We start from the raw sequence: 288,358 nt of genomic DNA on the forward strand, positions 1-288,358 counted from the left end.
GATAAGAACTCCGGGGGTGTTTTTTCAAAAATGGGTCATAGGTCACTGAGTCACTATCATCGGGGACTTTTTTATGTTGCCTCAAATGCACAGCACTCTCTCTCCACCTGAGCGGGTGCGCATTTGAGGCAACAGGTTAGGGACGGCCACACACATCACATTCCCAGAATGATGATTCGGAGCATAGGGTTTGGGGCGGGCATATTTATTTTTTTTTTAGTTTTGGCTATACTCTGGGTCATCATTCTGGGAATATATCCTTTTTTATTATAATTTTCTGGCCCACTGTACCCCATATTACGGGCCTCTGTACCCCTCCTGTATACCCCAGTTACGGCCCATTGTCCCGCATAGTGTTCCCCTATTTTAGGGCTCAGTGCTCCCCCATTAACTCTCCTTGAGAGGGGGTCCCACATCCTGGCTCCATATGAAGCTCAAGGCCCCTGACTGCCCTCCCACTCCAGCAAGACCTTCTGTGCATCCGCCGAGCCATTATCATCAAAAAATAAGGTATGTCCTTACTCCAAAGAAATGTATTTTTCAAATTGTGGGGGGTCTTTTCTGCTATTAACCCTTGTAAAAATGTAAAATTTTGGGGAAAACTCACATTTTAGTGAAAAAAATACATATTTTTTTTTTTTACATATGCAAAAGTCGTGAAACCCCTGTGGGGTATTAAGGCTTACTTTACCTCTTGTCACATTCCTCAAAGGGTCTAGTTTCCAAAATGATATGCCATGTGTTTTTTTTTTTGCTGTCCTAGCACCATAGGGGCTTCCTAAATGCGACATCTCCCCCCCCCCCCCCCCATTTCAGCAAAGTTTGCAAATGTGACTCCTTCTCTTCTGAGCATTGTAGCGCCCCTGCAGTACACTTCAGGTCCACTTATGGGGTACTTCCATACTTAGAAGAGATGGGGTTACAAATTTTGGGGAGTCTTTTCTGCTATTAACCCTTGCAGAAATGTGAAATTTGGGGGGAAACCCACATTTTAGTGAAACATTTTTTTTTTACATATGCAAAAGTCGTGAAACCCCTGTGGGGTATTTAGGCTCACTTTATTCCTTGTTACGTTCCTCAAGGGGTCTAGTTTCCAAAATGGTATGCCATGTGTTTTTTTTTTTTGCTGTCCTGGCACCATAGGGGCTTCCTAAATGCGACATGCCCCCCGAGCAAAATTTGCTCTCCAAAAGCCTAATATGACTCCTCTTCTGAGCATTGTAGTTCACCCGTAGTGCACTTCAGGTCAACTTATGGGGTACCTCCATACTCAGAAGAGATGGGGTTACAAATTTTGGGGGGTATTTTCTGCTCTTAACCCTTGCAAAAATGTGAAATTTGGGGGGAAACACATTTTAGTGAAAAAAAATATTTTTTTTTTACATATGCAAAAGTCATGAAACACCTGTGGGGTTTTAAGGCTCACTTAATTCCTTGTTACGTTCCTCAAGGGGTCTAGTTTCCAAAATGATATGCCATGTGGGGGAGGGGGTTGCTGTTCTGGCACCATAGGGGCTTCCTAAATGCCACATGCCCCCCAAAAACCATTTCAGAAAAACGTACTCTCCAAAATCCCCTTGTCGCTCCTTCGCTTCTGGGCTCTCTTCTGCGCCCGTCGAACAATTTACATAGACATATGAGGTATGTCCTTACTCGAGAGAAATTGGGCTGCAAATATAAATAAACATTTTCTCCTTTTACCCCTTGTAAAAATAAAAAAATTGGGTTTACAAGAACATGCGAGTGTAAAAAATGAGGATTGTGAATTTTCTCCTTCACTTTGCTGATATTCCTGTAAAACACCTAAAGGGTTAAAATGCAGTTTTTAAAATGGGGTAATTTGTGGGGTATTTCTAATATGAAGACCCTTCAAATCGACTTCAAACCTGAACTGGTTCCTGAAAAATAGTGAGTTTGAAAATTTTGTGAAAAATTGGAAAATGGCTGCTGAACTTTGAAGCCCTCTGGTGTCTTTCAAAAGTAAAAACACGTCAATTTTATGATTCAAACATAAAGTAGACATATTGGAAATGTGAATAAATTTTTTTTTAAATATTTTTATTTTTTGGAATATCCATTTTCCTTACAAGCAGAGAGCTTCAAAGTAAAAAAAAATGCAAAATATTCAAATTTTTCATAAAATTTTGGGATTTTTCACTAAGAAAGGATGCTAGTTACCACAAAATTTTACCACAATGCTAAAGTTGAATATTATACGGAAAAAAAATTTCGGAATCAGAATAACTAAAAGCATCCCAGAGTTATTAATGTTTAAAGTGACAGTGGTCAGATGTTCAAAAAATGGCCGAGTCCTAAGGTGTGAAATGGCTGGGTCCTTAAGGGGTTAACATATGTTCCCTCACTGTGGGGTCTGAGACAATTCGTTGCACCACCTCTCTTTGTGCCCCATGGATAGACTTCTTACCTCACACATAGGATGGGATCTAGTGTAATGCAACAAACTGTTGGGGTCTGTTTCTTTTTAGAACAGGTCTGTTTTTAGACTCCCAATGCCATCTTTCTGCACCATTGTGTCCTGAAAGCTGACCTGGACTACGAATGTGAATTTTAACTCAGTTCTTACATTGTTCAGGTACTCCATGAATTCTAAAAGGAGAGAATGTGGCCCCTCCCATACGCAAAAGATATCGTCAATGAAACTTTTCCAGGTTCTGACACACTGTTGAAAAAGATTATGAGGATATACATGTTTCTCCTCAAAATAAGCCATATAGGCATTAGTGTATGGGGGGGGGGGGGGGGTTACATTTGCACCCATAGCCGATCCTTGTCTCTGTAAGTAGAAGGTGTCCTCGTGTAAAAAATTATTCTCTTTTAGCACAATATGCGATAGACCCAATAATTTTTTTTTTGTATTTCAGTAACCAACTTGTTGACTCAACGCCTCTCTCATGTACTATTGTCGTGTATAAACTCGACACGTCAATAGAAATGAGCCACGTGTCATCTGTAATCCCATTACCTCTAAAAAATCTAAGGTATCCAAGAGAAATGCTCTTGTGGTTTTTGTTAAAGGGGTCAAAACTTTTCTAGCAAAATTGATAGAGGGGACAGAATAGAATCCACTGAAGCCACAAGGGGGCCTCCCTGGAGGGTTGGATGAATCCTTGTGGATTTTTTGTATCGTATAGAAAACCGGGGTGATTGGCGACTCTTTAGACAAATAGCTGTACATCTTCTTATCAATAATCTCATTACTGTGTGATTGTGTAAGGAAGTCGCCAATCCTCCTCTAGATCCTAGGCAATGGATCACCATTCAACCGTTCATAGGTGACACAATCTGACAGTTGGCCCGATACCTCATTCTTATATATGGTGGTGTCCATTACCACTAGCAAGCCCCCTTTATCGGCGGGTTTCACAGTAATTATTTTATCCTGCATAAGATTTTGCAATGTTTTCTTCTCACTGGTGGTTAGGTTATGGAAAACATCACGCCTACCTGTCTCCCTCAAAATCATGTCTCCCTCAAAATCTGCTCCACATCCTGTCTAACCAATTGCACATAAGTTTCAATTGGGTGTTGAGTCTTAGGAGGATTAAAATGACTCAGACACATGGACACCTTGAATTTGGAACATTTTAACTTGAAGACTATCGGGAGTGTCTCCCAATGCTCCCTGGGGTGCCTTGTCAGCAAAGAACGTTTTTAAACGGAGGCTGCGAAAAAACCTCTCAAAGTCCATTTTGACATCAAACGTGTTAAAAGTTCCCACAGGGCTAAATGACAGTCTCTTTTCTAATAGTCCAATTTCTGTTGCTGACAGACATTTAGATGAAATGTTGATAACTAACGATGATCCCTTACCTGGGAGCGTGTCATCACATTCCGGTCGGGATCTCCTATAATGGTGACCCGATCTTCTTGTCTTCCTCAGCGTCCTCTCCTTTGTTGCTGGAAAGGAAGACGCTGTTCCCTCCTGTAGCCACCTTACCGATCGCTTCCGGAACTTAATGGTGAGTAACCTCTTCCCGTGTTGTGCCCTCCACCACGTTGTGAGAAGGAAATGACGTCCCGCCATCGGTAAACCCGATTGCTCAGGTAATCCTCCAGATCCCAGAGGATTTTCTTCCTCTTTTTAGCCTCAATGGTTCGCTGGTAGGTGGAGAGTTGATCTTCAAGATTTTGTTTCAGAGTGGCAAAATCTTACGATTTCAGTGAGTCATGGAGCTGCTGTTCAATGCTTAGGATCTCACTTTTCATAGATTGCACTTTTCATAGATTGCACTATTCCACCTTATGTAGTTCATCAACCGTTAGGAGGATAATGTCTTTTCAACATTTTCTATTGTTTTTTAGATATCCAATTGAAGGGAGGAGATTCTACAGAAACATGAAAGATTTATAAGATCAGTATATCTAGTCCAATTTCCATTTACAGTCATGGCCGTAAATGTTGGCACCCCTGACATTTTTCAAGAAAATAAAGTATTTCTCACAGAAAAGGATTGCAGTAACACATGTTTTGCTATACATCTCTTTGTGTACATTGGAACTAAACCAAAAAAGGGTGAAAAAAAGCTAATTGGACATAATTATTTGCACCCTTTTAAAATTGTGGAAAAATAAGATGATTTCAAGCATGTGATGCTCATTTAAACTCACCTGGGGCAAGTAACAAGTGTGGGCAATATAAACATCACACCTGAATGCAGATAAAAAGGAGATACGTTCACTTAGTATTTGTATTGTGTGTCTGTGTTTTCAAAACTAAGCATGGGCAACAGAAAGAGGAGAAGAGAACTGTCTGAGGACTTGAGAACCAAAATTGTGGAAAAATATCAACAATCTCAAGGTTACAAGTCTAGATCTAGATTTGCTTTTGCCCACCGTGTGCAACATTATCAAGAAGTTTGCAACCCATGGCACTGTAGCTAATCTCCCTGGGTGGTGACGGAAGAGACAAATTGATGAAAAGTGTCAATGCAGGATATTACGGATGGTGGATAAGCAGCCCCAAACAAGTTCCAAAGATATTCAAGCTGTCCTGCAGGCTCAGGGAGCATCAGTGTCAGCGCAAACTATCCGTCAACATTTAAATGAAATGAAATGCTATGGCAGGAGACCCAGGAGGACCCCACTGCAGACACAGAGACATAACAAAGCAAGAATACATTTTGCCAAAATGAACTTGAGTAAGCCAAAATCCTTCTGGGAAAATTTTGCTTACATAAAACAAAAAGAAAAGAACACAGTGCCTACAGTGAAATATGGGGAAAGTTAAATTATGTTATGGGGCTGTTTTGCTGCCTCTGGCACTGGGTGCCTTGAATGTGTGCAAGGCATCATGGAATCTAAAGGATTACCAATGGATTTTGGGTCGTTCGCACTGTACAGCCCAGTGTCAGAAAGCTGAGTTTGCGTCCGAGATCTTGGGTCTTCCAGCAGGACAATGACCCCAAACATATGTCAAAAAGCACACAGAAATGGATGGCAACAAAGCACTGGAGAGTTCTGAAGTGGCCAGCAATGAGTCCAGATCTAAATCCCATTGAATACCTGTGGAGAGATCTTAAAATTTCTGTTTGGAAAAGGTGCCCTTCCAATAAGAGAGACCTGGAGCAGTTTGCAAAGGAAGAGTGGTCCAACATTCCGGCTGAGAGGTGTAAGGAGCTTATTGATGGTTATATGAAGCGATTGATTTCAGTTATTTTTTCCAAAGGGTGTGCAACCAAATATTAAGTTAAGGGTGCCAATAATTTTGTCCAGCCCATTTTTGGAGTTTGGTGTGACATTATGTCCAGTTTGCTTTTTTTTCCACCCTTTTTTGGTTTATTTCCAATACACAGAAAGGGAATAAACATGTGTATAGCAATACATGTTACTGCAATCCTTTTCTGTGAGAAATACTTCATTTTCTTAAAAAATTTCAGGGGTGCCAACATTTACGGCCATGACTGTAAAAATGTAGTTACTATCAGAACACAATGCTGAGGCAATGCCTGATGAGTTTGTATGTATTCATTGTTTTTGTAAACAATTTGGTATCCATGACCACTATTGAGATCATACCGGAAGTAGGATGGGTTTCTGTATACAGTATATATTGAAGGCATGTATCATGTGAAACAGCTGGTGGTGTGGATCCGCTGTACCTGAGTGGTCGATAGCGTGAGCCACACCAGGGAGCGGAGTCTAAGGAGCTGCTGGTTTTCACCAGAGCCGGCCGCAAAGCGGGATGGACTTGTTGCAGCAAGCGGCTCCCAGGTCGCCACCCCAGGCATGGCTCGTCCAAAAAGGCAGCCGAGGTGATGCGTGGTACAGAAGGATGAGACATACTCAGAATCAGGGACAGGCAGGTAGGTAAAGGCAGGCAGCAAGAAACAGTGGTCAGGAAATGTAGCACGAGAACTGGTACACAGAATAGCTGACACAACAGGGAATTCAAAGATCCAGCAGGGAACAGGAGGAAGTACAGGGTTAAATAGGGTCAGTTCCTGACCAGCACCAATCATTGGGGAACTGGTCCTTTAAATCTCTGAGAACCGGAATGCACGCACCCAAGGAGGCGGGTTTGCATGCGCCGGCTAGCAGGGAGAACGGAGAAAGCAGGAAGACGGCGGGGCAGGTGAGAAGCAGCAGACTGCGTGCTTTCGCATCGCATCATGCGAAGCGCAGTACAGACCGTGCAGGGAGTCGGGCAGGGAGACCGCCCACGGCCAGCGGCGCTACTCGTAACATCATGATTTGTATGTCAGTCTGAGTAAGGCTTTGGCCGAAAGGCGTCTATTACTACTTGTTACAAGCACTGTGTAAATAAACACTTAGCTCTTTGGCAGCAGATTTGAGTGAATGCCGGGATTTTTTCTTTACTTGCATATTATTCTCTGTGTGCACCACTACAAGACACTAGTGTCATCCCTTCCATTGGATTGTTAGGAACTGAAGCCACTGCTCTGCCCATATGTACATAGCACCATTTACTATTTGGATTATGCATTTTGTGTAAATTATGTGTAATGTAACAAATTTGAAAAGTGAACAAAAAAGTAGGCATGGTCTTTAAGTAAACATTGCGCAAATCTTTGGGGCAAATCTATTTCTATCTGTGATTAAAATGCACTAAATTTATGTTTTCACCTTTTACACATAGCATTAGTCACTCCAATGTCCTTCTTGACTTTGATTGGGTAATCTATGCCAGTGTCAGTAAATGTTGGCAAATGTGCTATTGGTATTGCATACATTCGCAGCTTTAGTTATTGCCGCCCCCTTTTGCATTTTATTAGACTGCATCTTGTTGATACACAGACTTGTTTTGCACATCTGATTGTTGCAGCTGAAATACCATGATAAATTGTGCAATTTTGCAATAGAAAAAATGTAAGCAAAAAGGGAAAATACGGGAAAATGTAACATTGTAAAGCCAACTATTATCACTTTTTACAAAACCTTTACAGCCAGTGAGAGGGAACACGTTTAGGCATTTTTTTTCTATTTTCAGTACTATAGGAAATGCTACAGATGGGCAAATTAGGTAATATTTGGACTAGTCAAAGGTCTGGAATCACATAATAAATTGCATATACATTGAGGTGTTGCCACAGTAGGTAGTCAGAGAAACCGGAGGAAAAAATGACTAATATTATCAGGGAAAAACTTAAAAACAACCTTTAATACTTTATCGCATCCAAAACATTCATCTATTACCAGTAACAACCTGGGCCATAGTTCATCTGGGAAGTAAACAACACTATAGTAGAGCAATTTTAAATAGAGCAAATTGTTAAAAAAAAATGGAATCCAATAATGGTAAACTACCACAATATACCAGTTAGATAAGGCAAACAGAGTAGTATGGGTCAGATGACCATAATGTGCATGATGTGTTGTAGCCACATACTGTGAAACAGATAATAGATGATGCCAGGATATTAGCAGGTACTGTCAACAGATGGCAAAAAAAAAAAAATGATCGCAAGAATCCCAGTACGAGATATACTGATATGACATCTTTTAGTCTGTTAAGAGGCCTTTTCACAATAGAGAGACAACTTTTATTATTAAAAGGACAAATTCTTATCACAGACTTTGCAGTGACGTCGTGGCCACTTTAGGTCCATGAGCGGTGGCTGCCAGTACTTGTGATGAGTGATGCTCCTGACGTGGCACCCTGAGAAGTGGAGCAAGAGGACGTCAAGAGAGTTCGATTCTGGTCCCTAGAGTGGACACCAGGATGGTAACAGCTTCAGTGCTCCACTGTTCCTCCAGTCCAGTAACCTACTGCTAGGGCCCAGCCATAACAGTAGATCCTGACCCCAGATGGGAGGAGCAGTGGAGCACTAAACCAGTGGGGCAGTTTGTCTGTGGTGACCACGTACCAAAAATTATATATGGAGGCATAGAGAAGAGGGGACCTACACAAAGATATGTAACAGGGTTGATGTTCCTGGAGGGATACGCCAAATGGAAAAGGATTTAGGCAAACTAAAAGAATGGTCAGAACTCTGGCAACTGAAATTGAATGCACCTGGGGCGTAAAAACCCTTGGGCAGAATATAGAATATTTGACACAGTCCTGACCTCAGTATCTGAGGAAAGGGATTTAGAAGTAATTATTTCAGAAGACTTAAAGGTAGGAAGACAATGTAATAGAGCAGCAGGAAATGCTAGCAGAATGCTTGGATGTATAGGGAGAGGGGGGCTGAGCAAGGAGCCCATAGGTCAAGTTGCAGGTCACCTGGTTAGCTGGTGCTCTCATGGTAACAAACATGTGAATTCAACATGTGACCACATTACCATGTGACTAACTCAAAGGTCCTCAAAGGTCCTTTATCCATAATACGTACAACACTATGGCGTAGACGCTGCAGGAGAGCCCCAGGACACAGAGGGACTCAGCCTGAAAGGGCCTAAATGCTGTACGCGACTATATCCCGTACTGGGACATCACACATGTATAGAAGAAAGAAGAGACAAAGGGGATATGATAGAAACTATTAAATACATAAAGGGAATCAACACGGTAAAAGAAAAACTACCACAAGAGGACATCGTTTTATATTAGAAGGGAAAGGTTTCTGCAGTAATATGAGGAAGTATTACTTTACTTAGAGGGTAGAGGATGCATGCAATAGCCTTCCTGCAGAAGTGGCAGCTGCAAATACAGGGAAGGAGTTTAAGCATGCATGGGATAAGTATAAGGCTATCCTTCATATAAGATAGGGCCAGGGACTATTGATAGGATTCAGATTATTGGGCAGACTAGATGGGCCAAATGGTTCTTATCTGCTGACAGATTCTATGTTTCTTACTATATGGGGGCACAGTGGGGGACCTATATATGGGGGCAGCATGACTTTTTGTAATCATATGCTTTTTTGGGTATGGATCATGGGTTGTCCCATGACTGAGATAGCTAATAATAGACATGAGAGAAAAATGTATCAAAGCCTATGAACACTGTTCCAGTTGTAGTCTAGAACTATCATGAATTCCAGATCAAACTCTTAATTGGCTGTGCAGGTAAATCAAGGACTGAATAACATGTATTTAGACATTGGCCCTGATTTATCAAAAATGTAGGGTTGGGTTTGTTTTTTTGGTTTCAACCCAACCATCTTTTTCCCTATCAATTTATTATTGTGTCGCAACATTTTGTCGCAATCAGGTTTTTTTTTTTTGTCGCAGGCAGGTTTTTTTTGTCTCGGCTTTCTAATTCTCGCGTTATTAGCAAATTTTCTGTCAGAAGAAATAACTAATATTTCTTTTTAGTTTAGAAAACAATGTATAATGACTATTGACATAAGAGCATGTATCGGAGAGTTTAGAAGCCTAAAAAGGGGCATTTCCCTAACAAAACCAAGGTTTCCAACTGATTTATTAAGAAACCGACCAGACTTTTACGGTTTCAGTGTACTTTTTTCCCCACTGTTTGAAGCAGTGGGAAAAAAGGACACTGAAACCCTAAAAGTCGGGTCGGATTTCTTAATAAATCAGTTGGAAACCTTGGTTTTGATCAGGAAACGCCCCTTTTTCGGCTTGAAAAATCCCCGAGTCGGGTTCATAGGAAAGGCTTGTCACAGTTTGTCGCACGATGTCTGCGCCTTGTCGCAGACATCTTGCGCCAAAAAAACAAAACTACAAAAACTGTCGAGTTTCCAATGACAAATGAGGGCCATTGTGTCTTAGAGCGGGTTAATGTGCATTTCATTCAGATGCCTTTATCTCACTAATGACATAATTTTATGCTAATTTTGCACTGTGTATTTTCAGGCATACCACCCCGCCATCCTGGTAGGAACACACTGAAACAATCTGACAGAAGAGTCTAAAGAGCAACTACACGTCACAGATACAATCACATGTGTCTACAATCTAAAGTTTAACACATGATTCAAATGAAAAAACAAACATTACACTTATATCGGCCAATACTTCAGCAAACTGAAAACAAAGCATAAGCCAGGAAACTGGGGGGGGGGGGGGGGGCTGTGTGACCAAGCCATGAATAGGCTTAATCTACAGAAGTGCTAAATTCTCAGTTTATGTAATTGATTTATTTAGCAGAGCTAGTAAACATCAGTGCAATATAAGCAGAAACATCAGCAAGCAATTTATGTACCAACAAATGTAAAACATAAAATTAGCATACTTAAGAGACTTATTGCTTTAACATGTGTAATAATAGACAAGTCTAATGTACACAAGGGCTAAGATGAAATGCAGCTGCAGGAAGATGTGTGCCAACACATACACAGAGTGTATAAATGATAAAGAAAAGGGAAAAGTAATCTATAGAAAAGAAAACAGGGTAACACTGAGAAATTATGCTTCACAACTAGGAGTTTTCCATTGTGCTGTGCCCACTAGGAGGATAGGTTCAGGGCAACTGGGGGTAGTAGTCCCTCTAGCAAAGTCTCTTGTAGGGCTATGGTGGTTTTGTGGACCTGTACAACTTTGGTAAATGGGGGTCTGCACAATTGTAAAAAGTCCTTGCCCTTTGGGCACACTACCTAGTGGTGTTTTGCTAGTATGTGCAATAGACTCAGCCCAGACATGTGGAGTTAAGTTTACTGAAAATCTACTATGAACAACCATACGACACAAGTTAGTGTAGTGCAAGTGTTTGAGATGGATGCTTGAGACTTGGTTGCTTGCTTTAAAGGGAACCCAAAAAATCAAAATATGCAAATGAAGTGCTTTCGTGCACTGGCGGCATTCCCAGCCCCATTTGTGCACTTTTATGCCTGATTGACTCAACCCTGTAACACCTCCTTAATAAATTTTAATAGACCTGAGCTCCATTCTGAGTGTTGATATTCACAGTCCAATGGAATCCTTTCTACTGAGGAACTCCTTCACAGCTTGGCTCACTGTGGTTAATACACTTGAAAACACTTTATGGTTATTGGTATCACAATTTCCTATCACAAGGAGTAAGACAAAGATGGTTGTGACATGGTTTCTGTCATGCAGCACTCTGGTGAGAAGCCCACAAAGAGTTTTGTGTTGGCAGAACAGTCCTTGTATAGTTATTTCTCATATTCCTCTCAGAGCAGGAACAGGATTGTAGAGATGGGAGATGGAAGCCTAGACAATGTGGACTGGGAACAGTTCTTAGGCAAAACCTCCTGAAATGCCACATGGTGCTGTAATCACCGCGACCGACCCAGAGCTGACTTTAGCAACTTGGATCTAGATTTAGATATTCTCTGGCAAAGCTGCCCTGAGAATGCCCCTGTGATCAGCCCCGACCCCGAATACAAGCTTTGTGCATGCTTTGAAATATAAGAATAAAGAAGTCTCCAAAATCCCATGCATCCCTTACATGTGATCCACCAGTTGTGGCAGTTCAGCAAAAGTATTAACCTTTGCATATACTAGTACCTCAGTGTTTATAGGTGTAGCAGTGTGACAAACAATATGCCAGATTATACAGGGTAACAAGAGGAGAGCATAACAATAACCTGGCACAGCCCTCACTAACAAGCAGGTATTATTCCTCAGGCTCGAATCATTACTAAAGCAACTCTATAGTTGTAGGTGATGCTATATGTAAAAGGAGTACAATGTGTCAAATACAAGAAGAGGATGAAATGGAGCTCTCACCATAAGGAACTTTTGCTAGTTGTTTAGTAGTAAATTCCAATAAGAATTTCATAAGACTAACATCCTAGTGCAAGACAAACGGTGCAGGGGTGTTAAAGCGGACGACGGCAGCCGTTTTGAAGCCTATAGTCTATTTTTTTTAAGCCCATAGGGACGGAGGTAAGTGTGCTAAAATACAATTAGTGCAAAGTGTTACAATAGTGGAATGTATACAAAACTCATTCCAGAAACATGTCAAACAATACATACACATACTTAAAAACATTATATAACATGCAATGTATTGGAGGAACACATTTAATTTATTCAGCTTGTTCCATCTGAGAGACCCTATAGTTTTTAGTCAATTAATTCATCAGAGCAGCTGGAGATGCCGATGAGATATATCGGAAAACCTTATTTACTCCTTAGTGGCAGTCATTGATACCGATAATGAAGCAGGTCACTCCTACTTTCGTTCTAAGTGGTCTAATATGCTCTCTAAGTGTAGGTTCACACGTACAGGATCCTGCGCAGATTTGATGCGCAGGATTTGTAAAAGCAGATAAGAAGCTGTGTTCAGTCATTTAGTTTACATGGAAATCTGCAGCAGAAAATCCTGCGCATCAAATCTGCGTACGTGTGAACGCACCCTAATAAGAACAAATAATCTTCACATGTGATACTCGATCTTACCTGCATTTCTCTTGATAAAACTCCTTACTGTGCCATGTCCTCTATAAGTAATAACTGGTTTATTAATTGCTACCTCCTTAAGATCATGGTCTTGTTCTACCACATACCAGTTCTAATTACTTTATTAATACCCTTTTTCAGGGGCGTAATGTAGAATGAGAATAAAAAAATATATATTTTCTGTTAGTTAACACATTTTTCGTTTTTTTTTCTTCCCTTTTTTTTCTGAAGGCAGTGATACTTTCTCTTCATCTGACATTTTTTGAGCTCCTCAGACTGTTGTAAATAAGTGAAATTATTATTAATTCTTGGCAATTAATAACTATTCAATACTTAGGAATCCTAAAAACATAACCTTTTGGGGGAGATTTGAAGACCAGAGCTGAGAAACACTAGATTAAGGAATTACTGTAAATGAACTTGCTATAAGATCACCAAAGTCTTAAATTTAAAGGGGTACTCCACTAGAATTTTTACTTTATTTAAATCAACTGGTGCCAGAAAGTTAAACAGATTTGTAAATGACTTCTATTAAAAAAATCTTAATCCTTCCAGTACTTATCAGATGCTGTATGCTCCACAGGAAGTTATTTTCTTTTTGAATTTCCTTTCTGTCTGACCACAGTGCTCTCTGCGGACACCTCTGTCCATTTTTGGAACCTGTCCAGAGCAGGATAGGTTTGCTATGGGGATTTGCTCTTTCTCTGGACAGTTCTTAAAATGGATAGAGGTATCAGCAGAGAGCACTGTGGTCAGACAGAAAGGATATTTAAAAATGAAATAACTTCTGTGGAAAGTATAGCAGCTGATAAGTACTGGAAGGATTGAGATTTTTAAATAGAAGTAATTTACAAATCTGTTACATTTTTTGGCACTAGTTGATTTAAACAAAAAAAAAATGCCAGCGGAGTACCCCTTTAACCCTTGTATTTTTCTTTTCTCACAAACTATCCACCCCGTGTAGTGGTGATGCAGTGAGTAAGTGACAAATGCAGTTATTCTAATCTTTTTTCCATCCTATCTCTCCCACAGTTCACCAGTCTAAGCATAAAAAAGGAAAAAACTATTATAGAACTAAACAAAACATAAGGTAAGTAACCCCTGGTGTAATGCTATCCACTCACAAACCCAAAAATGTATTCTTACACAAAAAAAACTGTAGTCATTAAAAATATGTATTTATTGAAAATACATTAAAATTAAGAACACGATTAAAAGACATGATCCATGAGTGTGGCAACAATGTATACCAATGACAAGATCAAATGTGAGATGGTCCACTCCCTTGGATAAAGCAGTCAGTAAAACACGTGTCAGGGGTCTGTGAAGTGGTTAGTATGGTGTGCTCTTATGTCTGCTGTCTATGTTACATGGGTCTTGCATGCTCTTTTGCTATTGCTATAACTATTTATTCTCCTGGGGTTACATTGGGGCTAGTATATACGTCTTCTTGCCTCTTTTTTACTTGCCTGACCCTATTTATGAGTCTGTTTTACCCACAGTTCACTACTATCTATTTTTAGCACGCTCCATACTGACCATCTCACATTAGATTTTGTCATTTGTGTACATTGTTGCCACACTCATGTATCATGTCTTTTAATCATATTCTGAATTTTTATGTATTTTCAATAAGTTTATATTTTTAATGACTACAGTTTTGGCGTAAGAATTCATGTTTAGGTTTACATTCAAGCACAGTAAACATTTTTTGATAGGGCATGCTGTTGGGGGCTCGGCCACGTCATAGCCATTATTTTTTTTTAATGTAAACACTTGAAAAGTACTTTAAAGGGTCAGTTTTATTGGACTGGTACAGAACCCTATTTCTATTTAGAATTCAGTACAGAAATGAAGTTTCATCCAATAAATGACCTTGTGGAAAAAAATGTTTTAATAACGCAACAGTCAAGATCATGATTCATGATCTCAAGCAGTGGTCTCAAACTGTGGCCCTCCGGATGTAGCAAAACTTCAACTCCCAGCATGCCCGGTCAGCTCGGAAGTTGAAGTTTTGCCACATCTGGAGGGCCACAGTTTGAGACCACTGATCTAAATTCAACAGATTGGGAGAAATTCATCAAGAGGTAGTTTTGATGGGACTTTTTGATTGTCTTTTATACATTTTTTTTTAAGGTTTACAAAGTGACCAAAAATACGCAATTTTGGACCTTGGAAATTTTTCATGTCATTAACCGTTGTATGTCATTAACCATTCGGTTTAATTAACATTATATTTTCATAGTTCGGACATTTACACACGTGGCGATACCACATATTTGTTTTTTTTAAATGGGAAAGGGGGGGTTTGATTCAAACTTTTATTAGGGAAGGGGTTAAATCACATTTATTAACTATTTTTTTACACTTTTTTTTTGCAATGTTATAGCCCTCATAGGGGACTATAACATGCAATACCTTGATTGCAGACATTGATCAATGCAAAGCCATATCATTGTATTGATCAGTGTTATCGGTGCTCTGCTGCTCCAGCCTGGATCTTATAGGCACAGAGCAGCAGAGTGACGATCGGACGGCGGGAGACAAGGTAAGAAGCCTTCTGCTGTCCTCTCAGCTGTTCAGGATGCCGCAAATTAACTGTGGTGGTACCGAACAGCCCACTGAGATAACTGGCAACGATTTTCTCCCGTGTTAGATGCCGCGGACAACTTTCATTGCGGCGTTGATACCGTACATTTGCGGCGTAGATACCGTACATTTGCGGGGTTGATACCGTACATCTGCCCGATCGGCGATGTCCGGTATTAGCCGCGGGTCCTGGCTGCTGATAGCAACCGGGACCTGCCAGGTATGAAGCGTGCTCAGCTCCTGAGCGTGCTTCACATAACGGGAGCCGGCCACGAGCGTAAGTTTACGCTCGTGGTCGTTAAGAGGTTAAATATCACTTAATGAAAAAAGAAAAAACTAAACTAAAAAAACTACAACCATTTCTGTGTGATTTCTGCACTAGCAAAGAGCTGGTGTGAAATTTTAAATTTAAATTTTGATGCAAAGAGTTTTGAATATGATCCCTTGCCCGCTCTAATAATTGTCATCAGTGATCAGAGTCATCAATGTGGCATTAAGGTTGTCTGACAGGTGATTGGCACCCCACAATGTAATCACAGGGTTTCAGTTGATCAGCATGGTAGGCTTTGGTAGGCTGTACTAATAGATCACCGATTTAACAGATTAATGCACAATATATCCCCCCCCCCCATTTTCAATTCTTAAATAAAGGATTTTAATTGGTTATATTTTGAAAAATGTTTAAAGAAACAGGTACACTTTAAAGTTTTACAATTTTAAAAAAAAATTATAATTTTGACATGTCACACAGACATGGTCTATATAATGTTTATGGGAATTTACTACTAAAAAATGTGCCATTGTGTCATTGCTCAAAAAAATTGCCTCTTTTTGTTTCCTTCCAGATCCCAACGAATGCTGAACTGAGTGTGCCACATGTAAGTATTCTTTAGGCGGAAAGAATAATTTTCTTTAGTTTTTTTTTGTGCAATGTGACTTTAAATTGGAGCACACTTACAGTCAACAGAGAAATTTCAGCTCTTTTTGCTCTGAGAGGCACTGAAAGCTTAGTAAAGCATATACTCAAAGTTTTGATTCGTCAGGGTCTCAATGTGAAGACCATTGATCATTAGATATACTATAGACAGTACTCAGAAAGTACTCAGTCAATCTGATTGCAGAAGACAATAGATAAATGTATGACATTTAGACTGCTGGTTACATAAAATAACCTATATCTACTGGGTAACACATAACAAAGAACTGGATGTTCTACATTGAGTTAAATCTGATCTGTTGTAATTGAAGCCAAGTCATGAATTCACGTAGGTCTATATTTTTACAAGATGATATCATCCCCATCATTAATTCATCAATTGTCCATCATTCCAAATAACGATGTGTGAAAGTAGTCCATTAAACCATAAAAAGTATATATCTAAATTTTTTTCCCAATTTAGGTATTTTACTAGCGACCATGTACTATTTTTGACTAAACAAATAGATGACACTTTGGCAAAGACTTTCCTTAGTCAGATGAATTTTATACTCTCTTAGTTAAAACACTGGGTGATTTCTTTGTTTAACACAAAATTTATTAGCAATTATGCAATTTAATTCTGTTCAAAAGAAACATACTAAAAATACTTATCCTGCTGTATCTGATGAGTGGACATGAAGAACTCTGTTTCCTGCCTTAAATTAGACTTTAGATCAGATGAAAGACAGAAATATGACCACCTTTTATTCAAATTCCAGGAAGATAAGAGTTAGACTGGCCCGCCAGAGTACCAGAGGATCCTCAACTGGCTCCAGGCTCTAATGCAATAATGGCCCCATAGGTCCAGCAGAGTACACCCCCTTTAACCCCATACAACCCCATATCAGTTGTTAGACTCACCGCAGACGACAGGCACCCAGGAGATAGTAGAACTGTAATACCACGGTGGTCTGGAGAAGGAGATGTAGTAGATCCGCTGGTCCTGTGAGGCAGATGACACAGGCTGTGCCAGGGAGCGGAGTCTATGGTGCTGCTGGTTTGTACCAGAGCCCGCCGCAAAGCGGGTTGGACTTTCTGCGGCAGGAGGCACCCAGGTCGCTACCCCTGGCACAACTCGACCACACAGGCGGCTGAGGTGAAGCGTGGAACAGAAGTAATAGGCAGGATGTAGTCAGGCTGGCAAGAGGTCAGGGCAGGCGGCACAGGAGCGTAGTCAGTAGGGAAGCAGAAGGTCAATGGGCAGGCGGCTAGGAACACGGTCAGGTCACTGAATGCAAAAGGTCTGGTACACATCAAGGAACACTAAAGACTGCTTTGCCTAAAGTGCAAGGCAAACTAAGATCCGGCAAGGGTAATAGGGAGGAGCTAGAACTTATAACAGTGGTGCAGGTGTGTAACTAATTACGGGCGCACTGGCACGCGCACCGGAGCTGAGGAACAGAGACAGGGGACAGAGGATAGTGACGGACTGGGACTTGCATGCAGGCGCGTCCCGTGATGCAAATCCCAGCCCCGCCGGCGGCAGACATGCACGGAGAGGTGCACTCACGACCGATATGTCTGGCTGGAGCGTCATTTTTAACTTCAGTCAAATGGATCCCATATTAGTGAATGGTTGTCGGATGCCACTGTTACTCTAGGTTTACATCGGCGTCGGATCACAGTTGCAGATTGTGTTCAGGAGAAGTAAACAGAGCCAGATGGTCCACTGCATGACTGACACCAGGAAATCTGGAGAGAACCTACTTACTGACCATAATATTGGGCCTCATTTACTAAGCTGAAACCGACCAGTTTTTGTCTGGTTATTTTGGCGCAGAGTGTCTGAGACATATCAGCGCCAGTCTGCGACAGTGTGCTCCTGGAAAATCCGACAAACCCGACATTACACTGTGAAAAGCCCAAAAGGGGCGTGGTCTATCGCAAAGGGGCGTGACTGGTCCAAAAAGGTGCGTGGTTTCACAACCCAACCGACTTTACTATTGAATTCACAGAAAATACTGTGGGTAAATGGCTGGAAGTATCCACCTAGAAAAAGCTGGTCAGAAAATGTTCCCGACTTTTCCCAATAGTAAATAGAGAGACTGCTACAGATAATTGGTATCGCGGTGTGCGTAAATGTCCGAACTATCAAAATATAATGTTAATGATCCCGTACGGGGAACGGCGTAAACGTAAAAAAACAAAAAAAAGTCCAAAAATGCAGTTTTTTTTGTCACATTTTATTCCCAAATTTTTTTAATAAAAAATGATATAAAAGTTTTATATATGCAAATGTGGTATTGATAAAAAGTATAGATGACGGCGCAAAAAATTAGTCCTCATACCGCCCTATATACAGAAAAATAAATAATTTTTATTACTGATTTTGAACAAAAAGTTTTAGATTTTTTTTTAAGCAGTACAAAAATATAAAAGCATCTAGCCATGGGTATAATTTTAATTGTATTGACCCACAGAATAAAGAACACATGTAATTATTACCGTAAATTGTACAGTGTGAAAAATAAACCCTCCAAAATGTGCAAAATTGTGGTTTTCATTAAAATTTCCTCCCTAAAAAAATATTTTTTGGGGTTCGCCGTACATTTTATGGTAAAATGAGAGGTTTCATTACAAAGTACAATTGGTCATGAAAAAAACAAGCCTTATATGGGTCTGTAGATGGAAATACAAAATAGTTATGGATTTTAGAAGGTGAGGAGGAAAAAACGAAAACGCAAAAATAAAATTGGCCTGGTCCTTAAAGGGGTACTCTGATGGAGAACTTTAGTGTTTTTTTTTTTAAATCAACTGGTGCCAGAAAGTTAAACAGATTTGTAACTGACTTCTATTATAAAATCTTAATCCTTCCAGTACTTATTAGCTGGTGAATACTACAGAGGAAATTCTTTTCTTTTTGGAACACAGAGCTCTCTGCTGACATCTCTGTCCATTTTAAGAACTGTCCAGAGTAGGAGAAAATCCCCATAGCAAACATATGCTGCTCTGGACAGTTCCTAAAATGGACAGAGAAGTCAGCAGAGAGCACTGTGCTTGTGGTGTCAGCAGAGAGCACTGTATTCCAAAAAGAAAATAATTTCCTCTGTAGTACTCAGCAGCTAATAAGTACTTGAAGGATTAAGATTTTTTAATAGAAGTAATTTACAAATCTGTTTAACTTTCTGGCACCAGTTGATTTAAAGAAAAAAAAGTTTTCCACTGGAGTACCCCTTTAACCCGTACAGGACCTAGGGCGTATGGATACGACTTCTGTACCTGGGTCTTAAGGACCCAGGGCGTACCGGGCCGGGGTGACTTCTGATATCGATCAGCAGGCACCCCGTGCAAATGCCCAGGGGGGTCATCAGACCCCCCATGTCGGCGATCGGCGCAAATCGCAAGTGAATTCACACTTACGATTTGCGCCGATTCCGGGTCCATGGTGACCCGGTGACCCGGAATATAAGGGGGATCGCGGTTGTCTAAGACACCCCCGATCCCCCTGTAGCGATAGGAGTGAGGTGGCAGGGGTGCCACCCCTCCTATCTCTGCTATTGGTGGTCTAGACGTGACCACCAATAGCAGATCTGGGGCGGGGGGGTTTACTTTCGTTTTCCCCGTTCTGCCCACACACAATAGGCGGGGCAGGACGGGGAAACGACGGGGACCGAACGCCGAAGATTCACTTACCCGTCGGTGAAAGCTGCGGGACGGGATCGGCGGCGGTGATCGGCGCGGGCGGCGATGTCGTGCAGCAGAAAAGGACGGCTCCCTTGATCCCACGGAAGCCGGTAAGTTGCCTAGCAACATCTAGAGGGCTACAGTCTGAGACTGTAGCCCTCCAGATGTTGCAAAACTACAACTCCCAGCATGCCCAGACAGCTGCTGGGCATGGTGGGAGATACAGTTTTGCAACAGCTGGAGGTGTACAGTTTAGAGACCACTGCACAGTGATCTCTATACTGTAGCACTCTAGATCTTGCAAAACTACAACTACCAGCATGCCCACATAGCTGTTTGCTGTCTGGGCATGCTGGAATTTGTAGTTTTGCAACATCTGGAGGTCCACAGTTTGGAGATCACAGTGCAGTGGTCTCTATCTGTAGCCCTCCAGATGTTGCAAAACTGCAAATCCCAGCATGCCGAAACAGCTGTCTCGGCATGCTGGGAGTTGTAGTTGCGATCCCTCCAGCTGTTGCATAACTGGATCTCCCAGCATGCCCTTCGGCGATCAGTACATGCTGAGAGTTGTAGTTTTGCAACAGCTATAGGCACACTGGTTAGAAAATACTGAGTTAGGTAACAGAACCTAACTGAAGGTTTTCCAACCAGTGTGCCTCCAGCTGTTGCAAAACTACAACTCCCAGCATGCACGGTCTGTCAGTACATGCTGGGAGTTGTAGTTTTGAAACAGCTGGAGGTTTGCCCCCCCCATGTGAACGTATAGGGTACATTCACACGGTCGGGTTTACAGTAAGTTCCCTGCTTCAAGTATGAGCTGCAGCAAATTTTTCGCTGCAGCGCAAATTTCTAGCGGGAAGCTCACTGTAAACCTGCGCCCGTGTGAATGTACTCTAAAAACACTACACTACACTAACACATAATAAAGGGTAAAACACTACATAAACACCCCCTTACACTGTCCCCCCAATAAAAATGAAAAATGTATTGTATGGCAGTGTTTCCAAAGCAGAGCCTCCAGCTGTTGCAAAACAACAACTCCCAGCATTTCCGGACAGCCACTGACTGTCCAGGCATGCTGAGAGTTTAGCAACAGCTGGAGACACCCTGTTAGGGGTATTCTACGCCAGTGATTCCCAATGTCCACCCCTATGCAATCCCTAATTTAGTCCTCAAATGCATATGGCGCTCTCTCACTTCAGAGCCATGTCGTATTTCAAGGAAACAGTTTAGGGCCACATATGGGGTATCTCCGTAATCGGGAGAAATTGCATTACAAATTTTGGGGGGCTTTTTCTCCTCTTACCCATTATGAAAAGGAAAAGTTGGGGTCTTCACCAGCCTGTTTTACACTAACATGCTGGTATTGTCCTTTACTTTTTATTTTCACAAGTGTTAAAAGGAAAAAAAGCCCCCCAAAATTTGTAACGCAATTTCTCCTGAGTACGGAAATACCCCATATGTAGGCGTAAAATGCTCTGCGGGCGCATAACAAGGCTCAAGAGTGAGAGCGCACTATGTACATTTGAGGCCTACATTGGTGATTTGCACAGGGGTGGCTGGTTTTACAGCGGTTCTGACATAAACGCAAAAAAATTAATACCCACATGTGACCCCATTTTGGAAACTACACTCCTCACGGAAAGTAACAAGGGGTATAGTGAGCCTTAACACCCCACAGGTGTTTGACGAATTTTCATTAAAGTTGGATGGAAAAATGAAAAAAAAAAATTCACAAAAATGCTGGTGTTACCCAAAATTTTTCATTTTCACAAGGAAACATAGGAAAAAAGCCCCCCAAAATTTGTAACCCCATTTTTTTCTGAGTAAGAACATACCCCATATGTGGATGTAAAGTGCTCGGCGGGCGAACTACAATGCTCAGAAGAGAAGGAGCACCATTGGGATTTTGAAGATAAAATTTGTCCGGAATTGAAGGCTACGTGTGTTTACAAAGCCCCCATAGAGCCAGAACAATGGACCCCCCCACATATGACCCAATTTTGGAAACTACACCCCTCACGTAATGTAATAAGGGGTACAGTGAGCATTTACGCCCCACAGGTGTCTGACAGATTTTTGCGTGTAAACGCACATGGCCCCCGACTTCTATTCCAACCAAATTCTGTCTTCAAAAGCTCAATGGTGCTCCTTCTCTTCTGAGCATTGTAGTGCGCAAGCAGATCACTTGATGTCCACACATTGGGTATTTCCATACACAGAAGAAATGGGGTTACACATTTTGGGGGTCATTTTCTCCTATTACCCCTTGTAAAAATATAAAATGTGGGGGAAAACCAGCAATTTAGTGAAATTTTTTTTTTTTCATTTACACATCCGATTTTAGCAAAAAGTCGTCAAACACCTGTGAGGTTTTAAGGCTCACTGTACCCCTTAATGTGTTCCTTGAGGGGTGTAGCTTCTAAAATAGTATGCCATGTGTTTTTTTTTGCTGTTCTGGCACCATAGGGGCTTCCTAAATGCAACATGCCCCACAAAAACCATTTCAGAAAAATTCACTCTCCAAAATCCCATTGTCGCTCCTTCCCTTCTGAGCCCTCTACTGCGCCCGCCGTACACTTGACATACACATATGAGGTATTTCCTTACTCGAGAGAAATTGGGCTACAAGTTTTAGGAAGCTTTCTCTCCTTTTACCCCTTGTAAAAATTCAAAAACTGGGTCTACAAGAACATGCCAGTGTCAAATAATGAAGATTTTGAATGTTCTCCTTCAATTTGCTGCTATTCCTGTGAAACACCTAAAGGGTTAACAAACCTTTTGAATGTCATTTTGAATACTTTGGGGGGGGGTGCAGTTTTTATGATGGGGTCATTTGTTGGTCATTTCTAATATGAAAGCCCTTCAAATCCACTTCAAAACAGAACTGGTCCCTGAAAAATTTTGATTTTGAAAATTTTGTGAAAAATTGGAAAATTGCTGCTGAACTTTGAAGCCCTCTGATGTCTTCCAAAAGTAAAAACATGTCAACGTTATGATGCAATCATAAAGTAGACATGTTGTATATGTGAATCAATATATAATTTATTTGGAATATTAATTTTCCTTATAAGCAGAGAGCTTCAAAGTTAAAAAAAATGCTACATTTTCAATTTTGTCATCAAATTTTGGAATTTTTCACCAAGAAACGATGCAAGTATCATAAAAATTTTACCACTAACGTAAAGTAGAATATGTCACGAAAAAACTATCTCGGAATCAGAATGAAAGGTAAAAGCATCCCAGAGTTATTAATGCTTAAAGTGACAGTGGTCAGATGTGCAAAAAATGGCCGGGTCCTACAGTGAAAATTGGCTGGGTCCTTAAAGGGTTAACCCCTTAAGGACCCAGCCATTTTACACCTTAGGACCCGGCCATTTTTTGCACATCTGACCACTGTCATTTTAAACATTAATAACTCTGGAATGCTTTTAGTTATCATTCTGATTCAGAGATTTCTTTTTCGTGACATATTCTACTTTAACATAGTGGTAATTTTTTTTTGGTAACTTGCATCCTTTCTTGGTGAAAAATCCCAAAATTTGATGAAAAATTTTAAGATTTTGTATTTTTCTAACTTTGAAGCTCTCTGCTTGTAAGGAAAATGGATTTTCCAAATATTTTTTTTTATTCACATATACAATATGTCCACTTTATGTTTGCATCATAAAATTGACGTGTTTTTACTTTCGGAAGACACCAGAGGGCTTCAAAGTTCAGCAGCAATTTTCCAATTTTTCACAAAATTTCCAAAATCACAATTTTTCAGGGACCAGTTCAGGTTTGAAGTGGATTTGAAGGGTCTTCATCTTAGAAATACCCCACAAATGACCCCATTATAAAAACTGAACCCCCCAAAGTATTCAAAATGACATTCAGTCAGCGTTTTAACCCTTCAGGTGTTTCACAGGAATAGCAGCAAAGTGAAGGAGAAAATTCACAATCTTCATTTTTTACACTCGCATGTTCTTACAAGGGGTAAAAGGAGAAAGTGTATACTTATATTTGTAGCCCAATTTCTCTCGATTAAGCACATACCTCATATGTCTATGTAAATTGTTCGGCGGGCGCAGTAGAGGGCTCAGAAGGGAAGGAGCGACAAGGGGATTTTGGAGAGTACGTTTTTCTGAAATGGTTTTTGGGGGGCATGTTGCATTTAGGAAGCCCCTATGATGCCAGAATAGCAAAAAAAAAAACACATGGCATACCATTTTGGAAACTAGACCCCTTGAGGAACGTAACAAGGAATAAAGTGAGCCTTAATAACCCACAGGGGTTTCACGACTTTTGCATACTTAAAAAAAAAAAAAAAATTCACTAAAATGTGTATTTCCCCCCCCCCTCAAATTTCACATTTTTGCAAGGTTTAATAGCAGAAAATACCCCCCAAAATTTGAAACCCAATCTCTTCTGAGTATGGAGGTACCCCATAAGTTGACCTGAAGTGCACTGCTGGCGAACTACAATGCTCAGAAGAGAAGGAGTCATACTTGGCTTTTTAAGAGCAAATTTTGCTCTGGGGGCATGTCGCATTTAGGAAGCCCCTATGGTGCCAGGACAGCAAAATAACCCCCACATGGCATACCATTTTGGAAACTAGACCCCTTGAGGAACGTAACAAGGGGTACAGTGAGCATTTACCCCCCATTGGTGTCTGTCAGATCTTTGGAACAGTGGGCTGTACAACATTTTTAATTTGAACAGCCCACTGTTCCAAAGATCCGTCAGACACCTGTGGGGTGTAAATTCTCACTGCACCCCTCATTACATTCCGTGAGGGGTGTAGTTTCCGAAATGGGGTCACATCTGGGGTTTTGTTTTTTTTGCGTTTGTCAAAACCGCTGTAACAATCAGGCACCCCTGTGCAAATCACCTCAAATGTACATGGTGCCCTCTCCCTTCTGGGCCTTGTTGTGCGCCCCCAGAGCACTTTGCGCCCACATATGGGGTATCTCCGTAGTCGGGAGAAATTGCATTACAAATTTTGTGGGGCTTTTTTCCCTTTTACCTCTTGTCAAAATGAAAAGTATAGGGCAACTCCAGCATGTTAGTGTAAAAAATGTATACGTCCTGCGTCGTCAAGGGGTTAAAGGGGTACTCCTCTGGAAAACATTTTTTTTTATCAACCTGTGCCAGAAAGTTAAACAGATTTGTAAATTACTTCTACTTAAAAATCTTAATCATTCCAGTGCTTATCAGCTGCTTTTTGCTCCACAGGAAGTTCTCTTCCTTATGGATTTCCTTTCTGTTTGACCACAGTGCTCTCTGCTGACACCTCTGTCCATTTTAAGAACTGTCCAGAGTAGGATAGGTTTGCAGTGGGGATTTGCTCCTTAATGGACAGAGGTGTCAGCAGAGAGCACTGTGGTCAGAAAGAAAGGAAATCCAAAAAGAAAAGAACTTTCTGGCACCAGTTGATTTAAAGAGAAATGTTTTCCAGTGGAGTACCCCTTTAAGTCAAATCACCCCCCTTTTCCCATTTTTAAAATAAAAAAATAAACAAAAAATTTAAAAACAAAAACAAAAAAAAACATTGCTGCTCGCAGAATTGTCCCATCTACTAATATATTGGCCCTGATTTACTAAGAGTGGAGTGTAGTTTTCTTTTGTGGGTTTTAACCCCTTAAGGAATCATGACGTACCGCTACGTCATGAGTCCGCTCCCGATCTATAACGCGGGGCCACGGCGTGGCCCCGCGTCATATCGGGTCGGGCCTGGCCTCTAACAACAGCCGGGACCCGTGGCTAATAGCTATTAACCCTTCAGACGTGGCGATCAAAGTTGATTGCCGCGTCTTAAAACGAAAGTAAACCGTTCCCGGCAGTTCAGTCGGGCTGATCGGGACATTGCGATAAAATCACGATGTTCCGATCAGCTGGGACGCAGGCGGAGGTCTCCTTACCTCTCTCCACGGCGTCCGATTGTCAATTGATTGCTCCAAGCCTGAGCTACAGGCTTGAGCAATCGACCGCCTATCTGACTCATCCCTGCAAAGCTATGGCTTTGCAGGGATCAGCATAGGAGATCATTGTGTGCAGTGTTATAGGTCCCTATGGGAGAAAAAAAGTAAAAAAAAAAAAAAGTTAACACCCCCCTTTTCCCATAAAAAAAACCCAGTGTAAATAAAAATAAACACATGTGGTATCGCCGCGTGCGAAAATGTCCAAACTATAAAAATATATCATTAATTAAATTGCACGGTCAATGGCGTGTGAACAAAAAAATTCCAAAGTCCAAAATAGTGTATTTTTGGTCACTTTTTATTTCATGAAATACTGAATAAAAAGCGATCAAAAAGTCCGATCAATACAAAAATGGTACCGATAAAAACTTCAGATCATGGTGCAAAAAATGAGTCCTCATACCGGCCCATACGCGGAAAAAAAAAAGTTATAGGGGTTAGAAGATGAGAATTTTTAACATATAAATTTTCCTGCATGTAGTTATGATTTTTTTCCGAAGTACGACAATATCCAACCCATATAAGTAGGGTATCATTTCAACCATATGGACCTACAGAACAAAGATAAGGTGTTATTTTTACCGAAAAATGCACTGCTTCGAAACGGAAGTCCCCAAAAATTACAAAATGAAATTTTGTCGCACAATAGTTTTTTTTTCCGTTTCCGTGGATTTTTTTGTAAAATGACTAATGTCACTGCAAAGTAGAATTGGTGGCGCAAAAAATAAGCCATAATGGATTTTTAGGTGCAAAATTGAAAGCGTTATGATTTTTGGAAGGTGATGAGGAAAAAATGAAAATGCAAAAACTGAGAAACACTGAGTCCTTAAGGGGTTAATTCCCTACAATTTATTTCCACGTTATTTACTAAGGTTTCCCTACATTTTCAACTTTCCCCACATTTTGCTTTCTTTACACATGCTCTGATCTGTAGGGTTTTCCTCAGCTCAAATCCACCACATTTTCTGTGGAAACCTTAGTAAATATGTTGAGTTTTTGTGAAAATGTTGGGGACATGCCCCTTTTCTGTGGTAACGCCCCCTTTTTCAGATGCCATGCTCCTTTTTTAGGTTTTCTCAGTAAAATGGAGAGTTGGTTGGGTTTTCCTTATTTCTGGTGCAATGAGACAGAATCTGGCGCACAACCTGACAAAACATGTCGGATTTACAATAATAAATTAGAGCCATAATGTTAATAAAATTACATGGTGAATGGCATACAAGTAAAAAAAAAAACTGAATGATCAAAAAGTCCAATCTTAATAAAAATGGTACTGATAAAACTGCAGATCTTGACACAAACAATTAGATGAGAATTTAATCAAACAGAATATAATAAAACAAAATCTATATAAATTGGGTATTGTCATCACACTGACCTACACAATGAAGATAATGGCCCTCATTTACTATTGCAAACCCGACATGTTTTGTCAGGTTGTGCGCCAGACACTGTCAAAAATGCGAAATTAAAATTGGTCCGGTCATTAAGGGATTAAAGGGGTATTCCAGGAATTTTTTATTTGAATATGCTACAGGGGCTGTAAAGTCAGTGTAGTTCATTATATAGTGTCTGTACCTGTGTGTGTGACGGTTTTCTCACAATTCTTCTTGAGTTTCACCCCAATATTTATTTTTACCAGCATACAAAATTACTTTTGTCTCAGATTTTTCCCAGCTTGCAATGCGGCCAAGACATGACTCACTAGTCAGCTGATGACAGGGAGCCTATCTGCTTCAATGGGTGGAGTGATCACTTGGTGGGAGAGAGATCAATCTGCAACAGCTGTGGGCACCCTTATTGAAAACCACACTGATTTGAATGGATGCAGCTCATTTATGTTTTAATGGGTGGGCTGGCTGATGTGTGGGAGGGAGGAACATGGAATTGTGGGATTTGTGGTCAAAAAAAGAAAAGTCAAACAGGAAATACCAGTTCACAAAAAGCTAGCCACAGTGTTATGGCAATCTCACAACATAGCCATTTAGCCCCAAGACAAGCGCTGATCCTTCCTAAGCATGTCCATTACTGCCTGCCAGGTACGTACTAAAATCACCTTATGGTGGATACCCCCTTTAATATTGATGACATGAGCTGGGGCCCCATAGTGGAGATCACAGGGGGTCCCAGAGGTCGGACCCCCTTTGATCAGACATTTTTCCCTTATACTGCGGATAGGGGATATGTTTTTTCGGCTGCATATCTCCTTTAATGGATTGAGTATGTGAAACATATCTAACCAATTTTACAATGCGTCAAATGACTACTTGTAAATTTGACTGATGCCGACCATCTCTACAACTTCCAGAACTTAAATGCAGACACATTTTGCTTGTATTTCCGGTAAAGCTTTTGACATTTTACACAGCTGTTGAATAGTACAATCTGTTTACTTGTACTCGGCGAATTTTAACCCTCTTTACGTTACACAACCTAATGACTCATAGTGAGTCCACAATTATAGGCACTGAAGTGAAATGTTTAATGGGATTTATACAATCACTTAAATTGTTATTATCTTTCCCTCACTAAATAATAACACCCACTGTGGAGTAATAGCCAGGACTCCGATAAGAAGGAAATGAAGGTAACGGATGCAGAAGGCAGTAGGAGTTTTAGTTTATACTGGGGTTAAGATGATGTCACATAGACAAAGTCTAGGAAGCTACAGGCATGAATCATAGCATAATGATCATAAAATAGTACACTCAGAAAGCAACATTCTCTCTGTCCTAATAGAGTTCAAAGTAGTTTTGTTTTGGAATTTGGACTTGTTGGAGAAGTTTATACACAAGAAAAAAATGCATGCCCCCACTCCAAACCACACTGGGTCAACAAATTATGTCCACATGGGCTGGCATTGGTGTGAGTGGCAGAAAAAGACCCGGAGTGTGTTCAATTGGGAAATAAACTCCACAAGGAGCTGTGCAACTTTTGTACTGTAGTAGTGTTATACAACTGAAATATATACAACCGTGGACTTCAAAACTTTATTTTTCTTTTAAACTGAAAAATCTTTAAAGGGGTACTCCGCCCCTAGACATCTTATCCCCTATCCAAAGGAAAAGGGATAAGATGTCTGATCACGGAGGTCCTGCCACTGGGGACCCCTGCGATCTCGGCTGCGACACCCCAGACATCCGGTGCATGGAGAAAACTCCTCTCTGTGCCGGATAACTGGCAATGCGGGGAGGAAGCTCGTGACATCACGGTCACGCCCCGCGCGTGTCATCGCGGCCATGCCCCCGCAATGCAAGTCTATGGGAGGGGGCGTGATTGTGACGTCACAAGCCTCTTCCCCGCATCACCAATCATCCGGCACAGAGTGGAGTACTCCTTTAATGGCAAAGCAGCATATGAATTTCCCTGCAGATTGTTTGTGTATTTGCTGCAGCTACCGGACCCATTTACACTGAATGCATTTCTGTTCTGAAATCTAAATCAATTTGATGGCTAGCCTCATCCCACACACGTGTGTGAGATTTCTACTGACCTGTTTTCCAGCAATGGACATTTATTTTAGGATTTTGTCTGCACCCCGAAAAAAGATTTGTCATACAAAAAAGTGCCATGTCACTTATTTTAGTCTGAAATGCCAAAGATTAGTACCATTGAATGTGAACTGAAATAAAAGCAAAGAGTTTATGGCTCGCCTCTCTGGATGTCCAGTGTCTTCTTCCTGGCCGATGCTCCGCTCCTGTGTCTCACTGCTCTAGCTGTGGGTCACAGGTTTCCAGTCCTTATAAAGGTTAAGTAACAGTGAGCACTAAACCCCTTGGCTCCAGCCATGCCTGAAAAGTCTCAGGGTTGTGAAGGACTCTTTATCATCCTGTTTCATTTCTGGTCCATTTCTGGTCAATCCCGCTTTGTGTTGTCGACTTGTCTTCTTGCTTCTGGAAAACAGAATGTTAGGAATATGTGTTAATTTGTTGAAAAGGAAAAAATAATAATATTGTATTGACATAAGTATTCAGACACTTTACTTAGTCTTTAATTGAAGAGTTTTTGAAAGTGTTCCTGTGTTGTCTTGGCTGTGTGCCTAGGGTCATTGTCTTGTTAGTAGGTGAGGTCTAGGGCAATCTGGATAAGGTTTTCATTAAGAATATCTCAGTACTTTGCACCATTTTTCTTTCCCTTAAACGGGTACTTATCCCCTAGACATCTTAACCCCCATCCAAATGATAGGGGATAAGATGTCTGATTGCAGGGGTCCCGCACTGGGACCCCCTGCGATCTCTGCTATGGCACCCCAGTCAACCGGTGCATGAAGAAAACTTTGCTCTGTGCCAGATGACTAGCAATGCAGCGCTGGAGGCTCATGATGTCACTACCACACCCCCTTGTGACATCACACCCTCTCCCATAGACTTGCATTGAGGGGGCTTGGCGTGACACCATGAGGGGGCATGGCCGTGATGTCATGTGCCTCCGGTGCCGCAACCGGCATTCTAATAGAGCGCCGGGTGCTGCAGGGAGATCGCGGGGGTCCCTCCTCTATCCTTGGATAGAGTATAAGATGTCAAGGGGCAGAGTACCCCTTTAGCCCTGTCCCAACCACTGAAAAACACTCCCACAGCATGTTGCTGCCACCACCATGCATTACTGAAGGGATTGTATTGGGCAGGTGTTGGGCAGTGCCTGGTTTCCTCTAGGCATGATGTTCAGGAAAGAGGCCAAAAAATTCAATGTTGGTTTGATCAAACCAGAGAATCTTGTTTCTCGCAGTCTGAGAGTCCTTTACTCACAAAAACTTAGAGCAAACAATGACATATGGCTCCTAATTAGGAAATGAATCCGCTGAAGAAATAAATTTTTACTCATTTATATATCACTAGAATTCGATCTACATGCCATTCTTTCACAATTGTTCATTTTTATCTTTTTGGTACAGGTTTCCATTGAGAACATAGTCTGCTATTACTATTGATTACTACAGTAAGCTCTAATTAATTGATCAACTTCAGCTTTAATAAACAGACACTTTATGAATCATTTGTATCCCCCACCTGTTGTCATATTACACTGTATTTATGTGGAAAACCATGTGTATACAACTACAGAACAGGAAACACACGTTGTACACCACAAGCCATTACACAAGCTCCAGGTTGAGCTGTGATTACATCAAAAGTTGAAGACATATACAAAGATAAACCTTTTTTTGCTTACACTAAGAATCGGCCAGGCTTCTAAGGATTGTCACAGATGATGTTAGGAGTTTACAAATAAAAACAGTGGAGAATAAGGAAATGAGAATTAAATCAGATCAATAGGAAGTGCAGATGTTGTACGACTGAATTTGTCATTTAAAGAGGGTGTCTTGTTTAGGAAAACTATTTTAATGACCTTACAGGAAATTATGATATAAAGAGGTTGCCTTAGATCAAAATTAAAACAAAAATAGAGAAACAGAAACATAGCCGCACATCCATCATTTGTATTTTGATCTACTTGCTTCTCAGCATAATTTCAAAAGCTAACAGGTTGGTAGTACCCATTTTGATCAAAAAGTACAAGCCCACTCTCCGCATCAAAGCCACCTAGTCAGAGTGGGTTCCTAACCTACACTGGTGTAGCACCGGGCTGCGACCACTGCTCCCGCAACACCAAGCACACAAGGGTAATGACCCAGTGACCAGACAGCCCCACTAAAGTTTCTATTTAAAAATCTTACATTTCAGTTGTCTACTCATGCTGCTGCAAACTCCAGGCTGTGCCATTCAGACGCTATATGGTCTCCTGATGATTCAGCCAACTCCAGGCTGTGTCATTCAGACAATATATGGTTTACTGATGCTGCTGGGCCTGGGTCTGGGCCTAAACATTTTTTATGGTAGCACTAGCTACCCTAAATCTTCAATTTAAATTTCAAAATTTGTCTTTTAATCTTAGGTATTGTGAAGCCCTAGTGTCTCCTCATGCGGCTGCCAACTCCAGGTTGAACCATTAAGACACTATATGGTCTCCTCATGCTTCAGCCAAATCCAAGCTGTGTCATTCAGCCACTATATGGTCTCCTCATGCTGCCAAAACCTCCACGCTGTGTCATTCAACCACTATATAGTCTCAGTCAAAATAAACAAATAGGGAAGGGACACGAGTCACTGGGTGATCTAGTGTGGTGTCTGGGTGCTCTAATCCCAGTAAATTCACAGTAGATAAAAGGCTTACACACACTATAGTACTGCAATAATTCTTCATTCTTTATAAAAGTATTCTTCAAAGATACAATAAAAAGCAGAAAATAATCACCCAGTGTGGAACATATAAAGTCCGCAGATAGTTATTTGGAGAATTCATGAGCGGTGACTCTAAAATCGATGCCTGTAATCTGCATGTTATTCTGAATAACAATATTATATGACTACCCCAGCACACTCCATATGCGTGCTAGAACAAAGCAAAGTGTTCTACACCCCTATTGAGGCTCTCTGGTGTCCAGAAATAGACATTTTTAATATGGACTTGCTGCGAGTAAATTCCGATCGAATCAAATTTTTCAAAAGTTTGCTCATCTCTAACTGTATCATCACATCAAAGACTTTTTTAGTTCAAAAGATTCTTCAGATAAAGGAAAGAGTGAAACAGAGGACTCTCTTAATATATAGAACCTATTGTCAAAGACCTGCATAAGATTGAACAAGATGTCCACCACATTGGCTCACATGTAGAGGCCTTGACAGATGCACCATTGTTGTTACCGCGCACATTTTTGCTAATGCTCAATATTTTCAACTTTTGGAAAAAAATACTTCACCCTAAATTTGAGCACTTAAATCATAATAGAAATGGCTCAAAGTTTTTGGGGCCAGACCGTATTATAAATTTAAAGAGGTTATTGTCTTCAGCTCCAGAGGACAGGGCACCTGCACATTTGAGGGGGAACCATCTCTGTCAGATCTGGCACCAATACAAAACCACTCACCAACTCTTATAGAGGGATTATTTCCTTCCATCTTTCAACCACACAAGATGGCAAAAGATACACAATAGAGGCCCATTAAGATTTAGAGATCAATTACATGTTTGATGCACAGTACCAACATAGCAGTTGCATCCAGGCCTCTCTGCCAGCCACTCGTTACATTAGACTAACAGTACTAATTTTTTAAAGGGAATGTATCATCAATTTATGACCATACCCTTGTGCACGGTTTGTGTGGCACAGTGTACTTTTTTATATATCTGGGTTATTGAGGGCACATTTTAGGGCTTTGAAAAAAAAGGGGGATGTTAAGGCTACATACTGTTTTTCAATGTCAGGGCTTTTAAAGGAGATTTCTCCTACTTTAAATTACAGAAAAACTCAGCGCCCAAGCAGGAGCTGCCATGCCCCCTCCATATATCTCTATGGGAGAGTCGTTTGGCTATCTTCGGACTCTCCCATAGAGATATATGGAGGGGGCAGGGGTCGTGACGCGATGCTCCCAGGGAGAGCCAGGGCTCCATACAGGAAATCATGGGGGGGCCCCAGCGGTCAGACTCCGCACAATCTAAAACTTATCCCCTATCCTGAGGATAGGGGATACGTTTTTCTATAATTTTAAATGTGAAACATCTCCTTTAACATTCTACATAAACATAGTCAAATTTTTTCCTCATTAAACTAAACAAAACTTGTAAACACAGTAACCGTGTCCTGTTTACATTGCTGGCAAATTCAAAAGTCCAAGTGGACAATACATTTTCATCAAAGGTTCATTATTCTACATATCAAACTCATACTTTCCTTATACAAAACCCTGAATAAATTTTATTTGTTTGCCGAAGATACATTGTTTGTTTGAGGTGATCTGAGTTTACCTCTCCATACCTGTGATCCTGGCACACTATAAATTACTCTAAGATGGGGCTGGGACCTTGGAAACTAGTCTAAATACTCAATGTGAACATACCCTTAATGTCCCCACACACTTTAGTCAAAAGTCAATCAAAACTGCCAAAACTGGGACCGGTTGGCTGTCTAAAGTGTATAGTGGCCTTCCAACTCCCCCAGGTGTGTCAACCAATGCTGGGGACTACTGGGGATGCCATGCAGGAGATTGTGGGGGTCCCAGTGGTCATACCTCCCATAAGTGTTTCTGCACTGGAGTACTCCTTTAATGAGTTAAAGGGGTACACCGCTGCCCCAGGGTTCGGAACATTTTGTTCCGAACGCTTGAAGCAGGCGGCGGGGGTCATGGCATCATGGTCACACCCCTTGAGACATCACACCACGCCCCCTCAATGCAAGTCTATGGGAGGGGTGTGACCGTGACGTCACAAGGGGCGTGGCGGTGACGTCAATACCCCTGCCACCCGCACCCAGTGTTCTAAACGAACACTGGGTGCTGTACAGAGATCGTGGGGGTCCTTTGCATATGGGATAAGATTTCTAGGGGTGGAGTATCCCTTAAATATTGCAGCCCATTCTATGAGAGGCCCATGAACCTTTAATAAGGGAAACTGCAAAAACTAGGTAGTGCTCTGCTTAATTCCCTGATTTCACAAATCTCAGTGTTGGGAAAACCTCTAGAAACTAGACTAGCTACAAAACAAGATCTTCAAGAGGATCGGTCACCACTTTGGAAATGTCTGTTTAAGTCAAAACTTGTATTCCTCATAACAGAATAACACTTCTATGACATGTTTTCCTAGAATTCTGCATTGTGCCATTCCTTTGTTATTTCATGAATATTTATGAATAAAGTGACAACCCAATTATCAATTTGTTTAGAAATTCATAGGAGGAACAGAGCAATGCAGAGTTCTAGGAAAGGGTGCTCCAGATGTGTTATTTTGAGGAATGCAAGGATTTACAAAAACACTGTCAGAATCACTGGTATCTCAATCTAGATATAGGATAAAGTATTCCACAGCATGATAAGATGGAAGAGTCTTCATATTGTTCTTCAGAACTCTACTCTCTGCTCCCTCACACAGACGTCTTGACAAATGTCCCTACTGGACCGAAATGTTGGAATAGAATCATTCAGTCTCGGTTAATCACATGAATAAAATTGAGGTGAAGCAGCAGCATAAAGAATCTGTGCAAGGGCAGATACAGAGAGTGCAACACTAACTTATCTCTATATCCTACATATTACAGCAGCTAAACTGCTGTGCATTTCTACATTTAAATACATTCATATCACAGAAAAAAATAATGCTTATATAGGTTACTCCCTGGGTCATTCAGATTATTTACATTTTTTTAAATGGTTTTTATATGTCTAGCTTCTATGTTTGGCTCACAAAAACAGTGAGGCAAAAAAGTATTTAGTCAGCCACCAATTGTGCAAGTTCTCCCACTTAAAAAGTTGAGAGAGGCCTGTAATTATTATCATAGGTATACCTCAACTATGAGAGACATAGACCCGGATTTATGAAAGAATGTCAATGGTAGAGTTATTTTCCCATGTTTATTTGGGTGGTGGTTTTGACTAGCGTGCATCTTATTTATCAAGAAGGTGCAGAAGGATGATGAATTTTGAGCAGCTCTGCTGTGGTGGGAAAAGCTCTACCACATCCACTTTTTCTAGACAATTGTGAGGGAGGGAAGTAGACACTTTCCCGGGTCCTGAATTTGGCAGATTAGGTTTTTACTTACTTTCACAGAGCTGCCGGGACATTTTTATTTGCATTTTAGACGCTGCAATCAAAATTTGATTGCGGTGTCTAAGCGGTGAAAGCCGTGATCGGTGATGTCTGGCATTAGAGATGGGTCCTGGTGGCCAGGGCTGCCTTCAGAACTTTTAGGGCCCCTTCACAGCTTCTAGTCTGCCCCCCTCTCCTCCTCCTCACTGTGGCACACACTGGATTTTATCTTAGTATCGGGCTTAGAAACTAATACCACCATACTGTAAGGAAATAAAAGCCACTATATGCAGACCAGTATCATTAATAACACCACAATACAAGGGACATATAATTCTGCCACACCATGACCACTGACTAACACTGCTATATTGTTATTGAATAAAAACCACTATACAAATCAATCAATGCCTCAGTGTAATGTGTGCTGGACCCCCCTTGCACCCCCTTGCAACAGCGCACCTCTTCGGAGCTACAGCTCTGATTACAGAATATGCAAATACAAAAAATACAAACTTCAAAAAACACTAAAATCTGTGATAAAAGTTCTATGAAAAAAGAGGTAGTATTATATGTGACAAAGTAATCAAGGGTAGATTTAAAAGGGGGGCAGTTTAAGTAGTAAAAATGTCTGCAACAGTCCATTCCATAAACCTGAGTGAGGGGAACTCTGAGATTAATGTTTTGCCACCAGTTGGTTGAAAACAATTTTATCCAGATTTGTAATTTTCTTCTACTTAAAAATCTTAACATTTCTACTACTTGGAGCTGGAATAACCGCAGCTGCTGGCACCAGACTTGCCCTCCAATGGGTCCTCAAAAAAGGATTAAAAAAATTGTAAATAAATTAAAATTAAATTAAATAAAAATGTAATTAAAAAAACTCTTTAATCTCTTCAATTGTGACATCATTTCCTGACCCTGCTGCCACATCCAAACACTCTGCGGCAGTGATTTTAATAGTGACACCCGTAATCTGCATGGGACTTGTAAATTTATAAATAATATTTAATATAATTGAAACAAATTATTGCTATATAACCCATTGGCTGTTGACGGGGGTGTCAGATGTCACTTGGGATGAAGTGGATGACCGAGTTAACCAATTAATGACGGCAGATGGGTTGCTGGTGGAGACACGACCGCTAGCTGATACTGGGAGCTCAGGCCTCTCACTGCGACCCCTGCTGCCACTCAGCCCTAGTCTGCTGCAACCTCTGCCTGATGAATTTAGGCCTCTGCCACTCCTCTGTGCACATCCTGGCACTTCTCTGCCTGACATACTTTGTGCGAATATGAGGGGAGTACAATACGCTTCACTACGCTTAAAACAGTATTTGTCTACAACACCAGCAGGTGTGTACTTTTGTCTGGCCTTTCACAGTATCTGTCAGATTCGATTCACTCATCCCTAAACATATGTACTGGACGCCATACGCACCTAGCGCATGCTATAACCGTATGCCCAGACTAAAATGCTATAACTGAATACACAGAATGAATGCTATAACCATGGGTACAGAATAAATGCTATACACCGCATAAAACTATGACATATACACCTAACCAACATTATAACATAAATCCAGAAAACATGCTATAAACATAATCATCAAATAATGCCATAACACATTCCCAGGACAAATGTTACAGCATGTCCACAAAATAACTGCTATAACTGTATGCCCAGAACGCTTTTGAACCATAAGCCCATAACAACGCTATGACCGTATGCGCAACACAAAGGCTAAAATCATAAGCACTAACAAAGGCTATAAACATATTCACCCATAAGCACAGAACAAACACTATGAACGTATGCCCGTTATGAATGCATGTACGACATGAATGCTAGGCACGTATAAATTATATAAATGCTATGAACATATGATATGAATGCTATGAACGCAAGTATGATATGAATGCTATGAATTTATGTACAAAATATTTTATGAACGTATGCCTGATAAAGCTAATAGCTTTGTCTGATCTAAAACTTATGAGCGCCACATGAAGTTGAATGCAATATATAAATGCTATGAACACACATGACATCGTTGCTAGGCATGTATGAAGAATGCTAACCATATGTATGACATAGATGCTATGAACGTATGCACAAATAAAGCCATTACATATGTCCAGAATAACTACTATAACAGTATGCACAAAATTAATGCTATCCAACCTATGCATGGAATGAAGCCTGACACATTGGCACAGCATAAATACTATACCACATACACACAACAAAGGCTTATAACAAATGCACCTAACAAATACTATATCAACCAACCAATCACTGAAATCATGGACCAACAAATCCAATTTAGCTAATTTGTATCCAAACCAACCAAGAATAGCTAAAATTTTACAACTTTTATTAACCCCTTAAGGACCAAGCATTTTTCTGTTTTTACACTTTCGTTTTTTCCTCCTCACCTTTTAAAAATCATAACCCTTTCAATTTTGCACCTAAAAATCCATATGATCCTTATTTTTTGCGCCACCAATTCTACTTTGGAATGACATGAGTCATTTTACACAAACATTTATGGCGAAACGGAAAAAAAAAAAATCATTGTGCGACAAAATTGAAGAAAAAACACCATTTTGTAAATTTTGGGGGCTTCTGTTTCTAGGCAGTACATTTTTCGGTAAAAATTACACTTTATCTTTATTCTGTAGGTCCATACGGTTAAAATGATACCCTACTTATATAGGTTTGATTTTGTCGCACTTCTGGAAAAAATCATAACTACATGCAGGAAAATTTATACATTTAAAATTGTCCTTTTCTGACCCCTATAACTTTTTTATTTTTCCACGTACAGGGCGGTTTGAGGGCTCATTTTTTGCGCCGTGATCTGAAGTTTTAATCGGTACCATTTTTATTTCCATTGGACTTCTTGATCACTTTTTATTCCTTTTTTTATGGTATGAAAAGTGACCCAAAATATGCTATTTTGGACTTTGGAATTTTTTTGCGTGTACGCCATTGACCGTGCGGTTTAATTAATGATATATTTTTATAGTTCAGACATTTACGCACGCGACAATACTACATATGTTTATTTTTATTATGGTTACATATTTTTAATATGGAATTTGGGAAAAGGGGGTGATTTAAACTTTTAATAAAGAAGGGGTTAATGTGTGTTTTTAAACTTTTTTTTAAACTTTTTTTTTTTACACTTTTAGTCCCCTTAGGGGACTTTTAGGAGGAATCATTTGATTCCTCATACAGATGAATGGGATTGCATACAATCCCATTCATCTGTGTGCTCTGCGCTCGATTGATAAAGCCTGGTCCTGCCAGGCTGTATCATTCAGAGAGCCGGAGCCGACACAGGAGGAGAGGTAAGCCCTCAGGCTACCTCAGTAGTGGATCGCTCCCCCGCGATTGCGCTGCGGGGGAGCGATCCACCCCACTGGACCACCAGGGACTGTATACAGGCACCTTTAGACGCCGCTGTCAACTTTGACAGCGGCGATCTAAAGGGTTAATAGCCGGCCGCGGCGATCGCCACATGTCGGCTATTAACGCCGGCCCCCAGCTACAGGAATCAGCTGGGGGCCGGCCGGTATGACGCGGGCTCGAGTCGGGAGCCCGCGTCATACCCCGGTAACGGCCATTGGACGAGTATAGACGTCCATGGTCGTTATCGGGTTAAAGACAATTTAAAACCTATAACAAAATGACTATAAAATGAATACAGAGTCAAGGGTCTCGATATAAGGAGACTCTACTCAGGGTCAATACCCTATTTTTCACCCATTTTCACCCCTCGGTATGTGCGGTAATAAATGCAATGAAGGTATGGGCGGAAATAAATACTATGAAAGGTATTTGCGGAAATAAATGCTATGAAGCTATGTGTGAAATAAAAGCTATACTATGATGTGTGGAATACATGCTATGAAGGTATGTGCTGAATACATGCTATGAAGGTATGTGTGGAATAAAAGCTATAATAATATGTGCGGAATACATGCTATGAAGGTATGTGCTGAATACATGCTATGAAGGTATGTGTGGAATAAAAGCTATAATAATATGTGCGGAATACATGCTATGAAGGTATGTGCAAAAATAAAAGCTATGAAGGTGTGTATGGACTATGCACCTAATCACCCTGTAGATGTTAGCTAAGAAGGAAACTATAAACGTCTGTACAGAACTTTGTGCTAGATCTATGCACGGAATGTATCCTAGACACACTGTAGAACGTGATTGAGAGTCTTAAAATTTCTCTTGCTTCTTCCCATCCAACCCCCCCCCCCCCCCCCAACTGATTCTGCCCAAACCTAAAGGAAACCTAAGAAAAACAGCCACAGCTGAGCTGCTGGCCCAGAGGAAACAGTGCCCGAGCACAAGCGCCACCATGCTGATGGCACCCATGGGCTGAAACAAGCCCAGCTCCCTCACTGCGAGCCAGCATACTAACTGGCCCATGGAATTATACCTCCTCCCTCCTGGCAGCTGCGCCACCTCTGCTCCACCAGACTTACCACCACAGCCCCCTAAGCTCCTCCACTGCCCCCTGGACACAGCCAAACTATCACTTGCGCCGTGCCACCAGGGGTGATGTGCAGCCCAGCATCTGAGGCAGCTGACGGGCTGCGCCAGAAGCCAGGACTGCGACACCAGTAGTAGGCACAGCAACAGCTGTCACGAAAGGGACCAAGCGGCCACCGGAGTGCCGAAAATTGGCAGGAGATTCAAACACCCACCGCAGAACACAGGCACCGAAGGAAAATCTGTGCGTACGCAGGCAACGGTGTTCCTGCCCGTAACACTGCAGCACCTGGCTGCACACCTAAATGCCAGAGACCAGCTCTTACCTTCTGGATGTCTCTATCCACCCAAAAAGCATAATCTGCCAATGCCTGCCCATACTGTCAAGAGTAAAGTAGAGTAGAGTCCGGCCGAGCATAGCAGCGCTGGCACTGACACTTACCCCAGGCCTCGACGGCAGGTCAACCAGTCAGGACACACTGCCGGCACGCAATTCCCGCCTCCGATATATAGCCCTGCCAAAACACCCCCACACCTCTGAAAATGCTTGGCACTGGCTGCGACCTCAGTACCAGTGGCAGGGATGACTAACTCTGTGTGTGATGGACGGCCAGCACTGAGGCAGCTGGCGGTGCTGCGAGGGAAGCGGAGGCCACAGTCATCCAAGGCCATGAGTTTACTTACCCACTTGCTGCTGCTTCCAGATCCCCATACCGCTATGGGCAGAGTCAGTCTGCCGCAGATACATGCCCCCTATACATTACCCTGGAGGTAGGGGGTAAGAAAGTATCCCACCATGAGGCAGCCAGCAAGCTACCAGTGATGCTGCGCCTGCACCACCTGACAGGCTCCTGACCAGCGAGAGTGTGTAGCTGCCGGAGCACTGAGGGATTTGGAGGGAGATTCGAAAAGCAGGATGCTCTTTCACAAAAACATCCCGAACGCCACACCTTGAGGTGCAGGGGCGTTATATACTCACGCCCCCTGAACTCATTTCCTATAAACCCTGCCTAGAGGTGGAGGAGCGAATATACACATGCTCTTTGCACAAATATAGCCTTAACAGGCTTAATACTTGTTTTAAAGGGGTTATCCCTACGTACGTGCTAGACAATAATGGACATGCTTAGGAATGATCCAGGCTTGTCTTGGGGCTAAATCTTGTAAGATTACCTCACAACTATCTTTTTGTGAATTGCCTATTTCTTGTTGGGGTTTGTTCTCTTAACCCCTTAAGGACCCAGCCAATTTTCACTGTAGGACCCGGCCATTTTTTGCACATTTGACCACTGTCACTTTAAGCATTAATAACTCTGGGATGCTTTTACCTTTCATTCTAATTCTGAGAGAGTTTTTTTCGTGACATATTCTACTTTATGTTAGTGGTAAAATGTTGTCGATACTTGCATCATTTCTTGGTGAAAAATTCCAAAATTGTATGGAAATATTGAAAATTGAGCATTTTTTAAACTTTGAAGCTCTCTGCTAAGAAGGAAAATGAATATTCCAAATAAATTATATATTGATTCACAAATACAATATGTCTACTTTATGTTTGCATCATAAAGTTGACATGTTTTTACTTTTGGAAGACATCAGAGGGCTTCAAAGTATAGCAGCAATTTTCCAATTTTTCACAAAATTTTCAAAATCGAAATTTTTCAGGGACCAGTTCAGTTTTGAAGTGGATTTGAAGGGCTTTCATATCAGACATACCCCATAAATGACCCCATTATTAAAACTGCAACCCTCAAAGTATTCAAAATGACAATTAAAAGGTTTGTTAACCCTTTAGGTGTTTCATAGGAATAGCAGCAAATTGAAGGAGAAAATTCAAATTCTTCATTTATCACACTGGTATGTTCTTGTAGACCTAGTTATTGAATTTTTACAAGGGGTAAAAGGAGAGAAATCTTCCTAAAATGTGTAACCCAATTTCTCCCGAGTAAGAAAATGCCTCATGTGTATGTCAAATGTTCGGCGGGCGCAGTAGAGGGCTCAGAAGGGAAGGAGCGACAGTGGGATTTTGGAGAGTGAGTTTTTCTGAAATGGTTTTTGGGGGGCATGTCACATTTAGGAAGCCCATATGGTGCCAGGACAGCAAAAAACCCCACATGGCATACTATTTTGGAAACTACACCCCTCAAGGCACGTAACAAGGGGTCCAGTGAGCCTTAACACCCCACAGGTGTTTGATGACTTTTCGTTAAAGTTAGATGTGTAAATGATTTTTTTTTCACTAAAATGCTAGTTTTCCCTCAAATTAATTTTTTTTACAAGGGAGAATAGGACAAAATGCCCCCCAAAATTTTCAACCCCATCTCTTCTGAGTATGGAAATACCCCATGTTAGGACGTAAAATGCTCTGCGGACGAACTACAATGCTCAGAAGAGAAGGAGTCGCATTTGGCTTCTGAAAAGCTAATTTTGCTGAAATGGTTTTTGGGGGCATGTCCCATTTAGGAAGCCCCTATGGTGCCAGGACAGCAAAAAAAAAAACACATGGCATACTATTTTGGAAATGACACCCCTCAAGGAACGTAACAAGGGGTACAGTGAGGCTTAACACCCCACAGGTGTTTGATAAATGTTCATTAAGTGGTATGTAAAAGGAAAATTTTTAATTTTTTTACACTAAAATGCTGGGGTTACCCCAAATTTTTCATTTTCAAAAGTGGTAACAGGAGAAAATGTTACTGTAAATTTGTAAATACATTTCTTTGGAGTAAGGACATACCTCATGTCTTGGCATAAACAGTGTGCACACCGGTCTCAGAGGTGCAGGAGATCAGTCAGGGTACTTGAGCTTTTCCATTTCTCCTATGGAGCCAGAACAGTGGGACCCCCCCTCAAGGGACATTACATGGGGTAAATAACTGGGGTACACTAAGTACCTAAAGTGGGGTACAGTGGGACATAAAATTATAAATGATGTTCCCAGAATGATGACCCAGAGGATAGCCAAAACTAAAAAATATGCCCACCCCAAACCCTATGCTCTGAATCATCATTCTGAGAATGTGATGTGTGTGGCCGTCCCTAACCTGTTGCGAGGCAACATAAAAAGTCCCCGATGATAGTGACTCAGTGACCCATGACACATTTTTGGAAAAAATACCCCCAGAGGTCTTATCAGTTTGTTTGTTTTTTATAAAAGATTTTTGGGGCAATTTAGTGGTTTTATGGGTTGAAATATGCAATGTACTCTGGACTTGGTACATTGGGGTCAAATTATGGAAAATTAAAATGAAGAGGGAAATGCTGTGTGTGTGGGGGAGTATGAAGTGTTATGTGCTTGGTGTGACCATTATATAACGGTGTGTGATTAAAAATCACACACCGTTATATGGGGGGGAAAAAGCTGCGGCCCCCCAAAAATGGGGAGGGTGGTAAATGCAGCGCCCTGAACCCCTAATAGGGCCTGGGTCACACTGAAAGAACTGCAGAGGACCCTTGAGGACCTATTAGGGGGTCGGGGGGGGGGGGGTAATTTTCTTCTTCTTTTTACTTTTTTTTTTTTTTTACTTTTATTGATTTTTAACAACAACCTGTCCCTGGGGTTAATCTGTCCCTGCTCTAAGGTGGATCTTCAGGCTCCGATCGTGCAGAGTGGGTCCCTGGCTTCCTCCAGCAGCTCTGACTGCTGACTGAACCCAGCCAGCTGCGGGAGCTGCGGGAGGATGCAGTTAACCCCTCCCCTGCCGGCTTCTATTGTCCGGCCAATAGCAGAGATCCTGGGGGGGGGGGGGGTGACGAAATCGCCAGCTCCCCATAGATACAGTGGGTGATAGGGGGTGCATCCACCCCCGATCACCATGTATCTCCGGTTCAGCGGGTCACCTGTGACCCGCATCATCAGAATAGATGCAAAGCGCAAGTGTGATTTGTACCGATCGCCGACAAGGGGGGGGATTCTGAGGACCCCCCTGAGCATTTGCATGGGGTGCCTGCTGATCGATATAAGAGGTCACCACAGTCCGGTCCCCGCCTGGCACGCGGCGGGGACCGAAATTCCCAAGGACGTACATGTACGTCCTGGGTCCTTAAGACCCAGGGTGTCAGGACATACCTGTACGCCCAAGGTCCTAAACAGGTTAAACTACAAGTTCCATGATCCTTGTTTGTAAGTGTTAGGTCACTCTTCTCCCTCCCACACATCAGCCACCCCACCCATTGAAACACACCTGTGCTCCCTTCAATGCAATTATAGACAAAAGAAGAAAAAAACACAACAGGGTGCGGCCCTAGTGAGGACCGTTATGATTTGCTGAAAGATGTAAAATACTTGGGGTCCTTACCCTTAGGTGTTGCGCTGAGGGAACAACATCTACAGTACATCTGGAAGGAAAGGTGCAGGTTAGCTGCAAAGGGGAGCACCTGGGAGTGACATCAGCCAGGTCGGTCGAGGCATGATACAGTATAATGAAAAATAATTCCCCAGAATGAAGGCGCTTGTCCCGATGGATAGGTGAAGATATTTTATTGCAACGCGTTTCGATCCCGAACTAGGATCTTCATCAGGCATGAAGGAATTATTTTTAATTATACTGTATCGCCCTTCAATACAATAGACCAGGGTTGTCTAACCAGAGTGCTTCCAGCTGTTGCAAAACTAGATTGATCTTCCTCCCATTCAGCGGCCGCTCCACTGATTGAAGCAGACAGTCACTCTTTCATCACCTGAATAGTGATGTAATGTCTAGGGCCAAACTGTAACCTGGGAAAACCAGAGACAACACTCATTTTATATGCTGTTAAAAATAAAAGAATTGCGAGACCACCATGAATCACAGGTACAGACAATATATTATGAACTACACTAACTTTACAGCCCCTGTAGCACAGTCAAATAAAAAAAATCCTTGAATACCCCTTTAACTTAATTTTACCAATAAAAAGTGCTCGAAAACAAGATAAATACAAGCAAATATAAATAAGAAGAGGTTGCCCTGGACCCTGCCCATGAGGGTTTATGATCAAAATGTTTCTACAGTGTAAAAATACACATATAACCTTCTGAGACGTAATGGTGAGGAGAACTAAATAACATGATAAAACTATCATAACAGCAGAACTGGTATTAGATAGATCATTGGGCTCACACTAGCTGATGACTGTATGTGGCTGAATATGGAGCCTAGTGGTATTCTACATAATGCTTGACATCAATCTTCTTACCATTGTTAAATACGTTTACTGGTTAAATAAGAAATCTGGCTTCTTCTGGTTTCTCTAAGGTCAACCATTTGTATCTTCTCTATCCTCTGAATTGGTATCTATTCATCTTTTGTCTGCATTTCTGAAGAATACCATTCATGATTGTGGACCTTTTCTCCCACTCTTTGTGTAACATCTTTTACATAGTTGTCTGGCTATTTGAGACATATCAAAGACCTAAAGTAGATAATTGGTGGATTCTTGTCAAACCAACTCTTTCTGCCCTGACCATATAATAAATGAACTTTATCAGAGTTATGGGTCACCGCCCTTCAATTAAGATTTCAAGGCCAAATTTTATTGGTTTGTATTTTGCTTATGTAGCGAGGACGTAGACAATACAAAAGTCATCATATATCAGGAAATATCACCATGTGATCTGTTTTGGCAGGGCCGCAGAAAAGGTGCAGCCTGGAAGATTCTGTAATCCAGATTAAGACTGAAATACTAATAGACATGATACAGGGAAAAATAAAATTTCACCCAAATTTCAAAGATTACATCTATTATATCATGAGATGACACTTAATTCTTCTTATATTGTGTAGATTAGCAGAGTTCCACATTTGTCACCAGATTTCTTTTTTCTGGGAAACTAAGCCAAAAGTCAAAAGTAATAAATGCCTATGGGCCAGATACTTTAGAAGCATGTAAAATGACTGCATTAGACTCTGTTCACAGCTGAGTTAGAAGATTCAGCATTTTTTCCATGTCAATGGATCCTGACAGACCAGATTACAAGTCATTGGGGTCTGTTGTTCACCTCGGTCTCAGTTGAGTGACAGACCAATCACAGCTTGAGTCCCAACAGAAAAACAGAATTCACATCACTTAACCCCTTAGAAACCCAGCAAACTTTCTTTTTTGTGCTCTTGTTTTTCCTTCTCGCCTTTAAAGGAGCATTATTTTTCCATCCAGAAAGCCATGTGAGCCAGGTTTGTTTTTTGAGCAAGCAATTGTATTTCATTATGACACCTTGCATTTTACCGTAAAATGTACAGCACAATGATAATTTTTTTTTATTTGTAGAGGGATGCTAAAAAGAAAACACAATTTTGCAACTTTTTTTTTTGGGGGGGGGGGGGGGAGGGGGGTGTCGGTTGGGGGCATTTTAACACAGTACAGTAGGAGTGAAATGTTCTCTTTATTCTATGGGTTACTATGATTAAAATGATACCCATGTTTACATGTTTGTCTGTTACTTTACTTTTTGTGAGAAAAGTAGTATGTCTAAAATTGTCCTATTCTGACCCTTTTTATCTTGTTATTTTTCCATGTTTGCTGCTTTATGGGCCTCATTTTTTGTGGTGTGATCTGTAGTTTTTATTGGTACCACTTTTGTATATACAGTATGTGAATTTTTGATCTTTTTCTTATTTGGACATTTCTGCATGCAGCAATACCAAATATGTTTCTTTTTTTAAATTTTTTTTTTTTATAGTTGGTCTTTTTGCTCATTGATGTGGGTCTCAGCACTGAAACTGAAAATGTCTAAAAAATTACAATTAAATGACAGGGTATCCATAATAGGAATGTAAATAACTTTCTTAAGGTTAGGGCTAATGTACGTAGTCATTTTATAATTTTTTACACAATCCAAACCATAATACAACATTCATAGTAGTCTTAGGCCCATACTGTGCCTCTAATTTCATCCACTGACATATGTAAAGCTTCTTTCACTCTGCCGGTAGGACACGGCAGTGTGACACCCGTCGGGGGAGCTAGGGAAAATAGAAGTTGAAAAAAGTAATGCTTGTGCCATCTTTTTCTCCCACTACTCCGGCTACAAAACAACGGCCACCCGATGAACCCCATTGACTATAATGGGATCCATCAGAACCCGTTGTTGCCCGTTGTGCGCTGGCCATTAAAGGAAAAAATAAAAAAGGGCTTAATGGCCGTTCTGGACAGGGCGCAATGGCAGCGTGAAAGTAGCCTTAGTTTTTTTTTTGTATTCAATATTACAGATACTATTGAAAAGCATTGTTTCTAGGGAAGAATACTTAGTAAAATGGTGCCATATTGAGACATTAAATGGTGGCACATGGAGTGCCTATGGTCCTGTAGTAAGAAGCCAAATGTCTCAGTATGCCCCCAGTGGCACATGAGGTTCTATGCACACAGGCTCTTAGTCTTACTAAATGTCCCTTAGAACCTGGGTTATATTCAATGCAAAAATTGCAAGAGCAGAAGGATAAAAAATTAAAATTTTAGGAGGAGACAGAAACCACAGAAGGTTGAAGAATGCATTCCAGGTTTTGTTGAACATCAAGAATTGTTAACATCAGAGCAAATGTTTTTTTCTATTCTTGTCAACCTAGGATTGACATGTGCAGAGGACCTTCAAGTCACCCAGGGATTCTTACAAGAAATTATGCAATAAACAGAGAATTCCCAGGCTTACACTGTAAAGGCAAGACTATTTAGTATTATAACCCTCTCCCTTCTCATGATCCTATAACACTCATAATTAAAACCACTCAAAGTTCTTGTTCCACGCCCATAACATACCATTACAATGGGAATTTGTTTTCAACCTCTTCTGTTTTACTAGGTGTAGGAGACTCATCCAAAATGTCTCTAAAAATTCTAAGATGATGTATTTGTTTGTGAAAGTTAGACTCATGCATGTGTAGAATTTGTCTTTTTGGGTGAAAAGTCAAGTTGCACTCTGTGCACAGTTATAAGGGGCTGAACATATTTCTTTTGGGGATTGTGTAGTTAAGAGAACTGTTTTAAAAAAAATACTATACCTTGTTTGGGCATTCTTAGTGTTATCCCATTAATACATTTAGATTATGTCAGAACATGCTAATATGTGCATTTTGTAATTTTACACATGTACAGGACCTGCTGCATATGTTTACTGCATCTTTTGTGCAGCTGATTTTGCTGCGAATTGAAGTTAATGGGTAGCAAAATCAGCTGCACAAAATATGCAGCAAAAATATGCAGCAGATCCTATAAGTGTGAAAGTACCATCTAAAAATATTTCAGTGTTAAGAATTACCCATGAATGTATTTCTATAGTGCCATCTACTATTGAGTCTCCCCACACTTCAGTGCATTCTCCTTCTGTACTTTGTATTGGTGGACACACGTATGTAGTCTCTTCCACTCTTCACTGCATACTTGACAGTTGCAGAGGAATCCCTGTAGGTGAGCAGGCAATGATCATTGGCTTCTCTGCTTGTCAGAGAACAAAAGCAGCAGGCACAGCCCTATCCTCAGCTTTTCTAACAAGCAGAGAATAAGCGGCACCTATGCATTGTCTGTAAGGCTGAAAAAAGGCATCCATCCATCCAATTCAACCTATGACCCTATAGTATTTAACCTAGTACCCTAGGTACTTTTGATCCAGAGGAAGTAAAAAAAAAAAACATGAGGCAGAAGACAAATTTTCCTTTTAGGGGTAAAAATTCCTTCATGACTGTAAAGCTGGCAATCAGAATAAATTCAGCGATCAATGTCTCACCTCCAGGATCAAGTGACTCTGATTGGAGGAGATTCATCAAAACCTGTGCTGAGAAAAAGTTGACCAGTTACGCATAGCAACCAATCAGATTGCTTCTTTTATTTTTTAGAGGCCTTTTCAAAAGCAATCTAATTGGTTGCTATGGGCAACTTGTCAACCTTTCCTCTGCACAGGTCTTGATGAATTTCCTCCAATATCCTGTAATATTATGGCTCTCTAGTAATGCATCCAGGCCTGTTCTGAACTCTATTATTGAGTTCACCATGATCACTTTGTCAGTCTGACGAAGCCCGCTCATGCGGGTGAAACAGTGTTTCTAACGTTTTAAGCGTCTTGTGCACCCATCTTTGTTTTATGCGAGCTGCATATGTTTCCTGCACTTCACTAAAGAATAAAGATGAAGTTTGTCATATCTGAAAGAATCTGATAGAAGTGCCTTCTAAGTTCTCTAATGCAGTGACAAATTACATCATTGTCTCTTGAGGGCTGTTACGCCGAGCGCTCCGGGTCCCTGCTCCTCCCCGGAGCGCTCGCGGCGTCTCTCTCTCTGCAGCGCCCCGGTCAGACCCGCTGACCGGGAGCGCTGCACTGAAACTGCCGGCGGGGATGCGCCCGCTCGCGAATCGCATCCCAAGTCACTTACCCGTCCCGGTCCTCGGCTGTCATGTTCTGGCGCGCGCTGCTCCGCCCTCTAGGGCGCGCGCGCCAGCTCTCTGAGATTTAAAGGGCCAGTGCACCAGTGATTGGTGCCTGGCCCAATCAGTCTAATTAGCTTCCACCTGCTCCCTGTCCATATTACCTCACTTCCCCTGCACTTCCTTGCCGGATCTTGTTGCCATTGTGCCAGTGAAAGCGTTCCTTGTGTGTTCCTAGCCTGTGTTCCAGACCTCTTGCCGTTGCCCCTGACTACGATCCTTGCTGCCTGCCCTGACCTTCTGCTACGTCCGACCCTGCTCTTGTCTAATCCCTTGTACCGCGCCTATCTCAGCAGTCAGAGAGGTTGAGCCGTTGCCGGTGGATACGACCTGGTTGCTACCGCCGCTGCAAGTCCATCCCGCTTTGCGGCGGGCTCTGGTGAAAACCAGTAGCAACTTAGAACCGCTCCACCGACACGGTCCACGCCAATCCCTCTCTGACACAGAGGATCCACCTCCAGCCAGCCGAATCCTGACAAGGGCCCATCATGCCTTTGCATTTTGCAAACATTTCATTGATTTCAATGGGCACTTTATGATGTTTAATTTTCTACACTAAAGGCACTATAGGAAAATTGCTGCTATGTTCCTTTAAATGGCACTGTCAATTGAAAAACTTTTAATATATTGTAGATAATAGCATTATATGTATATTTGTAGTATACATTGGTTAAATGTGTATATTTTGGGGTGGAAAAATTCTCCATACTTCTTACCACTAGGGGTCCCTCCACTATCCAAAACACTGTCTTGTCCCTGCAGCTATTCCCCATGCTGAGACAATATATAGGATGAGTGGACAGGACATGCAGGGCTCTGTGCAGGCTGACCCATCAATAATCCTGCTGTGCTGTGTGAGCAGGGGGGTGTCATAGAGCCTCATTGCACAAAACCCTGCTTGTCCTCAGTGTACAGAACCCTGCTTGTCCTTAGTGTACAGAGCCCTGCTTGTCCTCATTGTACAGAGCCCTGCTTGTCCTCAGTGTACAGAGCCCTGCTTGTCCTCATTGTACAGAGCTCTGCTTGTCCTCAGTGTACAGAGCCCTGCTTGTCCTCAGTGTAAAGAGCCCTGCTTGTCCTCAGTGTACAGAGCCCTGCTTGTCCTCATTGTACAGAGCCCTACTTGTCCTCAGTGTACAGAGCCCTGCTTGTCCTCCTCCTTGTCACTGCACCTGTGTACCTGTGATTAGTGTTGAGAGGCATAGGCCATATTCGAATTCGCGAATATTCGCGAATATACGGACGAATAGTCGTCATATATTCGCGAATATTCGCATATCCGTAATATTCTCAATTTATTTTCGCATATGCGAAAATTCACGTATGCGAAAATTAACATATGCGAAAATAAGTATAAACAAAATTAGCATGTGCGAAAATTTGCATATGCGAAAATTTGCATATGCTAATTTTCGCATATGCGAATTTTCGCACGCCAGTCTCACACAGTAGTATTAGAGCCTTCTTTACACCACACAAGCTGGAAGCAGAGAGGGGTGATCACTGTGATGTGTACTGTGAAAAAAAAAAAAAAAAAAAAAGAATATTCGTAATTACGAATATAAAGCGCTATATTCGCGAAATTCGCGAATATGCGATATTCGCGAATAATATTCGAATTGCGAATATTCGCGAGCAACACTACCTGTGATGGCATCCCGCTGATGTTGCTTTGCTTCAGTTTGCACCGAAAATAAAGAAACCTGTTGCATCTGAAAACCGTAAGTGCCTCCTCACCTTTCTTTTTGAACTATGGACTGAGGTGGCAAAGGTATTCTGGGATTTGAAGTTTTGCAACAGCAGGCAATCTACAATTAAGAGACCACTGTGCTAGATCTTTCCTAGCAAGACACCCATATGCATGAAAAGAACTAATAGACACATAAAAAGAAAAAAACTGATCTGTCACCAACATCCTGTCATAGTAAACGATATTTAGTAAAAACATCAAAACTCTAATAAAAATAAGTAACAATCTAGAATCTAGATTTTACATATGCTGATTGTTATGACAATTTTAACTAGTTGTTAAGATTTATGTTCATGCTGTTAGCATTTGTGCCAAATAAAATATAACTTTAAAGCGGACCAAGAACATAGATCATAGTAACATAGTTCATAAGGTTTAAAAAAGACCAGAGTCCATAAAGTTCAACCTATAACCCTACTGAGTTGATCCAGAGAAAGGCAAAAAAAACCTCACACTCGAGTAAAAAATTCCTTCCCGACTCTAAATATGATGAAAATAGATCCCTGGATCAACCTTCTGTCCCTATAGATCTAGAATCCATAACCTGCAATGTTATTATTCTCCAAAAATGCATCCAGACCCCTTTTAAATTATTTTACAGAGTTAACCATGACCACCTCCTCAGGCAGAGAATTCCACAGTCTCACTGCTCTTACAGTAAAGAACAGGGGCGTAGCTAGAAATCACAGGGCCCTGATGCGAAAAATTGTCCTGGGCCCCCCTACCCCTCGACGACCCGCTTCCGCAATCCCTGACGAACTCCTTACCCAACCTAGACCACACAAATATAATAATGAATGACAGGCAGGGCCATACTGGGGCCAAAAATAAGCCCAGGCATTTTAAAATAAGCAGCCCATTTTTATGGTGGGGGTCCGACTGCTTAGACCCCCACCAATCACCTTGGTTCAAGTGGCTCTCCAGCTGTAATAAAGCTACAATTCCCATTGTGTCTGGAGATCCTCAGGAATTATGGAAGTTGTTGTTTTGCAACAGCTGGAGAGTCACAGATTGGGTCAGACAGAACACACAGTGATATCGGTAACCTGAGTGACATCTTCTCAGTTCTCTTCTCTTTCTCATCTTGTCCGGGCACCAGGTCTTCATCATTGATTCCTCAGCTTGTAAGCAGATCCTCATTCTTTATATAAAGACATTAATCCTTATAACCCTGCCAAATACTGGGTCCCCTGAATATAATACTGCCAACCACTGTACCCCCTGAATATAATACTGCCACCCACTGTACCCTCTAAATATATTATTGCTACACACTGTACCCCCTGAATATAATACTGCCAACCACTGTACCCCCTGAATATAATACTGCCACCCACTGTACCCTCTAAATATATTATTGCTACACACTGTACCCCCTGAATATAATACTGCCACCACTGTACCCTCTAAATATATTATTGCTATACACTGTACCCCCTGAATATAATATTGACACCCACTGTACCCTCTAAATGTATTATTACTACACACTGTACCACCTGAATATAATATTGGCACCCACTTTACCCTCTAAATATATTATTGCTACACACTGTACCCCCTGAATATAATATTGACACCCACTGTACCCTCTAAATATATTATTGCTACACACTGTACCCCCTGAATATAATACTGCCACCCACTGTTCCCATAATAATACTGTCACACAGTGTTTCTTCTTAGTCCGGCTGAATCCCACCCCTGCACTGTCCTCCTCCAGGCTTCTCAGCCCCCTAAGTCTTTACCTAAGTCATTACCGCATACACTGCCACCCACGACCCCCCCCCCCGTACACCATCCTCAGATTCCTTCTCATCACCTCATACACCACCACCCAGCCCCCCCCGTTCCCCATCCTCAGTCTCCTCATCACCACCACCCAGCCCCCCGTTCCCCATCCTCAGTCTCCTCATCAACTCACACACCACCACCCAGCCCACCCCATAGCCCATCCTCAGTCTCCTCATCACCTCATACCCCACCACCCAGCCCCCCCATCCTCAGTCTCCTCATCACCTCATACACCACCACCCAGCCCCCCCAGTACCCCATCCTCAGTCTCCTCCTCACCTCATACACTGCCACCCAGTCCAACCCCCCCCAGCACCCCATCCTCAGTCAATCCCCCAGCACCCCATCCTCAGTCTCCTCATTGTTAGGTACCCCCACCATCCATGGTCTCCTCATCAACCCCCCCCCAACATCATCAATGAATAACCCCCACACCCTCAGTCTTCTCATCAGTCAGTCAGTCAGGCCCCCCCCACCCTCCGTCTCCTCATCAATCACCCCATCCTCAGACTCCTCATCAATGAATAAAACACACACACAATGTCCTCATGAATTTATCACCCCCCTCCGGCAGCCCGTCCCCTGTCTCCTCACCTTCTCACTGCAGCGATGTGGGGCGGGCGGCTGCACCTGCCTCTGCCTGGTATCGATAACACAGGGTCAGAGGCAGGGATGCGTCAGGGGCTTTGAGCTGACAAGCTGACGAACTGATGACAAGCTGACGAGCTGACGTACGTGCGTGCGTGCCTGCGCAGAGCACTTCTTCTCCCATCAGCCCCTGTCCTCCCATCATGCCCCTGACCCTGCGCTGAGTTTTAAAGGGCCGGCACTCAGGTAATTGAAAAAAAAATAAAAACAATAAATATTACTGGCAGCGACGGGCCCGGGCGACAGTGTAGTGGCATGGGGGGCCCTGCGAGCTCTATAGCTACGCCACTGGTAAAGAACCCCCCTCTGTGCTGGTGTAGAAACCTTCTTTTCTGTAGACATAGAGGATGCCCCCTTGTTATAGATACAGTCCTTGGTATAAATAGATCATGGGAGAGATCTCTGTACTGTCCCCTGATATATTTATACATAGTTATTAGGTCTCCCCTAAGCCTTCTTTTTTTCTAAACTAGATAACCCTAATTTTATTACAAGACAAAGGTATCCCTTTATGCTATTCTTTCTTTACTTAAAGGGGTATTCCTGGAATTTTTCTTTATTTGACTATGCTACAGGTGGTGTAAAGTTAGTGTAGTTCATAATATAGTGTCTTTACCTGTGTGTGACGGTTTTCTCACAATTCTTCTGTGATTTTCATCCCAATATTTATTTTTAACAGCATACAAAATGACTGCTGTCTCGGATTTTTCCCAGCTTGCAATGCGGTCGAGACCTGACTCACTAGTCAGCTGATGACAGGGAGTCTGTCTGCTTCAATGGGTGGAGGGATCAATCTGCAACTAATGTAACAGCTGATTGAAGACCACAGGTCTGCAGCTCATTTATGTTTCAATGGGTGGGGTGACTGATGTGTGGGAAGGAGGAAAATGGTATCATGGGATTTGTAGGCAAACAAGAAAACTGAAAACAGCAAATACAAGTTCACAGAAAGCTAGCCACAGTGTTCTGGTAATCTCACAACATAGCCATTTAGCCTAAGACAAGCGCAGTTCCTTCCTAAGCATGTCCATTACTGTCTGCCAGGTACGTACTAAAATCACCTTATGCTGGATAACCCCTTTAAATTTATAGCAGTAAACAAAGAGTTCATATATGGTTAATCAGAAAAAAAGTTTAACAAACAGTAGGAACTCTATATTCATAATGGCACAGTCCAATTAGATATAACAGACTCCCGGTCAAAACCATTCCTCTTTCTTTACTGCTTGCATAAAGATAAGTAATATATTAATTTCTCATATATATATCTGACGTTATTGGTATTTAAATTAATAGATATTCATTTTCCATTGTCACACTTCACCACATGTATTTGCTTCCAGGTTATCATTCTATAGCCAGGCTTTTTCCTTCATTTTCCATATATATATATATATATATATATATATATATATATATATATATATATTATTTCCTCATAAATATAAATTTTTCTCACTTATCCGTTTTATACTAAGTTAATATTCACATCCCCGGCAATAGCATATATCCGCTCCGGCGTTCGGGACTGCATCTACTGCATTCAGTACTAACTTTGGTCCCCCTTGACTGTCTCTCTTCAGTTTTCCTCAACTGTATATACAATATCCTTTACATCAGTGTGTTCATCCCATTATAAACATATTGGGACCTCTCCATTATTTCATTAATTCAGGTTTATTATTTGTATGGCTTGCTTCTTAGTAATTGCTCTATCTATAATTAATTATTAATTGTTTACCTATAATTCATTATTCATATATATACACATTTATGAAATTTTTGTTGAATAATAATATATTTGATTATTAAATAAATAAATTAGTTAAAAATATATTATTTTTTAATTAATATTATACACATATTTTATATTAATATATATACTTTATTAAAATTTTTTCCCATACTTATGCATATATATATATATATATATATATATATATATATATATATATATATATATTCTAAAATGTCTACTGAAGACTCCAGCAAGAGGAAATCTTGTCATATGACATATGAAATTGTAGAGGAAAATCTCCTGCAATCCATGGTGGTTCAATCTGTCAACAAATCGTTCCAAACAGCGGTCCGCTCTGCCATGTTCACCATTCAGGACACCATATCCAAATCTATAGCTTTAGCTATGTCATGTCCTAACCCTAATGTTTCTCCTTCAAAAGGTCCATCCACACCTTCTGACCTATTTTGGTGACCAAAAGATTCAACCTCATAAATGGCGGAAGGAATGAAGCAGGGAAAATCATCCCATAAGAGATAGCAAAAGTAGAAAGTAGGGACGTCACTCACTAGAGTACTGTGCCAATAATTCTTTATTCACAAGGTGCAGTAACAGACATGGTGCACGGACGATGTTCTAAGGACTCAGCTAGTTAGTGTAAAACTGGGTAACAGCTGTTGCGCGTGCGTCCTCACGCTTCATCAGACCCTACCTGTTCCATGCTGCATCACCAATTGGAGCCCTCCTTCTGGTGACGTGCAAGGAACAGGTGCGTGCTAATTAATAACAACAAAATCACTTTAAAAACATGTAACAAGAAAACACTCTGCAAGTACAATAAGAAAATATGAATCATAAAAATACACTTTAATCGACTCTTTCATTAAGACTCAGGTTGTCAGCAGCATTCAATTTAATTAACCATTTGGCTTCCGTTTGAAGCAGTATTTTCCTTTTTGTCTGCATTCTCTTTGCTGCGGATCACCTCAAGGCCTTGAAAAAGTAAATCGTTACAGTTCCCTCCATGAATGGAATTCATATGTTCAATAAAATGACGGGCACCTTTTTTCGATCTGACTGAATAGACATGCTCTCTGCACGTGTCTTCAGAGTACGTTTTGTGCTGCCTATATAGAATCGGCCACACGGGCATATCATAGCGTATACATCCCATAAGAGACACTTCACATCTACCGGTAGCTCTATTTCAAAACATAATAAAAAAAAATTAAACATATCAGATTTCACATAAAGCTTTTTCGAAAAGCAATATTCACAGTGTCATGTCTGACATACAACATATACCCTCTGCCCCTGAGGAGAAACCAAAAAAAGCGTGCATTTAAGGCTTTTAAAATGGGAAAACCTATTCCAAGCTATACCTCCGCACATCAATCTTCCTCGGAAGAGTCTGATTGTTCTTATTCTGATAATGATTAGTGTTGAGCGGCATAGGCCATATTCGAATTTGCGAATATTCGTGAATATATGGACGAATATTCGTCATATATTCGCGAATATTCGCATATTCGTTATATTCTCATTTTATTTTTGCATATGCGAACATTAACATATGTGAAAATTAGCATATACAAAATTAGCATACACGAAAATTCGCATATGCGAAAAGTAGCATATGCTAATTTTCGCATATGCAAATTTTCACACACCAGTCTCACACAGTAGTATTAGAGCCTTCTTTACACCACACAAGCTGGAAACAGAGAGGGGTGATCACTGTGATGTGTACTGTGAAGAAAAAAAAAAACAAAAAACGAATATTCGTAATTACGAATATATAGCGCTATATTCGCGAAATTCGCGAATTCGCGAATATGCGATATTCGCGAATAATATTCGAATTGCGAATATTCGCGAGCAACACTAATAATGATTCCTTATATGAGGATATACAGTATCTGATGAAGAAGTTGAACTTCTTTTGAGGAATCTGCAGATTCTATCATATTGGACAGCGCAGGAACCCCTTCTTTTGATCCGGGTAGCATCAAACAGCCAAGATCAGGCAAGTGAGCCTTTGGGTTAAGAAACCCCTTGATTAGACGGCTAGGAGCAAATTAAAAGCTGAATGTCCTAGACCTACACTCCCAGAAATTATGGCTATCACCCCTGATCTACTGTAGATCCTACACTGGTTAAATTCCTAGCTACATCGGGAAAAAATCCCAAAAAGGGAGTTGATAGATCATTCAAGACTTTACAAGATAGTTTCCGTGACTTATTGGGACCTTTAACAAAAATACTTGATTTAACATAAGATGCCACAAATTTTGGAGAGCCAGTAGATCTTAGACACGTGCAATTCGTTTCGGCACGAATATCTAATTTACTGAATTTTAAACGTTTTCGGGCATTCGGACCGATCCAAATGCACGAAAACATATTTTGAACATTCCCGAATAGCCACGATAATACGAATAGCAAAATAACGAATGCATTCGTTATCAGTAAACAAACGTTAAGAATGAATTCTAATAAAAAAAAATAATAATAAAAAAGATACAGTAGTGATGGAAAAAATTATATCTAACGAAATGTATCTTTTTTATTATGAAATGTTTATTAATTTTTAAACAGGGATCAATTTATGTGAGCGGATAAAGAACTAAAAATGTAGCCGACAATAATAAAAATGTAGTGTGTGCGTGTTTTTCACTTTTTAAAATTTTTTTTAGGTAGTACTACTACTCTTAGCATGGAACACACTGTTCCATGATGGGAGTAGTAGTTACCTGTACTAATTGACAGATCGCCGGGGTCCCTTGCGATCCTCTTGTATAATGTATAGATGCGGCGGCCGCTCTTCTATGGTGCCCTGCACTGACGTATATATACATATATTCATATTTCCCGCAGAGCTGTGATTGGCCAGATGGTTCCAGCCAATCACAGCTCTCTGGGAGAAATAGGAATATGTGTATATATACAGCCGTGCAGGGGACCATAGGAGAGCGGCCGCCACATCCATACATTATACAGGAGCATCACCGCGGGTGCAAGGAGTGATACCAGCAGTGATCTTTCCTTAACTACAAGTACTACTACTCCCAACATGGAGTACACTCTGCTCCATGCTGGGAGCTGTAATACCTGCATTAATAGACAGATCGCAGCGGGTGTCAGAAGTTACACTCGCTGCGATATGTCTGTTGATGCAGGTAATACAGCTCCCAGCATGGAGCAGAGTGTGCTCCATGTTGGGAGTAGTAGTACCTGCAGTAAGGGACAGATCACAGCAGATGTCACTCATCCTGACACCCGCTGTGATCCTCCTGATGTGAATGTCGGGATCAGCTGTTCTCAAGGCTACAGAGTCGGGAGAACAGCTGACGCTTAGCTGTAGGTATACATCGTATATCTACTGCCCATCAAGAACTAACAGTGAGCCTGCAATGTGTATACAGTATACACATTGCTGGCTCACTTAACCCCTTGCTGAGCTGTGCGCTATGCGCAAGCCCAGAAAGGAAAGAGTTAACTTACACTGCTGGACAGTGTAGGTTAACCCTTTGGGCGGTATACACTATATACAGCTATCTATAGATAGCTGTATATAGTGTATACAGAAGACGAAGTCCGCATACTTCCCTCGAGTCCCGGGCAGGTCCGTGTAGCTCCGCCCCTAGTGGTGACTTCATTAGGGGCGGAGCTACAGAAGGGATTCAGGCTAGTCTGAAGCTCTGTTCACATTGTCTGTTTTGGATTATGGGAACAGACCCTTCTGCCACTGTCTACCCAGACAGGGAGACTCCAGCTGTTGCTAAACTACAACTCCCAGCATGAGGTTGTCTGGGCATGCTGGGAGTTGTCGTTTTGCACCAATTGGTGGCTCCCTGTTTGGGTAGACATTGCATCATGGGTGCTCTCCCTAGCGGCCCCGCCTGGGCCTAGGCGGTAACAGGCTGTCGTTATTTAGGCTGGGGAGGGCCAGTAACAATGATCCTCGCCTACCCTGGTAACGTCAGGCTGTTCCTGTTTGGTTGGTATTGTGCTGAGAATGAAAATACGGGGAACCCTATGCGTTTTTTTTATTTATTATGGGTTCCCCATATTTTCATTCTCAGCACAATACCAACCAAACAGCAACAGCCTGATGTTACCAGGGTGGGCGAGGACCATTGTTACTGGCCCTCCCCAGCCTAAATAACGCCAGCCTGTTACCGCCTAGGCCCAGGAGCGCCATTTTTGATGCTCTTGGCCCGTTGGTACCGGCTCTTCCCGGCACCCCTGTGGCGGTGGGTACCGGGGCAATAATTGGGGCATAGCGCTAGCTGTTTTTGGGGCTAGCGCTAAGCCCTGGCTTAGTAATGGATTTCGTCAATAAGACCGCCTTCCACTACTAAGCCTGAAAATTCAATAAAAAAAAAACACAACACATTGGAAAAATTATATTATTTTAAAAAAAGACTCCCCCACAGCCCTCGTTAACCATTTTATTAAAAGGGAAAAAAAAATAATCCGCCGTAATCCATCGAATCTGCCGTAATCCTCTGCATAAACGGGTCTGAAACAAGAAGAAAAAAACCACAAAAAATTGGTTATGACATTTTTGGCGCTGGCCACTTGGGAGAGCACCCAAGATGCAATGTCTACCCGAACAGGGAGCCAACAATTGGTGCAAAACTACAACTCCCAGCATGCCCAGAAAGCCTTTGGCTGTCTGGAAATGCTGGGAGTTATAGTTTAGCAACAGCTGGAGTCTCCCTGTCTGGGTAGACACTGGCAGAAGGGTTTGTTCCCATTATCCAAAACGGACAATGTGAACAGAGCTTCAGACTAGCCTGAATCCCGTCTGTAGCTCCGCCCCTAATGACGTCATCACTAGGGGGCTGAGCTACACGGACCTGCCCAGGACTCGAGGGAAGTAAGCGGACTTCATCTTCTGTATACACTATATACAGCTATCTATAGATAGCTGTATATAGTGTATCCCGCCCAAAGGGTTAACCTACACTGTCCAGCAGTGTAAGTTAACTCTTTCCTTGCTGGGCTTGCGCATAGAGCTCAGCAAGGGGTTAAGTGAGCCAGCAATGTGTATACTGTATACACATTGCAGGCTCACTGTATGTTCTTGCTGGGCAGTAGATATACGATGTATACCTATGGCTCAGAATCAGCTGTTCTCCCGACTCTGTAGCCTTGAGAACAGCTGACCCGACATTCATATCAGGAGGATCGCAGCAGGTGTCAGGAGGAGTGACATCCGCTGTGATCTGTCCCTTACTGCAGGTACTACTACTCCCAACATGGAGTACACTCTGATCCATGCTGGGAGTTGTAGTACCTGCATCAATAGACATATCGCAGGGAGTGTAACTTCTGACATCCGCTGCGATCTGTCTATTAATGCAGGTACTACAGCTCCCAGCATGGAGCAGAGTGTACTCCATGTTGGGAGTAGTAGTACTTGTAGTTAAGGAAAGATCACTGTGGGTATCACTCCTGACACCCACTGTGATGCTCCTGTATAATGCATGGATGCGGCGGCCGCTCTCCTATGGTCCCCTGCACGGCCGTATATATACACATATTCCTATTTCTCACAGAGAGCTGTCATTGGCTGGAACCATCTGGCCAATCACAGCTCTGCGAGAAATATGAATATGTGTATATATACGTCAGTGCAGGGGACCATGGAAGAGCGGCCGCCGCATCTATACATTATACAAGAGGATCGCAAGGGACCCCGGCGATCTGTCAATTAGTACAGGTACTACTACTCCCATCATGGAACAGTGTGTTCCATGCTGGGAGTAGTAGTACTACCTAAAAAGAAAAAAAAAAAAAGTTAAAAACACGCACACACTACCTTTTTATTATTGTCGGCTACATTTTTAGTGCTTTACCCGCTCACATAAATTGATCCCTGGTTAAAAATTAATAAACATTTCATAATAAAAAAACATTTCGTTAGATACAATTTTTTCCATCACTACTGTATCATTTTTATTATTCTTTTTTATGGTACCCTATGAAATTTTAGTAAAAAAAGGCATCTCCATAATTTTTTAGGATCGCTAAAGTCCAAAAAAGAATAAAAAGATTTACCCGAATGTACCCGAATACCAAATATATCCGAAAGAAAATAAAAACCCGAATACCGAATGTATCCGAAAAATCAAACCGAACACCTGAATACCGAATGTATCTGAAAAATCAAAACCGAAAATTTTATCCAAAACGAAATGTCTAGTAGATCTCTCAGTTCTTAGAGGATGCACGCAAAGGGCTTAATGCCCGTTTGGCAATGCCAACGCCTCATTGTATGAGGAACGCCTCATGTGTGTATGGAACGCAAAAGATCGATCCTAATGAAGTTAGACCCTGAGCTGGTCCATTTAGCCTCAACTGATTCCCCTCATTCATCTGATGTTTATTTGGTGATTCCTTTATCAAGGAAATAAATAAATATGTGGGACTTTTTTTTAACACAAAATAAAGCCCAATCATAGTTAAAAAAGGTTTTCAGCAACCGTGTTTTTTCCAGGGCTGGGAAACATAGGTGCAGGTTCCCCAGCTGCCAAATGCACGACTCTCAGTTGAACAGAGCCCCTCCCACTTCAAGATTGAATAGGTTTTCATTACCATCAACCTCTTTCCAAACAACCCAATTTTTTCCCACAAGAGGTCACTCGTGGAGGGCTAGAGGTCACAGGGGATACCCACATTCCAGACCCTCTGCAGGTAAGCGATATAATAGCATTTTCTTCCCAAATTCCATTAGGAGGAAAGATAGCACATTTTATCCATTTCTGGTCTATGATAACCTCAGACTCATGGGTCCTAAGAGAGATGGGCTATTAAATAGAATTTGTTTGCCCTCCTGTTCAAACTTGAGATCCTCATCCTATAAGTTTTTCTCAAACAGATTGAGGTCTTATTACGTCTTAAGGAACTATGTTCCAAAGGTGCAATAGTTCAAGTCCCGTTATACTCTCCGGGCTTTCTAAGCAACCTCTTCTTGGTAAAGAAGAAGGATGGCGGTCACAGACCAGTGATAAATCTAAGAAATCTCAACAATTTTGTACTTTACCACCATTTCATGATGGAAGGTATTCATGTATTGAGAGATCTGTTATTACAGAACGACTGGTTAGCCAAAATGTACCACAAAGATGCCTATCTCACTGTGCCCATGCATCCCACATCTCAACCTTTCCTCCAATTTCTGTGGGAAGAACAAAAGTGGCAATTTACCAGCCTACCATTCATCCTATCAACGGCCCCATGGTGTTTTACAAAACTGCTAAAACCAGTCATAGCTGCATATCCTTATGGCACAATCTTACCATTTAATTCAACTCCATGTCCAATGGACCCTAACTTTACTTTCCAATCTAGGTTTTCTGATCAATTCAGAGAAATCAATACTAAATCCTAAAAAATAATTGGAATTCTTAGGTTTCTTGATCAACACTGAGTCAGCCATGTTGAATTTACCACCCAAAAAACTGAAATTAATTCGGAAGGAGATCAGATTTGGCCTAAACAAACAAGTAGTATCTCTATGGAACATTGCCCACATCGTGGGATTACTCTCAGCTTTTATCCAAGCGATTTTCCCAGCTCCTCTCCACTATAGAGCTCTTCAACTTCTCAAGATTCAACATCTCAGAGACGGGTTAACATATTCAGACGAAGTACATCTCACTCCGGATACCAGAGAGAACTCTTATGGTGGCTCCATCACATCCAATCTTGGAATGGGAAAGCCATATTTCATACCATCCCAGATCTCATAATAGAATTGGACACAAGCCCTCTCGGTTGGGGTGCTCATTGTGGTCCACTTTCCACAGGCGGGAAATGGTCCGCTCAAGAAACACTTCCCCATATCAACTGCCTAGAACTCTTAGCGGGATCTTTTGCCCTGAAGAGTTTTACAAAAGACAAATCTCACTGTTGTGTTCCTCTTTGCATGGACAATATATCCACAGTGCAATATGTAAATCGTTTTGGTGGAACCAGATCAAAGATCTTAGCCAACATTGACAAGGATTTTTGGCATTTCTGTCAGGACAAGAACATTTCCCGAAGGCAGAATATCTTCCGGGTCTTTCCAACTCAGTAGCAGCTCAGTAGCAAATTCCCGCTTTCTAACAGATTCCATTGATTGGAAACTAGACCCCATGATATTTTAGAAAATAAATCATCAGTGAGGTCCACTCCATTTAGATCTATTTGCTTCATGCCTCAATAGACAACTACCTCTGTTCTTCAGCTGGTGTCCTGATCCGGAATCTCAGGGAGTAGATGCTCTTCTTCAGTTTTCGACTCAGGGAAAACTCTATGCGTTTCCTCAATTTGCTTTGATCCCAAGGGTTCTCCTCCTCACCAAATTACAGAACATGGTTCCCTCAAATTATGGAAATGATCATAGACTTCCCACATATTCTACCAATTCACCAATCCATCCTTCTAGACCCTTTGGGTTATCCTCATCCCCTTATCACCTAGGGTCTTCTTTCTCTAATAGCCTGGCACATATCGGGCCAACGGACAATGGTATCGAAATTTCTCAATCAGCTAGAGACATTTTATTAAACGCATTGGACCCTAGGTACCAGATCTGCTTACAGATCAGCCTGGAAATTATGGTCGGATTGGTGCAGACAACGGGATTTGGATCCCATACAAGCATCTTTAATTCAAATAATCCATTTCCTTTCAGATTCCTTTGATAAGGGTAAGGCTTATCGTACAATTAATGTGTACCGCTCAGCCATTTCCTTTTATCACACACCTATTTAATCCTTACCTATAGACAAACATCCTATGGTATGTAAATTAATGAAAGCTATTAAATATAAAAGGCCTCCACTACCTAAATATCATTCTACTTGGAATGTAAATCTGGTTTTAGATTTAATCAATTCCTCGGGAGATAATGATCTCCTTTCCTTAAACTTACCTTGTTATTGTGTCTCATATCCTTCAAAAGAGTTTTTTCCTCAAGGAGTGATATTTCACATACATAGACATAAAAAAAACTTATATTCACTTTGTATCTTATCCATCCTATCCTCATCAACAAAATCTATGTGTGGTTCGTTGTTTAAAATCTTAGGAACGCAAGACAGAATCTGTTAGAAATAATTCTTCTTCCCAACTAATTATTTCCTTCTGTAAGCCTCATCTTCCAATATCTTCTCCCACTCTAGCAAGATGGATTAGACAAACCATGTCCTAAGCAGGTATAGATACTTCTATATTTGGTGCCCACTCTACTAGAAGTGCCATGTCCACCAAAGTTAGTCAATCAGGAGGATCTTTGGCGGAGATTCGTAGGGCCGCTCTTACACTCGCTACACTCTCGCTATTGCAGCGCTCCGGTCAGATCCACTGACCCGGTGCACTGCGATCCTGCCTCCAGCCGGGATGCGATTCGCGATGCGGGTGGCGCCCGCTCGCGATGCGCACCCCGGCTCCCGTACCTGACTCGCTCTCCGTCGGTCCTGTCCCGGCGCGCGCGGCCCCGCTCCCTAGGGCGCGCGCGCGCCGGGTCTCTGCGATTTAAAGGGCCACTGCGCCGCTGATTGGCGCAGTGGTTCTAATTAGTGTGTTCACCTGTGCACTCCCTATGTATACCTCACTTCCCCTGCACTCCCTCGCCGGATCTTGTTGCCATTGTGCCAGTGAAAGCGTTTCCTTGTGTGTTCCTAGCCTGTGTTCCAGACCTCCTGCCATTGCCCCTGACTACGATCCTTGCTGCCTGCCCCGACCTTCTGCTACGTCCGACCTTGCTTCTGTCTACTCCCTTGTACCGCGCCTATCTTCAGCAGTCAGAGAGGTTGAGCCGTTGCTAGTGGATACGACCTGGTCACTACCGCCGCAGCAAGACCATCCCGCTTTGCGGCGGGCTCTGGTGAACACCAGTAGTGACTGAGAATCGGTCCACTAGCACGGTCCACGCCAATCCCTCTCTGGCACAGAGGATCCACCTTCTGCCAGCCGGCATCGTGACAGTAGATCCGGCCATGGATCCCGCTGAAGTTCCTCTGCCAGTTGTCGCCGACCTCACCACGGTGGTCGCCCAGCAGTCACAACAGATTGCGCAACAAGGCCACCAGCTGTCTCAACTGACCGTGATGCTACAGCAGCTACTACCTCAGCTTCAGCAATCATCTCCTCTGCCAGCTCCTGCACCTCCTCCGCAGCGAGTGGCCGCTTCAAGCCTACGACTATCCTTGCCGGATAAATTTGATGGGGACTCTAAATTTTGCCGTGGCTTTCTTTCTCAATGTTCCCTGCACTTGGAGATGATGTCGGACCAGTTTCCTACTGAAAGGTCTAAGGTGGCTTTCGTAGTCAGCCTTCTGTCTGGAAAAGCTCTGTCATGGGCCACACCGCTCTGGGACCGCAATGACCCCGTCACTGCCTCCGTACACTCCTTCTTCTCGGAAATTCGAAGTGTCTTTGAGGAACCTGCCCGAGCCTCTTCTGCTGAGACTGCCCTGTTGAACCTGGTCCAGGGTAATTCTTCCGTTGGCGAGTACGCCGTACAATTCCGTACTCTTGCTTCAGAACTATCCTGGAATAATGAGGCCCTCTGCGCGACCTTTAAAAAAGGCCTATCCAGCAACATTAAAGATGTTCTGGCCGCACGAGAAATCCCTGCTAACCTACATGAACTCATTCATCTAGCCACTCGCATTGACATGCGTTTTTCCGAAAGGCGTCAGGAGCTCCGCCAGGATATGGACTTTGTTCGCACGAGGCGTTTTTTCTCCCCGGCTCCTCTCTCCTCTGGTCCTCTGCAATCCGTTCCTGTGCCTCCCGCCGTGGAGGCTATGCAAGTTGACCGGTCTCGCCTGACACCTCAAGAGAGGACACGACGCTGCATGGAGAATCTCTGCCTGTACTGTGTCGATACCGAACACTTCCTGAAGGATTGTCCTATCCGTCCTCCCCGCCTGGAAAGACGTACGCTGACTCCGCACAAAGGTGAGACAGTCCTTGATGTCAACTCTGCTTCTCCACGTCTTACTGTGCCTGTGCGGATATCTGCCTCTACCTTCTCCTTCTCTACCATGGCCTTCTTGGATTCCGGATCTGCAGGAAATTTTATCTTGGCCTCTCTCATCAACAGGTTCAACATCCCGGTGACCAGTCTCGCCAGACCCCTCTACATCAATTGTGTTAACAATGAAAGATTGGACTGTACCATACGTTTTCGCACGGAGCCCCTCCTAATGTGCATCGGACCTCATCACGAAAAAATTGAGTTTTTGGTCCTCCCCAATTGCACTTCTGAAATTCTCCTTGGACTACCCTGGCTTCAACACCATTCCCCAACCCTGGATTGGTCCACAGGGGAGATCAAGAGTTGGGGTACCTCTTGTTTCAAGGACTGCCTTAAACCGGTTCCCAGTACTCCCTGCCGTGACCCTGTGGTTCCCCCTGTAACCGGTCTCCCCAAGGCCTATATGGACTTTGCTGATGTATTTTGCAAAAAACAAGCTGAGACTCTACCTCCTCACAGGCCTTTTGACTGTCCTATTGACCTCCTCCCGGGCACTACTCCACCCCGGGGCAGAATTTATCCTCTGTCCGCCCCAGAGACTCTTGCTATGTCTGAGTACATCCAGGAAAATTTAAAAAAGGGCTTTATCCGCAAATCCTCCTCTCCTGCCGGAGCTGGATTTTTCTTTGTGTCCAAAAAAGATGGCTCCCTACGTCCTTGCATTGACTACCGCGGTCTTAATAAAATCACGGTAAAGAACCGCTATCCTCTACCTCTTATCTCTGAACTCTTTGATCGCCTCCAAGGTGCCCACATCTTTACCAAACTGGACTTAAGAGGTGCTTATAATCTCATCCGCATCAGGGAGGGGGATGAATGGAAAACGGCATTTAACACTAGAGATGGACACTTTGAGTATCTGGTCATGCCCTTTGGCCTGTGCAACGCCCCTGCCGTCTTCCAAGACTTTGTTAATGAAATTTTTCGTGATCTCTTATATTCCTGTGTTGTTGTGTATCTGGACGATATTTTGATTTTTTCTGCCAACCTAGAAGAACACCGCCAACATGTCCGCATGGTTCTTCAGAGACTTCGTGACAATCAACTTTATGCCAAAATGGAGAAATGTCTGTTTGAATGTCAATCTCTTCCTTTCCTAGGATACTTGGTCTCTGGCCGGGGACTACAAATGGATCCAGACAAACTCTCTGCCGTCTTAGATTGGCCACGCCCCTCCGGAATCCGTGCTATCCAACGTTTTTTGGGGTTCGCCAATTATTACAGACAATTTATTCCTCATTTTTCCACCATTGTGGCCCCTATCGTGGCCTTAACCAAAAAGAATGCCAATCCTAAGTCATGGCCTCCTCAAGCGGAAGACGCCTTTAAACGGCTCAAGGCTGCCTTTTCTTCTGCTCCCGTGCTCTCCAGACCCGACCCATCTAAACCCTTCCTATTGGAGGTTGATGCCTCCTCAGTAGGAGCTGGAGCGGCTCTTCTACAAAAAAATTCTTCCGGGCATGCTGTTACTTGTGGTTTTTTTTCTAGGACCTTTTCTCCGGCGGAGAGGAACTACTCCATTGGGGATCGAGAGCTACTGGCCATTAAATTAGCACTTGAGGAATGGAGGCATCTGCTGGAGGGATCAAAATTTCCAGTTATTATTTACACCGATCACAAGAATCTCTCCTATCTCCAGTCTGCCCAACGGCTGAATCCTCGCCAGGCCAGGTGGTCTCTGTTCTTTGCCCGGTTTAATTTTGAAATTCACTTTCGCCCTGCCGATAAGAACATTAGGGCCGATGCTCTCGCTCGTTCCTCGGACGCCTCGGAAGTAGAGCTCTCTCCGCAACACATCATTCCTCCTGACTGCCTGATCTCCACTTCTCCAGCCTCCATCAGGCAAAATCCTCCAGGGAAGACCTTCGTCTCTCCACGTCAACGCCTCGGAATCCTCAAATGGGGTCACTCCTCCCATCTCGCAGGCCATGCGGGCATCAAGAAATCCGTGCAACTCATCTCTCGTTTCTATTGGTGGCCGACTCTGGAGACGGATGTTGTTGATTTTGTCTGTGCCCGGGATAAGACTCCTCGCCAGAAGCCCGCTGGTCTTCTTCATCCTCTGCCTGTCCCCGAACAGCCTTGGTCTCTGATTGGTATGGACTTTATTACAGACTTACCCCCATCCCGTGGCAACACTGTTGTTTGGGTGGTCGTTGATCGATTTTCCAAGATGGCACATTTTATTCCTCTTCCTGGTCTTCCTTCAGCGCCTCAGTTGGCAAAACAATTTTTTGTACACATTTTTCGTCTTCATGGGTTGCCCACGCAGATCGTCTCGGATAGAGGCGTCCAATTCGTGTCAAAATTCTGGAGGGCTCTCTGTAAACAACTCAAGATTAAATTAAACTTTTCTTCTGCTTATCATCCTCAGTCCAATGGGCAAGTAGAAAGAGTTAACCAGGTCCTGGGTGATTATTTACGGCATTTTGTTTCCTCCCGCCAGGATGACTGGGCAGATCTTCTACCATGGGCCGAATTCTCGTATAACTTCAGAGTCTCTGAGTCTTCTTCCAAATCCCCATTTTTCGTGGTGTACGGCCGTCACCCTCTTCCCCCCCTCCCTACTCCCTTGCCCTCTGGTTTGCCCGCTGTGGATGAAATAACTCGTGATCTTTCCACCATATGGAAAGAGACCCAAAATTCTCTCTTACAGGCTTCATCACGCATGAAGAAGTTTGCTGATAAGAAAAGAAGAGCTCCCCCCATTTTTTCTCCCGGAGACAAGGTATGGCTCTCCGCTAAATATGTCCGCTTCCGTGTTCCCAGCTACAAATTGGGACCACGCTATCTTGGTCCTTTCAAAATTTTGTGCCAGATTAATCCTGTCTCTTACAAACTTCTTCTTCCTCCTTCTCTTCGTATTCCTAATGCCTTTCACGTTTCTCTTCTTAAACCACTCATCATCAACCGTTTCTCTCCCAAACTTGTTTCTCCCACTCCTGTTTCCGGCTCCTCGGACATCTTCTCCGTGAAGGAGATACTGGCCTCCAAGAGGGTCAGAGGGAAAACCTTTTTTTTGGTCGATTGGGAGGGCTGTGGTCCTGAAGAGAGATCCTGGGAACCTGAGGACAATATCCTAGACAAAAGTCTGGTCCTCAGGTTCTCAGGCTCTAAGAAGAGGGGGAGACCCAAGGGGGGGGTACTGTTACGCCGAGCGCTCCAGGTCCCTGCTCCTCCCCGGAGCGCTCGCTACACTCTCGCTATTGCAGCGCTCCGGTCAGATCCACTGACCCGGTGCGCTGCGATCCTGCCTCCAGCCGGGATGCGATTCGCGATGCGGGTGGCGCCCGCTCGCGATGCGCACCCCGGCTCCCGTACCTGACTCGCTCTCCGTCGGTCCTGTCCCGGCGCGCGCGGCCCCGCTCCCTAGGACGCGCGCGCGCCGGGTCTCTGCGATTTAAAGGGCCACTGCGCCGCTGATTGGCGCAGTGGTTCTAATTAGTGTGTTCACCTGTGCACTCCCTATGTATACCTCACTTCCCCTGTACTCCCTCGCCGGATCTTGTTGCCATTGTGCCAGTGAAAGCGTTTCCTTGTGTGTTCCTAGCCTGTGTTCCAGACCTCCTGCCGTTGCCCCTGACTACGATCCTTGCTGCCTGCCCCGACCTTCTGCTACGTCCGACCTTGCTTCTGTCTACTCCCTTGTACCGCGCCTATCTTCAGCAGTCAGAGAGGTTGAGCCGTTGCTAGTGGATACGACCTGGTCACTACCGCCGCAGCAAGACCATCCCGCTTTGCGGCGGGCTCTGGTGAACACCAGTAGTGACTTAGAACCGGTCCACTAGCACGGTCCACGCCAATCCCTCTCTGGCACAGAGGATCCACCTTCTGCCAGCCGGCATCGTGACAGCCGCTAACTGGTCTTCTGAATCTGCTTTTAAGACCTATTATTTTAGACCTGATTCTCATGTATCTATGAGTTTAATTTAATATACTTGTTTATTGTACTATTAGATATATATATTTATTGTTAGCTTTATACATGTATAATGTTAAACCCCTGTCTTGAAATTAAATTGGGGATTTTACTAGCTTTAATGACGGAAAATTATTAAAGACAGGTGTGAACATTATCCGCTCCCCTAATAATCACATCCCTATCACTTTATTCTCTGTTTATCCGCAGTGCAATCAAAATATTCATTGGCATTACCTGACAATCTTAATTTATCTGGGATGAGGTCTCCTATATACAATCGAACTTCAAGCCTGAATTCATACTTCTACTCCTATGTTTTCATAATAAACAGTTCTTCTTCATTGATCTTCAATCAATACTTTGGTTTATCCAGTTATTCCTTTATCCTATCCATGACAACTTCAATGTTGTCTCTAAATTATTATACTCCAGCAAAGAAAGTGGAATGGTTTTGACCGGGAGCCTGTTATATTGGATTGGACTGTACCATTATCCATATAGTGTTCCTACTGTTTGTTAAACTTTTTTCTGATTAACCTTATATTAACTCTTTGTTTACTGCTATAAATTTAAGTAAAGAGAGAATAGCATAATGTTTGCCTCCTGTTTTCAATAAAATCTATATTTTCTGTCATTAAAGGTAAGAAAATCCCCAATTCTGATGATCTTTCTGGGTACTGAAGTCCTCCCATTTCCCATAGTTCCCTGGTTGCCCATCTTTGAACCCTCTCCAGCTCTGCTATATCTTTCTTGTACACTGGTGCCAAGTAGTGATTTTTACAGGGGTAGAATTATTTCCTTGTCGTGGGCATCTATGCCCCTATTGATGCACCCAATGATTTTATTTGCCTTGGCAGCAGCTGCCCGACACTGGTCACTACAGCTAAATTTACTGTTAACTAAGACTCCGAAGTCCTTTTCCACATCAGTCATCCCAAGTGTGTTCCCATTTAATACATAATCCCAGCCCGGATTTTTCTTCCCCATGTGAATAACCTTACATTTATCAGTGTTGAACCTCATTTGCCACTTCTCAGCCCAAACCTCCAACCTATCCAGATCCATTTGTAACAGTGCACTGTCCTCTATAGTGTTCACCGCTTTAGAGTTTAGTATCATCTGCAAAGATTGCTACTTTACTATTCAACCCCTCTACAAAGGTCATTAATAAATATATTAAATAGGACAGGTATATGCCAATTAAAATACCAAATAAGTCAATTAAAATCCTTCAGCAAATAATATTAAACTATATTTGGAAAAACAAGAAACCAAGAACCTCTGCTCAAATACTATATCGTCCAATTAAAGAAGGGGGACTAGGCTGCCCAAACCTTTTAAAATATTATTACGCTTCCCTCTTAACCCAGGTTCAGAGATTATGGCATAATGAAGTGGGGATGCACTGGGTAGGCTTGGAAACTGAGCTGTTGGGGGGAGTGCCCCCTGGGTTAGTATTGTGGATATCAGCTTTATTAAATAAGAAAATGGGAAGGGATGTTGCGACGGTTGTCGCGGGTTTGGAAGCATGGCGGTACGCGTTGCAACATCAAATCCTAAACCCATGCGTATTGGAGAATGTTCCACTGGCGGTAGTCCAGTTCCTTATACCAACAACAGATTTTGCTGCCTGGATGAAAAAGGGTATTTTAACACTAGGAGACATTGTAGGGGATACAGGACTGCTGCCATTTGAACATATCACTAAAAAATTTGAAATCCCTCCAAAAGACTTTTTTAAGTATTTGCAGCTGCGACATTGTGTCTCCTCTTTTGATTGGAGAATTGAAGTAAAGTCAAGATACAACGAGTATTTCTTTAATAATAAGGGGGGTAGAGGTGGGATATCTAGATCATATAAAGCTTTACAACAAACAGAGCCCAAAATAATGAATTTTCAGGTCAAATGGGAAATTGACCTAGGGTTTTCTATCTCTGAAGAAACATGGTCGGGTATCTTTACTATCCCAGTCAAGTTTTCACATTGTCTCTCCCACTTGGAGTCATCACGCAAGTTACTATATAGGTGGTACCAGACCCCGGTTAAAATGGCTAAATTCAATATAAAGAACTCTTCGGTTTGTTGGCGGTGTAAGCTAGGGGTGGGTACATTAAAACATATTTGGTGGGATTGCCCACATATAAAAAGGTTTTGGGACGAGATATATGGTTTACTGAAGCTATTGTGGGGTGAAACTATGGATATTACCTGGGGGCCAGGAATGGCGTTATTATCATTGGGTTTGAATCACCTTCAACCGAAATATTCAGTGATAGCCTTCCATGTACTGGTCACAACAAGGGAGGCAATAGCCAGTTGTTGGAATAGCCAAACTCTTCCAAATATAATTTCCATTGTTAGAACATTGAAACAAATATGTATTATGGAGAAATTAAGATTAAATAGGATTATAAAGGTTAAGTCAAAAGACAAATGGCAGGAGATCTGGGAAATTTTTGAAACCCAATTAAATAAGTTGATGTGAACCTCCCTAAATATTAGGGGTGAACTCTGGGTGTGAGTGGATAAGGGAGGCGGAAGGATGGTTAGGTGAGAGGGGTGAGAGAAAGGGAGAGATTGTAGGATGTTGTTAAGTAGAGGTTTGGTTGTTTTGAGTTTTATTTATGTATATGTGCGATAATTGTATCTTGAAAATAACAATAATAAAATATAACAAAAAAAAAAAAAAAAAAAAAAAAAATAGGACAGGACCCTGGTTCAGTCTGGAGCTCGCCTCCTCATAAAAGCTGATCAGGTTATTTTGACACCACCGATCCCTCATAAAGCCATGCTGATATGAAGTCATACATAAATTTTTATCAAGATACTCCAAAATAGCATCCCTCAGAAGACCAACAAACAATTTACATACAACGGAGGTTAAACTAACAGGCCTATAATTCCCGGGGTCACCTTCTGACACCTTTTTAAATATTGGCACCACATTTGCGCCAGTCCTGGGGAACAGTCCGGTTACTATAGAGTCCCTGAATATTAAAAATAGGGGTCTGTTTATTACATTACTTAATTCCTTTAGAACACGGGGGTCAATGTCATCTGGACTTGGCAATTTGTCTATTTAGATTTTTTGTAGGTGGCACTGTACTTCTTCCTGATCTTCCTGTAGGTGATCTGTACTGGGAAGTTTACCTTATCTCGCTGTATTTCACCTGGCATTTCATTTTCCTCAGTGAATACAGTGGAGAAGAATTTGTTTAATATTAGATTTTTCCTGTTCCCCGTTTATAATTTCTTTCTCCTCATTTTTCAAAGGGCCTACACTTTCATTTTTAACTCTTTTGCTATTTATGTAGTTAAAAAACATTTTGGGGTTAGTTTTACTCTCTTTGGCAATGAGTCTTTCTGTCTCTATTTTTTCAGCTTTTATCTGTTTTTTACATATTTTACATTTTTCTCTATAGCTTTTAAATGCTTCTTCACTGCTGTCCTGTTTTAGTAGTTTAAATGCTTTATTTTTTGCCATTTATTGCCCCCTTAAAGGGATACTTCGCCCCTAGACATCTTATCCCCTATCCAAAGGATAGGGGATAAGATGTCAGATCTCCGGGGTCCCGCTGCTGGGGACCCCGGGGATTGCTGCTGCAGCACCCCGCTATCATTACTGCGCAGAGCGAGATCGCTCTGCACGTAATGACAGGCAATACAGGGGCCGGAGCATCGTTACGTCATGGCTCCGCCCCTCATGACGTCACGACCCGCCCCCGTCAATACAAGTCTATGGGAGGGGGCGTGGCGGTTGTCACGCCCCCTGCCATAGACTTGCATTAAGGGGATGGGCCGTGATGTCATGAGGGGCGGAGCCATGACGTCACGCTGCTCCGGCCCCAGTATTGCCCGTCATTAAGCACAGAGCGAACTCGCTCTGTGCAGTAATGATGGCAGGGTGCCGCAGCGGCGATCACCAGGGGGTCCCCAGCAGCGGGACCGCGGCGATCTAACATCTTATCCCCTATCCTTTAACATTTTTATTCATCCATATTGGTTTTCTTTTATTTCTGACCCTTTTATTCCCATAAGGTATATACATTTTATAGTGAGAATTTAAAATATTTTTAAAAGTCTCCCATTTAGTGTCAGTATTCTTGTTTTTGAGGACATTATCCCAATTTATATTGTTAAGGGCTTCTCTGAGCTCGTTGTTTTTGTGGCCCCTCAAGAGATTCCCTTATTGAAGAACAAGTTGTAATGTATTATATTATGATCACTATTCCCTAGGTGTGCTTCTACTTCCACATTAGTTACTCTGTCAGGTCTGTTGGTTAAAGGAGTACTTCAGTGTAAAACATTATTTTTTTTTTTTTATTAACTTGTGCCAGAAAGTTAAACAGATTTGTAAATTACTTCTATTACTTCTAAAAAATATGTAACCTTCCAGTACTTTTTAGCAGCTGTATGCTTCAGAGGAAATTCTTTTCTTTTTGAATTTCTTTTTTGTCTTGTCCACAGTGCTCTCTGCTGACACCTAATGCCCGTATCAGGAACTGTCCAGAGCAGGAGAAAATCCTCATAGCAAACCTATGCTGCTCTGGACAGTTCCTGACACGGACAGATGTGTCAGCAGAGAGCACTGTGGACAAGACAAAAAAGAAATTCAAATAGCAAAGAATTTCCTCTGTAACATACAGCTGCTAATAAGTACTGGAATGATAAAGATTTTTTCAATAGAAGTAATTTACAAATCTGGTTAACGTTCTGGCACCAGTTCATTTAAAAAAAAAAAAGTTTGCCACCAGAGTACCCCTTTAATATTAAGTCCAGCAGGGCGCCCCCTCTGGTCGGTCCCTGCACCATTTGGGAAAGATAATTTTCCTTAGCTATAGTCAGAAACCTGTTTCCTTTATTAGATTCCCAGGTTTCAGTCTCCCAGTTTATATCAGGATAGTTAACCCCTTAATGATGGCAGGCATATGCATATGCCCCCGTTTTAAAGTGTTTAAGGACTGAGGGCGCATGGATACGCCCGTGGGAATTCCGATCCTTACCGCTCGCCGGGCGGGGACCGGACCGGGGTGACTGCTGATATCTATCAGCAGGCACCCCGTGCAAACCCCTGGGGGGTCCCGAGACCCCCCCCCCCCCATGTCGGCGATCGCCACAAATCGTCAGTCAATTCAGACAAACGATTTGCGGCTTTTCCGGGTCAATCGGGTCTCTGGTGACTCGGAAAAAAAGGGTGAATGGGGCTGTCCGAGACAGCCCCATTCACCCTTTCCCAGCAGGAGGGAGGTGGCACTGGTACCACCTCACGATCACATGATTGATTGGTCAGAACTGGGGGTTGTAGTTTTGCAACAGCTGGAGGCACTTTTTTTCTAAGAAAAAGAGTGCAGCCAGCTGTTGCAAAACTACAACTCCCAGCATGCCCTTCGGCTTTCAATGCATGCTGATTGTTGCAGTTTTGCAACAGCTGGACACACATTGGTTGTGAAACTGGGTTTGTTAGCTAACTCAGTGTTTTGCAACCAGTGTGCCTCCAGCTGTTGCAAAAATACAACTTCAATCATGCACTGAGAGACTGTACATGCTGGGAGTTCTAGTTTTGCAACAGCTGGAGGCACACTGGTTGCGAAACACTGAGTTAAGTAATAAACTCTGTGTTTTGCAACCAATGTGCCTCCATCTGTTGCATAACTACAACTCCCAGCATGTATGGTCTGTCAATGCATGCTGGGAGTTGTAGGTTTGCAACAGCTGGTGGTTTGCCCCACCCCCATGTGAATGTACAGGTGTTGCCCCATACTTTTAATTTTCACAAGCGTTAAAATGAAAAAAAGACCCCCAAAATTTGTAACACAATTTCTCCTGAGTACAGAACTACCCCATATGTGGGCGTTAAGTGCTCTGCGAGCGCACAACATGGCTCAGAAGTGAGAGCATGCCATGTACATTTGAGGCCTAAATTGGTGATTTGCACAGAGGTGGCTGATTTTACAGCGGTTCTGACATAAACGCAAAACAATAAATACCCAGCTGTGACCCCATTTTGGTAACTACACCCCTCACGGATTGTAACAAGGGGTATGGTGAGCCCTAACACCCCACAGGTGTTTGACAAATTTCCGTTAACAAATTTCACTAAAATGCTGGTGTTACCCTACATTTTTCATTTTCACAAGGGAGAATAGGAAAAAAGCCCACCAAAATGTGTAGCCCCATTTCTTCTGAGTAAGAACATACCCCATATGTGGATGTAAAGTGCTCTGCTGGCGCACTACAATGCTCGTTAGAGAAGGAGCGCCATTGGGCTTCTGGAGAGAGAATGTGTCCGAAATTAAAGGCCATGTGTGTTTACAAAGCCCCCATATTGCCAGAACAGTGGACCCCCCCACATGTGACCCCATTTTGGAAACTACACCCCTCACGTAATGTAATAAGGGGAATAGTGAGCATTTACACTTCACAGGTGTCTGACAGATTTTTGGAACAGTGGTCTGTGAAAATGAAAAATGTAATTTTTCATTTGCACAGCCCACTGTTCCAAAGATCTGTCAAACACCAGTGGGGTGTAAATGCTCACTGCACCCCTTATTAAATTCTGTGAGGGGTGTAGTTTCCAAAATAGGGTCACATGTGGGGGGGGTCCACTGTTCTGACACCACAGGGGGCTTTGTAAACGCACATGGCCCCTGACTTCCATTCCAAACAAATTCTCTCGCCATAAGCTCAATGGTGCTCCTTCTCTTCTGAGCATTGTAGTTCGCCCGCAGAACACTTCACATCCATATATGGGGTATTTCCATACTCAGAAGAAATGGGGTTACAAATTTTGGGAGTCTTTTTCTCCAATTACACCTTGTGAAAATGAAAAATTTGGGGTAAAACCAGCATTTTAGTGAAAACTATTTAAATTTTCATTTTAATGTCCAAATTTAGCGGAAATTTGTCAAGCACCTGTGGGGTGTTAAGGCTCGCTGTACCCCTTGTTACGTTCCTTGAGGGGTGTAGTTTCCAAAATATATGCCATGTGTGTTTTTTTGCTGTTCTGGCACCATAGGGGCTTCCTAAATGTGACATACCCCCAAAAAACCATTTCAGCAAAATTCACTCTCCAAAATCCCATTGTTGCTCCTTCCCTTCTGAGCCCTCTACGGCGCCCGCCGAACACTTGACATACACATATGAGGTATTTCCTTACTCGAGAGAAATTGGGTTACAAATTTTGGGGGGCTTTTTCTCCTATAACCCCTTGTAAAAATGTAAAAGTTGGGGGGAAACCAGCATTTTAGTGAAAAAAAATTAAAATTAATTACACATCCAACTTTAACAAAAAGTCGTCAAACGCCTGTGGGGTGTAAATGCTCACTGGACCCCTTGTTATGTGCCTTGAGGGGTGTAGTTTCCAAAATGGTATGCCATGTGGGGTTTTCTGCTGTTCTGGCACCATAGGGGCTTCCTAAATGTGACATGCCCCCCAAAAACCATTTCAGCAAAATTCACTCTTCAAAATCCCATTGTTGCTCCTTCCCTTCTGAGCCGTCTACTGCGCTCGCCGAACACTTGACATACACATATGAGGTATTTCCTTACTCGAGAGAAATTGGGTTACAAATTTTGGGGGGCTTTTTCTCCTTTTACCTCTTGTAAAATTAGAAAAACTGGGTCTACAAGAACATGCGAGTGTAAAAAATGAAGATTTTGAATTTTCTCCTTTATCTTGCTGCTATTCCTGTGAAACACCTAAAGGATTAACACACTTTCTGAATGTCATTTTGAATACTTGGAGGGGTGCAGTTTTTTATAATGGGATCATTTGTGGGGTATTTCTAATATGAAGACCCCTCAAATCCACCTCGAAACTGAACTGTTCCCTGAAAAATTCCGATTTTGAACATTTTGTGAAAAATTGGAGAATTGCTGCTGAACTTTGAAGCCCTCTGATGTCTTCCAAAAGTAAAAAAATGTCAACTTTATAATGAAAATATAACGTAGGCATATTGTATTTGTGATTCAATATATAATTTATTTGGAATATTCATTTTCTTTACAAGCAGAGAGTTTCAAATTTAGAAAAATGCTAAATTTTCTAAATTTTCATGAAATTTGGGGATTTTTCACTAAGAAAGGATGCAAGTAACAACAAAAATTTGCCACAGTGATAAAGTAGAACATGTCAAGAAAAAACTATCTCAGAATCAAAGCAATCGGTAAAAGCATCACAGAGTTATTAATGCTTAAAGTAACAGTGTTCAGAATTGCAAAAAAGGGCTCAGTCCTTAAGGTGAAAAAGGGCTCAGTCCTTAAGGGGTTAAAGTCCCCCCTTATTATCACATCATTCTGATTTGCTGCCTTGTTTATTTGCCTCAGTAATTGATCTTCTGCCTCTTCCATTATGTTTGGTGGCTTATAGCAAACCCCTATCAGAATTTTTAAAATTTTTATCTCCATATATTTCTACCCATAATGACTCCACATTATCGTTTCCCTCCCATATCTCCTCCTGCAGTGCGGCCTTCAGACTTTACATAAAGACAATCTCCTACCCCTTTCCGTTTTGTCCGATCCTTCCTGAATAGACTATGACCCTGTATATTGACCGCCCAGTCACAGCTATCGTCCAACCAAGTCTCTTTTATACCCACTATGTCATAATTCTCCTCAGACATAAACCACTCCAGTTCCTCTGTTTTATTGGTCAGACTTCTGGTATTAGTCAATATGCAATTCAAAGGTCTATGTTTTTTCTTCCTATGAAGCCTATCCCTATTAACTATTCTAACCCCTCTTTCCGCTCCACCCCCACATACATTAATAAGTCCCCCCTCACTATCTACACTATCTTTCCCCTCTATGTAGTAGGTTCCCTCCCCCCCCAGTCCCTAGTTTAAACACTCCTCCACCCTTCTAGCCATCTTCTCCCAAAGCACAGCTGCCCCCTCCCCATTGAGGTGCAGCCTGTCCCTACTGTAGAGCCGGTATCCGACAGTGAAGTTGGCCCAGTTCTCCATGAACCCAAAGCCCTCTTTCCTACACCAGCTTCTCACTAAACCACTTGTTTACCTCCCTAATCTCCCGCTGCCTCTCTGGTGTAGCTCATGGTACAGGTAATATTTCAGAAAATACTACCTTGGAGGTCCTTGCCTTAAGCTTGCGGCCTAAGTCCCTGAAATCATTTTTAAAGACACTCCACCTACCTCTTACTTTTTCATTGGTGCCAATATGTACCATGTCCGATGAGTCCTCTCCAGCCCCACCCAGCAACCTGTCAACCCGATCTGCGATGTGCCGAACACGAGCGCCAGGAAGACAACACACTGTTCGGCAATCCCAGTCTTTGTGACAGATCGCCCTGTCTGTCCCTAATAGTTGAGTCCCCCACTACCAGTACCTATCTGGTCTGCACTCCTCCCTCCCTCCTTACTGGAGTAGATGCCCCCTGGCGGTCAGAGGCAGAGTCCTGCTGCAGTACTTCTAGCTCTGAAATGGCATCCCCCTCATCTACCAGATCAGGACTAGCCTCCCTGACACTTTTCCTTCTACCCCGTTTTCTAACTGTAACCCAGCTAGCTGCCTGACTGTCCTGCACCTTCGTCCCACTATCCTCCCCCACCTCTACCCCAGAGAGTACTTGCTCAGTGAGCAGGAGACTCCTCTTTAAGTTGTCAATGTGTCTCAGTGTTGCCAGTTGCTCCTCTAGATCCAGGATCAGGGCTTCTAAATGAACAACTTGCACACATCCCGCACAACAATATGCCCCCTCAAACTGCTGTTGAAGGATTGCATACATTGTGCAAGATGCACACTGGACTGCCTTTCCCAACATGGAGGCCATACTAGATTTGTGGATTGTAAAAATTCACAGTAAAAAAAATTATCAACTATTTCAATTAAACTCTCCAAATTTAAATTCTTTAAATTTTAAGTTTCTCTCACTTTTATAATTACACTTGTATACTTCACACTCTTGTATACAGACACACAATCACTAGCTCAGACAATAGTCGCTTAGTATACTTTCTTTTATAGTTACCAGGCACCACCTCTCTCTTCCACTGCCCTGGAAGTGAATGCTAAAAAAAAAAAAAAAGAAGCCTTTTTGTGTTAATATGGAAATAAGGCTCAATAGCACAGGCGGTTGTCTGTCATCAGTATGGCAAGAGCACAAGTGCTACGTTCACTGGTGAAAAAGAGTGGATATGCTGCCTAACCATGGGTTCTTGCTGTGGCAACTTTCCCTGGGCACTTGAGCTTCAGACATTCATATTAACAAACAGGCTGCTGACAGGGTGCTTTAAAGTGTACCTGTCTTATCACAGATAAAAAATGAATGCTGATATGTTACTCATTAGGTCATGGAGATGCTTTTCATGTCTTTTTTTAATGAGTTTAGCTTCTGTATTTGCCTCACAAATCCCTCTGTTCTGCTGCTATTCTGACATCCACTGCTCAGGAAAGGGCGGGCCTGAGGCAAGCACTGAACCCTCACTTACCATTCATGCTGAGTCTCTTCATCCAATCACTGCAGGATTCTCTGTACCCCCTTCCTCTCTGTTTTCATGCTGCATTATGATAGAACAGGAGTGAGCACAGAAAAGTACTAGTCCCATCCTCACGTACTGGCCTTTGTCCTAGCCTGTGCTTCATCTAGGACAAATATGATGCTGCACATGGACAGGATTATGTTCTGGATGGTAAGAGGACCCCTAGTGGTCCTTTTTTATTAGCCATGATTTCTATAAAAAGGAGATAACCTTACCTTTTTTATGAAGTGTATTAAAAAGGTTAATGTTTTGCCAAAATGTACAACATATAAAATGATTTTGAATCTTACACTGCCCATTTAAGGTTGGGGTGACATTTAATATTTGGTCGGTATTTTGTTGTTATTTTTAGCCAAAATAAGGAGTCTAAAAAACTGAATAATGTTCATATCTTTTTGTTAAAGTTTCTCTCTGTGTCTATTTCACTTTTGTTTTTGGCTAAAATGCTGACCAAAATAGTTCTTGTGAACCTACAGCCTAATACTAAAATACTGGAATATTCTTTTCTCCCATATTACATACTGAGAATGCATTTTGTAGAGCCATATACAGAATAGTAATAACTCGCACATGTGTAGAGCCTGAAAAAAAGCTGATAAATTCATGAATATCTAGAACGTCAAAGCAAATTAGAAGACAAATAGATATTCCAATGAATTACAACCAGAACTCTAAAAATTCTGTGGCCCACAGACAGTTTGTTTTTCCAATGACCCATTTTATGATAGAAAGAAATCCCCAGTGAACATCAAAATATACCCCAGCATAATGCAAAACATTTATTTAATACTGAGTGAGTTGACCTCCTCTTTGGGCCCTGTAGTATCCTGTTCACTTATTCTATAACATTCTTTGCTGAGACAGTAAAAAACACAGCTTGTGCAGACTATTCATTCTTATTTCGATCTAAAGCATTATATGTTGACTTAAGTTTTGATTGGTTCCGTATGAACAATATCAAATTAGAAAGTCACTTATTTATATTAATTGACAAAAAAACTCACCACCTCTCACCCCTGGATTTCTGCATAATTCAGCATGTAGTTAAAGTATGTCTTAAGCAGATATGTAAATTATTTCAGGAGTGGTCTTATTAGACATTGGGTCTTGCCATGTAAAAGTGCTTACCCTGCTGCCTGACAAAAAAGACTCTCAGAGAATGCTTTTGGGTAGTGTACATCTTAAAAAGAGACTGCTGACTGCTAGACATAAATTTTATCCCATTGACAGACTTTGAGAGGGGACATTATTGGACCAAGAGAAAAAGGATGATTGTTTCAAAAAATTGCCTGCCATCTAGGCCATTCTAAACAAGATGTTAGGACGTATTGGAAGCAGTGGGTACATAGGGGCATGCTCACATTTCCAACTGGCCACTGGCCAGTACGGTCCAGGCAGACCACCTTCGGTGGCCCAGTACAGGATGGTGTTGCCCCGTACCTTTCAGGGCCCCCTATAGTTGTTTCCCCTTTTGTATACATGGTGCATATTAAAAGATGTGTTATGCCTTTAATAAAATGTACCACGTGATTGTTACCCAGGAGGTACCAGTGACCACCTGACCCCAAAGGTGATCTATGGGCTCCCTGCTAGTCTACCCTATATAAGCCCTGGGTGGGGCTAGCTTCCCTCTCTTGCTTACTGCAGTCACAAGTCATGTGCAAGTAAGATAAATTCAACGTCCTGTCAGTCACAAGTCAGTCAATCAAGTCATCTGTCTACCCAGCGCGGCCTGCACTAAATTCTCCAGTCAAACTACAAGTCCCAGCAAACCTGCGAGGTCTCTGTGTCACTGGTCCCCTCCTTTGGGACCTGGCTGTACTGCATAGACTGTTTCAAATGTCTACCCTCAGTAAAGCTACCGTTGAACGTAACTTGGCGTTGATGTCTTTATTGACCCCATGCCTAGCCCAGGATCCAGCATTATACCTTCGGGTGGTTAAGGATAAACCATGCCCTGGCATGGGGTTAATGCAATCTGCCCCCAGGGTAATTACATCTGCCCTGCACCCCACACCCCACTTCCTCCACATACCATTAGCAGAGAGGATTGTCCTGTTTGGGATCTGATGAAGTCAAACTCAAGCATAGAGGCCTGATGTTGAGTGCTTATATCTTCCTACCACCGGCCTTGCTTTAACTAACATACAGGGCTCCTCGTATTGCTGGGGGTGAGAGGGAGGAGGCCCTGCCTCTGTTTAGCTGCAGAAGAAAACTTCAATTTTTTAAGTGTGTAAGAGCCCATCAGCGGCACTATAATAACTTGTGACTGCTCTCCATACTTGGTACAGAGCCAAACGATTCTTGTTAAAATCTATAGCATGCTTATTAGCTGATCTGTAAGTGGACCCATTGACTAAATCCATAGCGGAAATCCAAGCTATAACTGTGAAAAAATAAATAAAAATACACCACAAATTTGATAATGGAAAATCCGTGGTATGTGTACATGTCCTAATGTTTAATTTATATAGTTGCAGTGTCCCACATGCATCCTGCACAATATGTGAATTTGCTGTCAGACACATGTCCTTTATTTCAATGTATATTTATGAAATCTCATTGAATTCCAAAAGAATTTCTGAGCTGAATCCGACAGAAAAATTCTGCCGTGTGAACATGGTCATATAGGCAGCGAAGATATGTAGGGCAGTAAGGTCCCCATACTAGTAAAAGAGATTTATTTTGACTGATGATAATGTTAAAGATTATAGTTTACTAATTAGAGCCAGATACTGAAATATGTTGATTTATGGGGACAGCCATCTAGTCTGAGCTTTTTCTAATAGCATTTAGAGATGATTTATGGCAAACCACATGGGCATAGGATCAATGATCTGGAGCAGACTTTTGAATGGGAGAGTCTTCTAGGCATGGTTTGGTCACTGTACTTGTAATGACTCCTACGTGTTTGACCCGAAGGGTTAAACTTCCCTTTGTTCGGGCATGGTTAGGTTGCTGTGGCCCTAGCCAATCTGGAGCTGTTGACAGCTAACCAATGCTGTTTTCTACCTGATTCCACACCTGTGTAGTTGGCTTTTTAAATCTACTATATGCCTCCAGAGTTTGCCAGTGAAAGAGGTTTGCTTCTGATCTAGCCTTCTGTTTATGATTCAGCTTTCTGGATTTTGACTTTGGCTCTGTATCTCTGGACTTCCCCCTTGCTTTCTTATTCGGTTTACTCCTCTCAGTTTAGACTTTGGCTAGTGGATTGTGATTTATCTGTTTATTTGTGTGTCTTCCCTTCTACTGTTAAAGTTAGTCTTTCCTCAGGGACGTGCACAGACATTTTGAAGGGCAGGGGCTAAAGTAAACAAAAAAAAGGCACTTTTCATTATAATAAAAAGTTAGTAAAAACCTTACATATGTTAACACAACACAATTCCTGAGGTAGGGGCCCCATGTGGTCATTTCAGCTGAATAGGACCCTGCATCACCCCACAGAGGTACCAATCACCCCCCAGAACCCATTGGCACCAGTAATTTGTACTTTTAGATGCCACAAACAACTTTAATCACAGCATTTAAAGTATTAAAGCTGGATATTAGCGTGATTGCCATGGTCTGGCATTAGCTGTGAGTCCTGGCTGATAGCAGCCATTACACACAGGCTTTGAAGAGAGCTCAGCTCCTGAGCTTGCTTCAAAGTCTTGCATCACCCTCTAGGTGTTCCAAAAAAGATATGCATGTGATAATAAAAATGAACTATACAGTAAAATCTCCCTTAGCGGACACCTCCCAATAGTGGACACCTCTCAATAAGGGACACCACCCAATAGCGGACAGTTTTAAAGCCCCGGCAGAGTCCCATAAGATAATGTATTTGCATCCTCAGAATAGAGGACACTCCGAATAGCAGTTGTGGACACACCCGAAAGGGGACAAAACACTCCCATTAGGGAACACCACACTCCCATTAGGGGACAGTAGGGGACAGAACACTCCAAATAGGGGACAAAACACTCCCAATAGGGGACAAACAGGCTTATGTGCTGGCCCTACCTTGTACAAAGGGCTGTCGTCAGGGGGTACAGACAATACCCCAGTAAGGGGCCCAGGCACCTGCTGAACCCCCTGCAGAGGCCCCGGCACAGAAGCAGAAGACCGATGTTTAAACAGTAGTCTCCTGCTTCTGTTCGTCTGCTGGTCACATAATTCACCTCCTCCTTTCCTGATCCCCCATGTCACTTTATACCTCTTGTGCCAACCCTCCCCCTTTTTTTTTTTTTACCCCTGTGCCACATGATTTCCTCTTGATCCCCCCCAGTGCTATTTTATTCCCCCTTTATTACCCTCTGTGCAAATTAATCACCCCCTCTTTATCACCCCATGTGCCATTTCTTCCCCCCTGTGCCATTTCATTCTCCCTTTGTTCCCCTCTGCCACATTATAAAGAAGGGAGTGATGGATTTACACAGAGGGTAATAAAGGGGGAATTATATGGCACAGGGGGATCAAGGGTAAATGAAGTGGCACAGGGGGTAATTGGGGGATAATTTGGCACAAGGCACAGGGGAATAAGGTGGCACAGGTTATAAAGGGGGATGAAATTATACAGAGGAGGGAAAAGGTGTGATTAAATGGTACTGGGAGATTCTACTGTTATATTGTTTTTTATATGTTTCATATGTAATTACACTCTGCAGTGAGAACAGGACAGTATTTGGTCATTTAGGATGATTTTTTTTAGTCTTTTTTCATAATAGGGGACATCTCTCAATAGTGGACACTATGGGAGATTCTACTGTATAAAGTGCATTACAAATACAGACTCAAAACTGTAGAACTATCACTTTACCTTAGACAGGTTAAACTGTCATGAATGATACCTCCAAATGTCTGCTGCGGCTTTGCTCTCTTCCTACAGGCAGTTGTGAAAGGTGGCAGAGTAGCGAAGCTGTGTAGAGAACAAATCCCATCAGAGATAATAGTATATGATATCCTCCATACAGGCTCTGCTGCTCCTTACCCGGGTCTATTATTAATAAGTGAGGAGCAGCAGAGCTGTATAGAGAACATCCAGAGCTGTTCCACACATCATGTTGTACGGTAACATGGTCATTCACTCAGAACAGATGGCATCATGATGACAAAACTAAAAATAAATGAGGTGCAAGTCATTTAAGACAGATTTTTATTTTTACACAAATTGAATCAGAAATTGGTTTCCTTTAGTATAAAAGATTATAACCTACAAAAGATGGGACTAGCGCCTCAAACAATAACGCACATACAAATAATTATAGGTCTATTTTTGCTTCATGATACGGAAGTGAGGTATTGAGCCCCGGCACCATGACAGATCCTGGGACTTGAAAAAAAAAAACTGCACCCACACTAAACCCAATACACTGGGTAATAGTGTGGATGAACAGGAGACCGATGCAGGGTCTCTGACTAACATATGTGCCTGTAGCCCGGAGCGCTGTCCCTCTGCGGGTCCGCTTCTTTCTTCAGTGAACTGCACGCTGGAGGCAAGGCCGGCGGGGAATTTGAATATTTATGGGCGCTGGTTACGTGAGCACATGTGCCTACTGAGCGCTCACGTGGCGAGCTCCCATGAATATTCAAATTCACCTGCCGGGCCTGCCTCCAGCGTGCAGTTCACTGAAGAAAGAAGTGGACCTTCAGAGGGACACCGCTCCGGGCTGCAGGTATGTTTATTAGTCAGAGACCCTGCATCGGTCTACTGTTCACCTGTGTATTGGGTTTAATGTGGGTGAACGGGATGACATTTTTCCTTAAATATGTCACACTGACTGCAGCCAATGATTAGCTGAGATGCAGTCTGATGCGTTGACCTAGGCAGGATTTTGAAAAAAAGCGTACCCTTTAATAGCCAGAAGTCTGTAAATTTTCCACCTGCAGACCCATATGGGGCCTGTTTGTTTAGCCACCAATTTTACTTTGTAATGACATCAATCATTTTACCACAGAAGCAAAATGAATAAATAATTGAGGGGGTGAAATAAAAAGAATATCACAATTTTGCTACTTTTGTGTGTGTGTGTGTGTGTGGGGGGGTCCTTTTTTGTGCAGTGCACTTTACAGTTAAAAGAACACATTAGGCCTCATTTACTAAGGCTTTTCCAAGTAGATTTTGCAAGGTTTTTTGTGTCGCATGTGTCGAGCGACAGAATTTCCAACAAAAGATCTAAAAAACCCTACTAACTCTCTCTATTTTACTCAGAAAACCCTACAAAGGGGCGTGGTTATCTGGAAAAAGGGACATGTCTCCAAAAAACTCTACAAATTTACTAATGTTTCCACATAATATGTGGTGGATTTGAGTTCTGGAAAACCTGACAGCTCAGAGCATGTGTAAAAAGAAGAAAATCCCCAAATACAAGATACAATAGTAAATACCGAGGAAAAATACCTGTCGGAGACAAAATCCCACAAAGAAAACTACACTCCACTCCTAGTAAATGAGGGCCATTGTCTTTATTCTGTAGGTCCATACCATACCCAATTTATTCAGTTCTATTTTATTCTACTATTATTGAAACAATATGAGGGACATTTATCATTGTGTGTCTTTAGAATGTCTTGAGGTAATTTAATTTTGCTTACGTGCAACATATTTGTCATACTATCACAGGGTGGATTGATAAATTTGGCGCACAAAATGAAAAAGCAATAAATTATTTAATGAATGCACTCTTATAGTGTATCTTGTTGTTAGTGCATTGATGATTGTTATTACCTTTATTGACGTAATATTGTACTATTTCCCTGCAATTGGTTTCTCCTTATATCGGTGACTTCCTACTCATGTTTGCAGCTCTGCATTGCAGTGCAGTCTTATTTTGCTTTGTTAATTTACTGAAACCTTAATAAAAACATTATATATATATATATATATATATATATATATATATATGTATATATATCAAAATACATTGCCAGGGCAGACAGGCATTAAAGGAAGGAAGAGGGAGTCAGACAGGCTGGCGCCTGCTCCTCTGCAATTATCCCGTTATGGGGGGGGGGTCATGTGATGTAGAAGACTTGTAGCATGCATGTCTGCTACCCAGGCAGCCCCTGCGCTAGCCTTAAAGGACCCTGTCATCCTGCACATTTGAGTGAGTGGACTCCGGAAGACTTGCCTGTCCATCAATAAAACAGTGAGCTGTCTCACAGGTTCATTGGATGAGAGGAAGGGTGGCTGTGTTAGAGCAGCCAGGGGCAGTGCCGAGAGTGGACTTGATGGGGGGGGGGGGCATTGTAATGGTTGGGCTGCCGGGACAACATCTTTGAAAAAACAAAAAAGGGCATGAAAAGGTCAGGGGCTGAAAGGGGCAGGGGCTCAAGCCCTGTTTGAGCCCTATGTGTGGCCGTCCCTGTCATTCTGGTATTGTTAGAATAAGTCTCTACTTGTATTCCTTACCATTTCCCTGACATGATACCGTATACCTCTGTAGATTATTGTTTTGACTCTAAAACCTGTAGACAGGCAGGGGCCGCCTTCATGGTTGTGGATTCTTGGTTGTGGTTGTATGTGAGTTCAGGGCTTCACCTTCTCCCTGCCCGACGTGACAGTACTCCTGGCTGTGATGATAAGGAGGACACTGCTGAAAAGTGATCTCCACAGAACAGGAAGTCACAGCTTATTTTTAGGCATAGTGACATGACTGAAAACTGCAAGATTTCTGGATTCTTTTTTTTTTATAATAAAAAATATTATGATGGAAAAAACCTTTATTTTAGCAATAGGTAATTTTGTAAGGCTGGGATAACATATGTCCGGCATATGTAAACCCAGACTGAATCTCGACGCAACTGATGACAACATGCATTAATTGTCATCAGTTATATAGCATCGGGCATCCTTTTTTGCTGAGCGCCGGACGGATGAGTGCAAAATGAGTTCGCCGGTCCGGTGAGTCCAACCATTCAGCGGTTAAACTGAGGTGCTGGATAAATGTGAACAGTCCCATTGAAATGAATGGATCAGTTCTAGCATCAGTTTCCCTCCGGCCCGTTTTCTACAGTGGTGGAGGGAAAAAATGCTGAACGCCGGACATATGTAATCCTAGCCTAACAGTGCATTCTCTCTAAATCCCCTGTAGACCAGTGATACATGACTTGATTTATCAGCACACAGCACTCTTTCGGAATTGTTGCTCCTCATCAGTTTTTATTCAGGTGGGGAAATGTGGAACTATATTTCACCCCTGCATTTCCCCAAGCTTCTGATGGCACAGTTGCTTTTTTAGATGAAATGAAATCCAGATGGATAATGTTTTATTGAGCAATATCAGAGTACATGTTGCTCACTGTGTGTGGTGGGGTTAGTACTTTCTTTCACATTTTGTATTTATTGGCAGAGATGACTGAAACACAACACATATTTAGCATTTCATCTTGTAGTCTATCTCAGTCTTCTATCATCTCCGCAACTAGACCCTGTAAAAATAGGATGCCACACAAATGGTAGCTTTGTGCTTTAGGGTGCGTTCCCACAGGGCGTATACGCAGCGTATTTGACGCTGCGCAAATTTTACGGAAGCAGCGGGAAATACGCTGCGTATCCCTTGCTCACTATACACACAGGGCTTTCCGGCGGCAGCCCAATGTGTGTAGTGAGTTTTGGAGGCGGAGCCGCGCGTCACAGTCACGCCGGCATATGGCCCCGCCTCCATAACTCACTACACACATAGGGCTGCCGCCAGAAAGCCCTGTGTGTATAGTGAGCAAGGGATACGCAGCGTATTTCCCGCTGCTTCCGTAAAATTTGCGCAGCGTCAAATACGTTGCGTTTACGCCCTGTGGGAACGCACCCTAAAGTGGGTCCAAAGTGATGCATAGTAAATAGTAAAAGCATGTAGCATTGCTTGTCTGCCCCATTTCTAAACCAACCCAAAATCTATTAATTTTGTGTCTGTGGGTCTGTTCCTATGTCAGATAATCACTGCGCTTCCTGGTTGAGAAGTTGCTCAGTACAACGATTTTCCAAATACAATGGTTTCCCTCAGTTCATCATCACAGCCATCCCACAGCATCCCCTGCCGGTTCCTCACTGAGAGCTGCTGAAGAACATTGCTCTACACAACAGACTGTCTCTCCACACAGAAAGTCTGCAGCAGCTGCTGTATTCAGTCCCTGTCTGCTCCTCTAACTGTGGCATTGCTCAGCATAAAGCAGCATGCTGTTAACACACCTTATTCCTCCCCAAATGTCCCAATTAAGATATATGACAGGGAGATGGTGATGTAGGTAGTAGTGGCTTGTCAGAGGTGGTGATGTAGGCTGTATAGGCTTGTCAAAGGTGATGACATCACACAGGGGGTGGGGCTTGATGTCAAAAACAAGATCCAGCTATGCCTCCTGAGACAGTAGAGGATTAATGCATTGTTTTGGGAGCGAAGGAGTAGACAGGGAGCTGCTGAGACAACACAACACTGAAAATAAAAAAATAAACAAAAAAATGAACACACTGTTAAAGGGGTATTCTGCGTTGGAACACTTTTTTCCTATTCACAGGAGGGTAAAGTGTCACACTGCGGGGGGTTGGCGTTGTGGGTTTCTCCTGCAATATCGAGATGGCACCCCCAATTATTGTTTTTCATGAAGCAGCAATATACACATGTGTATATAAGGGTTTCAAATATAATACCCCTTTACCTCTATAAGACCTATTCCCCCCCCCCCCTTTGCTTAGTGTTTTGCCTAAAAATGTTGTCAAATACTTCATGCTATACAAATAGGGGGGGTATTTATCAATTTTGCCTGTTGACAGTTTCTTTTTACCATTTGGTGCAAGTTGTTAGTCATTTTGGCGCAAATGTTGAAATCAGCCGTTCACAGCGCCTTTTACACAAAACTTACCACCACAGAGGATGGCGTATTTTACCCTGTAGAGCAGCCATTTCGGAGTCCCTCCTGCAGTATATCCGCAAGCGGCATGAGTTATTTTCTTTTGTGGGGGTTTATAGCCACCATGTGAAATGGATTTTATTTTCAACTTGGTTAGTTTTTTTTTTTTTGTTACTTTTAGTGCAGTGGTCTTCAACATGCGGACCTCCAGATGTTGCAAAACCACAATTTCCAGCATGCCCGGAGTTGTAGTTTTGCAACATCTGGAGGTCCGCAGGTTGGAGACCACTGCTTTAGTGCTTACCTTTCCTTAACCTGTGTGGCCATGTCCAATGCTGGCTCAACGGAGGGTGAAGGTTCCTCAGGATAGTATTGAGCAGCCCTTTTTAATGTATTTTTAACCTTTACATTTTCTTACATTGCTAAGTGTGTTTTCCAAGTGCAAAATTTCTTGGCGGTGATTTGCACCAAAAAAACTGGATTTGCGCCAAAATTGCGCCAAAGATCGATTGGCGCAAATGATGAATTACTGACTAAAGTTGAAATCACACACAGGATCGTGTGATTTTGAGTAAGTTGTAAAAATGACAGTGAAGAAGATGCGCCAAACTTTGGCGCAAAAAGACACTGCGCCAAAGTATTGCGCCAAAGTTACATTAAAAAAGACACATAAATCCTTTGATAAATACCCCTCTAATCTATAAATCTCAAGGCGTCTATTACTTATCTCCAATAAGTCTACAGGTTGAGAATGGAAAAATGTTGTCATCTTTTTTTTTTTTTTTGCTGAATATCTCTTTTTTTTTTTTTTTTAACAGAGAGGTCCCTCACCCTTCATTTGACGCAGCAAGTTTATTTTGCCATATAAACAACATATTTTATATCAGTTAAATCCTATAATCAAGTTTAGTTATTCTCACATTGAAAATAAACATCAAAATAAGCAGCAATGTTAATGAGGCGTCACAAGTTCACTATTTCTTCACTATGACTTCTAAGAGCGTCAAAGATGCACTCCAGGTCAATGGAAATAAATGTTGTGAAATGTTTGTGACAGATCTCCTGGAAAGTCTCTGCAGGAGGCACAGTTTAATATCACAATGAGAGTATTTCCCCTCCTTGTCTCTTTCCTTATCTCAGATACTGAAAAGATAAAAAAAAAGAGAAATGTGAGGGATGACACTAGGCCATAGCTTCTCTTATATTCGGAGACTTCTCATCTGACCACAAAATGCTCAGTCAGTACATGCTTTTAAAGGGGTACTCCACTGCCCGAGCCTTCGGAATATATAATTCCAAATGCTGGGTGTGGGTTTAGGGGTCACCACGCCCCCACGTGACATCACACCACGCCCCCTCAATGCAAGTCTATGGGAGGGGGCGTCACGTCACAATTACTGAATTGACTCCCGGATGTAGCGGGTTACTTCTTTTAATGTTGCTTCCCAGAGTGTTACTTCATGAAGGGTACGGTATCTAGGAAGGAGCGTGGATTGCAGTGGGAGTGCGCCACGGCCGGTGGCGCCTCTACCAACTTGCACGCACGCTACGATCAGGTTAAGGTGTTGTGAGTGATGTCACTATGGCATCCTCAGCAGTCCACAAGGCATCGACGTACGTTTCGGAAGTCTCGGCTTCCTTCGCCTGCATTGCCTTAATGGACCATTAGTTCTCTCTTATAGCTGTATGCTCCTGGTGTTAACTCCTCCTTCCTCATCAATGAACCTGATGTTAACTCCTTCCTCGTCAATGAACCTGATCTTAACTCCTTCCTTGCCAGTTTTTTTCCCCCCCACACATAGTTCAGATAGTTATATTCCTATAGGAATGCAAATAGTTCTAGTTCGGCATTCAACCCGTGGGGAGTAAGGGAATTTAAATTAAAAATCCACTTAGTTTCGCAGCGGGATAGTAATCAAATGTAGTTGCCTCCCCTCCAATGGGGGGGGCCACCATTTCTAATCCACAGAATGTCAAGGTCTTCACAGATTGATGGTGCATTGTTTTATAATGTAAGGATAGAGGATGACCATCATATCCTCTCTGAATATTATATATATATATATGTTCTTTAATGCGAGTACCTATTTGCCTTTTGGTGCACCCCACATAGAAAAAATTATTAGCACTGTTTCCTTTATTTTTATGCATGTCTGTTTTATTCTTTATGGTGGGTGCTATAAAGTTCCCTATGTTTTGGGCCTTTTTGTACACAAAAGATGGTGCTCTCGGAATAATTTCTCCCAAAATTTTGTCCTGTAATAAGATATCCCAGTGTTTTTTTTTTTTACAATTTTCTGGAATTTGAAGCTGTGTTTGTTATATTGGGTTATTATAGGAATTTTTATATATCCATCTGAATCTGTCCCTTCTTTTTCCTTAATTTTTTTGTCTTTGGTGGTTATAAATTTTTCTCTCAGTGTGTAATATTTGTTGTTTGATAATGCTCAGATTTTCTTCGTTATATCCTTAACTAGTAAATTTATTCTTTAGTTCCTCCGACTCCTGGTTATATTTGGATTCATCCGTGCAGTTCCTGCGGAGCCTTAGGAACTGGCTCCTGGGGATGTTCCTCAACCGGATGGGTAAGTGACAACTATGAATGAGTTGCTGTGAGTAGGTTTCGAATATGTATGGGTAGTTATTTGATTATCTACAATATTTATGGTGAGATCTAAAAAATGGACTGTAGTCTGACTACAAGACGCTGTAAAGGTTAAAAAGAATTGATTTTTATTAAGATCCGCTAACAACGTAGACAGACTATCGGGTCCTCCTTTCCATATAAATAAAATATCGTCAATGAACCTATGCCAGAGGACGAGATTTGCGCTCAAGCTACCCCCTGGGAAAATGGCCTCCTCCTCCCATAATCCCACATATAGATTTGAATAGCTTGGCGCAAATGTCGTCCCCATAGCGGTCCCCCATTTCTGGTTAAAAAATGTGTTTTCATACTTAAAATAATTATGGTTTAATATAAAATTGATACATTCACCAATATAATTAATTTGACTTGGTGGCATGTTTTTTGTTTGTTTAAAAAATGTTCTGCTGCCTTCCTGCCTTGTTCGTGTTCTATCACTGTGTACAGCGATGTAATGTCCAAGATCCCTATGATGTAACCTTCCTCCCATTCAATATCTTTAAAAAGTTGAAGTACATGGGCCGTGTCTTTAACCTCTTAAGGACTCAGGGTTTTTCAGTTTTTGCACTTTCGTTTTTTCCTCCTTACCTTTTAAAAATCATAACCCTTTAAATTTTCCACCTAAAAATCCATATTATGGCTTATTTTTTGCGTCACCAATTCTACTTTGCAGTGACATTAGTCATTTTACCCAAAAATTCACAGCGAAACAGAAAAAAAAATAATTGTGCGACAAAATCGAAGAAAAAACGCCATTTTGTAACTTTTGGGGGCTTCCGTTTCTGCGCAGTGCATATTCCGGTAAAAATGACACCTTATTAAATGATACCCTACTTATATAGGTTTGATTTTGTAGTACTTCTGGAAAAAAATCATAACTACATGCAGGAAAATTTATACGTTTAAAAATGTCATTTTCTGACCCCTATAACTTTTTTATTTTTCTACGTACAGGGCGGTATGAGGACTCATTTTTTGCACCATCATCTGAAGTTTTTATCGGTATGATTTTTGTTTTGATCAGACTTTTTGATCACTTTTTATTCATCTTTTAATGGTATAAAAAGTGACCAAAAATACGCTTTTTTTGACTTTGGAATTTTTTTGCGCGTACGCCATTGACCGTGCGGTTTAATTAATTATATATTTTTATAGTTTGGACATTTACGCATGCGGCGATACCACATATGTTTTTGTTTTTTTTACACTGTTTTATTTTTTTATGGGAAAAGGGGGGTGATTCAAGCTTTTATTAGGAAAGGGGTTAAATGACTTTTATTAACACTATTTTTTATCGCGGGAGGTGGCACAGGACGTAAATATACGTCCTGCGTCGTTAAGGGGTTAAGGTAGGCAGGAAATTCGCAAACACATGGCTAAAGGTGTGTATCAATGTATTTTGACAAATTGGCCGTAAGACAATCGATCCCTGAGATGATTGGTCTCCCCGGGAGGTTCTCTAATTGCTTGTGGACCTTCGGTATTTGGAAAAATATGGGGATTCTGTGTGGACTTTAAAAAATCCCTTTCTTGTTTGGTTAAAATCCCCATAGTTGTTCCCCCCTCTATTAGTTCAATCAATTCCTTTTGGTATTTGCTGGTCGGGTCACTTTTTAGTTGTTGATAGGTTTTCTCATCTCCCAATAGTCGGGTACATTCTTGGGGGTACATGTCCATAGTTGAGTATCACTATACTTCCCCCTTTGTCCGCTGGGCGGATCACTATATTGTTGTTGGTTTGTAGCGCTTTCAATGCCTGTTGTTCTTTAAGGGTTATATAATTTTTTTGATATTTATGATTTATTTAGATTTTTCTGAGGTCTCTAGTGACCAGACTTTCAAATGTTTGCATAGATTCTGAATATTCATGTTGTGGAAAGAATACTGATTTTTTCTTTAATGATGTATGGATATATGGGGTAGTGTTCGGGTTGGTGGATGTTGTTTCTGACATTTTTGGATTTTTTATAAAATACTTTTTAAGGGTTAGGTTTCTCATAAATTTCTTAATACCTATATATTTTAGGCCTTTTTGAATTAGCACCTGTTTTCCAGGGGTGAGGTTATGGTCAATTAAATTGAAAACCTTCTGTTGTTGGTCTTGATCCTTGTTCTTTAATATCTTTTTTTGGGAGCGTTTCCCGCCCCTTTTACCTCTTGTTCTGTGGTGAGCCCCCTTCTTTGAAAAAAATCCTGTTTAATAATTCTTTGCTTTGGTGGAACATGGATTTTCTGTTTCAGTCTTGTGTTTCCTGTTTTGTCTTTATATTGTGTCATGTTCGTGCTTGTATTGATGTCTTCTTGGTGAAGTGGGGAATACCTATTTTCAGTATGCACATTATAGTGTGTTGGTTTTTGAGCGGTATTGCTAACACTTGAAAATTCTGCTGATTATTCTATTTCTCTTGTAGTTTCTATACTCTGAGAAGTGGGATTTTGACTCGCTATAGGGTCATGGATGGTAAGGATGGACAGATTCAGATCATCAGACTGTTCCTGTTCATACAGACATGCATAAAAATAATGGAAACAGTGCTAATAATTTTTTACATTTAAAAAATGGCTTCTATCCGTGCAAAAGGTGTAAAGCTTGCAATGCTATGGACAATAAACAACCAAAATTGAGCATAATGGACAGTAAAAAACAAACGGAATATAAAATGAAATGCCACATACACTGTAAGTCACAAGGGGTAATTTATGTCGTAATATGCCCCTGTGAGAAGATCTATGTGGGGCGCACCAAAAGGCAAATAGGTACTTGCATTAAAGAACATATATATAATATTCAGAGAGGATATGATGGTCATCCTCTATCCTTACATTATAAAACAATGCACCATCAATCTCTGAAGTCCTCGACATTCTGTGGATTAGAAATGGTGGCCCCCCATTGGAGGGGAGGCAACTACATTTGATTACTATCCCGCTGCGAAACTAAGTGGATTTTTAATTTAAATTCCCTTACTCCCCACGGCTTGAATGCCGAACTAGAACTATTTGCATTCCTATAGGAATATAACTATCTGAACTATGTGTGGGGGGAAAAAACTGGCAAGGAAGGAGTTAACATCAGGTTCATTGACGAGGAAGGAGTTAACATCAGTTTCATTGATGAGGAAGGAGGAGTTAACACCAGGAGTGTACAGCTATAAGAGAGAACTAATGGTCCATTAAGGCAATCCAGACGAAGGAAGCCGAGACTTCCGAAACGTACGTCGATAGGCTTGTGGACTGCTGAGGATACCATAGTGACATCACTCACAACACACTCAGTCGGAACCTTAACCTGATCGTAGCGTGCGTGCAAGTTGGTAGAGGCGCCACCGGCCGGGGCGCGCTCCCACTGCAATCCACGCACCTTCCTAGAGACCGGACCCTTCATGAAGTAACACTATGGGAAACAACATTAAAAGAAGTAACCCGCTACATCCGGGAGTCAATTCAGTAAGAAACACTTGCAACCTCAGGAATACTACTTCAGGGAGCCCACGTATCTGCAGAGCGGTACCTCCTTCACTGCTATACACAGCGATCGCGCTGTAACAGCATTGCTGTGGGATCATTACACTTACACCGCAACCACCGATTTTTATCAGCAACCGTACTATCTACAGGTCAGTTTGTAACTTGTGTGTATAATACAGCGCTTACTATTCAATTATTTTTCAGATTTGTAAATTACTTCTATTTAAAAATATGAATCCTTCCAGTACTTATCAGCTGTTGTATGCTACAGCAGCTGATAAGTAAAGATAACTATTTTAGAATTTCTTTTCTGTCTGACTACAGTGCTCTCTGCTGACACCTTTGTCCATGTCCGGAACTGTCCAGAGCAGGAGAGGTTTGCTATGGGGATTTTCTCCTACTCTGGACAGTTTCTGACATGGACAGATGTGTCAGCAGAGAGCGCTATGGTAAGACTGAGAAGAAATTCAAAAAGAAAAGAACTTCCTGTGGAGCATACAGCAGCTACAAGAACTGGAAGTATCACAAAAGTAATTTACAAATCTGTTCAATTTTCTGGCACCAGTTGATTTAAAAAAAAATGTTTTCTAATGGAGAACCCCTTTAAGGAGTAGTCCAGAACTACAAAAACATAGCAAATTTTTTCCAAAAACTTTACCACACCTGTCCATGGGTTGTGTATGGTATTGCAGCTGAATCCTATTTCTTTTAATGGAGTTGAAATACAATACAAGCCTGTGGACAGCTGTTAAGCAGCCCAGTTTAAAACTTTTAAGGTTAACATTAATTTCAATGAAGGCGGCTGTATAAAATGGATATAAAAATAAGATAGGGCTGTGCTCACATTGTCATTAGTGTCAAATCAATTACATTTCTGTTGCTTATTGATTCTGAAAATAGCTGCTACAATGGTAAACTGACTAAAATCTGGAGATCCTATTAAAAGTCAATAGGACCTGTCTAAATCCATAGCAAAACAGATCAAATTGGATCCATCGCAGATCGTGACATGGGACCCATGACGCCAGTTTGAACAGACATAGAATTGTAATAGTTAGGTCATACTTAGATAGATAAAATATATACATTGGGGATATTTATCATGCCTGCGCCTGATGGAAAAGGCAAACATTTGCATAATCTTTGTGCAAACTCCAGCTGTACGCAAAAATTTGGCTTCTTTTTGGGAGTTTGCATCACACTCTCTGAAAGGGTGGGGCTTGTGGTGGATGGGGTGTGGCTTTGAGTAAAGGGGGCATGGTCACCCTCATGCACCAAATTTACCACAACTTTCAGCTGATAGCAGGTGACAATTTATTACACTGACTCCCATGCACCTGGAGGCATGGAACTCCTGAACTGGCGGTGGTGGATTTAGACCGGTGTGTGAGGCGCCCATCTTTTGCAGGTATAGTAACAAAATCAACTGGGGTAATTTTGGACCACTCATCCAACTGGCTTTCTGTCACGATTCGGCTTACATGTTGTGGATCCACTGTGTCAGCGAGGGATTGGCGTGGACCGTGCTGGTGGACCGGTTCTAAGAGGCTACTGGTGTTCACCAGAGCCCGCCGCAAAGCGGGATGGTCTTGCTGCAGCAGTAGCAACCAGGTCGTATCCACTGGCAATGGCTCAATCTCGCTGACTGCTGAGAAGGCGTGGGACAGAAGGACTAGGCAGAGGCAAGGTCAGACGTAGCAGAAGGTCGGGGCAGGCGGCAAGGTTCGTAGTCAAGATGGATAGCAGGAGTTCAGGTAACACAGGCTTTGGACAACACTAAACGCTTTCACTGGCACAAGGCAACAAGATCCGGCGAGGGAGTGCAGGGGAAGTGATGTGATAAAGCCAGGGAGCAGGTGGAAGCCAATTAAGCTAATTGGGCCAGGCACCAATCAGTGGTGCACTGTCCCTTTAAGTCTCAGAGAGCTGGCGCGCGCGCGCCCTAGAGAGCGGAGCCGCGCGCGCCAGCACATGACAGCAGGGGACCGGGACGGGTAAGTGACTTGGGATGCGATTCGCGAGCGGGCGCGTCCCGCTGTGCAAATCGCATCCCCGACGGCCATGTCAGTGCAGCGCTCCCGGTCAGCGGGACTGACCGGGGCGCTGCAGGGAGAGAGACGCCGTGAGCGCTCCGGGGAGGAGCGAGGACCCGGAGCGCTCGGCGTAACAGTACCCCCCCCACTTAGGTCTCCCCCTTTCTTTGTCCGGTAACTGCTTCCCATGGGATGAGGACACCGGGAGTGATTGAAGGGTTTCCTCAAAGGCAGGCCGTACAGCAGGAGTGGGAATGGGGAGGGAGGGCAGAGGGTGAAGCTTGGCACGGGGCAGGGTGACACCAGGACGGGGGCCATGAGGAGACACTGAGGCTTGCCTGACGGGACTGGGAGGGGAGGAGAGGCATTTCTTGTGGCAAGCAGAGTCCCAGTTCTTGATCTCCCCGGTGGTCCAGTCAAGGGTGGGAGAATGAAGCTGGAGCCATGGCAGACCGAGGAGGACCTCAGAGGTGCAGTTGGGAAGGACGAAAAATTCAATCCTTTCGTGGTGGGGTCCAATGCACATTAAGAGGGGTTTTGTGCGGTAACGCACGGTGCAATCCAATCTAACTCCGTTGACCGCGGAAATGTAGAGCGGCTTGACGAGACGGATCACCGGGATGCAGAATTTATTCACCAAAGAATCCAAAATGAAATTCCCAGAGGCACCAGAGTCCAAGCAGGCCACGGCTGAGAGGGAGGAGTTGGCTGAAGGAGAAATCCGCACGGGCACCGTGAGACGTGGAGAAGCAGACTTTGAACCAAGAGACGCCACACCCACGTGAGCTGGGTGCGTGCGTGCGTTTCCCAGACGTGGAGGACGAATAGGGCAATCCACCAAGAAGTGCTCGGTACTGGCCCAGTACAGACAAAGATTTTCTTCCCTACGGCGATTCCTCTCTTCCTGGGTCAGGCGAGACCGATCCACTTGCATAGCCTCCTCGGCGGGAGGCCCAGGCGTAGATTGCAAAGGATACTGTGGGTGAGGTGCCCAGAGATCTAAGTCTTTTTCCTGGCGGAGCTCCTGATGTCTCTCAGAAAAACGCATGTCAATGCGGGTGGCCAAATGGATAAGTTCTTGCAGGTTGGCAGGAATCTCTCGTGCGGCCAGCACATCCTTGATGCTACTGGATAGGCCTTTTTTAAAGGTCGCGCAGAGAGCCTCGTTATTCCATGATAATTCGGAAGCAAGAGTACGAAATTGGATGGCGTACTCGCCCACTGAAGAATTACCCTGGACCAGGTTCAGCAGGGCAGTCTCGGCAGAAGAAGCTCGGGCTGGTTCCTCGAAGACACTACGGACTTCAGCGAAGAAGGACTGGACTGTGGCTGTGGCAGGATCATTGCGGTCCCAGAGCGGTGTGGCCCAAGACAAGGCCTTTCCTGAAAGAAGGCTCACTACGAACGCCACCTTAGACCGTTCTGTAGGAAACAAGTCCGACAACATCTCCATATGCAGGGAACATTGAGACAGAAATCCACGGCAGAGTCTAGAGTCCCCATCAAATTTGTCCGGCAGGGACAAGCGGAGGCTAGGAGCGGCCACTCGCTGCGGAGGAGGTGCAGGAGCTGGCGGAGGAGATGGTTGCTGCTGTAGCAGAGGCAGAAGTTGCTGTAACGTGGCGGTCAACTGCGACAGCTGCTGTCCTTGTTGGGCAATCTGCTGCGATTGCTGAGCGACCACCGTGGTAAGGTCAGCGAGACTTGGCAGCGGCACCTCAGCGGGATCCATGGCCGGATCTACTGTCACGATTCGGCTTACAGGTTGTGGATCCACTGTGTCAGCGAGGGATTGGCGTGGACCGTGCTGGTGGACCGGTTCTAAGAGGCTACTGGTGTTCACCAGAGCCCGCCGCAAAGCGGGATGGTCTTGCTGCGACAGTAGCAACCAGGTCGTATCCACTGGCAACGGCTCAACCTCGCTGACTGCTGAGAAGGCGTGGGACAGAAGGACTAGGCAGAGGCAGGGTCAGACGTAGCAGAAGGTCGGGGCAGGCGGCAAGGTTCGTAGTCAAGATGGATAGCAGGAGTTCAGGTAACACAGGCTTTGGACAACACTAAACGCTTTCACTGGCACAAGGCAACAAGATCCGGCGAGGGAGTGCAGGGGAAGTGATGTGATAAAGCCAGGGAGCAGGTGGAAGCCAATTAAGCTAATTGGGCCAGGCACCAATCATTGGTGCACTGGCCCTTTAAGTCTCATAGAGCTGGCGCGCGCGCCCTAGAGAGCGGAGCCGCGCGCGCCAGCACATGACAGCAGGGGACCGGGACGCTGCAGGGAGAGAGACGCCGTGAGCGCTCCGGGGAGGAGCGGGGACCCGGAGCGCTCGGCGTAACACTTTCTCAGTTCAACCAACTTGAGAAGTAAGTCAGTGACTGAAAGAAAAATTGTACTAGTGCCTATAAGCATTTTCCTGGTGTAATATATATTCTAGAGGGTAGTTCTGTGACATGGATTAGCCATTGAACAGAATTTGGAAAAAAAAATTTGGGGCCACATTATTGGTGCTCAGTAATAACTACCACTAACAGCATTTAGTGTAAGACTGTGAATCCTTGGACATATTACAGCAAATAATTTTGTGGGCTTACCTCCCATCTACATGGTTATGTTTACTTTAATTGGAAAGTTTGTTGTTATCATTGCGGACACATAATATATGGTCAATTATTTCCTGATTGCTCCAATAAAAAAGAAACCTAAGTATTAAATGACTGGTTTCAAAGTAAGCTCTCAATTTCTTTATCTTTGGGGCTTATTATGGTAACCTCTAGTACTCTGGAGGGCCAATCTAATCATGCCAAGCTAATCCCACAAACAACTCGAATTAAAGGGGCACTCCAGTGGAAAACAAATGTTTTCAAATCAACTTGTGCCAGAAAGTTATACAGATTTTCAAATTACTTCTTATTAAAAATCTTAACCATTCCAGTACTTATCAGCTGCTGTATACTTCAGAGGAAGTTGTGTAGCTTTTTCCAGTCTGACCACTGTGCTCTCTGCTGACACTTCTGTCCATGTCAGGGACATCCAAAACAGTCCTCTGGGAGTACTCTTACAATTTGTGTGGTTATGCACATAAGTTGTATAATGAAATGAACTGTTTCTTTAATAGCTGTTACCATGTGATTGTTACCCAGGAGGCACTAGTGACCAGGTGACCTCCCAAGTGACCTATGGGTTCCTTGCAAAGCTAGGGGAGGGGCTGCAATCTCTCTCTTGGAGCTCTTAGCTCATTGCTATTCCTGCTGAGGTCCAGTGCAGTCATCTCAGTGTGTCTATTTAGTCACCGTGGCCTGCACTAAAGTGTCTCTACATACTGCAAGTCCCAGTAAGTCTGCGAGGTCCCCATGTCACTGGTCACCTCCTTGGGATATTGGCTGTACTGCATAGACTGTGTCATCTGTCTACCCTCAGTAAAGCTACCGTCGTCCGTAACTTGGCATTGGTGTCTTCATTGCCCCGTGCCTAGCCCAGGACCAGCGGTGTTACCTTCGGGTGGTTAAGGCTAAACCACAACCTGGCGTCTCCACAAGAAGGGGTTCATAAGATCTGCCCCTTGGGTTATAACATCTACCCTGCACCCCACACCCCGACGCCACAACTTTTTGGCATCACGAACAGGATACAGGTGTGCGCCATATGCCACAAGTCCTCCCCCCTAATCTAACTCTGTCTCTCGGGGCCGAGGAAGCCTGCCACCTAGTCCCACTGCCGGAGGATGACAGGGACTGGCCAGCAACCCCAGGGGAGGACGCATCAAAGTCATCAAGCGCATCATCGCCAGTGAGGTTGTCCCCTCACCACCGGACCTGGGGGTCCTGGGCCGAAATCCTGATGGAAGAATTGGAAGTGAGTACCCCGGCTGAGGCCACGTTTTCTACCCCTCCTTCCACCCCTAGCCCTGAGGAAAAAAAACAGGCCCGAAGTCTGTTGTCTGTCCACCGTCACCCCTTTGCATAAGTGGTTATTCCGCGATGAGCCCAGTTTGATCCAGTACATGAGGGAGCACCTTCTTCCCCTGCCAGGGAAGTCTCATCCCCCAGTTCCTTCGGCCCAGTCCAAAAGGGCCAAAAGAGATGCTAAAGTGGCTGAAATTGTGGAGGGACTGAGGGCTCAGAGAATGGAGCAGTATGGGCCAAAGCTGCTGCCATTTGAGGTGCGACAGGCGCAGCAACACCCTGGAGGCCCTGTACATAAGAAAATTGAAGCATCCACGAGAGGGTGAGCCACCCCTTGAACGCCGCCGCACGAGGGTGGTGAAGTTTGACAAGGTACGAGAGTTTGGCCCCCTTATGGACTGCCGTCATGGAGGAACCATCCTAGTCAATTGACAGGCAGTACAGAGGGACTATTTTCCCCAGCAATGCATTCTCTTGAGAGCAGGGAGTTGTGGAGTACACGTCTATGCAGAGCATGAGAGGAGAGTGGGCAGCTGCAGTGACCCGTCCGAAGAATCCAACTCAGATTCCATTTGCTTATTTCCCTTCAGACGACTGGGATGCAGATCCCTTTGGGTTGCTGCCACCGAAAGTCAAAGGTACCACCTGAGAGGTGATCTTCATATACGAGGCGCCTGCTATGGCTCATATACCTGGCAGAGTCATCTGAGGATGTGCACAGGCCTACTCCTGTGGTCGAGGAGGTTTGGCCTAATCAGCGGGCAGCAACCAAAGTGCCTCGGCCTACTCCAGCTGTTGCAGAGCTTTGGCCGGTCCAACAGGCACAACCTGTTCATCCCCCAGTGGCACAAGCTGCTGCGGTACAAGTGGTGGTCACTGTGAGTCCAACCATGACTGAGTCCCATTTGTCCCACGTCTTGTGGAACACACACGTCAACCCCATGGAGGGGGCCCAGTCTCGTGGCCCTAGATTCATGTCACAACCTAGGAAGTGAACCGACCGGCGAGGCTGGGATGAAAAGATGCCATAATAAGGAGCATCTTGTCAGTCAAGTAACTTACCATTGTGGTCGAAAAAACTGTGTACTGTGTGGGAATACTTTTTTGTTGTTCCAGGTTTCTACATCAACATTCAAGTACAGCGCCTGACGGACTTGTCAAGAGGTTTTGTTGCAACCAATTTCGTAAGTGTGTGCCCAGCTCTAAGCCGAGATTCTTTACCAAGAACTCTATAATGTACCTGGACTGTAGAGTGGTACAATGGACACTGGTGTACATATTGTTATAGTAATATATTTTTGCTCACTCATTTGCATGAGTAAATAACTGCGTTCATGTACTATAATTGTTATAGTATAATGTTATAAAGTGTATATGACCTGTTTGTACAGTAAAGTCAAAGTGTACAGTGTCTTTTGCATCTGGCAATTTTTAAAGGAGGTATCCTGACCCAGTCAGGAGGGACGTCACTACTACCTCACTGCTAGGACAACAGTATAGGGATTAGTTTCCCACATAAAAGTTATGTACCACACATAGGTAACTAACCCCATATTAAATAGTATACATATGTCTATATCTACATTATGGCTGTAGCCTTTACTATAGTAACAGTCCACAATTATATATTATGAGAGTGTCTAACATTTTCTTGTGTCCACGTGCCCGGGATACTTTACTGGCCAGAAGGTATTCCTGATAACTAACCGCACATGTACAGTAATAAGGTAACACTAATGTCTAATGTTGTCTAGTAATGTATGTAGAGTTCTGGGGGGAAGTGTGTCCAACCGAGGAACTCCAGAAGCCAAGGCATTGGGTAAAAAACCCAATCCGAAAAAGTAATGTATATTGTTATGTATATTGTCCTATAGTTGTATTCCTAAAGCAGTTACATAGTTTAATAAGCCTCACATGTTTGGAGCGTGTAAGGACATTTTATGCTACATGGACTCTTGTGTTCCTCTGTTCATCTACATCAGACCTGCAGAAATGCTCCAGGAACTGTCTGTGGCCCCTGTGGTCATTCCGGTCCTCCACCCTCCAGGACTGGGCGTCGAGGATGACTCCATTAAAGAGGGGGAGTTTGAGGTGGCCCAGTATGGGATGGTGTGTCCCTGCACTTCTCCTGCCCTGTCAGGCATAGTCTCTCCATGTCCCCAGGACCCCCTTTATGTGTTATCTCCTAAGTACAAAAGTTGTATAATAAAATAGACTGTTTCTTTAACCCCTTAAGGACCAGGCCATTTTACACCTTAGGACCGGAGCGTTTTTTGAACATCTGACCACTGTCACTTTAAACATTAATAACTCTGGAATGCTTTTAGTTATCATTCTGATTCCGAGATTGTTTTTTCGTGACATATTCTACTTTATGTTATTGGTAAAATTTTGTCGATACTTGCATCGTTTCTTAGTGAAAAATGTGAAAATTTGCTGAAAAAATTGAAAATTTTGCATTTTTCTAACTTTGAAGCTCTCTGCTTGTAAGGAAAATGGATATTCCAAATAAAAAAAAAAATTTATTCACAAATACAATATGTCTACTTTATGATTGCATCATAAAATTGACGTGATTTTACTTTTGGAAGACACCAGAGGGCTTCAAAGTTCAGCAGCAATTTTCCAATTTTTCACAAAATTTTCAAACTCACTATTTTTCAGGGACCAGTTCAGGTTTGAAGTGGATTTGAAGGGTCTTCATATTAGAAATACCCCACAAATGACCCCATTATAAAAACTGCACCCCCCAAAGTATTCAAAATGACATTCAGTCAGCGTTTTAACCCTTTAGGTGTTTCACAGGAATAGCAGCAAAGTGAAGGAGAAAATTCACCATCTTCATTTTTTAAACTCGCATGTTCTTGTAGACCCAATTTTTCAATTTTTACAAGGGGTAAAAGGAGAAAATTTATGCTTGTATTTGTAGCCCAATTTCTCTCGAGTAAGCACATACCTCATATGTCTATGTAAAGTGTTCGGCGGGCGCAGTAGATGGCTCAGAAGCGAAGGAGCGACAAGGGAATTTTGGAGAGTACGTTTTTCTGAAATGGTTTTTGGGGGGCATGTTGCATTTAGGAAGCCCCTATGGTACCAGAACAGCAAAAAATCCCCACATGGCATACCATTTTGGAAACTAGACCCCTTGGGGAACGTAACAAGGGGTAAAGTGAACCTTAATACCCCACAGGTGTTTCACGACTTTTGCATATGTAAAAAAAAAAAAATCTTTTTTCACTAAAATGTGTGTTTCCCCCCAAATTTCACATTTTTGCAAGGGTTAATAGCAGAAAATACCCCCCAAAATTTGTAACCCCATCTCTTCTGAGTATGGAGGTACCCCATAAGTGGACCTGAAGTGCACTACGGGCGAACTACAATGCTCAGAAGAGAAGGAGTCATATTTGGCTTTTGGAGAGCAAATTTTGGTCGGGGGGCATATCACATTTAGGAAGCCCCTATGGTGCCACAACAGCAAAAAACCCTCACATGGCATACCATTTTGGAATCTAGACCCCTTGAGGAACGTAACAAGGAATAAAGTGAGCCTTAATACCCCACAGGGGTTTCACGACTTTTGCATATGTAAAAAAATATATATATTTTTTCACTAAAATGTGTGTTTCCCCCCAAATTTCACATTTTTGCAATGGTTAATAGCAGAAAATACTCCCCAAAATTTGTAATCCCATCTCTTCTGAGTATGAAGGTACCCCATAAGTGGACCTGAAGTGCACTACGGGCGAACTACAATGCTCAGAAGAGAAGGAGTCATATTTGGCTTTTGGAGAGCAAATTTTGGTCGGGGGGCATGTCGCATTTAGGAAGCCCCTATGGTGCCAGGACAGCAAAATAACCCCCACATGGCATGCCATTTTGGAAACTAGACCCCTTGAGGAACGTAACAAGGTGTACAGTGAGCATTTGCCCCCCACTGGTGTCTGTCAGAACTTTGGAACAGTGGGCTGTACAAAATTTTTAATTTGCACAGCCCACTCTTCCAAAGATCTGTCAGACACCTGTGGGGTGTAAATTCTCACTTCACCCCTCATTACATTCCGTGAGGGGTGTAGTTTCCGAAATGGGGTCACATGTGTTTTTTTTTTTTTTTTGCGTTTGTCAAAACCGCTGTAACAATCAGCAACCCCTGTGCAAATCACCTCAAATGTACATGGTGCACTCTCCCTTCTGGGCCTTGTTGTGCGCCCCCAGAGAACTTTACGCCCACTTATGGGGTATCTCCGTACTCGGGAGAAATTGCATTACAAATTTTGGGGGGCTTTTTTCCCTTTTACCTCTTGTCAAAATGAACAGTATAGGGCAACACCAGCGTTTTAGTGTAAAAAATTTATTTTTTTACACTAACACACTGTTGTAGACCCCAACTTCACCTTTTCATAAGGGGTTAAAGGAGAAAAATCCCCCCAAAATTTGTAACACAATTTCTCCCGAGTACGGTGATACCCCATATGTGACCCTATTATGTTGCCTTGAAATACGACAGGGCTCCAAAGTGAGAGCGCCATGCGCATTTGAGGCCTGAATTAGGGATTTGCATAGGGGTGAACATAGGGGTATTCTACGATAGTGATTCCCAAACAGGGTGCCTCCAGCTGTTGCAAAACTCCCAGCATGCTTGGACAGTCAACGGCTGTCCAGCAATACTGGGAGTTGTTGTTTTGCAACAGCTGGAGGCTCCATTTTGGAAACAGTGGCGTACCGGACGTTTTTCATTTTTATTGGGAGGGGAGGGGGCTGTGTAGGGGTATGTGTATATGTAGTGTTTTTTACTTTTTATTTTATTTTGTGTTAGTGTAGTGTAGTGAAGTGTTTTTAGGGTACAGTCACACAGGCGGGGGATTACAGCGAGTTCCCGCTGCGAGTTTGAGCTGCCGCGCAAAATTTGCTGCATCGCAAACTTGCAGCCTGATACTCACTGTAAGCCCCCTGCCCATGTGAATGTACCCTGTACATTCACAGGGGGGGGGGACCTCCAGCTTTTACAAAACTACAACTCCCAGCATGCACAGTTTATCAGTGCATGCTGGTAGTTATAGTTTTGCAACAGCTGGAGGCACACGGGTTGGGAAACACTGAGTTAGGAAACAGACAATGTTTCCCAACCAGTGTGCCTCCAGTTGTTGCAAAACCACAACTCCCAGCATTCTCAGGCATGCTGGAAGTAGTAGTTCGGCAACATCTTTAGAGCCAGATGTTGCCGAACTACAACTCCCAGCATGCTGGGAGTTGTAGTTTTGCAACATCTGGAGGACTGCAGTTTGCAGACCACTAATACAGTGGTTCCCAATCTGTGCCCTTCCAGATGTTGCAAAACTACAACTCCCAGTATGCCAAAACTGTCCAGGCATGCTGGGAGTTGTAGTTCTGCAACATCTGAAGGGCCAGATGTTACAGAACTACAACTCCCAGCATGCCTGGACAGTAAGGGCATGCTGAGAATGTGTAGTTTTGCAACATCTGGAAGGGCACAGTGGTCTCCAAACTGTGGACCTCCAGATGTTGCAAAACTGCAACTCCCAGCATGCCCAGACGCCAAGGGCTGTCTGGGCATGCTGGGAGTTGTAGTTTACAGGGTCCTATTACAGCAATGCATGTCGCTTTACGGCGACGTGCATTGCTGTAAAGGGCCCGACCGCTGCTGAAGATCTACTCACCTGTCGCCGCCGCCGCCATCTTCCTCGCCGGGATCCGGGTCTTCAGGGACGAGGTAAGTACCAGGGCTGGTCCCCAGCACTCCCCCGTCCCCCGCTGCGTCCTCCGGTCTTCCTCCCGTCCTCTCCGGACTTCAAGGGGCCGGGCAGGACGGGAGGAAGTAACCGCCCCCCCCTCCTGCGATTGGTCGGTTAACTAACCGACGGATCGCAGGGGATCGGAGGAGGTGGCAGGCTTGCCACCTCGCTCCTAGGCTCCAGCATGGTCCTGGCTGTCTGTGACAGCCGGGATCATGCGAAATTACCGGGCGGTGGGGTCCCAGAGACCCGATCAGCCCGGTATCGCCGCAGATCGCAAGGGCAATTTCCCTTGCGATTTGCGGCGATCGCCGACATGGGGGGCCTACATGGCCCCCTTCGGCGTTTGCCCTGGATGCCTGCTGAAGGATTTCAGCAGGCATCCAGTTCCGATCTCTGCCCGGCGAGCGGCAGAGATCGGAAATACAACAGGACGTTCTCTAACGTCCTTGGGCATTAAAGCCCAGGTAGTGGGGACGTTAGAGAACGTCCTATGTCCTTAAGAGGTTAATAGCTGTTACCATGTGATGGTTACCCAGGAGACACTAGTGACCAGGTGACCTCCCAAGTGACCTATGGGCTCCTTGCACAGCCCCCTATAAAACCAGGGGAGGGGCTGCAATCTCTATCTTAGCTCATTGCTATTCCTGCTGAGGTGCAGTGCAGTCATCTCAGTGTGTGTGTGTGTGTGTGTGTGTGTGTTCAGAGCATTGGAGGCCTCAAGCATAAAGTCTGCAGCCACAAGGCAGCTTAAGTAAGCTCAAAGTCATCTTCATGTCAATTGTCAAGTCAGTCAAATCAAGTCTTCTATATAGTCACCGTGGTCTACACTAAAGTGTCTCTACATACTGCAAGTCCCATCAAGTCTGCGAGGTACCCCTGTGTCACTGGTCACCTTTTTGGGGTATTGGCTCTACTGCATAGACTGTATCACCTGTCTACCCTCAGTAAAGCTACCGTTGTCCGTAACTTGGCGGTGGTGTCTTCATTGCCCCGTTCCATGCCCAGGACCAGCGGTACTACCTTCGGGTGGTTAAGGCTAAACCACGACCTGGCGTCACAACAAGAAGGGGTTAATAACATCTGCCCCTTGGGTTATAACATCTACCCTGCACCTCACACCCGACGCCACATAAGAATGAGAATAAAACAAAAAGATAGGAGCCTGTAATGTTACTGATGTTAGTGAAAATTTTATGAAAACCAGGTGCGACTGACAGGGAATAAAGTTATTCAAATTAAAATGTCACCCTGTTATTTAAACAATCTTGGGTAAAATTCTGGATCGGAGATCAAATTTCAGTATATGACTGGTATAAGACTACACCTGTAGCCTTTTGAACATTACAGCCTGAACTTAAAGAACTTACTCAAGAGAGCAAATTATCTTAAAGGAATCTGTCCAAACATTTTCTCACTAAATCTATTCCTTGCAATAACATTACTGGCCCCAGATCCAACAATTTCGACATGAAATACATACATTGGCAAATGCCACAGATCGCACTGGAGGAGAAGCGGTTCTCCTGAGTAGCATTAGTGTGGAATGTCGAGTCCATGCTATATCACTGCTACATAGTTATTATTCAAATACATTCAGGTCATTTTATTTTGTTTCTCAATTTTGCTGAACTTTTTTGGAAGTTGACCTTAAAAGCTGGCCGGCTTCCCATCTGAGTCATTTTGAATCAGCAACAATAACCATCTGTCTGACATTCTGAGACTTCCAATGTGAAATTTAAATTTCAATTGCTCACCAATTTCCCTTGTTCCAAGCCTTAAGCACAGAACATATGTAATATTTTGGAAGTAACGAGCCCTGCTAGTATAAAACACACAGTAGTCCTTTGCTTCTGACATCACTGCCCACAGCTGGACTGCATTATAAGTCAGACTGATGTGACTTTATCTGACTGCCCTATTTAGGTAGTTGCACTAATCAAACTATATTGTAACAAGGTTATGTTACATATTGTCTAATTAATTCTGTTATAGAAATATTATTCATTGGATGTCTCCTAATATAACCAGACGGCTCTTCCTTTGCTATTGCTTTTAACTCAATTGTTCCCCATGTGATCATCATTTTAAAATAATACACTTTCTACAGTCATCATAGTTTCAGTTCAAAAAAGTAAGTTAATACGTATTTGTTCGATGGACTAGTTGCAATCAGTCTCTGAAAGATCATTAGATCAGGGCTTAACAAATTTGTTAGGAATATAGGAGTCATCAAGAAAACGTTAGGAGCCATAACATAACATGTAATATGATGTCATATGATCAGTCATTAGTGTCCCCTCAGCAATCCACACATAGTGCACAAAGCGGGGATGGGGGAAAGAAAGTTACCAGAGCTCTACATTGCTCATGGGTCCGATGGTCCCGTTTCACAGCTAATCCGCTTGGTCATGCCCACAACTGATGGGCATGACTCCAGTTAAATAACCTATGACGTTGTGGCACTGGTCAGCTCATTAGTTTCCCTCTTATCTCCCCTCATGTGTCACGATCATTAATGTTCTCTTATCTGCCATCGTGTATTATGATCATTAGTGTCCCCCCTCATCTGCCCTCATGTGTCATAATCATTAGTGTCCCCTTCATCTCCCTTTATGTGTCACAACGATTAACAATGTCCCGTCACTAAAAAACAAACAGTTTTACTTACCTCCACCTCTATTTCCATGTTGATCTCCCGTTCTGCCTATGGTTAGTGCTCTAGTGTTATATTAACAGAGAATGTCAGAGCAGAGCGTTGTCAGCTGAGGCCGCTGATTGGCTGTGGCGCTCTCCTGACATTGTGTGCTCCACTTTCTTTTTTCTACACAGGTTTTGATAAATACCCCCCATAGTGTTTACAACGACCCTGTAAACACTATGGGGAGAATTTATCATTGTTTTTTGTCTTAATTTTAGTAGGTTTAATAGTTACTGTAGGTATGGCACTAAAGGTACTTATAGGTATAATACAAAAGAATCTATATGAATGCTGTGTGCTCCCCCTAGTGGTGGCTACAGGCAGCCAGAACTGTACCAGCCAATACTGGACATAAAAGATGTTAATGTAATGTCCTTTTAAGTGTTTTTTGTATTTTTCTGTTTTGCGGTCTATTCAGACTCTAGGTTTGTGATGTACTGTTTTCTGTGTTATTCTTCCATGGGTTAGGAAGAGTTAACCCTCCAGTCCTGGGAGGTACAAAAGGCCTCTTCAGGTGTTACTGGGTGCTGGTGATCAGTGCTATTCATCTTGCACCTTGTACTTATCTTGTTATATATCTGTGTTTTGGCTATGGTTAATATGCATGTTTTATAATAGATTTTAGTCTAAAGTACATCTGTCTGTTTTTAGGATTATGTATGTCCGTTCTGCTTTAACCTTGTGATCTTTGTCTGTGTTCACACTGTGAGTCTCGCTTGTGTCTGTTCTCTCTGGTGTCCTGATCTCTATTCCTCCATGATAGGAGTTTGGTTTTGTATTATTCATGTTTGGTATCCTGATCTGTATTCCTCCATGTTTAGGAGTTTGGCTTTTGTGGAGTCTGTTCAGACTCATCCTGTTCTCAGTCTAGTGTTCTGAGTAACATATTTCTGTTTCCTTCTAGGCCAGTATCTTTATCACACGGTGGAATGTGCCCGCTGGATAGAAGCCTATTTGGAGTTAGCATTGATTTCCTTCCATGTTTGGAGTGGGGATTTGAGTTAAGGGTTTAGTGTCCAGACACCAGAACAGTGTTCTATGTTCCTTACCTGTTTAGTGTTTTACATTCAGTTCATCTGTTTATTCCTTGTTCTGGTTTCTGCTCATTTCATATCTAGTCTTTAGTCTTATTTATTCATATCTGCCATTTATCTTGATTCCGGTTTCTGAACTGTATGTTAGGACACTATATCCTGCTTTGTTTGTATATTTATATCTTGTCTGGTTTATCTGGTTGTTTTACCATTATGTTTCTGACCTGTGACTGTCTATGTACAGTATTATTTGTTTTTACGCCCATTGCACTTTAGCGCAGGAAGGGACCAGCACTGAGGTTGTCAATTCGCTGTTTAGGGTGAATTGGCAAGTAGGCAGGGAGAGTGTTATTAGGGACAGCTTAGAGTTCACTCTCCCTGTCCACCCCCGGTCATGACAGTTAAAAGGGTTTTTCTAGCACAGGAGAGAGCACAGAGGAGTACTATCAGACAGGAGAGACCACAGAGGAGTACTATCAGACAGGAGAGAGCACAGAGGATTCCTATCAGACAGGAGAGAGCAGAGAGGGGTGCTATCAGACAGGAGAGAACACAGAGGAGTGCTATCAGACAGGAGAGAGCACAGAAGAGTGCTATCAGACAGGAGAGAGAGCACAGAGGAGTGCTAGCCCACCCTCATTTACTGGACTTTGTCCATGCGAGTGCTTCAGCTTGGACAAAGCCATGATTTCATAAGCCATGATTTCTATAAAAAAGAAATACAATTTTCTTATGAAGAAATTAGAAAGGTTAATGTTTTGCCAAGATGTACAACATATAAACAGTTTTTTTTTATCTGACAGTGCCCATATAATTTACATATTCATTGTCTGTGACTCGCTACTAATGTGAGTGCTCTGCTCTTTGCAGCGCTCACACGACCAGTGACTCCATGTCACTGGGACGTGGGGTCTCAGACAATGGATATGTAAATTAAGCCCGTGGGGCCCTGCTTCCCTTGCGCAAATCCCTACGTATTTTAGTCAATGATCACTAATTGGACTCCTGTTCACCCACACTATAACCCAGTGTATTGGGTTTAGTGTGGGTGAACAGACTGTATGTTTTCATTTAAAGTGCACCTGTCATTTTCAAAAACTTTTTATACAATGTACATAATAACATTATATGTATATTTGTAATATATCTTGGTAAAAAATGTGTATATTTTTGGGGTGAAAAAAATAATCCTGGCTTGTCCCTTTAGCTATTGCCTGTGTCTGGAGACACAATACAAGCAGGGCTCTGTGCAGTGAGGACAAGCAGGGCTCTGTGCAGTGATGACAAGCAGGGCTCTGTGCAGGGAGAACAAGCAGGGCTCTGTGCAGGGAGAACAAGCAGGGCTCTGTGCAGTGAGGACAAGCAGGGCTCTGTACACTGAGGACAAGCATGGCTCTGTATACTGAGATCAAGCATGGCTCTGTACACTGAGGAGAAGTAGGGCTCTGTACACTGAGGACAAGCAGGGCTCTGTGCAGTGAGAACACGCAGGGCACTGTACACTGAGGACAAGCTGGGCTCTGTACACTGAGGACAAGCAAGGCTCTGTACACTGAGGACAAGCAAGGCTCTGTGTAGTGAGGACAAGCAGGGCTCTGTACACTGAGGACAAGCAGGGCTCTGTACACTGAGGACAAGCAAAGCTCTGTACACTGAGGACAAGCAGGTCTCTGTGCAGTGAGGACAAGCAGGGCTCTGTACACTGAGGAAAAGCAGGGCCCTGTACACTGAGGATAAGCAGGGCTCTGTACAGTGAGGATAAGCAGGGCTCTGTACACTGAGGACAAGCAAGGCTCTGTACACTGAGGACAAGCAAAGCTCTGTACACTGAGGACAAGCAGGGCTCTGTGCAGTGAGGACAAGCAGGGCTCTGTACACTGAGGAAAAGCAGGGCCCTGTACACTGAGGATAAGCAGGGCTCTGTACAGTGAGGATAAGCAGGGCTCTGTACACTGAGGACAAGCAAGGCTCTGTACACTGAGGACAAACAAGGCTCTGTGCACTAAGGACAAGCAGGGCTCTGTGCACTGAGGACAATAAGGGCTCTGTACACTGAGGACAAGCAGGGCTCTGTGCACTGAGGACAAACAGGGCTTTGTACACTGAAGCTCTATGACACCCTCCCAGCTCACACAGCAGGCTGATTGACAATAGAGGAGCCTGCACAGAGCCCTGCTTGTCCTGCCCTCACTTCCTGTATTTTGTCTCCACACATAGACACACAGGCAATAGCTGCAGGGCCAGCATTTTTTTTCATTCAAAGATATGCAATTTTTTTTACCAATATATATTACAAATGTACATATAATAGTGTTATCTACATTACATAAACATTTTTTTGCTAATGACAGGTACATTTTAATTCCAGATTCCTGCATCACCTTTCGCATTGCAACCCATTGTCTTGAGATCCTGCTAAGACAGATGAACATTATATTTATTGCATTAGCTCTCGGAACATCCTGCACCAGAGGTTCTGTTTGGTGCATCAAGCCCATTGCTGGTCCTCACATTGTTCTTTCCCAACATCTGTTGTCGGTGAGCGGTGAGGTTTTTTTCTCTAATTATAACCAGATTAAAATATAAATAGGAACGAGTCACTAAGCTGATTCCCCCTAAACGGAGAACAATATTGAAGTTGTAGATGTTTCTGCATTTAATATACTCGGTGGCCCCTCTCCATCGATGACATCACAGTGTATTGAATAGAGTCAATGTTTAAACACTGTTCCACCCTGCGCTCCACCAGGATAAACATATTCTTAGATACAATTACACTAAACTGTCAAAGAAAATCAGTCTAAATGCTGAGAGTATACTGCCTGTTCACAGTACATTAAGTGTATTATTATTATTATTACATGTAAACTGACTTTTCTTAAAGTGAACCTATCATTAGTTTCTAGGCCACTATACCGCCACCTTGCCATTATACGGGATGGCAATGTTACCTCTAAGGGTAAGGTCACACGTAGCGCATCCGCAGCGTATTTGACGTTGAGGATGCGCTACTGACCGCCCCTAGAGTCATCCTCCTTCTTAGCCCGTGTGTCCTGGTTTACACACAGACTGAGCTGAAAGTTGCACATGCACAGTGTACTCAGACATAGTAGTCGCTCCCTCTGCTAGGCCAAGCGGCCACAATGTCTGTGAGTACGCTTTGCATATGTGCGCAACATGCAGCTCTGCCTGGGTCTGCTCGCAGCGGCGTATTGCTGCGTAAAGCAGACAAAACAGGACGCAGGGGCAAAGTAGGAGGCTGACTCTAGGGGTGGTCAGTAGGGCATCCGCAGCGTCAAATACGCTACCGTAAGATGCTTCTTTATCATTGTTTCCCAAACAGAAAGTCATCAGCTGTTTCATAACTACAACTCCCAGCATGCCCAGACAGCCAAAGGCTGTCCGGGCACGCTGGGAGTTGTAGTTTTGCATGCTGTTTGGAAAACACTGTTCTATATATTGTGCCCGATGCTATTTAATACTCCAAAAAGCACAGAACCATGCATAGTATAGCTATGTCACATTTGGATAAATATTTATCTCCCAAAATACACCATAGCAACTCACCATACAAAATTCAGAACATCCTGCACCAGAGTGAGACAAAAGAGTCAAAATGCTATTATTAATATGTAATGACTCTGTTTATGATTCTATGTACTTTTATTTTCTTATTATCTTATCTACAGGATAGGCCATTAAAAGGAATCTGTCATCACCAGCATCACCCACACTAACCTGTTGATATAGGCTTGTATTGCAGGTGACACTGGTGACAATGACGAGCTTTACTGTATTGTGATCCATGGCTTCATTCCTCAGTTATGGCTGTTTTTCTGCATATATACCAATGAGCTGGCTTGATGCACCCAAGTGTACCCTCGCTTCCTCATAACATACGCCCTCCTTATGAATATGGTTGTTCCTTCCTCTGTGAAATAAAAAAATATATATAATAATAATAAAAATATATATAAAAATTATTATTATTAATATTATTATTAATAATAATAATAAAAAGTATACACAAATTCTCTGGTTCATAAGAATTATACAGTAGAAATATAGAAACAAGGAACCATTCATTCCATCTAGTCTGCCCAATAATGGAAATACTATCAAAAGTCCCTGGCCCTATCATATATATAAAGGATAGTCTTATGCCTATTCCACGTATGCTTAAAAAGGCACTGTCGTTTGAACAAAATTTGAATAGATCAATAGTACAATCCGATTTAAAAAACTTTGTAACATATCTTTTATCAAGTTTTTTACATCTCCCCCATCCCATCCTCCTGCTGCTCTAATCTTCCCAGCTCAGCTGTGTCCTGTGTCTGCAAGACAAACAATAGAAGTCTATGGAGGGGGAAGAAGGGAGCTCCACCCACCAGCTCTGGGAAAACAGAAAATTAGAGGTGAAGCCTGCAAAGCAGAAATCTGCTGAAAAATACCATATTCAAGTTATATACAGGCAAGAAATAGTGCTGCTCCTATACACAGTACAGCTTATCCTGCAAAATCACCTGACATGACAGATAGGCTTCAATTCACTAGTTGTCCTCATTGACAGTGATTTCATACGTACTAGTCTCTCATATTTCTGGGAAAAATTACAACTTATATGGCCCACATTACAGCTGTGTAATAAAGTGCCTCTGAATGAAAGTATGATCAGGCCTACATAGGTGTTCGGCTTCTTAACAAACAGTAATGGATTGCTTTATTGCCAGACTGTCGCCCTACTGACAAAAAGAATGGTAACAAACAGTTGACAGTTTGTTTATACATTTCCGAGAGGAGTTACAGAGGAGCAGCACAATGAAGAGTTCTAAGAAATGGCCCTCCAGCATTGTTATTTTATAGAAGACACATTTAGAAAATCATACATTTTAGGAAACCTGCCAGGTCCTCTTAGTTTTCTTCGAATCTGCCATTTCTTCTTTGCGCAGAACTATTTCCTTTATAAAGAAACACAATCATTTCTTCTCTGCCCGGCACAAATACAGAATAATGTTAACATTTAGAGAAGCTGAGTATGTGATGAATTAGATTTTCATTTCAAACTAAACATACATTAAGCCATCTTCCTACAGTAAATGAGGCATGTCTCGTACTTGAGGCCTTACAAGTAGTAGGCGGGGTTAGCAAGCCCAGAACACATTTCTGTTGACACTACATCTTGGACGCGCTTAGAATATCAGCTTTTCTTTTTCACAAATTCTTAAAAAAAAAAAAAAAATTCAATCAGACGGGGAAATATGGATGATGACATAACTGTGTAAATAAACACTTAATCACGCTGACTCTCCTTCCTGCGCTCGCTGTGATTAGTCGTCAGACTCCTCAGATTTGGCTTTATGCGAATATCTCTGCTCCGAGATTTCGACCAAGGCAGAACGCACTGTGGAGCATTAGTAATTCTTTAGTACATAGGGATGCTTGTTATTTGAGGAAACTATCTCATCTTCTAATTTTGTAACACATTACCTAACACCAACTTCTCCTTTTGGCTTCCATAAGACTTTCCATTGGATTATCCAAAGAGAAGACAGGGGAAATCACATATCTCCTCCAGGTCTACCTGCAAACTGCATTTTGGAAAGCAAGCCAAAAATTGACTGGAGATAAGCCAGTGACTTTATCACATGGAGCACCATCATTTAACTGTACACTGAAAGCGATGAATGTGAAACGCATGATTCTTATATACAGAGAAAAGCATGCACTGACCTTAGGATGTGTATGTTATACAGAGGAAAATTAAACACCTGTTGTAGCCTGTAGCAACTATTGTAGGTCATTACAGATGTATTCAAGAGGGATTTTCGACCTAAAGGAGCAGTAGAAATAGAATCAGGATATAAGTATATTTTATATGCCCTTAATTCCTACATATTGATGTAAATGCTACCCATGGTTTGCAAAACTGGAGATATAAGACATATCAGCATGTTACGGAGCTGGATGTGGATCCTCTAACCTGTGTGGCTGATGACTCGGACCGTATTGGGGAGCGGAGTCTAAGGTGCCGCTGGTCTTCAACAGAGCCCGCCGCAAGGCAGGATGGGCTTGCTGTGGCAGGCGACACCCAGATCGCTACCCCCCAACATGGCTTGACCACACAGGTAGCTGGATAAGGCAGTAGCATAGTCAGACGTAGCAGAAGGTCAAGGCAGGCGGCAAAGGTGCAAAGGCAAATAACGTAGCGGGAAAGTCTGGATACACGGATAAGGCAAGCCGGCAATATGGAACGCTTAATCACAGGCTAGGGGCACTGAAGATCTGGCAGGAAAGTGGGGGAGGTGCAGGAACTTTATAATGTAGTGACAGGTGTGAAAGTAATTATGGGCGTACTGGCTCTTAAAATTTTAGAGCTCCGGCACGTACGTCCCCAGAGGAGGAGGCGGCAGCGGAGCATGGTGAGTGACGGGCTGGGATTGGCATGTGGGCGTGTCCCGCGATGCGAATCCCGGCCCCGATGGCAGACGGGGACAGGCCGGAGTGCAGAGTGTAACACAGCAAATGTATTTATAACTGGAAATCATATCATGATAGAGGTTCCATGATTAAAACAACACCTTAAATAAACTGAAATATTATAAATCATATCATAAGTACAGCAGTAATATTTCTTGTAAGCCACTGTATATAGGAAGTGGGCCATTTAACCCCTTAAGGACCAGGGTGTTTTCCATTTTTGCACTTTAGTTTTTTCCTCCTTACCTTTAAAAAATCATAACCCTTTCAATTTTGCACCTAAAAATCCATATTATGGCTTATTTTTTGTGCCACCAATTCTACTTTGCAGTGACATCAGTCATTTTACCCAAAAATCTATGGCGAAACGGAAAAAAAATCATTGTGAGACAAAATTGAAAAAAAAAACGCCATTTTGTAACTTTTGGGGGCTTCTGTTTCTACGCAGTACATTTTTCTGTAAAAATGACACATTCTCTTTATTCTGTATGTTTATTTTTATTTACACAGTTTTTTTTTTAAATGGGAAAAGGGGAGTGATTCAAACTTTTATTAGGAGAGGGGTTAAATGATCTTTATTCACTTTTATTTTCACTATTTTTTTTGCAGTGTTATAGCTCCCATAGGGGGCTATAGCACTGCACACACTGATCTTTTACATTGATCCCTGTTTTCTCATAAGAAACCAGTGATCAATGATTCTGGATCTCAGGCACTGAGCAGTCATTCGAGGATCGGACACCAGGAGGCAAGGTAGGAGACCCTCCTCATGTCCCAGAGCTGTTCGGGATGCCGTGATTTTGCGACGGACATTCCGAACAGCCCCCTGAGCTGTTTGAACTTTGAACGCCGCGTCTAAAGGGTTAATAGTGCGTGGCACCGCGATCAGCGGTTCCGGCCGTTGTTATAGAAAGGGAAAGGACTCAGGAAGTACCGATACGTCCTTGGTCCTTAAGAGGTTAATGTTTAAACCTTGGCAACAAAAGTGAGTACACCCCTAAGTGAAAATGTCCACATTGGACCCAAAGTGTCAATATTTTGTGTGGCTACCATTATTTTCCAGTACTACCTTAAGACTCTTGGGCATGAAGTTCACCAGAGCTTCACAGGTTGTCACTGGAGTCCTCCCCCCCACTTTACCATGATGACATGGCCATGGTGTATGTTATAGACCTTGTGCTCCCCAACCTTCCGTTTGTGAATGCCCCACAGATGTTCAATATGGTTTAGGTCTGGAGACATGCTTGGCCCGTCCATCACCTTTACCCACAGCTTCTTTAGCAGAGCAGTGGTCATCTTGAATGTGTGTTTGAGGTCTTTTGATGTAATATTGCCCTGCGGCCCAATCTCTGACGGAAGGGGATCATGCTTTGCTTTAGTATGTAGCAGTACATGTTGGTATTCATGGTACTGTAGCTCCCCAGTGCCAGCAGCAATAATGCAGGCCCAGACCATGACACTTCCACTACTTTCAAGCAATTTATGTGAGTAAGATGATAGTTGGCTTAGGAACATTCACAAGATACACTGGTTTTGATTAGTGAAGGGGTTAATGCTCAATCAGGATAACCAGGTGCATAAATGAGATTATCTTAAATGGGTTTGTGCATGTGTGTGTGTGTGTGTGTGGGAGGGGGGGGGGGGGGTTGTTAAAACATAGTACCCATAGTATCCACACTACCCATACCTATAAGGCTTCATGGTTTTAACCACCCCTTCATGCCCTTTTAACTGTATGGATTGTGACAGTGTGGCAAGGAAAGGGTGTATTTCCCCAATTAACCCTGGTGAAACCTCCACCTGTGGCCTAAATAATCAGGTGGCCGAAAGGGGAAGTGTTTTTAAAAGGAAGTCAGGCAGAATAGTTGGGGCTCTCCTCAGAAGACAGCAAGGTGGCTGTGGGGGAGGCAGGGATCAGAGTGAGGAACACACAGCCCGAGCTGTGAGTGGCTCCAACAGTGAAACGTTGTGTGAACAGTGAGTAGAAGGTTGCAGGAGGCATAAGTTTAACTGGCCGGGAAAAGCTCACCAGTTTATAGTCAGGGCACGCTGGATTGTTTAGTTAGTGACTACATGGCCTAGGGTTTTGTTTGTTCCTGTGTTATGTTTTTTATTTATCCAGCAACCTATCTAATAAAGCTGGCAAAGGGCCAGACTTGCATAAAGTACTGTTGTTTGCCTGCTGATTGAAGTGGAAACATGTCCTGTGGCGGTGTCAAGGACGATCCCAGATCTATCCCCAGGGAGAAATCCTTACAGGATACAAAAAATGTGCTTTGTGTCAACATATTTTATGACCTGTAACTTTTTAATTTTCCTGTCAATAGATCTATAAGGGCTTGTCTTCTTGCATGGACTGAGCTGTAATGTTCATTTTTACTTTATATAGGTGAAACTCAAAACATGATTTGTCATAAATGTGATGATTATGGTTACAGCTCATAAAAACCCAAAGGCCCCCCCCCCCCCCCCATTACCATGATTTGGGGAGCCATGTCATCTGCTGGTGTTGGTTGACTGTGCTCCATTAATTCCAGGGTCAACAAATCCGTCTACCAGTAGATTTTGGAGCACTTCATGCTTCCTTTCCTTTTAAGTTGCATAAATGAAATACAATGGACTTTTGCATGACATTCACATTTTTCGAGTTTCCCCTGTAGTTCTAAAATAAATTCTGCTGTTATGCAATTTTTTGGCTTTCACCAAATAGGATAGATAACACAATCTTTTATTAATGTAAACATTCACAAATGTATTAACCCCTTAAGGACCTTTTTCACCTTAAGGATTGAGCCCCTTTTCGCAATTCTGACCACCGTCGCCTTACGAATTAATAACTCGAAAATGCTTTTACAGAATATTCTGATTCTGAGATAGTTTTTTTGCGACATGTTCTACTTTATTTTGGTGGTAAATTTTCGGCATTACTTGCATCCTTTTTTTGGTGAAAAATCCCCAAATTTCATGAAAATTTTTTAAAAAATTAGCATTTTTCTAACTTTGAAGCCCTCTACTTGTAAGGAAAATGGATATTGGCAGGCATCCCGGTCCGGTCCCCAACCGGCTAGCGGCGGGGACAGGAATTCCCACGGCGTATGCATACGCCCCACGTCCTTAAGGACTCCGGAAGCAGGGCGTATGCATACGCCCGGCGTCCTGAAGAGGTTAATGTCAATTATGTTGACTTTTAATATGATAAATGGGAAAATGTTTTATTTTCCGCTTTTATTGGTTTAGAACTTTAAAAAAAATAATGTTTTTATTTAGTCCCCTCGAAGAATTGAACATGCAATTACTTGTAAAATATAGTGCAATATTTCTGTATTGCAGTGTATTGTGTTGTTATGGTGATCATGTTACATGTTGTCTCCTGAAAAGCCTGGAGGCATTTACTAGGCCCCTGGCTACCATGACTGCTACTCGGCACAATTGTATCTTAAGAGACTGATCAGGTGACAGGGCTGCATACCATTTACCAGCTTAGATGCTGCAGTTACTGTAGACTCTGGCACCTAAGCAATAAAACTGCTGGAATCAGAGTTCTTGGCCCTTGCAGGACATTGCCAGCTGTGTATACAGTAATATAGCTGACACCCATGCTATATGAAGAGAACTCAGCTCCTGAATCTGCTTCATACACCATTGTGCCATTATTCATTTGTTACGAATTTAAGGAAACATTTTGCTTTGCAACGAATCCGAATAGCACAGCGATTCGAAGAAAGAAATCGCTTCATTAAACTCCATTTAGTGCGGTCCAGGCTCCAGGGCATCTAAAATGGTGGTTCCACATGTGAGGACATGGGGCAAAGAACTCTGGGATGGCGGGTAGGCGTGATGACCCTGAATCATATGCAGCATGCAGCCTATCAGCAGCCAGCCACCCCTGTGATGTCACAGCCCTATAAAATCGGCAGCCATCTTGCAGCCAGCCATTCCAGCATTGTATTTCAGAGAGAGCGTTTTATTGCAGACAGAGAGAGAGCAGTTTTATACAGTTTTAAGCGGAGCGTATTGTCCACCTCTCATAAGTGTAAACTGTACGTACACCTACGTGGTGTATGTTTTTTTCCCCTGTTAAACTAATTTGGGCCTATTTACTGTGAAAGGTCAGCCAAAGCTACACACTTGTTTTTGTAGCCTTATACAGTTTGTAGCGGAGCGTATAGTCCTCCTGTCATAAGTGTAAACTGTACATACACCTACGTGGTGTCCATTATATTTTTCATGTTAAAATAATTAGGGTCTAGTTATTGTGAAAAGCCAGCCAAAGCTACACACTTGTTTCTGTAGTCTAAAACAGTTTTAAGCATAGTGAAGCACATAGTCCTCCTCTCATAAGTGTATACAAGTATACGAAGTGTATACGTGGTGTACGATTTTGTTCCTGCTAGTTATAAGGGAATAGTTACTCTGAAAGGCCAGCCAAAACTACATCCCTGCTCTTGTAGCCAAATACAGTTCTATGCGTTGTGGAGCATATTGTCCTACTCTCAGGCGCAGGCAGAGGTCGCAGGAGAGTATAGGCATGTGGCAGCAGGAGTCGCAGTGAGAGGTCTGAGCTCTGAGCTCCCGGTGTCAGCTAGCAGTCGTGTCTCGACCAGCAACCCAGCAGCTGTGATTGATTGGTTCACTCGGTCATCCACTTCATCCCGAGTGACATCCGACACCCCCAGTCAATAGTCAGTGGGTTACTCAGACTTAACCCTCAGTTGGCATGGCCCTTATGCTGCTGCTGCCACCTCCAGGCTCTGTCATTGTGCCGCCATATGGTCTCCTCATACTGATGCTGCCACCTCCAGCCTCTCTCATTGTGTCACCATATGGTCTCCTCATGCTGATGCTGCCACCTCCAGGCTCTCTCATTGTGCCGCCATATGGTCTCATGCTGATATCTCCAGGCTCTGTCATTGTGCCGCCATATGGTCTACTCATGCTGCCACCTCCAGGCTCTGTCATTGTGCCGCCATATGGTCTCCTCATGCTGATGCTGCCACCTCCAGGCTCTGTCATTGTGCCGCCATATGGTCTCCTCATGCTGATGCTGCCACCTCCAGGCTCTGTCATTGAGCCACCATATGGTCTCCTCATGCTGATGCTGCCACCTCCAGGCTCTCTCATTGTGCTACCATGGATACTGCCAAACATAATTAAGGTGCTGCTCCCCAGTTACAGAACACAAGTAAGTATTGAGTCTATGCATTAGCTAAAACATAACTTTTCTTAGGATAAAATATATGGACCCGCAATTTTTTTTAAATCTAACAAAAGTAAAGGTGTGTAAAAAAACACCATATGCCACCTAAACCACCAAGTATTGATGTGATGGAAAGATTTCTAAAAGGTGGAAGGGAACAATGTATGGTCCATTGTAACAGGTGGGGGTAAAAAACTTCCTGTGTAAGGCCCTACTCTCGCACTATTAATTCCCTTCTTTGTAAGAGTTACTCACCCTAAAAAGGGCGGCCCCACACAAGAACCTCTCCCTATTTCCACCTAACAACACTGCCATTTCCCAGGGTTTTTAGTTGGAAATAGGGAGAGGTTCCTGTGTGGGGCCACCCTTTTTAGGGTGAGTAACACTTGCCAAGAAGGGAATTAATAGTGCAAGAGTAGGGCCTTACAGGGGAAGTTTTTCTGAGACCTGTTACAATGGACCCTACGTTGTTCCTTTCCACCTTTTGAGAGGTCTTTGCATCGTATCAATACTTGGTGGAGTAGGTGGCACATGGTGTTTTTTTGCACACCTTTCCTTTTGTTAGAAAAAAAAAAATGGGGTCCATATATTTATCCTAAGAATAATATTGAAAGTTAAATTTTACATAATGGATATCCTCCTCAATACTTACTTGCGCACACCAACACTTTGACAAGAGAGACCGTTTTCTTCTGCCTACCTACCTCACCTACTATTCTGATCCTGCCACCTGCCTGATGCCACACATCAGATGCCAAGTTCTCCTTCTTTCACCCCCCACCCCACTCTGTCAGCGGGTCACTTTCAGGACTCCTGATGCTGCTGAAGCTACCTCCAGGCTGTGTCATTGTCCCGCCATATGGTCTCCTCATACTGCTGCCACATTCAGGCTCTATCATAGTGCCACCCTATGGTCTCGTCATGCTGCTGCCACCTCTAGGCTCTGTCATTGTGCCACCATGTGATATCCTTGTTATATTGATCTGGTAGTTTGACAGTAAATGCTTCGGGCACCCGGGACACTCAGTCATAATGGGGGTTTTAAAGGCAGGGGTTGGGACATGGGGTACCTGGCCTTGCGGCAGACCACTAGCTCGATTTTGGCACATCGCAGATCGGGTTGACATGTTGCTCGGTGGGGCTGGAGAGGACCCAGCAGTCATGGTACATATTGGCACCAATGACAAAGTAAGAGGTAGGTGGAGTGTCCTTAAAAATGATTTCAGGGACTTAGGCCGCAAGCTTAAGGCAAAGACCTCCAAGGTAATATTTTCTGAAATATTACCTGTACCACGAGCCACACCAGAGAGGCAGCGGGAGATTAGGGAGGTAAACAAGTGGCTCAGAAGCTGGTGTAGAAAGGAGGGGTTTGGGTTCATGGAGAACTGGTCCAACTTCGCTGTCGGTTACCGGCTCTACCATAGGGACGGGCTGCACCTCAATGGGAAGGGTGCAGCTGTGCATGGGGAGAAGATAGCTAGAAGGGTGGAGGAGTGTTTAAACTAGGGACTGGGGGGGAGGGAACCTAAAACATGGAGGGAAAAGATAGTGTAGATAGAGAGGGGGGACTTATTAATGTACCTGGGGGTGGAGCGGAGGGAGGGGTTAGAATAGTTATTAGGGATAGGCATCATAGGAAAAAACAAACACCATTGAATTGTATGTTGACTAATGCCAGAAGTCTGTCCAATAAAACTGGTGAACTGGAGTTAATAATGTCTCAGGAGGATTATGACATAGTGGGTATAACAGAGACTTGGTTGGACGATAGCTGTGACTAGGTGTCTTGCTAACTAGTTTAAAACTCCTCAAAACGCTCACTGTTATACAAAACAGGCACACTTCTGTAAGGATCCGGACTGGTAGCCGGAAGCGGTACTGGTAGGGGATCCCCTGTGTCAGTGAGGAAATGGCGTGGACTGAACCTGAGGATCGGTTCTAAGTAGTTACTGGTTTTCACCAGAGCCCACCGCAAAGCGGGATGGTCTTCCTGCGGCGTAACTACCAGGTCGTGTCCTCCGGTAGCGGCTCAACCTCACTAACTGCTGAGACAGGCGTAGTACAGAAGGGACAGGCAGGCAGCACAGATTCACAGAGGCGTAGTCAGACGTAGCAAAAGGTCAGGGCAGGCAGCACAGATTCAGAGGCGGTAGTTGTTAGCAACGGGTTTGGCAACAGGCAAGGAATACACAGTAAACGCTTTCTCTTGGGCACTGAGGCAACAAAGATCCGGCAAGGGCCAGAAGGGGCAGGATACATTTATAGGGACAGCTTTATATTGGATTGGGCCAGGCACCAATCAATGGTGCACTGGCCCTTTAAACTTTACACAGCCGGCGCGCGCGCGCCCTATAGTGCAGGGACACGCACACCGGGAAGTCGGAGCGTGTGCGGGTAAGTGAGGATGGGCCGCGGGCCGCGCGCGGTGACAGAAACGGAGTGTCCCCAGTCAGTGAGTCTGACTGGGGCACTCAGCGGGGACAAACGCAGTGAGCGCTCCGATCCAGGAGCTGGGGCCGGAGCGCTCAGCGTTACAACTTCTAAGCATAAGACATTTTATTTACCTATTTGCTAAAATCTAAACATAATGAAATATAAACAATAAATCATGGAAGTAAGAATCAATACATTTACCGGATATTGTATCATCACTCCATGATCGGGGGACACACAACATGTTATATAAGTGTGACATATCACACATGCCCAGTAGTTGTTCACCAGAAGGGGTGGCGTGGGATCAGTACTGTTAAACCAATCATCATCCATCCTCCTCATGTGCAGATAAGTCACAGAACTTGTTGCTCTGAACTTAAGTAACCCTTATATTTATACAGTTTCATAGAGAACAAGAGCCATTACTATTCTTTATACAATTCATCATGATTCTAGCTATGCTAAATCAGACACTCACACAGACTTGTCAGAATCGTATCACACTGGACGGTCAACATACAGGGTTATAGTCTATTCAGGAAGGATTGGACAAAATGGAAAGGGGGAGGAGTTTGTCTTTATGTAAAGTCCAGTCTGAAGGCCGCACTGCGGGAGGATACACGGGAGGGAAACAATAATGTGGAGTCATTATGGGTAGAAATATATGGAGATAAAAAAAAATTCTGATAGGAGTTTGCTATAAGCCACCAAACATAATGGAAGAGGCAGAAGATCGATTACTGAGGCAAATAAACAAGGCAGCAAATCAGAATGAGGTGATAATAATGGGAGACTTTAACTATCCTGATATAAACTGGGAGATTTAAACCTGGGAATCTCATAAAGGAAAAAGGTTTCTGACTATAGCCAAAGATAATTACCTCTCCCAAATGGTACAGGGCCCGACCAGACCTGACAGAGTAACTAATGTGCAAGTAGAAGGACACCTAGGAATTAGTGATCATAATATAATACATTATAACTTGTTCTTCAATAGGGAAATCTTGCGAGGGGCCACAAAAACAATGAAGGCAAAGTTTTACCAACTCAGAGAAGCCTTTAACAATATAAAATGGTATAATGTCCTCAAAAACAAAAAGGCTGACACTAAATGGGAGACTTTTAAAAATATCTTAAACTCCCACTGTCAGATATATACACCTTATGGGAATAAAAGGGTCAGAAATAAAAGAAAACCAATATGGATCACAGACCTCCTCTCGGGTAGAGGGTTGATGATGTAACATAGGGACAGCTGAATAGTGGCTGCGAGAGGTATGTGTCATAAGGTTCCGGACCCATTTCTCTAATATTAGATTTTTTGATTTTGAGAGAAATAAGGTCGTCATCATTTGTATGCCTCTTTTTGCATAGACTCTCTTTATGGGAAATAGTTTGGGCTAAGGCCATAGAGAAAGATTTTGTCATAGAATCGTGCATGGAAGCCATAGCATTATGGTCTGACTGGTCAACCAGTTCTTGTATTTGTTCATCTAAAACATAGACAGATTAATCTGATTTAGATTTTTCAGAAGACATGTTATAGTCTGATATGTATATAAGAATATATATAAGTACCGTATTTATCGGCGTATAACACGCACTTTTTAGGCAAAAATTTTTAGCCTAAAGTCTATGTGCGTGTTATACGCCGATACACCCCCAGGAAAGGCAGGGGGAGAGAGGCCGTCGCTGCCCGCTTCTCTCTCCCTGCCTTTCCTGGGGTCTAGAGTGCTGCTGCCGGCCCTTCTCTCCCCCTGGCTATCGGCGCCGCTGCCCGTTCTGTCCCCCTGACTATCGGTGCCGGCGCCCCATTGCCGGCGCTGACAGCCAGGGGGAGAGAAAGGGCAGCGGCACCCATTGCCGGTGCCGCTGCCCCGTTGCCTCCCCCCATCCCCGGTGGCATAATTACCTGGGTCGGGTCCGCGCTGCTGCAGGCCTCCGGCGTGCGTCCCCGGCGTCGTTGCTATGCGCTGCACGGCGCGGCGCATGACGTCAGTGCGCCGCGCCGTGCATAGCAACTACGCAGGGGACGCGCGCCTTCTCTCCCCCTGGCTGTCGGCGCCGCTTCTCTCCCCCTGGCTATCGGCGCCGGCAATGGGGCACGGGCAACGATAGTCAGGGGGACAGAACGGGCAGCGGCGCCGATAACCAGGGGGAGAGAAGGGCCGGCAGCAGGGCTCTAGACCCCCAGGAAAGGCAGGGGGAGAGAAGCGGGCAGCGACGGCCTCTCTACCCCTGCCTTTCCTGGGGGTGTATCGGGGTATACACGCGCACACACGCACCCTCATTTTACCATGGATATTTGGGTAAAAAACTTTTTTTACCCAAATATCCTTGGTAAAATGAGGGTGCGTGTTATAGGTCGGTGCGTGGTGTACCCCGATAAATACGGTAGTTATAAATATGAGTAATGGATAAGATAATTATTTATGTATAAATAAAGATTATAGATATGCATGGTAATGCAATATTAATATAATTTGTTAGGCAGAGGTATTAACTTTGGTGATATTCAGTATTAATTCTGTCAAGTAATGTTAATATGTCCTCAAAAGGACACTAAGTAACAAATGAGGATAATTATTAACAGTAAGGGATGGGAATATTAGTTTATAATAGCAAATATTACATTCGTTGGGTAAAATTAATATGTCCTGAAAAGGACATAAAAAAACTATTGAGGTAAACTGGAACGAATGTCTCAGCAGCACTGCTCTGTCAGGGTGGTATCTGCAACTGACAGAGAGGGCAGGAAGAACAAATAGCTAGTTAATGACCAACTGCCGAGATCTCGAGAGAGTGAGATTTTTAGCTGCGTCACCGCAATGGAGCAGCGGGACGAGCTGAGAACGCTGTGGCAGAAGAAAAAGAGTGACCGGAGCCTCTGAAGACTGTGAAGGAGTTATATAACGATATAGAGAATGAAGGTGATATTAGAAAAGGGAATATGAATATGTTTATGAGAAAAGGAGGAGAAATATCAGAATTGTAGAGAATGGAAATTAATTTGGTGTTTATTGGGGGGAGGGACAATGGTAGGACGTACAATATGGGGTTAAATTCACACTAGAAAACAATTTGACTATTAAATATACTACATAGGTACTTATCTGTAACACCAGTAGTAAAGAAAGAGGAAGTTACCTCAATCACAGAGACATTCTTATTGGTTACTATCAGTACATAGCATGTTTGATTGCACTCTGTATCTGTTTTTTCTTCTTATCATGGTAAAAAAACACTTTAAATGCTAACTGCTAATTTGTTGCAGTAAAGAAAGCTCTGCATAATGCAAGATCTCCTGTCTTGTTATAAAATAAAAAAAAATATCTTTAATCTTTTCAATTGTGAGGCCCTATGGTCTGGTCAGGCTGTTGCCACCTCCTGGCTGGGTCATTCTGCCACTATATGGTCTCCTCTTGCTGCTGCCAATTCCAAGCTGTGTCATTCTGCCACATTATGGTCTCCTCGTGCTGCTGCCTCCTCCAGGCTGTGTCATTGTGCCACTATATGGTCTCCTTATGCTGTTGACACATTAAATTAAACTTTTAAAATTTTAATTTATTTAAAATCTTCAATTTAAATTTAAAAAAATATCTTTAATCTTTTCAACTGTGAGGCCGTATGGTCTTGTCGGGCTGCTGCCACCTCTAGGCTCTGTGTTTGTGCAGCCATGTGACTCCTTGTTATATTGGGTTTTGTGGTCGTACAATATTAGTTCAAAGTAAATGCTTTGAACACCCGAAGCTAATCAAAATCTTCAATTTAAATAAAAAAAAAATCTCTTCAATCTTTTCAATTGTGAGGCCCTATGGTCGTCGTCATATATTACCTGTGGAATTACCACACAAATCCAATGAAACAGGTAAAATAAATGAAACATTCACAGTTCCACTGTCGGGGGAGGGGGGGAGGCAGGGGCTGGAACAGGTAGTAGCTCGTGGAGGACCGCCAGCTCGATTTTAACATACAAGTACGAGCTTTTTCACTGCAGAAACTTCTAACAGTATGCGCCCACTTATCCAACGGAGCAGAAGCTGAATGTGCTCCTGTCCAAGTCGCTGGAAATGCAGTCCCTCCCTTTTCAAGTGGACACTTAGAACATGGGGGTGGGCTGAGAGGCAGCTCGATGCTCACCAGAATGGGTCCTCAAAACCGGATTTAAAAAAAATGTAAATAATTTTAAATGAAATCAAACTAATAATATTAAGGAGGTTCACCGATTTAAATACTATAAATTGTACCATGCTTATAAATTAACACTAGATAAAACACTGTTTAAGATTGATTCACATTGTTTCATTGATTTTCTTGAAAATTGAATATATCGGGAAAAAGATATGATTCAACTGTATAAAATGTTGTTTGATGAATATAATAAGAGAAATCTACATTGGGTAGAAAAAAATTAGATTATAGAATGGTTCTGAATTGATTTTGAAGCTACTATTTTATGGTAGACTTCTGATATTGAGAGTTTGGCTAGCTAGGGAGATTCCAGTGGTTGAACACTGGGTGAGTCTAGTAAATAAATCTAAAAATTATGAACTTCCAGCAGCAAGAGCCAGGGGAAGAAAGGAAAGAAGGCAGAAATATTATGGTCCAAATGGAAGTCTTAATCTCCTGTTCTATAATGGGTCAATTTAAATATTTTTTTTCTTTTTAATGTTGTTTTTTTTTCTTTCCTCAATCACCTGGTTTGGGATGAGTGGGTATAGGGAAAGGGGAAGTACATTTTTTATATTGTTATATTTACTGCTAAAAGCAAAGATGTTGTTAACTTGCTAAAATAAAAATAATTAAATTAAATAAAAAAAATTTCTTTAATCTTTTCAATTTTGACACCATATGGTCTCCCGACCCTACTGCCACATCCAGAAGCTCTGCAGCAATGATTCTAATAGCAATGCCTGTAATCTGCATGTCATACTGAATAACAGTATTATTTCACTAACACAACACACTTCCTATGCGTGTTACGACAAGGCATAGTGTTCTACCCCCCTATTGAGGCTCTCTGTAGCCCAGAAATAGCTGTTTTTAATTGCATTTTCCAAAAATTCGCTAATCGTTAGTATTAACTTGTCTGGTTGGTGTATAATAAAATATTCTTATTAAACCTTCTTTTAATTGCTGAAAAAAAATATCCTTCCATCATCTTTTACAGATAACCAGCTAGAAAACTATAATTATCCAGAGAGACACTAACTTAAACCATCCAATAACTTAATATTGAAATATTATCTTTTTATGTAGATTATACTTCAAAACTATCTATAAAAAAAATGCATAAAAGATAGAAAATCTAGGATCCTTTGAACTTCAGCAATATGTAAGTTATTATAATCAACGTGCGGTATATAGAAATAACCCCAAATCCTGATCATGATTAATCATTTTTATGTCTATGGTCCTTATTTTACCTCACATTGTGTAGACTGAGAAAATGAAACTAAATATCTGATTACAGTAGCATACATTATAGCATATAGTGTCACCTAATAAGTCACACAAAGTGAAAACGCTGCAAATTCATTGAATTATACTAACTCCAAAGTGGGACACCCCTGACGAAGCGCCATAAGCGAAACATACCTTGGGGTAAGTGCTGGTAGGTGGTGATTCCGCATTGGCTGCTCATGGTATCCTTTTGATATGGTACTGTTTATCTTTTGGGTATTTATTATTGGCATCTTGGCTCCACATTTATGATATCCCATGTATGTATTGAACCTTGTCATATTAATTGATTAAGCTTGTGATACCAATGTTAGCGTCCCTTCTCCTGCACATCATCCAGCGATGTACATTGTGCCTTTATCTTTTAAGATATGTTTTTATAATATGTATGTTTGATAAAGATTTATATATTTTTGTACTTTTGCTGTTAATGCGTCCCTCTTTGGAGTTGTTATAGCATATATCACAAAGGGCTCCTCCCCCATTATGGTGCCCAGGTTTGTCATCCAGCAAACAAGGTCTGATTCCTTGATTTTTTAATTGCCCACCCCTTATTTGTTTACAATACAGTTCCTCTGGGGATGGGTCAGCTGTGAGAAGCATTAGGTTTCCAGAGGAGTTTTAGACTCTAGATGTAAAGAAAGCTTTCATGCAATGACAGCAAGTCAGTTTCTTAAAAACAGAACTTAGACCAGGTTCACATTGCCGTCAGCCTCCACAAAATGATGGGAGTTTAGGGGAGAAAAAATTAGTGCATGCACTATTTTTTTCTCCGGTAAACTACCGTATCCCCAAAGGACCCCATTCAAGTTAATGGGATCCATCAGGACCTGGTAGTTACCTGGTGGAGTCAACTCATTTTTGGTCCGTTACGCACACACACACAAAAAAAAAGAGAGCTGTATAAACCCAAAACAGGACAAAGTACAACATCACTTTACATAAAAACACAAAATATTTTTAATGTTAATATATTATAGTACGATTTAGCTAAAAGGGGTTGTCCCAGGAAGACAAACCCCTCCATATGCCGTATAAGGGTATATGGACATTATAGGGAGGCGCTGCTCTATCTAAAGGAATCGTAGTGATCTTTATATTTTAGTGAGTAATATTTATGTAGAATTATTTAACAACTGCTACTATTGCATTTGGCATTGCATCTGCTGTACATCATATGGATTGGATATGAAGGAAAAGTACTCCCACTCATAAATCAGGAATGTGATAATCTCTTGCTGAATACAATGAAACAGAATGTACATATTTACAAATGTGTCCCAGATAAACATTTTTCCAGAGCACTGAGTTGGTGTCTGCCTGCAGCTGGTATATAGATAGAGATGGAACTCAATGTTTATTTCCTATAAGACAGGAAGGATTTATTTGTAGCCATGAGTTTTTGGATTGTTTGAGCACAAAGGTCACAATTTCATATTTGTTTCATTTTTAACAGTAAGTAAATGCATGCAGTTTCATCATAAGGAAAAGTTATCCATCTACATGCATGGTGCGTGAGTTCAGGCTGAATAGCTTTCGACTTCCTCTCTTGGTGGCCACCATCTTAAGACTAGTTTATACATGTAACAAAGTGGTCACAAGAAGCTATATTTATGACCTAACAGAAAATATTTCAAAATAAAGCAGGAATCTTTAAGAAAAAGAAGAATAAGGAGAAAAGGTGCAGGAAGTTCTTAAATTGGCACTGTTGGAATCACAATCTTGTACATCTAAGCAAAACATTAACCTTTCTAATATATTTCACAGGAAATTTTTATCTCCCTTTTAGAAAAAATCATGGCTTATAAAAAAGACCACTAGGGGTCCCCATACCATCCTGAACATAATACTGTCGGGCTGCAGCAGCATCTTTGCCCCAGCTAAAGCACAGGCAGTGACAAAGTCCAGTAAGTGAGGGTGGGACTAGCACTTCATTATGCTCACTCTTCTCCTTCTCAGATTGCAGCATGAAAACATAGAGGAGGGGGTTACAGAGCAACCTGCAGTGATTGGATGAAGAGACCCAGCACAGCACAGCAGACTAAGGGAGAAAGTTAAAGCATGGTGAGTGAGGGCAGACTCATTGCTTACCTCGGACATGCCCCTTCCTGAGCAGTGGATGTCAGAGAAATTAAGCAGCAGAACAGCGGGATTTGTGAGCCAATTACAGAAACTAGACACAAAAAGAAGACATTTAAAGGATCAGTCTCATGCTAGAAAACGTGTCCTTTATCCGAAGTATAGGGCATAAATTTTAGATCTCGGGTTGTCCGAGCCCCTGTGCTGTAGCACAGGAGCGCATCACGCCCCCTGCCCGAAGTGGAGGCCGCAATGCCCCCTCCTTATATTTCTATGGGAGAACCGTTCAGCAACCTTCGGCTCTCCCATAGAGCTTTATAGAGGTGGCAGGGGTTGTGACGCTCTCCTGTGCTAAAGAACAGGGGCTCCATACAGGAGATTGTGGGGGGCCCCAGCGCTCGGACCCTCTGTAATCTAAAACTTATCCCCTATAATTCAGAAATGGGATACGTTTTCTAGCATGAGACTTATCCTTTAAAGCAACTGCATGACCTAGTGAGTAACATATATGACAGGTATGCTTTAAATTATAAATTATAATACATGCATTATCTTTCTATAGGAGATGGTTTGACCTCTGGGATGGTCCTCTGCTAATCCTGAGAACGAAGGGGCTTCAGCACTGTGGCCCCTTCAATGTTTTTACCTGTACAGCAGCACTCCTGGTCATCCCGCTGTGTAGGCAACTTCAGCCAAGCCCATTCACATAAACTATGTTTACACTCCGAAATGTCCGCACGGAAAATCTCTGTGTGGAGATTCCGCAAACTGCGGGTGCCAGCATAAACATGCCTGTGCTAGGACCGCATAGGAATGCGCCGTCTCATAGAAAGCTATGCATTCCGTTCGGAGTCCGCAGAAAGAATAAACGTGTTCACGAACATGGAATTTCCATGCTGAAAACATCTGGCATGAAAAATTCTGCCATGTACACAGTGCAGCAGAATAGAGTAGTGCTTGGGAGCTATTTTGCAGAGGAAGACTTTAAATCGGTTGCGCTGTACAGCTTATTGTGGAGATCATTTTCTGAAATCAATCCAAACTATCAATGGCAAGGTTGGCTGTTGAGTAGACACTTCTACAAAAATTCATAAATTGAAATCAATCAATGTTTTACAAAATCTATGGAGTTAAGGCAAGTTTTGACTGTCATATACAACGGCTGCCTACAATTCGTCATAACTAGAGATAATGGCGATGCTGACTGCTATTTAGATGGTGAGGTCAATATTGACCTTGACCTATAATCCTTAGACAGAGAACCCCGGAACTTGCCTCAAATACACATTCGTTGTCCTGATGGGACCTAGTAAAGACGCCAAGCTCTGCCATCTTAATACTTCTGGTACAATATTCCAGAGAATATTAAAAGGATTGTGGCTACAGCACAATACCATGTGGAAATTCTTCTCTACCTTACCAGATACAGAAAACGTGGCACAGTGCTGTCTCTGCAAACAGAAAGTAAGATGTGGCCAGGGTCCAAGTGTAGGAAGTATAGGGACGATTTAGCAAAAGCTGTGCAGAGGAAAAGTTGACCAGTTGCCTATAGCAACCAATCAGATTGCTTCTTTCATTTTTCAGAGGTGTCGTTTAAAATGAAGAAAGGAATCTGATTGGTTGCTATGGGCAACTGGTCAACTTTTCCTCTGCACAGGTTTTCATAAATCTCCCTACTATGTCTCTATGTATGAAGAAAACCTTGTCCCTGCTGCTGCTACTCCTCCAAATTCCTCTCAACTGTCTAGCAGCCAGGCCTCGTTCACAGGCCTTATACACTGTGGTGCCCTCCTCCATTATCCCATCAGTTATATCAGTTATATATATTGGGGAATTTATATGATACAGACAACAATATTTAACAAGTCCCTCTATTGTAGTACAGCTTAAAGGGGTTATCCAACAAAATTGTCATACAGAAATGGACAAATCTACTACATCTACCACCAGTAATACATTAGAAGTACAGTGTATTGTACAAGCAATCAGGAAATTGATTAAAGGGAACCAAGCAGTAGATATTACCACATATAATGCTTGACTACATGTTATATATAGTAAAATATGTATCCTCACCATCCCCGTGGGACATTTTGCCCTCAGGGATGGTCAGGATATGAAGTTATAAAGTTCCTCCCGGCTGCCCCATAAGCAGTCCCCTGGGCGGGGAGTTATACTTACTGGGTCCCATCGCTTCAGCTGTGGTCACGCCCGACTTGATTGACGGCTTGTGTCACCGCACTGCTCCATCTGCTTAGGGAGCAGAGGGATGACACAGGCTGTCAATCAACCACAGATGGAGCAACGGGACCTGGTAAGTATAACTCCCCCCCCCCAGAGGACTACTTGCCGGGTCGGCTGGGGAGAACTTTATAATGTTATATCTCATGATGAGCAGCAGGGGCCATATTCGAATTCGCAATATTTCACGAATATATGGACAAATGTTTGTCCTATGTTCTCGAAATTCGCAAATTCGCTATGTTCTTTTTGTTTTCATGTGAAAATTTGGAATGTAATTTGCATGCGCAATTATATCTTTCACCTAAAAGAAGGGAGGGATCAGTGCCCAGTCTGGAAGTTCCCATATTCACATACATTTGCATAAAAATTTGCATAAACAAAAAAACTAATTAGGAAATATCACTATATTATAAATATTTGCAAAATCACAAAGTGCCAATATTCGCAGTAAAAATTTGCATTTCGAATATTCGCGCTCGACATTGGTCATATCCTCACCAGCCCTGGGGGCAAAAATGTCTCCTGGGGATGGTGAGAATACAGATTTTACCACATGTGACGTGCTGTCAAGCGTTATATATTTGGTAAAATCTGCTGCTTGATTCTCATTAATGAAGTAAAATGGGTTGCGTAGGGATTACAAAATAATCATTTATGGCCAGGGGTGCTATATAAAAAAAAAAAAAATCATACCCTCCTCCTCTGATCTCCTGGGAGCTCCAGGACCTTACTCGTCACGCCTTTTTCCTCCTTCATGAAATGTGTTGACCCTACATGAACTGCCCTGCTCAGCCAGTCACTGGCCACAGTGGTGTCCTGCCTTGGCCCATGATTGGTTGAGTGGGGTAGAACAACAAGTCACAGGAACAAGAAAACAGCGTTAGAAGCAGGGATCAGGAATTTCAAAATGGTAACTACAGGGGATCGGCAGAGGTAACTTTCTTTTTATTTTTAAAATGCCCTTAGCTCTACACAAAAAAGTTTTCTTTTGTATCCTCAGATAACACATTCAAAATAATAAAACAATATATCAAAAACATATATACACACTATATTACTGGACAAGCAAACTCTTTTATACACTTTTCCCTAACAACAACAGGACCAAATAAAAGGAGGATCTGATGGTAAATGTTGTAAGGATTTTCTCGGTTTTTTTACTTACTACTTTAACCCCTTAACGACGCAGGATGTAAATGTACGTCCTGGTGAGCTGTTACTTAACGCACCAGGACATACATTTACTTCCTAAGCATAACCGCGAGCGATGCCCGGATCATGCGTGGCAGGTCCCGGCTGCTGATCGAAGCCAGGGACCCGCCCGTAATGGCGGACATCCGCGATCCGCGGATGTCCGCCATTAACCCCTCAGATGCCGTGATCAATACAGATCACGGCACCTGCAGCATCGCGCTCACTAAAATGGATGATCGGATCGCCTGCAGCGCTGCCGCGGCGATCCGATCATTCAGCATGGCAGATGGAGGTCCCCTCACCTGGCTCCGCTGCCTTCCCGGCGTCTTCTGCTCTGATCTGCCTTCCCGCAGACCAGAGCAGAAGATGACCTATAATGCTGATCAGTGCTATGTCCTATACATAGCACTGAACAGTATTAGCAATCGAGTTATTGCTATAAATAGTCCCCTATGGGGACTATTAAAGTTTAAAAATAAAAGTAAAAAAGTTAAAAAAATAAAGTAAAAAAAATTTGAAAAACCCCCTCCCCCAATAAAAACGTAAATTGTCCCATTTTCCCTATTTCACCCACAAAAAGTGTTAAAAAAATATTTTATATACATATTTGGTATTGCCACGTGCATAAATATTTGAAGTATTAAAATAAAATGTTAATGATACCGTACGGTGAACGGCGAGAACGTAAAAATAAAAAAAAAGTCCAAAATGGATGCTTTTTTATAACATTTTATTCCCCAAAAAATTAATAAAAATGGATTAAAAAAGTTCTATATGAGCAAATATGGTATAAATAAAAAGTACAGATCACGGCGCAAAAAATGAGCCCTTATACCGCCGCTTATACGGAAAAATGAAAAAGTTATAGGTCTTCAAAATAGGGGGATTTTAAATGTACTAATTTGGTTAAAAAGTTTGCGATTTTTTTTAAGTGCAACAGTAATAGAAAAGTATGTTATCATGGGTATCATTTTAATCGTATTGACCCAAAGAATAAAGAACACACGTCATTTTTACTGTCAATTGTACGGCGTGAAGAAAAAACCTTCCAAAATTAGCAAAATTGTGGTTTTCTTTTTAATTTCACCACACAAATAGTATTTTCTTGGTTGCACCATACATTTTATGGTAAAGTGAGTGATGTAATTACAACTTACAACTGGTCGCGCAAAGAACAAGCTCTCATACTAGTCTGTGGATGAAAATATAAAAGAGTTATGATTTTTTGAAGGCGAGGAGGAAAAAAATGGAAACGTAAAAATGTAATCCTTAAAGTCCTTAAAGGAGTACTCCGGTGGTTAAGATTTTTGGCTATATTGCATCTTCTTTTAATGTTCATGTTTTTTTGCAATTGACATGTATTATATGTTTGTGTAGCATGTGTCTTTTTTTCTTACCTGTTTGTGGGCCAGGAAGTTCTGTAGTTCTGCGTTGGATCTCAAAACTGCATGAGAGAAATAAGCCACACCCCCTCATCTCCCCCTCCAGGTGGTCACAGTGGGCATGAGAGCAAGAAGCCAGAGCAGGGGGGGGGGGGGGAGAGAGGACATACACAGCTCCTCATCTCCCCTCCCCCTGCTCTGTCTTCTGAGGACGCAGGTCTGCACTGAAAGAAGACACAGAAGATAAGAGTGTTATCTGAAGGGGAGGATAACAAGGTGTACGGGCTGGGGATGTATAGACTGCAGGAGAATAAATCTCGGACTGAGGATGATTTCTATGTGTGAAGGGGAAGGGGGACTACTGAATGACACATTCTGGGAGTTGTAGTCCCTGTTATGTGTGTGTATGCTAGTGTTTACAAACCAGTCTGCCTCCAGTTGTATCAAAATAACAACTCCCAGCATGCCTGGACAGACTTTGGGCATGCTGGGAGTTGTAGTTTTGCAACAGCTGGAGGCACACTGGTTGGGAAACACTTGCCTAGCCTATTCAGTATATTACAAAGTGCATTGTTTCTTAACCAGGGTGTCTTCAGCTGTATCAAAACTACAACTCCCAGCATGCTCAGACAGCTTTTAGCTGTCCGGGCATGCTGGTAGTAGTAGTTTTGCAACACCTGGAGGCCCCCTGGTTGAGAAACAATCGTGCATGCCCTATAGAGGTGTGGTGAACTACAACCCCCAGGAGACTACAGAAGCAGCATGCTGGTGTTATACCACAGACTGAAGACTCCTGAATGACACATGCTGGCAGTTGTAGTCCCTTTTGTGTGTGTATGCCAGTGTATCCCAACCAGGGCTGATTTATATTAGTATGCTGTGTATAAGGGGGCTGACCCGGGAAAATAGTAGGGTGGGTAAAGGGCGGAACAAAAAAAAAAAAAAGGAGCCGCCCCAAACCAGCAAGGCATGTGGCATGCTGGGATTTGTAGTTTTCAGCACAGCAAGAAATAGGAAATGGAAGCAAAGATAGGAAAACAAAGTGGGGGATAAAAAGACAGCCAAGAATAGAAATGAAACAAAACAAATAGGGTAAGTCAAAAACGGAAAAACATGTTGACCACCGGAGTACCCCTTTAAGGCCCAAATTGGCTGCATATTTAAGGGGTTAAGAAGTAACAGCTTCATATGTATATAGATACATTACACTGTGACATCACCCCAGATTCTTAATATTCTTGGCTCTGTTATAAAAACAGTTTTAGTGCAATAAGAGCCTTAACTCCTGAGCATGAAATACTCATCCTTTGGTGTAATGGCCCTATAAAATGGACGTAGTATCTATGAAAATGCACATCTGGGAATTTAGAAATGTTTGGCATTTTTTTCTGCACAAATGTGCGCAGTTGGGTTTCCTTGCAAATAATAATGTTCTATACATTTCTTTTTCTTGCTGAAGATATCAAATAATGAGTCTTAGTGGTTATCATTATCCACCTATGTGTGTATCACATATCCATGGCCCATCAACCCTGTTCAAAATAGGACCATAGTGTGCACGTAAGATTTACAGCTCAGTCATAGATGGTATTGTGGTGTCCCAGTACAGGTACATTGTGTCAAGGTATTTTAGGCCCTGTCAGATTGAGACCTCCAGTGTCCTGGGGGCTCCCCTGCACTGTTATAACTTAGCAATCAGTTATTATGTGTCTGTAGCTTTAAGTATGTTACCTAGCAACCTCATGCTTAGTCAGGGTATGTGAGAGTGGAGGACTGAGGGCTCGACTAAACTTTTGTGTAAGGTGTTATATTATGCTATTACTTGTATGTTACTTTATTGTAAATCCTAAAGGGGATACAGACAACTCTATGATCCACAGCTGCCTGGCCAATGGGCTTTAGTTTAGCCTTCCCTTATAAGGGGTGGTATTTCCTGTGTGAAGGAGAGTAGGAGAGTAAAGGAAGAGAGGAGTTGAGAAGAGTGGTGTGGAGTTCAGAGTACAGAGTGGAGGTCCGAGCAAGTTCAGAGGAGGTGAAGCTCCGGAGTAGCAGAGAGAATCCGCAGAGCAGTGAGAGCCAAGATGAGAGAGAGATAAGAAAAGCATGAAGTAACCCCAACTAATAGCAAGCCTTTACTTCAGCCTTGATCAGAGAATTCCTAAAGGACAATTCATTATCTTCCGGCGAAAAGCCACAAATCTACCGACACTTCAGTAAGTGACTTTAATCTCAAGCCTAATATAGCGCAGACCTAAAACTCCTAGTCCGGCCGTAAGAGCCAAGCATATATGCAATATAAAGTCCAAGCACTGCAAGCTGTGTGGTGCTCTAGAGACTGTCTGTTAAACCTTTGGGAGACTTTGGTTGAGCGCTGTGGAGATTGTACCACCTATCTTCAAGTTAGTAAAGCCTCCGTTACACTGCAACCTAGTGTGGAGTCAATTCTTTCCTTGCTAGCCTGTGGGGAGACGGAGTTCCCCGGACCTGTAGTACCCCGGGAGATACCAAGACTACAGTGGCGTCACGTGACATTAAGGGTTAATACCATCCGACCCTGGGTTCATAACCCCCCCCCAAGAACCAAGTAGCTAACCCCAGCGTAGCGGTGGCTGCGGACCTCACCCATGGCCACCACAGTATCCTACAGATACAATTAATAGGGTAGTGATGCAGTATTTGACCTATTATTCTTTGTTAATGCCACAAAAAGAAATGTTAAAAGTGCTTTATAAGAAAGCATGTAACAAATTGTGGCTGCTATATGGAAAATGTTCCCATAAACTACTATGGTTTCCTCAAATCTTGTCCATGCTTCCTCTCTACTATGGAACAGCTATTAGTGTAAAAAATAAAGCCAATAAACGAAATACTGCTATTGCTATGCAGAGATGAGGATTCCTTACTTACCTTGCAGAATGTCCACGATGAAGTAAACTGTGGCAAAATATTCTGACACTAATTCTGACATAAATTCTTACACTGTGTTCAGACGGCAGAATTTCTGCAATTCTGCATAATTTCCGGTCCGCAAAGGTTGCTGAAATGAAATTGGGGAATTCCGCAGGAATTCTGCTGAAATTGCAGCTAAATTGCAATGGGATTTCATTGGAATTCCAATGCCCCATTGCCTTAAAGGGGTACTCCGCCCCTAGACATCTTATCCCCTATCTCTGCTGCACCCAGCATACGTTTAGAGCATTGGGTGCAGTGCCGGAGGCTCGTGACATCACGGCCATGCCCCTCTCATCATGTCACAGCCATGCCCCCTCAATGCAAGTCTATGGGAGGGGGAGTGGCAATGACATCACGATCCTCTGCCCTGCATCACCATTCATCCGGCATGGAGCGAAGTTCGCTCCATGCACCGGATGTCTGGAGTGCCGCAGCTGAGATTGCGGGGGTCCCCAGTGGCAGGACCCCCATGATCAGACATCTTATCCCCTATCCTTTGGATTGGGGATACTATGTCTAGTGGTACTCCACTGGAAAACATTTTTTTTTTAAATCAACTGGTACCAGAAAGTTAAACAGATTTGTAAATGACTTCAATTTAGAAATCTTAACCCTTCCAGTACTTATCAGCTGCTGTATGTTCCACAGGAAGTTCTTTTCTTTTTGAATTTCCTTTCTGTCTGTCCACAGTGCTCTCTGCTGACACCTCTGTCCATTTTAGGAACTGTCCAGAGTAGGTGCGAATCCCCATAACAAACCTATCCTGCTCCAGACAGTTCATAAAATGGACAGAGGTGTCAGCAGAGAGCACTGTGGTCAGACAGAAAGGAAATTCAAAAAGAAAATAACTTCCTGTTTAGCATATAGCGGTTGATAAGTACTGGAAGGATTAAGATTTTTAAATAGAAGTAATTTACAAATCTGTTTAACTTTCTCGCAAAAGTTGATTTAAAAAAAATGATTTTCAGGGGACTAACGCTTCAAAGGCCATCTCTCCACTGCAGGAGGCGTGCCGGCCGCAGCTTGACATTGCAGCTGACTCGCCTCCTCCATGTAGTTATATGGGAGAGGCTGGGAGGCTGCTTTCATGCCTCCCCGCCTCTCCCATAGAACTGTATGGGAAGGGGGCGGGGAAGGAGCATAACCGTCGATGCTGGGGCCCCGTTCAAGAGATCGTGGGGGTCCCGGCGGTTGGACCCCCCGCAATCAAACACTTATCCCCTATCCTATAACTGTTAAAATGCTAAAGTTGTCCTTTAAAGACTGGTCTTTAAATTTAGCAGAATGTGGAATTTCCACAGCAGAATTGCCACCACGGAAATTCTGCTGTTTGAATGCCACAGTGTAATGCCATTAAGGTCTATGGGCAGTAAATTTCCAGCAGAATTTTTTTGTGGATTTTTGCATGGAATTCCCACTGCCTGAACATGGCCATAAACTATTTACAAATTGGAAACTTTTTTTTTCTTTATTACTTTTTATATTTTACACTACCAAATCCATTTTTCCAAAATCCCATTTATATCAATATATAAAAAGAACCCCCTAAGAAAAGAACAATACATCTTCCTTTGCAAAAATACAGCAGCTGATAAGTACTGGAAGGATTAAGATTTTTAAATAGAAGTAGTTTACAAATCAGTTTAAAAATGTTATCTAATATTTATGTATATAAAAATAAATATATATATTTTTTATTGATATGTACACAAGTGAAGTAAATTTGTTATTTTTACCATAAAACCTTTACCAGAGCTTGGTTATCAATTGTGACACTCACGTTTCTGAAGACAGGAACTACGGTGTATGTGGATCTGCTGGACCTGTGTGGCAGATGACATGGACCGTACCAGGGAGCGGAGTCTAAGGTGCTGCTGGTCTTCACCAGAGCAAGCAGGATGGGCTTTCAGCTGCAGGCAACACCCAGGTCGCTACCCCTGGAACGGCTCGACCACACAGGTGGCTGAGGAGATGCGAGGCACAGGAGGGATGAGGCAACTCATAGTCTGGGTAGCAGTAGGTTTGGGCAGGTGTCACAGTAGCATAGTCTAGACATAGTAGGAGTTCAGTAGGCAGGCGGCAGAGGAGCAAGGCAAGGCAATAAAATGGAAAGCTTTCTCTAGGGCACATGGCAACAGAGATCCGGCAGAGAAATGAGGAGGGTGGAGGAATTTATAAACAAGCCACAGGTGGTTGCACTAATGAGCGTACTGGCCCCTTAAATCTTAAAGCTCCGGTACGCGCACTCCCTAAGGGACGGGGACAAGCGCGCCAGAGCAGAGAGGCTGGAGACAGAGGCAGGAGAAACACCTGGAGAGTGACGGACTGGGGCTCGCATGCGGGTGCGTCCCGCGATGCGAGTCCCAGCCCCGTCGGCAGCAGAAGGTAAGGGGACCATGCGCCCAGCGTGTGAGGTTGGAGCGCATAGTGTAACATCAATCATAGGTTTAAATTAGACTAATAACTGAGCTCCTAACATTATACATTACATGTTTGAGCAGAGTGAGGACTACTGTTCACCTAACTACCAGTTATATGTGTTTACAAATGTTGCCAGGGCCAACTTCATAGTTGGCACGCTATGTCTATTGCAAAATGCTACTAGATTTTGTCAGATGTCTGTGTAACCTTACATAATTTCTATGAATCCCTATGCTAGTGTAGGGTGTAGGGTAGGATAGTGTAGGGTGCTATGGAAAGTACAGCAAAAACAGTAGGTTAGCAATGTTTTACGCTTAGATTCCCTTGGCCAAGTACTCTGCACCTGTGTGTTGTTCAGGTTTACAGTTGTTATTGACTAACACTGTTCCTATCAGTTTTTGAAAGAAATTATATCTTTACTAGCCATAACCCATACGTGAAACACATTAAATTGATCCTCCGCTTCGGGGAAGACATATTTGTCATGTGGGAAAGGGAGGAAAAGACCTTCAATAACTTTGCAAGATACTTAAAAAAAAATAACAACATAAACATAACATTTACTACCTGTTACGGAGGAAACTCTCTAGAGTTCCTGGACACTAAAATCATGGCATGAAATGGACAGCTTGTCACTACTGGATACAGAAAAAACACCTCCCGGAATGTTCTTCTTCACTTCGATATCACGTGAAGAAGAGCATTCCATACAGCCAGTTAATACGGCTAAAAAGTATTAACAGTAATAATGATACATATCAAGTTCAAGCAGAAGAACTTTAAAGCCGTTTAGTAGAGAGGGGGTATCCCAGCTATTTAATAAATAATTCATACATAAAAGCAGAACAGAAAACCAGAAACAAACTACTGGACAGAAATAAGAACAAGAACATAGAGGAAGAGAGATCCGTATTCTCATTTGACAACACCCCGCTAAACACTACCATAAGAAAAGCTATTCATAAATATTGGTATATCATAGAGCAAGATAAACACCTTACAGAGAGTGCTAAAAATGGTCCCCTTATCACATACCGACGTAGCTGCACAATAGGAACTAATGAAAATACTAACAAAAAAAATTGGTTAGAGATTATAACCCCCAGGGAGAACTTCAAATGTAGGAACTGTACCATATGTGAACACAACATAGCATTACCAGCATTTGATATAGGAGCTAAGCACATTGTGGTAAACCAATTAATCACATGTCAAACAACCTATGTGGTATATGCCATGATATGCCCATGTGGTATGTTCTACATAGGGAAGACGCAAAGTAAATTGAATGTACGCATTGAAGAACACTTTAGATCACTTAGAACCATAGGCGTGCGCACGGGGTGTGCCGGGTGTGCCCAGGCACACCCTAATCAAGCCCAGGGAGGCATCCGAGGCCACCATGAGAAGCCCGCAGAGGACCCCCCGTCACATTCGGGACATCCCTGTGTCCCGAAAGATCTTTTCGGGACACAAGGATGTCCCGGTTACCTTTCTACAGTGGCCCCTGTGTTAACTTTCAAATCACTGGGGCCGCCGGGAAGTAGCGCACGCAGGGACGTCATTGACGTCCCGTGCGTGCGCCCATAGCAACAGAGGAGCGGAGAAGGACGGAAGGAAGGAAGGAAGAGGATGCGCGCGCCGGCCGGAATGGTAAGTGACCAACACGAGCTGGTGTGGGGGAAACTATGTGGAGGAAACTATACTGCACCTAATGTGGGGGAAAGTATACTGCACCTAATGTGGGGGAAAGTATACTGCACCTAATGTGGGGGAAAGTATACTGCACCTAATGTGGGGGAAAGTATACTGCACCTAATGTGGGGGAAAGTATACTGCACCTAATGTGGGGGAAAGTATACTGCACCTAATGTGGGGGAAAGTATACTGCACCTAATGTGGGGGAAAGTATACTGCACCTAATGTGGGGGAAAGTATACTGCACCTAATGTGGGGGAAACTATACTGCACCTAATGTGGGGGAAAGTATACTGCACCTAATGTGGGGGAAAGTATACTGCACCTAATGTGGGGGAAAGTATACTGCACCTAATGTGGGGGAAAGTATACTGCACCTAATGTGGGGGAAAGTATGCTGCACCTAATGTGGGGGAAAGTATACTGCACCTAATGTGGGGGAAAGTATACTGCACCTAATGTGGGGGAAAGTATACTGCACCTAATGTGGGGGAAAGTATACTGCACCTAATGTGGGGGAAAGTATACTGCACCTAATGTGGGGGAAAGTATGCTGCACCTAATGTGGGGGAAACTATGCTGCACCTAATGTGGGGGAAACTATGCTGCAACTAATGTGGGGGAACTATGCTGCACCTAATGTGGGGGAAACTATACTGCACCTAATGTGGGGGAAACTATACTGCACCTAATGTGGGGGAAAGTATACTGCACCTAATGTGGGGGAAAGTATACTGCACCTAATGTGGGGGAAAGTATGCTGCACCTAATGTGGGGGAAAGTATACTGCACCTAATGTGGGGGAAATAATAACTCTACTGAAATCTACCAATGAGGCCACAGAAAGACGCATTAAGCTAAAAATGTATAATTTTATTATTAAAGATAATAAGAAAAACAATGCCTCACGATACAGTGCTCAGAAAGGTATCAGATATAGCACTGCACAAAACCAAGGGAGGGGGTTTGGGGTACAGGTGAAAAACCTGACCTGACCAACCCTACCTAGTCTAACCCCTTGCCCTCACTACAATAAGTGTGGACAGGGAGTAGGGATAATATAAGTCACATAAACATTAAGAATAAACAATGCAATGACTTAATATGTGTATATTCTTACTCCTAATGACCTACGCGTTTCACCCTTACTTATAGTTAGGGGTTCATCAGGGCTCAGGGGAGCAGTCAACATATCACAACAGATAATAATCAAAAAAACACTATAAATAAAATGTGATAAATAAACAAGTGAAGCACACGTGATACAAAAGTATAATAACCGCACATTGATGCTGAGTAATGATAAATAGATGTATGAGAAGTAGATAAATCATTCCACACTGGCCACAATGGAAGAAATGTGGATCCTTAATTATACTATGAGTAGATGAAGAATACGTCCCTTGTCCAAAGCAAGTACTCCAAATGTAATAAGGTATGCATGAAATAGCCCAACGTTGTATTATAGATATAGCACCCCAGGGATCACTGTTTGCCACACCCTGTGTTAATGAATATGCTAGAACCCATGTATGATGGTAATAGGCTAAAAACTGATGACTGGTGTGACACACCAAATACAATGATACAAAATATTAGGCCAGAGATACCCCAGACCAGATAATGCAAAGCGTCAGGACGAATCAAGGTGGATTGTGAACAGATTAGAAACACTTACAACAGAGCACCTAATATAGGATGCTTAGAGCGTCAGGCAGCCCAAGATACAAGATGAATATGGTGATAAGAAAACATGGTATCACCTCCCTAATGTGGAGGCTTCAGAGGAGACGATGACTCCCAGTCCCCGATGTCCCTTGTGTGGACTCAGTGTGCGGCGTCGTAATGTGGGGGAAAGTATACTGCACCTAATGTGGGGGAAAGTATACTGCACCTAATGTGGGGGAAAGTATACTGCACCTAATGTGGGGGAAAGTATACTGCACCTAATGTGGGGGAAAGTATACTGCACCTAATGTGGGGGAAAGTATACTGCACCTAATGTGGGGGAAAGTATACTGCACCTAATGTGGGGGAAAGTATACTGCACCTAATGTGGGGGAAACTGTGCTGCAACTAATGTGGGGGAAACTATACTGCACCTAATGTGGGGGAAACTATACTGCACCTAATGTGGGGGAAAACTATACTGCACCTAATGTGGGGGAAACTATACTGCACCTAATGTGGGGGAACTATACTGCACCTAATGTGGGGGAACTATACTGCACCTAATGTGGGGAGCTATACTGCACCTAATGTGGGGGGGAACTATACTGCCAACCTAATGTGGGGGGAACTATACTGCACCTAATGTGGGGAAAACTATACTGCACCTAATGTGGGGGAAAGTATACTGCACCTAATGTGGGGGAAAGTATACTGCACCTAATGTGGGGGAAACTATACTGCACCTAATGTGGGGGAAACTATACTGCACCTAATGTGGGGGAACTATACTGCACCTAATGTGGGGAGCTATACTGCACCTAATGTGGGGGGGAACTATACTGCCAACCTAATGTGGGAGAACTATACTGCACCTAATGTGGGGGGGAACTATACTGCACCTAATGTGGGGAAAACTATACTGCACCTAATGTGGGGGAAAGTATACTGCACCTAATGTGGGGGAAAGTATACTGCACCTAATGTGGGGGAAACTATACTGCACCTAATGTGGGGGAAACTATACTGCACCTAATGTGGGGGAAACTATACTGCACCTAATGTGGGGGAACTATACTGCACCTAATGTGGGGAGCTATACTGCACCTAATGTGGGGGGGAACTATACTGCCAACCTAATGTGGGGGAACTATACTGCACCTAATGTGGGGGGAACTATACTGCACCTAATGTGGGGGAACTATACTGCACCTAATGTGGGGGAACTATACTGCACCTAATGTGGGGGAACTATACTGCACCTAATGTGGGGAACTATACTGCACCTAATGTGGGGGAACTATACTGCACCTAATGTGGGGGAACTATACTGCACCAAATGTGGGGGAACTATACTGCACCTAATGTGAGGGAACTATACTGCACCTAATGTGGGGAAACTGTACTGCACCGTATGTGGAGGAAACTATACTGCACCTAATGTGGGGGAAACTATACTGCACCTAATGTGGGGAAAACTATACTGCACCTAATGTGGAGGAAACTATACTGCACCTAATGTGGGGAAAACTATACTGCACCTAATGTGGGGGAAAGTATACTGCACCTAATGTGGGGGAAAGTATACTGCACCTAATGTGGGGGAAAGTATACTGCACCTAATGTGGGGGAAAGTATACTGCACCTAATGTGGGGGAACTATACTGCACCCAATGTGGGGAAAACTATACTGCACCTAATGTGGGGGAACTATACTGCACCTAATGTGGGGGAACTATACTGCACCAAATGTGGGGGAACTATACTGCACCTAATGTGGGGGAACTATACTGCACCAAATGTGGGGGAACTATACTGCACCTAATGTGGGGGAACTATACTGCCCCTAATGTGGGGGAACTATACTGCACCTAATGTGGGGAAACTGTACTGCACCTAATGTGGAAAGATATACTGCACCTAATGTGGGGGAACTATACTGCACCTAATGTGGGGGAACTATACTGCACCTAATGTGGGGGAACTGTACAGCACCTAATGTGGAAAGATATACTGCACCTAATGTGGGGAACTATACTGCACCTAATGTGGGGAGCTATACTGCACCTAATGTGGGGGAACTATACTGCACTTAATGTGGGGGAACTATACTGCACTTAATGTGGGGGAACTATACTGCACCTAATGTGTGGGAACTATACTGCACCTAATGTGGGGGAACTATACTGCACCTAATGTGGGGAAACTATACTGCACCTAATGTGGGGGAACTGTACTGCACCTAATGTGGGGGAACTGTACTGCACCTAATGTGGGGGAACTGTACTGCACCTAATGTGGGGGGACTGTACTGCACCTAATGTGGGGAAACTGTACTGCACCTAATGTGGGGAAACTGTACTGCACCTAATGTGGGGAAACTGTACTGCACCTAATGTGGGGAAACTGTACTGCACCTAATGTGGGGAAACTATACTGCACCTAATGTGGGGAAACTATACTGCACCTAATGTGGGGAAACTATACTGCACCTAATGTGGGGGAACTATACTGCACCTAATGTAGGGGAACTGTACTGCACATAATGTGGGGAACTGTACTACACCTAATGTGGGGGAACTGTACTGCACTTAATGTGGGGGAACTGTACTGGTGCAGTACAGTTCCCCCGCATTAGGTGCAGTACAGTTCCCCCGCATTAGGTGCAGTACAGTTCCCCCGCATTAGGTGTAGTACAGTTCCCCCACATTAGGTGCAGTACAGTTCCCCCACATTAGGTGCAGTACAGTTCCCCCACATTAGGTGGCACCTAATGTGGGGGAACTGTACTGCACCTAATGTGGGGGAACTGTACTGCCAACCTAATGTGGGGGAACTGTACTGCCAACCTAATGTGGGGGAACTGTACTGCCAACCTAATGTGGGGGAACTGTACTGCCAACCTAATGTGGGGGAACTGTACTGCCAACCTAATGTGGGGGAACTGTACTGCCAACCTAATGTGGGGGAACTGTACTGCCAACCTAATGTGGGGGAACTGTACTGCCAACCTAATGTGCGGGGACTTATACTGCCAACCTTATGTGGTGGGACTTATACTGCACCTAATGTGGGGGACCTATACTGCACCTAATGTGGCGGGACTTATACTGCACCTAATGTGGGGGGACTATACTGCACCTAATGTGGGGGAACTATACTAACTGTGTGTATGTGTGCCTATATATACATATATGCACGCGCGCGGCGTGAGTTTGTGCTTTAGGGTGCACACCCTAATGCAATAGGCTGCGCACGCCTATGGTCCATTATTAAGCAGTGGCTTAGTGTTAGCCCCTAAAACAGCTAGCACTACCTCCATTGTTACCCTGGTACCCACAGCCACCAGGGGTACTGGGAAAAGATGGGTACCATCAGGCCCTTAGTGTTACAAATGAGACTTTGGGCCTGGATAGTGGCAGGCTGGTACCCTGGTTTTTCCATTTCTCCTGGTGGTGGTCAGTGCTGGGGTAATAACCCAAATGCATTATGATAATTCTTCACTTAAATTAGGTCGACCGGGCCCTATATAATAGGACGGAGGAGGAGGTTTGTCCCTGCCACTGCACCAGGCCTGGCGCTTGCCTCAACACTATCGGGTATGAGATTTGGGGTCCGGAGGAGTGGGGGGGGGGGACATTGGAGATTTGGGGTCTGAAGGCGGCTTGTATAAGAATGATGTGTGTGTATGTACTGTATGTATGATGTATGAATGATGTGTGTGTGTATGTACTGCATGCATGATGTATGAATAATGTGTGTGTATGTACTGTATGTATGATGTATGAATGATGTGTGTATGTACTGTATGTATGATGTTTGAATGATGTGTGTATGTACTGTATGTATGATGTATTAATGATGTGTGTGTATGTACTGCATGTATGATGTATGAATAATGTGTGTGTATGTACTGTATGTATGATGTATGAATGATTTGTGTGTATGAATGATAGATGTTGTGTAAGCAAGATGTATGTATGATGTGTGGAGATGTATTATGTGGGGGGTCTGGAGGCGGTGGGTGCATGTATGATATGTTTTCATGTATAATGTATGTATGTATTATGCATGTGTGGAGGGGGCGGAGGCTAAGTGTATATGATGTGTATGTACTGTATGTATGATGTATGAATGATGTGTGTGTATGTACTATATGTATGATGTATGAATGATTTGTGTATGTACTGTATATGATGTATGAATGATGTGTGTGTATGTACTGTATGTATGATTTATGAGTGATGTGTGTGTAAGAATGATAGATGTTGTGTAAGCAAGATGTATGTATGTATGATGTGTGGAGATATATTTTGCAGGGGGGATCTGGAGGCGGCGGGTGTATGTATGATATGTGTTTATGTATAATGTGTGTGTATGTATGTATTATGCATGTGTGGGCTCGCGGAGGTGGCATGTGTATGATGTATATGTACTGTATGTATGATGTATGAATGATCTGTGTGTATTTACTGTATGTATGAATGGTGTGTGTATGAATGATAGATGTGTGTAAGATCTATGTATGTATGATGTGTGTAAGCTAGAAGGATGTAATTATGTATGATGTGTGGAGATGTATTATGTGGGGGATCTGGAGGTGGCGGGTGTTTGTATGATATGTGTTTATGTATGATGTGTATGTATGATGTGTGAATGTATGTTTTATGCATGTGGGGGGGGGGCGGAGGCGGCGTGTATATGCATGATGTGTGTGTATGTACTGTATGTATGAATGATGTGTGTGTATGAATGATAGATGTGTGTAAGCAAGATGTGTGTATGATGTGTGGAAATGTGTGTAAGCTAGAAGGATGTATGTATGATGTGTGGAGAGTATTATGCGGGGGATCTGGAGTTGCCGGGTGTATGTATGATGTGTTTCTGTATGATGTACTGTATGTGTATGTATGATGTGTGTATGTATGTATATGCATGTGTGAGAGGAGAGAAGCCAGGTGTGTTTATGTATGATGTGTGTATGTATTATAGATGTGTGTAAGCAAGATGTGTGTGTGTATTTGTGATGTGTGTATGCCAGGAGGTCATTGGGTATGGGTCCAGACTTTGGGGTCTGGAGAGTTGGGCAGGGGAGCCTGGAGTATAATTTGGGGGTATGGGGAGGGGGAGAGAAGCCTGGGAAGGACTTAGTGGTCTAGGGAGGCAGGGAAAGGAACATGTAGGAAGACCTGTGGGTCTGGGGGGGAATGGTGGGTTGGAACAGAGGAGCCAGGAGGAGGACAGAGGGGTCTGGAGGAGGACAGGTGTGAGTCAGCTAAACTGAGAAGAAACAGTGTGTAACAGTATTATTATGGAGGGATAATTATATTTGGAAGGTACAGTGTGTGACAGGGTTCTATTTAGGAGGTACAGTGGGTGGCAGTATTATATGCAGGAGGTAAAGTGAGTGGTAGTTTTATATTCAGGGGATACAGTGTGTGGCAGTATTATATTCAGGGGGTACAGTATTTAGCAGAATAATAATGATTTTTGTCTTCATACAGAGGATGAGGATCTGCTGATAAAGTGATGAATGAGCCAATGATGTCCGACTCTGCAGAGAAGATGTAGCTGGAAGAAGTCCTGATGTCTGGACCAGATGGAGAAGAAAAGAAAAGACAACAGAGGAGACGTCACTCAGGTCACTGGTGATTGGGTGATTGGTGGGGATCCCAGCAATTGGACCCTCACCCGAAAAATGGGTTGGTTATTCTTAAATGCCATTTCTCTGTTTGGCCCTGCCTGTTAGTCACTTATATCGTTGTGTATTTCCCTGACTGTGTCCCATCAGTGCTGTAGTTACTGATATATTTGTGCGGCCGAGTAAGGGGTCGTCTGTGGAAGTGGGTCATCAGGTGGTAGGGGGGCCCAGGGCAATTTTTCGCACTGGTGCCCTGTGGTTTCTAGCTATGCCCCTGATTATAATCTATATGTATGTATGTCTGAGATAAACATATATCTTTCCTATGATAAAAAAAAAAAAGGAGTAATATAGGGGAATATTAGATAGACCACATGGTATTTTTCTGTCTTTAATCTTCTATGTGTCAATGTCAGAATGCTATACACTCTGTCCCCTATATATATTAGTGCCACGCATTGCTCCCCTTAAATATAATAGTCTATACACTGTGCATTATGAAAATAATATTGTTTTACACTCCACTTCATACAAAATAACGTTGCCACATGTTCTGCATTCTTGAAATGTTCACACACTGTATCCCCTGACAATAACACAGTCTCACAAATTATGCACCCTGTAAAAACATTACTATACACTGCACCTCATAAAAAAATAACAGCGTTATACGCTGTGCTCCCTATAAATCTGTATCATATATGCAGTCCCCATAAAATTACAGTGCCAAATATAATGCTTCTAAAAAACAATGGCACATATTATGACCCAATAAAATATCAATGCTACCATAACAATATCATTATAATGGTCTCTAGATTGCAGATATGGAGTTCAAGTATAACAGTCACCTTCCCTGGGTATTACCTGTGGCTCCCCGTACTCGTATACTCTCAGGACTTACAGTAGAGCCAACTAGCATAACAAGCAGTGTAATGCCTGTTCTCCGGCCGGACACGCCGTCCGTGAGCGCTCTCTGCTTATGTCCCCGCTGCCGGCGGGGCTGGGACTCGCATCAAGGGACGCGTCTGCATGCGAATCCCATCCCGTCACTCACCTCCCTCCTCTTCCGCCTCTTCGTGTCCTCGCAGCCCTGGTGCATGTCCCCGCCTCCTAGGGTGCGCGTGTGCCAAAGCTCTTTCACTTAAAGGGCCAGTGCTCAATTAATCAAGTGTCAACACCTGTCCCCTGTCCTTAAATATAAGCTCCTCCCTTGTTTCCCTGACGGATCTTTGGTTGCCTAGTGCCATAGTGAAAGTCCTGTGTCCATGTTACCGTGTACCTGTTCCTTGCTACTTTACCATCCCTGCACCTGTGTTACCTGCCCTGACCTTCTGTCATCTTGCCACGTCCAGCCAGTCTCCTTCTGTGCCATGCCACCTCCCAGCTACCTGTGTGGACGAGTCGTGCATAGGTAGCAACCTGGGTGCTGCCTGCCGCAGCAAGACCATCCCTCTTTGCAGCGGGCTCTGGTGAAAACTAGCGGCACCTTAGACTCTCTGGCATGGCTCACGTCATCATCCACACAGGCCCAGAGGATCCACCACCTGCCGTGAGCTGTTACAAGCAGATAGTTGCAAGAAAAACATACAAGCATGTTTCAATACTAGCATGTAATACTAATACGAATAGCAACTTAACAATACATGACAGAAATAGAGGATGGTGGATAGGATGAGAGCGTAAACAAATGATGACGGTCAGGAATCAAACAGAAGATGAAGAACAGAAACAAATACAATGATTGACTTTAGGTAACTGTCCCTAATGTTATCCTAGATATTCCCTGAACTCTAACCTAACACCAGACACAGACACATTGTCCCTGTAAATATCCCTATGGAAACCCTGGACTAAGTTTCTCTAGATGAAATGGAAAGTGAACACTAGGACCCAGAGAATAAAGCAAGGAAGCAGAAATTAAATCAACTGAGAATTACAACAGCAACGTCAAAATACAGTGAGTACTTAAGGGAAAACCAAGAACCACTTTAGTAACTAGGATGAGGCTAGACTAGAAGCTCAAAGAACAAATGCATAAAGTTTACGGGCATAATCCACATAAAACTGCACCTGCAAAAAAACTTTAAAGAAGGGCTAGCCAAGTAGTAACTCCACTCTATACTATCTAGGGCTGGCAGTCAAGATTAGCTGATCCAGAGCATTAAATCAGCTACATAGAAACTGCCCCAACCAGACTAATAGACAAGAGAAGGCAGAATAGCAGCTACATATAGTGCACTCATAAATTAGTGCCACATTTAGAGACCCTAAACCCCAATCAGTGCCACAGTAGTGCCCCAAAAGCAATAGTAACATATATTTTATCCCCAAAATCACAGTGCTCACTTATCCCCGTTACCATGCTGCCATCAATACATACCTGCCAAGCATGCATGCTGCCTTCTTCAAAAAAAAAGTGCCCTTTGATGGGGCAGGGAGCTGAAGTATTCAGTTTCACTTGATTCTGCCAATCATCTGTTAGTCTTTTCGGGAAAACAGGCTAAATTTAACACATGTTGTTACAATCATTTCTCTGAACATGAAGAGTACAGTATATGCTTAGTTTTCTGGCATTACTTAAAAAAAAAAAAAAAAATTCCCTAGATATGTATAAAGAACTACAGAATTTAAAGTTTATAGGACAAGGTTATAAAATACATTAAATAATCCCTTCTTTAGATAATATCCATGCATATAGATAAGACTTATCAGAAGACATTTATGTAGCTAGCATTAAATGTAATTAAATGTGATGTGGATTGAAATATAGGAATGATGGACCGACTACAATTTCCTCCTGCTGAATTCCAATGCAAAAGTCTATGTTTGTAACCGGGAGTAACACTAATCTTGCAAGTGACCTAACATAGGCATGTTTTCTCCCTGTAATACCCATCTTCATCACTATGAGGCACTTTCTAGTGACAGACATTAACATAAATTCTGTGTGAATTGTATAGGGTTCAGACAAGCTGGGAGGGAAGACAGACAGAGGCATCAGAAGGTTAAAACCAGGGCAAGGGTTCAGGCATGATATCACGGTAACAGAACAGAAGGGGTAAGGAACGGGTCAGCTAACTGTTAACTAAGGACAAGGGAATCGAGAATCATGAGACAAAAGCAAGTTCGAGTTCAGAAAGTCAAAGGTTGGGGCAGTCAGACAAGGTCAGGAACAAAGTAAGGTCAAAGTAGAAATTCACAAAAGTAGTATGCTCTCCCATAGAAATGCCACTTCCACAAAAACACCAAGAGTGCTCGCTCTGGAAAGGAGGATGTCTTTATTCTCTTTATCTTTAATGTGTGATTTTGTTTCCTGTCTCCACATCATCGGTGATTTTTCTCAGTACTCATCAAATATATGTTTTATACCCCCCGACACATCCAATATTGGGGAAAAACACCTTTGTAATATATTTTTTACCATTTTTCTCATGGTTTTATTTTTTGTCATCTTGTATAAAGCACTGTGAAACACACTTGTTCTGTGAATAGTGGGGTAAAATAGACCTACCTAGAATAGCAAGATGTAAGCAATACATTCAAAGCGGAAAAGTACAGTGTAAAAAGTAAATATCTCAGTAGAAGAATAAAAGACAACGGAGCACTCACCAGGTATCTTCTGAAAACTTAGTTATTCCAAATGGCGCAGCAGCTTATAGGGGAGCAGACAGAACTCCCCCAACCCCCTGTACCTGTCTGCTCCCCTATAAGTTGCACTGTATGGAATAAATCTGCAGTGGCAAATTCTGCTATGAATTATGCTGCAATGTTTTTTTGTGTAGATTGTATAGAAGGAAAAAAGTTATCAATTAGAGGGTTTTATAGTGGATCTTAAATGAATGTGATGCCGGGGCACAGTGCATTACACTGCCTCTCAGCCTATCGCCAGCCGAGGAGAGACAATGATGCTGCCGGCGATAAGCTCAGCCGCAGTGTGACACGTTGACCACATGAATCGGGAAGATGGCAGCTGAGGTCTGGAGTGGTGATACCGGGACACAGAGGGAGTGGCAGTAGGTGAGTCCTATTTGTTGTTTTATGTTCTGGTAGCCCGGGAAAAATGACCAAAAATATTTCTCCATGAGACTTCTCCTTTAACCCCTTAACGACAATGGATGTAAATGTACGTCATGGTGATGTGGTACTTAATGCACCATGACATACATTTACGCGCCGCCTTGATCGTGAGCACCAGAGCGGTGCTCGCGTCATGCGCAGCAGGTCCCAGCTGCTATCAGCAGACAGGGTCCCGGACATCCGCGATCATGTGGATGTCCGCCATTAACCCCTCAGATGCCGTGATCAATACAGATCACGGCATCTGTGGCAGTGCGATACTTTAGATGGATGATCGGATCGCCCGCAGCGCTGCCGTGGGGATCCGATCAGCCAGCATGACAGCCGGAGGTCCCCTCACCTGGCTCCGGCAGTCTCCCGGGTCTTCGGCTCTGGTCTGAGATCGAGCAGACCAGAGCAGAAGATCACCGATAATACTAATCAGTGCTATGTCCTATACATAGCACTGAATAGTATTAGCAATCAAATGATTGCTATGAATAGTCCCCTATAGGGATATAAAAAATGTAAAAAAAAATATTAAAAATATAAAATAAAAAAGTAAAAAAAAATTGAAACATCCCCTCCCGCAATAAAAAAGTAAAACGTCCGTTTTTCCCATTTTACCCCCAAAAAAGCGTAAAAAAATAATACACATATTTGCTATCGCTGCGTGCATAAAAGTCTGAACTATTAAAATATATTGTTAATTATCCCGTACAGTGAACGGCGTAAACGTAAAAAAATTTACAAAAATTGCTGCTTTTTATTAAAAATAAAAATTTATTAAAAATTTATAAAAAGTAGAACCTAAGCAAAAGTGATACTTATAAAAACTACAGATCATGGGGCAAAAAATGAGCCCTCGTATCACCCCATACACGGAAAAATGAGAAAGTTATAGGTGGTCAAAATAGGGCAATTTCAAACATACAAATTTTGTTAAAATGGTTTGAGATTTTTTTAAGCGGTACAATTATAGAAAGCATATAACATGGGTATCATTTTAATCATTGGTGTCGCGGCGGTGATGGTCGCCACCCGGTGCTGTGCCATTTTATGCTAGGGACGTTAGGGACCCACTCTGGATAGGTGGCCTTGACGTGGCGAGTGGGCTTGTACTTTTTGATCAAAAATGTATACTAAAAACCTGTTAGTTTTTGATATTATGCTGAGAAGCAATCAGATCATTATACAAGATTGTAGAGGTGCACCATGTCTGTTTTTCTACCCGAATTCACACTGTGATTTCTATCCCCTCCTTTTTTTTTTTAACATGTGCTGCACTCTTCCCCACCCCCTCAGCCCAACCCTATATAAGTAGTAGTTAGCTACACATGGGCCATTTCTTTCCTAGCAGCCTCCCAGTCTGACTGGAAGAGCATGGTAAGTGAGCTATTACATCCTTGTTCACACTGGTGTGGTGCTGTGCGGTGTCCGTTGCTGCCGTGGCGCCGTGTCTGCGGGGGGGGGGGGGGGGGGTTGCGGCCCATAGACTGGTTTGAGTGGCATTGGGGCCGCTCTGCCGGTGGGTCGTTCCCCCCCCTGTGGGCATTGGTGTCGCGGCGGTGGTGGTCGCCACCCGATGCTGCGCCATTTTATGCTAGGGACGTTAGGGACCCACTCTGGATAGGTGGCCTTGACGTGGCGAGTGGGCTTGTACTTTTTGATCAAAAATGTATACTAACAACCTGTTAGTTTTTGATTTTATGCTGAGAAGCAATCAGATCATTATACAAGATTGTAGAGGTGCACCATGTCTGTTTTTCTACCCGAATTCACACTGTGATTTCTATCCCCTCCTTTTTTTTGAACATGTGCTGCACTCTTCCCCACCCCCTCAGCCCAACCCTATATAAGTAGTAGTTAGCTACACATGGGCCATTTCTTTCCTAGCAGCCTCCCAGTCTGACTGGGAGAGCATGGTAAGTGAGCTATTACATCCTTGTTCACACTGGTGTGGTGCTGTGCGGTGTCCGTTGCTGCCGTGGCGCCGTGTCTGCAGGGGGTGCGGCCCATAGACTGGTTTGAGTGGCATTGGGGCCGCTCTGTCGCTGGGTCGTTCCCCCCCTGTGGGCATTGGTGTCGCGGCAGTGGTGGTCGCCGCCCGGTGCTGTGCCATTTTATGCTAGGGACGTTAGGGACCCACTCTGGATAGGTGGCCTCTACGTGGCGAGTGGGCTTGTACTTTTTGATCAAAAATGTATACTAACAACCTGTTAGTTTTTGATATTATGCTGAGAAGCAATCAGAACATTATACAAGATTGTAGAGGTGCACCATGTCTGTTTTTCTACCCAAATTCACATCATTTTAATCATATTGACCCACAGAATATATAAAACATGTAATTTTTACATGAAAGTGTACAGCGTGAAAACAAAACCTTCCAAAATTTGCTAAATTGGGGTTTTCTTTTCAATTTTCCTACATAAATAATATTTGTTTGTTTGCGCCGTACATTTTATGGTAAAATAAGTGATGTCATTACAAAGTACAATTGGTGACGCAAAAAACAAGCCCTCATATGGGTCTGTGGATGGAAATATGGAGATGGAGATATGATTTTTATAAGGCGAGGAGGAAAAAATGAAAATGCTAAAATAAAATTGGTCTGGTCCTTAAGGCCAAAATGGGCCTGGTCCTTAAGGGGTTAAGTGTTTATGCCCTGAATAAAGAAAATGCATGACCACGAAATGTGTAAATGTCACCAAATTTTCAGAAGGCCAATAGAGGATGAATGCACGGCCCACTCTGTTCGTTCAAGGCTGCAGTTTTTCATCATGAGGATCAGCCGTGGTCCCAGTGGTCAGACCCCCACCAATCCGCAAATTATGCCATGTTCTGTATATAGGGGACAATTTGCTCAGATGGGAAAACTCCTTTAACTATCTTTTCTAAAAGAAGAAATGGACATCCAGAGGCAAATTTACTAAAGAGCCAAGAGTCTTTAGCTACACACCAGATTGTTTCCTAATCTGTGATGGAGTAATCGAATCCTAATTTATAAAGAGGTGCAAGCCTCAAAATAAAAAAGTTGCATCTGTGGCTGTCCATGTGCCACAGACTGAACTCTATAGCAACAGGGAACAAGAATAGATTTCGGCTACAATTTTTGCCAGTTCTAGGAAATGTAGTGGGCATGGGAGACATTGTTCTTTTTAAAAGGTGGCCAGGGCAGCTAAAAAGTCAGAATTTTTTGCACAAAATGAGCTTGCACAAATATTTGTGACTTTTTGATGCCAGAAGACTTGTGTACACTAATTTCTCCAATGCTGTTTGCAATATGATCTACTAAGAAGAATTTTTGGACAGACAATTTTTAGCTACAGTATCTACTCTGATGTTTATATGAAAGTTTGCAAGTTGTAACATATAAAGTCAAAAACTGAAGCTTGAGGTGAGCACTGGCTGACAGTAATGATCCGAAAAGCCTCATTAACATTCATTCGATCCGTATGTTGAGCAAACATTCTCCAAAAATCTTCCCAGGGGATTTTTTTTAAAGATGCTTAATACATCTCATCAGCCTGGAAAAAATAAATTGAATATGATGTGTTGTACACAGTTTTATTCTTAAAATAAGGCGTCAGAAAGTAAGAATGTCACTTGGAACTGGATTTGGAATGACAAAATACAACGGGGAGTCCAGCAATGGTGGTGGTGTGTTCGTAGAATAGAAATGTTTTTTTTCCAGGAATCCTTATTATTGAGGCTTGAAATCTGTATTGAAAATCGACTTACAATAAATAATCCAATGTGTATGTACTTGAAGGGGTTATTCTCACACACGAGGTTACGTAAATTGCCTATGTACATCTGGAAGCAGAGGCTTAGACCAGTTGTAAAATCACATGGTGGCTGACGAACATTGAGTATTCTGGAACGGGGGCCATGGGTTCATTCATTACCTAGAGAGTAATCTGTAATCCCTTGCGCTTATATCAATTTACTCCAGGTGCTCTTATTTCCCTTGGATCAATGGCGCAACATTGGTGAAATGACATTTGACCTTTGATATAATACTCTTAAAAGAAAACCTTTTGGGTTCCTGGGGCCTCACAAACTGGTCTCAGGATCTGACATGTCAGGAGAACTATGTTCCTTAATGTCAGGTCATTTAACTGTGATACATACTGTATAGTTTGAATTAAATTAAAAATGGCTGCTCGTGAATATTTCTTAGAGAACATGGTAGCGGACAAACCTGTTGTGTGACGTAACATTCACTTCTGTGCACAAGTCAACATAGATGTTACTGAATAGGCAAACTTTCATTAAGAGACAGTAAACACCTTTAAATTCACTCCAGGAAACTGTAAGAACGTAAAATATATGATTTATCTATAGGAAATGGTGTAGTGGTGTAGTTCCCAGTTTCAGGACTGGGTGCAAATGTTCTGGCCCACATCAGTTACTAGGTGACATGGTAATTTTGTATATTCAAGTTTAAACATAATTCACTAAAGAAATACACCATGGGTTTTTGTATAATACCACCTAGAGAGATGAAGAGCTAATACATTATCTCTCCAAGAATAGTCTCCTGAGTTCCAGAATTGTCTGTTGCACAGTTGTTGTATTGAGACATTACCCTATAAGCTGTGTTTGCACTTCTCAGAAGAGAAGATGCTATACATAAATTGTCTGTCCTTAGAAGGTTTTGTCTATACTGCTTACTCTGTTGTATTGTAAATGGAAACACATCATTGTACCATTATCCCATTGGTTGACATATTGCTGTGGACATAAATAAAAGGCATGGGCAGCAGTCAAGTGGAAGCTGGGCTAGAGCTGCTACAATGGAGTAGAAGTTGTGTGTTGTGTGTCTTTCCTTGTATGAATGTGAAGCCTACAGACTGACGCAGGGCCTGATGGGGTACATGGGGTATTACCATAACATTTTGGAGGGGGCACCCGGATCTCATTGTGTTTATGGGGGTGCTCAATAAAGAACCCCAATATAGACGACCAGGAACTGCATAAGAAATGGATAGGTAAGGCTAATGCTTGTAACAAATGGCTTCCTGCTAGTCCATGTTGGGTTCTGTATTGTCTCTATGTAACACAATGGGATTAGCATGTCTGTTCTGTGATGCTGTATATGTGTTTTTGATGTATATACATGTGTAATGTGCAGTGTGTTTGATAAACATGCTTGTGTAGTGTGCTTAGTGCCATGGTATGGGTAAGAATGATCGAATGCAGTCGAATGTACAGGAAGGATTTGGCATATATTCGGAAGAAGTCCTGATTTACAATAATTGAGAGGTGTAGCAGTTCTTTAAAAAAAAGAAATTTAAGGGGATTGCTATGGTAGGATTTTGACAAGTCCGGTGGGCAATCGGGCCTTTTTGGAAAAGTCCAGTAAATGCTGTGTGCTGTGTGGAAGACATACCAAGGTAAAACTTGACACCGGGTGAATAATTGAATATTAAAGGGGTACTCTGCTGGAAAAACATTTTTTTTTATCAACTGGTGACAGAAAGTTAAACAGATTTGTAATTTACTTCTATTTAAAAATATTAATCCTTCCAGGATTTTTCAGCTGCTTTATGTTCCACAGGAAGTTCCTTTCTTTGTTAATTTCCTTTCTGTCTGACCACAGGGCTTTCTGCTCTGACATCTGTGTCCATGTCAGGAACTGTCCAGAGCAGGATAGGTTTGCTATGGGGATTTGCTCCTTCTCTGGACAGATCCTAAAATAGAGAGCACTGTGGTCAGACAGAAAGGAAATTCAAAAATAAAAGAACTTCCTGTGGAGCATACTGCAGCTGATAAGGACTGGAAGGATTAAGATTTTTTAATAGCAGTAATTTACATATCTGTTTAACTTTCTGGCACCAGTTGATTTAAAGAAACATGTTTTCCAGACGGGTACCCCTTTAAGGTAAGACATTCTGTGTGATCTGGTGGATATTCAGTTATTAAAAGTAAGGTGCGGGAGAAGTTTGGTGGGTATATATGTCTATAATAGGCGTTTGATCAACTCCATGAGCCATGAGGGTATACATGGATCAAGGTGTCCAAGAATCGGATGGGAACCATCCAGTGAGGGGGGGGGGGGGGGGGGGTTATTCACTGACTGCTGCAGAGGTAGTGAAAAAGGGAACTGCTAAACAAAGAGTGAAACATGATATCGGTAACTGGGCCGGAGCTGCTACAATGGAGAAGAAGCTGTGTGTCTCTCCTTGTATGAATGTGAAGCTCACAGACTGACAAAGGGCCTGATGGGGTACATGGGGTATTACCATAACATAGGTAAATGTGTAGAACACTGGCAGCTAGTTATGTTAGTTATTTTCTGAATATGGGTTGCATTAATTTGGATGGACAGAATAGCAGTTGCTTAACCCCTTAAGGACCGGAGGTTTTTCCGTTTTTGCATTTTCGTTTTTTGCTCCTTGCCTTTAAAAAATCATAACTCTTTCAAATTTACACCTAAAAATCCATATGATGGCTTATTTTTTGCGCCACCAATTCTACTTTGTAATGACGTCAGTCATTTTGCCCAAAAATCTATGGTGAAGCGGGAAAAAAAATCATTGTGCGACAAAATTGAAAAAAAAAACGCTGTTTTGTAACTTTTGGGGGCTTCCGTTTCTACGTAGTACATTTTTCGGTAAAAATGACACCTGATATGTATTCTGTAGGTCCATACGATTAAAATGATACCCTACTTATATAGGTTTGATTTTGTCGGACTTCTGGAAAAAATCATAACTACATGCAGGAAAATTAATACGTTTAAAATTGTCATCTTCTGACCCCTATAACTTTTTTATTTTTCCGTGTATGGGGCGGTATGAGGGCTCATTTTTTGCGCCGTGATCTGAAGTTTTTAACGGTACCATTTTTGCATTGATAGGACTTATTGATCACTTTTTATTCATTTTTAAATGATATAAAAAGTGACCAAAAATGCACTATTTTGGACTTTGGAATTTTTTTGCGCGCACGCCATTGACCGAGCGGTTTAATTAATGATATATTTTTATAATTTGGACATTTCCGCACACGGTGATACCACATATGTTTATTTTTATTTTTATTTACACTGTGTTTTTTTTTTTATTGGAAAAGGGGGGTGATTCAAACTTTTAATAGGGGAGGAGTTAAATGATCTTTATTCACTTTTTTTTTTCACTTTTTTTTTGCAGTGTTATAGGTCCCATAGGGACCTATAACACTGCACACACTGATCTTCTATGTTGATCACTGGTTTCTCATAAGAAACCAGTGATCAACGATTCTGCCGGATGACTGCTCATGCCTGGATCTCAGGCACTGAGCAGTCATTCGGCGATCGGACAGCGAGGAGGCAGGTAGGGGCCCTCCCGCTGTCCTGTCAGCTGTTCGGGATGCCGCGATTTCACCGCGGCTATCCCGAACAGCCCACTGAGCTAGCCGGGATGCTTTCGGTTTCACTTTAGACGCGGCGTTCAACTTTGAACGCCGCGTCTAAAGGGTTAATAGCGCGCGGCACAGCGATCAATGCCGCGCGCTATTAGCCACGGGTCCCGGCCGTTGTTAGAGGCCGGGCCCGACCCGCTATGACGCGGGGCCACGCCGTGGCCCCGCGTTATAGATCGGGAGTGGACACATGACGTTCCAGTACGTCATGTGTCCTTAAGGGGTTAAAGGTACTCCAGAATTTTTTTTTCTAAATTAACTAGTAACAGAAAAATTATACAAATTACTTATATTTAAAAATCTAACCTCTGTCTGTGTCAGGGCAGTTCCTGATATGGAAAGAACTACACAACTTCCTCTGGAGCATACAGCAGTTGATAAGTACTGGAAGGGTTAAGATTTTTAAATAGAAGGAATTTTGCAGTCTATATAACTTTCTGTTAACAACTGATTTAAAAACAATTTTTTTTCTCCAGTATACCCATTGCTGTCATTTACCTAAGGGTCACAGCCAGCCTTTCTTCAAGTAGATTGCTGTTCCTGATGTAGATGTCCTTGAAAGGGTGAAACTTGAAATTTGAAGAACCCTATTTATTTTTCCTACCGCCACATCCTTTAAAAGACTTCAAAGCCAATTAACCTATAAAAAATAGAAAAGATTTAATTTAGTGACTCGGCTACTTGGTTGGATCCCAGGAAAGTTTTAAGTCATAGCACTTGATGCATGACCAGATCGTGAGTGGACATAAAACTATTTTAAAAACAAACATGTGTACAACTATGAGAATACAATGTGATCATGTTTTTAAATTAAGTGTGTTTGTTACTGCATAGAGACCCCAAGCTTTAAGCTTAGCTAATAAAATTCCAGAAAACATTTTTTTGCAATATTTTATCTCACATACACAGGTTTTTTCGTATTAAGATTCAATGAACATCTGCCAAGGGGCCATCAATAAAAATGTCCTTTGATAACGTCTGGATCTGAATGACTTGCCCTGCTCTTGGAAGGGTCCTGATGAAGAAGGTATATGCCCCTCAAAACGCGCTGTCTAACGTTTTAAACAGTACAGCCATTAACTAATTTAATGTTGATATTACTAATCAGTGCTATCCCGATGTATAGCACTGAACAAACTAAAAGCAATTAAAAGATTGCTACAAATATTTCACTGTGGAGACTTAAAAAAAGAAAAAAAAGTATATAAAAGTTTTTAAAAATATAAAAAAGTCCCTCCCCCAGTAAAAATAAAATCACCCCCTTTCCCAATTTTACAAGTAAAAAAATAAATAAACATCATTTTAATGTGCAGAATCATCCAAGCTATAATCTTAAAATAAACAGCAATGTAAAAAAAAATGCGGATATGGCCATATCCCATCCCAGAAAAAAAAGAAAAAACTACAGTTCATGGCAAAGTTTAATTAGCCTGTGTATATGGAAATATAACAATGATTTAGGGGTCCAAATAGGACAATTTTAAACATACTCATTTACTTACAAAAAGTTTAACTTTTTTAAAAAGAAGTACAGTAACAGATAAACATGTATTGACCCACAAAATAAAAATAACATGTCATTTTTACTGTAAAGAGGACTGTGTGAAAACAAAAATGAAACCCCCCAAAAAGTTGCAAAATTATGTTTACTTATCAGTTTCATTCCCAAAAAAATAATAATATATATATATATATATATATATATATATTTATTTATTTATTTAGGATAAAATAAAAGGTATCAATATGTGTAATTGGTTGTGCAAAACAAAAGCCCTCACATGGCTCTGTGAAACTTACAATAATAGTGGAAAAATGAAAATGCAAAAATTAAAGCTGGCTGTGTCCTTAAGGTCAAAATGGGCTGTGTCCTGAAGGAGTTACTCTCTAAGTATAACAAATTACAGTACATGCAAACATCAACCTAAATGAGAGAGATGCAGCCACAGCAGGGATGTCCTAGCAAAAATTTTGTCAGCTGCAGTCACCACCTTGAGGAGACTTAAACACCTAGGTCTGAAATTATCAGGGTCTTCCATTATCTACAGATCATCATCCCTCACATTACCCACCACAACTCGCATTTTGGACACCTACTATATGGGAAAGAAATGTATCTTACAATGTCCCCATTCACTGCCATTGACCACAAATCTATACCAATTGCATTCAATTGTACACCAGCCTCTATCCAAAATTTCTCTTTAACATTCTTTAAAAGATGGTGCCAAACAGCTCCTCCCCCTTCATGTTAGGGGGAGAGGGAGAAGTGAGCCCTAAGCTGTCCCTAAGACCACTCTCCTGGCCTACTTGCCCATCTGCCCTAAAAAGCAAATCGACAACTTGGAGCCGGTCCCTTCCTTGCGCTAAAGTGCATGGACGTCGAAGTTAACAAAACAAACGGAACTGTACAAAGTCGGGGAACAAGTCAGGAACATAAAGGGAATACAAAAACTAGTGATGAGCACAGGGGCCAAATTCGAATTTGTGATATTTCGCAAATATATGGCTGAATATTTGTCCTATGTTTGCGAAATTTGCATATTCGCTATGCCCGTTCTCTTTTTTTCATGCGAAAATTCATAATGAAATTTGCATAGTGCACATGCGCGATTATATCTTTCACCTAAAAGAAAGGAGGGATCAGTGTACCCTGACTGGAAGTGCCAATATTCACGAATATTTGTATATTCGCATATATTTGCAAAAAAAAAAAAACTTTGTCATTACGCGAAGTACTGATATTCGTGGTTAAAATTAGTTATTTCAAATATTCGTGCTCCACACCAACAATAACCAACAAACAGATATATATATATACAAACAAGGCACCAAACAGCATACTAACATACAGTTCAGAAACCAGAATCAAGATTAATGACAGATATGATAATATGTACAAGACTAGATATGAGGATAAATATACAGCAAACAAAACCAGGAGATGCAGGAGGTGAACTGAATGTCAGAACACTAAACTGGACAGGAAACCAAAAGCACTGTTCACACTAGCCCCAGAACAAGGAACACACTAGATACCCCATTTTAAACATGGAGGGACATCAATACCAAAGCCAAATAGGCTCCCAGCTAGTGGGACCACTCGACAGTGAAGGATACTAGCCTAGGAGGAAACAAAAATCCTAAATACAAGCAAACACGGGTACAGACACAAGACTAACTCACTCCTAGATAGACGGATAGCACAAGGCTAAGGAATGCTATCCTAGGAGATCCAGGATCAAACAAGGTCAAAACAGGACTGACAAAACGCAGTGGCCCAGATTTATCAACCTGGGTGAGAGAAAAAGTGGAGAGATTTCCCCACAGCAGCCAATCACAGCTCAGCTAACGAGATTAGGTAAAGTGAAACCTGAGCTGTGATTGGTTGCTGTGGGAAAATTTCTCCACTTTTTCTCTCACATTGTTTGATGAATCTGGGTCCATGTGAATACGGACTAAGGAAACACAAAGCTGAATGAGCAATACAAGAATATAAAAACCTGACAAAGTACTCAAACAAGGCAAGCTAAAATCCATATATCAAACAGGACAGATAACCATGGTTAAAACTCAGGATATGTGCTCAGACAGACAAAAGCTAAAGTGCATCATAAACAAGACATGGTCAGAGTACAGGTCTATAAACCAGCCAAGAATAGCACCAAAAGAGGCCTTAAATATCCTCCCAGTGCTGTCAGGAAGGTTAACTCTTTCCATGCCAGGGAGAATTAACACATAAACTGCTTAGACATAATCTACATGTCTGAACAGGTCCCAGAGCAGAAAATACAAAACACAAATATACGAACATTGCACCCCCATTTCAAAAAACAACACCAGCCACCTCTTTAATAACTTAAATGTGGGCCTTGTTAAGTTACTCCTCCGACTGAGCAAAATACCACACTTCCTAGCTACAGTATTAAATCAAACCCCATTCATAGCCAGACAAACAGTTTATAACCTTAAGTGGTCCATTTTGATGTCCCCAATCAAGTATCTATAGGTCCTAACCCCCATATAATTTCCTCTATTGTGCATTAATAAATTGAACATTAAAATTATGAACATTAACAAATGTCTTGAGTTCCTTTGTTACTTTGAGGGCAATTAAACATTTTACTCTTGGTGTGAACTTTGTTGGTCGACCACTTCTGAGGAGGATAATAATGGTTTTGAATTTCCTCTACTTGTATAAAATCCGCCTGGTTAGCCCCAATAATAATGATATACTCCCACAAGTATGTGCTATGAAGATCAGACTTAGAGAGATCCCTGTTCTTTAAATAAAAAAGGTCACCCACTAAAACCTGATTGTCATCAAATTTAAGGATGAGCAAATTTTTTTTAAATTTGATTCGGCGGATTTTCTGAAAAAATTTGGTTTGATGCACATTTATTTGCGGCAAAAAACTATTAAATACGGCTATTTCCGGAGTACAGAGAGCCTCAATAAGGGTGTTGAACACTTTGCCGTAACACGCATAGAAAGTGTGCTGAGTAAGTGAAAAAATACTGTATACAGGCGAGCTATTAGAATCACTGCTGCAGAGCATCTGGATGTGGCAGCAGGGTGAGGACACCATTTGGCATTACAGTTGAAGAAGTTAAAGAGACTTTTGAGATGTCAATTGAAGAGTTTAAAGAGAATAATGAGTTTAATGTGCCACCAGCAGCATGAGATCATATGGTGGCACAATGACACAGTCTGGAGGTGGCAGCAGCCTATGTAGGTCGCAGAGTGGCATAATGACAGAACCTGGAGGTGGCATCAGCATGAGGAGATGATATGGCGGCAGAATGACACAGCCTGGAGTTGGCGGCAGCATGAGGAGACCAAATGGTGGCAGAATGACACAGCCTAGAGGTGGTGGCAGCATGAGGAGACCAAATGGCGGCAGAAGGACACAGCCTGGAGGGTGCGGCAGCAAGAGGAGACCAAGTGGTGGCAGAATGACACAGCCTGGAGGTGGTGACATCATGAGGAGACCAAATGGTGGCACAAGGACACAGCCTGGAGGGTGCGGCAGCAAGAGGAAACCAAGTGGTGGCAGAATGACAGAGCCTGGAGGTGGCAGCAGCATGAGGAGACCAAGTGGTGGCAGAATGACACAGCCTAGAGGTGACAACAGCATGAGGAGACCAAATGGTGGCAGAATGACACAGCCTTGAGGTGGTGGCAGCATGAGGAGACCAAATGGCGGCAGAATGACACAGCCTGGAGGTGGCAACATCATGGGGAGACCAAATGGCAGCACAAGGACACAGCCTGGAGGGTGCAGCACCCTATGTAGGCCGCAGGATAGCAGAATGACACAGCCTGGAGGTGGCGGCAGCATGAGGAGACCAAGTGGAGGCAGAATGACACAGCCTGGAGGTGGCAACAGCATGAGGAGACCAAATGGCAGCAGAATGACAGAGCCTGGAGGTGGTGGCAGCATGAGGAGACCAAATGGCGGCAGAATGACACAGCCTGGAGGTGGCGACATCATGAGGAGACCAAATGGCAGCACAAAGACACAGCCTGGAGGGTGCGGCAGCCTATGTAGGCCACAGGATGGCAGAATGACAGAGCCTGGAGGTGGCATCAGCATGAGGAGACCATATGGCGGCAGAATGAAACAGTCTGGAGGTGGCAGCAGCATGAGGAGACCAAGTGGTGGTAGAATGACACAGCCTGGAGGTGGTGGCAGCATGAGGAGACCAAATGGCAGCAGAATGACAGAGCCTGGAGGTGGAGTTAAGTTTTAGCTAATGCATATCCTCAATAATTACTTTTGATGTGTTTTGATGTGGAGGAGTTTCTGTATTACTAGGGAGCAGCACCTTAAATAATTTTAGCTGTATCCATATTTGTAAAGTGTTGGTATGGCACCATGGTCAATCTACTCTGATGCATCAGGCATTGGTGGGGGGAAATCCTGGCTGATCCAAGACTGATTCATCTTGACAAAGTTCAGATTCTCCACATTTTTGGTGAACAGGTGAGTTCTCCTTGGTGTTACTATGGCCCCCGCCACACTAAACACTCGCTCTGATGGCACACTACTGGCTGGGCAGGACAGCTTTTCCAGGGCAAACTCTGCTAGTTGCGGCCACAAATCCAGTTTGTCTGCCAGGAGTCCAGCAGATCTTCAATATGTGTTGGCAGGGTCACGTCAAAATATGCCACCACCTGCTGGTTCAGGTCCTGCTCAAGGTCTACCTCCTGCTGATGAGTTGCTTCACAATGTGGGTGAAGAAAGCTACTCATCAGCAACTGTAGACTCTGGCTGCTGCTGATGGAGCTGGTACTGCTCCTTCCACCCCACCCCTCCCCAGCAGCCATGGCAAGACCTGCAAGAGGATGGACAATGGGGCAGATAGACATCGGCAAACTGAGTACGTAGGATGTCTCTGTAGTAGGTCAGTTTGTCCTCCCTCTCAGTGGGTATAAAAAAGGACCCCATTTTGTGCCAGTGGCGAGGGTCCAACAAGGTGGAGAGCCAGAAGTCATCCCGCGACCGAATGGTGACAATTTGGCGGTCACTACGCAAGCAAATGAGCATGCATCGTGCCATTTGTGCAAGTTACTTGGAGGGACTCCCTGCCTGCATCTCCACTGCATACTGCCATGATGTGTCTGGCTCCTCTGCCTCGTCTTCCTCATCACCCTGTAGCTCTTTTGGCTGCTCCTGCTCCTCCTCCCCTGTCAGATGACTATAAAAACCATCCATTTCGCATTGCCTGTGCTTCACTTTCCCCCTCCTCCTCTTCCTCCTCTTCAAGTTCAGCCCCCACAGAGCTCATGTAGCGATGAGATGTAGGTGCCACGTCTCCAGTGCCCTGTCCAGCCATCATTTCCACCATATGTTGTAGGAAATGAAGCAGTGAAATGACGTCGTTCATCCTGTAATCCTGGCAACTTACTAACAATGGGGCTTCTTCAAAGGGCCTGAGCAAACGGCAGGTGTCACGTATGAGCTGCCACTGGTTGACATTGAAGTTACACAGGGGAGTACCCCTATCTGCTTGGATCATCAAGAAAGCATTGATGGCCTTTCTCTGTTCGTTTAGTCGGTCCAACATATGGAGGGTGGAAACAGCGTAAATCAGACTATGTTGGGAGATGCTGTTCTGATGCTGCAGCTCAAGGAGGGTGTGCTTCAGCTGTTCCTCCCCTGTGTGACTCGAACACAGGCAAACCAGGTGAAGAACAACGTGACACTGCTGTGCCCTGCACACATGGTATGCTGGAGGGGCACTGAGACTTGTGCGTGCAGTGGAGCACGCTTACACCTGAATTAGGAGTTAAAAGCAGGTGTGCAGGTATTGATGGCCTAAAACAGTAACTGGCCCTTATGAATTTAATAGGAAAAAAAAAGGTACACAGTCTGAGTGTACGTATAGGTTACACCTATGTGAGGACGATACACCCTAGTATGGTAAAACCTCAATTAGGCATTAAAAGTAGGTGTGCAGGTATTGATGGCCTAAAACAGTAACTGGCCCTTATGAGTTTAACAGGAAAAAAAAAACTTACGTAGCCTGAGGTACTTATAGGTTAGACCTATGTGAGGACAATACGCCCTAGTACGGTTAACCCTTAATTAGACGTTAAAAGCAGGTATGCAGGTATTGATGGCCTAAAACAGTATCTGGCCCTTATGATTTTAATAGGAAAAAAAACATACACAGTTCTGAGTGTACGTATAGGTTACACCTATGTGAGGACAATACGCCCTAGTACGCATAAACCTCAATTAGGTGTTAAAAGCAGGTGTGCAGGTAATGCTGGCCTAAAACAGTAACTGGCCCTTATGAATTTAACAGGAAAAAAAACATACACAGCCTGTGTACGTATAGATTACACCTATGTGAGGACAATACCCCCTAGTACAGTTAAACCTCAATTAGGTGTTTAAAGCAGTTGACTAGGTCTTTTTGTGCTCACACTAACTAGCCCCTATTAACTTTAGAGTAGTACAACTCAGTACCGCAGTACAGACTGTTGTACACAATAGAAAAAAAGTGCACTTTCTCTCTCTGACTCTCTCCTGTCCCTGCCCGTCTGCTGTGATTTGGGCTTAAGGCAAATCAATTTGCTGCTGTAAAGCTTTTTTTTCTCTGAAACACACACACTGTCTGTTCTCAGAATTCCTTGCCCCATGTCCTCACATGTGCCATTTTAGATGCCCTGGACCGCACTAAATGGAGTTTAATGAAGCAATTCATTTTATCGAATTGCGGTGATATTCGGATTAGTTACAAATCGAATATTTCAGGAAATTTTTATCAAATTCGGATTTGTCAGATTCGATTTGATCATCTCTAATCACATTTATTAAAAACACCTAATGTCATCTTCAAATCATCTGCTAGTCCTAAAGGTTCACATATTTTTGCCACTCAGATATATGTTCCTGGATCATTTTCCCCAATAAATGCATAACAAATTTGCATATTTTGGACTCATTTAGTTTACTATTAGGACTTGGGTGAAAATCTGATGTAGATATAGATCAAATTTAAGGTGGCAGGTCAGAGTGTGTGGCATTATACTTCATAATTAAACACCTACAATCCTCCTAGGAATAATATCTCTTGTAATTAAACACCTGGCAACAAAAACCTCTTACAATACCGTATATGCCCCTACAATTGTCAACACAAAAAATATACCTCAATATATGATGCAAAAAATTACTTTTATTAACAGTACATATCCCAAAAAAAACCTGTGCAAATCTGGACAGACAACCCCTAACCCATAAAAAAACATATACCCCAAAAATAGCATGGGCTCCCCGGTCACATTTATCACAGTGGTGGGAATATACACAATGCCAAATAGATCCTCCATACAACAATATGGTAATGTCCGCAAAAACGATTAAAATAGAGAATGATATCCATACATATTATGCTGGTTCATTACCTGTGGTAGGCATACAACTAGTGGCCATCCAGGGACCCCGTGCACCCTCAACGGACGTTGTTTCGTGGGTTTCCCCACTTCGCCAGGAGGTGGCATTATACTTCATCTGCCAGACAAAAAAAAAATTATTTTGTTGCACAAGAGGCTTCCAGAATAGGGGCTTTCCCTTCATCAATTTTAAATCTTCAGATTTACTCACTCCTTTTTAGTTAAATATGAGTGTCAATAGAATATTAACGTAGAACGTAAGAGGATTGGACACGGTAAAACAAAGTCTTTGACTATGTTACATGCATCTATTAGCCATTTTCCGTTAACTTGAAACTCACCTGAGTGAAATGGGCATGATTAGAATTTAATTTGTGGCTTTCTAATTTTTCTTTTGGAGTTTCAGTCTTAATCCATCATAAGATTTACTTTACTCTGTATAACAAAGCTATTGGGGAGAATGGGGGAGATTTATCAAAACCTGTGCAAAGGAAAAGTTGCTGAGTTGCCCATAGCAACCAATCAGATCACTTCTTTCATTTTGCAGAGGACTTGTTAAAAATGAAAGAAGCAATCTGATTGGTTGCTATGGGCAACTGGGCAACTTTTCCTCTGGACAGGTTTTGATAAATCTCCCCCAATGTGTGTAAGTGGGTAAGTAACTGGCTCAGTGATAGGAAACAGAGGATGGTTATTTATGGTACTTATTCTGATTGGATGTTACCAGTGGGGTACCACAGGGGTCAGTCTTGAGTCCTGTACTATTTAATATATTTATTAGTGGCCTTGTAGAGTGGTTGAATCGTAAAGTAGCAATCATTGCAGATGATACTAAACTCTGTAAAGCGGTAAACACCATGGAGGACAGTGTACTGTTACAAATGGATCTGGATAGGTTGGAGATTTGAGTTGGGAAGTGGCAGATGAGGTTCAACACTGATAAATGTAAGGTAATGCACATGGGGAAGAAAAATCCGGGCTGGGATTATGTATTAAATGGGAGAACACTTGGGACGACTGACATGGAAAAGGACTTAGGAGTCTTAGTTAACAGTAAATTTAGCTGTAGTGAGCAGTGTCGGGCAGCTCCTGCCAAGGCAAATAAAATCATGGGGTGCATCAATAGGGGCATAGATGCCCACGACAAGGAAATAATTCTACCACTGTACAAATCACTAGTCAGACCACATGTGGAATACTGTGTACAGTACTTGCCACCAGTTTACAAGAACGATATAGTGGAGCTGGAGAGGGTTCAAAGACGGGCAACCAGAGTAATACGGGGAATGGGAGGACTACAGTACCCAGAAAGATTATCAGAATTGGGGTTATTTAGTTTAGAAAAAAGATGGCTTAGGGGCGACCTAATAACTATGTATAAATATATCAGGGGGCCATACAGAGATCTCTCCCGTGATCTATTTATACCCAGAACTGTATTCATAACAAGGGGACAGCCTCTACGTCTTGAGGAAAGAAGGTTACTGTCACGCCGAGCACTCCGGATCCCACTGCCCTCCCAGAGTGCTCACGGCGTCCCTCAGTATGCAGCACCCCCGGTCAGCGCCGCTGACCGCGAGCGCTGCTCTCCTGTCACCGGAGGAGACGCGATCCGCAGGACGGGACGTGCCCGCTCTCAGATCGCGTCCCATGTCTCTCACCACATCCCTGCGTCTGCCTCCTCCCGGCGCGCGCGGCCCCGCTCCCTAGGGCGCGCGCGCCGGCTTACTGAAATTTAAAGGGCCAGTGCACCACTAATTGGTACCTGGCCAAATCAATGTAAAACACTTAAATACTCACTTCCCCTTCCTGTCCTTGCCAGATCTTGTTGCCTTGTGCCCTGAGAAAGCGTTTCTGTGTATCCAGACCCTTGCCGTTGCCCCTGACTACGAACCGTTGCTGCCGGCCCAGACCTTCTGCTACGTCCGACCTTACTCTTGCCTTGTCCTTGTGTACCGCACCTGTCTCAGCTGTCAGTGAGGTTGAGTCGCTATCGGGTGGAACGAACTGGGGGTTACCTGCCGCTCCAAGTCCATCCCGCTATGCGGCGGGCTCTGGTGAAAACCAGTAACCCCTTAGATTCCGTTTCCCTGGTACGACCCACGCCATCGCCTCACTGACACAGAGAATCCACTGCCCGTGTCCTCCCCGCAAACCAGTCCGGATCCTGACAGTTACTACACCAGCACAGACGGGGGTTCTTTACTGTAAGGGCAGTGAGTCTGTGGAACTCTCTGCCAGAGGAAGTGTCCATGGTGAACTTTGTAAAAGAGTTAAAAAGGGGTCTGGATGCATTTTTGGAGAGTGATAACATTACCTGTTATGCATACTAGATTTATTGGGACAGAACGTTGATCCAGGGATTTATTCTGACTGCCATATTAGGAGTCAGGAAGGAATTTTTGCCTCTAGTATGAGGGTTTTTTGCCTTCTCCATTAGGGATATAGGTTGAACTTGGCAGACTCTGGTCTTTTTTCAACCTTATGAACTATGTTACTATTGACTTCACGAGCAGATACATTTTCTTCAGGATTACTTAAACAGTGTAAGAGTTATATTAGCATTTATTTACATCATATATCCTTTTTCTCTGAAAGTTCTTATCAATGGTATCAACTATGTGTAAATGGCAATTCAATGGCAAAACCTCATCTTTGCTGAAATTCAGCAAGGAGCTGGGCTGGCTGAATGTCTGGCCCAAACTTTTATGATCATAGAGTTTTCATCATAAAAGTCTCTGTATCAACTTGGTTTCCAGAATTGGCTTGGAGTACAGTGGATGGTGAGGTATTCCTGGCATGGAATTCCTTGTAAAGCCCAACTTTAGGCTCTGGGCACCAAGTATAGATTATGAGATGTCTTGGTAGTGGTGAAACAGTTAATGTTTTCTGAAAATATGAGTAGGGACAAAGCATTTCCAGAGGACTATTACTCTCTTTGTCAGGTCCAGTTACATATTGTTAAAAGACATACACATATATAAAGAAAGATAAACTGAGGGACCCAGATTGACCTGGGGGTCACTGGTGACATTATCTCTTGTGGGATCACCTTATTGGGTCTCATGCCTAATCCCGCTTTTATGTCTAATATTAGCACATTACTGATAGTGTCCTTTATGAACACATAACTCCCGGTTAGTGCGTGCCCACATGATAGTAATGTGATGACTGGTTCTGCCAGAACTCATGGGATTAAAGATTTCTAACCCTGTTGTTTGTTTTGGTTGCTGGGATACGCCTCTGTGCTCCTGGGTGTGGTTAAGCTTGCTGAGACAATTAGAGTCCTCCTGGTTGCAGCTCAGGCATATATAAGGAGGCCCTTTTCAGTCACTCTCTGCTTGTGATAGTTCTTAGTAACTTACCTAGCTATCTCTGTGCTCATTCTGTTTATTCTGGTTTTGTTACTTTTGGCTTGGCTTTTGACTTTCCTTTGATACTCTGTTACTGTACTTCATGCTCTCCAGGTTTAGACTCGGCCCTCTGACAATGTATTTTTGTGTGTGCGTGTTTAGGTTTGTTTTCTTTTAGTCGTGTACCTCCAGCCTTTCCCGACCTTTTGTCAGTTTTGTAGTTTATTGTTTTGACTTTTTGACTGTCCCTCACTTATTTAGGAAGGGACTATCACCGTGGTTATGGACCCGTTGTCTAGGGCAAAGACAGGGGAGTGGGCAAGAATAGTGTGCACTCCTTCCCTCCCCAGACATGACATGTAAATACCATTAGTCGACTTATCATTATGCAACTTCCTAGCCCTGAGCACTGTTAAAATTGAAACTATGAACCGAGGTCCCTTTCTGATCACTCACATATGCTTTTGAAATTATCTTAAGCTGAAATACCTAATAGATATCCCTTCTTTAAGAATAGTTCCCACTGGCTTTCACTTCTGGGGAATCTTAAGGGAGTAGAAGCAAAATTTTTACATTTTGGCAAATAAATAAAGGCTCAGTATAGTATGGGTGGCGCTGAAAGTTTTTTTTACGGGATTTCAAAGAAATCTCTCAGCTTTGTTGAAATTTCAAGCAGAAGGAAAGGGTACTGAAAATGTAGCTGGAGCATATCACTGAGGGGTCATCTCAATCCCCATCACATGATAATCTCCAGATACTGTAAGTAAAGCAAAAAATAGTAAAATCTATTTCTATTTGATAAAGCTCAGAACCAACTTTTTTTTCGGGGACAAACAAGGTTTCAGGAAGGGGGAAAATGGATTATTGTCTAGAGGGTGAAGAGCCAATAATTATATTAGAGCAGGTAAAGACCAGAATGTCAGGATATACAGTCGTATGCAAAAGTTTAGACCCCCCCCCCTGACAATTTCCATGATTTTCATTTATAAATAATTGGGTGTTTGGTTCGGCAATTTAATTTTGAGCTATCAACTATCTGAAAGATGCAGTAATATTTCAGTAGTGAAATTAGGTTTATTAGATGACTAGAAAATGTGTATGATGCATCAAAACATAAGTAGACAGGTTCATAAATTTGGGCCCTCTTGTCATTTTGTTGATGTGAATAATAGGATTATTATAAAATAGATGAGTTTGAAGAAATTACCACATTTTTCAGATAATTTCAAAATTATGTTACCTGCTGGAGGACCAATTATTTAAGGTATTTTTTCTTATGAAATTCAGGCTATTCAAAAAGAAATCAGTTCAAAAGGAATCATTTCCTGGTTCCCCATTACAAAGCTCAGACTTACATACTGTAGCTTAGAAAAATAAAAGGAGAGGATATCCTCCTCCTTATATTCAGTATAAATAGGATGAGAGATGTATTTTAGAATGAAAGGCTGAAAAAAGTGGCTTGTTTAGCCTTGAAAAGAGACCTGAGGAAACCTACACATTCAAAGGGGTACTCCGCCCCTAGACATCTTATCCCCTATACAAAGTATAGGGGATAAGATGTCAGATCGCCGGGGTCCCGCTGCTGGGGACCCCCGGGATCTCCGCTGCAGCACCCCGCTATCATTACTGCACAGAGCGAGTTTGCTCTGTGCGTAATGACGGGCAATACAGGGGCCGGAGCATCGTGATGTCGTGGCTCCGCCCCTCGTGATGTCACGCCCCGCCCCCTCAATACAAGTCTATGGGAGGAGGCGTGGCGGTTGTCATGCCCCCTGCCATATACTTGCATTAAGGGGGCGGATGGCAATGTCACGAGGGGTGGAGCCATGATGTCACGATGCTTGGCCCCTGTATCGCCCGTCATTGCGCACAGAGTGAACTTACTCTGTGCAGCAATGATAGCGCAGTGCTGCAGCTGAGATCCCGGGGATCCCCAGCAGCGGGACCCCAGCAATCTGACATCTTATCCCCTATCCTTTGGATAGGGGATAAGATGTCTAGGGGCGGAGTACTCCTTTAATGTATACATGTGTGGTCAATAGAAATAACTGCATTTCCTCACCAAGAGGATAACAGGTAAAATGCATACCTTCATAGACCTTCATAAAACTTATATTAACTCCATAATCTATCAATACTGAAATGCCTCTGCCCAGTCTGCCCCAGATTATACAGCAAAGCTGAAAAGTATAGCTTTTGCCTACGGTAACTGCTCTACTGGATATCGTAAAACACTGAAATATTACAAAATTTATTATGTGTAAGATCACAAAAAATCACAAACATTTATTCAAAAAATATGTTTGGAATACAAATCTGGCAGAAGGAGGCTGACTAAACTAGTTACTAGGATATGAAGTCTCTTATACAATAAGAGGCTAGAAAATGTTGGCTTGTTTAGCTTGAGAAAAAAGATACCTTCATTGATCTTGTTAATATTGATAACTATTTACAGTATATAATTCATACAAAAAAAGTAAGTTTAATTAATTATTCCAAGACTATAAGAAAGACCATGTATAGAAGAAGGGTGAGTGGAACATCATATAGACAAGGGTTCTTTGCAAGAAAGGTGAAAATAGGGAATAGACTATCACAATAGGTCACAATAAAAACTACAAAAGCAATTTAACCTCTTAAGGACGTAGAGCGTACCTGTACGCCCTACGCCTGGTCCAGGTGTTAATTCATAGCTGGGACCCTGGGCTAACAGCGCGCAGCACTGATCGTTGTGCCGCTCGCTATTAACCCTTCAGACACGGCAATCAAAGTTGACCGCCGCGTCTGAAAGTGAAAGTAAATGCTTCCCGGCAGCTCAGTCGGGCTGATCAGGACATCGCGATAAAATCGCGATATCCCGATCAGCTAGGACATGAGCGAAGGTCTCCTTACCTGTCTCCGCCACGTCCGATCTGGGTTTGATTGCTCCAAGCCTGAGCTACAGGCTTGAGCAATCAAGCCCCTATCTCGCTGATCTATGCAAAGCTATGGCTTTACAGGGATCAGCATAAGAGATCCCTATGGGAGCTATAGCACTGCAAAAAAAAGTGAAAAAAAAACTTTACAAAGGTCATTTAACACCTTGCCTAATAAAAGTTTGAATCACCCCCCTTTTCCCATAAAAAAAAAAAAGACTGTGTAAATAAAAATAAACATATGTGGTATCTCCGCGTGCGGAAATGTCCGAACTATAAAAATATATCGTTAATTAAATCGCACGGTCAATGGCGTTTGTGCAAAAAAATTCCAACGTCCAAAATAGCATATTTTTGGTCACTTTTTAGATCATGAAAAAATGAATAATGATCAAAAAGTCCGATCAATACAAAAATGATACCGATTCAGAACACGGCGCAAAAAATGAGTCCTCATATCGGCCCGTATGTGTAAAAATTAAAAAGTTATACGGGTTAGAAGAAGAGAATTTTTTACATATAAATTTTCCTGCATGTAGTTATGATTTTTTTCCGAAGTACGACAATATCCAACCTATATAAGTAGGGTTTCATTTTAACCGTATGGACGTACAGAATAAAGATAAGGTGTCATTTTTATCGAAAAATGCACTGCGTAGAATGAAAGCCCCCAAAATTTACAAAATTTAAATTTTTCTTCAATTTTGTTGCACAATTAATTTTTTTCCATTTCGCTGTTGATTTTTGGGTAAAATGACTAATGTCACTGCAAAGTAGAATTGGTGGCGCAAAAAATAAGCCATCATATGGAATTTTATGTGCAAAATTGAAAGCATTATGATTTTTAGAAGGTGATGAAGAAAAAATGTTAATGCAAAAACTGTAAAACCCTGCGTCCTTAAGGGGTTAAATAACAAGTCTACACTTTTAATCATGGACTAATAGCATGGACTAATAGACACATAAACAATGTCACAGGCAGGAAAATTATCCAACTATCATGTGAGGACAGGAAGGAAATATTTTTTACCTAATGAGACATGGATGAATACAGTTCCTAATATGGATAGGTTTTGTCTTTCTCTAGATCAATGACTGGGTTAAAAATGATGTAGAACCTATGTAAATGTGTAATTATTAAACTTTAATTTCTCTGAGAATTGTTACTCTCTGTTTGTATAAAATTTGTGGAATTTTTGACCCAGCAGAAGTGCTGTCAGTCAGAAAGTAGAGAAAATAGATTAACATGGGTGTATTATGTTTCTCAGTGGAGAAGGGGATACTCTAAGCCATATTCACCTTGGTGCTGGCCAAACTGGGGAGTCAAGTCAAAGGAATTTCCCTGTTTTATATCCTTTACAGAGAAGGTACAGACTTTCCTGCTCAGATCGAGGTCATAGTTTTTTAGAGTGCTGATGGAACTGCAGTGTAGTGAGGAACATAGCCAGGAGTCAGCACCAGAAAAGCAGTCAGGATGTGAAAAGTGGGAAGAGGACAGGTCTGGGTCAAAATCAGTAGTAAACTTTTTTTTTTTTCAGAAAACAAAGCCAAGATCAGGGTGAGGTATCATATCTGCATCAGGAAAATGAGCCAAGGGAAGTTACTACCTTAATACAGAGGCAAGGTGGTGAGGTCAGAATACCATTTAAATAGGCCACCGGTATGATGACACCAAGGAGTTTCCGGTTGCATTGGCATCTGTGCTTGGCCAGGAATGGAGGGCTGGAAATCAGCTAGAATCACCATTATGTAAAGCTAGGGTGGGGAAGAATGGGTCAGTTTGCTTGGCATATCTCATCCATCTGGTCGAATAATCTGTCGGGGTCTCGGTGGTTATTAGATTCTTTTGTCAAAGCAGTGTGTGAAATGTTTTGTGATCTAGGTAAGGTTTGTATGTAGAGGGTACCAACCTAAGTGGTATATGGCTAATACATAGAGCAAGATGTCATGGATTGCTTTGAGCTGATAAGGCATAAGTACAGGTAGTTAGTTCAGTGATATTTGATGAGACTGGTTTGCACCCCTTTTGGCATGAAAATAATACCTGACAAATTTCCTGGATCAAACATCACTTCACTAATTTCATTTATTTATTTATTTAGTTAGTTATGTTAAATCTTTGTATTATATGATGACAAATAATGTTGGCTAGTTGGAGTAATGATCTGTAAAATGTACCTGAATAATGCTAAGCAGCAACACCTCACATGATCAAGGATTGCCAGTCAGAAGTCTCTGATCTTTGGAAGGCTGGGAGATCTACAGCACCGAACATGTAGTAATATGCAACCCAAATGGTAAATCTTGGATTATGCAGATACATATTTGACCATAGACTTACATCTCTTACATTTTTATTTTGGTAAAGCATTTAAAATGGGTTTGTTGTCGACAGTCACAGGTTAACAGGTACACAGTTATGATATTCATTTGAAACACATGAATATAGACAACAGTTTACATGTAGATAATTTTTCTAGTGGTATATTGCTGTTCATAGTCAGTATTTCCTTGTTATGTTGTATAAGCCTTTTCTGCCTGCATTGTTATCTAATAAATATGGTGCAATATCTTAAAAAAAAAAAATTAGGATACACCTTTTTATCTATTTTAAATATGTAAGGCAGACTTGTTTATCACATAGGGTGCGATATGTATGTATATATATATATATATATATATATATATATATATACATATTTATCACCATACCTAGGCTATTTTGAATGTTCAAGATTTATTTTGGTAGAATAAACTAATTTAACCTGGAGATAGGGGAATTTATCCTTTCTTGTTGTTTGCTATTAATTAATGCATTGATGTGCACAGGAGCTGTGAGCTCAAAAGAGTAGTACATTTAAAAGTCTATTTTCACATTCATTTTTCTTTTTCAATGCATTACAGGAGTAAAAAAAAAAAAACATCTAATTAACGGAAAAAGACCATTTTGACCTTAAGGACCAGGCCAATTTTAGTTTTTGCACATTCGTTTTTTTACTCCTCCCCTTCTAAAAATCATAATGCTTTCAATTTTGCACCTACAGACCCATATAAGGGCTTGTATTTTTTGCACAACCAATTGTACTTTGTAATGACATCAATCATTTAATAACAAAATCTACTCCAAACACCCCCCCCCCCAAAAAAAAAAAAAAAAAACTTTTTGGGGCATCAATTTCTACAGTGCAATTTTCGGTAAAAATGACACCTTATCTTTATGCTGTAAGTCCATACGGTCACAAGGATAACCAATTTATGAAGGTTTTATTTATTTTGCTACCGTATATGCCGGCGTATAAGACGACTGGGCGTATAAGACGACCCACAACTTTTACAGTTAAAATATAGAGTTTGGGATATACTTGCCATATAAGACTACCCCTCCTACCGCTATGTACAGTACCTTATAGTTCCCCCACATTAGGTCGGCAGCATGTTCCCCCACATTAGGTCGGCAGCATGTTCCCCCACATTAGGTCGGCAGCATGTTCCCCCACATTAGGTCGGCAGCATGTTCCCCCACATTAGGTCGGCAGCATGTTCCCCCACATTAGGTCGGCAGCATGTTCCCCCACATTAGGTCGGCAGCATGTTCCCCCGCATTAGGTCGGCAGCATGTTCCCCCGCATTAGGTCGGCAGCATGTTCCCCCACATTAGGTCGGCAGCTCCCCCACATTAGGTCGGCAGCTCCCCCACATTAGGTAGGCAGCTCCCCCACATTAGGTCGGCAGCTCCCCCCCCCACATTAGGTCGGCAGCTCCCCCCCCCACATTAGGTCGGCAGCTCCCCCCCCACATTAGGTCGGCAGCTTCCCCCCCCACATTAGGTCGGCAGCTCTCCCCCCCCACATTAGGTCGGCAGCTCCCCCCACAGACATACAACTTCCAGCCATATAGAGTGTATGGCTGGAGGCTGTATGTCTGTGTACTGCCCCCCACAGTGTTCCGGTCACCGCTCCTCCGGCCCGGGGTCACAATCTACTGCTATGGCCTATGGACCATAGAAGCAGTCCCGGGACCAGAGGAGCGGTGATTGGAACACTGTAGATGACGCGCCGCCGGTCACTCACCAGGCCCCGGCCGCGCTTGTCCTCCTCCGGTCCTCCTGCGCCTCTATGGTTATACGCACGGGACGTCACTGACGTCCCGTGCGTACAACCATAGAGCGGTGGAGAAGCGCAGAAGGACCGGAGGAAGACCGCAGGAGGACCGGAGGAGGACGCGCGGCGGGCGGGGAATGGTAAGTGACCTGCGGACATCCTTATGTCCCGAAAAGATTTTTCGGGACACGGGGATGTCCGGCATAGGAATACTTACGATTATCGTGCCGGCTCCTGTTTGCGGCTGCAGGCGGGGGCCGGCCAGAGCATGTAAAAACTAATTCATGAATACTAAAAACCAGGGTGCCTCCAGCTGTTGTGAAACTACAACTACCAGCATGCCCGGACAGCCTTTGCCGGTCCGGGCATGCTGGGAGTTGTAGTTTCACAACAGCTGGAGGCACCCTGGTTTTTAAGTATACAGTTATTAGTTTGTACATGCTCTGGCCGGCCCCCGCCTGCAGCCGCACACAGGAGCCGGCACGATAATCGTAAGTATTCCTATGCCGGACCCCAATACCCGGCGTATAAGACGACCCCCGACTTTTCAGAAGAAAATTCGGGGTTAAAAAGTCGTCTTATACGCCGGGATATACAGTACTTTTAAAAAATTATAACTACATGCACCAAAATTTGTATGTTTAACCCCTTAAGGACGCAGGGTTTTTCCGTTTTTGCATTTTCATTTTTTCCTCATCACCTTCTAAAAATCATAACGCTTTCAATTTTGCACATAAAATTCCATATGATGGCTTATTTCTTGCGCCACCAATTCTACTTTGCAGTGACATAAGTAATTTCACCCAAAAATCCACGGCGAAACGGAAAAAAAATTCATTGTGCGACAAAATTGAAGAAAAAATTTAATTTTGTAACTTTTGGGGGCTTCCGTTTCTACGCAGTGCATTTTTCGATAAAAATGACACCTTATCTTTATTTGTTAAGTCCATACGGTAAAATGATACCCTACATAGGTTGGATATTGTCATACTTCGGAAAAAAATCATAACTACATGCAGGAAAATGTATATGTTAAAAATTCTCATCTTCTAACCCCTATAACTTTTTTATTTTTCTCCGTACGGGCCGGTATGAGGGCTCATTCTTTGCGACGTGTTTTAAAGGTTTTATAGTTTTATAGTTCTGACATTTCCGCACGTGGCGATACCACATATGTTTATTTTTATTTACACAGTTTTTTATTTTATTTTTTTATGAGAAAAGGGGGGTGATTCAAACTTTTATTAGGGAAGGGGTTAAATGACCTTTGTTAACTTTTTTTTTCCACTTTTTTTTTGCAGTGTTATAGCTTCCATAGGGAGCTATAACACTGCACACACATCTCCTATGCTGATCCCTGCAAAGCCATAGCTTTGCACAGATCAGTGAGATAGGGGCTTGATTGCTCCGCCTGCATCCCAGCTAATCGGAACATCGCGATTTTATCGCGATGTTCCGATCAGCCAGACTGAGCTGCCGGGAAGCGTTTACTTTCGCTTTCAGTCAACTTTGATCGCCGCGTCTGAAGGGTTAACAGCGCGCGCACAGCGATCGATGTCGCACGCTGTTAGCCCAGGGTCCCGGCTATGATTAGCAGCCGGGACTGACCCGGTGTGATGCACTCAGCTGATCGGGACCCGCGATGTCTCCACAGATGTCCCAATCAGCTCCACTGAGCTACCGTCACTGCTAACCCGGCATTTTAGATGCTGCGATAAACTTTGATCGCATCGTCTAAAGGGTTATTGCCGGGCATCGGCCCGATCGGCAGTGCCCAGAATTAGCTGTGGGTCCTGGCTGCCTGTAGCAACCTGAATCCACAGGGTTTAACCCATTCTCTGCTCGTGAGAATGGTTTAAACCCTATTACCGAGACCAGGGCGTACAGGTACGCCCTTGGTCCTTTAGACCCAGGATACGAGGGCGTACCTGTAGGCCCTTTGTCCTGGACGGGTTAAAGTTAAAGCATTAAATAGACACTAATCATCTTTTGAGGCTCCCAAAATTATAAATATATCATATTCAGAAAAGTCAAAGCGCAACACCAACTATGAAAACTCATGAAGGTATGTGGAAGTTAAAGTAAAAAACATTTATTAGGCAGCCCATAGTATTCTGCTCATGAAGACAGACCCAGAGAGGTTGCATTTCCTGCACCTATATGAGTTACACCCTCGGCAACTATCCTCTGTAATATCCCTATGTGTTCTGTTCCATGATAACATGAGCTAGCCAAGGACAGGGTGTGCAGAGTTCATAAATTATTATTAAGAGCTCTACTACTCATATGGATGTCTCCAATCACTTGTCATGATCCAACTAAATATTAAATTATGAATCCCTGTTTGGATTTTTTTTATAATCTCAATAATAACTTTTACGTAATATGAGATTATTTTTTTTTTTTTAAGTAACACTTTAGTTTTGTTGGCACCATTCATGTTGTAGACACATAGGTTTTTAAGTGGAACATATATATATTTGTAGGATCGCTTTGTGCATGTTATAGTTCTTTTTATAGTTTTGGTAATGTTTTTGTTATTTTTATAGCCATTTCTAATTAGGCTTGTTTTGGTCCTAGTCTCCCAAAATAGACAAGCAATGTCATATTTCACATGTGCTTTAGTTAATAAATAGTTAGTACAACATTGGAGGGTGGGTTTCAAAGTGTGCGATCTGTTTTCAATTGAGAAAACAGGTGTCTTTTCAGTTTGAGACTCTACCAAATAAAGAGAGATAAGTTGGAACAGCGTGTGCATTATATAATGTGGTAATGTGCAATATTGAATATGCCTACAGTATAAACATATGGTGTGCTGCGAATAAGGTGTGTTGTTACAGAGAGGTGGGATGGAGTGCATTGCACGAATACCATCAATCATGAAGTGCAGTTTTATCCGACCTCTTCCCTGGTAATGTTCATTTCGTCCACATTTCATCTCATTCCCAGATGTTGGTGATGTCAGAATTATGACTCATATTCTGTATATACAGGGAAAATAAGCAGCCTGTCTCTTGAAGATTAAGAACCGATTCAACAGGCGTGTTTGCCTTTGATATATAGGTACAATACTTTCAAACCATTATTGCATTTTAAGTTTTGTATTTCTTTTCCTAAGTCTTTGGCTACTGGGGGTATTTATTGTAATGAAAGCAGGCTTAAAAAGGAGCAATGTAGCTGTAGAGCTGTAGATTTATTACAGGAACTGACTTTTTGAATTGATTTTATTAGTCCAAGAAAAACTTAAAATCTAACCCCTGATATTTTCATAGCACAGTTTTATCTCCCTGTTGCACCCATATCCTAAATTCCTAAATTTCCTACTGCCTTCTTTTCTCTTCCCAGACATAAGGCAATGTTTGAGATTTTGACCAGTTTGGCCCAGATTTCCTGTTGCAAATCCAACAGTATTCGGGTGCAATTTGCACCAAAAATGCCTTACCTGACCTGAGTCACATACTTGTTAAAAGGGGTACTCCGGTGGAAACCTTTTTTTTTTTTTTTTTAAATCAACTGGTGCCAAAATGTTAAACAGATTTGTAAATTACTTCTATTAAAAATTTGTAATCCTTCCAGTACTTATTAGCTGCTTAATACTACAGAGGAAATGGTTTTCTTTTTGGAACACAGAGCTCTCTGCTGACATCATGACCACAGTGCTCTCTGCTGACATCTCTGTCCATTTTAAGAACTGTCCAGAGTAGGAGCAAAATCCCCATAGCAAACATATGCTGCTCTGGACAGTTCCTAAAATGTCAGCAGAGAGCACTGTGGTCATGATGTCAGCAGAGAGCACTGTGTTCCAAAAAGAAAAACATTTCCTCTCTAGTATACAGAACCTAAAAAGTACTGGAAAGATTAAGATTTTTTAAATAGAAGTAATTTACAAATATGTTTAACTTTTTGGCACCAGTTGATTTAAAAAAAAAAAAAAAAAAGTTTTCCATGGGAGTACCCGTTTAAGCACTTTTCCGATGCTTTCCAAAAAGGGATTTGGCCATGGTAAAAGGGGGTATATCTTTGGCAATGAGGCATGGCTTAAGACCATGTGCCAAAATTCTGGTGCCAAATTCTGGTTTCAGAAAGTCTAGGCCAATGTTTCCTTTACATTTTGACTAGAGGTAAGGACATTGATGCCTTTGTGTAATATGTAAACTGTGTTTTAGGTTCATTAGGTTTAGTGGATGGGAGCTGAAGGAAGGCAAAGACCTTGTAATGATATAACAGTGTCATGGGTTACATAATATCCTTATCAGGGGTAGGGATTTCAAGGTTCAAAGTCAGAAGTTGAACTAGAGCCTGGAGCCTTATGGGGCCCAAACACAATCTCTACCAACATCTACCACAGAAAAATACACCTGTACTGTAAATAGCACATAGTAGTTTGGGACCTGTTCCAAAATTTTAACTAAGATTCAAGAACCATGGTACACCTTTGCTCCATGTGTGGCTTAAAAATGATCCCTTATGTCTTATAATAATCTATATCCAACCTCTGGAACCCTATCTGACCCTGAGAATGAAGCAGCCACAGCATTGATTTAAAGTGCAACTTTAATGATGTTCAGGTGGAAGGAAACATTCAAAATTGCTAACAACTCAGTAGAGCGTGAGTTGCCCGCTGCTTAAGCATTTGGCCTCTGGTTTTGCAGGAAACTCCATGGCTTAGCATGAGACTTTTTCAACTGAACACAGCCAGCTGTAGCTTCCTGCACAGCTTGATGTCTGTGAGTGCTGCTATGTACCAAGATGCAGTGGTAAATCAGCACCACGGCGTCTTTATTCAGAAAGTGGTAAAGTGATGGCACAGGCTTCTTTTACACTGCTGTTAGGACAAGGCAGTGTGACGGCTATCGGGGGGGGGGGGGGGGGGGGCGGGGGGCTGTGAAGTATAGCTGCTTTTGCCATCTTTTTCTCCCCCTACAAAATAATGGCGCTCGACAGCCCCCATTATAGTAAATGGGATCCATCGGGACCCATTATTGCCTGTTGTGCCCCGTCCCGACAACGACCCACTTTACCCCATCACAGAAACTGTAAGTCTTTCACCAGCTGCGACAGTGCCATCCTGGCACAGGCCCCCTGCCCCCCCCCCATCCTATTTTTCCTTTTTCCAATATGCCCTAACAGGCTATTGTATGCAAAAATTAGTATGATAGTATATTGAATGTAAATTATGAATGTAAAAAATTTGTTGTGACAGAAAGGGTTTAAAAAAGGTTTACATATATTTTAAGAAATAAGAACAAATAAGTTTACATTTTAAGATGTTACATTTTTTATGTTTAATTTTAAATATATTTTAATCCATGGAATGTATATATATATATATATATATATATATATATATATATATACATACAGTTAAATTAAATTTTACACTTAGATACAAATTCATATAAACTAAACATTAATGAATATGTAGCCTAACATTTTACTTTTCAAATGGATAAATGGAAAATCAAAAAATGTAGTGTGTTCAAGAATGCCCAAAATTTGCTAGTCTTGAAGGGGTTAAACAGAAACACTATCTACAAAGATTAAAATCAAAAATCAAAAAAATAAAGACATTGTAGTAAGTATTTTACAATACTTTCCATAATTGTACATGGCTTTCTCTCAAGATCATACATCTTGTCTAAACAGACTTTGTGAAGTGTAACCTGGGATTAGATCCAACACAGAACGTTCTTCTCACACCTTAAGGTGATGCGTTACTCACAACCAAGAATCCTTTACAAGAGACTTTGGAAACAAAAAGTTTTATTGCCACCTTTAAATTCTCTCCAGTGACCTCTTTGACCATAGAAACCTTAGGAAGAGGAGAGATAGAGAACACTTTTCCTCGTATGTTCAAAGGCATCACAAGAAAACAGACCATGAGCCGACACGTTTCCTGGTTTATATATTTAGATCACTGATTCACATATCCCATTCTCTCAGTTTATGACACAGTATAAAGAGAATGAATGAACAGTTAAATTAAATTCACATCTTGGCTTGTTGCTCAGGTTCTGGAGAACACATTTATTATCCATTATCTAACCAAAGAGGCGAGTGGTAATGGTGTTAGTCAAAAATACAGTAGATGTTCCCGGGGTCCATGTAGGATTAGCAACAACATGACAAAGAACAGGACATCTCATTTTTAATTAAATAATAAAATTCTGGAACTAGATAATTCCCAAAATGCATTGTACAGGTTTTTCTTCTTAAGCTTCTATACCCAGGCCAGCAGCAGGAGGAGGAGGTTCTCAAATAGAGGAGGTCAGAAAATATATATTTAAGATATTTGTATTTTACATGGTTGTTAAACTCCCAAGGGCAAAGTTAAAGGAGGAACTCAATGATATCAAGCTTTCTTTGCGTTTAAGTATGTGTTTTTAAAGCTGACTTTTTACTGCCAGGTTACTATACAAGAAAGCAGGAGCCAGAAGAACTGAGAACCTGTAGAGGTCACTGGCGGGACAAGGAATGTAAAGCACATGAGTGTTTCAAAGTGTTTGTAATCTACGTTTTCTATAACCTCTTGGGCTTTTATAATCTTGACTGTGTTTCTTGAAATTCAAAAGGTTACAAGAACAATTGGCCTGAAAATGTTTGTGCCAGAAAAATAATTTAAAAACAATTTTACAGTGTTATAAGCATTCAAAGAAGGCAGACACAGAATTACTGCACTATGATGTATATTGTGAGACAAGGTACTTGCCATATGCAGATACCAGGTTTCAGGAAGTACATATCTCATCCAGAGAAAGTAGGGTGAGTTATGGGAAATCCAGAAATAGTTAAAATTCTTTGTGAGACTTAGTGTAATGCCCGTTTTTCTGGTTTTTGCATTTTTCCATTTAAGGCCCTGTTCAGACCTTGTTTTTAATGAATTTTCTGTTTCTGTGCTTTCCTTTCCAGGCATGGATGAGTTCATCCTTTTACGCAATTGCAATGCGGGTGTGTCTATTTTAAGCCAGACTTCTCCTGCATTCATGTCTGGTTATTTTTAGTAGTTTAACGCCACTATGTCTGTTTGTGCAATCTGCTATGATGTCTGTTTGTGCAATATTCTGACTATGTCTGCTTAAGCATTTACCTTGTATTTATCTTGTCATTTTATCTGGGTTTTTAGCCATGGTTACATAGCATGCTCCTTGTATTTTAGTCTGTGTTACATTAGTCGCTTTTAGGATTATGTTTGTATGTTCTGCTTTGTCTGTGTTCACACTGAGCTAGTCTTGCTAGTGTTATCCGTGCTCTGTATTTTATAATTCCTGTTCGGTGTCCTGTAGTTTATTAAGACTCATCCAGTTCTAGTCTTGTATCTTGAGAAGTATCCCGTCTAGTATCCTGACCAGTGTTCCTCTATGTTGTAGAGTTTGGTGTTCTTGTATCCATTTTTATGAAGTTCCTTGTTTTCTATTCTGTGTTTCCTACTGGTTCAGTACCCTGACCAAACTGTGGAGTGTGCCCGCTGGCCAGTAGTCTATTTGGCTTTATTATTAATGGCTACTCCTTTTGTGGAGTGGGGTGTCCAGTTTGTTTGCTCTGTGTCCCAGTGTGAACAGTGTCCGATGTTTCCTTATCAGTTTGCCTGTTTATATTCTGCCTGTTAGGAATCAGGGCAGGAGAACAGCAGGTGGTGGATCCTCTGGGCCTGTGTGGAAGGAGACTTGAGCCGTGCCAGGGAGCGGGGTCTAAGGTGCCACTAGTTTTCACCAGAGCCCGCCGCAAAGCGGGATGGTCTTGCTGCAGCAAGTTGCACCCAGGTCGCTTCCCCAGGGACGACTCGTCCACACAGGTAGCTGGGGGGTGACGTGGCACAGACAGAGACTGGCAGGACATGGCAGGCAGGAGGTGGTGGGTAGGACGTGACTGGAAAGGCAGAAGGACAAGGCAGGAACACGGGAACAGGACAGGCCGGAACTAGGAACAGGTACACAGACACTGGAACAGGACTTGACTCTGGAACAGGACTAGACTTGACTCTGGAACAGGACTAGACTCATATACAGGACTTGAAAAAACACTAAACCCCAAGGCCAAAGCCCAGGGTGAAAAACCCCTATTGCTTACCCCTAAAAAATAACTTTTATTCAATACAGATAAAAATTCCCAAAACTGAAAAATGTTAAAACTGATGCCAGGTGTACCTAGAATTTATAATGTCAGAATAAAGAGAATAGTGTCCACTATTTCTCCATAGAATTAGCCCTGCAGTGGCTAGTCATATGAGAGGTAACACACTGGTATCGCTTAAAAGACAAAACACTATTGCCGCCTCTACATGTTTCGCCGCCTCCGTGGCTTTTTCAAGAGGCAATAGTGGCAATGGCCTTTTCAAGAGGCAATGGTGGCCTTGACTCAGGACTTGACTCAGGCTAGGACAAATAAAGACTAAGACAGACAACCAAAGATCTGGGCCAGGGAACAGGGAGGAGCAGATGCTTATAGCCCAGGAACAGGTGCAGGTACTAGAACTAATTGGGTGCTGGCCCTTTAAGAAAGTGAGCTCCGGCGCGCGCATGCCCCAGAAGGCAGAGGCATGTGCACCGGAGCTGCGGGGACACATGGAACAGAGACAAAGGACCGTAAGTGACAACGGCTGAGATTCGCATGTGGGCACGTCCCGCAATGCGAATCTCAGCCCCGCTGGCAGCAGGGACAGAAAGCACTCACGGCCAGTGAGTCCAGCCAGAGCGCAACTGTAACAGTACCCCCCCCTTTGGTCTCCCCTCTTCTTTGGAACTCAAAGAGTTCCCAACTACCAGAGACCAGGGGGGCACTGGACTGGGAAAAGGCTGAAAGGAACTAGCAGACTTCTGGCAAGGATTCTTCTGTCTTCTAAGATGAGCACTTGGAGAGAAAAAATTTACAGAAGGCAACACAAGAAAAACAAGATAATGAACTTGGCAAAATACAAGATGGTCCACATCCATAGCCTCTTCGGCAAGAGGCGAAGTTGGTAGCAAGGAAGGATGTTGAGACACCAGACAAGGCAAAGGCAGACATAGCTGGGAACCAGGAGACACTGCAGGAACTGAAAGGTGCAAACAGTCCACATCTGTAACCTCTTTGGCAAGAGGCAAAGTTGGTAGCAAGGAAGGATGTTCAGAAGACACTGTAGGAGCTAGACGGGGCAAATGGTCCATATCCAAGACCTCTTTGGCAAGGGGCAAAGTTGGTAGCAAGGAAGGATGTTGGGACTCCAGACAAGGTACAGACAGGCATGACTGGGAACCAGAGGACACTGCAGGAGCCAGAAGGTGCAAACGGACCACATCCATAGCCTCTTCGGAAGAAAGCAAAGTTGGTAGCAAGGAAGGATGTTCAGAAGACAATGTAGGAGCTAGACAGGGCAAATGGTCCACATCCAAGACCTCTTCGGCAAGAGGCAAAGTTGGTAGCAAGGAATAATGTTGGGACTCCAGATGAGGTACAGACAGGCATGGCTGGGAACCAGGAGACACTGCAAGAACTGGTAGTGGGCCAGATTGTGGTACCTGCTGCTGTTGCAAGGCCAAAAGCTGTTGCATCATCGCTGAAAGTAACTTCAGTTGTTGCGCTTGACGGGATAACTGCTGCGACTGCTGAGCCACAACGGTGGGCAGATCCGAAACATCAGGCAAAGGCACACCAGCGGGATCCATGGCAGACTTGGAAAGATCCGAGAGATCAGACAAAAGCGACCCAGCAGAATCCATGGCCAGATCTTACTGTTAGGAATCACGGCAGGAAGACAGCAGGTGGTGGATCGTCTGGGCCTGTGTGATAGGAGACTTCAGCCATGCCAGGGAGCGGGGTCTTAGGTGCCACTGGTTTTCAGGGCAGGACCTGACTGGCAAGGCAGAAGGACAAGGCAGGAACACGGGAACAGGACAGGCCAGAACTAGGGACAGGTACACAGACACGGGAACAGGACTTGACTCTGAAACACGACTTGACTCTGGAACAGGACTAGATTTGACTCTGGAACAGGACTAGACTCAGAAACAGAACATGACTCAGGCTGGGACAAACAAAGACTAAGACTGACAACCAAAGATCCAGCCCAGGGAACAGGGAGGAGCAGATACTTATAGCCCAGGAACAGGTGCAGGTACTAGAACTAATTGGGTGCTGGCCCTTTAAGAAAGTGAGCTCCGGTGCACGCAGAAGGCAGAGGCACGCGCGCGGCGGAGCTGCGGGGACACATGGAACAGAGACACAGGACCGTAATTGACAACGGGTGGAGATTTGCATGTGGGCACGTCCCGCGATGCAAATCTAGGCCCGACTGCAGCAGGGACAGAAAGCACTCATGGCCAGCGAGTCCGGACGGAGCGCAACTGTAACACTGCCCTGTTAGTATTTATATCCTGTTTGGTATATCTGGTTGTCTAGTAGTTTTCCGTTTCTGTTCTGGCCTGTGACCGAGTTGAGTTGAGCTGAGTCCAAGTTGTCCAATCACTGCTTAGGGTGTCTGGGCAAGTAGGCAGGGTGAGTGTTTTTAGGGTCAGTTTAGGGCTCACTCTCCCTGTCCCCACAGTCGGTCATGACACTTGGTCGGTCATGAGATAAGTCCTATTATCAAGCCTGGATTTTTATTGGTTTTAAGGCAGGTTTGGTAGGGGGACTTTTCATCTCTTTCCTGAGCCACTCCAGGTTTTCAGACTAGCACACAGCCCAGATCAGCCCAGGTACTTAAGACAGCTCACTACAGAGCTTTAAAACTGGGTGAGAGTCAGTTTGCAATTAAGCTGTGAGGAACTTGTACCACTGAGAATAAGTAGAATCTTGAGGTTTGTAGCCTCAAAAAGGAGACTTTACAAACTGTGTGAGTACACATTTGTTGTCTAATTTGTTGGATGGATGGTAGTAACCCACGTGTATAGACAGGAAAGTCTTCTGTATAGTTAGCACTGGACAAGCAGGATTCCTTTTGTATTTTTATGCCAATGTTTCATGAAGACCTGAACATCCATCAATAGGTGAAAATTAGAGATGAGTGAATTTTTGAAAAATTCGATTCGCCGATTTGCTGAATTTTCTGAAAAAATTAGTTTTGGTCCGAATTTATTTGTGACGAATCACTGTGAGGCGCGCTACCACCTGCTTCAGCCCCTGCCTCTCAGCGCACCCCCATACTCTGAGTGTCCACTTGAAAAGGGAGAAACTGCAATACCAGCAACTTGGACAGGAGCACATTCAGCTTCTGTGCCATTGCATAAGAGGGCGCATAAAGCTAGAAGTGGCTGCAGTGAAAAAACTTGTACTTGTAATTTAAAATCGAGCTGATGGTCCTCTGCCAGGCAAGATACCACATGTTCCAGCCCCTGCATCTAAGTGCCCCCCTGACTGTGAAAGTGGAAAGGTTTAATTTAATCCGTTATGGTTCATTGTTATCGCTCCAAGCTGTTTCATTGGATTCTCGTGATAATTCCACAGGAAATATGACGGAGACAACCATAGGGCCTCAGTATTGAAAAGATTACATTGATTTTTTTTAATTTAAGATTTATATTAGATTCCCAGGTTTAATGTCCCTGTGTTTACTTTGAACTAATACTGTATGAAAACAAAACCCAAACTAACAAGAAATCACATAGAGCCACAATGACAGAGCCTAGAGGTGGCAGCAGCATGAGGAGACTATAATCTGGCAGAATGACACAGCCTGGAATTGGTGGCAGTAAGAGGAGACCAAATAATGGCTGAATGACACAGCCTTCAGCTCACAGTAGCATGAGGAGACCATGGGGCCTCACAATCCCTAAGATAAAAAGATGAATTTTAACATTTAAATTGAAGATTTATGGTAGCTAGTGCTACCATAAAAATTTGTAGGTAATGTCACAGGCCCAGCAGAATCAGTAAACCATATAGTGGCTGAATGACACAGCCTGCAGCTCGCGGCAGCATGAGGAGACCATAGGGCCTCACAAACCCTAAGATTTTAAGATGAATTTTAAAATTTTAATTGAAGATTTATGGTAGCTAGGGCTACCATAAAAAAATTTAGGTAAACCATATAGTGGCTGAATGGCACAGCCTGGAGTTGGCGGCAGCATGAGTAGAACATATAGTGGCTGAATGGCACAGCCTGGAGTTGGCGGCAGCATGAGTAGAACATATAGTTTCTGAATGGCACAGCCTGGAGTTTGCGACAGCATGAGAAGAACATATAGTGGCTGAATGGCATAGCCTGGAGTTGGCAGCAGATGAGGAGACCATATAGTTGCTGAATGGCACAGCCTGGAGTTGGCGGCAGCATGAGGAGAACATATAGTGGCTGGATGGCACAGCCTGGAGTTGGTGGGAGACGAGGAGCCTGGAGTTGGCGACAGCATGAGAAGAACATATAGTGGCTGGATGGCCCAGCCTGGAGTTGGCGGCAGATGAGGATACCATTTAGTGGCTGAATGGCACAGCCTGGAGTTGGCGACAGCATGAGAAGAATATATAGTGGCTTAATGGCACAGCCTGGAGTTGGTGGCAGATGAGGAGACCATATAGTGGTTGAATGGCACAGCCTGGAGTTGGCAGCAGCATGAGTAGAACAAATAGTGGCTGAATGGCACAGCCCGGAGTTGGCAGCAGCATGAGTAGAATATATAGTGGATATAGTGGCTGAATGGCACAGCCTAGATTTAGCGGCAGTATCAGTAGAACATATAGTGGCTGAATGGCACAGCCTGGAGATGGTTTAAGCATGTGGAGACCATATGGTGGCAGAATGAAACAGCCTGGAGGTGGCAGCAGCAGGTGATGAAGGTGGGTGACAAAAGGTCTGATGTGGAGGAATGTTTGTAACTGGGGAGCAGCGCCTTAAATCTGTTTGGCACTATACATATTTGTGAAGTGTTGGTGTGACACCATGGTCAATCTATTCTGATGCATCAGGCATTTGGGAAATCCTGGCTGATCCATGCCTGATTCATCTTCACAAAGGTCAGACTCTCCACATTTTTCGTGGACAGACGAGTTCTCTTTGGGGTGACTATGGCCCCCACTGCACTAAACCCCTGCTATGATGGCACACTACTGGCCGGGCAGGACAGCTTTTCCAGGGCAAGCTCTGCTAGTTGCAGCCATAAATCATGTTTGGCTGCCCAGAAGTCCAGCAGATTTGCAAGGTGTGTTGGCATCAGCATGTCAAGGTATGCCACCACCTGCTGGTTCAGGTCCTGCTCTAGGTCTACCTGCTGCTGATGAGTTGCTTCACTATGCGGGTGAAGAATGCTACTTGTCACGATGCCGGCTGGCAGGTAGTGGATCCTCTGTGCCAGAGAGGGATTGGCGTGGACCGTGCTAGTGGATCGGTTCTAAGTCACTACTGGTTTTCACCAGAGCCCGCCGCAAAGCGGGATGGTCTTGCTGCGGCGGTAGTGACCAGGTCGTATCCACTAGCAACGGCTCAACCTCTCTGACTGCTGAAGATAGGCGCGGTACAAGGGAGTAGACAGAAGCAAGGTCGGACGTAGCAGAAGGTCGGGGCAGGCAGCAAGGATCGTAGTCGGGGGCAACGGCAGGAGGTCTGGAACACAGGCTAGGAACACACAAGGAAACGCTTTCACTGGCACAATGGCAACAAGATCCGGCGAGGGAGTGAAGGGGAAGTGAGGTATAAATAGGGAGTGCACAGGTGAACACACTAATTGGAACCACTGCGCCAATCAGCGGCGCAGTGGCCCTTTAAATCGCAGAGACCCGGCGCGCCCTAGGGAGCGGGGCCGCGCGCGCCGGGACAGGACAGACGGAGAGCGAGTCAGGTACGGGAGCCGGGATGCGCATCGCGAGCGGGCGCTACCCGCATCGCGAATCGCATCCCGGCTGGAGACGGTATCGCAGCGCACCGGGTCAGTGGAGCTGCCCGGAGCGCTGCGGTAGCGAGAGAGAAGCGAGCGCTCCGGGGAGGAGCGGGGACCCGGAGCGCTCGGCGTAACAGTACCCCCCCCCTTGGGTCTCCCCCTCTTCTTAGAGCCTGAGAACCTGAGGAGCAGACTTTTGTCTAGGATGTTGTCCTCAGGTTCCCAGGATCTCTCTTCAGGTCCACAGCCCTCCCAATCCACCAAAAAGAACCTTTTTCCTCTGACCGTCTTGGAGGCCAGTATCTCTTTCACTGAGAAGACGTCAGAAGAACTGGAGACAGGAGTGGGAGAAACTAATTTGGGAGAGAAACGGTTGATGATGAGTGGTTTAAGAAGAGAGACATGAAAGGCATTAGGAATACGGAGAGAAGGAGGAAGAAGAAGTTTGTAAGAGACGGGATTAATTTGGCACAAGACTTTGAAAGGACCAAGATAGCGTGGACCCAGTTTGTAACTGGGGACACGAAAGCGGACATATTTAGCGGAGAGCCATACCTTGTCTCCGGGAGCAAAAATGGGGGGAGCTCTTCTTTTCTTATCGGCAAACTTTTTCATGCGAGATGAAGCCTGTAAAAGAGAATCTTGGGTCTCTTTCCATATGGTGGAAAGATCACGAGTCACTTCATCTACAGCGGGCAAACCAGAGGGCAAGGGAGTAGGGAGGGGGGGAAGAGGGTGACGGCCGTACACCACGAAAAATGGGGATTTGGAGGAAGATTCAGAGACTCTAAAGTTATACGAGAATTCGGCCCATGGTAGAAGATCTGCCCAATCATCCTGACGGGAGGAAACAAAATGTCGTAAATAATCACCCAAGACCTGGTTAATTCTTTCTACTTGTCCATTGGATTGAGGATGATATGCAGAAGAAAAGTTTAATTGAATCTTGAGTTGTTTACAGAGAGCCCTCCAGAATTTTGACACGAATTGGACGCCTCTATCCGAGACTATCTGTGTGGGCAACCCGTGAAGACGAAAAATGTGTACAAAAAATTGTTTAGCCAACTGAGGCGCTGAAGGAAGACCAGGAAGAGGGATGAAATGTGCCATCTTGGAGAATCGATCAACGACCACCCAAACAACAGTGTTGCCACGGGATGGGGGTAGGTCTGTAATAAAATCCATACCAATCAGAGACCAAGGCTGTTCAGGGACAGGCAGAGGATGAAGAAAACCAGCGGGCTTCTGGCGAGGAGTCTTATCCCGGGCACAGACAGTGCAGGCTCGCACAAAGTCCACGACATCCGTCTCCAGAGTCAGCCACCAATAGAAGCGAGAGATGAGTTGCACAGATTTCTTGATGCCTGCATGACCTGCGAGATGGGAGGAGTGACCCCATTTGAGGATTCCGAGGCGTTGGCGTGGAGAGACGAAGGTCTTTCCTGGAGGAGTTTGCCTGATGGAGGCTGGAGAAGTGGAAATCAGGCAGTCAGGAGGAATGATGTGTTGCGGAGAGAGTTCAACTTCCGAGGCATCCGAGGAACGAGAGAGAGCATCGGCCCTAATGTTCTTATCGGCAGGCCGAAAGTGAATTTCAAAATTAAATCGGGCAAAGAACAGAGACCACCTGGCCTGGCGAGGATTCAGCCGTTGGGCAGACTGGAGATAGGAGAGGTTCTTGTGATCGGTGTAAATAATAACTGGAAATCTTGATCCCTCCAGCAGATGCCTCCATTCCTCAAGTGCTAATTTAATGGCTAGAAGCTCTCGATCCCCGATGGAGTAGTTCCTCTCCGCCGGAGAGAAGGTCCTAGAAAAAAAACCACAAGTAACAGCATGCCCGGAAGAATTTTTTTGTAGAAGGACCGCTCCAGCTCCTACAGAGGAGGCATCAACCTCCAATAGGAAGGGTTTAGATGGGTCAGGTCTGGAGAGCACGGGAGCCGAAGAAAAGGCAGACTTGAGCCGTTTAAAGGCGTCTTCCGCTTGAGGAGGCCAAGACTTGGGATTGGCATTTTTTTTGGTTAAAGCCACGATAGGGGCCACAACGGTAGAAAAATGTGGAATAAATTGCCTGTAATAATTGGCGAACCCCAAAAAACGTTGGATAGCACGGAGTCCGGAGGGGCGTGGCCAATCTAAGACGGCAGAGAGTTTGTCTGGATCCATTTGTAGTCCCTGGCCAGAGACCAAGTATCCTAGGAAAGGAAGAGATTGGCATTCAAACAGACATTTCTCTATCTTGGCATAAAGTTGATTGTCACGAAGTCTCTGAAGAACCATACGGACATGCTGGCGGTGTTCTTCTAGATTGGCAGAAAAAATCAGGATATCATCCAGATATACAACAACACAGGAGTATAAGAGATCACGAAAAATTTCATTAACAAAGTCTTGGAAGACGGCAGGGGCGTTGCACAGGCCAAAGGGCATGACCAGATACTCAAAGTGTCCATCTCTAGTGTTAAATGCCGTTTTCCATTCATCCCCCTCTCTGATGCGGATGAGATTATAAGCACCTCTTAAGTCCAGTTTGGTAAAGATGTGGGCACCTTGGAGGCGATCAAAGAGTTCAGAGATGAGGGGTAGGGGGTAGCGGTTCTTTACCGTGATTTTATTAAGACCGCGGTAGTCAATGCAAGGACGTAGAGAGTCATCTTTTTTGGACACAAAGAAAAATCCGGCTCCGGCAGGAGAGGAGGATTTACGGATAAAGCCTTTTTTAAAATTTTCCTGGATGTACTCCGACATAGCAAGAGTCTCTGGGGCGGACAGAGGATAGATTCTGCCCCGGGGTGGAGTAGTGCCCGGGAGGAGGTCAATAGGACAATCATAAGGCCTGTGAGGAGGTAGAGTCTCAGCTTGTTTTTTGCAAAAAACATCCGCAAAGTCCATATAGGCCTTAGGGAGACTGGTTACAGGGGGAACCACAGAGTCACGGCAAGGGGTACTGGGAACCGGTTTTAGGCAGTCCTTGAAACAAGAGGGCCCCCAACTCTTGATCTCCCCAGTGGACCAATCCAGGGTTGGGGAATGGAGTTGAAGCCAGGGTAGTCCAAGGAGGATTTCGGAAGTGCAATTGGGGAGGACCAAAAATTCAATCTTCTCGTGATGAGGTCCGATGCACATTAGAAGGGGCTCCGTGCGGAAACGTATGGTACAGTCCAATCTTTCATTGTTTACACAATTGATGTAGAGGGGTCTGGCGAGACTGGTCACTGGGATGTTGAACCTGTTGACGAGAGAGGCCAAAATAAAATTTCCTGCAGATCCGGAATCCAAGAAGGCCATAGTAGAGAAGGAGAAGGCAGAGGCAGATATCCGCACAGGCACAGTAAGACGTGGAGAAGCAGAGTAGACATCAAGGACTGTCTCACCTTTGTGCGGAGTCAGCGTACGTCTTTCCAGGCGGGGAGGACGGATAGGACAATCCTTCAGGAAGTGTTCGGTACTGGCACAGTACAGGCAGAGATTCTCCATGCGGCGTCGTGTCCTCTCTTGAGGTGTCAGGCGAGACCGGTCGACCTGCATAGCCTCCACGGCGGGAGGCACAGGAACGGATTGCAGGGGACCAGAGGAGAGAGGAGCCGGGGAGAAAAAACGCCCTGTGCGAACAAAGTCCATATCCTGGCGGAGCTCCTGACGCCTTTCGGAAAAACGCATGTCAATGCGAGTGGCAAGATGGATGAGTTCATGTAGGTTAGCAGGGATTTCTCGTGCGGCCAGAACATCTTTAATGTTGCTGGATAGGCCTTTTTTAAAGGTCGCGCAGAGGGCCTCATTATTCCAGGATAATTCTGAAGCAAGAGTACGGAATTGTACGGCGTACTCGCCAACGGAAGAATTACCCTGGACCAGGTTCAACAGGGCAGTCTCAGCAGAAGAGGCTCGGGCAGGTTCCTCAAAGACACTTCGAATTTCCAAGAAGAAGGAGTGTATAGAGGCAGTGACGGGGTCATTGCGGTCCCAGAGCGGTGTGGCCCATGACAGAGCTTTTCCAGACAGAAGGCTGACTACGAAAGCCACCTTAGACCTTTCAGTAGGGAACTGGTCCGACATCATCTCCAAGTGCAGGGAACATTGGGAAAGAAAGCCACGGCAGAATTTAGAGTCCCCATCAAATTTATCCGGCAAGGATAGTCGTAGACCAGAAGCGGCCACTCGCTGCGGAGGAGGTGCAGGAGCTGGCGGAGGAGATGATTGCTGAAGCTGTGGTAGTAGCTGCTGTAGCATCACGGTCAGTTGAGACAGCTGTTGGCCTTGTTGCGCTATCTGTTGTGACTGCTGGGCGACCACTGTGGTGAGGTCGGCGACAACTGGCAGAGGAACTTCAGCGGGATCCATGGCCGGATCTACTGTCACGATGCCGGCTGGCAGGTAGTGGATCCTCTGTGCCAGAGTGGGATTGGCGTGGACCGTGCTAGTGGATCGGTTCTAAGTCACTACTGGTTTTCACCAGAGCCCGCCGCAAAGCGGGATGGTCTTGCTGCGGCGGTAGTGACCAGGTCGTATCCACTAGCAACGGCTCAACCTCTCTGACTGCTGAAGATAGGCGCAGTACAAGGGAGTAGACAGAAGCAAGGTCGGACGTAGCAGAAGGTCGGGGCAGGCAGCAAGGATCGTAGTCGGGGGCAACGGCAGGAGGTCTGGAACACAGGCTAGGAACACACAAGGAAACGCTTTCACTGGCACAATGGCAACAAGATCCGGCGAGGGAGTGAAGGGGAAGTGAGGTATAAATAGGGAGTGCACAGGTGAACACACTAATTGGAACCACTGCGCCAATCAGCGGCGCAGTGGCCCTTTAAATCGCAGAGACCCGGCGCGCGCGCGCCCTAGGGAGTGGGGCCGCGCGCGCCGGGACAGGACAGACGGAGAGCGAGTCAGGTACGGGAGCCGGGATGCGCATCGCGAGCGGGCGCTACCCGCATCGCGAATCGCATCCCGGCTGGAGACGGTATCGCAGCGCACCGGGTCAGTGGAGCTGCCCGGAGCGCTGCGGTAGCGAGAGAGAAGCGAGCGCTCCGGGGAGGAGCGGGGACCCGGAGCGCTCGGCGTAACACTACTCATCAGCATCTATAGACTCAGACTGCTGCTGATGGAGCTGGTATGGCTCCTGGCACCCCACCTCTTCCTAGGAGCCATGGCAGTGGAAGGTGAGTGCAGAGGGCCCCCCGATTCAGACCTGCAAGAAGATGGATGATGGGGCAGATAGGCATCGACCAACTGACTACGTGGGATGTCTCTGTAGTAGGTCAGTTTGTCCTTCTCAGTGGGTGAAAAAAAGGCCCCCATTTTGTGGCAGTAGCGGGGGTCCAATAAGGTGGAGAGCCAGAAGTCATGGCTCAGCATTTCTTGCTGCTACGCAGACAAGATGTTCTTCCTGTTGTCAGTCACCATGGTTCCCATTTCCAGTTTTCATGAAGTAAGCCATGCTCTGATTTCTTTCTGAATCATTTTTGCTGTTCCTCCCCTGTATGACTCAGTTTGCCAAGGCAAGCCATGTGAAGAAAAGCGTGATACCGCCGTGCCCTGCACACACTGTATGCTGGAGGGACACTGGGACTTGTCCCTGCAGTGGAGGCTGAAGACACGGTGGTGGATGAGGAGGTGGAGTCGCACACTGTCACAGGACTAACGGCCTGAGACTGTGGAGGAGGAAGCGGCATGACCTGTCCAAGTTGGTGTTGTGGCTGTGCAGGAACCACATTCACCCAGTGGGCTGTAAAGGACATGTATTGTCCCTGACCGTAGTTACAGCTCCACACGTCTGCGCTGCCGTGCGCTTTGGTACACACCGACAGGCTGAAGGACTGGCCCACCTACTCTTCCACAAAATTGTGCAGGGCTGATAGTGCCTTCTTCGCAAAGAAATGACGGCTTGGCACTCTCCACCTCTGCTCGGCATAAGCCATCAGTTCTCTGAAAGGTGCAGAGTCCACCACTTGAAAAGGGAGGGACTGCAGCACCAGCAACTTGGACAGGAGCACATTCAGCTTCTGCACTGTTGGATGAGGGGGCACATACTGTTGTCTCTTGCACATGGCTTTACCGATGTATTGTTGGTGGAATGACTGACTAAAAGTAGGAGGAGCAGGAGCATCTGTAGTGACAGAAGGAGGGTATAACACACAGCTCCCTTCGACTGAGGTGGTGAAGCTGGCTGAAAGAGGGAACAGCGTGCCACTGGGTGATGCAGCAGGCTGGACCACTACATCGGAGCCACGGTTCTCCCAGGCCGCTTTAGGGTGGCGCAGCATATGTTGACGCAGGGCCGTGGTGGCAACATTGGGACCCTGGCCATGCCTTACCTTCTGCAGACAAATCTTGAATGTGGCTTGGACAGGAGCACATTCAGCTTCTGCACCGTTGGATGAGGGGGCACATACTGTTGTCTCTTGCACATGGCTTCACCGATGTATTGTTGGTGGAATGACTGACTAAAAGTAGGAGGAGCAGGAGCATCTGGAGTGACAGAAGGAGGGTATGACACACAGCTCCCTTCGACTGAGGTGGTGGAGCTGGCTGAAAGAGGGAACATTGTGCCACTGGGTGATGCAGCAGGCTGGACAACTACATCGGAGCCACGGTTCTCCCAGGCCGCTTTATGGTGGCGCAGCATATGTTGACACAGGCCCGTGGTGGCAACATTGGGACCCTGGCGACGCTTCACCTTCTGCAGAAAAATCTTGCATGTGGCTATTTTAACCTCCTCCAGATGTTTGATGAAAAACTGCCACACAGCCAAGTAGCTGATTTTCCCACCAACAGTCCACACTAATTGACTGCTTCTGCCGCCGTCTCCAGGAACCCCTGTTTCACTACCTCCCGGGAAGGTAGGCTGCCGCGAAGCAGGTGGTCTCCCCGGGGCACGTTTGGCTCCAGAATTTCCAGATTACTTTTGCCTGTCCTTTCACAGTACCTAGGCCCTTGACAGATTATCAGTTACAAAAAAGTACACTACTTAGATGTAGGTATGCACTTAGGTGGGCCCAAAAAATGCGCTACAGTATGCTTAAAGAAGTAGTGGAGTAAAACACCAGGCAGTGATTACTTGTCCCTTGACAGATTAACAGGTACACAATAGTACACCACTTAGATGTAGATATGTGGTATGCACTTATGAGGGTAGAAAAATGTGCTACAGTACGCTTAAAAAAGTATTTGAGTACAACACCAGCCGGTGAGTACTTTAGCATGTCCTTTCACAGTATGTAGGCCCTTGACAGATTAACAGGTACAAAATAGTACACTGCTTAGATGTAGGCATGTGGTATGCACTTCTGTGGGCACAAAAATGCACTACCGTACACTTAAAAAACGTATTTTTCCACAACACTAGCAGTACACAACAGTGCTGCCGCACACATTTATGTATGTAGCTATGTACTAAACCCAAAATTGCACTCTCTCACAGACTATTAGAAATGGACTCCTGGGTGTGTATTATACCGTCTACAGACTAGTATAACCAGCAGAGCATTTGTTGTGGAGCAAAGAGGGCAGACCCCCGTTGAAATTAATCATACGAACAAGGAGTATCTTTGGGATGAACCCTTCCAAGATGTTACGCACTTGGCTGGGAAGCTGGAGAAACGTAAGCGTGTATTTGTGAAATATGACCGGTCCAGTGATGGAGAAATAGATTACGTTACATTACACGCTATGGCTCAGGACCTTGGCATCATCAAAACCTTGGCCGAACTGGAGAAAAGAGTGCAGGATATAACCGGCATTACTAAGAATGCAATATCCTATAAAGACTGTGCCATGGCCATTCTGGGATGTCGCTCTACTATGTGCCAGAGGACAAGGAGGTTCAGTGGACAAGATGGAGAATTTGAGAAGAGGCCCTGCTGGTTGGATCGGGTCTACCTGTCCTATGTCAGTCATTTAGAATTTACCCTATCTCTGAATCTTCCGTCTCCAATCCCTCTCTGCCACACAGCCGCAGCTGATTTCCCCACCAACAGTCCGCACTAATTGACTGCTTCTGCCGCTGTCTCAGGGAACCCCTGTTTCACTACCCCCCGGGAAGGTAGGCTGCCGCGAAGCAGGTGGTCTCCCTGGGGCACGTTTTGGCTCCAGAATTACCACTTCTGCCACCATGCTGACTGCCAACCATGCAACCACCTTGCTGGCTCAGCTGCTGCCTCACGGACAACCTGCAACCCTCTTCTCCTGATGATGATCAAGCCCATTCTGCACCTGGCTCCCAATTGCGATCGGCTTCATCATCATCAACAAGTGTCTGCACGTCACTAATGTCCTCTTCAGGTTCCTCAAAAGTGTCTGCTTCAGGACCCTGAATGCTGGCAACACCGCCTCCCACATCACTCTCCTTATCACTACTTGCCCACCTAGCAGAGGAAGCAGTGGATGTCTCCACCACTTCTTGGCTGGGCAGTTGCTGCTGACTGTCCTCTATTAGATTGTCCTCACTGAATAGTGGAGCTGAACCTATAAGATACTTCTGTAGCGGAGGGAACAGCATAGGACAGAGGCAATGGGAGGACAGGGACTGCTTCCAGGCAATGCCAACTGAGGGTTGTGTCTGAGGAACCCACCGACTGGGGGTATCAGATGTCACTTGTGATGAAGTGGATGACCGTGTTAACCAGTACCTAAGCCCTTGACAGATTATCAGGTACAAAAAAGTACACTACTTAGATGTAGGTATGCACATATGTGGGCACAAAAATGCGCTACAGTACGCTTAAAGAAGTAGTGGAGTAAAACACCAGGCAGTGATTACTTGTTCCTGGACTTTCCCAACATCTAGGCCCTTGACAGATTAACAGGTACAAAATAATACACCACTTAGATGTAGGTATGTGGTATGCACTTATGAGGGCAGAAAAATGCGCTACAGTACTCTTAAAAAAGTATTTGAGTACACCAGCCGGTGAGTACTTTTGCATGTCCTTTCACAGTATGTAGGCCCTTGACAGATTAACAGGTACAAAATAGTATACTACTTAGATGTAGGTATGTGGTATGCACTTCTGTGGGCACAAAAATTCACTACCGTACAGTTAAAAAACTTATTTTTCCACAACATCAGCAGTACACAACAGTGCTGCCGCACACAGTCGCTGTCACGATGCCGGCTGGCAGGAGGTGGATCCTCTGTGCCAGAGAGGGATAGCGAGGACCGTGCTAGTGGACCGGTTCTAAGACACTACAGGTTTTCACCAGAGCCCGCCGCAAAGCGGGATGGTCTTGCTGCGGCGGTAGTGACCAGGTCGTATCCACTAGCAACGGCTCACCTCTCTGGCTGCTGAAGATAGGCGAGGTACAAGGGAGTAGGCAGAAGCAAAGTCGGACGTAGCAGAAGGTCGGGGGCAGGCGGCAAGGTTCGTAGTCAGGGGAGATAGCAAAGTTCTGGTACACAGGGTATAACACACAAAAACGCTTTCACTAGGCTCTAGGGCAACAAGATCCGGCAAGGAAGTGCAAGGGAGGAGACTAGATATAGCCAGGAAACAGATGGGAACCAATTAAGCTAATTGGGCCAGGCACCAATCATTGGTGCACTGGCCCTTTAAGTCTCAGGGAGCTGGCGCGCGCGCGCCCTAGAGAGCGGAGCCGCGCGCGCCAGCACATGACCGCAGGAGACGGGAACGGGTAAGTGACCTGGGATGCGATTCGCGAGCGGGCGCGTCCCGCTGTGCGAATCGCATCCCCAACGGCCATGACAGGGCAGCGCTCCCGGTCAGCGCTGACCGGGGAGCTGCAGGGAGAAAGGCGCCGTGAGCGCTCCGGGGAGGAGCGGGGACCCGGAGCGCTAGGCGTAACAGTACCCCCCCCCTTAGGTCTCCCCTTCTCTTTATCGGGTAACTGCCTCCCCTGGGATGAGGACACCGGGAAAGGAAGGAGGGATTCCTCAACGGCAGGCAGAACCGCAGGAGTAGGAATGGGGAGAGAGGGCAGAGGGCGAGACCTGGCACGGGGCAGTGTGACACCAGGACGGGGGCCATGGGGTGGCACAGAGGCTTGCCTGACGGGACTGGGAGGGGGGGAGGGGCATTTCCTGTGGCAGGCAGAGTCCTTAATGACCTTAGGGGGACCGGAAACAGGAGGAACCACAGGGTCACGGCAGGGAGTACTGGGAACCGGTTTTAGACAGTTCTTGGAACAAGAGGACCCCCAACTCCTGATCTCCCCAGTGGACCAATCCAGGGTAGGGGAATGAAGTTGAAGCCAGGGAAGTCCAAGGAGAATTTCCGAGGTGCAATTGGGGAGGACCAAAAGTTCAATCCTCTCATGATGAGATCCGATGCTCATAAGAAGGGGCTCCGTGCGGAAACGTATGGTGCAATCCAACTTGGCTCCGTTGACCGCGGAAACGTGGAGTGGCTTGACAAGACGGGTCACCGGAATGCGAAATTTATTCACTAGGGACTCTCGAATAAAATTTCCAGAAGCTCCAGAGTCCAGGCAGGCCACGGCTGAGAGAGAAGAGCTGGCTGAAGCAGAAATCCGCACGGGTACCGTGAGACGTGGAGGAGCAGACTTGGAACCAAGAGACGCCACACCCACGTGAGCTGGGTGCGTGCGTGCGTTTCCCAGGCGTGGAGGACGGATAGGGCAATCCACCAAGAAATGCTCGGTACTGGCACAGTACAGACAAAGATTCTCTTCCTTACGGCGATTCCTCTCTTCCTGGGTCAGGCGAGACTTATCCACTTGCATGGCCTCCTCGGCGGGAGGCCCAGGCGTAGATTGCAACGGATACTGTGGGAGAGGTGCCCAGAGATCTAAGTCTTTTTCCTGGCGGAGCTCTTGGTGTCGCTCAGAAAAACGCATGTCAATGCGGGTAGCTAGATGGATGAGTTCTTGCAGATTGGCAGGAATCTCTCGTGCGGCCAGCACATCCTTGATGCGACTGGATAGGCCTTTTTTGAAGGTCGCGCAGAGTGCCTCATTATTCCAGGATAATTCTGAAGCAAGGGTACGGAACTGTACGGCATACTCGCCAACGGAAGAATTACCCTGGACCAGGTTCAACAGGGCAGTCTCAGCAGAAGAGGCTCGGGCAGGTTCCTCAAAGACACTTCGGATTTCCGAGAAGAAGGAGTGTACGGAGGCAGTGACGGGGTCATTGCGGTCCCAGAGCGGTGTGGCCCAAGACAGAGCTTTTCCAGACAGAAGGCTGACTACGAAAGCCACCTTAGACCTTTCAGTGGGAAACAGGTCCGACATCATCTCCAGGTGCAATGAACATTGCGAAAGAAAGCCACGGCAAAACTTAGAGTCCCCATTAAATTTGTCCGGCAAGGACAGGTGGAGGCTAGGAGTGGCCACTCGCAGCGGAGGAGGTGCAGGAGCTGGCGAAGGAGATGATTGCTGAAGAAGTTGCGAATGTTGGCGCACAATGGTGGACACTTCCGACAGCTGGTGGGTTAGATGGGCGATCTGTCGGGCGATATCAGAGACAACTGGCAGGGGAACCTCAGCGGGATCCATGGCCGGATCTACTGTCACGATGCCGGCTGGCAGGAGGTGGATCCTCTGTGCCAGAGAGGGATAGCGAGGACCGTGCTAGTGGACCGGTTCTAAGACACTACAGGTTTTCACCAGAGCCCGCCGCAAAGCGGGATGGTCTTGCTGCGGCGGTAGTGACCAGGTCGTATCCACTAGCAACGGCTCACCTCTCTGGCTGCTGAAGATAGGCGAGGTACAAGGGAGTAGGCAGAAGCAAAGTCGGACGTAGCAGAAGGTCGGGGGCAGGCGGCAAGGTTCGTAGTCAGGGGAGATAGCAAAGTTCTGGTACACAGGGTATAACACACAAAAACGCTTTCACTAGGCTCTAGGGCAACAAGATCCGGCAAGGAAGTGCAAGGGAGGAGACTAGATATAGCCAGGAAACAGATGGGAACCAATTAAGCTAATTGGGCCAGGCACCAATCATTGGTGCACTGGCCCTTTAAGTCTCAGGGAGCTGGCGCGCGCGCGCCCTAGAGAGCGGAGCCGCGCGCGCCAGCACATGACCGCAGGAGACGGGAACGGGTAAGTGACCTGGGATGCGATTCGCGAGCGGGCGCGTCCCGCTGTGCGAATCGCATCCCCAACGGCCATGACAGGGCAGCGCTCCCGGTCAGCGCTGACCGGGGAGCTGCAGGGAGAAAGGCGCCGTGAGCGCTCCGGGGAGGAGCGGGGACCCGGAGCGCTAGGCGTAACAGTCGCTATGTACTAAACAAAAAATTGCACTCTCTCACAGACTATTAGAAATGGACTGCTGGGTGTGTATTATACCGTCTACAGACTAGTATAACCAGCAGAGCATTTGCTGTGGAACAAAGAGGTCAGACCCCCGTCGAAATTAATCATACAAACAAGGAGTATCTTTGGGATGAACCCTTTCAAGATGTTACACACTTGGCTGGGAAGCTGGAGAAACTTAAGCGTGTATTTATGAAATATGACCGGTCCAGTGATGGAGAAATAGATTACGTTACATTACACGCTATGGCTCAGGACCTTGGCATCATCAAAACCTTGGCCGAACTGGAGAAAAGAGTGCAGGATATAACCGGCATTACTAAGAATGCAATATCCTATAAAGACTGTGCCATGGCCATTCTGGGATGTCGCTCTACTATGTGCCAGAGGACAAGGAGGTTCAGTGGACAAGATGGAGAATTTGAGAAGAGGCCCTGCTGGTTGGATCGGGTCTACCTGTCCTATGTCAGTCATTTAGAATTTACCCTATCTCTGAATCTTCCGTCTCCAATCCCTCTCTGCCACACAGCCGCAGCTGATTTCCCCACCAACAGTCCGCACTAATTGACTGCTTCTGCCGCTGTCTCCAGGAACCCCTGTTTCACTACCCCCCGGGAAGGTAGGCTGCCGCGAAGCAGGTGGTCTCCCTGGGGCACGTTTTGGCTCCAGAATTACCACTTCTGCCACCATGCTGACTGCCAACCATGCAACCACCTTGCTGGCTCAGCTGCTGCCTCACGGACAACCTGCAACCCTCTTCTCCTGATGATGATCAAGCCCATTCTGCACCTGGCTCCCAATTGCGATCGGCTTCATCATCATCAACAAGTGTCTGCACGTCACTAATGTCCTCTTCAGGTTCCTCAAAAGTGTCTGCTTCAGGACCCTGAATGCTGGCAACACCGCCTCCCACATCACTCTCCTTATCACTACTTGCCCACCTAGCAGAGGAAGCAGCGGATGTCTCCACCACTTCTTGGCTGGGCAGTTGCTGCTGACTGTCCTCTATTAGATTGTCCTCACTGAATAGTGGAGCTGAACCTATAAGATACTTCTGTAGCGGAGGGAACAGCATAGGACAGAGGCAATGGGAGGACAGGGACTGCTTCCAGGCAATGCCAACTGAGGGTTGTGTCTGAGGAACCCACCGACTGGGGGTATCAGATGTCACTTGTGATGAAGTGGATGACCGTGTTAACCAGTACCTAAGCCCTTGACAGATTATCAGGTACAAAAAAGTACACTACTTAGATGTAGGTATGCACATATGTGGGCACAAAAATGCGCTACAGTACGCTTAAAGAAGTAGTGGAGTAAAACACCAGGCAGTGATTACTTGTTCCTGGACTTTCCCAACATCTAGGCCCTTGACAGATTAACAGGTACAAAATAATACACCACTTAGATGTAGGTATGTGGTATGCACTTATGAGGGCAGAAAAATGCGCTACAGTACTCTTAAAAAAGTATTTGAGTACACCAGCCGGTGAGTACTTTTGCATGTCCTTTCACAGTATGTAGGCCCTTGACAGATTAACAGGTACAAAATAGTATACTACTTAGATGTAGGTATGTGGTATGCACTTCTGTGGGCACAAAAATTCACTACCGTACAGTTAAAAAACTTATTTTTCCACAACATCAGCAGTACACAACAGTGCTGCCGCACACAGTCGCTATGTACTAAACAAAAAATTGCACTCTCTCACAGACTATTAGAAATGGACTGCTGGGTGTGTATTATACCGTCTACAGACTAGTATAACCAGCAGAGCATTTGCTGTGGAACAAAGAGGTCAGACCCCCGTCGAAATTAATCATACAAACAAGGAGTATCTTTGGGATGAACCCTTTCAAGATGTTACACACTTGGCTGGGAAGCTGGAGAAACTTAAGCGTGTATTTATGAAATATGACCGGTCCAGTGATGGAGAAATAGGTTACGTTACATTACACGCTATGGCTCAGGACCTTGGCATCATCAAAACCTTGGTCGAACTGGAAAAAAGAGTGCATGGCCATTCTGGGATGCCGCTCTACTATGTGCCAGAGGACAAGGAGGTTCAGTGGACAAGATGGAGAATTTGAGAAGAGGCCCTACTGGTTGGATCGGGTCTACCTGTCCTTTGTCAGTCATTTAGAATTTAGCCTATCTCCGAATCCTCCGTCTCCGATTACTCTCCTCCCCCCTCCTCTGTCCCTGTCTCCTGCTGACTCTGGAGCCATGGAAAACAGAGAACTATCCTGCTGCATGAACATCCCATCTCCTAAGACTTTTTTGGTAAAAATGTAAATATTTTAGCAAGAAATTCTGAAATAAATGTTTCATGGAAAACTTTGAAAAAAAGGGAGAAAAGGGAAAAAAGGAAAGGAAGGAAAAAGGAAAAGAAAAAAATAGAAAAAGAAAAATGCGCTACAGTACGCTTAAAAAAGTATTGGAGTAAAACACCAGCCGGTGATTACTTTTGCCTGGCCTTTCACAGTATCTAGGCCCTTGACAGATTATGAGGTACAAAATAGTACACTACTTAGATGCACGTATGTGGTATGCACTTATGTGGGCAGAAAAATGAGCTACAGTATGCTTAAAAAGCATATTGGAGTAAAAGACCAGCCGGTGATTACTTTTGCATGGCCTTTCACAGTATCTAGGCCTTTGAAAGATTAACAGGTACAAAATAGTACACTACTTGCACAACACCAGCAGTACACAACAGTGCTCCAGCACACGTGGAGGTGTGTAAACTCCATATGTTAATGCGCCTTGAACATTTTCCAGGCAACATTAGGGTTGCACCTGTGAGGCCATGCACCTATATCAGCCAACTTGGGTGGGGCTTGTAGCCTCTCTCCCTCCTCCCATTGTATGTGTGCTCAGTCACGCTGGAGGGAACTGGGAGCAGGCTGCATGTCGGCCTAGTGCTGCTGTAATTGCCCACTGGCCCCTGGTTTTTGCTTTTCACGCACAGGTAGGTTAGCAATAGGTCCCGTGCCATCTGAGAAACCTTGGCGTTGGTGTGCGTGCTCTGGTGTGTCCTTAATATAAGGATACACTGGCGAATGTCTCAATTTTAAACATCAGTGTTGAGGGATTAGCCAATGTCATTGTATACATCTACCACAGTAGTGCACCTAAATTTCTGTATTGTATTATTCTAATTGTTACACATCCACACCGTCTATCTGGTGTAGGATTCTATTGTGGCACTTGTTGTCCACTGCAGGCATCCTCCATTGTATGCATTTTTATGCTGGGGATCGCCCCTAGCAACGGACTACAAAGGCAGGATCTGCTCCCCCAGTATAAATGCACAACCGCATTTGGGGTTGAGCACCTCCAGCCTTTTGAGACCACGGTTTTTGTTGTTGTTTGCAGCACAAATTTCACTCACTCAAAGACTATTAGGAATGAACTGCTGGGTATTATACCATCTACAGACTAGTATAACCAGCAGACCATTTGTTGTGGAACAAAGACACATAGTTGCGCTGAAAAATTATTCCTCCATCCTCTGCTGTTTCTGAAGCTGAGCCAGCTTGTTGAAATGTATGAGGCAACACACAGCTCCTTGCCCCTCTATGTAATACACTGCAGTAGAAAGTGACTGGGAGGTTAATTGCTGCAGTAAAAATTACTTTCTGTGAAAAATGCACTGCTCTCTGTGCACGAGAACACTGACGTGACTATGAGGTTAAACGTTGCTGTAAAATGCTTGTCTGTGTAACACACAGCGCTGTCCTATCTCTCTGCAGTGAAAGGATGAAGTGACGAGCCAAAATATGGCTGCCGATTATATAGGGGTGACTGGCTGCTGATTGGCTGCATCCTACATGTGATTCAGGGTCATGCTGCCTACCCTCGTTCCTGCCTTCCCAGAGTTCCTTTCCCCATGTCCTCACATGTGGATCTGCCATTTTAGATGCCCTGGGGCCGGGACCGCACTAAATGGATTCACGCGAATTTTTCATGAAATTCGTAACAAATTCGGATTTGTCAGATTTGATTTGCTCATCTCTAGTGAAAACAAATGCAGGGGTGCATGCAGGCATACGAGCCTTAGCTATATAAATAGATAAACACAGCACACTGGGATTCAAATATGCAATACGTTTTATTCCATTACACACAGGGATACAGAGGCGCTACATTTCAGTAGCCTCACACTGCCTTTCTTAAGCATGCTATAGAAAGCCATACTCAAACAGGCAGGTTCACAGTTCAATAGTTTTGGGTTTATTCTAAGAATTCTCATACAGCATGTTCCACGTTCAGCATGCAGTATAACATAAACTTAAACGTCCTTCACATCAGGGTTATTATGTAAACATAAACTTATCAGCTTCTCACCCAAAACATGGCACGTTCAGTCCCAAAGTCCATAATGTATCAGTGTCCAACATAAACCAGACAAGCTGATCCAAATTCAGAGCAACTCCTCTCTGCTAATTCTGGCTGTGCTCACACACCTGTGAGATCAGGTGAAAGGGGTACTCCGGTGGAATTTTATTATTTTTTTTAAATCAACTGGTGCCAGAAAGTTAAACACATTTGTAAATTACTTCTATTAAAAAATCTTACTCCTTCCAGTACTTATTAGCTGCTGAATACTACAGAGGAAATTCTTTTCTTTTTGGAGCACAGTGCTCTCTGCTGACATCACAAGCACAGTGTTCTCTGTTGACATCTCTGTCAATTTTAAGAACTGTCCAGAGGAGGAGAAAATCCCCATAGCAAACATTGCTAAAATGGACAGAGGTGTCAGCAGAGAGCACTGTGGTCATTATGTCAGCAGTGTGTTCCAAAAAGAAAATCATTTCCTCTGTAGTATTCAGCAGCTAATAAGTACTGGAAGGAGTAAGATTTTTTAATAGAAGTAACTTTCAAATCTGTTTAACTTTCTGGCACCAGTTGATTAAAAAAAAAAAAAAAAAAGTTTTCCACCAGAGTACCCCTTTAAGGACTGCAACAACACCAGAACTGGACTGTTAAATGTGAAAATGCTTCTTCCTTAATAAAATTTAAATGGGCACTGTCAGATACAAAAACTTTTGATATGTTGTTAAGCATGCAACACCAATCGGTTTTGCAATTGCTTTCATTACAAATTTTTCAGTATTTCATACTGAAAAAGCCAAACAACTGCCCACCCTCAGCCTGCTTGGACACATACTAGTCCTGCTGTGTCCATGCGTCATCACCTAAGTCATGGACACACTTCCTTGATTGACAGCTGTGAGCGCAGGGCTCACAGCTGGAGGAAAAATCCTCCCACTGTCAGCTTGTGTCCCGCTACTGTCAGTGAGGACAAGCTGGTAGTTGTAGTTTTGCTATGGATAGGGGAGATGTGAGCAGACAGCATACTGAGGGAGGGGGCGGAGACCTGCACAGTGAGACCACACCCTCTCCCTTTGAGAGGATTTCCGATTTGTGAGCTAAATTAAAAGTTTAATAAAAAATTAATAAAGGTGCTAGACACATAAAAATTAGATGTACATGATTAGGATTAGGTACTGAGTGCTATATATATATAAAAAAAAAATTGTTGGATCTTAGGGGTACGCTTTAAATCATCCTTCTTTTCCCATTTTTCTAATAAGATACTGTATACAAAAATGAACATAAACATGTGGTACTGCTGTGTGAGGAATTAAAATATAATGTTCATGAAACTGCACAGTAAATGGCATTATCGTAAAAAAAAAAAAAAAAAAAAAAAACACCATATACCAAAATCTATATATATAAAACTCAATGTGTGTGTGTGTGTGTATGTATGTATGTATGTATGTTCCACAAAAACTTTCAAACAGCTAAAGATATTAACATGAAAATTTGCACACGTTACTTATATGTCAACAACAAACATAGGATAGGTAATTTAACCCTTACTCACCCCTATTTGCCAGGGGCGGGGCCTATGTTTAAAGTCCCATGCAAGTCAATGGGAAATATATGTTACTGCATAACTTCCCAACGGCTGGAGATATTTCGATAATACTTGGTCACATGTTATTTATATGTCCACTTAAAATATAGGATAGTTCATTTAACCCTTAACTACCCCCATTTTTGAGGGTCAGGGTTTTTGTTTAACCCGATAACGACCAAGGACGAGTATAGACGTCCAGGTTGGCGGGCGTTCCCGCACCTGGACGTCTATACTCGTCCATTCTTCTCGTGGGTGCTGCCCAGTGCACCCACGAGATCGCGGCAGGGACTCGGCTGTATCACACAGCCGGGACCCTGCTGCACTGCCAGGACCGAAGTAAACTTCGGTCCCGGCAGTTTTAACCCTTACAGCCGCGGTCGGAAGTGACCGCGGGCTGTAAGTGTTATGACAGAGGGAGGGAGCTCCCTCTGTCACTCCTGCAGCACCCCGCATCACGATCGCGGGGTGCTGTGTGTAATACGCGGCTGGCCGGGGCCTGCCGCACTGCCGGGAGTGAAGTTCACTTCACTCCCGGCAGTTTAACCCTTACAGCCGCGGTCAGAAGTGACCGCGCGCTGTAAGGAGTTCTGACAGAGGGAGGGGGCTCCCTCTGTCTCCTCTGCAGCACCCCGCAGCGCGATCGCGGGGTGCTGCTGCATACCTGGGCAGCCGGGGGTCCTACAAAGACCCCCAGGTCTGCCCTGGGTATTGCCTGAAATATTGCCTAATATGCTGCCTGCTAGTGAAAACTGGCAGGCAGCATATAACTGCAATGCTTTGGAATACTAAGTATTCCAAAGCATTAAAAAGTGTAAAAATAAATAAATAAATAAAATAAAAGTGTAAAAATAAATAAAAATGCAATAAAAGTGTAAAAAAATAAATAAATAAAAAAATAAAAAATTATATATATATATATATATATATATATATATATATATTAAAAATACATTTATTAAATTAATCTAATTTTAAAAAATGCATAATGTGTAGGATCACATTGGTGGACATCCCCTGCATGTAATATGCTGCGGATGTCCACCATGTGATCCTACACATTATGCAGCAGTCACGGTAATGAGCTCCCTGCTGCGGCTGGGTAGCTTTGTGTGTCCACTCATAGCGGCGGATTTCCCGCCAGCAGTCATGAGCGGACACACTGAGCTACCCAGCCGCAGCAGTGATGGATATATTCGCCATGAGCGGGTGCTTATTCCCACAACATGGCGGATATATCCATCAGGAGCCTTAACTGTCACAGACAGACGCGTTATACTGCCAGCCGACCAAGGACCAATCAGAGTGGTCCCTGGTGCAGCCAATAACTTGTAGGGGTGCGGTATATAAATGGGACACTTGTGGGGGTGGGGGTACTGTTCTGCCATGAAAGCCAAATGGCGCTCCTCTCCTTCGGAGTCCTACCACGCGGCCAAGGAACCATATATGGCCAAAGCGGGGGTATTTCCGAACATGGGACAAGCAGCTAAATAAAATATAGGGTGCATATCTTTCAATATCAGAAGTGATGTACAAAAAATATGCCCCCCAAATGATGCATTTGTGAAAAATTGCAAATTTCGAATTTTTAACACTGACTTTGTAATAATTCCTGCCAAAAAACTATGGTGTTAAAATACTCACTGTACCCCCTAGCGAATACCTTGAGGGGTCTAGTTTTTAAAATGGGGTCATTTGGGGGGTGTTCCTATGTTCTACTACCTTTTAATTTCTGCAAACCCTGCATAGAACACAAAAAAAGATGTACTTTTCAAATTTTCAAAATTTCAAGTTAAATTGCTGGCTTCTAACGAATTTAAAATGTTAATTAAAAACAAAAAATGATGTCAAAATAAAGTAGACATCTGAAAGTATAAGTTTCATAAACTATTTGGTCAGTATGTATAAATATATGCAACCTATTAGTGTTAAAATAGCAAAAAATCGTAATTTTTTGTAAAAATGTCATGATTTTTTGCATTGTAAAAAAAAAACTACAAATGATATCGGCTTACTTTTACTATGTACATGAAGGACAACTTGTGACAAAAAAACAATATCAGAATTATCGTGATTGGCAAAACGTTACCAGAGTTATTCTCTAATAAAGACAGACATCCCCGATTTGAAAAAACAGGCCTGGTCTTTCAGGGGCGTACAGGTTTATTTGTATTGGTCCTTAAGGAGTTAAAGTCCCATGCAAATCAATGGGAAATGTATGTTCCCACATAACTTCCGTACGGCTGGAGATATTTCAATACCTGGTACACATATTATAAGTCGGGATGGGAGGTCGGATAGGAGGTCGAGATAGGAGGTCGGGATAGGAGGACGGGATATGAGGATGAGATATGAGGTCGGGATAGGAGGTCGGGATAGGAGGTCGAGATATGAGGACGGGAAAGGAGGTTGGGATAGGAGGTCTGGATAGGAGGTCGGGATGGGAGCTCGAGATTGGAGGACGGGATAGGAGGTCGAGATATGAGGATGGGAAAGGAGGTCGGGATAGGAGGTCGGGATAGGAGATCGGAATAGGAGTACAGGATAGGAGGATGGGATAGGAGGACGGGATAGGAGGTCGGGATAGGAGGTCAAGATTGGAGGACGGGATAGGAGGTCGAGATAGGAGGTCGGGATAGGAGCTCGAGATTGGAGGATGGGATAGGAGGTCGGGATAGGAGGACGGGATAGGAGGACAGGATAGAAGGTCCGGATAGGAGGTCGGGGCAGTAGGTCGGCATAGGAGGTCGGGATGTAGGGTTGGGATATGACAACAATATATGAAGACTGCATATAAGGTCAAAAGCTTCCTCCTTTGTTTATTTTCCTCCACAAAAAGGATTTGGAAGGAAAAACTGGGCAACGCCGGGTACTTAGCTAGTAGATAATAAAAAGCTATTAAAAAGTAGAACATTTTTACAAAAATTTAACTGATATTGGCGCAAAAATAAAAATCAGCCCTCGTATATGGAAAATTAAAAGTGTTAAAAGGGTCAGAAGAAGATGTTTTTAAGCAAATTTTGAGTTTCAATGTATTTTTAAAGCAGTAAAAAAACAAAACCTATATAAATTTGGTATCGCTGTAACCATATTGATCTGCACTTTGCACTGTGTGGAAACATAAATGGCTAAAATTGAAAACAAAATTGCCTCACAATATATATATTTTTTTATTCACTGCAGAAGTTGTGGTAAAACCAGTGATGTCATTACAAAGCACAACTGAATTGTTCACGCATAAAACAATATGGCCCTGTAGGTAAAAAATGTAAAGAAGCAAAAATGAAACAGGGAAAGGGGTGTGGTGTGGACACTTCCTTAAGACCCCCTGAAGGTTTGTGTAAGGAGATGTACATTGTGTATTTTCACACTATTGGACAGGTAGGCTGACTACTAGTTGATAGAAACTAGAGATGGGCGAAATTAAAAAAAAAAATGTGATTTGATTCGGCCCATTCGCCGAATTTTCCATAAAAAATTTTGTTCAATCTGAATATATTTGCGGCAAATCGCTATTAAAAACGTCATTACCAGGCTACAGCAAGCCTTAATAGGGGTGTAGAACACTTTGCCTTGACGTAACACGCATAGGGAGTGTGCTGGGGTACTGAAATAATACTGTTATTCAGTATGACATGCAGATTACAGGCATCGCAATTAGAAACACAATGACAGAGTCTGGAAGTGGCAGCAGGGTCAGGAGACGTATGTCCCTGTCTGCACTATGGTTGCTTGTAGGGATGAGTGAATTGAATCTGCCGAATGCAAATTCGTTACAAATTTCGCGAATATCGCCATGATTCGATTGAGTGAATAGCTTCATTAAACTCCATTTAGTGGGGTGCAGGCTCCACCGCATCCACCCCTGTGATGTCATAGCCCTATATAATCGGCAGCCATCTTGGGCCACTCACATCAGCGTTCCATTGCAGAGAGAGAGGGACAGAGAGCAGTGTGTTGCACAGAAAAGCTTTTTTACAACCTAGAAGATAGGAAAGGGAGAGAGATTGTGAAGGAAAGTGCAATTGTTGGTGTATTACAGCAGTGATTCATCTCAAGCCAAAATCCAGCCTAGAAGCATTAACAGGGAAGGGAGTGAGATTGAGAGTGAGAGTGCATTTTTGGGGGTATTATATCAGTGATTTACCTCAAGCCCAAATACAGCCTAGAAGCACTGATGGGGAAGGGAGTGTAGTACACAGTGACAGTGTGCTGCAGTACTGGTGTGTACAACAACTGAAAAGCTAATAGTAGCCAGCCAGATAGGGTGAGCAGAGCAGTAAAAGTGTATTGTCCTCTACTAAGTGTAACCTGTGCGTACATCTAAGTGGTGTACCATTTTGTTCCTGTTAAAGTCTCAAGGGCCTATTTACTGTGAAAGGCCAGCCAAAAGTACACACATGCTGGTGTTGTGGACAAATACTGTTTTAAGCGTAGTGGAGCGCATTGTACTCCCCTCATAAGTGCATACCACATGCATGCATCTAAGTGGTGTACCATTTTGTTCCTGTTAAAGTCACAAGGGCCTATTTACTGTGAAAGGGCAGCCGAAAGTACTCACCTGTTGGTGTTGAAGACAAATACTGTTTAAAGCGTAGTGGAGCGCATTGTTCTCCCCTCATAAGTGCATACCACATACATGCATCTAAGTGGTGTACCATTTTGTTCCTATTAAAGTCTCAAGTGTGTATTTACTGTGAAAGGCCATACAAAAGTACACACCTGCTGGTGTTGTAGACAAATACTGTTTTAAGTGTAGTGGAGCATATTGTACTCCGCTCATAAGTGCATACCACATACCTACATCTAAGTGGTGTTCCATTTTGTTCCTGTTAAATTCTTAAGAGCCTAGTTACAGTGAAAGGTCAGCCAAAAGTATGCACCTGCTGGTGTTGTAGACAAATACTGTTTCAAGCATAGTGGAGCGTATTGTCCTCCCTTCATATACGCACTAAGTATGTCAGGCAGGGGAGTGTCAGAGGCCCAAATTCATCAGGCAGATGTCTCAGACTAGGGGTGAGTGGCAGCAGGAGTCACAGCGAGAGGCCTGAGCTCCCAGTATCAGCTAGCAGTCGTGTCTCGAACAGCAACCCATCTGCCATCATCAGTTGGTTAACACGGTCATCCACTTCATCACAAGTGATATCTGATACCCCCCAGTCAACAGTCGGTGGGTTCCTCAGACACAACCCTCAGTTGGCATGGCCCAGGAGCAATCCCTGTCCTATGCAGTTCCCGCCCCCATAGAAGTATCTTATGCTGTGGGTTCAGCTCCACTATTTTGTGTGGACGATCTAATAGAAGACAGTCAGCAGCTACTGCCCAGCAAATAAGTGGAAGAGACATCTGCTTCCAGACACTGTTGAGGAACCTGAGGAGGACATCAGTGACGTGCAGACACAACCAGATGATGATGAAGCCGATCGCATTTGGGAGCAGGGTGCAGAAGGGGCTTCATTATCCTCAGGAGGAGAGGATTGCAGGTTGCCAGTGATGTAGGTTGCCAGGCAACAGCTAAGCCAGCAAGGTGGTAGCATGGTTGGCAGTCAGCATGGTGGCAGAAGTTGAAAGTTTGGAGCCAAACGTGCTGGGGTAGACAACCTGCTTTGCGGCAGCCTACCTTCCCAGGAGGTAGTGTAACAGGGGTTCCTGGAGTCGCAGGCAGTAGCAGTCAATCATTGCGGAGTGTGGGTGGGAAAATCAGCTACTCGGCGTTGTGGCAGTTTTTCATCAAGCATCTGGAGAAGGTTAACTTGGCCACATGCAAAATGTGTCTGCAGAAGGTGAAGCTTGGCCAGGGTCCCAATGTTGGCACCACAGTCCTGCGTCAACATATGCAGCTCTACCATTAAGTGGCCTGGGAGAACCGTGGCTCTGATGTGGTGGTCCAGCCTGCTGCATCACCCAGTGGCACACAGCTCCCTGTTTGAGCCAGCCAAGGCTCCACTACCTTAGCCGAAGGTGTCATACCCTTCTTCTGTCACACCAGATGCTCCTGCTCCTCCTACTTCGAGTCAGTCATCCGCCAGCAAACCATTGGCGAAGCCATGTCCAAGAAACAACAGTATGCGCCCACTCGGTGCAGAAGCTGAAGTTGCTAGTCCGCTTGTGCCGAGCCCAGGTGGAGGGTCCCAAGCCGTCATTTCTATGTGAAGAAACCAGCGCTGCAAAATTGAAGAGAAGGTGGGCCAGTGGGCCAGTCCTTGAGCCTGTCGGTGTGTACCAAAGTGCATGGCAGCACGGACGTGTGGAGCTGTAACTACGGTCAGGGATAATACATGTCCTTTACGGCCCACTGGGTGAATGTGGTTCCTGCATAGCCACAACAGAAACTTGGACAGGTCACGCCGCTTCCGCCTCCACACTCTCAGGCCGTTGGTCCTGTGATAGTGTGCGACTCTGCCTCCTCATCCTCCATTGCACGGACAAGTCTCAGTGCCCCTCCAGCATACTGTGTGCGCAGGGTACGGCGGTGTCAAGCTGTTCCTCACATAGTTTGTCTTGACGAACAGTCACACGGGGAGGAACTGCTAAAAGTCATTTATCAAGAAATCATATCATGGCTTAATCAATGAAATCTGGAAATGGGAACCGTGGTGACCGACAACGGGAAGAACATCTTGTCTGCGCTGCAACAAGGAAAGCTGAGCCATGCGATTCCTTAAGTGTTCACCCCATCTGCAAGACATCCTAACAATGGGAAGGAAACTTTGCATGCACAGTACATCCTCCTTGAGCTGCAGCTTAAGAATGGTATCCCCCAACATAGTCTGATTTGTGACGTTTCCACACGTTGGAATTCCACCCTCCATATGCTGGGCTGACTATACAAACAGAGAAAAGCCGATTTATTACCGATTTATTGATTAACCAAACGCATAACTTCAATGTCAACCAGAGGCAGCTCATACGTGACACCTGCCGTTTGCTCAGGCCCTTTGAGGAAGCCACCTTATTAGTCAGTCACCAGGATTACGGGATGAACGACATCATTCCACTGCTTCATCTACTACAAGTGTTGGAAATCTGGCTGATCAGGGCACTGGAGACATGGCGCCTACATCTCACAGCCACATGAGCCCTGCGGGGGATGAACTGGAGGAGGAGGAGGTGGGGCACAGTGGAGCACAGTTTAGGTTTCGCGAAATGGGCGTTTTTTCTAGTCATCTAACAGGAGCGGAGGAGCAGGAGCGGCCAGAGGAGCTAGGGTGTTATGAGGAAGGTGAGACAGAAGACCCAGACACACCTTGGCAGTATGCAGTGGAAATGGAGGCAGGGAATACCAGTCACTTTCACAAATGGCGCGATGCATGCTCACTTGCTTGCGTAGTTACCACCGAATAATCACCTTTCGGCAGCAGGATGACTTCTGGCTTTCTACCTTATTGGACTCTTGCTACCGACACAAAATGGGGGCCTTTTTTTTACACCCACTAAGAGGGAGGACAAACAGACCTACTACAGAGACATCCTACTTAGTCAGCTCCATCAGCAGCAGCTTGAGTCTACAGTTGCTGATCTTTCTTCAACCGCATAGTGAAGCATCTCATCAGCAGCAGGAAGACCTGGAGCAAGACCTGAACCAGCAGGTGGTGGCATACCTTCACATGACCATGCCAACACACCTTGAAGATCTCCTGGACTTCTGGGCAGCCAAACTGGATTTGTGGCCGCAACTAGCACAGTTTGCCCTGGAAAAGCTGTCCTTTCCGGCCAGCAGTGTGCCATCAGAGCGGGTGTTTAGTGCAGCAGGGGCCATAGTAACCTCAAGGAGAACTCTTCTGTCCAGGCATGAATCAGGCATGGATCAGCAAGGATTTCCACCCACGAATGCCTGATGCATCAGAGTAGATTGACCATGGTGCCAAACCAACACTTCACAAATATGGATAGTCCTAAACATATTTATGGTGCTGCTACCCAGTTACAGATGTTCCTCCGCATCAGACCACAAGTAAGTACTGAGGATCTGCATTAAGTAAAACTTAACTTTTAATAATATTCTTAGGATAAAATATATGTAACCACATTTTTTTTTTTAATCAAACAAAAGGAAAGGTGTGCAAAAAACACCAAGCATTGATGTGATGCAAACACCTCTAAAAGGTGGAAGGGAACAACATTTGGTCCATTTTAACAGGTGGGGTTAAAAACCTCCTCTGTAAGGCGCTACTCTTGCATTATTAATTCCCTTCTTGGCAAGAGTTACTAGCCCTAAAAAGGGCAGCCACACATAGGAGCTTCTCCCTATTTCCTCCTACAAACATTGCCATTTCCCAGGGTTTTAGGTGGAAATAGAGAGAGTTTCCTGTGTGGGGTAGAACTTTTTAGGGTGAGTAACACTTGCAAAGAAGGGAATTAATAATGCAAGTGTAGGGCATCACAGGGAAGTTTTTACCCCCACCGGTTACAATAAACCATATGTTGTTCCCTTCCACCTTTTAGAGGTCTTTGCATTACATCAATATTTGGTGGTGTAGGTGGCACATGGTGTTTTTCGCACACCTTTCCTTTTGTTTGATTTCAAAAAAATTTTGGGTACAAATATATTCTTATCCTAAGAATATAATTTTTTACGTTTTACAAAATGCATATCCTCAATACTTACTTGTACACACATACACTTTTACAAAAGAAACCGTTTTCTTTTGCCTACCTGCTTCAGCTACTGTTCTGATACTGCCACCCGCCTGATGCCACACATTTGATGCCAGGTTCTCCTTTTTTCACCCACCTTTGTCACCTGGTACTGGTATTGCCACCCACCGAACCACTCTATCACCGGGTCACTTTCAGGACTCCTGATGCTGCTGCTGCCACCTCAAGGCTGTCTCATTCTGCCACCATATGTTCTCCTTGTGCTGATGCCACCTCCATGCTGTTTCATTCAGATACTATATGTTCTCCTCATGTTGCTGCCACCTCCAGGTTGTGTCATTCAGCCACTATATGGTCTCCTCATGCTGCCGCCACCTCCATGCTGTGTAATTCAGCCACTATATGATCTCCTCATGCTGCTGCCAACTCCATGCTGTCATTCAGCCACTATATGGTCTCCTCATGCTGCCGCCACCTCCACGCTGGGTCATTCAGCCACTATATGGTTTCATTATGCTGCCGCCAACTCCAGGAAGTGTCATTCAGCCACTATATGGTCTCCTCATGCTGCCGTCAATTCCAGGCTGTGTCATTCAGCCACTATATGTTCTCTTCATGCTGCCGCCAACTCCAGGCAGTGTCCTTCAGCCACTATATGGTCTACTCATGCTGCCGCCACCTCCACGCTGTGTCATTCAGCCACTATATGGTCTCCTCATGCTGCCGGCACCTCCACGCTGGGTCATTCGGCCACTATATGTTCTCCTCATGCTTCCGCCAACTCCAGGCAGTGTCCTTCAGCCACTATATGGTCTACTCATGCTGCCGCAACCTCCACGCTGTGTCATTCAGCCACTATATGGTCTCCTCATGCTGCCACCACCTCCACGCTGTGTCATTCAGCCACTATATGGTCTCCCCATGCAGCCGCCACCTCCACGCTGGGTCATTCAAACACTATATGTTCTCCTCATGCTGCTGCCAACTCCAGGCTGTGTCATTCAGCCACTATATGGTCTCCTCATGCTGCCTCCACCTCCAGGCTGTGTCATTTAGCCACTATATGGTCTCCTCATGCTGCTGCGACATCCACGCTGGATCATTCAGCCATTATATGGTCTCCTAATGCTGCGCCACCTCCACGCTGGGTCATTCAGCCACTATATGGTCTCCTCATGCAGCCGCCACCTCCAGTCTGTGTCATTTAGCAACTATATGGTCTCCTCATGCTGCCGCCACATCCATGCTGGGTCATTAAGCCATTATATTGTCTCCTCATGCTGCCGCCAACTCCAGGCTGTGTCATTCGGCCACTATATTTTCTCCTCATGCTACCACCACCTCCACACTGTCGCATAGAATTTTTCAAAAATTTGCTCATCTCCATTTGCTTACAGTCTTTTGCCCTATCCAAAGGATAAGGGATAAGATGTCTGATCGCGCGTGTCCTGCCTCTATGGACCCCTGCGATCTCAAAACTTTGTTCCCTGCCAGATGACTGGCAATAAGGGGTGGAGGCTCGTGATGTCACGGCCACACGCCCACTCATGATATCGTGGCCACGCCCCCTCAATGCAAGTCTATGGGACTTTTTGTATTAGCTATCTTTTCATTTTTCTTTAATCTTCATTTTTTCTTATTTTGGGTTAACATTTTGGAGACTTTGCGATTATATACAGAAAGTACATTTTGGAGACTTTGGAACCAATGACAAGTTTTTGATAGAGGTATGATCTCAATATAGGCTGGTTTCAGCACAATGTTTATCCTTCTGCCCTAGTCACTATTGACTTTACTCCGCAGTGAGACGATGAGTATGCTTTGATCACCTTCTTCCTTCTGCTATTGACCTGAACAGAGAGACAGTGGCTGTCAAGCATAGCTTGATGATGCAGATCCAGTTGAAAGCCATAGAAGCTAGGGGCAATCCTGCTGTCCCCCCCAGTCTGTTGGCCAGAATAAGTGATCCAGAACTAATTCACGTAGGTATGGTACGGGAGATGGTCCCCACCCCATTGGCCTTGAGTCACATGGCTCTCCCTATACACTACTAGGAAGAGAGTGGAGCAGCTGCCTGGAACTGCACTTATGACTTCTAACCCAGGCCCCGGTGGCTTTTTAAAACAATAGTTTCTCTGAAATTCAGAGTAAATAATAGTGTCTCAGAATATCACTGCCTGTTTCGTGCTGCCTGTTGTTTCGCCTTAAGAGCCCTCACTTTTGGGCAACAAAAATTATATATATATATATATATATATATATATATATATATATATATATATATTGTGACAGTGTGGCGAAGAAAGGGTGTATTTCCCTAGCTAACCCTGGAGAAACCTCCACCTGTGACACTCTGTAACAAGCTCCCTTCTCATCTGTTTGTATTAGCCGCATTAGTTCAATTATGCAGATGATTTTCTATGTACACTCAAAAATTGGGTATCACTGTATCTCACAGACCAGGATACTGCAGGTAATTATTATTATTTTTTCTGCACAAATAATTATTTTTCACTTTACATATTAAGAGCCACCAAGCTAGTGTAGGACATTTTATAGGCCAATTTTAACACCCCAATGGATGTGCACCCTGTGCTTGACTTTGGTCCAAACTTGGGAGTGGATTCGAAGCCCTCCCCCTGAAATTCACCCTTCATCCCGTTCCAGGATGCGGAAACTGGACTTCAGCAGAACTATTTTGGTGTTTTAGCTGAGATAAGTATCTCAAAAGCAGCCTGGTGTTGTTAGCTCAGAATATTCTGCTAGCTCAGAATACAGAATCATGGTTAACAGGCCAGGTCATACAAAGGAGGACAACAAGGTATAGGAGGAACAGGGAGAGATGGAGTCAGGAAACAGGCTTAGGTCAGGAACACAGGAACAATGCAGACATGAACCTTCCCTGTAGTATACTACAATGTTGTTCAGACATCAGGGAATGGGCAGAGCCGATATGTGCATGCGCAGCTCCTACAGGAATCACCAGAAACTGTCACCATCACAGAGGAAGTCCAGAGCCTGCAGCAGGGAGGGAGGCTGCCAACCGCTGATGTTACACCAGGCAATGCTCCCTAGAAAAAGTATGCAACAATGCTCTCCTCCAGAAGGAAAAAAGCTTGCTACCCTGTACTCCGGCTTAGCAGTCTGCTCAATTTCCATCTCAGACCAACCAACCTGTAAACAGCTTTGTACTAAGCAGGTGAAAGAAATCCAAAACAGCTGTCTACAGACTCCTCTTTCTTTTAGATGAATTCCTGGCTTGACTGACAACCTCTAGTCATGTTTTAAGGCTTACTTTAGCTCAGTTTAACAGGGGTGCGCTAGGCAGCTAGTGATTTTGTCTCCTTAGGACCTCATTAGTCCTCAGCCTTAGAGTCATCTGACCACATTAGTCTTTAACTTTGAATTCTTTGGACCTCAAAGGCACCTTAAGACTAAAGGTGACCGGACCTGTTACACAAAATCCCACGATGAATCAAGAAATGAAATTTATTAGTGATAAAGTGTCATGTATCACCAACAACTTTCCTCTTGTAGCCTCATTTAACATGTTTCCAGATTGGGCAATTCTACAACTAATTTCATTCCTGTCTCTGTATTGCAAATAAAAAGGAGCAGACTGAGTACATGCATAACTGCAGGCATTCCTTATATGGGACTCCCACAGTTCTGTCCTTGGTCAGGGGTGATGTTGATTAGAATTTAATATTTATTTCATATAAGAACAATTTATTCTATGCCTATAAAACTACTTTAAGTGCCTGATTAAGTCATGCGAGCCTATTCTTGGGACCTTTAATCACCATGTTGTAAGAGAACAATGCTGAGGACCGGGACCATCTATACTCTGAAACTGAACATTTTGCAACTTGGCAATATCTAAATCAGCATGTGGGAATTTTTCCAAATCTTCAATATTACATAAAAGTAAAACATAATATAAAATCAAACTCAACACAAAGAAATCGCTGCTTCAATGAATCTCCTACATAGTCTTTTATCTGCTGCTGCCAGATAGGATTTACTTCTCGGTATTGTTTTACTGTATTTTTGTTAGTCTATAGAGATTCTGACCAAGACCACCATTACGTTTCTAGAATTTCACTATATATCAAACATTGTAAAGAATGGGAGCTGATCCAATCTATTACTTCTCATTGCTTTTTTTTTAGTACAGTTTTACCTGTTCCATATTAAAATATTCAATTCTGGGTAAAGTAAAGCAGATGGCAACTATTGTAATATTTGTGCTGAGTAAAAAAAAAAAAGCAAATGAAGAGCGAGGATATGGAATCGTTCAGTATTTTTTCTCAGGAGTTATACAGACATGTTTATAAAACATGCTGGAACAGTTAATTTGATTCTCATGGGATTTTGAGAAGCATTAAGCATAACAAATTACCTTTCATTCAATGCAATATAGTCTAATGAGATCACTGGATTAATGTAATCATTGGATGCTTCAAGCCTCTATGATTCAGGATAATGACGATCCTCTACAACATAACAATACAACCTCTGCTATAAACAATAATCACCATGTACAGCATGTTTCAGGAAGTGTAGGTACAGAGAACAACATATGACCTGTATTCTAAGAACATACAACTATTATAGGTTTAAGCAAAATAGCAAAGCCGACACATCTTTAACATTCAACATACAGTACCGATTGCTGTTCCTGCTTATTCTTATTTTCTGGTCATGGGAGGACAACTATTATTCTTTCATTAAGGAGGTCTCTATAAAGAACAGATGTGTGGATTGAAGTCTTAACCATCCATAGTGTCTTCTCTTACAACACTGAAACTCACCACTGCTGGGAGCACTGGTCTACTTGCATGGACAAGAACAATAACATTAACATGCGACCCTGCTAATGGAGGCTCCACTAATGGCCAACCACCTGAGGCTTGTGGCAACCATCAATATTAGGCTATGTTCATACAATGTAAATTGGGCCACTTTTTCACCTGTCAAAAAGCCATTTTATGGCTGAAAAAATGTCAGAAATGTCAGTTTTATTACTAATTGAGTTCTACTGCATTCAATAGTAAAATGCCAATTACTTTTTTTTATAATACATTCATTTTACAACAATAGGATTATTTTCTTTTTTGCCCATTTATAGCTATATATGTATGTCCGGTCAAATAAAAAGTCAGCTTTCCATGACAAAAATGGCTTAACATTGGCCAATTTATTTCCCCATGAAAAAATGAGAATGCTGAAAAAACAGGCATTCAAACAGACATTCAAACAGACATTCAAACAGACATTCAAACATTCATGTGTGAACATGGCCTTTTTATTATTAGTATAGATCTATTATTATAATATATAGCACTATTCTTGGAGTACCATATGCATGGGCCTGTTGGTTAGTCACTGTATGCTGATAATATTTAAAGCACAGTATTGTGGCATTTATTTATTATTTTAATGTAATTCTAATGTATGTTATACTTAAAATAAGAGATGAGAAGGCACTCCTGGAAAATCCAGTTTTATTCGATCAGGTCACAGATACAAAGTATGGTTGACGGGCCGTTTTACGCTCACATGCGCTTAATCATGACCTATGCCCGTTGAACCCACCCCCATCCTACCCACCATAGATAAAAGCTACATCTGAGACCCCGCAGGAGGAAGGTCCAACACAGACAAACAGGAACAATCACACCACACATGCACACACCCCGGTAACCTCAGCCTGCCCCCCCCCCATAAACCAGACCATATCATAGGAGACCTATGATCACACCAATTCATGAAAATGTCATGTATGATCACTATTTAACTTGCCATATGTCTCCTTGCAACCTAGCTGATGATAAGCTTCCATTAAGTACCATTACCTAATTAGTAGGACAATGTTCCCTCCCTTGTCTGCAGGTCGAATAATTAATGCCTCTTGAGATGACAACCATTGCAAAGCAAATTCTTCTCCTTCTGTAAGGGTTGACATAGATTTTGGATAAATAATTGATTTTACATCTTTTTGAACACACTCCACAAAAGTGTGTATACGAGAACCTGCAGGCAAGAGAGGGTTAAAAGTAGACGGCACACCATCCATGAATGGTACAAAATTCCCTCCAGAAACAACAGTATGACCTCTCGGGTAATCCAACAGTAGCTGTAGTACCTACACATCAGTATCAGCGTAATTGGAACTGAATCTAAATCCTATAGTTAAATGTTGTTCCCCCAACATTTTTCCTTTCTCACCCTTATTACTGTCAGTACATACTGCAAAATAACAATGTCGATTAATTTTGCGACCTGCCCTATGAAGATCTATAACAAACTGTGGATAATCAAGCTCAGCTTTTATGCAATGATTCAAGCCTTTACCCAAAACAGAAATACATTCTTCAGACAGTGTGATGGAAGTTAAATTAATAACATTAGTGGTAGCAGGAACTATAGGATTGGTAAAGTTATGTATGTTATGTATTTGTAATGGTTATAATGTAATGTTTAATGTATGACTATTATTTGGGAACTATATTGTGGGCACTGTATGATGTGTTTATTTGGACACATTTATGACAGTAGGTTGTATGCAGGGACATAGATAGATAAATTAGAGATGTATGATAGATAGATAGATAGATATGAGATATATTATAGATAGATAGATAATAGATAGATAGATAGATAATAGAGATGAGATATATTATAGATAGATATAAGATATATTATAGATAATAGATAGATAGATAATAGAGATGATATATATTATAGATAGAGATGAGATATATTATAGATAGATAGTTAATGGCTGTAGTCTCAAGTTTTGGGTTTTCTGTATCTTTTTGCTGCTTGAAAATTTTTATTTCATGTACTGGCTTAAAGGAGAACATATAAAAAGTGAAAAGGGAATATGCATTTTCACTGATAAAATATGAAACAAATATAACAGAGGTCTCTTTAATATCCCATGTCTCCTGGAGGCTCTGCCTTCCAATGACATATTGTTCTCACATGGTGACAGTGTGTGACTCTTTTAGGAGAGTTTTATAGTTAATATTATTTCATTTGAATGTCTATGACATTAATACCAGGAGTAATTTCCAAATTGATTTCTTTGTTCCAACTTGGCTGTGAATGATTCCAATATGTCATTATCTTGGCATTACTGGCATTCAGGCTTGTTAAATAAGTCATTGTAACGTGTCCTGGCACTTTTCAAATGACTGATTCACTTCACTCACATTTACTGAAGGGGAACTTGTCCTGCTCTAGTAAAGATCTGACACAATATTGTAAAAATGTATGTGGAGATGAAAATGATCCAGTTCTTTATTGTGTAGAAACTCAATGTATCATTTTAGTTCATATGTCTTGGTTTGAACCACATTACTCATTCCCACTAATGCTGAAAAAAGATCGGAGACTACATAGGCAGCATATCTAAATGGGGTGTGGTGGGAAAATGTGGGAACCCATCCTCCAACGTATGTATACAGTAAAAACTTTCATTAGAAGACAAAGGCATTCACGAGTTCCCAGCAAGCTAAAAAGCTAGCAATTCTCCCTCAAAGCCAAACAAGTAAAATCCTGCACATGTTATCAGACATGCAAATGATATGCAAATGACATGCAAATGACCATATTGTATGCCTTTTGTCTTATAGATATTGCTTGCAGACTATTGATTTGCACGTTTCTCACTTCAAGCAAATCCAACCCTATAGCCCAACTTCACAAAATGGAGCTGCATGTAAATATACCTACATAGAATTTTTTTTTGTCTGTCACCATATGGGTGGCCAAACTTTGTTATACAGACAGCACTATAGACTTCTCTGAGAACTTTTTAAAATTATACCTTAAAGATTTTTGACACCCAAAATTAAATATTGCAAAATATCTGGATTGATATTTTAGATGACATCACACACTATGACCGTGAGTCTTACCTGACCAAATTTATAAATCCAAAACTATGAAAATTACTATGTCAAAGTCGATGTGTTCATGGCATCTCAGAGTTGTCTCTTGTTTTTGGTCTGTTTTTTATCTTGTAAAAGTTCCTTTATAGTTTTCTGTCAGCATAAACCCAAACACACGGTCTTAAGTTTAAGTGCATGGGAGTTTGAACCTCTATAGCCTTCTCCCAGCGCTAAACAGATGACGCTTTCCATTAACCGAATTTAATTTAAACTGTTCTGCTCAGTGTATCCTTTCAATAAAATTGTCCCGTGTTTCGGTTCCTTCATAACTCAGTTTCCTTAATTCATTTATTAACGTAGCCACCGCAAAAATAAACAAATAAATCAAAATCTTACTTTGGTTTTACCCGTTCCGTTCATGTTCCAGATAATTTCATTGTAAATAATTTGTATACTTGTGTTTGTTGTGATGCACTATGTCTCTTGCCTGGCAATAGAAATATTATTATGTGTCTAGTCCAGTGGTGGAGACGCTGAAGTAATCATGTTTTAGGCCCATTGTAATATGTTATTTTATTCACTCATTATTGTACTAGGGGCCAAAAAGCGGTGATTTTTACATTAAGGATTATGTACACTTTTGCCTCAGTCCAACTTATAACAAAAACTTTGTAATAGTCATCATTAAAACTATTCTATAGTTCTCTGTATACAGCTCAAGGAAGTCCTGTGTGTCTCCATGGCTAGACTATAATCAAATCCTACAGTCATACCACTCTTCATATCTCCCCTTCTTGCTAACTAGGGAAATCCCTCCCTTCTTTCAGGATAATGCTTTGTTCACATCAGTGTCATCCCTTCAAGTCTTACCAGCCCAATAAAAAATAAAAAAATATTCTGGATACATGTTCAAAATACTACTGACCTGTAATAAGAAACAATCTATGACCAAGGCTCGATACTGAAACAAGTCAGTTTGTAACCTTGTGAATGTATATGTGGTTTTAATAAAAGGTGAAAATACCTGTTTTCAGGTATGGTGGGCCATTTATATGGATACACCTTAATAAAATTGGAATGGTTGGTGATATTAACTTCCTGTTTGTGGCACATTAGTATATGTGAGGGGGGAAACTTTACAAGATGGGTGGTGACCATGGCGGCCATTTTGAAGTCGGCCATTTTGAATCCAACTTTAGTTTTTTAAAATAGGAAGAGGGTCAAGTGACACATCAAACTTATTGGGAATTTCACAAGAAAAACAATGATATGCTTGGTTTTAACATAACTTTATTCTTTCATGAGTTATTTACAAGTTTCTGACCACTTATAAAATGTGTTCAATGTGCTGCCCATTGTGTTGGATTGTCAATGCAACCCTCTCCTCCCAGCCTTCACACACTGATAGCAACACCGCAGGAGAAATGCTAGCACAGGCTTCCAGTATCCGTAGTTTCAGGTGCTGCACATCTCGTATCTTCACAGCATAGACAATTGCCTTCAGATGACCCCAAAGATAAAAGTCTAAGGGGGTCAGGTTGGGAGAGCTTGGGGGCCATTCAACTGGCCCATGATGACCAATCCACTTTCCAGGAAACTGTTCATCTAGGAATGCTCGGACCTGACACTCATAATGTGGGGGTGCACCATCTTGCTGGAAAAACTCAGGGAATGTGCCTACTTCAATGCATAAAGAGGGAAACACATCATCATGTAGCAATTTTGCATATCCAGTGGCCTTGAGGTTTCCATTGATGAAGAATGGCCCCACTATCTTTGTACCCCATATACCACACCATACCATAAATTTTTGTGTTCCACCAGTCTTGGAGGGATCTATCCAATGTGGGTTAGTGTCAGACCAATAGCGGTGGTTTTGTTTGTTAACTTCACCATTTACATAAAAGTTTGCCTCATCACTGAACAAAATCTTCTGCGTAAAGCTTAATGTTGTGTACTGTTAGATGTCATCCCATATGAACCACCCGATCAGCCAATCAGTGGCTGCAAAGAAATACAACTCAGGCATTGATTGGTTGAGCAAGTAGTTTCTGCAGAAGAGATGATGTGTCACGCAAACCTAGGGATCATTGTTGGTACTTTTTAAATTTTTGATGAAGATCCATAAAACCCTTGACACACAACCTATTCTCTCCCCCCCAAGATGACCTATTGTCTCTGGGGTGGGACGTGGCCCTAACCCTTTGTCTAAATGTATAGATTGGCTATTGCATCCTTTACTTTTTGATGTTCTCTCTTTGGTAAAGGATACTATCGAGTTCCTTTTGGCCCTAGAGGATTTGACATGGCTGGAAAGTTGTTTTCTAGCCTCAGTAGATATTGATAATCTATATACTAGTATTTCAAGAAGTCCGTATTCATTGTATGCTAGCTTTACTGGAAAAAATCGGATAAAAGTGATAATTATATCAATTTCAAATGTGATGCCCTTACTTTTATTCTGACTAGTAGTGGACTTTATTTAAGTTTTACTATACTCAAAAAAGTTAAACTAGTAGATAAGTGGAGGCTAATAAGTACAAGTAGGGCACAATCTCAGTGCTGTAAAAGTACAAACTACACCAAGGACATAAAAGACAAGCACTATCAAAATGCACACTTAAATAAAAAGTATTTATTAAACATTTATTACATTTATTAAACTTCAAATGCAAGAGAACATCAATCCTCAAAAATAGGCATTGCCATGGGAACACCTTCCCATGTTCTTTTGCTAATTTGTTTGTTGGCATGTTTGGGAAGAGATTTGTGTTCCCGCAACTCAACCCTTTTCTGAAATTTGTTGATGACATGTTCATTGTATCGGCTGGTACAGAGACTGGCTTTACAGATTTTGTGCATTATCTGAATAAATGCAGTGACATGAACCTTAGGTTCACATTTAAAATTAGCGCAAAGAAGCTGAGATCCTTAGACATCCTGGTAAAAATAGAAAGTGATCAGATTGTGACTTGAGACAAGTGAACTTTCCTTATGGCCAATTCAACAAACTGGCAAAATGTTCGGTTCTCATTGAACTAGTTTGATCTAAACCCGTACTTCATGTATAGCTCAAAACAGGGGCATAGCTATAGAGGTAGTAGTTGCACCCTGGCCCTGGTGCCTAAGGGGGCCCCCAAAGCACATCTGCCCCATAAGAGACCAGTGTTATAATTGCCACATGGGGCCCTGTTGCATATTTTACATCACTACCCAGAAGCTACAAGCTACACCTATGGCTCCAAACATGTGTATAACAATTTATTAGAGCCCTAAAAGTCCTGTATAACACAGTTAGGTCACCTATCAGTCTATTTAAGTACTTTACAGATGTTTTTAAGGCACACTTAATTTTAAAGTAATGGTAAAATGTATGGCTATCAGTAAACAGATGGTGCCTGGTGGTAGATAACTTCTTGCCTTTTAAAATAAAATAAAACGTTCTACAAGTGATCCCTTTTTTGGTGGCATATGCCTGCTGTGGTTTATATGCACACTTAGGATATTTGAGGAATTTTGAAGAAAAGCAGAGCTTCTCATTGGACAGTATGTTTATGATGTTTGGTCTTTAGCATGGACAGTATAGAATTTCATTGCTCACCTTCTGCTGCTGTGTGGTAGACACAACAGCTATAAAAGCCTTTGCTGCATTGAGCGGTGCCGCCACCAGGGGATTCGACCCAGATTCCTAACCAATGGTAGATTGTTAACCGATGGTAACAATAGCTGGACAGGTATTCACATCAGTAGGGGTGAAAAATCTGGGTCAACTCGGCACAAACAGCTCCAAATGATTGGGATGTATAGTCCAAATATGATGAAAATGTAGTTTATATAAATACACACACATAGGTAAGAGGAGAAGCAATGGCAAGTGGTCAAAAAATAATACCTTTTTGGAAATGGCAATAGGGTTTGCTACTTCTGCTATCAAAAAATTATCCAATTTGCGGTGTAGCAACAGGAGTGGTTTCCTAGGAAATGCACAAAAGTGACACGAACCCTTGTATGCAGAACTTTTTCACAATTAGTGTACCACAAAAAAACTGTCCTATTCAAATTGCAATTAAAACAGATTTTGCACTGACAGAACAGATGCCAAAAAAAAAAAACATTTGGTCACATTAGAAGGTACAAGTACCTCAGAGATACCCTGATGTATAGTTTCCCCCCAAAGAAGCAAATTAAAGATTGGTTAAGTGGCTCCATTACTGAGTGTAATCATAAATGTGGGAGCTGCTATTGGTGTCCCTATCTTTTGTCAGGTAAGAGTACAGTCATAGGAAGGGTTCCGATTAACGAGTGTGACTTTATATGCTGCAGAAACAACTTTGTGGTCTATGCCATTGTTTGTTGCGGTGGGCGTTAGTACATAGAGAGTAATGCACGCTCAATGAATATCTATTTCAGAGAGCATGCATATTCCCTTAGATCTGATAGAGGCTCAGCCCACCTTACACAGCATATTAATGGTGAGCATACTGGTGTTATAAAAACGTTACGCTTTCTAGGTATTAAAAGGGTGAAAGAGAAAAGTAGAATATGGAATGAATTAAAGGGGTATTCCGGGCAAAAACATTTTATCCCCTATTCAAAGGATAGGGGATAAGATGTCTGATCACGGGGGGGCCTTTGGATAGGGGATAAAATTTTTGCCCGGGAATACCCCTTTAACCTTCTCCTAAATTATATCCCACTAGCTGAGTACCCGTCGTTGCCCGGTTTTTCCTTCCTAATCCTTTTTGGGGAGGAAAATAAACAAAGGAGGAAGCTTTTGACTTCATATCCTGTCCTCATATATTGTTGTCATATCCCGACCCCACATCCCGACCTCCTATCCCAACCTCCTTTCTCGACCTCCTGTCCCGACCTCCTATACCGTCCTCCTATCCTGTCCTCATATCTCGACCTCCTATCTTGACCTCCTATCCCATCCTCCTATCTCGACCTCCTATCCTGACCTCCTGTCCAGACCTCCTATCCTGTCCTCCTATCCCGACCTCCTTTCCCGTCCTCATATCTCGACCTCCTATCTTGACCTCCTATCCCGTCCTCCTATCTCGACCTCCTATCACAACTTCCTATCCAGACCTCCTATCTCGTCCTCATATCCCGTCCTCCTATCTTGTCCTGCTATCCCAACCTCCTATCCTGACATCCTATCCCGACCTCCTATCCCATCCTCCTATCCCGACCTCCTTTCCCGTCCTCATATCTCGACCTCCTATCTTGACCTCCTATCCCGTCCTCCTATCTCAACCTCCTATCCAGACCTCCTATCCCGTCCTCATATCTCGTCCTCATATCCCTTCCTCCTATCCCGACCTCCCATCCCGTCCTCATATCCTGACTCGTAATATGTGTACCAGGTAATGAAATAGCTCCAGCCTAACGGAAATTAGATGGGAACATACATTTCCCATTGATTTGCATGGGACTTTAAAAAAAAAAACCTGACCCTCACAAATGGGGGTAGTTAAGGGTTAAATTAACTATCCTATATTTTAAGTGGACATATAAGTAACATGTGACCAAGTATTATCGAAATATCTCCAGCCGTTTGGAAGTTATGCAGTAACATATATTTCACATTGACTTGCATTGGACTTTAAACATAAGCCCCGCCCCTGGCAAATGGGGGTGAGTAAGGGTTAAATTACCTATCCTATGTTTGTTGTTGACATATGAGTAACATACATACATATATTAACATACATACATATATACATACATATACACAGGGGTCAAGTCCTGGAAAAAAAAGTGTGGGAACTCAACCCAAGATTTCTAATACACCATGCGCCCCCCCCCCCCCCCCCCCCGTTTGTGCAAAAAAAAAAAAAGTAAATAAAAACGAAATTGTCCAAGCTAAAACTTGACTTCCTGCACAGTTCCAGGATTCTTACAGGCCACAGGGATACAGCTGCCTACGGGGTATAAGAGTGACACACTGTAACAAGCCTACTCCACATGTAATCTCCTTGCTACTGGGGTGACACACTGTAACAAACCTACTCCTCATGTAATCTCCTTACTACTGGGTGACACACTGTAACAAACCTCCTCCTCATGTAATCTCCTTACTACTGGGGTGACACACTGTAACAAACCTCCTCATGTAATCACCTTGCTACTGGGGTGACACACTGTAACAAACCTCCTCCTCATGTAATCTCCTTACTACTGGGGTGACACACTGTAACAAACCTCCTCATGTAATCACCTTACTACTGAGGTGACACACTGTAACAAACCTCCTCCTCGTGTAATCTCCTTACTACTAGGATGACACTGTAACAAACCCCCTCTTTATGTAATCTCCTTACTACTGGGGTGACACACTGTAACAAACCTCCTCCTCATGTAATCACCTTACTACTGGGGTGACACACTGTAACAAACCCCCTCCTCATGTAATCTCCTTACTACTGGGGTGACACACAGTAACAAACCTCCTCCTCATGTAATCTCCTTACTACTGGGGTGACACACTGTAACAAACCTCCTCCTCATGTAATCTCCTTACTACTGGGGTGACACACTGTAACAAACAGCCTCCTCATGTAATCTCCTTACTACTGGGGTGACACACTGTAACAAACCTCCTCCTCGTGTAATCTCCTTACTACTGGGGTGACACACTGTAACAAACCTCCTCCTCATGTAATCTTCTTACTACTGTGGTGAAACACTGTAACAAACCCCCACAATATGTAATCTCCTCACTACTGGGGTGACACACTGTAACAAATCTCCTTCCATGTAATTACTAACCTGGGGTGACATGTCTCCTCCAGCTCAGCCCCGCCTCCTCCACAGCATCACACAGGTCCTTCAACTACACGATCTTTCCTCTCCTCCACAGCTAAGCTCCGCCCCCAACATGTGATGGTGACATCATCATAGGTCCTACATCTCCAGGATCTAGCAGTCCGGGCCGGGGGAGGAGACGGAGGGAGGGTAAGAATAATTCAGAGTTAGGTCCTGTAGGACTAATGTAACAGGGACGGCGTTCCTCCTCTGGAAAAAGCAAAGGAACGCCGTTCCTGTGCGTTCCTGCAGGACTCGAGCCCTGCATACACACACATACACTTTGAGTTTTCTATATATAGATTATATACAGAAGAGGCCACAGAAGGAATATCCATGTGAAGGCCTCATTGACTGCATTGCTACTATTAAAATATTTTCTACATGATATCCACTTTGCTCACTTGAAGTTGTGTTGATCCAAGATGTCAGGATTGGGATTTTAATTAAATACTGAGTTTCTGATTGCAGCATAATATTAGGAAGATTGTGTATGGTAAGTTGCCCACTTCCTCTGTACATATCATATTCCTTTCCATATCCGTCCCACACAGACCTCTTCCCTGCATTCCATAATTACATAGAGAAATACTTTATCTTCGTGTACATTTGATCTTACAGAGCCAATAATGATGGTAATTGTGTTGTTTATGTACAGTATAATAAAGACACAAGCCTTAGAGGATAGTCCAGATCTCTATATGTTACCCCATTATCCTAAATGTCATTATCCTCATCCTACACACTTGGATACAGTTCCAGGAAAAAAAGTCATAGATATGTTTTCTCCTTCCAGAATGTTAGACAGCTAAAACAAGCTGTAACATTACAGTACAATGTTTGTCTGCGCTATTATTTTTGTATTATTATTTTTCTCTAGTTATAATTTATTTTCACATTTTCTCTGCAGTGGCATATTATACTGTATACCATTATAAATGTCCATGCTAAAAAGTAAGATACTGAATCTACAACAAAAATAACACACAGATTTCAATATAGATCTTTTAAAGGGGTACTCCTATGGAACACTTTTTTTTTTAAATCAACTGGTGCCAGAAAGTTAAACAGATTTGTAAATCCCTTCTATCAAAAAATCTTAATCCTTCCAGTACTTTTTAGGGGCTGTATACTAAAGAGAAATCCAAAAAAGAAATGCATTGCCTCTGATGTGATGACCACAGTGCTCTCTGCTGACCTCTGTTGTCCATTTTAGGAACTGTCCAGAGCAGGAGAAAATCCCCATAGCAAACATATGCTGCTCTGGACAGTTCCTAAAATGGACAGGAGAGGTCAGAAGAGAGCACTGTGGTCATGACATCAGAGGAAATGCATTTCTTTTTTGGATTTCTCTTTAGTATACAGCCCCTAAAAAGTACTGGAAGGATTAAGATTTTTAATAGAAGTGATTTAAAAATCTGTTTAACTTGATTTAAAAAAAAAAAGAATTCCACAGGAGTACCCCTTTAAGCTGCTATTTCAATTGAAAAAAAAGCCCAAAAGTGTTAAATTTTTTAGCATCTCTAAATTCCACATCACTGTTTTCAAAGCAGTGTACAGAAAAATATTGCTATCAAGCCATTTCTTTTTTTAAATCAATAGGAGGTATTTTACAGGTAGAATCGGTGTTAATTTAGACATAGAATAGGTGTGGATTCCATATCCAAATCAGTGCGGAAATAAACTGCATGAATGGGACATTACAATAGGTTCTGTTTTTGTGCTGTGGGGTCGGCCACGCCCCTTGTGACATCACGCCCACGCCCCTCAATGCAAGTCTATGTGAGGGGGCATGACAGTTTCTTAAAGGGGCACTCCACTGGGAAGCGTTCGGAAGTTAATATTCCGAACTCTGTTTTTGCTCCCCTCAATGCAAATGTATAGGAGGGGGCGTGACAGCCGTCATGCCCCCTCTTATTGACTTGCATTTAGGGGTCGTGACCATGATGTCACAAGGGGCATGGCCGACCCCCGCAGCTTGAAAACAGCGTTAGGAACATTCACTTCCGAACGCTGCCCAGTGGAGTAGCCTTTTGGGTGTATTGCATTATAGTATGTTAAAGGGGTCATCACAAGATCAAAAGTTATCAATAGGATAGGTGGTAACTAGCTAATCAGTTGGGGTCTGATCACTGGTACGCCCACCAATCGTTAGAATGGGGGTTTCTTGTCCCCTCAGTGTAGAAAGCAGCAGCACACATGCTTGACTACTGTTCTATTAGCTCATGGGATTTTTCAACAGAAATAAATACAGCGCTCAGCTATGTTCAGAAATCAGATTGCTTCATTCATTTTTGAAAAGGCCTATGAAAAATGAAAGAAGCAATCTGATTGGTTGCTATGGGCAACTCAGCAACTTTTCCCCTGGACAGGCTTTTCTATAAAAATCCCCCTATATTTTTCCAAATACCTCAGGATGCTTAAAAAACTACTATACAAACTAAAGAACAGGTCTAAGGCAAAGTTTCAACTTTTTTTTTCGTGCGGAGGGGGGGGGGGGGGGGAACACCAAGAAAAACGCCATTTCTAAAACAGTTAAACAGTAGGCTTCATGCGCTAGGAGTTTCTTCCTCCATTCTCTACCCCGTGGGGGGCGTGTTAATCTTTCTATGAGAACTAAGCAGAGTGAAATAGTGCTGCCCGCATGCGCATCTCTAAAATGTCTAGACACACCAGAAAGCGCACGAGTCTTAATGTCATCTAACCTTCATGTGAGGTTCCAGCCATTAGCACTAAGAGAAAAGTGTGATGCCTTTTTAAATGACAAACAAAAAGAAAAATGTAAAACAAAAACAAAACTAACCACTTGCATTGGTATTACGGAACAATCCAAAATTATTGTTATTTAGGCAACATAATGAACACATGTAGTGAAACCCCTTATCAATGACTTAATAAAGATATCACAAAAAAAAAAAAAAAAACAAACAAACAAAAAACTTACATATGTCTTGGCTGAGAGAACAGTTAAAAAGTTTTAGCTCTCAGAAGGAGCTGGAAAAGAAAGGAAAAAAGAAAGGCCAAAACTGACTGCAACAGGAAAAATCTTCAGCGCATGCGCTCTGCAGACAGCAACACACTCAGGGGGGAAATCAATATGCGAACAAGGAGGGTGGGCTAAGGCCCCTTCCTCCGGAACCCAAAGCAAGGCTGCCGATGGGGGACCCGCCTTCAGAGCGCAAATGAAGGCCAAAATTACAGAACTTTAGCGGTCAACAACTCGGTGGCAAGAAAACCTTAAAAGGTAAGTGACCCATGTATGGACTCCTGTTTACCATCACTATAACCCAGTGTATTGGGTTTAGTGTGGGTGAACTGGCTGACAGATCTGTCAGCTGTATTTGCTGTAAAGAGCTGCAGACACCATTGGTATGAAAGCAAACTGCATCTTGACTCGAGCTGATGGTGGTTTTAAAACTTATATAATCGCATTTTGTATTTCACAACCTAGTATCAAGGAGGCAGAACCAAGCTGCCCAAGTGCCACAGCATGGTACACCTCATCAATCGCGTCACCTACCAGACCCTCTTTGATTGATGTACAGGTCTCTGTGTGCCAGTCAAGGAGGTGAGGGTGAGTGAGAAGACACCCCAGGCTGTGACACTTAGTCATGACCTCCTTGACACTAGGCTTAGAAATGAAAAGGAGATTTTATAAGTTTGGCAACCACCATCAGCTCCAGGAAAGGTTCAGATTGCTTATATACCCTAACATCTATTCCACGATGTCTGCAGTTCCTATCAGCAAATACACTGCTCAAAAAAATAAAGGGAACACTTAAACAACACAATGTAACTCCAAGTCAATCACACTCCTCTGAAATCACACTGTTCACTCAGGAAGCAACACTGATTGACAATCAATTTCCCATGCTGTTGTGCAAATGGAACAGACAACAGGTGGAAATTATAGGCAATTAGCAAGACACCCACAATAAAGGAGTGGTTCTGCAGGTGGTGACCACAGACCACTTCTCAGTTCCAATGCTTCCTGGCTGATGTTTTGGACACTTTTGAATGCTGGTGTTGTTTTCACTATAGTGGTAGCATGAGACGGAGTCTACAACCCACACAAGTGGCTCAGGTAGTGCAGCTCATCCAGGAGGGCACATCAATGCAAGCTATGGCAAGGAGTTTTGCTGTGTCTGTCAGCATAGTGTCCAGAGCATGGAGGCGCTACCAGGAGACAGGCCAGTACATCAGGAGATGTGAAGGAGGCCGTAGGAGGGCAACAACCCAGCAGCAGGAGGACCGTTACCTCCGCCTTTATGCAAGGAGGAGCAGGAGGAGCACTTCCAGAACCCTGAAATGACCTTCAGCAGGCCACAAATGTGTATGTGTCCACTAAAATGGTCTGAAACAGACTCCATGAGGGTGGTATGAGGGCCTGACTTCCACAGGTGGGGGTTGTGCTTACAGCCCAACATCGTGCAGGACCACTGGTGCTCTTCACAAATGAAAGCAGGTGCACATTGAGCACATGTGACAGACGTGACAGGGTCTGCCTGCAACATCCTCCAGCAGGACCGGTTTGGCGGTGGATCAGTAATCATGTGGGGTGGCATTTCTTTGGGGGACGCACATCCCTCCATGAGCTTGTCAGAGGTAGCCTGACTGCCATTAGGTACCGAGATGAGATCCTCCCCTGTGAGACCATATGCTGGTGCAGTTGGCCCTGGGTTCCTCCTAATGGAAGACAATGCTAGACCTCATGTGGCTGGAGTGTGTCAGCAGTTCCTGCAAGAGGAAGGCATTGATGCTATGGACTGGCCCGCCCATTCCCCAGACCTGAATCTGATTGAGCACATCTGGGACATCATGTCTGGCTTCATCCACCAACGCCACTTTGCACCACAGACTGTCCAGGAGTTGGCGGATGTCTTAGTCCAGGTCTGGGAGGACATCCCTCAGGAGACCATCCGCCACCTCATCAAGAGCATGCCCAGGCATTGTAGGGAGGTCATATGGGCACGTGGAGGCCACACACACTACTGAGCCTCATTTTTACTTGTTTTAAGGACATTGCATCAAAGTAGCCGGTAGCTTGTTTTCCACTTTGATTTTGAGTGTAACTCCATATCCAGACCTCCATGGGTTGATAAATTTGATTTCCATTGATAATTTTTGTGTGATTTTGTTGTCAGCACATTTAACTTTGTAAAGACAAAAATACTTCATACGATTAGATCATTCATTCAGATCTAGAATGTGTTATCTTAGTGTTCCCTTTTTTTGAGCAGTGTACATCTGATAGATTTCATTTAAAGAAGTTATTCAAGTGTTAATCTAATTAAAAAAAATTTAAACAAATTCTAAAAAACAGAAATAAATGGATGACATGTTCCTTTACCAGACCTTCCTTCTTCCACGGTCTTTGCTTGACAGGTACAAAGACGTGGTGGATCAGCACATAACTCTTGTATCCAGTCCAGTGTTTATGGCATGTGAAAACTGAGGACAGTCATTTGGAAACCTCCTCTTCCTCCCTTAGGGTCTATTCAAAGGTGGAACTTCCTCTTGCGGAATTCTGCCTCAAATTAAAGCCCACAGACTTCTAAGGGATTCTGCACTCCCATTCAACCTTCTGAAATTCCGCAAGCAGAATTTCACAAGGTTGAATGGGAGTGCAGGATCTCATATAAGTCTATGGGCTTTAATTTGAGGTGGAATTCCACAAGCCGAAATTCTGCCAAGTGAATAGACCCTTACAGTACACTAAGCCATGTCACAAAATCTTATACTGAAATGTCACCTGTTTTAAATATCAGATTTTTTGTAAGCTTCTAAATTTCATAAAGATATTTATAAAGTCACATAAGTCAATTACTACTGGAAGCAACAATAAAAACGTGGCCTCAAATGGCTGGAGGTGCTAAACCCCAAATGCATTTGTACAATTGTGCATTTATACTGGAGGAGCAGATCCTGCCCTTGTGGTCCATTGCTAAGGGCAATCCCCAGCATAAAATGCATACAATGGGGGATGCCTGCAGCAGACAATAGAATCCTACACCAGATAGACCACAATAGAATCCTACACCAGATAGACGGTGTGGATGTGTAACAATTAGAATAATACAGGAATTTAGGTGCACTATGTGGTAGATGTAAATAATGACATTGGCTAACCCTCACCACTGATGTTAAAATTGAGACATTAGCCAGTATATCCTTGTATGAAAGACACACCAGAACCCGCACACCAACGCCAAGGTTTCTCAAGTGGCACGGGACCTAACACTAAACCTACCTGTGCGTGATAAGCAAAACAGGGGCCAGTGGGCAATTACGGCAGCATTAGGCCGACTCACAGCCTCCCCCCAGATACCCTTCAGTGTGGCCAGGGGTAGCGACCTGGGTGCCGCCTGCCACAGCAAGTCCATCCTGCTTTGCGGTGGGCTCTGGTGAAAACCAGCGGCACCTTAGACCCCACTCCCTGGTACGGTCCACATCATCTACCTCACAGGTCCCGCGGATCTACTTTTTCTAGAGTTCCCATCGACTGCGGTGAGTCTAACAGTAAGATCCGGCCATAGATCCCGCTGAGGTACCTCTGCCAGAGGTTTCAAATCTTCCCTCCGTTGTGGTCCATCAGTCGCAGCAGTTAGCCCGTCAGGCACAGCAACTAAGTCAACTGTCCGCCATGATGCAGCAACTACTGCAACCGCAACCTGCTTCAGCCTCTCTACCTGTTTCTACAGCTCCTTCCAGATCAAAGCTTTGTCTACCCCTTCCCACGAAGTTTGGGGAGGTTTGTAGAGTTGTGTAGAGGTTTTGTGACTCAGTGCTCCATGCACCAGTTCCCGACGGAACAAGCGAAAGTGGTGTTTGTGGTCAGCCTCATGTCCAGAAAGGCCCTGGCCTGGGCTACTCCTCTCTGGGATCACAGTGATCCGATTTGCTCTAATCTCACGGCCTTCTTAGCTGAATTCCGCAGCGTTTTTGAAGAACCCGCACGTGCCTCCTCTGCCGAGATGGCTCTTCTGAACCTGAGCCAAGGGACTTCTGTAGGAGCCCTCCACTGTAGGAGACTGTGCTGTCCAATTTCATACCCTTGCTTCGGAATTGGCGTGGAACGACGATACCTTGTGTGCTACTTTTAAAAAAGGACTGTCCAGCAGAATAAAAGATGCTCTTGCTGCACGAGATCCTCCGATTAACCTGTGTGAACTAATCCATTTAGAAACACATACTGATGTGAGTTTTGCCGAGAGGCAGGAAGAACTTTGTACTGAAAAAGAACCTGCCCTAATATCCTCGGCGTTATCCTCGCTTTGCACCCGTGTTCCAACGTCCACTCTACAGTCTTCTTTGCCTCTTGCCGAAGAGGCTATGCAAGTGGATTGTATTCGCCTAACGCAGCTGGAAAGATCCCGACGACGCAATGAGAATTTGTGCCTATACTATGCTAGTCCGGAGCACTTTCTCAAAGACTGTTCTACACGTCCTCAGCATACCTAGGACATGTGGGAGAGGCGTCCCTGGGTGTGAATACTACCTCTCCTCGTTTTAATATCTCTGTTCAAGTCCACGCTTCTGCTCAGACTTCATTCTTCGCTTCTGCATTCTTGGACTCTGGTTCCACTGGCAACGTCATTGATGCCTCTCTCGTGTATGTCTATTGTCTTCCTGTTAATCGGCTTGTCAAGCCTCTGTTCATCTCTTCCGTCCATGGACAAAATCTGAACTGTAAAGTGCTATTCTGTACAGAGCTCCTTGTCTTGCAAGTAGGAGTCTTGCATAAGGAAAAGATTGAGTTCTCCTTGGCTCCAACATCATTCTCTGCAACTTGACTGGAAATCTGGAGAGATCACTCGCTGGGGACAGAGCTGTCAATATCGTTGTCTTGTGCCGGTCCAACCTAAAGTAGTTTTTTCCTTTTCTCCTATGCCAGGCCTGCCCTTATCAAGATTTTACAGATGTCTTCTGTGAAAAGCAGGCCGGAACTTTACCTCCACATCGTCCTTGTGTTTGCCCCATTGATTTACAGCCTGGGACTATGCCTCCACGTGGTAGAATCTATCCTTTGTCAGTCCCTGAGACTCAAGCCATACAAAAATACTTCCAGGAGAACCTCCAGAAAAGATTTATCCAAAAGACCCCCTCACCTGCCGGAGCATGATTCTTCTTTGTGGGCAAGATGGATGGTTTTCAACAAAATCACGGTCAAAAATCATTATCCACTCCCTTTGATCTCTGAACTATTTGAACATCTCCAGTGGGCCAAGGTCTACTCTAAATTGGATTTACGGGGAGTTTATAATCTGATTCGAATCCGAGAGGGAGATGAACGGAAAACAGCCTTTAATACCCGTGATGGACATTTTGACTATTTTGTGATGCCTTTTGCCCTTTGCAATGCTCCAGCTGCTTTTCAGGAATTCGTTAATGATATCTTGTTGTCGTGTATCTTGATGACATCTTGATCTTCTCTACCAACTTAGAGGAGCATCATACTTATGTTCATCTGGTTCATCAGCACCTTCAGAGGAATCATCTCGATGCCAAACTGGAGAAATGCCTATTCGATAAATCCAGTCTCCCGTTTCTTGGTTACATTGTCTCACATCAAGGCCTGCAGATGGATCCAGAAAAACTGTCTGTGGTTTTGGATTGGCCTCACCCTACTGGCCTTCAGGCTATTCAACGTATTCAACCCTAAGTCATGGCTTCCCGAGTATGAAGAGGCTTTCTCTCGCCTAAAGTCTTAGTTTGCTTCAGCTCCCGTGCTTTCAAGACCTGATCCAGAAAGACCTTTTGCTTTGGAGGTTGACGCTTCATCCGTAGGGCCTGGTGCCATTTTTACCCAGAAAAACTCCAAGTGTAAGACTGCAACCTGTGGTTTCTTTTCATAAACCTTCTCGGCAACAAAAAGGAACTACTCCATTGGAGATCGAGAACTTCTTGCTATAAAACTCGCCTTAGAGGAGTGGCGACATTTCTTGGAAGGGTCTTCTCATCCGATCAGTATCTACTCTGACCACAAGAATCTCCTATATCTTCAGTCTGCTCAGTGTTTGAACCCTCGCCAGGCAAGGTGGTCATTGTTCTTTTCCACATTTAATTTTTTCATTCATTTCTGTCCAGCTAACAAGAATATCAGAGCTGATGCCCTTTCCAGATCCCCTGATGTTGTGGGTTTGGACTCTACACCTAGACATATTATCCCTCCAGACCATCTGATCTCTACAGCTCCTGCCGATCTTCTGCAAGTACCTCCTGATAAATCCTTTGTACCAATCAGATTAAGATGCAAAGTCCTGAAATGGGGTCATTCTTCTTTATTGGCAGGTCATCCTGGAGTATGTAAGACTTTACTGTTAATCTGCCGGCATTATTGGCGGCCGCATCTGGAACATGATGTCTCTGAGTTTGTTCGTTCATGTGTCACCTGTGCTCGTGACAAGACCCCTCGACAGAAACCTGCAGGACTCTTACAGCCATTGCCCATTCCTGAGACTCCATGGACTAACATTGCTATGGATTTTATTACCGACCTTCCACCATCTCATAATAACACGGTCATCTGAGTTGTGGTTGATCGGTTTTCCAAAATGGCTCATTTTATCCCACTCCCTGGTCTCCCATCTGCTCCACAGCTGGCAAAGCACTTTTTTACTACATATCTTCCGTCTACATGGTCTTCCAGAACATATTGTCTCGGACTGCAGAGTTGAGTTTGTGTCCAAATTCTGGTGAGCTCTCTGTTCCTGTCTTGACATCAGCTTGGACTCCTCTGCCTATCACTCCCAGTCTAATGGCAAGGTGGAGAGGGTACACCAAATCATAGAGACTTATTTATGTCATTTTGTCTCTGCTCGTCAGGACGACTGGGTTGATCTTCTTCTCTGGGCTGAATTTTCCTATAATCATAAGGATCCCACAAAGACCTCTCCGTTTTTGTTTTTTTTTGTTCATTATCTCCGGTCTCCTCTTCCTGTTCCAGTTTCTTCCGGTGTCCCAGCTGTAGATGAACTTGTCCCTGACTTCTCTTCCATTTGGCGACAGACTCAGCAGTCTTTATCTCTGGCCTCCTCCCGCATGAAAACCCAGGCTGACAAGAAAAGAAGACCTCCTCCATCCTTCTCTCCCGATGATATAGTTTGGTTGTCCTCAAAGTACATTTGTTTCAAGATCCCTAGTTACAAGTTAGGTCCTCGATTCCTAGGTCCGTTCAAGGTCTTAAAAAAATCAATCCAGTTTCATACAAACTCCATTTTTCTCCTTCTCTACGCATTCCTAACTCCTTTCATGTCTCTCTCCTCAAACCTCGGTTATCAACTGTTACTGCTCTCACACCTGTCTCCGTTTCCTCGAATGTTTTTCAGGTTAAAGAGATCCTAGCCTCTAAAACGGTATGTGGAAAACATTTTTTTTTGGTTGCTCGGAGCGGGTTTGGTCCTGAGGAGATCCTGGGAGCCCAAGGAGAACATCTTGGACCGTAATCTCCTCACAAAATTTTTGTCCCACAAGAAGAGGGGGAGATCAAAGGGGGGGGGGGGGGTACTGTAATACAGTGCGCTCCGGCCGGACACACCAGCCGTGAGCGCATCTCCCCATTCATCTCAGCAGGTGATGGGGCTGGGATTCGCATGGCAGGACGCACCCGCATGCGAGTACCAGCCCATCACTCACCTCCGTCCTCTGCCTCTGCTCTTCAGCTCTTAGGGCGCGCCGGAGCTCTGAAATTTAAAGGGCCAGTGCACCCGTAATTAGCCGCCACAGCCACACCTCTGTTATAGGTTCAAGCACCTCCCTCATACCCCTGCCGGATCTTTGTTTGCCTCAGTGCCTTAGAGAAAGCTTTATTCTGTGTTCCTTGCAGTGTTCCAGACCTTGCATTCCGTCACCTGACCGTGTTCCTAGCCGCCTGCCTATTGACCTTCTGATACCTTCCTGATTACGCTCCTGTGCCATCTGCCCTGACCTCCTGCCATTCTGACTATGTCCTGTCTCATCCTTTCTGTGCCTCGCTTCGCCTCAGCCACCTGTGTGGTCGAGTCGTGCCAGGGGTAGAGACTTTAGACCCCGCTCCCTGGTACAGCCCGTGTCATCTACCTCACAGGTCCAATGGATCTACTACGTCTCCAGCTCCAGACTACCGTGGTCCAGCAGATCTACTTCCTCTAGAGTTCCCGTGGACTGCGGTTAGTCTAACAATTGTGAATGTGCATAAAGGCTATGGATGCACTATTAAAGGAGTACTCCAGGATAAGAAAACGTATCCCCTATCCTAAGGATAGGGATACATTTCAGATTGCGAGGGGTCCGACTGCTGTGGACCACACAATCTCCTGTAGGGGGCCCCTGGCTCTTTGCTGATATAGCACGTGTTGACCGCTGTATGACACGACAACCGACACGATCCCTTAATACATCTCTATGGCAGAGGCGGGGACTGCCAAATGCAGCGCTCCAGCTTTCCAATAGAGATGTATTGAGTGGGCATGGCGATCTAAAACGTATCCCCTATCCTTAGGATAGGGGATTTGTTTTCATATCCTGGAGAACTCATTTAAAATGTTTTTATATAAACTGCAATGGACGAGCTTTACCAAATAATACATATTTACAATTTATTGTCAATTCCAACAGCCATTTACCCTGTCAGCTCAGTTTACAGCTCCCTTTTCTTTTCTCTTAAAGGAGTACTCCGGTGCACACTTTTTTCATGTTATCCCGTCCGGGCTGCAAAATAAAAGAAAGCACACTTTCTCTTACCTGCCAACGAGCCCCCGGAGCTCCGGTACAGGTGTTCGGTCCCCGGGCTGTATTCTTCTTACTTCCGGTTAGCCCGGCACGTCACACGGAGCTTCAGCCTATCACCGGCCGAGGCGGGACATCGCTGCGGCCGGTGATAGGCTGAAGCTCCGTGTGATGTGCCGGGCTAATCGGAAGTAAGAAGAATACAGACCAGGGACCGAACACCTGTACCGGAGCTCTGGGGGCTCGTTGGCAGGTAAGATAAAGTGTGTTTTCTTTTATTTTGCAGCCCGGATGGGATAACATGAAAAAAGTGTGCACCGGAGTGCTCCTTTAAAGGAGATCTGTGGTGTATAACATTTATCTCCTATCTGCAGGATAGGAGATAAGTGTCTGATCGCTGTGACCCCCTGTGATCTCCTGTACAGGGCCTCGCTCCCGTGCAGGAGGTGTGTCAGCCGCAGCATGACGCCGTGATTGCCACGCCCCTCCATGTGTCTGTATGGGAGAGACGGAGATTGGTGCATCCCTGCTTCTCCTATAGAGCTGTATGGAGGGGCCACGTTGTCTACCTCAGTGAGGTTGATGACACGTGCATTAGCCACGCAGAGCCGCGGCAATGCTGGGTCCCTGGGAGATCACTGGGGTCCCAGTGGTCGGACCCCCAGCGAACAGGCACTTATCCCCTGTCCGAAGTGTCTAACACTGCAGTATTCCTTTAAACATTCATCTAAGCTAAAATCTTATCAAATAGAATAAAATCTACTCAAATGAAATAACATTTGAGCTTAGATTAGAGTTCAGGTGAGTAGAGAGAAAGACTGCAGACTGAGGCTATGTTTACATGGCGATTTCCGCTCAAATTCCGTTCTACAAAGCTCCCAGCGGAATGTCCGCTGAAGTTCTTCTGCAGAATTCTGCCATGTGAACATAGCCTAAGGAGCTGTCTGACAGATTATGCACAGAATGGATTCAAGCAGTGTACATGCCAGCTGCTGAAGACAAACATTGCAAATATTTTTATTAACTAAGTACATACAATGCACTAATCTTTTTTTTTTTTTTTTCTCTTTGCAAAGGGTTCCATAGCCTAAATTTCCAACTTTATGGAAATAAGGCTCAAAAACTTAAAGGGGTACTCCGAAGCTAAACATCTTATCCCCTATCCCCTGCTGGGTACTCCCACAATCTCTCCTGCAGCACCCCCATTTTTCAGCTGCATGGAGCGCGTGACTGATGACGGGCGGTGTAGGAGACGGAATATCGTGCTGCAGGAGAGATTGATGGGGACCCCAGTGGCGGGGTCCCCGTGATCTAACATTTTATCCCCTATCCTTTTGATAGAGGATAAGATGTTTAGCACCGGAGTACCCCTTTAATATAGTTATACAATTTTAATGTAAAAATAACTTGAATAAAAAACTGCACCAGTGTTTTTCCAAAAACACTGTGTGTAAAAACACTGCAATGGTACATTCACATGTACATATTTTTCTGCATATTTTCTTCTACTGATTTTGCTACCCATTGACTTCACCCTGGTTGACCACGGTTTTAGGTCCGGTTGTAAAAGCGCATACGGCGCAAAAATGAGCCGACCGGACCGAACGTTTCACTCCGGTCGGCTCATTGAAATGAATGACATACGGGAGCGCATACGGTCACATACGGGAGCGCGAGCTTTTAGCTCCCCCCTGCCGTATGCGCTCCCGTATGGGACAAAACGTAGTGTGGACCCAGCCTTACACAGGCTTGTAGTGCGGGTGATCCTGATTAAAACGCTCCTTCCCTGGTTAAAAATGGTTGAGCGGTTCTTAAGATATCTTTATTTTTAGTTTTCTGTTATTCCCTGGCTTGGGACTCAGTGGGAGGTGTTATCATCTGGGACTCGGCTACACGTCACTCTAGCTGGGCAGAGCTGCCGCCCGGCTCATGAATATTCATGAACTTATCCTCGTAGTCTAACTCCTTTTTCTAGGTCTGGTGGGGAGGGCCGCGAGGATAAGTTCATGAATATTCATGAGCCGGGCTGCAGCTCCGCCCAGCTAGAGTGACGTGTAGCCGAGTCCCAGATGATAACACCTCCCACTGAGTCCCAAGCCAGGGAATAACAGAAAATTAAAAATATAGATATCTTAAGAAGCGCTCAACCATTTTTAACCAGGTAAGGAGCGTTTTAATCAGGATCACCCGCACTACAAGCCTGTGTAACAGGTTTAGTGCGGGTGATTCTGATGACAGATTTCCTTTAATATGGCATTGCTACATTCCAGGATTGCAGCACGCAGGCCCATGCCACGTCAGTTCTGCCTGAACTGGAAGTCTCTGCACTTCGGTGAAAACACCAAGACTTGTTTGTATTTTCTTTCTTTTTATTGGACTATGTCTCTGATCAATATGGGATCTGAAGAGTACTCCACCTCCTGACCCGAACTGAAGGACTTGAAGGTATTGATCGCTACTTTTTTTTTTTTTTTTTTACTGCAGAAACACTGTATATGGGATCGGAACACTTGTAACTATTGTATGCCCTGTGTGCTATATTACATGTTTTATTTTACAGTTAGGCTGGTCTCCTTAAATGTATGCTGTATCGAGTACCTCTGATGTAATCTTCTGTCACTGTAATTATTTACATATGATAATTAAGTTGACACCCAACAGGATGTGATGTCATTACTTGTACCCTTTTTAAGTTGTTCACGGAAGTGCTGTTGTGTATCCATGCACTATCTATCTATCTATCTATCTATCTATCTATCTCATATCTATCTATCTCATATCTATCTATCTATCTCATATCTACATATCTAATATCTATCTATCTCATATCTATCTCATATCTATTATCTATCTCATATCTATCTATCTATCTATCTATCTATCTATCTCATATCTATCATCTATCTATCTCCTATCCATCTATCTCCTATCTATCTCATATTTATCTATCTATCTCATATCTATCTATCTACAGCAACAGGAGAATACAGCAGCACACTGCTAGCACAAAGATATAGATAAAACATGAGTATATAGATACAACATGAGAAGCTATTCAGCTATGGTGCAGTAATGAAATAGTGAGATACTCAGCTTGCAATTTGGCGGCAAAATAGCTTGGACCGTCCCACCACGGTAAGGTGATCTCATTGGGACGGACCCTACACTATGAATATGCCTCTGTGTGAATAGATCAGCAGACATTGCAGGATCTGAAAAATCCAAACCCCCTTATATACACCTGATAGAGGTGGGTGGGGTGCAAGAACCAACATGGAGGTAGCCACTCCCCCATATGTGTAATACAAACAAAGAATAAGTTAGCCAGCACTATTGATTCCAAACTATTGTACGGACCTGGCTTACAGGTGTAGGCTGCTGGGCTATCTATCTATCTATCTATCTATCTCATATCTATCTATTTATCGATCTAAAAACTTTACAGAAAAAGCAGCACATCCGCCCAGGAATCATAGAAAAAATTAAGAAAGGTGCACACGTTCACATGGGGTCCTGGTTTGAGGCCCCAACTTGAATAGCAGCAGAAAAGACCGCAGCACACAAAAGGAGTTTTAGTGCAAAAAAAGGGTGATTTTATTACATCATGCATTTTTTGCTTGCCTATGATCTAATAAAATAACCCTTTTTTTGCACTAAAACTCTTTTGTGTGCTGCAGTCTTTTCTGCTGCTATCTATCTATCTCATATCCATCTATCTCATATCTATCTATCTCATATATATCTGTCTATCTATCTATCTATCATCTATCTATCACATATCTATCTATCTATCTATCTATCTAGAAAAGTAAAGATGATGCAGCACTCCACAATTATGCATAAGGTGGTTATTTATTCCAGCATGTGCAAAGACAACGTTTCACCAGTCTCTCACTGGCTTTCTCAAGTAACTGATAGTGACATAGGTGGGTATAAATAGACCTCCCACTTGGTCATGTGACATAATTAGCAAGACAATTTACATAGGTAAATCAGGTGCATACATAATTAAAAGTGAATAACTTGAACATTTCATAACGTATAGAACATCATAATATATATGCATGTATTACAGTGATCAGATATTAAATACTGATCATAGAAAACATACAAATGAGACAGGCGTGCACTCAGGTACATTATGGATACACAGATGGATACCAACATAGAAATAACTTCAACCCCACATTCCACAGATGTGTTTTCCTATAGCAAAGTGGACGCTGATCGTATCTTGGGGAGTTTGACAATCAACACTGCTTTTTTACATAACCCGTCTAAAATTGACTTAAAACGGTCCTATGAAAGTGAGACCAAAAAACTACTCACTGTTCAACTCCATCTTTCTACCTTAAGTGAATACTACCGCACCAGGAGAATCCCGAGAGGCATGAGAGCCCAACCCAGGACCAACGCATTTACTAATGATACAGATTTTCGTACCTGCTATGAAGCTATTTCCAATAAATACTCGCTGGATCTTATACTTCTAAACATAGAATTTTTGCAACTTGATATGGCTACACTGAAAACCAAAGTAACAGAGGTGGAAATAGCCTTAAAAGCATCCCTCTCAGAGGAGGAATGGCGTGACCTATCTGACAAACAATAAGCCTACCTGAAAAAACAACGTGTACAGATTGAGGAAACAAAAAGACATAAATGGTTCCGTGACTGCCAGGACTACACTAATGGACATGTTTATACATGGGAAAATACCGTATCTACCTACAAAAAATTTCAAAAGAGAAATGAGACAGACACAGAAGATGGAACAGTAAGACAAGGACAACAAGGACATAACCGACAAAACAAGCAGAATCCTTTTTTAGTGCACATGCCACCTGTCGGGGGCGGCCGAGAAGAGGAGGACGCAAACACCAACGATGTCGCAAGAACCAGAGCACAGAAGTCGGGCCGGACCCAACAGCACAAGCAAACTCAGCAACAGAGGAAGAAGTAACACAGAAAAAAACAGAGACTGTGGTAAATATCTCCTCTACCATACTTACTGAACAACAATTGTCTTTATTGTCTAAAGGTCTTAGTTTTTGCCCCAACATATATAATGATTGGTTTCAATTAGAATTTGATTTTGTGAACTTTATTCGTAGCTTAAAACTGAAAATATGGTTTAGCCAAAACCCATTTGAGTCCTCTGATACACAGGCACTGCTTAACCAGAATACTCATGGGTTTGAATTTAGGAACTATGATTTACCCTCTAAGAGTGAGTTTCAACCACCCATTGAATCACATGTTATTTCCACTTTTATTGATTGTGTTAAACGTAAATTCACACATATCAAGGAACAACAGACATTACTCAAACACCCCAACATGACACATGGAGAAATCATAGCCATGCAAGAACTGATCCAAAACCACAATTTAATAATTAAACCAGCAGATAAGGGCGGTGGAATTGTGGTGATGGACAGGAGTACTTATCTTAATGAGGCACATAGACAACTAGGGGATAGGGAGGTGTATGAATTACTCCAGAACGATCCAAAAAAATCTATGCAACGGAAACTTAATGAGATACTCGACAAGGTGGCCGATGATCTCATTATTGATAAAAAACTTAAAGAATTTTTGTTTATTGAACACCCGGTTACCCCATTACTTTACTTACTTCCTAAAATACATAAAAGGTTAAAAGACCCTCCTGGCAGACCAATAGTCTCGGAGAGAGGGTCACTATCTAACCAAGTTTCAATTTTTTTGGACAAAGTACTCAGACCCCTGGCCACAGGTACAAAATCTTTCTTGAGAGACACTATGCACTTTCTATCAGTGATCCAACCACTACATATACCAGATGATGCCATCATAGCCTCCTTTGACATAGTCTCACTCTACACCTCAATTCAACATGATAGGGGTTTTTGAGCAGTGAGCAATGCTCTAAGAAAACTCCCATTAACTATCATGCAAAGTGACTTCATTTTACAGTTACTATCATTTGTATTGGAGAATAATTATTTCTCCTTCAATGATGAGTTCTATATCCAAAAACGGGGGACCGCTATGGGCAGCAATGTAGCGCCTACGTACGCAAACATCGTTATGGCAGAGTTTGAAGAAGAGAGCGTCTATGTATCCCACCACTCCAGTTACTTACTGGGGTGGTGGAGGTACATAGATGATATCTTCATTATCTGGACAGGGGGACCAGAGGAACTACTAAACTTCCAGAAGTACCTTAACAGCATTGACACCAACTTACAGTTTACCTTATCCTTCTCCGACAACACAGTCAATTTCCTAGACACACAAGTGACCATTCGCAATAACAGACTATCCACAGACATCTATCACAAACCTACAGATTGTTACACCCTTCTGAAATTCGAATCTTCACACCCTAGACCCATGGTATCTTCATTACCCTACAGCCAACTTCTAAGAGCTAGCCGTATCACGGACACAAAGGACAAATTTGAGACGGCAGTAGATCGAATGGTTAAACTTTTCAGAGATAGAGGATACCCAGCGGGCATCATCTCTAAACATGTACAGAGGGTAAAAACTGAGAGGAGACTAGGCAAATCCCAATTTCACAAAAAAGACCAATTCAACCGTATACCTTTTATCTCCACATATAACAAAACATCTAATAGTATTTCTAGAGCCATAAAAAAACACTGGCACCTTGTTAAAAACTGTTTTCCACAGATAAAAGAATTCCAAATCCCCCCTTTAATGTCTTACCGTAGGTCACGTAACCTTAAGGACCACCTGATTAAAGCTGACATCGCAGGACCTAGAAAGAATCAGAAATATATGTCAATTAAATCCAAAGGATGCTTCCCATGCCTCAGATGCGTTAGTTGTAAATATATTAACAAGGGCAATACATTTATACATCCACAAACCAAGAAAGAATATCCCATCAACTTTTATCTGACATGTGAAAGTAATCATGTCATTTACATACTTTGGTGCCCCTGCAATTTGATTTATGTGGGGGAAACAAAGAATGATTTCCGAACCCGCTTAAACCAACATAGATACTCTATAAGAAAAAAGCGCATGGACTTACCGGTATCCAAACATTTCACTGAAGCCAAACATATGGAATCTGAACTTAGGGGCATGCTGGTCGATCACATCCCCCCACCAACGAGGGGCAGTGATCGCATAACCATGCTCAAAACCAGAGAACTCAGATGGATACACAACCTTGATTGTTTGAAACCAAAAGGACTTAATGTGGAGTTCACAGTCCTCCCTAAAATGCTTAAACGTTGATTGACCTAGCCCCTTGATAATCAGTCTCCCCACCAAGCTTTAGGTGATAGTGATATGTATCACAACATTTGTATATATTACAATATATTATATTATTTTTAATTATGCTACTCTCTTTTGTTTTTAGACCACTTGCACACCGGGTACTTGCCATGATGCCAACCATTACTTTGGATTTTACCCTATATCTATCATTGGATTTCATACTCGGCAATATAGCCAGTTCATTCACCTTTCCTCTTCTTATTATGCGGTAATTTTCATCCATGTGACTTTAATTCCCCTTTCTAACACTGTTCTTATATTTATTTTCTATTCTATTCTCATGGGCATCATTCCCTTCTGCACATTTGCCTCCGTACACCTGTACCATCTACTTTACTGTTTTGTGTTGTACCAACCACACTCCATATCCTCGGAGCTCCGGCATGACTGTTTTCATGAATGAGGGACCTATACACATGTCTGCAATAGTGTGTGGGAAGAGGGGTTCTAAGTCGGCTAGTGGCTACGGTTGGATTTCCCCTGACAACAGCCACTCGACCTGGTGCTGAGTATGCACATGTCCATGAGCATCTCTTAATAGGCACCCCCCGGAATTATCCCAATTACACACTAGACAGGGTTGTCTATGTCCCTGAGATATATGTGTGACCTACTTTGTATGTGGGAGCTTCTAATGTGATTCTATATAACATGGCATTCACATTCTTTCTTTTTTTCAGTTTGACCACCCAGAGTGCATCCCAGTTGGTATCGGTACACACACAGTGGTCTGGAGCATAGGATCGGTCCACACACACCGACAGCTCCACGGATTCACGATGGTTTACAGGACCTGCAGTCGGTTCAAACACACGACAGGGCAAAAATGCCTGTCCAATTTTGGATACTCACATGTGCTTATAAATAATGGATGCCCACTCTTCTTTATGCTTCTGTGTGGACACCTGTTGCTAAGGACAACGACAGACGGAACAGGTTTCCCACTCTCTTATCTTCCATTGGGGAATCTATACTATCTTCTTCACAGCAACACCCACTAGTGGTGAAGTGACTGACTTACTACTCACCTCAGATAAGCCCAACATGGATACACTCATCGCTCACTGCCACTGGAGCCGCTGACAAGTCCTGGTTACTAGGCTACTAAGGTACGGACGCATCTGTTGCCAAGGACGCGACTCACAGTACGCATGAGCAGTCTGTTCTTTACATCCTACAGGCCTATTACGCATGCGCTAGTGACGGAGAGAGGTTTCTATGGTAGCAATGATGTCATTTGGACGCCGCTACCCCCTCCCAACCCGGAAGCGATGCTAACAGCCGCGAATCTCTTTGATACCACGCTGGATCGGCGTCTCTGCAATACAGGCATCATGGCGAGGACACCGGAAGTATTTCACGACTGCACGCATTTGCATGTATATTTATCTCATTTGTATGTTTTCTATGATCAGTATTTAATATCTGATCACTGTAATACATGCATATATATTATGATGTTCTATACGTTATGAAATGTTCAAGTTATTCACTTTTAATTATGTATGCACCTGATTTACCTATGTAAATTGTCTTGCTAATTATGTCACATGACCAAGTGGGAGGTCTATTTATACCCACCTATGTCACTATCAGTTACTTGAGAAAGCCAGTGAGAGACTGGTGAAACGTTGTCTTTGCACATGCTGGAATAAATAACCACCTTATGCATAATTGTGGAGTGCTGCATCATCTTTACTTTTCTGGATTGAGGAACCAGTGGACCCAGGTTCCAGGAATGCGGGCACCCCATCTTCATTTTCATTTTCTTCTCCTACTCTGGACGACTGAGGTGCTGTCTTTATCTATTTGCTATCTATCTATCTATCTAATATCTATCTGTCTATCTATCTAATATCTATCTATCTATCATCTATCTATCTATCTCATATCTATCTGTCTATTTCATATCTATCTATCTATCTATCTCATATCTATCTATCTATCTCATATCTATCTGTCTATCTATCTATCTATCTATCTCATATCTATCTATCTATCTATCTATCTATCTATCTATCTATCTATCATCTATCTAACTCATATCTATATATCTAATTTCTATCTCATATCTATCTATCTATCTATCTCATATCTATCTATCTATCTATATATCTCATTTCTATCTCATATCTATCTATCTAATATATATATATATATATATATATATATATATCTCATATCTATCATCTATCTATCTATCTCATATCTATCTACCTCTCTATCTCATATCTATCTATCTCATATCTATCTATCTATCTCATATCTATCTACCTCTCTATCTTTCAGTACTGAACAATCATGAACATTTTTTAGCTCCTCTAACCAACCGTTGTTTGTACCAGTTCCTTATTACATAATTTGTGTTACGTACAGTAATACGTACAGTGTTTCCAGTTTCCACTGCCTTAAGCTGTATTTGCTTAAATTGTGCAATTATTATTGCAGTTCATAAATAAATCCTTATTTTAACATGGACAATTGTTTGGAATCCCCCATTTAGTTACAGCTGGCAAGAGAAATAAACTCATCCATGTATAAGTTTACTGTAAATTTATATAAAAGTGTGACATTGCCATCTAGTGGAAGAAGACTACGCTATTGAAGTGTCTGATACAGTAACTTGTCGGAGAGGCCACCTTTCAATAGATACATTTTTTTATATAATGATGTAACTGTCTTCTGGATTTTACTTGAAGAACCATAATAACAAAACGATACAGGATGAGAAATATCAAATAATTAAAAAACTGAATTATAAAATGAATCTATGTAGACATATACACTGATCAGCCACTACATTAAAACTGCTTGTCTAATATTGTGTAGATTCTCTTTTGCTGCCTAAACAGCTCTGACTGTCTAGGAATGGACTCCAGAAGACCCTGAAGACTCTGAAGAAACCCTGAGAGCACCAGTAAACTGATATAAGCGCCTGCAGAACACTATTGATATGCAGACTTATGATCAGATATAAAATAATTAACCCTTTGCCTCCCCCACATGTTTCCTAACACCAGTCACGTCACACCAAAACACTGTATTGCTCCCCTTAGGCTATCTATCACGCAAGAGATTCCGCAACAGTAAAGTCCAATTGATTTCAATAGGATTCTGTTGTGCTATGCACACAGCACAATTTCCACGGTTTAAACTTCTGGCATGTAAATTTTAATCCTGTTGACCGCAGAAAGAATAGGCATGTCCATTCTTTCTGTGGACTCTGTACAAAAATCCATTGCTGTCTATAAGACGACGCATTCCCAAGCGGTCTGACGGCATTCATCTATGTAATCTGGGCTACATTGGTAGGCTCTATCAATTGGAGATCCAGGGCAGTGACCGACCGAGAGCTGACATCAATAGTCAGCTGATGACAGGGAGCCTGTCTACTTCAATGGGTGGAGCGACCACAGGGAATTAGCAACAGCTGGAGGGACCCGGATTAGAAAGCATTTATTCAATCTAGCTTGTTTGTTGTTCAATGGGTGGGGTTGCTGATGTGTAGAAAGTGTTGGAAGTGAAATTCTGGAATTTGTAGTAAAAAAAGAAAACTTCAACAGCAAATACTGAGGTTCACAAAAAGAAAGCCACAGCTTTATGGTAATCTCACAGCATAGCCATTTAACCCAAGACAAGCGAAGATCCTTCCTAAGCATGTCCATTACTGTCTAGCAGGTAGGTGCTAAAATCACCTTACTGTGGATAACCCCTTTAAATTGTAGTGACTTCTCTGACTATAAATTTGTGCTAAATTTTCATGCAGAATTCAGTGCAGAAATTCTGCCATGTGAAACCGGCCTTAAGGCTATGTTCACACAACAGAATTTCTGCATGGCATTCTGCATGAATTTATAGCCAATATACTTCAATGGGTTTCCGCTGTCCCATTCACACAGCAGAATTTCTGCTGCACAATTTCCTCTGCAGGAATTCCATTAAAGTGAATTGGCTATAAATTTATGCAGAATTTTCATGAAGAATTCCATGGAGAATTCCGTGCAGAAATTCTGGCACGTGAACATAGCCTAAAGGGAATTTTATCATCATAATAAAAGGGGTTAAAAAAGTTTGGTAGGGTACAAGTAAAAATCTAGTTCAACACCAATGGATATCAGCTCACCCGCTGCACTCTGCCGCTGCATGGATGGGGACGGACCCAAATCCCCAGGCACTATGCAAGAAAAAAAGTCCCGTCCAGCGCGGTCCTCTCAGATCAACTTGGCTTTATTGAACAATGCAAGACATACAAAGTTGTAAAAGTGACGTGTTTCGACTATGTGTCCACAGCCTCAGTCATACAAGACAGCTACTGTATGTGAAGGACTTCCTTATATGCGAACATGGGCATAGAACTTCAGGTCCCAGGAAACACTTGTCGACCAACAGTTAACCCGCTCAAGTCCTGTATTTACATATACACTACAATTCACATTGCTACCAAATACCTGACAAACCTTATAAAAACAGCACACACATATGGCAAAGAATATATATTCTTCCAAAGGTTATATATAAAGTAAGTATCTATATAGATGTCCCCTAGTGAGATATTAGGGGGCGAATAGACAACAATAAACATGTATTATATAACTCCATCTATGGCGGATATATTTATAAACTACAAAGGGACATGGTAATCTACTAAAGCAGAGCAAGGAAGGAAAAAAAAAGGTGTACAAAAAAGTACCAAACCTACAAAAAATAATTCAAAAAGCTGGAAATATGAACAAACCAAAAGATATACATTGAATACATGTTGAAAGTGCATTGCGCCAAAGTACCCGGATAGCCATTCATTGAACTATGTCTAAAGTGCATATATACTTCAGTAGTGTAAAATACATCCAATCTTTTATTTAAACCCACAGGGTTTGACGGCATATAAGGAACTCATTCACATAGCTGTCTTGTCTGACTAAGGCTGTGGACATATAGCCGAAACGCGTCACTTTAAAACCTTGTATGTCTTGCACTGTTCAACAAAGCCAAGTTGATCCCAGAAGAACGTGTTGGACATTCCTTTTTTTCTTGCAAAGTACAAATTTGGTATAGTGGTATAGAAAATGTTTTATAAAGAAAGACATTGTAGTGATAAAGGATAGTTCAGCATTACATATGAAAACAAGCAGTTAAATTGGCACTGTCAGATCCCAAAACTTTTTATATGTTGTTACTGATGAAAATTAAAGACCTTTTGTACTATGGTTGTTAATTTTTTTTTTTTATATTTAAAGAGTAATTCCAGGAATTTTGTTTTTTTATTTGACTATGCTACAGGGGCTGTAAAGTTAGTGTAGTTCATAATATAGTGTCTTTACCTGTGCGTGACGGTTTTCTCACAATTCTTCTGTCATTTTCACCCCAATATTTATTTTGACCAGCATACAAAATGACTGTTGTCTCAGATTTTTCCCAGGTTGCAATCCGGCCGAGACCTGACTCACTAGTCAGCTGATGACAGGGAGCCTGTCTGCTTCAATGGGTGGAGGGATCAATCTGCAACTAATGCAACAGCTGTAGGCACCCTGATTGAAAACCACATGTCTTTTGAATGAATGCAGCTCATTTATGTTTCAATGGGTGGGGTGGCTGATGTGTGGAAGGCGAGAAAAATGGAATTATGGGATTTGTAGGTAAAAGAAGAAAACTCGAACAGGAAATACCAGTTCACAAAAAGCTATCCACAGTGTTATGGTAATCTCACTACATAGCCATTTAGCCCCAAGACAAGCACAGATCCTTCCTAAGCATGTACATTACTGTCTGTCAGGTACGTACTAAAATCACCCTATGGTGGAGAGCCCCTTTAAGAAAGAAAATGTCTCCTAAAAATTACACCACTAGCGGTCCCCATACCTACTGGGACACTAACCAGTCCTGCAGCAGCATCAGGCTTGTCTATGAGTCATGGACCAAAGATGACTCATGGACTAGGCTACACGAGCAGATGGACCAATCACCTCAGACCACCACAAGGAAGGAATACACCCCCTTCTCCTGAGGGATTTTTAACACTGTGAGCTAATGAAAATAGGTATTTTTATAATAAATATAGGTGATAGAGGCATAAAGATTAGATGTACGTGATGAGGATTAGGTACTGAGTAACATATTTCTTTTTTTTTTGTGGTATGCTTCAAATATTTTAGATTAACTTGCTATTAAAGGGGTACTCCGGTGAAAAACTTTTTTTTTTTTTTAAATCAACTGGTGCCAGAAAGTTAAACAGATTTGTAAATTACTTCTATTAAAAAATCTTAATCCTTCCTGTACTTATTAGCTGCTGAATACTACAGCGGAAATTATTATTTTTTTGAAACACAGAACTGTCTGCTGACATCACAAGCACAGTGCTCTCTGCTGACATCTCTGTCCATTTTTTTAACTGTCCAGAACAGCATATGTTTGCTATGGGGATTTCCTTTTACCCTGGACAGTTCCTAAAATGGACAGCGATGTCAGCAGAGAGCACTGTGCTCATGATGTCAGCAGATAGCTCTGTGTTTCAAACGGAAAAGAATTTCCACTGTAGTATTCAGCAGCTAATAAGTACAGGAAGGATTAAGATTTTTTAATAGAAGAAGATATTAGAATCTGGGCAAATGAGTTAAGTACAGTGTAAAGAAATTATTAAATCACAACGTAAGTCACCCCTACTGGAAGAGACTACGTAAAAGTTGTCTGATTGCAGGGGTCCCCCCACTATCTCTGTGCATCACCTAGCGTTCCGAACGCTGGGGGCTGTGCGAAGATCGCAGGGGTCCCGCGATCTTAGATGCATTGCGGTGGAGTACCCCTTTAAGGTTGGGGGCACACAAAATATTTTGCTTAATATTTTAACCCCTTAAGGACGCAGGACGTAAATGTACGTCTTGGTGAGGTGGTACTTAACGCACCAGGACGTACATTTACGTCCTAAGAATAACCGCGGGCATCGGAGCGATGCCCGTGTCATGCGCGGCTGATCCCGGCTGCTGATCGCAGCCAGGGACCCGCCGGCAATGGCCGACGCCCACGATCTCGCGGGCGTCCGCCATTAACCCCTCAGGTGCCGGGATCAATACAGATCCCGGCATCTGCGGCGGTTCGCGATTTAAATGAACGATCGGATCGCCCGCAGCGCTGCTGCGGGGATCCGATCATTCATAACGCCGCACGGAGGTCCCCTCTCCTTCCTCCGTCCGGCTCCCGGCGTCTCCTGCTCTGGTCTGTGATCGAGCAGACCAGAGCAGGAGATGATCGATAATACTGATCTGTTCTATGTCCTATACATAGAACAGATCAGTATTAGCAATCATGGTATTGCTATGAATAGTCCCCTATGGGGACTATTCAAGTGTAAAAAAAAAATGTAAAAAAATGTAAAAGTAAAAGTTAAAAATAAGTGAAAAATCCCCTCCCCCAATAAAAAAGTAAAACGTCCGTTTTTTCCTATTTTACCCCCAAAAAGCGTAAAAAACATTTTTTATAGACATATTTGGTATCACCGCGTGCGTAAATGTCAGAACTATTAAAATAAAATGTTAATGATCCCGTACGGTGAACGGCGTGAACGAAAAAAAATAAAAAAAGTCCAAAATTCCTACTTTTTTAATACACTTTATTAAAAAAAAATTATAAAAAATGTATTAAAAGTTTTTTATATGCAAATGTGGTATCAAAAAAAAGTACAGATCATGGCGCAAAAAATGAGCCCCCATACCGCCACTTATACGGAAAAATAAAAAAGTTATAGGTCATCAAAATAAAGGGATTATAAACGTACTAATTTGGTTAAAAAGTTTGTGATTTTTTTTAAGCGCAACAATAATATAAAAGTATATAATAATGGGTATCATTTTAATCGTATTGACCCTCAGAATAAAGAACACATGTCACTTTTACCATAAATTGTACGGCGTGAAAACAAAACCTTCCAAAATTAGCAAAATTGCGTTTTTCGTTTTAATTTCCCCACAAAAATAGTGTTTTTTGGTTGCGCCATACATTTTATGATATAATGAGTGATGTCATTACAAAGGACAACTGGTCGCGCAAAAAACAAGCCCTCATACTAGTCTGTGGATGAAAGTATAAAAGAGTTATGATTTTTAGAAGGCGAGGAGGAAAAAATGAAAACGTAAAAATTAAATTGTCTGAGTCCTTAAGGCCAAAATGGGCTGAGTCCTTAAGGGGTTAACTAGAACAAGGAGTGAAAGCGAAAAACACTTTTTTCTGTGTTTGGGTTGACTGCTGATTTTGGCCAAAAATATAGGTCAGCATCGGAATTTCGGACATTTTTAAAAATGTTTTCACTGATGGACTTTATTTTCATTTGACCAAGGCTTTGGTCACACATAGTATTTTGGTCAGTATTAAAGTATTAGCCAAAAGCAAGAGTAAGCTGAAAAGATACAAAAAAAAGGCGCAAATCTTTATATTATAGTGTTTTTTTGTTGGCTCTACTCCCCCTTTTTTTTATATAAAAATTGCCTTTTTTTTCAGTTTCACTCCAAAATATATATACGTATTATTATTTTTTTTTGCTGTAGGTTTTGCTATCATTACAACATAAAAAAAAACTCATATGGTCCTACAGATGGAAAATAAAAAGAGTTATGTCTTTTAAAAAGGCGAGGAGAAGAAAATGAAAACACAAAAATAAAATTTGGTTTGTGTCATGAAGGGGTTAAAGTTGCTTTTTAAGATATAATAAGGAATTCACAGATTATGTAAAAACAAGATAAGAGATGCAACACCCATAAATATAACTCAATTTTATGACCACAAATAAACAGATAAAACCTGGCACTTCTCCTTTATCACCCACACACTTGTAGGAGACGTCGTGCTCTTGCCAGCTTCCAGTACTCATAAAACAGGAGGTTCTCAGCAGAATCAAACAGTGAGTGTTCTGTATATCCAATAAAAATAAAAAAAAAGTGGTGGCACTCACCGTCTAGTGGAAAATAGTGTGTTTCTTTATTATAAAAGGATTACATGCAGTAAGGGGGCCAATCCAAAAATAGGACAGGGCAATACGTGGCAATGGCCATTTAACACTTCACAAGCTCTTCCTTTTGCTACGGTCAGAATGTTAAAATGTTTTAAAAATATTTTTCTGGGCACCTTGCCCCAGTTTTATCCCCTGACCTTCGGATAGGCGGAGTATCCCTTTAAAGTGTTAAATGTTGTGGTGAAGTCTGTATAGAGTATTGTCCCAGTTCCACTGACTGCACTGTCATAGACTGTAGGCCAGTGCATTTCATAATAGAAGACTTTATGTCCCCCGTGACCTTAACATTTATTTGAAATTTGCATACTTCTCCTGCTGTGCAATTGTTGTGATGCATTTTTAGCATTAAACTCGCTGCCAAGTTCAACACGCTTTCTGTTTTGCAATAATGATGTTTTCTCCACACATATACAAATGAGGCCCGGTTTACTTTACTACAGATGGTAGAAGTCTGTAGCCAGAATCATTTGCCAGAATGTGCCACAGCTCGAAAAGCAACTTTCAAAAGCTTCTTGAATGAAAATAAACAGACACATGAATTATTGGAAAACAGATCAAAACACGTCGGATTTCCATGGATCTCAACTGTTTGAAGCACCACATTACATACACTTTTCCTATAGTGTAGAATACTGAGCGATATTAGACTGCGCAGTAACCCAGACATATAATAGAGAATAGATTGCACAATATACAGGGCTGTATAGTACAGAGTAAGATGATCTCCATTACCACCTGTGCAACATTAAAAACAGGATACTGGGAGTCCTTTAGACTAAACATCATCCAAATAATATGACTATTAGCTAATGGCCAGGTCTACCGTTATATATACCATCATGGTATACAGCAGAAAGTAACTGCATACAATGAAATCTACTCACGTACTGCAATATAAACTACTTTCTTTAGTTTTCTTTACATTGACTATTTTTATTACTTTAAAGAGAATAAAAAGCAAAATGTTCACCATGAGACATGAGGATGTAAAAAACATAAATGGTTCATTAAAGAGAACCTGTCATTAACCTATCACATAATCACTCATATAAACTTCTCTAACTACTTCTAACACCCCTCTTGTTTAAAAAAAAAAAAAAAAAATTCTATCTTTTTAAACCATTTTTTCCTACCTAATTGTCTGCTCATTGTGTGTGAGCTCCTTGCAGAAGGAAGGGGCGTTCCCCAGCAGGCAAAATGTAATTCGAAGCCCTGCCAGGGACAACTTCCGCCCTCTCATGTATGCAGGGCTTTGTCTTGAGAGCGTGCATAGATGAGGCAGCCTATGGCACATCAGGCTGCTCCTGAATCCCTTACACTCTGTTTAGCACTGCACGTGTTTTACAGAAAGGAAAAATATCAGAGTGGAGACCTGACGTGCTGCACTGTTCTGCTTCTGCAATGAAGATCTGTGAGAATCAGTGTGTGCTGCCGACCGGCATAGCATCAAAGGAGGGTAGTTGTAGTGCAGCAGTCCTCTTTATGTTGTTGTAATGCAGCAGCCTCCTTTAGGTAGTTGTAGTGCAGCAGTCCCCTTTAGGTAGTTGTAGTGCAGGAGCCCCCTTTATGTTGTTATAATGCAGCAGCACCCACTAAATAGTTGTAGTGCAGCAGTCCACTTTATGAAGTTATAGTGCAGCAGCCCCCTTTAGGTAGTTGTAGTACAGTAACTCCCTTTATGTAGGTGTAGTGCACTGCTCCCCTTATGGTAGCTGTAGTGCAGAAGCCCCCTTTATGAAGTTGTAGTGGCAGCCCCGATTATAAAAAAAAAAAAACACACACTCACCTGGTTCACATAGTCTACAACACGGCCTCTCTTCTCTTCTGTCCGTCGGACTGCCTGGCCCTCCAGGCAAATGCCTGGTATGCCCGATGGCCAGTCCAGCCCTGGTGTGACGAGACCGAAAGCGGTCTGAACATGAAGGAAGACCCCTAGTGGCCGGATTTACAATGACAAGGAAAACATATAAATCGTTATTTATTTCACCTAAGGAGTAAAATATAAAAAAATTGTTTTAATGACGGTGCTTGTTTAATAATAATCAAAAAAAATAGTGACAGTGATATTCTAATAATCCAACATCATATAGACCAGATTATCAAATAGGTTGGGAAATTGGAATTTGTGTGGTCTAGAGGGTAACAAAAGGATAGCAGATGATAACTTTTTCTTTTCTTCCTTTTTTACAGATCATTGGAATATTTTTCAGGCACAACATGGATTGTTATGTGTTATAGTTATGTTTTATAGGATGTTATAGATTATGCGAATGTCGTATAGTATATTGGCTACTTATATAGATGTTTACATTTATTCTTATTGTGTGTATGTATATAGGTCTATATTGCACCCACATGGGCCCCAATTATACAATTAAATATTTCTCTAGTTGTACTATATCCACTGGGATTTTTAATAAATTAGATTATATTTTTGATTAATTCTGTATGTCCATATAATCCTTTAGCCACAATATCGTGTTGGTCATATAGATTTCAGTAAATATAAAAGCAACAAAAACAAAAAGAAAAATGGCCAGCACAACTTCCTAATACACGGGTGCACGCTGCTGTGGCAAACACAGTATATACAAAAAAGAAGGTTGCAGCAGCACTCTTGGTCAAAAATAGAGGCTCTTAGCGCACTTTTTGATCAAAATGTGTCCCCCATCCACCACGCTGAGGTGGCTTCATTTCGGATGTGACCCTAACACTCATTTTACTCACCTTTGCTGGGCATATGGCCTCTGACTGGGTGACATTCTGGATCCACTATCAATTTAAAAATCCTCCTGAGGTGAGTAAAATGAGTGTTAGGGTCCCATCCGAAATGAGACCACCTCCGCGTGGTGGATGGGGTACACTCTATAAAAGCAGCAATATTTTAGCATTTATGTTTATATGCAAAAACAAAATATTAAACAATAAAATATTTCAATAATGTCACAGTCTGATGACATTATTACCACATTTTGGATTATGATATCTGTAATAATTGTAAGTAGCTTCTTCCAAGAATTCTTTTGTGAATTTGTGTATACACATAAAACTATGGTTATCAATATTCTGATAATACACGGTAATGCAGTACGGGGGAATCATTCAATCTGTTTTCTATTAGCAGGACAATGAAACAGAGATGGACTTGGCAAGAACATTTTCTTGGAGAATGTTAAAGTTATGTGAATTGTTTTGTTTACAGGAATGTGCACACAATGCTTATTTTTTTTCTACATTCTACTTAGGCTTCACTTTACAGATCAGTAAGTACAATTTAAAGCCATTCTTAATGGGCTCCTGCATTCCATATCTACTTCTGTAGCCGGTAGCACTTAAAGTACGGAGAACAGAGCCGGGTGGGGTTAGCAGAGATGTTGGCCGTTGTGCAACACAAGCCATCTCAGTTGGCCACACATACTGTAGTAACTCTATTAATATTTGGCGATTGACCAAAGATATAATTTTTGTGGTCCAAAAAAGGGGCTATAGTAATGTCTGTTGTAAACTATATGTCCTCTTAACCCCTTAATGACACAGGACATAAATGCATACCATTGATTAGTATCTGCAATCTAAAGAGTGCAAAAAATAGTCCCCTGTGGGACATAAAAAAATGTAGAAAAAAAGTAGTAAAAAAAAAAAAAAAGTTCAAACAATGTGAAATTTTAAATGGCCCCTTTTTTCCCATTTTACCCTCAAATGCATAAAAAAAGGTATCTACATATTTGGTATTTGCGCATGCCTAAATTTCAGAATTATCAAAATGTAATGTAATGATCCCATATGGTGAAACTCGTAAAGGAAAAAAAAATGTATCCAAAATTGCTGCTTTTTTGTTACATCACATAACAAATTATTTTATAAAAAAAAATAATAAAAAGTCAAATATACGCAAAAGTAGTACTGGTAAAAACTCCAGATCACCGCACTAAAAATGAGCCCTCAAACAGTCCAATAAATGGAAAAATAAGAAAGTTATAGGTGATCAAAATAGGACAATTTTATACATACTGATTTTTTTTTTTTTTTTTTTTTTTTTACAGAGTACAATAATAGAAAAGTATGTAATCAGGGGTATACTTTTAGTCGAATTGACCCACATAATTAAGAAAACATGTCATTTTTACCTTTAAGTGTACAGTGGGAAAACTAAACTTTCCAAAATTAGCTAAATTGCAGTTTTCATTTCAATTTCCTCATAATACTAATATTTTGTTTTGTTTTGCCATACATTTTATGGTAAAAGTAGTAATGCCATTACAAAGTCTAATTGTTTACTCAAAAAACAAGCCCTCACAAACTCTCAAAACGCCCCCTTCCCATAGACTTTTGTTGAGGGGGCGGGCGTGACGTCACGAGGGGGCGGGCGTGACGTCACGAGGGCGGCCCTGTACACGGAAGCCCGCACACACATCGTTCGGAACAATAACTTCCGGATGCTGGAAAGCCGAGCTCCGACATCAAGGTAAAGGAGTACCCCTTTAAGGCCAAAAATAGGCTATCTTTAAAGGGGTACTCCCACCCTAGACATCTTATCCCCTATCCAAAGGATAGGGGATAAGATGTCTGATCTGGGGGGTCCCGTTGCTGGGGACCCCCGCAGTATTGCATGCGGCACCCACCTGTTTTTTGTCCGGAAGCGCTGGAGGATCTGAGTCGCGACTAAGGGAACGGAAGTCCATGACGTCAGGACTCCGCTGGACCCCCGAGATCAGACATCTTATCCCCTATCCTTTGGATAGGGGATAAGATGTCTAGGGTGGGAGTACCCCTTTAATGGGTTAAAGTGACCTCAAAAAAGGACACAATACACAGAAATATGCTTGTTATAAGGGTATATGGACATTTTAGAAGGATCCATCCAGGACAACCCTCTGTTGGCTGCATTCACATCTCGTTTTTGCATTACGGGTCCCATATCCCATTTCTGTACAAAAAACGTATGTCACCAAACCGGACCGAAACGTATGCAACTGTATGCCTCCTCATGTTTTTAAACCGTATACGGTTTGAAAACGGATGTCCATTTGCATACATATTAATAAATTTTCATTGAAAAAAAACGGATACGGTTTTATTTTTGTCAACATTTTAAATAAAGTTATTTTTTTATTGAATTTCCAAAAAAAAGAAAAAAAAGAAAAACAGTATTGTGCAAACCGGATGTAACCGTACACACATACGGTTCAATACAGTTCCCATAGAACTCCATTTTAAAATAACCGTATACGGGTTGGATACGGTTTTTCAACCGGACTTCAAACCGTAGTATACTACGGTTTTGTGTGTGGAAAAAAACTGCATACAACCGTAAATCAAACAAAACGTACGCAGCCGGATGCTACGGTTGTCATTCGGTTTTCAATGTAATGTCTATGCATACGGTTTGGAATACGGTTCAATACGTTTTTTTGTTTTTTTTTCTGAAAATGGATACGGCAATCATATTGCAAAAACGAGATGTAAATGCAGCCTTAGCCAGAGTGGAGAAGAGCATTTATTCAGTAACTAAGCTCCAGGTTTCATGTACAGACGGGCTATGTTGACACACACTATTTTGGTCCATTTTGTGATTATTGAGTTTTATACATTATAGGCTGACAATATGGAACAAAAAAAACTGAGTTATAGTCACATACTGTAAGAACTCGAGGGGTTAACCTTCTCTGAGCTTTGGCTTGGCCTGGTTGCTTGGCTATGCCTTAGCCAATCTGGCTGTGAGCAGTTACCAGGCTGAGCCTACACCTGTGAGCTTGCTAAATAAGTCCAGCTCACTCTGTGTCTAGTCGTCAGTGTTAAAACTTAGTTTTGAGTAACCAGCATTAATTGTTCTCTGTTATTTGCATATCGATTTTGGCTCTGTTTTGGACCTCTCATCTTCTCTGTATTGGTACCTCGTACATTTCTAGTTGCTGACCCAGCCTGTCTGACCTTTTCTGTGTGTTTGTCTAGTTTTATTTCTGTTAGTTTTGTGTGCCTTCAGCTGTTCCCAACATATACAGTATTGTATTTATCTGCACATAGTTAGGTGGGGACCGTTCTCGTGTTTGTGGACCCGTTGTTTAGGACGGGTATGCAAGTAGGCAGGGACAGTGGCTGTAGGTGAGTTAGGGCTTCACTGTTCCCTGCCCATATGTGACATTTTCACTGGACCACATACCTGCATTTGCCTTGCTCCTACATTATTGAAGCTACGTCTGCTCTGTGGAGCAAATGCAGGATCTCACTCAGCTGGTCCAGGATTTAGCTGGGAGACTTCAGCAGCATGAGTCTTCTCAGTCCCAGACAAACTCAGTCCAGACATTGGGTCTGCAGGAATGGGTATTTTCCCTTTATTCAGATGCCCTTGTGTTGTCCTCAGTAGATTTGCTGTTTGTGGGATTAGGTCGTTTCTATGCAGAACCTGACAGAGCTGCGTATGCTGAATCTCAGTTGTGCACATTAAAACAGGGGCACAACCTGTCGAGGATTACTGTGCAGACTTTAGATAGTGCTGTGTGGCCTCCAAATAGAACACACAAGCCTTTATTTGCCAGTTCGGACTGGGATTATCTGATACCTTAAAGGACATGCTGGTAACTTACTCCTCTCCTGACACCCTTGACCAAGCTATGACATTATTTGTGCATTTTGGATAAATGTCAGTATGAACGCATACGGGAGTGTTCTTCTTCCTCTTCCTCTCCTTTTGTGCTTGACTCTTCTCCTGTCTCTCATCACCAACTGGGGCCTGAGGAGGAACCCATGCAGATAGGGTCCATCCGTACCTTGGAGGAGCACAGGAGATTTCGCCAACTCTACGGCGTGTGTTTCTATTGTGGAGAGGACACACATTTCATCAAGTCCTGTGTCAAGCATCCTGTGTCCAAGTGGTAATCGTGGAGGCCACTTGGATACACAGGTATATCATGCCTAACAGAGAACTACGCCTGACAAAGTTCATCTGGGGGGCATTGTTCCATCTACAGACCGTTCTGATTTGCCATCTAGGGCTGCTAATAAGCCAATTGATATTGTAACATCTGAATCTGTGAAAAGCGAGGTTACTGAGGAGGATTGGGAGGAAACCAATGAGTGGTGTGACATTGAGGATGAGGATACAGTTGAGGAGTTGGATGGTCCATTTGTATCCAAGCCAGTGCCCCTGTACCCTCAGGTTGTTAAGGGTCCAGTGGCCCCTCTTAAAAGGAGGGGGGGGTACTGTAAGAACTCGAAGGGTTAACCTTCCCTGAGCGTTGGCTTGGCCTGGTTGCTTGGCTATGCCTTAGCAAATCTGTCTGTGAGCAGTTTCCAGGCTGAGCCTGCACTTGTGGGTTTGCTACATAAGTCCAGCTCCCTCTGTATCTAGTCGCCAGTGTTAGAACTTAGTTTTGACTAACCAACGTTTATTGTTCTCTGTTATCTGGATATTGATCTTGGCTCTGTTTTTGACCTCTCTTTACCAAAATGCACCATTGCCTGTGTAGACAACAATCCTTGCACCGGCCCTGCATTCATCCTCACATTCTAATGGAGTTAAACATTGTAATAGACAGACCTGTGTTTCTATTATTAAAGGACTCTATAGTAATAAGGTTTGTTCCCCAGGACTGCCGTATAGCAAATGTGGTGGCAATATTCAAGAAGGGAACAAATTGGGCCCCTGGGAATTATAGCTTAATAGTCTATCAACTTAACTTCCGTTGTGTGTAAATTGTTTGAGGGTTTTCTAACAGATGCTATATTGAAGTATCTTTATGAAAATAAATGTATTACTCTATATGAAATGGAAAATTTGTGTAAGTGATAAGTTACTGGTTCAGGGACAGGAAACAGAGCGTGGTTATTAATAGTACATACTCTGATTGGGTGGGGTATCACAAGGGACAGTTCTGGAAGCTATTCTCCCAGTCTCCTGTATGGGGCCCCTTCTCTCCCTGGGAGCTGTGCACCACGACCCCCGCACAAAGCGGCGTCCATCACACCACCTCCATAAATGTCTATGGGAGAGCCGTTCTGATATTTACAGCTCTCCCTTAGAGATAAATAGAGGGGGCTTGTCGGCCATTGTTTCATGCGGGGGGGGGGGGGGGTCATGAGGTCCTATACAGGAGATCGCGGTGGGTCCCAGCAGGCAGACCCCCTGCAATCTAAAACCTATCCCCTATCCTGGATAGGGGGTATGTTTTTCCCATGATACTTCCTCTTTAATGACTTTTAAAGGTATTAACCCCCACTCATTTTGGCCTTAAAGACACAGCAAATTTTCATTTTTGCATTTTCGTTTTTTCCTCCTCCTACAGACCCATATAAGGGCTTGTTTTTTGCATCACCAATTGTACTTATTAATAACATAATCTGCAGCGAAACAAAAAAAAAATTATTTGTGAGGTGAGAATAGAAAAAAAACACCATTTTGTAAATTTTGGGGACTTCAGTTTCTACGCGGTGCACTTTTCTGTAAAAAATTACACCTTATCTTTATTCTTTAGGTCCATACGGTTACAAGGATACCCAATTTATCTAGGTTTTGTTTTATTTTACTACTTAAAAAAATTATATAACTACATGCATAAAAATTGGTATGTTTAAATTTGGCATCTTCTGACCCCTATAACTTTCTTATTTTTCCGCATACGGGTCTGTAGTTTTTATTGGTACCATTTTTGTTTGGATTGGGACTGTTTGATCACTTTTTATAATTTCTTTTATGGTAAATGAAGTGACCAAAAATGCACAATTTTGGACTTTGGTACTTTTTTACGTGTACGCCATTGACCATGCAGTTTAGCTATCCTTGTATTTTAATAGTTTGAACATTTACGCACGCGACGGTACCACATGATTGTTTTTATTTTTTATTATATTATTATACTGTTACAGTTGCGCTCGGGCCGGACTCTCCGGCCGTGACCGCTTTCCGTCCCCGCTGCCGGCGGGGCTGAGATGCGCATCGTGGGATGCGTCTGCATGCGAATCTCAGCCTGTTGTCACGTACGGTCCTGTGTCTCTGTTCCATGTGTCCCAGCAGCTCCGGCACGCGTTCCTCTGCCTGCTAGGGCGTGCGCGCGCCAGAGCTCACTTTCTTAAAAGGGCTAGCACCCAATTAGTTCTAGCACCTGCACCTGTTCCCTGGGCTATAAGTATCTGTCACTCCCTGTTCCTGGGGCAGATCTTTGGTTTTCTATAGTATTCCTTGGTATTCCTTGGTTGTCTTGTCTGAGTGAAGTCTTGTTCCCAGAGTCTATGTGTCTGTTCCTAGTTCCGTCCTTTCCGGTACCCGTGTTCCTGCCCTGTCCTGTTGTCATTCTGCCTCGTCCTGTCTGCCGCATTTTGCCAGCCATGTCCTGCCAGTCTCTGCCTGTGCTACGTCACCCTTCAGTTACCTGTGTGGACGAGTCGTGACCAGGGGTAGCGACCTGGGTGCCAACCGCCACAGCAAGACCATCCCGCATTGCGGTGGGCTCTGGTGAAAACCAGTGGCACCTTAGACCCCGCTCCCTGGCACGGCTCAAGTCTCCTTCCACACAGGCCCAGAGGACGACCACCTGCTGTCCACCTGCCATGATTCCTAACTGTTACGCCTAGCGCTCCGGGTCCCCGCTCCTCCCCGGAGCGCTCACGGCGTCTTTCTCCCTGCAGCTCCCCGGTCAGTCCCGCTGACCGGGAGCGCTGCACTGTCATGGCCGTTGGGGATGCGATTCGCACAGCGGGACGCGCCCGCTCGCGAATCGCATCCCAGGTCACTTACCCGTTCCCGTCCCCTGCTGTCATGTGCTGGCGCGCGCGGCTCCGCTCTCTAGGGCGCGCGCGCGCCAGCTCCCTGAGACTTAAAGGGCCAGTGCACCAATGATTGGTGCCTGGCCCAATTAGTCTAATTGGCTTCCACCTGGTCCCTGACTATATCTAACCTCCTCCCATGCACTCCCTGGCCGGATCTTGTTGCCCTTGTGCCTAGTGAAAGCGTATTGTGTGTCTAAAGCCTGTGTACCAGAACTTCTGCTATCCACCCTGACTACGAACCTTGCCGACTGCCCCCGACCTTCTGCTACGTCCGACCTTGCTTCTGTCTACTCCCTTGTACCTCGCCTATCATCAGCAGTCAGAGAGGTGACCCGTTGCTAGTGGATACGACCTGGTCACTACCGCCGCAGCAAGACCATCCCGCTTTGCGGCGGGCTCTGGTGAAAACCAGTAGTGACTTAGAACCGGTCCACTAGCGCGGTCCTCGCCAATCCCTCTCTGGCACAGAGGATCCACTACCTGCCAGCCGGCATCGTGACACTAACATATATTTTAAAAATGGGAAAGGGGGGGGGGGGGTGGTGTGGTGATTCTAACTTTTATTAGGAAGAGGTGTATTCCCTTTTATTTACTTTTTTAACACTGGCTATAACATGCAATCTTTTGATTGCATATACTGATCAATGCTATACCATAACATAGTATTGATCAGTGTTATCGGTGCGCTGCTGCTCCAGCCTGCATGGCAGGCTTGGAGTAGTGATGTCGCGAACATAAAATTTCCGGTTTGCGAACCGCGAACGCGAACTTCCGCAAAGGTTTGCGAACCGGAGAACCACCATTGACTTCAATGGGCAGGCATATTTTAAACCCACAGGGACTCTTTCTGGCCACAATAGTGATTTAAAAGTTGTTTCAAGGGGACTAACACCTGGACTGTGGCGTGCCGGAGTGGGATCCATGGCAAACCTCCCATGGAAAATTACATAGTTGATGCAGAGTCTGGTTTTAATCCATAAAGGGCGTAAATCACCTAACATTCCTAAATGGTTTGGAATAACGTGCTTTAGCCCCCTTTAGGCAGCACATAGAGCCCCCCTTTAGGCAGCACATAGTTAGATCCCCCCTTTAGACAGCACATAGATTCCCCCATATTAGGCAGCACTTAGAGCCCCCTTTAGGCATCAAATAGTTAGATCCCCCCTTTAGGCAGCACATAGATTCCCCCATGTTAGGCAGCACATAGTTAGAGCCTCCCTTTAGGCAGCACATAGAGCCCCCTTTAGGCAGCACATAGTTAGATCCCCCCTTTAGGCAGCACATAGATTCCCCCATATTAGGCAGCACATAGTTAGAGCCCCCCTTGAGGCATACATCTAATATCCACGGTTGCTAAAATGGATAGGGATGTCAGCAGAGAGTACCAGAAAAATTAGGCATGTACACATGCCTGAAAAATGTGGTATTGTTGCAGCCGCTTCTTTAGCAGCGGCCATAAAAATTGCAGCACCATAACAAGTGCAGCAGCAGAGGCCAGAAAAATTAGGCATGTACACATGGATGAAAAATTGGGTATTGTCGCAGCCGCATCTGTAGCAGCAGCCGAAAAAATTGCAGCACCGGAAAAAGTGCAGCAGCAGAGGCCAGAAAAATTAGGCATGTACACCTGGCTGGAAAATTTGATATTGTCGCAGCCGTAGCAGCGGCCATAAAAATCGCAGCACCATAAAAAGTGCAGCAGCAGAGGCCAGAAAAATTAGGCATGTACACATGGATGAAAAATTGGGCATTGTCGCAGCCGCAGCTGTAGCAGCGGCCAGAAAAATTGCAGCACCAGAACAAGTGCAGTAGCAGAGGCCCGAAAAATTAGGCATGTACACCTGACTGGAAATTTGGTATTGTCGCAGCCGCTGCTGTAGCAGCGGCCAGAAAAATTTCGGTTTGTTTCGCCAGGCAGAAAGTGCCCTAAAACATTGCGGCTTGAACCCTAGTTGGTGGCGGATAAGTCACGCAAGTCATCCGGCATTCAGAGTTCAAATACAGCAGCGTGTGCACCATTTTTAGTCCAAGGCAGCTCATCTGATCAGGCCTTGTTCAGTCAAATGTATCGCCCAGTGTCAGTCCCTTTGGGATCCATCCCTCATTCATCTTAAGAAAGGTGAGGTAATCCATACTTTTTTGACCAAGGCGACTCCTCTTCTCAGTTACAATACCTCATGCTGCACTGAAGGTCCTTTCTGACAGGACACTTGAAGCGGGACAGGCCAGAAGTTCGAGCGCAAATTGGAATAGCTCAGGCCACAGGTCAAGCCATCACACCCAGTAGTCAAGGGGTTCATCGCACCTCAGAGTGTTGATATCTGCGGTTAAGGCCAGGTAGTCTGCTACCTGTCGGTCAAGTCGTTCTCTGATGGTGGACCCCGAAGGGCTGTGGTGATGCATAGGACTTAAAAAGCTCCGCATGCCCTCCATCAACAGCATGTCTGTACAACATCCTGTCCTTGCCGGGGTGTTTGTGGGAGGAGGAGGAGGATTACTTTCACCTCTTCCCCTGTTAGATCCCTGTTGTGCTGTGACATGACCCTTATATGCTGTGTACAGCATACTTCCTAATTTATTTTGGACCTGCTGAATCCTTTCCGCCTTGCTGTAATGCGGTAACATGTCAGGCACTTTATGTTTATAATGGGGGTCTAGTAGCGTGGACACCCAGTACAGGTCATTCTCCTTCATTCTTTTTATACGAGGGTCCCTCAACAGGCACGACAGCATGAAAGACCCCATTTGCACAAGGACGGATGCCGAGCTACTCATGTCCCGTTCCTCGTCCTCTGTGATGTCAGGGAAGGTATAATCTTCTTCCCCCCAGCCACGTACAACACCACGGGAACCAGATAGGTGAAAAGGAGCACCCTGGGATGCCTACTGATGTCGCTGATGGTGCCTTCGGTGCGACTGACCAGGTTTGTCACCTCCTCAAAAGGATGCATGAGCCTACAGGCATTGCGCAAGAGCCTCCAGTAACGTGGCAAAAAAATTCCCAGCTCCACAGATGATGTCCTAGCACCCTAGCATACAAATATTCGTTGATGGCTTTTTCTTGTTGGAGCAGGCGGTCGAACATTAGGAGTGTTGAATTCCAACGTGTCGGACTGTCGCAAATCAAGTGCCTCACTCGCATGTTGTTTCGCTGCTGGATATCTGACAAGGCGCCATGGCCCTGTAGGAATGCCTGAAATGGCCACACACCTTCCTGGACTGCTTCAGGACATCCTGTAAGCCTGGGTACTTGAGCACAAAGCGTTGTGAAATCAGATTACACACATGTGCCATGCACGGCACATGTGTCAACTTGCCCAACCTCAATGCAGCCAACAAATTTGTTCCGTTGTCGCAAACCACCTTGCCGATCTCCAGTTGGTGCAGAGTCAGCCACTGGTCCACCTGTGCGTTCAGGGCCGACAGGAGCGCTGGTGCGGTGTGACTCTCCGCTTTGAGGCAAGTCAACCCCAAGATGGCGTGACACTGCCGTATCCGGGATGTGGTATAGCACCTGGGGAGCTTGGGGGGTGCCGGTGATGTGGAGCAAGACGCAGCAGTGGAAGAGGACTTGGCCGAGGATGTTATGGAAGAGGATGGAGTAGGAGGAGTAGAGGAGGTGGCAGCAGGCCTGCCAGCAAGTTGTGGTGGTGTCACCAACTCCTCTCCAGAGCCACGCATTCCATGCTGGGCAGCCGTCACCAGGTTTACCCAATGCGCAGTGTAGGTGACATACCTGCCCTGACCATGCTTTGCAGACCAGGTATCAGTGGTCAGATGGACCCTTGCCCCTACACTGTGTGCCAGACATGCCATAATTTTCTTTTGCACAATGGAGTAAAGGTTGGGGATTGCCTTTTGTGCAAAAAATTTTTGGCCGGGTACCTTTCACTGCAGTGTCCCAATGGTTACAAATTTTTTAAAGGCCTCAGACTCCACCAGCTTGTATGGTAAAAGCTGGCGGGCTAGCAGTTTCGACAAGCCAGCGGTCAGACGCCGGGCTAGGGGGTGACTTTTTGACATTGGCTTCTTTTGCTCAAGCATCTCCTTGACAGACACCTGACTGTGGGCAGCTGAGCAGGAACTGCTCAAGGCGAGAGACGGAGAGGCGGATGGTTGAGAGGGGGCAAGGAGGGCAGCAGTGGTTGACCTGGCTGAAGATGCTGGACCAGGAGGAGGATGGCGGCTTTGACTTTGTGTGCTGCTTGTACTGACGCGTTGATCCCATAGGCGTTTGTGATGTGACATCATGTGCCTTCGCAAAGCAGTTGTGCCTAGGTGGGTGTTGGACTTCCCACGACTCAGTTTCTTCTGGCACAGGTTGCAAATGGCCTCGCTGTTGTCAGAGGCAGACACACAAAAAAAATGCCACACTACTGAGCTCTGCGATGACGGCATTCTGGTGGTGGCAACAGCATGCATTGATTGGCGTCCCGTCTGGCTGAACCCGGGTGCCAATGATGTCTGACTGTGCCACTAGCTCCTTGCGACGACCTCCCCTGCTTCCAACTTGTCTCCTCCTCCTCTATGTCTCCCCATCTGAACTTTCCCCCTCTTCTTCTCTTCTAGCGGGCACCCACGTGGCATCCACGGACACATCGTCATCATCAACACCTTCACCGCTATCTGACACCTCAAGAAAGGAAGCAGCAGCGGGTACAACATCATCAACACACCGTACGTCCATGTGTGTAATGCTGCCTGACTGAGACATATCCCTGATAACTACATCCTCTGACAATAATGGTTGCGCATCACTCATGTCTTCAAACTGATGTGTAAATAACTCCTCTGACGGATCAAGTAAAGCTGCTGTGGTGCTAGTGTTGGTGGTGGCGGCAGGCGGGCAAGTGGTAGCGTGAGAGGTTCCCGAAGCTAAGCTAGAGGAGGAGAAGAATGGTGCATCAAGGTTCCGAGTGGAAGCTGTAGTAGATTGGGTGTCTTGTGATAGCCAGTCAACTAAGTCCTCAGAACTTTGGGGGATCAGGGTACGTGGCCTCTGGACACTAGCCATTCTAGGGCCAAAGGGAATCCCAGCACCACGACGGCCCCTTCGGGGTAGCCTTCCTCTGCCTGTCATGTTTTTTGGTTAAATTTGCACAACTGTCACACCTAATGTGATTTTCACTAGGGTGACACAATTTGCCCTGCAGGCAAAAAAAAAATGGTAACTTTAACGTGAACTGACAGTGACGACTGGTTTTATTTAACAGCCCAAAAAGTTTTTAGTTTTTTTTTAATTTGCACAACTGTCACATCTAATGTGATCTGCACTAGGGTGACACAATTTGCCCAGCAGGCAAAAAAAACGGCAACTGTGACGTGAACTGACAGTGACGACTGGTTTTATTTAACAGCCAAAAAAGGTATTTTTTTTAATTTGCAAAACTGTCAAACCTAATGTGATTTGTACTAGGGTGACACAATTTGCCCTGCAGACAAAAAAAAAACTGGCAACTGTGACGTGAACTGACAGTGACGACTGGTTTTATTTAACAGCCAAAAAAGGTATTTTTTTTAATTTGCAAAACTGTCAAACCTAATGTGATTTGTACTAGGGTGACACAATTTGCCCTGCAGACAAAAAAAAAACTGGCAACTGTGACGTGAACTGACAGTGACGACTGGTTTTATTTAACAGCCAAAAAAGGTATTTTTTTTAATTTGCAAAACTGTCAAACCTAATGTGATTTGTACTAGGGTGACACAATTTGCCCTGCAGACAAAAAAAAAACTGGCAACTGTGACGTGAACTGACAGTGACGACTGGTTTTATTTAACAGCCAAAAAAGGTATTTGTTTTTTATTTGCACAACTGTCACACCTAATGTGATTTGCACTAGGGTGACACAATTTGCCCTGCAGGCAAAAAAACTGGCAACTGTGACGGGAACTGACAGTGAAGACTGGTTTTATTTCACAGCTAAAAAAGTTTTTTTTCTTTTATTTGCACAACTGTCACACCTAATGTGATTTGCACTATGGTGACACAATTTGCCCTGCAAGCAAAAAAACTGGCAACTGTGACGTGAACTGATAGTGACGACTGGTTTTATTTAACAGCCAAAAGTTTTTTTTTATTTGCACAGCTGTCACACCTAATTTGATTTGCACTAGGGTGAAACAATTTGCCCTGCAGGCAAAAAAAAACTGGCAACTGTGACGTGAGCTGACAGTGATGATTGGTTTTATTTAACAGCCAAAAAAGGTTTTTTTTTTATTTGCACAACTGTCACACCTAATGTGATTTGCACTAGGGTAACACAATTTGCCCTGCAGGCGAAAAAAACTGGTAACTTTGACGTGAACTGACAGTGACGGCTGGTTTTATTTAACAGCCAAAAAAGGTTTTTTTTTTATTTGCACAACTTTCACACCTAATGTGATTTGCACTAGGGTGACACAATTTGCCCTGCAGGCAAAAAAACTGGCAACTGTGATGGGAACTGACAGTGACGACTGGTTTTATTTAACAGCCAAAAAAGTTTTTTTTTTTTTTAATTTGCACAACTGTCACACCTAATGTGATTTGCACTAGGGTGACACAATTTGCCCTGCAGGCAAAAAAACTGGCAAATGTGACGTGAACTGACAGTGACAACTGGTTTTATTTCACAGCCAAAAAAGGTATTTTTTTTTTATTTGCACAACTGTCACACCTAATGTGATTTTGCACTAAGGTGACACAATTTGCCCTGCAGGCGAAAAAAAATGGTAACTTTGACGTGAACTGACAGTGACGACTGGTTTTATTTAACAGCCAAAAAAGGTTTTTTTTTTTATTTGCACAACTTTCACATCTAATGTGATTTGCACTAGGGTGACACAATTTGCCCTGCAGGCAAAAAAACTGGCAACTGTTACGGGAACTGACAGTGATGACTGGTTTTATTAAACAGCCAAAAAAGGTTTGTTTTTTTTAATTTGCACAACTGTCACACCTAATGTGATTTGCACTAGGGTGACACAATTTGCCCTGCAAGCAAAAAAAACTGGCAAATGTGACGTGAACTGACAGTGACAACTGGTTTTATTTCACAGCCAAAAAAGGTATTTTTTTTTTTATTTGCACAACTGTCACACCTAATGTGATTTGCACTAGGGTGACACAATTTGCCCTGCAGGCAAAAAAAAAAACTGGCAACTGTGAAGTGAACTGACAGTGATGACTGTTTTTTTTTAACAGCCAAAAAAGGTATTTTCTTTTTCATGTGCACAACTGTCACACTTAATGTGAATTGCACTAGGGTGACACAATTTGCCCTGCAGGCAAAAAACTAGAAACTGTGACGTGAACTGAAAGGGACGACTGGTTTTATTTAACAGCCAAAAAAGTTTTTTTTTTTTAATTTGCACAACTGTCACACCTAATGTGATTTGCACTAAGGTGACACAATTTGCCTTGCTGGCAAAAAAAAACTGGTAACTTTGACGTGAACTGACAGTGACGACTGGTTTTATTTAACAGCCAAAAAAGGTTTTGTTTTTTTTATTTGCACAACTGTCACACCTAATGTGATTTGCACTAGGGTGACACAATTTGCCCTGCAGGCAAAAAAACTGGTAACTTTGACGTGAACTGACAGTGACGACTGGTTTTATTTAACAGCCAAAAAAGTTTTTTTTTTTTATTTGCACAACTGTCACACCTAATGTGATTTGCACTAGGGTGACACAATTTGCCCTGCAGGCAAAAAAAAGAAAAAAACTGGCAACTGTGACGTGAACTGACAGTGATGACTGGTTTTATTTAACAGCCAAAAAAGGTTTGTTTTTTTTTCATTTGCACAACTGTAACACCTAATGTGATTTGCACTAGTATGACAATGAGCAAAAAAGCTTGCCAGCGGAGTTCCCCTTTTAAGCAGTGGTCCCCAATCAGGGTGCCTCCAGCTGTTGCAAAATACACGGACTGATATATTTCAGCCCTTTGAATACTGTAGTAGTTAGTTGCTTTAAAGAAAAAAAGCTTGCCAGCGGAGTTCCCCTTTTATGCAGTGGTCCCCAACCAGGGTGCCTCCAGCTGTTGCAAAACACACGGACTGATATCTTTCAGCCCTTTGAATACTGTAGTAGTTAGTTGTTTGAAGGAACTTAAGTTTGATTCTGAAGTACCCCTTTTAACCAGCGGTTCCCTCCCAACCAGGGTGCCTCCAGCTGTTGCACGACACACGGACTGATATCTTTCAGCCCTTAAAAGGGCTTTTTTAGGGGCTGTCCTTAAAGCAGATGTCACACTAATGCTTTAGAAGTAAACTGGACCATGAATACACCACCTAGCAGCAACCTAGCTATCGCTTTCCCAATACAGCAGGAGCAGCTTCTCTGACCCTCCGTTTCATAAGCCTGCAGCATGCTGAATGAGGGTAAAATGGCATCTGTGCAAGAGGTAGGAGGGTCTGGAAGGGAGGGACTGCTGCTGATTGGCTGTAATGTGTCTGCTGACTCTGAATCACAGGGTCAAAGTTTACTGCAATGTTAAAGTATAGGGGGCGGATCAAACTTCACATATGTTCACCCGGCGATGCGAACGCGAGCATGTCAAATTCGCCGGGAACTGTTCGCCGGCAAACAATTCGCGACATCTCTAGCTTGGAGCAATAGATCACGGATCGGATGACGAGGAGGCAGGTAAGGACCTTTCGTTGTCCTCTCAGCTGATCGGGACATCTTAGTTTTACCATGATGGTCCCGACTGGCTCCGCTGAGCTGGCAGAATACTCGGGATACCAATTGGCGGTGCCCAAGCATTAACCCTGGGTCCTGGCTGCTGATAGCAGTCAGGACCCACGGGATGTAAGGCGTTCTCTGCTCGTGAGAATCCTTTAAACCCTGGTAACGGGAAGGGCGTAAAGGTACGTCCTGAGTCCTTAAGTGGTTAAATAGTAAGATGTGAATGTTTGCAGATGATGCTGAGCTCTGCAAAGTGGTTAACACAATAGAGGACAGTGCACTGTATGTAGAAGATAACACAATAGAGGACAGTGAACTGTGTATTGTATATAACACAATAGAGGACAGTGCACTGTGTATAGTAGATAACACAATAGAGGATAGTGAACTGTGTATAGCATATAACACAATAGAGGACAGTGCACTGTGTATAGTAGATAACTCAACAGAGTACAGTGCACTGCAACAAATGGATCTGAATAGGTTGGAGGTTTGGGCTGAGAAGTGGCAGATAAGGTTTATCTCTCATAAATGTAAGGTTATGCACATGGAAAGAGAAAATCCAGACTGTAAATATGTGCTAAATGGGAAAATACTGGGGATGACTGAAATGGAAAAGGACTTTTCTGGAGTTTTTGATGACAGTAAATGTAACTGTATGTTAATCCAGGGACTTATTTTGATGCCATATTTGGGGTCAAGAAGCAATCCCCTCCACCCCCACGCCCTAGTATGGGGCAATTGTCATGAGTCTCATAAGGTTTTTTTGCCTTCCTCTGGATCAAAACAGAAGGGACACCTTATGAACTATGTTACTATGTTGATGTTGTGATTTTATTGTGGTTTGCGACTCACCATATGTTGTCTCTGGCTCTAAATAAAAATTTTGCCTGGAGCCAAAAGTGATTTGCCTTATCTTGTGATAAATCATGCATTATCAATACCCACCACCAGTGCTTTTACAGAGAGCCAGATCACTGCTGTCAGGAACCCCAAAACCAGTACAAATTGTGCAGTACAAATCCCATCTTTATGTGATTTTTATAACAAAATAAAAAATCTAAAATAAAAAACAATAGCACAACCTGGAAACTTGGTCTAACACATAGCCATTGGTCAGAAGCCAAAGTGGGTTCTAGATCTAGAAATAATCGAGGTCAGGATATGAGAAAGTAGCCAGGTCATACACGGGGTCATACACGGAATAAAAACAGGAAAGCAGGAACAGGATTGTGCTTAAAGATCAAAAACCATGCAAGGTCAGTGGCAGTCTAGACTGCTACAGCTTTAATAGCCATGTCCAAGCAGGGAAGGAGGTAGCTGATCAGTAGGTGGCCAGGAAAACAAGGAACAGTTTGTTAGTATCAGCAGAGATGTAACTGAGGTGGAGTGAGAAACAAGTAGTGGAGCAGGGGAAGGACAAAAACCCTACAATCTGCAGTATATAGCATCCTTCTATCTTACACATCCAACTAGTAATTTTGCAGTCCCCATAAATATAGTTGACAGCTCCTGGGAATCCAGCGTTATGATCCCTAGAGGCGTTATGGGAAATTCTACTTTGGTTGAGATTACTGCTGTTTATACTAAAACATACCCACAAAATGTTTTTTACTCTTTGTAGTAAACAAATAATATTTATTCATCTTGATTCATGTTGTTGAACATAGTCAAGCCAATATAATTCAGTATTTGTTTCTTCACCAAATAAGTTTGGTTTTCGTAAACACACGAAAGAAAAAATAAATGTAAGATTCATTTTGAATTTGGCCTGTTTTCCTGAGAAAATTAAACTTTCTACATCCATCTTGAAGGAATGTGGGAATTTCAACTTTCCCTGCACTTTTCCCTCCTCTGAATAATCCCTTCAGGAGTGATACAACCCAATATCTTCTAAAAGTGATACTTCAACCAAAGAATTCTTTGAATTTGTGCCATAAATCTATCAGCACGTCCATCTCACCGGTCTTGAAGGTCTCTTGTGTGGCAAGGTGCTATATTCCATTTAACAGCACAGGAGAAAGTAACTGGAAATACCTGCTTCAAAGGGACATCTGACTTTGTGTCGAACAACAATTTAATAAAATTAACCTTTTTTTGGCAGTTTTGGGAAAGCCAAGAAAACAGTAACATTAAAGTGGAATCACTAGTGCAATAAATTACCCCCCCCCCCCCCACTCTTGCCATAAAAAATAAACAAAAATGTAATAGCAGAGAAATTTGGATTAATTTTGATATAATTAAAATAATTGGCATAAACATTTATAAAGCTAAGTATAAACTGGCATAAACATCTAATAAACATCTTATAACTATATATAAATATATCAGGGGGCAGTACAGAGATCTCTCCCATGATCTATTTATACCCAGAACTGTATCTATATCAAGGGGGCATCCTCCATGTTTAGAGGAAAGAAGGTTTCTACACCAGCACAGATGGGAGTTCTTTACTGTAAAAGCAGTGAGACTGTGGAACTCTCTTCCAAAGGAAGTGGTCATAGTGAACTCAGTAAGATAGTTCATAAGGGGCCTGGATGCCTTTCTGGAGAGTAATAACATTACAAGTTATGGATACTAGATTTATAGGGACAGAACGTTGATCCAGGGATTTATTCTTCAATATTTGGAGTCAAGAAGGAATTTTTACCTCTAGTATGAGGGTTTTCTGCCTTCCTCTTGATCAACTCAGCAGGGACTCAATAGGGATATAGGTTGAACGTGACGGACTCTTTGATAGTCTTTTTTGAACCTTATAAACTATGTAACTATGTAAAAACAGAAGCGTCACCATCCTTTAAGGGGATTTCAAGGACAGAGTAATTAATGGCCTATCCTCAGGTAAGGCCATTCTTACTTTATTGTAGGGTGTTGCCACCATACAGTTGTTTGGCAGAGCTGAACCACCTCGATGGACACAGTGAATGGAGCCAG

At 43.1% G+C, this 288,358-nt stretch overlaps 2 long non-coding RNA genes across 2 annotated transcripts; both read right to left on the bottom strand.

The window, feature by feature from the left end:
* Positions 1–29,273: 29,273 nt before the first annotated feature.
* LOC130293320 (uncharacterized) lies at positions 29,274–117,097 on the bottom strand. Its single transcript, XR_008848173.1, has 4 exons — positions 117,028–117,097; positions 115,880–116,072; positions 85,585–85,683; positions 29,274–29,798 (listed from the first exon to the last, which is right to left on the bottom strand). It is a non-coding gene; the product is annotated as an uncharacterized LOC130293320 (long non-coding RNA).
* An 823-nt stretch (positions 117,098–117,920) lies between these two features.
* On the bottom strand, positions 117,921–239,035 carry LOC130293326 (uncharacterized). Its single transcript, XR_008848176.1, has 4 exons — positions 238,948–239,035; positions 173,386–173,491; positions 164,964–165,105; positions 117,921–117,971 (listed from the first exon to the last, which is right to left on the bottom strand). It is a non-coding gene; the product is annotated as an uncharacterized LOC130293326 (long non-coding RNA).
* Positions 239,036–288,358: the final 49,323 nt, after the last annotated feature.

Source organism: Hyla sarda, chromosome 1 (genome assembly GCF_029499605.1).
Source record: "Hyla sarda isolate aHylSar1 chromosome 1, aHylSar1.hap1, whole genome shotgun sequence".
In the NCBI taxonomy this organism is placed as follows: domain Eukaryota; kingdom Metazoa; phylum Chordata; class Amphibia; order Anura; family Hylidae; genus Hyla; species Hyla sarda.